Source organism: Oncorhynchus masou, chromosome 12 (genome assembly GCF_036934945.1).
Source record: "Oncorhynchus masou masou isolate Uvic2021 chromosome 12, UVic_Omas_1.1, whole genome shotgun sequence".
NCBI lineage: Eukaryota > Metazoa > Chordata > Actinopteri > Salmoniformes > Salmonidae > Oncorhynchus > Oncorhynchus masou.
This window is the reverse complement of record NC_088223.1, coordinates 85,452,341-85,740,698: the sequence shown is the minus strand read 5'-3', so window position 1 is coordinate 85,740,698 and position 288,358 is coordinate 85,452,341. Positions and strand designations below refer to the sequence as shown.

The 288,358-nt window shown below is 42.8% G+C and overlaps 9 protein-coding genes and 1 long non-coding RNA gene across 23 annotated transcripts; 5 read left to right on the top strand and 5 right to left on the bottom strand.

Moving 5' to 3' along the window:
• Positions 1 to 49,659: 49,659 nt before the first annotated feature.
• LOC135550979 (NEDD4 family-interacting protein 1-like) lies at positions 49,660 to 75,866 on the bottom strand. Of its 3 annotated transcripts, XM_064982308.1 has the most exons (8): positions 75,807 to 75,863; positions 75,660 to 75,692; positions 68,120 to 68,207; positions 67,710 to 67,840; positions 65,031 to 65,118; positions 64,692 to 64,816; positions 64,003 to 64,069; positions 49,660 to 50,227 (listed from the first exon to the last, which is right to left on the bottom strand). In XM_064982308.1, exons 2-8 carry the CDS (start codon positions 75,687 to 75,689, stop codon positions 50,124 to 50,126), a joined length of 633 nt encoding a protein of 210 aa, XP_064838380.1. In that variant the 5' UTR covers positions 75,690 to 75,692; positions 75,807 to 75,863; the 3' UTR covers positions 49,660 to 50,123. The 3 variants fall into 3 exon arrangements, with proteins under 3 accessions (XP_064838380.1, XP_064838379.1, XP_064838378.1); XM_064982307.1 differs by having other exon boundaries at positions 75,660 to 75,866; XM_064982306.1 differs by lacking the exons at positions 75,660 to 75,692; positions 75,807 to 75,863 and adding an exon at positions 68,414 to 68,523.
• Positions 75,867 to 78,990: 3,124 nt separating this feature from the next.
• On the bottom strand, positions 78,991 to 80,686 carry LOC135549239 (uridylate-specific endoribonuclease B-like). Of its 2 annotated transcripts, XM_064979260.1 has the most exons (4): positions 80,594 to 80,686; positions 80,146 to 80,330; positions 79,871 to 79,983; positions 78,991 to 79,289 (listed from the first exon to the last, which is right to left on the bottom strand). In XM_064979260.1, the coding sequence occupies exons 2-4, from the start codon at positions 80,230 to 80,232 to the stop codon at positions 79,169 to 79,171; spliced, it is 321 nt and encodes a 106-aa protein (XP_064835332.1). In that variant the 5' UTR covers positions 80,233 to 80,330; positions 80,594 to 80,686; the 3' UTR covers positions 78,991 to 79,168. The 2 variants fall into 2 exon arrangements, with proteins under 2 accessions (XP_064835332.1, XP_064835333.1); XM_064979261.1 differs by having other exon boundaries at positions 80,182 to 80,686.
• A 13,801-nt stretch (positions 80,687 to 94,487) lies between these two features.
• On the bottom strand, positions 94,488 to 117,585 carry LOC135550978 (E3 ubiquitin-protein ligase RNF14-like). Its single transcript, XM_064982305.1, has 8 exons — positions 117,286 to 117,585; positions 105,211 to 105,369; positions 104,969 to 105,099; positions 104,352 to 104,876; positions 104,045 to 104,273; positions 103,729 to 103,901; positions 95,075 to 95,205; positions 94,488 to 94,900 (listed from the first exon to the last, which is right to left on the bottom strand). The coding sequence occupies exons 2-8, from the start codon at positions 105,359 to 105,361 to the stop codon at positions 94,843 to 94,845; spliced, it is 1,398 nt and encodes a 465-aa protein (XP_064838377.1). The 5' UTR covers positions 105,362 to 105,369; positions 117,286 to 117,585; the 3' UTR covers positions 94,488 to 94,842.
• Positions 117,586 to 119,217: 1,632 nt separating this feature from the next.
• On the bottom strand, positions 119,218 to 129,641 carry LOC135550977 (heat shock 70 kDa protein 4-like). Its single transcript, XM_064982304.1, has 19 exons — positions 129,314 to 129,641; positions 126,135 to 126,192; positions 125,894 to 126,034; positions 125,685 to 125,807; positions 125,394 to 125,493; positions 125,179 to 125,312; positions 124,845 to 125,089; positions 124,597 to 124,673; positions 124,320 to 124,471; positions 123,990 to 124,096; positions 123,749 to 123,882; positions 123,423 to 123,604; positions 122,590 to 122,682; positions 122,219 to 122,365; positions 121,685 to 121,810; positions 121,435 to 121,542; positions 121,236 to 121,355; positions 120,943 to 121,104; positions 119,218 to 120,133 (listed from the first exon to the last, which is right to left on the bottom strand). Exons 1-19 carry the CDS (start codon positions 129,418 to 129,420, stop codon positions 119,924 to 119,926), a joined length of 2,526 nt encoding a protein of 841 aa, XP_064838376.1. The 5' UTR covers positions 129,421 to 129,641; the 3' UTR covers positions 119,218 to 119,923.
• Positions 129,642 to 135,978: 6,337 nt separating this feature from the next.
• On the top strand, positions 135,979 to 143,329 carry LOC135550976 (zinc finger CCHC domain-containing protein 10-like). The gene is made up of 4 exons (XM_064982303.1): positions 135,979 to 136,046; positions 138,810 to 138,971; positions 139,590 to 139,634; positions 141,265 to 143,329. The coding sequence occupies exons 1-4, from the start codon at positions 136,006 to 136,008 to the stop codon at positions 141,515 to 141,517; spliced, it is 501 nt and encodes a 166-aa protein (XP_064838375.1). The 5' UTR covers positions 135,979 to 136,005; the 3' UTR covers positions 141,518 to 143,329.
• Positions 143,330 to 144,198: 869 nt separating this feature from the next.
• On the top strand, positions 144,199 to 172,395 carry LOC135550975 (AF4/FMR2 family member 4-like). Of its 8 annotated transcripts, none has more exons than XM_064982296.1 (21): positions 144,199 to 144,483; positions 155,974 to 156,119; positions 158,741 to 158,867; positions 162,703 to 163,422; positions 163,605 to 163,649; positions 163,757 to 163,843; positions 164,171 to 164,204; positions 164,329 to 164,395; positions 164,630 to 164,728; positions 164,917 to 165,070; positions 165,240 to 166,106; positions 166,387 to 166,472; positions 166,579 to 166,831; positions 167,120 to 167,217; positions 167,501 to 167,564; positions 168,052 to 168,188; positions 168,422 to 168,493; positions 168,615 to 168,708; positions 168,887 to 168,930; positions 169,092 to 169,303; positions 169,578 to 172,395. In XM_064982296.1, exons 3-21 carry the CDS (start codon positions 158,745 to 158,747, stop codon positions 169,703 to 169,705), a joined length of 3,384 nt encoding a protein of 1,127 aa, XP_064838368.1. In that variant the 5' UTR covers positions 144,199 to 144,483; positions 155,974 to 156,119; positions 158,741 to 158,744; the 3' UTR covers positions 169,706 to 172,395. The 8 variants fall into 8 exon arrangements, with proteins under 8 accessions (XP_064838368.1, XP_064838370.1, XP_064838366.1 ...); XM_064982298.1 differs by lacking the exon at positions 155,974 to 156,119 and adding an exon at positions 151,901 to 152,018; XM_064982295.1 differs by lacking the exon at positions 144,199 to 144,483 and adding an exon at positions 153,450 to 153,651.
• Positions 172,396 to 173,084: 689 nt separating this feature from the next.
• On the top strand, positions 173,085 to 175,812 carry LOC135549238 (uncharacterized). The gene is made up of 2 exons (XR_010456968.1): positions 173,085 to 173,841; positions 174,068 to 175,812. It is a non-coding gene; the product is annotated as an uncharacterized LOC135549238 (long non-coding RNA).
• Positions 175,813 to 176,172: 360 nt separating this feature from the next.
• Positions 176,173 to 214,990, top strand: LOC135550974 (protein Shroom3-like). Of its 3 annotated transcripts, XM_064982293.1 has the most exons (9): positions 176,173 to 176,369; positions 202,121 to 203,745; positions 203,791 to 204,843; positions 205,005 to 205,057; positions 205,373 to 205,975; positions 207,528 to 208,124; positions 208,325 to 208,430; positions 212,659 to 212,931; positions 213,266 to 214,990. In XM_064982293.1, exons 2-9 carry the CDS (start codon positions 202,258 to 202,260, stop codon positions 213,518 to 213,520), a joined length of 4,428 nt encoding a protein of 1,475 aa, XP_064838365.1. In that variant the 5' UTR covers positions 176,173 to 176,369; positions 202,121 to 202,257; the 3' UTR covers positions 213,521 to 214,990. The 3 variants fall into 3 exon arrangements, with proteins under 3 accessions (XP_064838365.1, XP_064838364.1, XP_064838363.1); XM_064982292.1 differs by having other exon boundaries at positions 202,121 to 204,843; positions 207,531 to 208,124; XM_064982291.1 differs by having other exon boundaries at positions 202,121 to 204,843.
• Positions 214,991 to 221,393: 6,403 nt separating this feature from the next.
• On the bottom strand, positions 221,394 to 225,718 carry LOC135550972 (ankyrin repeat domain-containing protein SOWAHA-like). The gene has a single exon (XM_064982290.1). The coding sequence runs from the start codon at positions 224,936 to 224,938 to the stop codon at positions 223,496 to 223,498; it is 1,443 nt and encodes a 480-aa protein (XP_064838362.1). The 5' UTR covers positions 224,939 to 225,718; the 3' UTR covers positions 221,394 to 223,495.
• On the top strand, positions 225,643 to 266,696 carry LOC135550971 (septin-8-A-like). 2 transcript variants are annotated; one of them, XM_064982289.1, is made up of 10 exons: positions 225,643 to 225,858; positions 233,255 to 233,369; positions 233,663 to 233,858; positions 234,689 to 234,875; positions 246,535 to 246,696; positions 247,617 to 247,713; positions 251,913 to 252,081; positions 253,097 to 253,229; positions 255,475 to 255,644; positions 261,660 to 266,696. In XM_064982289.1, exons 1-10 carry the CDS (start codon positions 225,829 to 225,831, stop codon positions 261,820 to 261,822), a joined length of 1,422 nt encoding a protein of 473 aa, XP_064838361.1. In that variant the 5' UTR covers positions 225,643 to 225,828; the 3' UTR covers positions 261,823 to 266,696. The 2 variants fall into 2 exon arrangements, with proteins under 2 accessions (XP_064838361.1, XP_064838360.1); XM_064982288.1 differs by lacking the exon at positions 261,660 to 266,696 and adding an exon at positions 257,571 to 258,875 and having other exon boundaries at positions 225,814 to 225,858.
• Positions 266,697 to 288,358: the final 21,662 nt, after the last annotated feature.

Below are 288,358 nucleotides of genomic sequence, written 5' to 3'. Positions count from 1 at the left end.
AATGTCACAGTTCAATACATTTTCAATATTTTAACATCTTTAATGTTGCATTGAAGGTAAGTGTACATTTTAAGACTGCTGTAGCTGTATCAAAAGAGGCAACAATGGATAATAATTTAGCCACTAAGTGATAACACACAATGTGGGACTGAGCCCATCTGAGGACAGTGCAGATGCAAAATTTGGTAACAAATGACAGTATAAACAGTCATTCTGTACCAAACTTTGCATCTGCACTCTTCTTCAAGTAAATGTGTTTCGGTAAAAAAAGTGTAAATTGTTCAAATTAGTTCTTGTGCATAAAGTTGTATGGCTTGTTTAACTTTGCAATCATTGGTTTTTGTTTGAAATACATTTTAAAGTGAAAAATCTGTTACCATGGAATTGCCTTGTACCAATCCATGCCAAATGTCAGTCAGTATGGCTCAATATTGAACAGCCTGCTTTCATCTAATGCCCAACTGACCTCGTGGAGAGCCATCCTCCTATAGGTTTTCACTTCATCCATTACCTACACTAGTCATAGGGTAGCCTAGTGGTTAGAGTGGTGGACTAGTAACCGGAAGGTTGCAAGTTCAAACCCCTGAGCTAACAAGGTACAAATCTGTCGTTCTCCCCCTGAACAGGCAGTTAACCCACTGTTCCCAGGCCGTCATTGAAAATAAGAATTTGTTCTTAACTGACTTGCCTGGTTAAATGAAGTATTGTTTAGCATTATAAACTGGGTGGTTCGAGCCCTGAATGATGATTGGCTGACAGCCACGGTATATTAGATCGTATACCAGGGGTATGACAAAACATTTTTTTCTACTGCTCTAATTACAGTTTATAATAGCAATAAGGCACCTTGGGGGTTTGTGGTATATGGGCAATATACCACTGCTAAGGGCTGTTCTTAGGCGCAATGCAGTTATCACACCCCCTCAAGCCATATTGCTTAATAAATTACTATCACATGCATTCAGTCGAGAGTCATCTTCCTAACCAGTAATAGACCGCAGCTGGTTATCATCCTGTCAAAGTGACAAATGTCCTATGCACAATGCCTTCATACAGCATCAAATAAATTAGAGGAACTCTCAGCAACACTAATGGTTAAGTTACGGGAGTGATTGGTGGATGTCATGGTTACCCGCAGGAAGTCCCCAGAGTGCTGTGCATAGAGGAGAGACAAGATATCCAACTTGGAACAGAATGGACTCCTGTTGCACCTGTCTCTGTCAACTGAGCAGAGGACAACTTCACCACCACATATTAGTGACAGCGGACTTGCATGGAAAAAGGGATGGAGAGAAATGGAAATAGTCTGGGTAGCCATTTGATTAGCTGTTCAGGAGTCTTATGGATTGGGGGTAGAAGCTATTTAGGAGCCTCTTGGACCTAGACATGGCGTTCCGGTACCTCTTGCCGTGCGGTAGCAGAAAAAACAGTCTATGAATAGGGTGGCTGGAGTCTTTGACAATTTTTAGGGCCGTTGACACCGCCTGGTATAGAGGTCCTGGATGGAAGGAAGCTTGGCCGGTGAAGTTCTGGGCCGTACGCACTACCCTCTGTAGTGCCTTGCGGTCAGAGGCTGAGCAGTTGCCATACCAGGCGGTTATGCAACCTGTCAGGATGCTCTCGATGGTGCAACTGTAAAACCTTTTGAGGATCTGAGGACCCATGCTAAATCTTTTCAATCTCCTGAGAGGGAATAGGTTTTGTTGTGCCCTCTTCACGATTGTCTTGGTGTGCTTGGAACATGCTGCTTTGTTGGTGATGTGGACGCCAAGGAACTTGAAACTCTCAACCAGCTCCACTGCAGCCCCATCGGTGAGAATGGGGGTGTGCTCGGTCCTCCTTTTCCTGTAGTCCACAATCATCTTCTTTGTCTTGATCACGTTGAGGGAGGTATTGTAAAGTGGCTGTTCCACTGGATGTCATAAGGTGAATTCACCAATTTGTAAGTCGCTCTGGATAAGAGCGTCTGCCAAATGACTTAAATGTAAATGTAAATGTAAATGTTGTTGTCCTTGCACCATACGGTCAGGTCTCTGACCTCCTCCCTATCGGCTGTCTCATCGTTGTCGGTGATCAGGCCTACCACTGTTGTGTCATCGGCAAACCTAATGATGGTGTTGGAGTCATGCCTGGCCGTGCAGTCATGAGTGAACAGAGAGTACAAGAGGGGGCTGAGCACCCACCCCTGAGGGGCCCCCGTGTTGAGGATCAGCATGGCGGATGTGTTGTTATCTACCCTTACCACCTGGGGGCAGCCCGTCAGGAAGTCCAGGATTCAGTTGCAGAGGGAGGTGTTTAGTCCCAGGGTCCTTAGCTTAGTGATGAGCTTTGAGGGCCTATAGTGTTGAATGCTAATCTGTAGTCAATGAATAGCATTCTCATATAGGTATTCCTTTTGTCCAGGTGGGAAAGGGTAGTGTGGAGTGCAATTGAGATTGCATCATCTGTGGATCTGTTGGGGCGGTATGCAAATTGGAGTGGGTCTAGGGTTTCTGGGATAATGGTGTTTATGTGAGCCATGACCAGCCTTTCAAAGCATTCCATGGCTACGGATGTGAGTGCTATGGGTCTGTAGTCATTTAGGCAGGTTACCTTAGTGTTCTTGGGCACAGGGACTATGGTTGTCTGCTTGAAACATGTTGGTATTACAGACTCAGACAGAGAGAGGTTGAAAATATCAGTGAAGACACTTGCCAGTTGGTCAGCGCATACTCGGAGTACACATCCTGGTAATCCATCTGACCCTGCAGCCTTGTGAATAATGACCTGTTTAAGGTCTTACTCACATCACCTGCGGAGAGTGTGATCACACAGTTGTCCGGAACAGCTGATGCTCTCATGCATGTTTCAGTGTTACTGGTGCTTCCTGCTTTAATTTGAGCTTGTAAGCAGGAATCAAGAGGATAGAATTATGGTCAGAGTTCATTCTAATGTATTGTAACTGCACAAAAACTGATAGCGTAAAAGTGATCAAATATGTATTTCAATCAGACTATCTCAAAGTATGCAGTTAGCGGTTTAGCTACAATATTGGCTACTTACTTGGCTCTTGGCTGCACTTCCTCCTCAATCACAGCTCTCTTCCCCAGTGAGGGTCTTCCCTGTCTGTTCTCACCCTGCCTCTTCCACTTTCCTAACACCTTCCAAGTCCTCCTCCTCTACTATTAAATCACAGGGTCAAACGTTAGTAAGCTAGCTGGTTAGCTAGTTAGCTTCCTAGCTTGCTGGCGTTAACCTAGCTTGCCTCATCAATACCCTGCTAGGCTAAATAACTGCCTACTTCAGTTTCAATATTGAGATCATAGTTGGCTAGCTAGCTAGTTGGTTGGTAAGCTTCTCTACTGAAAAACTATTCACACTCTTCACTGTCAGCCATCATTCACCTTTCAACATCCCCTTTCATCTTCTGTGGTTAAACTTTTGGTTAGAGAGTAGTCAAGCAGTGACTGAATTTAGAATTGGATAGACCATTTCGTTCCAGTTCGACTTTGATTCGGATATGACTCCATACATTGGCTCTACAGGTTCCCAGAGTGGACAGATAATGCATTGATGTTACAAGTCATTATACCACCCAGTGCTTAGTGATCGCTGCTCTGTCCCCCGGTGGGTCAAAACAAGTGCACCCCACATCATGGTTGTGTGCAGTACAGAACGGAACTATAGGCTACACCAGTGGTTAAAGGTCTGCATCTGTTTGCGTTTATTGCATTGGATAATTATATGGCGAGTTGAAATAATTTATCTCTTTAATATACTATAGTGATGCCTAATGCCTAAATAATCTAATTAATTATGATCTCAATTAACACAGTGTTGGCAAGTGCTTTTTAGTGTTGGCAAGTGTTTTTCTATTGTTATTGACATTGAGAGGAATAACCTATTCATTTCCTTTGGCTTAAAAATAAAAACAGAGGCAGGCCTATCACGCTGGCCTGGACAAATTACACTACATGGCCAAAAGTACAGTATCAATGCGTACTTTAGAAGTGTCTCATCTAAGGCAGAACCAGCCCTAGACAGGACTCCTCAATAATAATCACTACATTTACTTAATAAAAAACGAATTATACTAATTCACCGCACATAGCATGGAGACTTAGTACTGACACTCACTCGGAAGTGGTTGGGAATGTGTAAGGTAGCTGATCACGCAGCAATCCAGATCCCTCTACTGTCAGAGATAACACACACTGACAAAAAATGTAAAAAATAAAATAAGACAATTAAAAAAACAAGTGTCTCATTTTGTCCTACTTGGGCAATTTAATCATACTGTAAGTCTTATTCTTATTATTAAAATATAAGGGCCTCTCGGTTGGCGCAGTGGTTAAGGGCGCTGTACTGCAGCGCCAGAGACCCTGAGTTCGCAACCAGGCTCTGTCATAACCGGCCACGACCGGGGGTCTGTGGGGCGACGCACAATTGGCCTAGCATTGTCCGGGTTAGGGAGGGCTTGGCCGGTAGGGATGTCCTCTCATCGAGCACCAGCGACTCCTGTGGCGGGCCAGGCGCAGTGCGCACTAACCAAGGTTGCCAGGTGCACAGTGTTTCCTCTGACACATTGGTGCGGCTGGCTTCCGGGTTGGATGCGCGCTGTGTTAAGATGCAGTGCGGCTTGGTTGGGTTGTGTATCGGAGGATGCATGACATTCGAACTTCGTCTCTCCCGAGCCTGTATGGGAGTTTTAGCGATGAGATAGTAGCTAAAAACAATTGGATACCATGAAAAAGGTGTAATATATATAAGCACCTTACTTAAAATAGGACATTTGTGGTTCACTAAAGATTTCTTTGTATTGTATAGAGACATAGTCACTAAACGAATAACCCACTACAGAGCGCCAATAAGGTTGCTCTCTCACCTGTGCAACAATACAGGCCAGATCAATGAGGAAAGGGGAGGTGAGGGATTTGTTGTTTTGTGTTCTATGTCTTGTGAATACATGTTCTATGTCTTGTGAATACATGACAACTAGGAAGCTTGAGGGTTGATCAACACTATTTTCATTGTAGCTATTTATGTATTGTATCAACACCATACATAATGTATGGACCAGTGGAGGCTGCTGAGGGGAGGACGGCTCATAATAATGGCTGGAATGGAGTCAATGGAATGGTATGGAAACCATGTGATTGATGTGTTTGATACCATTCCATTGACTCCATTCCAGCCATTACTATGAGCCGTCCTCCCTTCACCAGCTTCCACTGATATGGACTTATCTCGATATCACTTGTTGTGGATAATGCTTAAGATTTGAATACATTAACATGTGTGACATGGAATGTCTAGAGGAGTATCAATTCTCATTGATTTAAAAAAAAAGGTCCCATTTAAGTCTACAGAAATTACTAAAGACCCAAATGTAAGTTTTATAATGGTAAAAGGAAACCCGGCACAATAAAGTAATTTTACTGAAATGTTAATGACCAAATGAAGACAACCCAGAGTTCATTAATGACCTTATACTAAAACTATAGCAATGTAACGGGAACATTATATGGGGGGATATTTTAACTGTGTGCTGAATGCAAGTCATCAACTTAACTATATCCTCTTCCTATCATGTCTAAGGTATTAAACCACAACATCAAAGAGATGGGTCAGAAACTGAAAGACTCATATTCAAGAATTCACGTTTTTATTGTAAACTCATTAACTGACTCAATGTAAATGCCTTCCTAGAATAATAATGAGCCATAGCACATTGTCTTTCACGTTTAAGCTCAAACCTCCTATGCTAATAACAAATACATGGTGATTCAACATAATGCTACTTGGAGACAAGCTGTTTACCTTATATCTCAACACACAGATAGACATGTTTTTGGAAATAAATGTAGATAATGCAGTATGCCCAATTGTTGTCTGGGAAGCTCTTAAAGCATATATGAGATATTGTGTCCTGTTTTACTCTTCACATGAGAAAAACAAGACCCATGAAATAATAATAATAGATCAGAAAATTCACGACTTAGAAAGAAAACACAGTTCAGATAGAAATGTTGACACCCTTCAACAGTTGAACACGTTGAAGCTTGAATATAACACAATAAACACCTGCTCTGCTGAGATTTCTGCCATGAAATCCATGCTTCAATATGTTGAGCAAGGTGAATGAAAGTTCAGGGAAAATGCTTGCTTGGAAATTGAAGAAAGTGGATGAGGAACGTACCATCCAGAGCAGTCAACCATCATCAGCAGGGCTAGTTCGGAATATTTGAACATGGATTTTAAAGAACTGCTTTTAACATTAAATGACACCAAAAAACAGCCAATAATTTCAGGTCCAGTACCATCGTTGGACCATGGGTGTGAAAGATTCAGCAGACTGCTGGCATTATACATCTAGCTAAAAGACTACTGTAAGCTCTGCTGGAGTCACTTTTATTTATAACTTTGACACCTTCTGGAAACAGAAGATACTCTACAGGAATGACAGAGTCCATCCAAATCATCTTGGCTCCTGGACTCTTTCCATGCGTTTCAAGGCTGCATTGAAATGGTAAATGATCCAAGACCAGCTCTTTTTTTAACCTTTACTTAACAAGGCAAGTCAGTTAAGAACAAATTCTTATTTTCAATGACAGCCTAGTGGGTTAACTGCCTTGTTCAGGGGCAGAACAACAGATTATTACCTTGTCAGCTCGGAGATTCGATCTACGGTTATAAGTCCAACACTCTAACCACTAGGCTACCTGCCGCCCCAAATTAATCCCTACCATTGTGACAATGAGTCGTCATAATGCTGAATCAAATGTACATGATCTTAGGGACATTGGCAAACACAATGTAAGTAATTTAATTTATGTACCCTTAATTGCACTGAATACATCTGTTTATCCTACAGCTGTTGTAAGCAGTAATCATGAGCCTATAAACCAGAGTTACACTGTTGGCACTGAGGCGGTGTGCAATAGTAGGACGACCACTTTATGCAGCTCACCCTGCACTATCAGCTCCAATGTAAATAGCATGAGTAAGTCTACCTCTGATAAGCTTCCCAGTAAAGAATTAAAAACAATCAAGCAACCCAGAAAAGTGCTAAAAATAGCCAATATTAACATATGTAGCCTAAGAAACAAGGTCCATGAAATCAATAACTTGCTTGTAACAGATTTATATTCTGACTATCTCTGAAACTCACTTAGATAATGCCTTTGATGATACAGTGGTAGCAATACATGGTTATAACATCTACCAAAAAGACAGCACTGCCAACGGGGGTGGTGTTGCGGTCTATATACAGAACCACATTCCTGTAAAGCTTGGAGACAATCTAATGTTAAATACATCTTGAAGTAATGTGGCTACAGGTTCATCTGCCTAAAGCCCGTTCTGGTGGGAAGCTGCTGTAGACCACCAAGTGCTAACAGTCAGTATCTGGATAATATGTGCAAAATACTTGATAATGTATGTGATATCAACAGAGAAGTATATTTTCTGGGTGATTTAAATATTGATTGGCTTTCATCAAGCTGCCCACTCATGAAAAAACTTCAAACTGTAACCAGTGCCTGCAACCTGGATCAGGTTGTCAGTCAACCTACGAGGGGTAGTTACAAACAGCACAGGAATGAAATCATCAACATGTATTGATCACATTTTTACTAATATTTGCTTTAGAGCAGTTTCCAAATTCATAGGATGTACTGATCACAATATAATAGCCATATCTAGAAAAACCAAAGTTCCAAAGGCTGGGCCTAATATAGTGTATAAGATGTCATACAATAAGTTTTGTAGTGATTCATATGTTGATGATGTAAAGAATATTTGCTGGTCTGTGGTGTGTAATGAGGAGCAACCAGACGCTGCACTTGACGCATTTATGAAACTACTTATTCTAGTTACTAATTAGCACACACCCATTAAGAAAATGACTGTAAAAACTGTTAAATCCCCTTGGATTGATGAGGAATTGAAAAATTGTATGGTTGAGAGGGATGAGGCAAAAGGTATGGCAATTAAGTCTGGCAGCCCAACTGATTGGCAAACATACTACAAATTAAGAAATCCTGTGACTAAACTAAATAAAAAGAGAAAGAAACTACACTATGATAGTAAGAAGCGTCGGAGCACCTTAAATGAAATTTTGGGGAAATAAGCCAACTCGGCTCCTTCATTTATTGAATCAGATGGCTCATTCATCACAAAGCCCGCTGATATTGCAAACTACTTTAATTCCTCTTTCATTGGCAAGATAAGCAAACTTAGTGATGACATGCCAGCAACAAACGCTGACACTACATATCCAAGTATATTAGACCAAATTATGAAAGACAATAATTATACTTTTGAATTCCGTAAAGTCTGTGTGGAAGAGGTGAAAAAATTATTGTTGACTATCAATAATGACAAGCGACCAAAAGAATTTCAGCATGCTTATAGGGAAGGACATTCAACACCACAGCACTTATACAAAAGGCTGATGATTGGCTGAGAGAAATTTATGATAAAATTATTGTGGGGGCTGTCATGTTAGACTTCATTGCAGGTTTTGACATTATTGATTATAGTCTGCTGCTGGAAAAACATATGTTTTATGGCTTTACACCCCCTGCTATAATGTGGATAAAGAGTTACTTGTCTAACAAAACACAGCAGGTGTTCTTTAATGGAAGCCTATCAGATAGAATCAGGAATTCCCCAGGGTAGCTGTTTAGGCCCCTTGCTTTTTTCAATTGTTACTAATGACGTGCCACTGACTTTGAGTAAAGCCAGAGTTTCTATGTATGCGGATGACTCAACACTATACACGTCAGCTACTACAGCAACTGAAATGACTGCAACACTCAACAAAGAGCTGCAGTTAGTTTCAGAGTGGGTGGCAAGGAATAAATTAGCCCAAAATATTTCTAAAACTAAAAGTATTGTATTTGGAACAAAACACTCACTCAACCTCAACTAAATCTTGTAATAAATAATGTGGAAATTGAGCAAGTTGAGATGACTAAACTTGGAGTAACACTAGATTGTAAACTGTCATGGTTAAAACATATTGATGCAGTAGTAGTGAAGATGGGGAGAAGTCTGTCTATAATAAAGCGATGCTCTGCCTTCTTAACAACACTATTAAAAAAGGCAGGTCCTACAGGCCCTAGTTTTGTCGCATCTTGACTAGTGTTCAATCATGTGGTCAGGTGCCACAAAAAAGGACTTAGGGAAATTGCAATTGGCTCAGAACAGGGCAGCACGGCTGGACCTTGGATGTACACAGAGAGGTAATATTAATAATATGCATGTCAATCTCTCCTGGCACTACTTTTATTTATGAGAGGTATTGACATGTTGAATGCACTGAGCTGTCTGTCTAAACTACTGTCACACAGCTTGGACAGCCATGCATACCCCACAAGACATGTCACAAGAGGTCTCTTCACAGTCCCCAAGTCCAGAACAGACTATGGGAGGCACACAGTACTACATAGAGCCATGACTACATGGAACTCTGTTCCACACCAAGTAACCGACGCATCAGTCAAATTTGATTTAAAAAACAGATAAAAAAACACCTTATGGAACAGCGGGGACCGTGAAGCAACACAAACATTGGCACAGACATACGCACACACACACACACACACGCACGCACACACACGGCACACACACACACACATGATAACATACAGTGCCTTGCGAAAGTATTCGGCCCCCTTGAACTTTGCGACCTTTTGCCACATTTCAGGCTTCAAACATAAAGATATAAAACTGTATTTTTTTGTGAAGAATCAACAACAAGTGGGACACAATCATGAAGTGGAACGACATTTATTGGATATTTCAAACTTTTTTCACAAATCAAAAACTGGGCGTGCAAAAAAAATACAGTTTTATATCTTTATGTTTGAAGCCTGAAATGTGGCAAAAGGTCGCAAAGTTCAAGGGGGCCGAATACTTTCGCAAGGCACTGTACACAAACATACTTTGTGAATATCTGGGTTTTCCCTCTTCACAATGCAGAAAGACTGCATTAAATCAGTGGACAGCACTCATTTTTATTACAACACACCTGTCATAATTGTTTTCTTTACTAAAGTAGAGATTTATTATTACTTTTATTGCTAAAGGTACTGCATAGGTGTAAACATACATTTTTTAGCAAGCGATAGCTTGTATAGCCTAAGGAAGTAGCAGAAATGTCAGGAAAGTAGTTTTGAATGCATTTTATTGAATGGAAACAATAACAGTCTTGAACTTTTTTGGGCAACATAGTGATATATTCTTACATACTGTACAATGAGGAATTAAAATACAAAATACTCGTCTTCTCACATTTTTTAACCATTGCCCCCACCCACAAGGTGTATAAACAACAATAAATAACAATACAACTCTGGTTGTCATATGGTGACAAGGACCATGTTATTTTATTGTTCTTTGACAAAAATGTCTCTCTTTCAGCTTGGAGGATTTCTTCATCTGAAGATGATGCATTGTGCTCTGGGTTGTATTCTTCCCAATCTTCTTCTTCAGAAACCTCCTCCTCTTCTAAATCATTGTTCTCTTGTTCCTCCTGGACATCTGAAAAAAATCAGATCTACGAACTGTTGGCCACTGAAACGTGCACTCATGGTCATCCAACTTTTTCAAGAAAATAAATGGCCTGCTCTCCAGGAAAGACCTCAAGAGTCAAATTGACTGTTTTACACTTCCCTTATAAAGCTGGAGGTCTTGGACTACCTCAGAAGAAGATGAATTACTGGGCTTCAAAACTGTGTTCACTTCAACAATGGACAGCAGACTTTCCTTGTGCATGAAGCCATAAATGTAATACCTTATGAATATATTCACTACTTCAGGTCCAAGGCATTGAATAAAAAAACAGACAATCCAATGATTCTCAATTGCATTAGTATTTGGGAACATGTAGATAAATTAATGAGGTGGAAAGAACTGATATCGCCAGGCACCCCTATTTGGAATACTTTTTAGTCCCAAAGATCAGAAATCGTATTTAATCGCAACAGAATCCGGATGAACCAAAAGCTTTTAGCATAGAAAAAATACTGAAAGAAGCTGCTACGCCTAAGAAGTGAATTGCCAAGTTATATCAAGGTTTGATTGAAACTCTGCCTGGTGGTTCAGAACCTAAAAGGAAAACATGGGAAACAGATCTAAAGGAAGAAATTGAGGAGAACCATTGGTCACAGAGATGCTCATAACTGCTCATAAATGCTCATACCTGCTCCTTCTACCTAAGACATAAACTACTGCAATCTAACCTAACTCATAGGACTTACTACACGCGATTTGGCGGGTCATGTTTCGGACGACGCATGACTCGACCTTTACCTTTCCCATTGCAGCAATGAGACAATATTGTAATTGGATATCCCAAAATTGGGGAGAAAAATACAACAACAAAAATATATATACCGTACCAGTCAAAAGTTTGGACACACCTACTCATTCCAGAGTTTTTCATTATTTTTGCTATTTTATACATTGTAGAATAATAGTGAAGACATCAACATTTTGAAATAACACATATGGAATCATGTAGTAAACAAGAAAGTGTTATATATATTTTATATTTGAGATTCTTCAAAGTAGCCACCCTTTGCGCCTTGATGACAGCTTCGCACACTCTTGGCATTCTCTCAACCTGCTTCACCTGGAATACTTTTCCAACAGTTTTGAAGGAGTTCCCACATATGCTGAGCACTTTTTGACTGCTTTTCCTTCACTCTGTGAACTCATCCCAAACCATGTCAATTGGATTGATGTCGGGTGATTGTGGAGGCTAGGTCATCTGATGCAGCACTCAATCACTCTCCTACTTGGTCAAATAGCTCTTACACAGCCTGGAGGTGTGTTGGGTCACTGACCTGTTGAAAAACAAATGATAGTTCACTTTAATATTTTGCTCAATAAAAAATAAAAATAAGTTGAAAGAAATGGTGTGTATTTGAATTAAAATGAACAGCTTAGTATGAGTTAAAATACATGTCATACTAGCTCCATCCTGGTATCACAGTGGACTAATTCCATGGATAGAGAACAGAAGATCATAGGTTCGAAACTTACTGACACTGTGACACAATAAAAAATAAATGTGTGCTATGATTAATACCTAAGCAGATTCATTTCCATCTGTCCGATCTGTGTTTGGAGGTCAAAACAGTTAACCCAAACTACGATAGAAGTGTTATTAAAAGGCTTATTGAAACATAACCTATCATTTCCGTTCTCACAACATTAATAAAACCTCGCAGGAAAACTTTTAGGGAACCATAGCAAAATGTTTTCAAAACCTCCCTGCAACCTAAAAATGTCAGTTCCTAGAACAGGCAACATTTTACCGGTCAGGCAACCTATGGCTTCATTCCCAGAATCAGTGGGAAACCAAAAACGTAGGTTCCCACAATGCCCAAGGAACCAAATGTGCTAGCTGGGTTACCACTTTACGGATCATACTTCCTTCACACAAACTAACTCCCAAGTGTATTGGCTCTGGAAAAGGGAGCGCTGATTCCAGGAGCCGAGCAGCGGCTAAGCATGTCCTCTACACCTCACTGCCCTATTTATTAGACTGGTGCACAGTGAGAAACTGCAAAAGGTAACATGACCCCTGACCTCTCAGAAAGAGAGATGGAGGGAACGAGAGGGTGAGAGAGATATGGAGAGAGGGAGAGGGAGAGAGAGATATGGAGAGAACGAGAGGGTGATAGAGAGATATGGAGAGAGGGAGAGGGAGGGAGAGATACGGAGAGAACAAGAGGGAGAGAGAGAAAAAGGAGTGAATAGAGAGAAAGGTGTGAGAGAGAAAAGAGGCAGAGAGAGGGGAAAGACAAAGAAAGAGAGAGAGAGAGAGAGGCAGGAAGAGAGAGAAGGGTAGAGAGAAAAAATGAACATAAGGAAATAATGGCCCTAACCCAGGAGCAGGCCGTGCATTTTATGGTCGCCCAACAAAGTCAGCATGTCTGGCTCTGGAGGGGGCATGTAACATACATACATTATTTATTCCTTGAATTACTTATTTTTCATGTTTCAATGTTTTTTAAATGGGGATAAAGGCATTGATTAATATTCATATCTAGGGAGTAAGTCAAGGGACTGGGTTTTCAGCAATTTTTTAAGTACTAACTTTTTTTGTTTCGTCATTATCATGATTTTTCTGAAGCAAACATGGGTGTTTGATGTGGCTTTTCTGCATATGGTTGATATTTGGCTTTTACTGTAATGAGTATGTTGTGCTTGTAGCCCACTTATGTACGGGGAGAATAGCTCAGTCAAAGCTGAGGGTTGTGAAAGTGACTTTGCAGTTTGCTACAATGAATATAAAGATTTGAACTGCAACCCTATCAACTAAATGAAGTTATTCAAGAGTTACTGCACGGAGATTGAGGATAGTACTGGGAAGGGGATGCCTGGGTGTACTGGGAATGCCTGTCTGTACACATCAGAGATTTACAGCTCATCTTGGAGTAATGACACATGCAGACATTAGGTTTACATCCATGGAGACCACATCACCCCAGGGTGATTCACCCAAATTCAGCTCCTTGCTCAAACAGAGTAGCAGCGGTCCCTTTGGTTTTACAGCTTCATAATCTGCATCCACCCGTCTCTTCTAGAGGGTTCCAGAGGCCCCCACCAATCTCTCCTAGAGGATTCCAGAGGCCCCCACCCATCTCTCCTAGAGGATTCCAGAGGCCCCCACCCGTCTCTCCTAGAAGCTTTCAGAGGCCCCCACTCGTCTCTCCTAGAGGATTCCAGAGGCCCCCACCCGTCTCTCCTAGAAGCTTTCAGAGGCCCCCACCCGTCTCTCCTAGAGGGTTCCAGAGGCCCCCACCCATCTCTTCTAGAGGGTTCCAAGGCCCCCACCCATCTCTCCTAGAGGGTTCCAGAGGCCCCCACCCGTCTCTCCTAGAGGCTTTCAGAGGCCCCCACCCGTCTCTCCTAGAAGCTTTCAGAGGCCCACACTCGTCTCTCCTAGAAGCTTCCAGAGGCCCCCACTCGTCTCTCCTAGAAGCTTCCAGAGGCCCCCACCCGTCTCTCTTAGAAGCTTTCAGAGGCCCCCACCCGTCTCTCCTAGAGGCTTTCATAGGCCCCCACCCGTCTCTCCTAGACGTTTCCAGAGGCCCCCACCCATCTACCCTAGAGGGACCATCTCTCTGATGTGAGGAGAAGGGCTTGTTGACAGTAGGGAACAGGAAGGGAGCATTGTCCTGGGGGGGGAGGAGGAGGAGGAGCAGGTGAGAGCACTGTCCTAGAGAAGGAGGGGTAGGAGGGGTAGGAGGAGGGAGCACTGTCCTGGAGGAGGAGTAGGAGGAAGAGGAGAACTTGGCAGTGGAAGGTAGCAGCGAGACACCAGGGAGGGAACATTGTCCTGGAGGAGCTGGCACGGTCGATGATGAGTCTAAGAAGCTTGTTTTTAAATCAGCGGTATGGTCGAGGAGGGACAATTCCTCAGTGACATGTTGTATCATATCCTAAGTGCAACATCCTCTCTGCAGAATAAATAAAAGAGCCGCCTGTGATCAGGGGGAGATATATGATCCCCTCTCTTGGCTGAAGTGAGCCTCTGGTGACGTGTGTCGGCTCCCAGCAAGCTTTGCTCGCTTCGTGGAGAAGGGCAGATAAATTCCCTGTTTGTTTTGTTTAACGTGACAGCAGGAAGGAGAGCAGATTAACAAGCACCGGGCCCTAGGCACCCAGGCACATGTTGATTGCACAACCAGGCAACTACTCTTGACACACACACACACACACATGCATGTACAGTCCGCACACACACACGCGCACAAACACACACACACTTCTACACCTATTAATTTCACATCCGTATCAACATATCAAGGAAACCCTCCAATCACCCACAGTAGCACACACATTTATTAGTCTCAAGCATGTCGCTGGTACACCATAGCGAAGCTGGTATAATAACTATACCTACATTTTAGAAAAACAGGGTGATTAATACAAACAGACATATACTGTTAAGCTCAGGGAGACAGTTTCAGTCTGAAGACAACATCTCCATCTATGATCATAGGGGTAACTAAGTGGAGTCAGACTCAGAACTGGAATGGGGAGGGCTGCAGGGCAGAGGGTTGCAGGGCTGCAGCGTACAGCCACAGTCAAACATCTTCTCCAGGTGGAGTGTCTGCTATTATATTAGGCTGTTCCCGGACAAGATTTGTCCTGTGCTGAAATATTGTTCCTGTGATTTACTGACCCACAAGCCCCATGTGGAGATGTGCTGGAGCTTGGGAGGTGGATAGGTGAAGAGAGAGGGAGAGAGAGAGATAGCGAGAGATAGAGAGAGAGAGGTGGAAAGAGAGAGAGAGAGAGAGAGAGAGAGGTGGAGAGAGGGAGAGAGGGGGGTGGAGAGAGAAAGAGAGGTGGAGAGCAAGGCAGTGAAAGGGGTGGAGAGATGGAGAGAGAGGTATAGAGAGAGGGTGAGAGATGGAGAGAGAGAGGTGGAGAGAGAGGGAGAGAGAGAGGGGTGGAGAGGCAGAGAGATAGGAGGGGAGATAGAAACAGGTGTATAGAGAAAGGCAGAGAGAGGGTGCGAAAGAGAGGCAGAGAGAGAGGTAGAGAGAGGGGTGGAGAGAGAGGTGTAGCGAGAGGGGCCCTTACTTATAGTACTATGAGCTGAGCATTCACATAATATTACACATGCCTATCTATGGTGGTTCTGCCCTGATCTATCATGCATCTTATTTTGCAAGAGACTTTGAAAGATAGTACAGTTAGAAAGTTCAATGAAAATGTCAAGTACATATCATCCAGTAAAGCACATCACTTCAGTTCTACTACTGGGTTTTTCAACTACTCATCCTTCATCCTTTTCAGTGTATTGGTTGTAGACAAATACCTTTGATGCAATACAACAGTACCAGTCATATGTGATGCAGGGACAGTTAACAGTGTAACCTGGGATTTGTCATGTGTTGATTGGATATTAAATACACAGTATGGGGAGGTTGAGGGCTTGTGTATGGTTATGATGACCAGCCAAGCAGAAAGGACCCCCCACCTTACCCATTAACACGCTGTGACCTCTCACCTCTGACCCCTGACCTGCCAGAATGGATTTTTAATGGAGGCCAGACGCTAGCGCCAAGTGGGCAGGAGTTGTGGGGGTGCTTGGCTCAGCTTGACTTAGCAGACAATTCACCGCTGTCTTGGGACTCTGTGTTCACCTACTCTTTTTCCCTCATGAGCAAGCAGAGTGAGGGGGAGAGAGAGAGAGACAAATACTCAGAAGAGGAAGTTTACACAGCTGACTGTAGTGCTGCAGGAATATGGCTATTTATAAAGCTAGTGATCCCTTGCTAAAATTAATAAATACACACAATTGAAGGCATCCTGTTATTTTGCGGTGAGGACTGAGGAAGTTATTTTGTGGTACACTGATCATTTTGGGTAGAACACCAGGCTATAAATACTGTCAGCGCTGCTCCCTCACTCCAAATGGAAAACTGTTGTAGAAAAAGAAAGTGGGTTGTGAAAAATAAAACGTTTACAACTGTAAAGTTCTTCAATCTCCAGATTCACTGTCATAACTTTTCTCTGGAAGACGACACCTTGGCATTGAGAAGAAACGTGGTTCAGGCCTGTCAGGAATATATTTCAAGGGCATGTTAATATTCCAGATGCTACTGAATGGTGAATTGCTCAGCGGATGTCTATCACATCAGCAGCATATCTCCAGCCTGCCACCAGATCCCTGTGGTGGGTCAGTCAGCCAGTCTCTCTCTGTTTGTTTAGCCTAGGCCCTGGTGGATAGGTTTTTAAATGGAGCACTAGTTCATAATTCTCCCGTCCAGTAGAGGGTCCATCCCTCCCTACTCCTCAGTAGCACTTGGCCAGTTAGCCTCCCCACTGGCAGTCTGTCTCCAGTCTACTCACTGTGGGACCCAGACACACTCCCAGAGTTCACGGGCTCCAGGAGTAAACTTAGGGCAGCATGCCCCACTGAAAGCACTGAGCCCAAGGAAGGGGAGGGGAGAGGAGGGCGGCAGGGTAGCCTAGTGGTTAGAGCGTTGGACTAGTAACTGGAAGGTTGCAAGTTCAAACCCCCGAGCTGACAATGTTACAAATCTGTCGTTCTGCCCCTGAACAGGCAGTTAACCCACTGTTCCTAGGCCAGCATTGAAAATAAGAATTTGTTCTTAACTGACTTGCCTAGTTAAATAAAGGTAAAAGGAGAGGAGAGAAGAACACAAATTAGCTCTGACCATGGTTTGGAAATGTCAACAACAAGAAATGTGTAATGACTAGGCTATTGGGCTAGGGGTCTTTCCTGATTACATGACTGACCGTCACAGGAAAAACTCCAGCGGCCTGGCTTATACCCTATAACTAGGACCCCAGAGTTGTTCCTGGTCCCCTCCAATGACAGCCCAGGATTCCACCACGGATGAGTCTAAGGTTGTAGAAAAAGCCAGACCTTCAGATTTAGTATTTCCCTATGCACCCCTAGTTTGTCCCTTTAGTTAGAATGTCCGACAGCTCATCATTCAATCACCCCTAACTTTTAATCCAATCAGAGACAATCTATTTAGCCTGCTTGTTATAAATCCCGCCTCCAGCCTGTGAGTTTTGGTGAAGACAGAGAACAGACAGTTTGTGTTTATCCACAGAAGTAATAAGAAGACAAGTTGCAGCATGTTTAACTGTATTTGTGTGTGCATCTAAAAGTAAGTAAGAATATGCAATGTTTCTCATACTGTATGTATGCTGTCAGGGGGTGATGAAGTAATCTGGTTTATTATAAAGTTGTCATTTGTAATTGCTTATGCATCGTCATTGCTAGCAACTATGTTAGCTACGTAGCCAGGCTAACTGTTTTCTATGTGTCATGCACACAGTGCATTGCAGTTATGTTTATGCTTAAGATGAAATATTTAGGTCCCTTTATTATCGTGGTCATAAAATGCAGAGTTTGTTTACATTGTACAGCCTGCTGGTAACTGCAGCAGCTTAGTAGAGATAGCAGGTTTAAGTTATGTTAGTGAGCGCTCTCGCTCTGTCCCACCATTTTCATGGTCATTTATTTCACCTTCCAGTTGTCACCTGTCCTTGCGGGCCACTTTATAATTGACTGTCTATATTAGCATACTGGAGCTGTCTTCTATGTTAGCATACTAGAGCTGTATTCTATGTTAGCATACTAGGGCTGTACTGTGTAGCTGTGTATAGACTGCAGCTGTATTCTATGTTAGCATACTAGAGCTGTATTCTATGTTAGCATATTAGAGCTGTATTCTATGTTAGCATACTAGGGCGGTACTGTGTCGCTGTGTATAGACTGCAGCTGTATTCTATGTTAGCATATTAGAGCTGTATTCTATGTTAGCATACTAGGGCGGTACTGTGTCGCTGTGTATAGACTGCAGCTGTATTCTATGTTAGCATATTAGAGCTGTATTCTATGTTAGCTTACTAGGGCTGTACTGTGTAGCGGTGTATGGACTGCAGCTGTATTCTATGTTAGCATACTAGAGCTGTATTCTATGTTAGCATACTAGGCCGGTACTGTGTACCTGTGTATAGACTGCAGCTGTATTCTATATTAGCATACTAGGGCGGTACTGTGTACCTGTGTATAGACTGCAGCTGTATTCTATGTTAGCATATTAGAGCTGTATTCTATGTTAGCATATTAGAGCTGTATTCTATGTTAGCATACTAGAGCTGTATTCTATGTTAGCATACTAGGGCTGTACTGTGTAGCTGTGTATAGACTGCAGCTGTATTCTATGTTAGCATACTAGAGCTGTATTCTATGTTAGCATACTAGAGCTGTACTGTGTAGCGGTGTATGGACTGCAGCTGTATTCTATGTTAGCATATTAGAGCTGTATTCTATGTTAGCATACTAGGGCGGTACTGTGTCGCTGTGTATAGACTGCAGCTGTATTCTATGTTAGCATACTAGGGCAGTACTATGTAGCTCTGTATGGACTGCAGCTGTATTATATGTTAGCATACTAGAGTGGCGCATCGGTCACTACAGCACAGCGGTCACTACGGTGTCACTACAGCTTCGGGTTCAATCCCAGGCTGTGTCACATGAGTCGGCGCACAATTGGCCCAGTGTCGTCCGGGTTAGGGGAGGGTTTGGCCGGCCGGGATTTCCTTGTCTCATGGTGCTCTAGTGAGACCAGGCGCCTGCAAGCTGACTTCGGTCGTCAGTTGGACTGTGTTTCCACCGAAACATTGGTGCGTGCAGTTGGCTTCTGGGTAAAGAAAGCAGTGTGTCAACAAGCCCGAGTCCATAGGGGAGTCCATAGGGGAGTTGCAGCGATGAGACAAGACTGTGACAATTGAATACCACAAGGAAAAAAAGAAAAAGGGTACCAGTGTTTGGTTGATGGTGGTGAGTTGACAAGCCAGTTAAGACACCATCCATACTGCTCTACCCTGCAGCCTTATAGTGATTCAATATCCAACCAAACAATCTAGCTTAGCTATCAGACACAGGTTTAACCCTGCCCTATTTTACAAAGGCCATTATCATTAACATACATTACACTGTTGAGCTCCATCTAATGAACCCGTCTCTTCTACAGTCCCCATAAAGCTTGATTTTCCACTGCACCGCAGGTGGCAACCATCATCTGCCACAGTGAGGCAGACAGCCTACCAGCAGTTGCTTTAAGAGGTCCACCCAGCTTGAACATTAGCAACCTTTCCCACCTCTCCCGTCACCATCCTTGCCGCTGGCGGCCTAGCCTAGGCAGCAGCGGGTAGCCTAGCTACCGTGACCCTGGCCTGTTGCCGTGGGATATGAGCTGGAGCCAGCCAGACTTGATTATGGCCTCTGAGCGGCAGGAAGTGCCGTGAGGGATTCCTGTTGGACTTGTCTCGTAGTTCCTTTTACTGCCACTTTTCTATTTACTTGTCATTCAGAGGAAAACAAACAAGGGTTGAGCTTGTTACCATCCTCAAACCCACCACCTTTCAACCCGCCTCCTCTTCCCTCCCTCCCCCATCCTCTGTGGAGGTTGATAGTGAAAACGCAGGTTGGGTCAAAGGGAGATGCTGATATCATTCCTTTCAATCAGCAGGGCTTGTCCTGGGAGTTATCCCCGGGCATCGTAGCTCTCTGTTTATTCCTCTCATAGGTTTAACTCATTGGAGGACATCTTGATTAGCCAAGAGGTCTGTTTTTCAATCAAGATGTAAGATGGGAAAGAGAAAAGGTTAACCACAGAAATCATGTTGTATACACTTCTGTAATGTCTGTTAAGGCCCGAAAATAAAACTTGACTGATCAAAGTCACATTAAGCTAAATGTTGAATTAGAGCTCACATCTACCGAGTTCGAAGCTGCTGTAACAACAATAATCATTTAAATCAATGACACAGTGGCTTACTTTATTTCCTCTCAGAATACAGATGTTGATTTGGACATGAAAAGCACTGTTTGTGTTTTGCTTTGGGAAGGACACGTGTATAATGTAAGTGGCAAATGACTCGGTCCAAGAGGCTTTCCAGAGAGCATATCTCCACTGTTCACGTGGCATCCGCCGCTATCCCAGGGTGCTCCACTCTAGGGCAATGTTTATGTGACCGGGCCGCACTCATGTGACAGATAAAGACTGGCAGAGTAAACAGGACTGGCGATACTGTGCTGATAGAGTGTTCCCATGCTTCCGCTACCTTCTATTTACCATCTGATGAAGTGGCCAATAAGCCATGTCGAGCTCTGTGCTGTGTGGGGGTTGCATGTGTGCTCGTGTGCACGTGTGCATGTGTGTGTGTGTGCGTGCATGCCTTTAAATGTGTATATGTGTGTCTGTATGCCTGTGTGTGTATGTGTGTGTCTGTTCGTGGGCCTGCATTTTTGTGCAGTGTGGTGCTCACTGGCCAATTGGAGAAAAAAGCCTGCTGCAGATGGGTCCCATTTCCACCTGGAGTGCAAATATTGTGAGATGGACATCAAAGTTAGAGGCAGGGTCAGACGGTGGTGCTCGTAAGGCTTCTCCCCTCTTCTCTTCTTCCCTCCTCTCTTCTCCTCTCCTTTCCTCAGGTTGAACACGTGGCCCAGGGAGACAGATGTGGATCCCCGTCCCACAAGGTAATCAGTCGTAATGAAAGCACAACCAAGCTGAGCCCAGAACATCTATTCTCATGTACAAAGAAAATAGCAATTAACATCCCAGAGTTGAACTGTGGGAAAATATCCGGTAGGACCTCTGTCCTCCAACCACACACACTTTAATAATCACCGGAGAGCTGCTGCTGCCGAGGCACGTGGAGGGCAGGAGACAGACAGTAGTCCCAAACACTCAAACTTATTAGAGGCTAATGTTAATTCATCCACAGTGTCTCTGGCTTTGGGCTTGGAGAGGTCTTGACTTGTATGACGCCTGAGGGATCTGAACATAGATAATTCCAGTCTGCTCATACTTCAGATTTCTGATATTTTTCCCCATTGGCTACAGCAACATTAATGGAGACCGATCTGCATCCAAAATGGAACCCCATTTCCTATTTTGTGCACTACTTTTGACCAAGGCCCATAGGATAAGTATTTCACTATATGGAATGTAGGGTGCCATTCGGGATGCACTCTGATAGGAAGAGGACTTGCACCACGATCCCAGCAGCCAGCGTCTCCATCATCGCAGCACTCGGTGTCGCCACATTCCATCCCCAGGCACCGGTGAAGAAAGAGCCATGGCGTGAAGGAGGAGGGCTACCAGACAAAAGCTCTCACGCTTCACTGCCAGGGACACCCTGTCATGCTCTTGACCAAAGAACCATTGTGTTCTATCGGACCATGGGAATAAAGTCGATGTGCATAGGAACTTCTATGGGGGTTGTGATAAGCAGAGAGCACGTCTTCTACTTGTTTTTGTCTGTTCTGCGGCAGGAACATAGAATAATAGACTGTAGAATTACACATGATAAAAGCTCTATTCAAACAGACAGACAGAGACAGACCGACAGACTACTAGTAGATGGAAATGTACAGCCTCAGGGGGAAAAGAGAAATTCCTCATGTTGTGAGAGGACTATGGGAGGCCTATCCATGGCCGTGGTAGGCTATATATGAGCATGCAGGGAGGGAGGGAGGCAGGCCCTGAGGCCCTGACCATGGCAGCAGCATCACAGAGTAGGGAAAAGTCACAGATCAGTGTAGGAAATTGGGAATGTGAGGCATGCCAGATTAGAGGAAATCTGTGCCCCTGTAGATGAACACAGTCCTCTTCCCTGGGAAAACAACTAGCCCTGCTCCAGGGGAAAGGCTCTCTCCGGCCCCAGGAGACAGCGGAGACTGTGGCCACTTTAGTCGTGTTTGTTTGTTTGTTTGTTTGTTTATCCTTTACTTAACTAGGCAAGTCAGTTAAGAACAAACTCTTATTTACAATGACAGCCTAGGAACAGTGGGTTAACTGCCTTGTTCAGGGGCAGAACGACAGATTTTTACCTTGTCAGCTCGGGAATCCATCCAGTGAGTGGGGTCATTACCAACACTCAACTACAGGCAAGTACAAGGAGAATAACAAAAAGTATCAATATACTTTAGGCTACATTCAGTATCTTGTTTGAAAGTTAAGAGTGTTAAAAGTTTGTTTATAAACAATTACAATACTTTAGTTAATGCATCTCCATTAAACAAATCACTTATTTTTTACTTATCTATTTTATACATATCTATTTTTTTTACTTAACACGTATTGTTCTTTAAGGGCTTGTAAGTAAGTATTTCACTGTAAGGTTGTATTCGTCGCATGTGATAAATAAAGTTGGATTTGATTTTGACTTCACAGTCCTCCAAAGCTGAAGCTGCTGATTACAACACAGGTTATAGAGAGACAGACACACTGTGGCTGGAGTAGGGTTGGTGTGTGGGGTTTAAACGCCTTGTTCTGTCCTGTCCAAAGAGGAGGGAGAAAACAAGACAGACAAAAGTCTGCCCAACCCAGCCACCTGCCACATTCCCCGACAAGGACAGAGCCAGCGGAAGGACTATTATTCAGGAAGCCCGGGTGGCTCAGCAGAGCCTCTTAAACTCATTACCAGTGAGAGAGCCAGCACGCTTGACTTGAGCGTTTCAAAGCAGGAAGGAGCTAGCCGCCACCGTGCACATTTAGGAGGAAGTGGGGGGGTAGGAGGGGAGTTGGGGGAGGGGCGGGGCGGACACGAAAGGATTAAAAACAAGCATTAAACTCGCCGGCAAGCTCCCACACCTGCCTCACCTCAGAGGTAGTGGGCGGGCGTTTTGGGTTTGGGCAGACTTCCTATGGCTTACGGAATGGGAAGAATCCCTTCTCTGAATGTGTAAGTGAGGGAGCAGATACAAAATGAATCGGAAGAGAGGAAGAGATCGATTCTGCACAGAACTTGGTGGTGTTATCCATCCATTGCTCACAGAAGGCCAATTTGCTAAAATGATTAGATCATATGATAAACAATAAGAAATATAACTGATCATCTTCATCTTCACCATCCTCTTCTTCACTATCCACTTCTTCATGGGTTATTTACATAAACAAACACATACACACTCCCAAACTTGTAATCAAGAAATGTGGTATTGGTTGCTATCCACAGCCATAAGCCCATAACACTGATGGGTCATTCATGAAATGTGAGAGGTGAGGAACCCTGGGATATCAGTATTACCATGGATGCAGAGCCCCTTTATTTATTAACAAGGATTTCCACTGCCTATACATTTAGAACGTTTAGAAAATGCACATGCCTTTCCTGAAACTAAATGCACAGCTAAACAAAAGCACCATCATTCCACAGGCCAAGGAAGGCAGCAGGAACATGTGAAAACAGTGTCTGTGTATTTAATAACGCTCTCTTTTGTCCATGTTTTCTCAGTCATCTGTGCTAATTTAAGACCATTAAAGGCCACTCAAAGACTCCAGCTTAACCACTTAAGATTAGGACCTCTCCCATTTCCCATCTTTATCCCCCACATCAAAGATCAGAAGAGGACAGCCGGCACACCACCTCATAACCATCCATGCGAGAGGGGATCCGCAAAAATCGCCCTTTTTTCAAGTGAGGTCACTGCCAATTAGGGCTCAGCCCTGGGTCTCAATACACACAATCAACCCAGGAGGGTCTCAGCAATAAAGAGGAACCACAGCCCAAATTCTCTCACTGATAAAACCGCTCTACTCTCTCTATACACACCCAGCATGCATGGAGTGGACCTCCAGCCTCGCCCACAGGTTTTCCCTTTGTCTTTTCACTACACACTGACACGCTCAGCTCCAGCTCAACCCTCGCACCCCGGGTGCACCTACCCGGCATCCAACACCTGTGCCCCTCCGCAGGGGGAGTTCCGGAGAGGAATCCCTTCAGGCACCTCACAGATGGTTCCCAAATTACACCTTCATTACCCTTCCTGGCCCTCCGCCTCACTCTCCTCCTCCAGCCAGCACTTCCTCTCAACGATGCAACACTTCACAATGACTGGCTGTTTCTCCAACACCTCAGCTGCTGACAGTTTCCTGGGAGCACAGAGTAGGCCTCGGTGAACAGGCTCCCATCCACCACACCACCTCTCTTCCTGCACCAAGCACAACACATGTCAACTGTCATCTGTCAATCACATTATTTTATAGGCTCACTAGAATTCTACTTCCTTGGGTTTGTTTCCTCATGCCTCTTTAGTGGAGATATCAAGAGGACACAACCCTCCTGAGCATGATGTCATGGGAGTGGAATGTGTGTACAGAGAACTAAAACAACCCCAATGGCTTTTCACTGTGTCCCACTGTAAATGTTGATCTGAGGCCAATGGAAGGATCTCAGCGGAGCCTTGATTGATAATGACCATGAATTAACTGCTCGTTACAGAGTCTGTGTCTCCTTTTCCAACCTTTTAAATGGGTCAAAGTGAAATCATTAGTTCTGATAGGAAGGCAGAAAATAGATGCACCTAACATGCATGAGCAAGTGCCATTTGTATTATGTATTTGTATTTATGGATACCCATTGGCTGTTGCCAAGGCAGCAGCTACTCTTCCTGGGGGCCAGAAAAATTAAGTTAGTTATACATTTTTTTAAACATTATAGTACATTCACAACAGATTTCACAACACATTGTGTTCCCTCAGGCCCCTACTCTACTACCGCATATCCACAACACAAAATCCATTTGTGCGTGTGGATAATGCATATGTTATCGTGTGTTTGTATGCATGTGTCTGTGCCTATGTTTGTGTTGCTTCACAGTTCCCGCTGTTCCATAACGTGTTTTTTAATCTGGTTTTTAAATCTAATTTTACTGCTTGCATGGGTTACTTGATGTGGAATAGAGTTCCATGTAGTCATGGCTCTATGTAATACTGTGCGCCTCCCATAGTCTGTTCTGGACTTGGGGACAGTGAAGAGACCTCTTGTGACATGTCTTGTCGGGTATGCATGGGTGTCCGAGCTGTGTGCCAGTAGTTCAAACACACACCTCGGTGCATTCAGCATGTCAATACCTCTCACAACAATACCGCTCACAAATACAGGTAGTGATGAGTGTGGGGTGCTAAGAGGTATCTCAAAAACAAACATGTCCATATGGAGCAGTACATTACTTTTTAGGTGTCCACAAGTCTGTGCCTATACTTGCAGTAACTGGGGTCATGGGCTGGGAACCCTGTGCGGTGAGATGGAAGGCATGTATGGTGAGACTTTGGAATAGCCGATCCTCTGTGTCATAGAGACGGGACAGCGCGCCGACCTTCGTGTTGAGAGAACCTGGTCTGTAAGAGAGAGTGAACCTAAATCTGGTTAAAAAAACAAACATGGCCCACCTTGCCTGACTCGGTTTCAGTCTCCTCGCTGCCCGGATATACTCCGGATTACGGTGGTCAGTCCAGAAGAGGAAAGGTTGCTTGGCCCCCTCAAGCCAGTGTCTCCACATCTTTCAGGACCTTAACCACAGCTAACAACTCCCGGTCCCCCACATCATAGTTTTGCTCCGCCGGACCGAGCTTCTTCGAAAAGAAAGCGCAGGGGCGGAGCTTTGGTGGCGTGCCAGAGCGCTGTGATAGCACAGCTCCAACCCCAGCCTCGGATGCATCCACCTCCACTATGAACGCCAAAGAGGGGTCTGGATGTGCCAACATGGGAGCGTCGGTAAACAGCGCCTTCAACCGATTGAAAGCTCTGTCCGCTTCTGCCGACCACCGTAAACGCGCCACCCTCCCCCTCCCCTTCAGCAGTGAGATAATGGGAGCCGCCATCTGGCCAAAACCGTAGTAATTGGCAAACCCTAAAAACCGCTGCACCTCCTTTACCGTGGTCGGAGTCGGCCAATTACGCATGGCCTTAACGAGGTCACACGCCATCACCACCCCCGAGGTAGAAATGCGATAACCCAGGAAAGAAACGACTCGTTTGGAGAACACACATTTCTCAGCCTTAACGTATAGGTCACGCTCCAGCAGTCACCCAAGTACCTTGCGCACCAGAGACACATGCGCGGCGCGTGTGGCGGAATAGATCAGGATGTCATCAATATACACCACCACAACCTGCCCGTGCAGGTCCCTGAGAATCTTGTCTACAAAGGATTGAAAGACGGCTGGAGCATTCTTTAACCCATACGGCATGACCAGGTATTCATAATGGCCAGATGTGGTACTAAACATGGTTTTCCACTCATCTCCTCCCCGAATATGCACCAGATTATACTCGTTCCTGAGGTCCAGTTTTGTGGGGAAAAACGCGCTCCGTGAAATGATTCTACCGCCTTAGCGATGAGAAGTAGCGGGTAACTAAACCCCACTGTGATGGAATTGAGACCTCGATAATCAATGCACGAATGCAGACCTGCCTTTTTTCACAAAAAATAAACTTGAGGAGACGGGTGACTTGGAGGACCGAATGTACCCCTGTCCCAGAGATTCACTGACATATGTCTCCATAGCCATTGTCTCCTCCTGTGACAATGGGTACACGTGACTCCTGGGAAGTGTAGCGTTTACCTGGAGGTTTATCGCGCAATCCCCCCCGTTGATGAGGTGGTAATTTGGTCGCCCTCTTCTTACAGATATTCTGAGGGGATGCGCACAGTGGAAACCTGGTCTGGACTTTCCACCGATGTGGCACCGATGGAAACTCCTATACACCTACCTGAACACTCCCCTGACCACCCCTGGAGAGCCCCCTGTTTCCATGAAATTCTTTGGATTGTGACTAGCCAGCCAGGGAACCCCCAGCACCACTGGAAACCCCGGAGGATCGATAAGGAAAAGACTAATCCGCTCCCTATGATCCCCCTGCGTAACAATGTCCAATGGAACCGTGGCCTCCCTGACCAGCCCTGACCCTAACGGTCGGCTATCTAGGGAGTGCATGGGGAAGGGTGGATCTATCGGCACCAGCGGAATCCCCAACCTATGGGCGAGTCCGCGATCCATAAAACTCCCAGCTGCGCCTGAATCGACTAGCGCCTTATGTTGGAGAGAGGTAGAAAACTTTCTTTTTTATACAAACAGGTGACCAACAGGGAGCTCTGGGTGAGTTTGGTGCTGACTCACCTGGGGTGACCTAGAAGTGTTCAGCCTGCCCTCTCGACTCCCAGACGAGCTCCTCCAGCACCGATCGGAAGTGTGTCCCCTCCAACCACAGCTGGAGCAGGAGGAGCCTCCTCCTCCAGTCCCCCTCGATGTGACCCCCCCTAACTCCATAGGTATGGGAGCGGGAGGGCCAGGAGGTGGAACTGACAGGACCCTTTCTGAACGCCTGCGAGCAGCTAGCAGATTGTCCAGTCGGATCGACATGTCATCGAGGGAGAGAGTGACGTCCCGACAAGCTAACTCCCTGCGGATGTCCTCCCGGAGACTACACCGGTAGTGGTCCATCAGGGCCCTGTCATTCCACCCCGCCCCAGCAGCCAAGGTCCGGAACTCCAGAGTAAAGTCCTGTGTGCTCCTCTTCTCCAGCATAAGGTGGAACAGCCGTTCACCTGCCGCTCGGCCCTCTGGAGGGTGAACTCTGGGGAGTGGTCCCTGGCAGAGTCTGGGCTATTTCAAACAGCGTTGGCCCACTCCAGGGCTCTGCCCGTCAGGCAGGAGACAAGGACGCTCACACTCTCCTCTCCTCAAGGCGTCGGCCGAACGGTAGCCAGGTATAGCTCGAGCTGGAGCAAAAATCCCTGGCACCCCTTCAGCCTCTCCATCGTACTCCCTCGGGGGCGCGAGACGGAGTGCGCTGGGGCCGGACGCCGCTGGAGGAGTGGGTTGAGTCGTCAAAGGAGGAGCTGGAGGCGAGGTAGGGAGACCACTCCTCTCCCATCGGTCCATTCTCTCCATCATTTGGTCCATAGCTGACCCGATACACGATGGAGGATGGCCGTATGATGGAGGACGCGCTCCTCCATAGATGGAAGGGGGGTGGTCGTTGCTCCTGCTGACTCCATGGAACGGGGTGAGGGCTTCTGTCACGTCTTCTAGGAGTAGTGGGTGTGGAGTCAGGCGCAGAGGGCAGAGGTTTTAGGATAATCTTATAATTTATTCCGGTACAAAAACGGTCACGCCAAAAGCCAGGAGCATACAAAAGACCGGCCCAAACACAGGACCACACAGTCCGGAAAAAATCTAGAAAAAATGCACATCCACAAAACAAACAGAGGAACAAGCCGCACAAAAGCAGGCGGGCATAACCGGCTTAAATAGCTCTAACAAAACCCAAACGAGAAACAGGTGCAACAAATAAGACAAAACTAACAGAAAAGGAAAAGGGGATCAGTGGCAGCTAGTAGACCGGTGACGAAGACCGCTGAGCGCCGCCCGAACAGGAAGAGGAGCCACCTTCGGTGGGAGTCATGACACTGCCAGAATAGCTAGTAAAGTTTTTCCACAGGATCTATCCATAGGAGAGCCTGGGCAACGGAAATGTCTGACGTTTTTCAACCGTTTTACTGTGAACATCTGTATGAAAACCAAATTAAGGGAAACAGATTTGATTAAAAAACAACTGTTGAAGCAATATGAAAAGAAATAGGTGAAGAATCATACACCCAAATTGAGAACCTTTTGTTTGATTTAAAGGTGAATTTGTGGTTGAGAGATATATTACGTACAACCTACCTAAAAGTAAGAGATCGCTATGTGCACAGGTAAGATCAGGGATATTGCCTCTGCGTATTGAAACAGGTAAGATCGGGGATATTGTCTCTGGGTATTGAAACAGGTGAGATCGGGGATACAGCTTCTGCTTATTGAAACAGGTAAGATCGGGGATATTGTCTCTGCGTATTGAAACAGGTAAGATCAGGGATATTGTCTCTGCGTATTGAAACAGGTAAGATCAGGGATATTGTCTCTGCGTATTGAAACAGGTAAGATCAGGGATATTGTCTCTGCGTATTGAAACAGGTAAGATCGGGGATATTGCCTCTGCGTACTGAAACAGGTAAGAATACAGGTAAGATCAGGGATATTGTCTCTGCGTATTGAAACAGGTAAGATCAGGGATATTGCCTCTGTGTATAAACAGGTAAGATCGGGGATATTGCCTCTGTGTATTGAAACAGGTAAGATCGGGGATATTGTCTCTGGGATATTGTCTCTGCGTATTGAAACAGGTAAGATCAGGGATATTGTCTCTGCGTATTGAAACAGGTAAGATCGGGGATATTGCCTCTGCGTACTGAAACAGGTAAGATCAGGGATATTGTCTCTGCGTATTGAAACAGGTAAGATCAGGGATATTGCCTCTGCGTAAGATCGGGGATATTGAAACAGGTAAGATCAGGGATATTGTCTCTACTGAAACAGGTAAGATCAGGGATATTGCCTCTGTGTAAAACAGGTAAGATCAGGGATATTGCCTCTGTGTATTGAAACAGGTAAGATCGGGGATATTGTCTCTGCGTATTGAAACAGGTAAGATCGGGGATATTGCCTCTGCGTACTGAAACAGGTAAGATCGGGGATATTGTCTCTGCGTATTGAAACAGGTAAGATCAGGGATATTGCCTCTGCGTACTGAAACAGGTAAGATCAGGGATATTGCATCTGTGTATTGAAACAGGTATTGTGGTGAAATGGAAGAGGAAAGACTAAGTAACTATTGTGACCTCGAATAAATAGAGAATTAAACTAATTGTATCTAACTAATTTTTGCCCTTTCTACCACGATATACGCTTGCTCTTATTCCAGAAACACACCAGACATACCCTGGCATTATGTGGCTGAGCGATGAGGAGAAACTAAAATGTTGTTTTTTTGTCCGTTGTGTATTTCCGTTTGAATAATATTTAGATAAATCAAATCAAATTTATTTATATAGCCCTTCGTACATCAGCTGATATCTCAAAGTGCTGTACAGAAACCCAGCCTGAAACCCCAAACAGTGGTTGGAAAAACTCCCTAGAAAGGCCAAAACCTAGGAAGAAACCTAGAGTGGAACCAGGCTATGTGGGGTGGCCAGTCCAAGGAAGGCCAGTTTTATTTCTCCTTTATTCAGAACAACAGTTTTAAGCTGTGCAAACATAATTGCAAAAGGGTTTTTTAATGATCAATTCGCCTTTTAAAATGATAAACTTGGATTAGCTAACACAATGTTCCATTTGAACACAGGAGTGATGGTTGCTGATAATGGGCCTCTGTAAGCCTATAAAGATATTCAATTTTTATTTTTTTATTTTACCTTTATTTAACTAGGCAAGTCAGTTAAGAACAAATTCTTATTTTCAATGATGGCCTAGGAACAGTGGGTTAGCTGCCTGTTCAGGGGCAGAACTACAGATTTGTACCTTGTCAGCTTGGGGGTTTGAACTTGCAACCTTCCAGTTACTAGTCCAACGCTCTAACCACCTAGGCTATGCTGCCGCCCCCGAATTAAAAAACTGCCTTTTCCAGCTACAATAGTCATTTACAACATTAACAATGTTTACACTGTATTTTTTAAATCAATTTGATGTTATTTTAATGGACAAAAAATGTGCTTTTCTTTCAATAACAAGGACATTTCTAAGTAACCCCAAACTATAGAACGGTAGTTCTAGCAACAAACTAAGATCCATAATGTCAAAAGCAGCACTGAAGTCTTGAGGTATTTCTTCGAGGTATTTCTATCTATCAAGAGAGTTCTCATCTATATTATTTGTAGCCGTCTATTTACCACCACAAAGCGATGCTGGCATCGTACTCAACAAGCTGTATAAGGCCATAAGCAAACAAGAAAATGCTCATCAGGGAACTTTGATGCAGGAAAACTTCAATATGTTTTACCTAATTTCTACAGCATGTCACGTGTAATCAGAGGGGGGAAAAACTCTAGACCACATTTACTCCACACACAGAGACGCATACAAAGCTCTCCCTCACCCTCCATTTGGCAAATATGACCATACTTCTATCCTCCTGATTCCTACTTACAAGCAAAAACTAAAGCAGGAAGTATGTACCAGTGACTTGCTAAACAGGGAAAAGGTCAGATGACACGGATGCTACGCTACAGGACTGTTTTGCTAGCACAGATTGGAATATGTTCCGTGATTCATCCAATGGCACTGAGGAGTATACCACCTCAGTCACCGGCTTCATCAATAAGCGCATCGACGACATCAAATCCACAGTGACCGTACGTACATATCCCAACTAGAAGCCATGGATTACAGGCAACATCCGCACCGAGCTAAAGGCAAAGCAGCCACTTTCAAGGAGTGGGACACTAATCCGGATGCTTACAAGAAATCCCTCTATGCCCTCAGACAAACAATCAAACAGGCAAAGCGTAAATGCAGGACTAAGACTGAATCCTACTACACCAGCTCTGACGCTCGTCGGATGTGGCAGGGCTTGAAAACTATTACTGACAACAAAGGGAAACCCAGCCGTGAGCTACCCAGTGACGTCAGCCTACCAGATGAGTTAAATTCCTTTCATGCTCGCTTCGAGGGAAGCAACACTGAAGCATGCATGAGAGCATCAGCTGTTCTGCACGACTGTGTGATCACATTCTCCGTAGCAGATGAGCAACACCTTTAAACACGTCAACATTCACAAAGCCGCGGGGCCAGATAGATTACCAAGACGTGTACTCAAAGCATGTGTAGACCAACTGGTAAGTGTCTTCACTGACATTTTCAGCCTCTCCCTGACCGAGTCTGTAATACCTACATGTTTCAAACAGACCACCATAATCCCTGTGCCCAAGAAAGGTATCCTGCCTAAATGATTACCACCCTGTAGCACTCACATCAGTAGCCACGAAGTGCTCTGAAAGGCTGGTCATGGCTCACATCAACACCATCATGCCGGAAACCCTAGACCCACTCCAATTCGCATACCGCCCCAACAGATCCAAAGATGACACAATCTCAATTGCACTCCACACTGCCCTTTTCCACCTGGACAAAAGGAACACCTATGTAAGAATGCTGTTCATTGACTACAGCTCAGCGTTCAACACCATAGTACCCACAAAGTTCATCACTCAGCTGAGACTAAACACCTCCCTCTGCAACTGGATCCTGGACTTCCTGGTGGGCCACCTCCAGGTGGTAAGGGTTGGCAACAACACATCTCCCACACTGATCCTTAACACTGGGGCCCCTCGTGGGTGTGTGGTTAGTCCCCTCCTGTACTCCATGTTCACCCACGACTCCTACTCCATCATTAAGTTTGCTGACAACACAACAGCCTGATCACCGACAACGACGAGACAGCCTATAGGGAGAAGGTCATAGACCTGGCAGTGTGGTGCCAGGACAGCAATCTCTCCCTCAATGTAAGGAAGACCAAGGAGCTGGTCATGGACCATAGGAAAAGGAGGGCCGAACAGGCCCCCATTAACATAGACGGGGCTGAAGTGGAGCGGGTCGAGAGCTTCAGGTTCCTTGGTGTCCACATCACCAACAAACTAGAATGGTCCAAACACACCAAGACAGTTTGTGAAGAGGGCACGACAACACTTTTTCCCCCTCAGGACACTGAAAAGATTTGGCACGGGTCCCCAGATCTTCAAACATTTCTACAGCTGCTCTATCGAGAACATCCTGACCAGTTGCATCACTGCCTGGTATGGCAACTGCTCGGCATCTGACCGTAAGGCGCTACAGAGGGTAATACGTACGGCCCAGTACATCACTTGGGCCAAGCTTCCTGACATCCAGGACCTAAATACTAGGCCTATATGCTTGGCCAGAGTGTCAGAGGTTGGCACCCAATTCATAGACAGTTCTCTACTACCGCACAGCAAGCGGTACCAGAGTGCCAAGTAAAGGACCAAAAGGCTCCTTAACAGCTTCTACCCCCAAGCCATAAGACTGCAGAACAATTAAATGTTGCTTTTAGATTCTTAGATTTTTTTTGTTTTATTTAGTAAATATTTTCTTAACTCTATTTACTGAGCTGCATTGTTGGTTCAGGGCTTGTAAGTAAGCATTTCACGGTAAGGTCTACACCTGTTGTATTCTGCGCATGTGACAAATAACATTTGATTTGATTTCGAAGTCTAACAAAACAGCCCCCACAATCTTTTTATCATCAATTTCTCTCAACTAATCATCAGTCATTTGTGTAAGTGCTGTGCTTGTTGAATGGCCTTCCCTATAAGCGTGCTGAAAGTCTGTTGTCAATTTGTTTACTGAAAAATAGCATAGTATCTGCTCAAGCACCATTTTCTCCAAACATTTTCAAAGAGTTGGTAACAGGCTGATTGGTTGGCTATTTGAGCCAGTAGAGGGGAAGGAAGGCAAGCAGTAGGGAGGCAGGCAGCAGGGAAGGGCAGGCAGGGAGACAGGCAAGCAGTAGGGGGGCAGCCAGGCAGGCAGTAGGGAGGGAGGCAGGCAGGCAGTAGGGAGGGAGGGAGGCAGCCCGGCAGTAGGGGGGAGGCAGCCCGGCAGTAGGGGGGAGGCAGCCCGGCAGTAGGGGGGAGGCAGGCCGGCAGTGTGGAAGGACTGACTGATGACTGACCACCTCTGCAGTGGGATGACAATGGGAGACAAATGGGATGACAGTGGGAATGGATGGATGAGTCATAGCCAAGGCTCTCTTATGGAGAGTGCTTATAAGTGTTTCTCTGTACAGTGTACAAGAGCTGTTGAGAACATCCTGTTGTATCCAAATATAACATTGCCTATCATTGTTGGCATCTATGAAATCATCCTGAAGCCATTACATTGTGGTTGCTGTATTCCATGGGCAGAGGGAGGGAGGGACATGAAGATCAAAGAGCATTGACACAGGACAATAGAGGCACAGTGATTGTCATTGCTTGTGACATTCCAAACTCCAACTGAGCATGCTCTTAAGACACTCCCTCCTACAAGCTGTATATCCACCCCACCTCCCCTCACACACACACAAACATACACACTCTCTGCCCAAGCCTCCTCCATCTCGCTCTCTCTCGCTCTCTTCCTCCAGCTCTCTAAGGAGCAGCATCCAAATCCATTCGGTTAGATCATCGCAAAGCTATAAGCTATGCAGGCAGCTAATTATAGGCCACACTTTGGAGCGGAGGGCCGGATGTGACAGCATGCAGCGTTGGTGTGTGTGTTTGGCCAGGCTTCCAGCAGGAGATAGAATCCTAGCCCCTCCCACAGAGGACTGCAGCACTGACTCATACACGATCAAGGCAGAGATGGCCAGAGTCTGCTGACTGACAATGAGCACACGCAAATACATTCCTCTATTAGCATCACGCACACACCCACGCACCCACACCCACAGTCTACAGAGCCCAACTGGTTATCCAGGGATACATTAACAGAAGTGTATCCACAATTCATTGAGGAAGATGCTACATGCTGGGCTCTTTCCATTCTAGACTCTTTACCTTGACCCACTTCCTTTCAGTCCATGTGGCCCTGGAATGCATGCAGGTTGCGCCGGTATTTGACAAAAGACAAAAACAGAAATTCACATACATGATACAAGATGGCAAATATCTACAGGCATTTCAGTATGAATGAATAAAGGACAACACCCATTCACAAATACTGTACACATAGAAACAGCCTACGTAGGTGGCAATGGATGAGATCAGAATATAACTCATTCCAGACATATTCAGCCCAGCTGCTTTGGGAGCTCTAGCTTGCCTTTTTTTAGTTGTGAATGAATGTGTGACACTGCTGCTTGGCTCCGTGTGTCCCCCTCCCTCATTCCCATCCTCCACCCAGCGAAAGGAGAGAGGTCCATTCATGCATTCAGTCAGCTGGGAGAGAGAGGAAACGGGGGAGGACTGCGACGAACATATACAGTATATATATAAACATTATATATATACAGTGGGGAGAACAAGTATTTGATACACTGCCGATTTTGCAGGTTTTCCTACTTACAAAGCATGAGGTCTGTCATTTTTATTATAGATACACGTCAACTGTGAGAGACGGAATCTAAAACAAAAATCCAGAAAATCACATTGTATGATTTTTAAGTAATTAATTTGCATTTTATTGCATGACATAAGTATTTGATCACCTACCAACCAGTAAGAATTCCGGCTCTCACACACCTGTTAGTTTTTATTTATTAAGAACCCCTCCTGTTCTCCACTCATTACCTGTATTAACTGCACCTGTTTGAACTCGTTACCTGTATAAAAGACACCTGTCCACACACTCAATCAAACAGACTCCAACCTCTCCACAATGGCCAAGACCAGAGAGGGTGTAAGGAAATCAGGGATAAAATTGTTTACCTGCACAAGGCTGGGATGGACTACAGGACAATAGGCAAGCAGCTTGGTGAGAAGGCAACAACTGTTGGTGCAATTATTAGAAAATAGAAGAAGTTCAAGATGCCGGTCAATCAGCCTCGGTCTGGGGCTCCATGCAAGATCTCACCTCGTGGGGCATCAATGATCATGAGGAAGGTGAGGGATGAGCCCAGAACTACATGGCAGGTCAATGACCTGAAGAGAGCTGGGACCACAGTCTCAAAGAAAACCATTAGTAACACACTACGCCGTCATGGATTAAAATCCTGCAGCGCACACAAGGTCCCCCTGCTCAAGCGATGTCCAGGCCCGTCTGAAGTTTGCCAATGACCATCTGGATGATCCAGAGGAAGAATGGGAGAAGGTCATGTGGTCTGAAGAGACAAAAATACAGCTTTTTGGTCTAAACTCCACTCGCCGTGTTTGGAGGAAGAAGAAGGATGAGTACAACCCCAAGAACACCAACCTAACCGTGAAGCATGGAGGTGGAAACATCCTTCTTTGGGGATGCTTTTCTGCAAAGGGGACAGGACGACTGCACCATATTGAGGGGAGGATGGATGGGGCCATGTATCGTGAGATCTTGGCCAACAACCTCCTTCCCTCAGTAAGAGCATTGAAGATGGGTCGTGGGGCTGTGTCTTCCAGCATGACAACAACCCGAAACACACAGCCAGGGCAACTAAGGAGTGGCTCTGTAAAGAAGCATCTCAAGGTCCTGGAGTGGCCTAGCCAGTCTCCAGACCTGAACCCAAAAGAAAATCTTTGGAGGGAGCTGAAAGTCCGTATTGCCCAGCGACAGCCCCGAAACCTGAAGGATCTGGAGAAGGTCTGTATGGAGGAGTGGGCCAAAATCCCTGCTGCAGTGTGTGCAAACCTGGTCAAGAACTACAGGAAACATATGATCTCTGTAATTGCAAACAAAGGTTTCTATAACACATAATAGGTTCTGATTTTCTGATGTATCAAATACTTATGTCATGTAATAAAATGCAAATGAATTACTTAAAAATCATACAATGTGATTTTTCTGGATTTTTGTTTTGGATTCCGTCTCTCACAGTTGAAGTGTACCTATGATATAAATTACAGACCTCTCCATGCTTTGTAAGTAGGAAACACTGCCGATTTTGCAAGTTTTCAAATACTTGTTCTCCCCACTGTATATATATAGTTGAAGTCGGAAGTATACATACACTTAGGTTGGAGTCATTAAAAATCGTTTTTCAACCACTACACACATTTCTTGTTAACAAACTATAGTTTTGGCAAGTTGGTTAGGACATCTACTTTGTGCACGACAAGTCATTTTTACAACAATTGTTCACAGACAGATTATTTCACTGTATCACAATTCCAGTGGGTCAGAAGATGACATACACGAAGTTGACTGTGCCTTTAAACAGCTTGGAAAATTCCAGAAAATAATGTCATGGCTTTAGAAGCTTCAGATAGGCTAACTTGACATCATTTGAGTCAATTGGAGGTGTACCTGTGGATGCATTTCAAGGCCTAACTTCAAACTCAGTGCCTCTTTGCTTGACATCTTGGGAAAATCGAATGACCTCAGAAAAACAATTGTAGACCTCCACAAGTCTGGTTCATCCTTGGGAGCAATTTCCAAACGCCTGAAGGTACCTCGTTCATCTGTACAAACAATGTTATGCAAGTATAAACACCATGGGACCACGCAGCCGTCATACCGCTCAGGAATGAGACGTGTTCTGTCTCCTAGAGATGAACGTACTTTGGTGCGAAAAGTGCAAATCAATCCCAGAACAACAGCATAGGACATTGTGAAGATGCTGGAGGAAACAGGTACAAAAGTATCAATATCCAAAGTAAAACGAGTCCTAACCTGAAAGGCCGCTCAGCAAGGAAGAAGCCGCTGCTCCAAAACCGCCATAGCCAGACTACGGTTTGCAACGGCACATGGGGACAAAGATCGTACTTTTTGGAGAAATGTCCTCTGGTCTGATGAAACAAAAATATAACTGTTTGGCCATAATGACCATTGTTATGTTTGGAGGAAAAAGGGGGACGCTTGCAAGCCAAAGAACACCATCCCAACCGTGAAGCACGGGGGTGGCAGCATCTTGTTGTGTGGGGGTGCTTTGCTGCAGGAGGGACTGGTGCACTTCACAAAATAGATGGCCTCATGAGGGAGGAAAATGATGTGGTTATATTGAAGCAACATCTCAAGACATCAGTCAGGAAGTTAAAACTTGGGCGCAAATGGGTCTTCCAAATGGACAATAACCCCACACATACCTCCAAAGTTGTGGCAAAATGGCTTTAAGGACAACAAAGTCAAGGTATTGGAGTGGCCATCACAAAGCCCTGACCTAAATCCTATAGGAAATTTGAGGGCAGAACTGAAAAAGCATGTGCAAGCAAGGAGTCCTAATAACCTGACTCAGTTACACCAGCTCTGTCAGGAGGAATGGGCCAAAATACACACACACACACACACACACACACACACACACACACACACACACTTCCGTTCAAAAGTTTGGGGTCACTTAGAAATGTCCTTGTTATTGAAAGAAAAGCAATTTTTTTGTCTATTAAAATAACATAAAATTGATCAGAAGAAAAGGCAGATTTTTTATGGAATATCTACATAGGTGTACAGAAGCCAATTATCAGCAATCACTCCTGTGTTCCAATGGCACGTTGTGTTAGTTTATCATATTAAAAAGGGTAATTGATCATTAGAAAACCGTTTTGCAATTATGTTAGCACAGCTGAAAACTTTTGTGTTGATTAAAGAAGCAATAAAACTGGCCTTCTTTGGACTGGTTGAGTATCTGGAGCATCAGCATTTGTGGGATTGATTACAGCCATTTTAAATGGCCAGAAACAAAGTACTTTCTCCTGAAACTTGTCAGTCTATTCTTGTTTTGAGAAATGAAGGTCTATTCCATGCGAGAAATTGCCAAGAAACTGAAGATCTCATACAATGCTGTGTACTACTCCCTTCACAGAATAGCACAAACTGGCACTAACCAGAATAGAAAGAGTGGGACTGGCCTTCGAGGCAGAGTTGCAAAGAAAAAGCCAGATCTCAGACTGGCCAATAAAAAAATTAAAGATTAAGATGGACAAAAGAACACAGACACTGGGAAGAGGAACTCTGCCTAGAAGGCCAGGCCTTTCTACTGACTCTGAAACACGAAAGATTCCCAGGGTCCCTGCTCATCTGCATGAACGTGCCTTAGGCATGCCGCAAGGAGGCATGAGGACTGCAGATGTGGGCAGGGCAATAAATTGCAATGTCCGTACTGTGAGACGCCTAAGACAGCGCTACAGGGAGACAGGACGGACAGCTGATCGTCCTCGCAGTGGCAGACCATTTGTAACAACACCTGCACAGGATCGGTACATCCGAACATCACACCTACGGGACAGGCACAGAATGGCAACAACAACTCCCCGAGTTACACCAGGAACACACAATCCCTCCATCAGTGTTCAGACTGTCCGCAATAGGCTGAGAGAGGGCTTGTAGGTCTGTCCTCACCAGACATCACCGACAACAACGTCGCCTATGGACACAAACCCACCGTCGCTGGACCAGACAGGAATGGCAAAAAGTGCTCTTCACTGACGAGTCGCGGATTTGTCTCACCAAGGGTGATGGTCGGATTCGCATTTATCGTCGTAGGGATGAGCGTTACACCGATGCATGTACTCAGGAGCGGGATCGATTTGGAGGTGGAGGGTCCGTCATGGTCTGGGGAGGTGTATCACAGCATCATCGGACTGAGCTTGTTGTCATTGCAGGCAATCTCAGTGCTGTACATTACAGGGAAGACAGTCCTCCTCCCTCATGTGGTAGCCTTCCTGCAGGCTCATCTTGACATGACCCTCCAGCATGACAATGCCACTAGCCATACTGCTCGTTCTGTGCGTGATTTCCTCCAAGACAGGAATGTCAGTGTTCTGCCAATGCCAGCAAAGAGCCCGGATCTCAATCCCATTGAGCACGTCTGGGACCTGTTGGATCGGAGGGTGAAGGCTAGGGCCAATCCCCTCAGACATTTCCGGGAACTTGCAGGTGCCTTGGTGAAAAAGTGGGGTAAACATCTCACAGCAAGAACTGGCAAATCTGGTGGTCCATGAGGAGGAGGTGCACTGCAGTACTTAATGCAGCTGGTGGCCACACCAGACACTGACTGTTACTTTTGATTTTGAACCCCCCATCGTTCAGGGACAAATTATTCCATTTCTGTTAGTCACATGTCTGTGGAACTTGTTCAGTTTACATCTGTTGTTGAATCTTGGTATGTTTCTTACAAATATTTACACATGTTAAGTTTGCTGAAAATAAATGCAGTTGACAGTGAGAGGACATTTATTTTTTTACACGCACGCACGCATGCACAAACACACACACACACACACACACACACAGTACCAGTCAAAAGTTTGTACACCTAGGCATTCAAGGGTTTTTCTTGATTTTTACTATTTTCTACATTGTACAATCACATAGTAACCATAAAAGTGTTAAGCAAATCAAAATATATTTAAGATTCTTCAAAGTAGCCACGCTTTGCCTTGATGACAGCTTTGCACACTCGGCATTCTCTCAACCAGCTTCTTGAGGTAGTCACCTGAAATGCATTTAAATTAACAGGTGTGCCTTGTTAAAAGTTAATTTGTGGAATTTCTTTCCTTCTTAATGCGTTTGAGCCAATCAGTTGTATTGTGACAAGGTAGAGGTGGTATACAGAAGATAAACCTATTTGGTAAAATACCAAGTCCATATTAAGGCAAGAACTGCTCAAATAAGCAAAGAGAAATGACAGTCCATCATTATTTTAAGACATGAAGGTCAGTCAATGCAGAAAATTTCAAGAACTTAGACAGTTTCTTTAAGTGCAGTTGCAAAAACCATCAAGCGCTATGATTTAACTGGCTCTCATGACGAGCGCCACAGGAAAGGAAGACCCAGAATTACCTCTGCTGCAGAGGATAAGTTCATTAGAGTTAACTGCACCTCAGATTGCGGCCCAAATAAATGCTTCACAGATTTCAAGCGACAGACATCTTAACATCAACTGTTCAGAGGATACTGCCTGAATCAAGCCTTCGTGGTCGAATTTCTGCAAAGAAACCTATACTAAAAGACACCAATAATAAGAAGAGACTTGCTTGGGCCAAGAAACACAAGCAATGGACATTAGACCAGTGGAAAACTGCCTTTGGTCTGATAAGTCCAAATTAAAGATTTTTGGTTCCAACTGCAGTGTCTTTGTGAGACGCATAGTAGGTGAATGGATGATCTCTGCATGTGTGGTTCCCACTGTGAAGCATAGAGGAGGAGGTGCGATGGTGCTTTGCTGGTGACACTGTCTGTGATTTATTTAGAATTCAAGGCACACTTAACCAGCATGAGTACTACAGCATTCTGCAGCAATATGCCATCCATTCTGGATTGAGTTTAGTGAGACTATCATTTGTTTTTCAACAGGACAATGACCCAAAACACACCTTCAGGCTGTGTAAGGGCTATTTGACCAAGAAGGAGAATGATGATGCTGCATCATCCAACCTCAACCAAATTGAGATTGTTTGGGATGATTTGGACCGCAGAGTGAAGGAAAAGCAGCCAACAAGTGCTCAGCATATGTGGGAACTCCTTCAAGACTTTTGGAAAAGCATTCCTCATGAAGCTGGTTGAGAGAATGCCAAGAGTGAGCAAAGCTGCCATCAAGGCAAAGGGTGGCTACTTTGAAGAATCTCAAATGTAAAATATATTTTGAGTTGTTTTAACACTTTTTTGGTTACTACATGATACCATATTTGTTATTTCATAAGTTATGTCTTCACTATTATTCTACAATGTAGAAAATAGTAAAAATCAAGAAAAACCCTGAATGAGTAGGTGTGTCCAAACTTTGACTGGTACTGTATATGAATAATTCACCTGGATTATATCACTGCTAGAGCAGAGGGGGGAGGGATAGGAGAAAAGAGCAGACCCCCTCCCTCACCCTGCTCCTCTAGTATGAGTCAGACAGGCCAGTTCCCTTGATGCACTGCAGAAGCATAGTGTGACGTCTCCGTCTCCCTCCCCCGTCTCTGCCCCCCGACTGAACCAGCTTTCTGTCTCTCTCTCACACACACACACACACACACACACACACGCACACACACACACACACACCACGGAGAAAGTGTCATTCACAAACACACAATCATCCTCACCAGCAAAATAACAAATGAGATGCGGAAGACAAGGGTTGCGACACTCCAAAATAACTTCATTCATGAGCAACATTCAGATGTTTCCTGCCAGGTTTAGCACAGAGACAAAAAGGCATGATTCACTTTAACAATGTAAGCCTGTTTTGAAATGATGCCACTGGGGTAGGCGAGGCTGAGGGGGAGTGAGTCAGTGGTGAGGATGAGGAGCAGGTGAGGATGAAGATGAAAGCGAAGCTGAGGGGGTGTGCTGAGCGGAGCGCCAAGCCAGCATGTGGGGTGTAGAGCGTCTCTGCTGTCTTTCCCCCGTGGCAACGGCAGCTCGACAATGAGTCACCGCTGCTCATCCGTAACCCCCGGCGACCAGCCCTCCCTCCCTCCTCCCACCAGCCAGTGCTAGCTAGCATCCTCTCCACCCACCAGCCAGTGCTAGCTAGCATCCTCTCCTCTCCTCCCACTGTCAGGCTGACCTTATCAGTAGTCAGCCCCTTTCACAGCCCCTGCCTCCCATCCCCCAACAAACTCTCTCTCACACACACACACCACAGTACCCATATGAAGGGAGCGAGGGAATGGGAGATGGGGAGGGCAAGGATGACTCACATGTCAGTGGTAACAGGCGACACACCTACCTCCACACCAACCTGCTTGCTAAATGCCTTCCCCTAAAATCTGTTTATTTTTTACAATGAGGTCATTTGAATGCCTGCAATTTACATGAGGCTGATGTGGGTTGTTACCAATAGCAAGTACTAAGTGCTTCTCCCCAAGGAAGTCACACAGGACAGGGGAATGAGGTGATGGCCACTTAGCACCTGGGAGCCAGTACACATGGTCCATAACACTGAAGCAGGAAGAGTAACCCGGCTCATTTCCATCAAATCTAAATGTCCCTTGATACACTATTTATACAAAAGTATGTGGACACCCCTTCAAATGAGTGGATTTGAACATTTTCAGCCACACCCGTTGCTGACAGGTGTATAAAAGTCAATCACACCGACATGCAATCTCCATATACAAACATTGACAGTAGAATGACCTTACTGAAGAGCACAGTGACTTTCAAAGTGGCACCGTCATAGGATGCCACCTTTCTTCAAATTTCTGTCTCGGTCAACTATAAAAGTGCTGTTATTGTGAAGTGGAAAAGTCCAGGAGGAACAACGTCTCAGCAGCGAAGTGGTAGGCCACGAAAGCTCACAGAACGGGACCGCAGAGTACTGAAGCGTGTAGTGAGTAAAAATCTGTCCTCAGTTGCAGCTTCACCATCTCTCAGTCCGACAGACTTATCTGGGTTGTCAGATGCCAGGAGAACGCTACCTTCCCCAATGCATAGTGCCAACTGTAAAGTTTGGTGGAGGAGGAATAATGATCTGGGGCTGTTTTCCATGGTTCGGGATTGGCCCTATAGTTCCAGTGAAGGGAAGTCTTAACGCTACAGCATACAATGACATTCTATACGATTCTGTGCTTCCAACTTTGTGGCAACATTTTGGGTTCCTGTTTCAGCATGACAATGCCCCTGTGCACAAACGAGGTCCATACAGAAATGGGTTGTCGAGATCGGTGGAAGAACTTGACTGGCCTGCACAGAGCCCTGACCTCAACCCCATCGAACACCTTTGGGATGAATTGGAACGCCGACTAGGAATCAGGCCTAAATGCCCAACATCAGTGCCCGACCTCACTAATGCGCTTGTTTTTATATTGATTTTTTATTTCACCTTTATTTAACCAGGTAGGCTAGTTGAGAACAAGTTCTCATTTGCAACTGCAACCTGGCTAAGATAAAGCGTAGCAATTCGACACATACAACAACACAGAGTTACACATGGAATAAACAAAACATACAGTCAATAATACAGTAGAACAAAAGAAAACAAAAAGTCTATATACAGTGAGTGCAAATGAGGTAAGTTAAGGAAATAAATAGGCCATGGTGGCGAAGTAATTACAATATAGCAATTAAACACTGGAATGGTAGATCGGCAGAAGATAAATGTGCAGGTAGAGATACTGGGGTGCAAAGGAGCAAAATAAATAAATAGATACCAGTATGGGGATGAGGTAGGTAGATAGATGAGCTGTTTACAGATAGGCTAAGTACAGGTGCAGTGATCTGTAAACTGCTCTGACAGCTGGTGCTTAAAGCTAGTGAGGGAGATGTGAGACTCCAGCTTCAGAGAGTTTTGCAATTCATTCCAGTCATGGGCAGCAGAGAACTGGAAGACGACCAAAGGAGGAATTGGCTTTGGGGGTGACCAGTGAGATATACCTGCTGGAGCGAGTGCTACGAGTGGGTGCTGCTATGGTGACCAGTGAGCTGAGATAAGGTGGGGCATTACCTAGCAGAGACTTGTAGATAACCTGTAACCAGTGGGTTTGGCGAGTATGAAGCGAGGGCCAACCAACGAGAGCGTACAGATCGCAATGGTGGGTAGTGTATGGGGCTTTGGTGACAAAACGGATGGCACTGTGATAGACTGCATCCAGTTTGTTGAGTAGAGTGTTGGAGGCTCTTTTATAGATGACATCACTGAAGTCGAGGATTGGTAGGATGGTCAGTTTTACGAGGGTATGTTTGGCAGCATGAGTGAAGGATGCTTTGTTGCGATATAGGAAGCCGATTCCAGATTTAATTTGGGATTGGAGATGCTTGGATATGCTTAATGTGAGTCTGGAAGGAGAGTTTACAGTCTAACCAGACACTCAGGTATTTGTAGTTGTCCACGTATTCTAAGTCAGAGCCGTCCAGAGTAGTGATGCTGGACGGGCGAGCAGGTGCGGGCAGCGATCGATTGAAAAGCATGCATTTAGTTTTACTTGCGTTTAAGAGCAGTTGGAGGCCACGGAAGGAGAATTGTATGGCATTGAAGCTCGTCTGAAGGTTAGTTAACACAGTGTCCAAGGAGGGGCCAGAAGTATACAGAATGGTGTCGTCTGCGTAGAGGTGGATCAGAGAATCACCAGCAGCAAGAGCAACATCATTGATGTATACAGAAAAGAGAGTCGACCCGAGAATTGAACCCTGTGGCACACCCATAGAGACTGTCAGAGGTCCAGACAACAGGCCCTCCGATTTGACACGCTGAACTCAATCAGAGAAGTAGTTGGTAAACCAGGCGAGGCAATCATTTGAGAAACCAAGGCTGTCGAGTCTGCCAATAAGAATGTTGTGATTGACAGTCGAAAGCCTTGGCCAGGTCGATGAATACGGCTGCACAGTAATGTCTCTTATCGATGGCGGTTATGATGTCGTTTAGAACCTTGAGCGTGGCTGAAGTGCACCCATGACCAGCTCTGAAACCAGATCGCATAGCGGAGAAGGTATGGTGGGATTCGAAATGGTCAGTAATCTGTTTGTTAACCTGGCTTTCGAAGACCTTAGAAAGACAGGGTAGAATAGATATAGGTCTTGAGCAGTTTGGGTCTAGAGTGTCACCCCCTTTGAAGAGGGGGATGACCGCTGCAGCTTTCCAATCTTTGGGAATCTCAGACGATACGAAAGAGAGGTTGAACAGGCTAGTAATAGGTGTTGCAAAAATTTCAGCATATCATTTTAAAGAGGGTCCAGATTGTCTAGCCCGGCTGATTTGTAGGGGTCCAGATTTTGCAGCTCTTTCAGAACTTCGGCTATCTGGATTTGGGTAAAGAAGAAATTGTGGGGTTTTGGCGGGTTGCTGTGGAGGGTACCGGGCAGTTGACCGGGGTAGGGGTAGCCATGTGGAAAGCATGGCCAGCCGTAGAGAAATGCTTATTGAAATTCTCAATTATAGTGGATTTATTGGTGGTGAGTGTTTCCTAGCCTCAGAGCAGTGGGCAGCTGAGAGGAGGTGCTCTTATTCTCCATGGACTTTACAGTGTCCCAGAACTTTTTGAAGATCAAATTTCTGTTTGAAAAAGCTTGCCTTAGCTTTCCTAACTGCCTGTGTATATTTGTTCCTAACTTCCCTGAAAAGTTGCATATCACGGGATTATTCGATGCTAATGCAGAACGCCACAGGATGTTTTTGGGCTGGTCAAGGGCAGACAGGTCTGGCGTGAACCAAGGACTATATCTATTCCTAGTTCTACATTTTTTGAGAGGGGCATGCATATGTAAGATGGCGAGGAAGGCACTTTTAAAGAATAGCCAGGCATCATCTACTGATGGGATGAGGTCAATGTCATTCAGGATACCCCGGCCAGGTCGATTAGAAAGGCCTGCTCGCAGAAGTGTTTCAGGGAGCGTTTGACAGTGATGAGGGGTGGTCGTTTGGTCGCAGACACATTACGGATGCAGGCAATGAGGCAGTGATCACTGAGATCTTGATTGAAAACAGCAGAGGTGTATTTGGAGGGCGAATTAGTTAGGATGACATCTATGAGGGTGCCGGTGTTTACTGATCTGGGGTTGTACCTGGTAGGTTCATTGATAATTTGTGTGAGATTGAGGGCATCAAGCTTAGTTTGTAGGATGGCCGGGGTGTTAAGCATGTCCCAGTTTAGGTCACCTAGTAGCACGAGCTCAGAAGATAGATGGGGGGCAATCAGTTCACATATAGTATCGAGGGCACAGCTGGGGGAAGAGGGAGGTCTGTAGCAAGCAGCAACAGTGAGAGACTTGTTTCTGGACAGGTGAATTTTTAGAAGTAGAAGCTCAAATTGTTCGGGTACAGACTTAGAAAGTAACACAGAACTCTGCAGGTTATCTTTGCAGTAGATTGCAACACCGCCCCCTTTGGCAGTTCTATCTTGGCAGAAAACGTTATAGTTAGCAATGGAGATTTCAGGGTTTTTGGTGGTTTTCCTAAGCCAGGATTCAGACACGGCTAAGACATCTGGGTTGGCAGAGTGTGCTAAAGCAGTGAGTAAAACAAACTTAGGGAGGAGGCTTCTAATGTTAACATGCATGAAACCAAGGCTTTTACGTTTATAGAAGTCAACAAATGAGAGCACCTGGGGGGTGGGAGTGGAGCTAGGCACTGCAGGACCTGCATTAACCTCCACATCACCAGAGGAACAGAGGAGAAGTAGGATAAGGGTATGGCTAAAGACTATACGAAATGTCTGTCTAGCACGTTCAGAACAGAGAGTAAAAGGAGCAGGTTTCTGCGCACGATAGCATAGATTCAAGGCATAGTGTACAGACAAATGTAAGGTAGGATGTGAGGACATTGGAGGTAAACCTAGGCATTGAGTAATGAAGAGAGAGATATAGTCTCTAGAGATGTTTAAACCAGGTGATGTCATCGCATATGTAGGAGGTGGAACAAAATGGTTGGTTAATTAAGGCATATTGAGCAGGGCTAGAAGCTCTACAGTGAAAAAAGACAATAATCACTAACCAGGACAGTAATGGACAAGGCATATTGATATTAGAGTGAGGCATGCGTAGCCAAGTGAACATATGGGTCCAGTGAGTGTTGGGCTGGCTGGGGACACGGCGATTCAGACAGTTAGCAGGCTAACAAGCTAACAGTTAGTAGGCCGGAGCTAAACAAGCTAGCAGTTAGCAGGCTGGGTTAGCAAGCAAGCAGTTAGCATGGGCTAGCAGTTAGTAGACCAGTGCAAGCTAGCAGTTAGCAGACCAGAGCCTAGCAGTTTGGCAGTTAGCAGACCAGGTCAACAAGCAGGCAGATAGCAGGGGCTAGAAAGTTAGCCTTTGGGGGGGGACGTCACGATGGGGGTAAGTCTGTTTTTGCCTCTTCGTGCGGTGACGTCAATGGCCCAGTCGTGGAATTAGTAGGGTTCCAAGTAGCTCTAGGTAGCTAGCAGGCCGATATTGTAGCCCTGGAGTATGCTTCGGTGGTAGCACAGGAGCCCTGGCCGGGCTAGCTTCAAGTTAAATTGGTGCTTGCTCTGGGATGGAAACGCTAACCAGGAGTAGTCATCCGGGATTGCAGTTAGCTAGTTGTGAAGATCCGGATGAAAATGTTCAGTTTGCGGTAGGAATCTGGGTATAAAAATAACAGGTCTGCTATGTTCTGGTTAGAGTCACGTTGTTCGAACTGACGAGAGCTTTCTGAGCTGAAGGTTAGCTGATGACCGCTGGCAATGGTTTGCTGACTGATAGCTGGTAGGTAGCTGGCTGGCTTCAGTTGAGGGATTCCAGATCCGAAGTAAATATAAATACTTTAGGGGAAAAGCGCAGATCCACGCCACATTGGTGAGGCGGGTTGCAGGAGAGTATTTAGATGAGGTTTAGCAAAATGTTTTAAAGGATATGTCACGAAAAATATGTAAAACGATATATACAAGGGACACGACAGGACAAAGACGTCTGACTGCTACGCCATCTTGGATTATGAGTGTCTGAATGGACGTTTCAATACTTAGTGGAAAGCCTTTCCAGAAGAGTGGAGGCTGTTACAGCAGCAAAGAGGGGAGCATGTCCATATTACTGCCCATGGTTTTGGAATGAGATGTTCGACAAACAGATGTCCACATACTTTTGGTCATGTAGTGTATGTTGAGAACAGCGATAGGATAGTCTTGGTACCAGTCAGTTAGGTTATCATTCCACTCCTTACCATGCTAAACATATATCTTAGGCATATGACACAGTGAACAAGAAGTGGAATGTTATCTATATATACTTTTTTTTAACCCAGGCTAGGTATAGGATACAAGTTGACAGAAGATACTCTTTTAGATGACAAGTAACAAGCTCCACCCCCTCACCTCTGCCTACTTTATTGCCGGCGTGATGCTATGGGGTGTAGACCATGTTAACCCAAAATGCAGAAGAGAAGATAATGAAAGTGTTCATATTCAGTTACTTACAGCCAGTGCATTCAACTACGGTAGGTAAAACCACATATGTCAGAAAACTTTCCTCAATAAAACTAAGTTGTCAACATATTTTGACAAAGTGATTTATTTAATATAATCTAGAACACACAAATTCTCTGAGGGGTACATTCAGGCTTACATTATTTAAGCGTGGGATTTCAATTTGGTGATGCATTATTTCAGTCCCTCAAATGTTTATAAATAAATGTGTTGAACAAATTGTAGGTGTACAACAGTTCAGCCATGGTAGGCTAGCTGTTCTTGAAGATTAGCTATTGCAATCTTCAGACTTGAGCAATTTAGGGTAAACATTGCAACATCGGGGAGAAGTGCACTTCAAACCATCAAACATTTTTTTGGTGAAGGCTCTTTCACTCTATGTACAGCCAAATTAAGGAATCAGGGCATAAGCACATCAGCTTCTCCTTATAGATAGGGTAGTGAAAACACCAGGTAACTCAATTGATCATACGATACATTAAGGAACCACCCAGCACCGATATCTTCATGTGTATTACACCAGATTCACTGACCAACCCCAAACACGGAGGGAAATATTCACTGCAGATGTGTACTCTACTACGCCAACATCCATCTCAACCACCTCCCCCTTCCTTACCCGCAGTAATACATTAGATACCCCAGAACGATTGTTAAATAACGAAACGCAGTAAACTGTAGAGATAGGTAATTATGGTGATAAACCGAATACTGATTTACAAGGGTTGTGTACGAAAACCTGTGCCAATCAAAACCATCGATGCAAGTTAAGGACTGATGAGTGTCAAATACGATTGGTACATAAACCTGAACAGTTCAACCCATTTTTGGTAGTCGTGCAGGCCTCCCTTAAAAGAAAGAGCTTTGTCTCAAGGTGACTCCCTGCTTCAATAAAAAAGTGAAATCAATTCCTCAGATACTCCTTAAAAGGTCTGAAATGCACTGACGAACCCTAGCAACAAGGTTCCAATGCCTACCTCGATCACTGTATTGACGAGGATTTCCAGAGTGAAAATGACGCTTGAATACAAAATCATTCAGTTTTCTACACATTGAAGACACATCTTAAGACACTTTAATTTCATTATCATATACACATCAAGAAAAAAAGCACTGCTTTTGATAAATGACTCAATGCTCCGATCCACAGACAGAACTCAATGGTAGTGTCACAGGTTCAGCATACAGCTGAGCAGTCTCCATATCAAACACTTTGAAAGAGGACAAAAAAAGACAAGACTACCCCCTATTGGCTAAAAGGGGCACAGTACATAACCATTGCTACAAACTTATAATAATATGTAAGGCATTATTTATACATCACAGACTTGATTGCAAATAGCACTTGACAAACCACTAATGATTGAATAGTTACAGAATTGTCAGCATCCACCAGTTTACATCAAGAGACCGAAAGTGTATCGTCCGATTCAACGACAGCAAAACATTTCTCAGCCTCCCGTGATGGAGTTTAGAAGCCAGAGCAAACTTCTCTATAGAAGTCAGATTTCCACTTTTAGTAGATGAAAAGGACTCTGGTTCGCGGGAGAGTAGAAAACGAGTCAGCCATTTTGCGTATCTTGGCGTAGTTGATGAATCCTCTGAGGAAGAGCAGGAATCCTGGAAGATAGAATACAGGAGTCATTTTTCTGCAATGTTTTTTTGGGGCAGCAAGTCAACTCCCAGCATCAAACAAGGCATTCTTGTGAGTGTGAGTGATAAATCTCCATGCATACTGTCCATTCAATAGATACTAGAGTTGAATGGCGGGAACACGGTTACAGAGATTTACCTCCCAAAACCACTCTTTTCCTGGGAAAAATAACTGCAAGAAACCGGTAAATTATAATACATTATTTATATGAACAGCATGGCGTGAGCTGGAACTGTTAAATGATATGAAATGTCTAAATCAGTCTTCTCTACGGCCCCTGCATGATGAATCATCAACACTCAGGATGGGCACAGACCCATCTCAGATTGGAAGCAGTTCACAAATGCATGCAGATCTTCTCATCATGGTAACTGTTTTTCTTGTGACGGGTAGGCCTATATTTGCGGCAGCATAGTCTATAATATAAAGATGGAATGTGCGTCTAATTCACCCAACTCCACCTGGCTTTCAGGGTTACATTTTATTTAATGTAAAGATTTTAAAATTTATAGCAGCAGCAGAGTTTTAAAAACAGCTCATCACTCAAATATCGTTGCTTTAAATCTCTCATTGCATCCAAAAGAGATATTCCAGTTCTAGAGTGATATATATAGCCCTATATGTCCTGGCCTACCTCTTTCAGGGATTACATTTAATGCAGTATTAGCCTTATATGTTTTATAATTAATGATGGCTTATGAATAATAAGCTTCTAACTTATAGCCTCCGTCTCTTGTGCAATACGCAAGCATCTGTGCTCCACGAGCCTCGGAAAAAAAAACGCTCCTTAGCTCTTGGAGTCCCATGCAGGAAAAGCTAGACTAGAATAGCTTGCTGGACATTTTTTTATACCAATAGACTATTCAAAGAGGAAGCAATTTTGTATGCTGAATGTTAAATAAAGCAACCAAAAGAAATTACGGGTAGTTTGAAAGAGCAAACGCACGATGGCAGTAGGCTACAGCAGTTATTTATTTAGACCCATAACTATTCAATTATCTTCGTCAAGAGAAGTGAGATCCTTCTCCATCTGATTCTAGTCTTAGTCTTAAACTATTCAAGGATGTCATTAGAATGACGAAGATAAGGACAACAAAACATAATTTAACTGTTGAAAGTGAGGAAGAAATTAAACAATAGAAAGAGCCTACTAGGCTAATAACATTGGGAATATTGTGATAAATATATACACATTCTTCAAAGTAGCCACTCCTTGCCTTGAGAGAATTGCAAACTCTTGGCATTATCTCAACCAGCTACACCTGGAATGCTTTTCAACAGTCTTGGAGTTTCCACATATGGTGAGCTCTTGTTGGCTGCTTTTCCTTCACTCTGCTGTTCAACTATTTAAATTGCGTTGAAGTCAGCTGATTGTGGAGGCCAGGCCATCTGCTGCAGCACTGCATAACTCTCATTCTTTGTCAAAAAACCTTTTAATTTAACTAGGCAAGTCAGTTAAGAACAAATTCTTATTTACAATGACGGCCTACACCAGCCAAACCCAGACAACGCTGGGCCAATTGTGCTCCGCCCTATGGGTCTCCCAATCACGGCTGGTTGTGATACAGCCTGGATTCGAACCAGGGTGTCTCTAGAGACGCCTCAAGCACTGAGATGCAGTGCCATAGATTGCTGCGTCACTCGGGAGGTGTGTTGGGTCATTGTCCTGTTGAAAAACAAATGATAGTGGGACTGAGTGAAAACCAGATGGGATGGCGTATCTCTGCAGAATGCTGTGGTAGCCATGCTGGTTAAGTGTGCATTGAATTCTAAATAAATCACAAGTGTCAACAGCAATGCACCCCCACACCACCTCCTCCATGCTTCTTGGTGGGAACCACACATGCGGAGATCACCCATTCACCTGCTCCGTCTCTCACAAAGAAAAATCAAAGTTGGACAAATCGGACCAAAATGACAGATTTCCACCAGTCTAATGTCCATTGCTTGTGTCTTCTTATTATTGGCGTCCTTCAGTAATGAAGGCCTGATTCACACAGCCTCCTCTAAACAGTTAATGTGTATGCTACTTGAACTCTGTGAAGCATTTATTTGGGCTGCAATTATCGGAGGCTGGTGACTCTAATGAACTGATCCTCTGCAGCAGAGGTAACGCTGGGTCTTCATTTCCTGTGGCAGTCCTCATGAGAGGCAGTTTCATCATAGCGCTTGATGGTTTTTGCAACTGCACTTGAAGAAACTATCAAAGTTCTTGACATATTTCAGAATGACTGACCTGTGTGTCGTAACTTCTTTGGGATAGTGGGCGGTATTTTGACGTCCGGATGAAAAGCGTGCCCAAAGTAAACTGCCTGCGACTCAGGCCCAAAAGCTAGGATATGCATAGCTCTTCAAAAGGCATATATTATATTGCTATTTGACTTTCATGTTGCAACTCCTTGGTTGAAAATGATTTGTTATGCTTTTGTGTGCTGGGCGCTGTCCACAGCTAATCGCATGGTTTGCTTTCGCCGTAAAGCCTTTTTGAAATCTGACACGGTGGCTGGATTAACAACAAGTTAAGCTTTATTTTGATGTATTGCACTTGTGATTTCATGAAAAGTTTAATATATAATCGTCATATAATTTGAATTTGGCGCTCTGCAATTTCACAGGAAGTTTTCGAAAACACTAGCGTACCACTAATCCGCAAGAAGTTAAAGTAATGAACTGTCATTTCACTTTCCTTATTTGAGCTGTTCTTGCCTTAACCAGTTGGATTTAGGGGGCGCTATTTTAATTTATGGATGAAAAACGTTCCCGTTTTAAACAAGATATTTTGTCACGAAAAGATGCTCGACTATGCAAATAATTGACAGCTTTGGAAAGAAGACACTGACGTGAACTGATGTTACAGGCGAAACCCAGATAAAAATCCAACCAGGAAGTGCCGCATTTTTTGAAACCGCCTCATGCCAATGACTCCTTATATGGCTGTGAATGAGCTACGAATGAGCTTACGTTTTCCCCAAGGTGTCTACAGCATTGTGACGTCTTTTTAGGCATTTCCCTTGAAGAATGGCTGTAAGGGACCATATATGGCATGTGGTTACATGGTGTCTCCCGCAGAAAACCTTGCGTTAAATACTGAGGTAGCCATTTTTCCAATCGCTTCTTATGAGAAACCAACTGCCTCGACGGATATATTATCGAATATATTTGTTAAAAACACATTGAGGATGGATCCTAAACAACGTTTGCCGTGTTTCTGTCGATATTATGTAGCTAATTTTGAAAAAAGTTTGGCGTTATAGTTGTAGCATTTTTCGGTCGATTTCTCAGCCAATCATGGTGAAGAAACGGGAGCCTTTTTTCGCCTACAAAAATAATATTTTTGGAAAAAAGGAACATTTGCTATCTAACTGGGAGTCTCCTGAGTTAAAGCATCTGAAGTTCTTCAAAGGTAAATAATTGAATTTGGTTGCTTTTATTATTTATGTGAAAATATTGCCTGCTGCCAGCAGAGCCTAGCATAGCGTTATGCCATGATAAACTTACACAGATGCTTGTCTAGCGTGTTAGCTGTAACGCATATTTTGAAAATCTGAGATGACAGTGTTGTTAACCTAATCATAGCCTCAAGCTCATTAGCGTAACGCAACGTTAACTATTCATGAAAATCGCAAATGAAATTAAATATTGGCTCACAAGCTTAGCCTTTTGTTAAGAACACTGTCATCTTAGATTTTCAAAATATGCTTTTCAACCATAGCTACACAAGCATCTGTGTAAGAGTATTGATAGCTAGCATAGCATTAAGCCTAGCATTCAGCAGGCAACATTTTCACAAAAACAAGAAAAGCATTCAAATAAAGTCATTTACCTTTGAAGAACTTTGGATGTTTTCAATGAGGAGGCTCTCAGTTAGATAGCAAATGTTCAGTTTTTCCAAAAATATTATTTGTGTAGGAGAAATCGCTCCGTTTTGTTCATCACGTTTGGCTAAGAAAAAAACGAAAATTCAGTCATTACAACGCCAAACTTTTTTCCAAATTAACTCCATAATATCGACAGAAACATGGCAAACGTTGTTTAGAATCAATCCTCAAGGTTTTTTTCACATATCTATTCGATGATAAATCATTCGTGGCAGTTGCCTTTCTCCTCTGAACCAAATGGAAAAGTGCACGCAGCTGGAGATTGCACAATAATTTCGACGGAGGACACCAAGCGGACACCTGGTAAGTGTAGTCTCTTATGGTCAATATTCCAATGATATGCCTACAAATACGTCACAATGCTGCAGACACCTTGGGGAAACGACAGAAAGTGTAGGCTCATTCCTGGCGCATTCACAGCCATATAAGGAGACATTGGAACACAGCGAAATCAAAATCTGGGGCATTTCCTGTATGAAATTTCATCTTGGTTTCGCCTGTAGCATTAGTTCTGTGGCACTCACAGACAATATCTGTGCAGTTTTGGAAACGTCAGTGTGTTTTCTTTCCAAAGCTGTCAATTATATGCATAGTCGAGCATCTTTTCGTGACAAAATATCTTGTTTAAAACAGGAACGTTTTTTATCCAAAAAGTAAAAGAGCGCCCCCTATATCAAAGACGTTAACAAAAGGCTAAGCATGTGTTTGAATATATTTATTTCATTTGCGATTTTCATGAATAGGAAAAGATTATATGGGTATTTATGTCCGTTGCGTTATGCTAATGCGTTTGAAGTTATGATTACGCTCCCGGATACGGGTTTGCTCGTCGCAACTGGTTAATATGGACTTGGTCTTTTACCAAATAGGGCCATCTTCTGTATACCACCCCAACCATGTCACAACAACTAATTGGCTCAAATCCATTAAGGAAAGAAATTCCACAAATTAACTTTTAACAAGGCACACTTGTATTTTCATGAATGCATTTTAATTAACAAGTCTCACATGTAAAGCCTAGAATCTTGCTAATCCAACTGCATTGTCAGATTTAAAAAAGGATTTACTGCGAAAGAATACGATGCGATTATCTGATTATCATAGCCCCATAAAAAAACAATTTTACCCAGCACAGCACATAATCAAACTGCATTAAAATAAATAGTTTACATTTGACAATCTCCGTCTGTTTGCAATTCCAATGCTCATTGTTACACAATGAATGATCCTTTGATTGTTAAAATCCGTTTTATAGCCTGACACTAAATATTTTGTGAACCGCTTGTGTCGTGAATTCCGTCTCATTCCATTTGACAACACATTCCAGGTAAATAACCCACACAGAACGTGACTTTTCCAGTCATGTTCAGTTTCACTGCAATCAACTGGTTTGTTTGTAACATAATCAAACGTGATGGGCCATTTCGCGGGATGTATTAATTGAAAGAAACCGATTTGAAGACAACAAGTCATGACATCATTGTGCACCAATGATTTGCCCGCTGTTTCGTTGATTGACTATCTTAACCTGATCTAGCTGGGTAGATAGCCAATGAACTGAGCTAAAACGGCAATATGTGTTGCATGTAGTAAGCTCCAGCTATTGAAGTTTCATACATGTTACGCACTGCATAGTTTGCATTGTTTGGTTAACGCGCAGTTAAGACAGTCAATCAACGAAACAGCTGGCAAATCATCATCATCTCCCCAATTTCGTAGTGTCCAATTGTTTAGTAGCTACTATCTTGTCTCATCGGTACAACTCCCGTACGGGCTCGGGAGAGACGAAGGTTGAAAGTCATGCGTCCTCCGATACACAACCCAACCTAGCCGCACTGCTTCCTAACACAGCGCGCATCCAACCCGGAAGCCAGCCGCACCAATGTGTCGGAGGGTACACCGTGCACCTGGCAACCTTGGTTAGCGCGCACTGCGCCCGGCCCGCCACAGGAGACATCCCAATTTTTCAGTTTTTGATTTGTTAAAAAAGTTTGAAATATCCAATAAATGTCGTTCCACTTCATGATTGTGTCCCACTTGTTGTTGATTCGTCACAAAAAAAATACAGTTTTATATCTTTGTTTGAAGCCTGAAATGTGGCAAAAGGTCGCAAAGTTCAAGGGGGCCGAATACTTTCGCAAGGCACTGTGTGTATATATATATATATATTTTTTAAATTATTTTTTCCCCATTTATTTCTCTCTTTTTTGGGGGGGGGGGTTGTGTTAGGATACAATTTTGGTACTTTGTATATAGTTATTTGTTTCAAAATGTATACCTTCACCAATTTGGCCACATTTGGGCTACTTGTGTGGGACACCTGGGTGACTTCATGATAAATGTCATGTAGCACACTCATTTTGGAAGTTATCATTCTGAAACTTTGCACAAGTACTGTTGCCCTCTTATATTTTTCACTGAAATTGTCCCCATCATCCTATATGAATGTTTGTTTTATCCTGTTCATTTTAAAGATACGTTTTTTATTTTTGTATGTTTTTTTTCATTGTTTTATCGAAACCAGATCTATTGTGTTATATTCTCCTACATTCAATTCACATGTACACAAACTTCAGTGTGTTTTCTTTCAAATGATACCACTAATATGCATATGCTTGGTTCTGTGCCTGAGCTACAGGCTGTTAGAGTTGGGTATGTCTTCAGGCGGAAATTGCACAAAGTAGGGGGGGGAGCTGTAAAGAGGTTAATGAAGCTGCCAGTTGAGGACTTGTGAGGAATCTGTTTCTCAAAGTAGAAACTAATGTACTTGTCCTCCTGCTCAGCTGTGCAGCAGGGCTTCTCACTTCTATTCTGGTTAAAGCCAATTTCCGCTGTTCTGTGAAGGGAGTAGAACACAGCCTTGTAAGAGATCTTCAGTTTCTTGGCAATTTCTCACATTGGAAGAGCCTTCATTTCTCAGAACAAGAATAGACTGACGAGTTTCAGGAGAAAGTACTTTGTTTCTGGCCATTTTGAGGCTGTAATCGAACCCACAAGGGCTGATGCTCCAGATTTAACTAGTCTAAATGCGGACCGTTATATTGCTTCTTTAAAATCAGGACAGTTTTCAGCTGTGCTAACATAATTGCAAAAGGGTTTTCTAATGATCAGTTAGCCCTTTAAAACGATAAACCTGGATTAGCTATTACAACGTGCCATTGGAACACAGGAGTGACGGTTGCTGATAATGGGCCTCTGTACACCCATTTAGGTATTCCATTGAAAAAACAGTTGTTTCCAGCTACAATAGTCATTCAGAACATTAACAATGTCTACACTATTTTTGATCAATGTTATTTTTAAAAAATGGACAAAAAGAGTATTCAAAAACAAGGATATTTAAGTGACCCCACTTTTGAATGTTAGTGAATGTGTCAGCCTACCAATTATACAAATAGACCCTACTATATTTCAAAATTAAAATCAAATTCTCTAGCTAACTTTGTAGGCCACATGTGTGGACCCAGAATCACATGTTCTCTCCCTGCGTTTTCATGGTTTGAACGATGTGCCTAATTCAAGTCCATCTAATACAATACAGTAATACAGTTCACACTCAAAAAGATTGGCTTACTGAAGCTAGTTTCATTTATTTACCCAAGAGAACATACAGTGCCTTGCGAAAGTATTCGGCCCCCTTGAACTTTGCGATCTTTTGCCACATTTCAGGCTTCAAACAAAGATATAAAACTGTATTTTTTTGTGACGAATCAACAACAAGTGGGACACAATCATGAAGTGGAACGACATTTATTGGATATTTCAAACTTTTTTAACAAATCAAAAACTGAAAAATTGGGCGTGCAAAATTACTCAGCCCCCTTAAGTTAATACTTTGTAGCGCCACCTTTTGCTGCGATTACAGCTGTAAGTCACTTGGGGTATGTCCCTATCAGTTTTGCACATCGAGAGACTGAAATTTTTTCCCATTCCTCCTTGCAAAACAGCTCGAGCTCAGTGAGGTTGGATGGAGAGCATTTGTGAACAGCAGTTTTCAGTTCTTTCCACAGATTCTCGATTGGATTCAGGTCTGGACTTTGACTTGGCCATTCTAACACCTGGATATGTTTATTTTTGAACCATTCCATTTTGCTTTATGTTTTGGATCATTGTCTTGTTGGAAGACAAATCTCCGTCCCAGTCTCAGGTCTTTTGCAGACTCCATCAGGTTTTCTTCCAGAATGGTCCTGTATTTGGCTCCATCCATCTTCCCATCAATTTTAACCATCTTCCCTGTCCCTGCTGAAGAAAAGCAGGCCCAAACCATGATGCTGCCACCACCATGTTTGACAGTGGGGATGGCGTGTTCATGGTGATGAGCTGTGTTGCTTTTACGCCGAACATAACATTTTGCATTGTTGCCAAAAAGTTCAATTTTGGTTTCATCTGACCAGTGCACCTTCTTCCACATGTTTGGTGTGGCTTGTGGCAAACTTTAAACAACACTTTTTATGGATATCTTTAAGAAATGGCTTTCTTCTTGCCACTCTTCCATAAAGGCCAGATTTGTGCAATATACAACTGATTGTTGTCCTATGGACAGAGTCTCCCACCTCAGCTGTAGATCTCTGCAGTTCATCCAGAGTGATCATGGGCCTCTTGGCTGCATCTCTGATCAGTCTTCTCCTTGTATGAGCTGAAAGTTTAGAGGGACAGCCAGGTCTTGGTAGATTTGCAGTGGTCTGATACTCCTTCCATTTCAATATTATCGCTGGCACAGTGCACCTTGGGATGTTTAAAGCTTGGGATATCTTTTTGTATCCAAATCCGGCTTTAAACTTCTTCACAACAGTATCTCGGACCTGCCTGGTGTGTTCCTTGTTCTTCATGATGCTCTTTGCGCTTTTAACGGACCTCTGAGACTATCACAGTGCAGGTGCATTTATACGGAGACTTTATTACACACAGGTGGATTGTATTTATCATCATTAGTCATTTAGGTCAACATTGGATCATTCAAAGATCCTCACTGAACTTCTGGAGAGAGTTTGCTGCACTGAAAGTAAAGGGGCTGAATAATTTTGCACGCCCAATTTTTCAGTTTTTGATTTGTTAAAAAAGTTTGAAATATCCAATAAATGTCGTTCCACTTCATGATTGTGTCCCACTTGTTGTTGATTCTTCACAAAAAAATACAGTTTTATATCTTTATGTTTGAAGACTGAAATGTGGCAAAAGATCGCAAAGTTCAAGGGGGCCGAATACTTTCGCAAGGCACTGTATAAGCTACATCTATGGGCTTTTCTGTTGTGCAGTAGCCTACATCATATATGTATTGGATAACACTACAATCATTTGGGCTTGAGCTCATTAAAATGTAATTCATGTATGGCTCAGGAAGCTTCAGGCTTGAATTAATCAAATCCAGGCATATAAAAAGTATTTAGTCAGCCACCAATTGTGTAAGGTCTTCCACTTAAAAATATGAGAGAGGCCTGTAATTTTCTTCATAGGTACACTTCAACTATGACAGACAAAATGAGAAGAAAAAAAATCCAGAAAATCACATTGTAGGATTTTTAATTAATTAATTGCAAATTATGGAAAATAAGTATTTCTGGCTCTCACAGACCTGTAACTTCTTTATGAGGCTCCTCTGTCCTCCACTTGTTACCTTTATTAATGGCACCTGTTTGAACTTGTTATCAGTATAAAAGACACCTGTCCACAACCTCAAACAGTCACACTCCAAACTCCACTATGGCCAAGACCAAAGAGCTGTCAAAGGACACCAGAAACAAAAATTGTAGACCTGCACCAGGCTGGGAAGACTGAATCTGCAATAGGTAAGCAGCTTGGTTTGAAGAAATCAACTCTGGGAGCAAAATTAGGAAATGGAAGACATACAAGACCACTGATAATCTCCCTCGATCTGGGGCTCCACGCAAGATCTCACCCCGTGGGGTCAAAATGATCACAAGAATGATGAGCAAAATTGTGTCCTGTAATGACCTGCAGAGAGCTGGGACCAAAGTAACAAAGCCTACCATCAGTAACACACTACGCCGCCAGGGACTCAAATCCTGCAGTACCAGACGTGTCTCCCTGCTTAAGCACCGCCCGGGCAACGAAGGAGTGGCTTCATAAGAAGCATTTCAAGGTCCTGGAGTGGCCTCGCCAGTCTCCAGATCTCAACCCCATTGAAAATATTTGGAGGGAGTTGAAAGTCTGTGCTGCCCAGCAAAAGCCCAAAACATCACTGCTCTAGAGGAGATCTGTATGGAGGAATGGGCCAAAATACCAGCAACAGTGTGTGAAAATCTTGAAGACTTACAGAAAACGTTTGACCTCTGTCATTGCCAACAAATGGGTATAAAACAAATGATTGAGATAAACTTTTGTCATTGACCAAATACTTATTTTCCACCATAATTTGCAAATAAATTCATTACAAATCCTACAATGTAATTTTCTGGATTTTTTTTCTCTCATTTTGTCTGTCATAGTTGAAGTGTACCTATGATGAAAATTACAGGACACTCATCTTTTAAGTGGGAGAACTTTCACAATAGGTGGCTGACGAAATACTTTTTTGCCCCACTGTACCTATTTATATGCTTTAATTATTATTTAATGCTTTTGAATGACACTTCTGGTTTTAGCGGGAAATACTGGGGAAGAGAAAAGTGATTTATTCTCGGGATGGAACATTTGTAAAATACCGGGAAAATATTCAAACCTAATAGATACCGCTGGGTATTTCTATAAATAAAAATGGGGCCAATGTGTGACAATTAGGATTTTTAAAAATCTATATGGTTTGAAACAAATAGAATGGACTTTCGTGCAGTTCCATGTGCACTTAGGAATAAAGTGAATATATGCAAATTAACCCACCAATACACCAACATAGGTCTAGGACTATACTTCCTTTAAGCAGGGTTCAAACAGACATTGGCAAGTCATTAAAGGACATTCAGAGACTTTTCCAAGCACTTAATTGTAATTTCCAAGGCCCTCAACATTACACAATTGTATAATTGATATAATTGTACAACGCAGGGACACATAATAAAGCCATGAATAGCCGTAGCATTAATCTCACCATCTGAAACTCACTAATGCAGTTTTTACAATGAAAGAGTGACCAAAAACCATGTTTCTGTTTTAATGAAAGGATTTGTATGGAAAACCAAGTTGATGCCAACAGATGTCGTCCTCGTAATAACCACACATGGTTTTACTGCAAGAGCACAACACCTTCCAAACGATGGGAAACAAACGAAAGTGGTCACATCTCTCACAAAAACAAATAAGTATAAGGGACCAGGAGAACTTATAAACTGGCTACAATAACTTTTTATGCACCAAATTGAGGAAATGTCATTTTAAGAAGGTTGGCGTATTACAATACTTGAATTTCTGAGCTCCAAATTAAAGTAGGCTACTTCAAGCCCCTTGTATGGTTTAAAATTGCAGGTCTAACATGGAAAACAAAATGTTATTTCATTACCAGATCATATCATGAATAAGCCCATTGTCATTATATCCAGAATAATGAATAGGAATAGCGTTTGGGTTTTGCATACTAGTCTATCCTACACAATTGTGCACAGTAGACTCAGCGTCCAATCCAAGGCTGTAAATCATGCAGACAACAGATCAACATAAATTCTCTAGGGATATTAGATCCAACGTGGATCCAGGCACAACTGTCTTCTCCAGCATAACGAATGAAACACTTAAATATTATGGACATCCCTCACAAGCACCTTTTTTCCAGCACTTGGACTGTTGTTGCATCGCATGTGCTTCCACAACAGCTGTTCATCACGTGACTGTTATTCTGAAAATGTCTTCCTGTATCACCATGTAACTAATCAACTGGACACCAACTGCGCATCCAACAAGTATTATGCATAATTAAAGAAAAACCACGTTAATGACAGTATCGATTTAGGTTTAAGACATCAAAGTAAGGTGACTTCCAGTTAGAAGCATTTGATTTCGCATACATGATTATGTGCCCATGAAAACTGTTTTCACCCTGTAGCATAAGGAGACACGAAATGTTAAGTAGTTACACTGAGTTTCTGAGATCTCTATACAAAAAAATTAAATATACACTGCTCAAAAAAATAAAGGGAACACTTAAACACCACAATGTAACTCCAAGTCAAATCACTCTTCTGTGAAATCAAACTGTCCATGTAGGAAGCAACACTGATTGACAAATTTCACATGCTGTTGTGCAAATGGATAGACAACAGGTGGAAATTATAGGCAATTAGCAAGACACCCCCAATAAAGGAGTGGTTCTCCAGGTGGGGACCACAGACCACTTCCCAGTTCCTATGCTTCCTGGCTGGTGTTTTGATCACTTTTGAATGCTGGCGGTGCTTTCACTCTAGTGGTAGCATGAGGGTAGCATGAGACGGAGTCTACAACTCACACAAGTGGCTCAGGTAGTGCAGCTCATCCAGGATGGCACATCAATGCGAGCTGTGGCAAGCTTTGCTGTGTCTGTCAGCATAGTGTCCAGAGCAGAGGCGCTACCAGGAGACAGGCCAGTACATCAGGAGACGTGGAGGAGTCCATAGGAGGGCAACAACCCAGCAGCAGGACCGCTACCTCCGCCTTTGTGCAAGGAGGAGCACTGCCAGAGCCCTGCAAAATGACCTCCAGCAGGCCACAAATGTGCATGTGTCTGCTCAAACGGTCAGAAACATACTCCATGAGGGCCCGATGTCCACAGGTGGGGGTTGTGCCTTCAGCCCAACACCGTGCAGGATGTTTTTCATTTGCCAAAGAACACTAAGATTGGCAAATTCGCCACTGGCGCCCTGTGCTCTTCACAGATAAAAAGCAGGTTCACACTGAGCCAATGTAACAGACGTGACAGTCTGGAGACGACGTGGAGAACGTTCTGCTGCCTGCAACATCCTCCAGCATGACCGGTTTGGCGGTCGGTCAGTCATGGTGTGGGGTGGCATTTCTTTGGGGGCCGCACAGCCCTCCATGTGCTCACCAGAGGTAGCCTGACTGCAATTAGGTACCGAGATGAGATCCTCAGACCCCTTGAGACCATATGCTGGTGCGGTTGGCCCTGGGTTCCTCCTAATGCAAGACAATGCTAGACCTCATGTGGCTGGAGTGTGTCAGCAGTTCCTGCAAGAGGAAGGCATTGATGCTATGGACTGGCCCGCCCGTTCCCCAGACCTGAATCCAATTGAGCACATCTGGGACATCATGTCTCGCTCCATCCACCAACGCCACACACACTACTGAGCCTCATTTTGACTTGTTTTAAGGACATTACATCAAAGTTGGATCAGCCTGTAGTGTGGTTTTCCACTTTAAGTTTGCGTGTGACTCTAAATCCAGACCTCCATGGGTTGATAGATTTGATTTCCATTGATAATTTGTGTGATTTTGTTGTCGGCACATTCAACTATGTAAAGAAAAAAGTATTTAATAAGAAGACTTCATTCATTCAGATCTAGGATGTGTTATTTTAGTGTTCCCTTTATTTTTTTGAGCAGTGTATATAAATAAAACTGTCCGATAGTTAAATCTCATTTAGTTAACTGATTATTGCTTAATATGATATAATTTACATTGCCATAAACACACGGTTTATGTAATGTTTTATGTAGCAATTTGACAAATCCGTCAACATAGGTTTTAAAATCAACTCGTGAATTTTTATTGAAAATAGCTCTGATCCCTATTTATTTATTAATGTAAATTAAAATAAACTGGCAGATTAATATCAATGATTTAACAGCTGTAACAAGTTGTCCAGTGTAGGAAATCCTCACTGGCACCCTAATTTATAAGACCCCTCTACACCAATGCAACAATGCATTTACCTGTCTAGTACTACAATTGAAAACAACAAACAGAGAAGTGGTTGTACCTACCCATTACCAGGAACACCCACCACAGCCAGTACTGCCCATCAAAGTACCCAGGGAAGTAGGTGGAGAACTGGGGGAAAAAAACAAACATTAAGAGATAAGTTGACCCTCAGAGTAAACATGAACGTGATCTTGGGCTCTGGAAGAGGGAAACCTAGACCAAACTGAAGTGCTTTGCCATCAGATCACTACTCCAAGATGCCAACTTTGAAAGAGAAAGAGCTCAAGTGAAGCATGTCACTGCAGTGTTTTACACTCGCTGCATCCTGTGCATGTGACAATAAAACTTGAAACTAAAGCTCAGAGGGCGTTGGTAGTGATATCTTGTGTAAAATAAATATATATATAGGCACACACTAAATATTGCCTGGCCACGCCCACAAACGGTAGTTTCTCCTCTGCAATGAGTCTGGATCGGAGTACCTCCCTGACCCTTCACCATGGGTTGGGACATAGCCACGTGGGTAAAGCGGAGGTTAGAAAATGCATTATTAGCTTTGATACACGGATTAGTTCGAGACGATCCAAATCGTGCCCCTAGTCACCACAAACAACTTCAAATGATTGCAGTCTCAGACTAAAGAATGTAGCAATCTACAGAACAGCGGAATCATTTAGCGGGTGTTGTCAGGCTACTGTAAATATGCTCCCAATAGTTGAATGGGTAAACTGAAATGTTAGTGATATGTTACCCGGACGATGAGGATCCACTTGATAAGTGACAGGCCAAAGCCAGAGATGGCTCCGTAGCGGCCAGCTGCTGAGGTGGTCAGACAGAAGGACAGGAAGAAACCGATCCAGTTGAAGAGGAATGCCACTGTAGAGTAGAGAGAAGGGCTTTAAAAACAGACCTGTGCATATGGTCGAATAGGATGGGCTGTTTCTCAACACAAATACTATTCTTAGATCACATCAATACCTTTTATCATCAAATAAATACATGACGCGCCTCTTCATTTTGCTGGGTGTATTATACTAAACCCAGTCTTCACCAAGGTGGAGAAGATTCAACTTCAAGATGTGAGACTTACTAAAAAAGGTCAACATGAAAATCCCATCGTTGCCTATCTGTAGCTGGTCCGCATCCTCAAAGTCATCCCTGGCTGCAAAGTCATCATCCTGCAGAGATAAAGAAATGGTGGAGAATATCATCAAGTCATTTTTAATGATGGAAACCTCATAGCACTATATCAACCAAGACAGCAAACATTTATGCTACGAACACGTTCTTCTCTTTACATTGCCCTAATGTAGTGGATGTACAAGTTATTTCAGCTGGAGATGTTTCAATTCAAATTGTCATTTTCATTTTAAATGTACCTTTATTTAAACTAGGCAAGTCTATTAAGAACAAATTCTTATTTACAATGATGGCCTATCCCGGCCAAACCCTAATAACGCTGGGCTAACTGTGCGCCACCCTATGGTACTCCTGATCACGACCGGTTGTGTTTACAGCCCGGGATTAAACCAGGGTCTGTAGTGACGCCTCTAGCACTGCAATGCAGTGCATTAGACTGCTGTACCCCTCGGGAGTCAATGTAGTTATAAGAATAACATTTAATGTCCCATCAGGAAATACAGCACTACCTCTCTACAGGCCAACAGACGGGTCTCTGCAAATGGCTGCAACATCCTTTTCTTATGGTACTATTCTATTCCACACACATCAACAGCATTACTGTCAAGTTAGTACATCAAAAGTCTCCAGCCGTTCCATGGTGTACAGATAGCATGCAGTGTGGCAAAAATACAGACCAGTCATTTAAAATGGACGACACGTAAGCTGGTCAGGCAAAAACATTTCCCACTAGAGGGCATAGACGAGCCATCGCTCTCAGGGCGTGCCCGACAGTTGATTATTAGGGCGTGCCTGCCAACAACGCGTGACCCACCATTTCAAAACAGACTCGACCTATACCGAGTACAGTATACAGTGCCTTCGGAGAGTATTCAGACCCCGTGACTTTTTACACATTACAGCCTTATTCTAAAATTGATTAAATCTACACACAATACCCTGTAATAAAGAAAAAACAGTTTGACATTTTTGATAATTTATTAAAAATACAAACTTAAAAAGCTCACATTGACATAAGTATTCAGACCCTTTACTCAGTACTTTGTTGAAGCACATTTGGCAGCAATTACAGCACTGAGTCTTCTAGGATATGACGCTACAATCTTGGCACATCTGTAATTGGGGAGTTTCTCCCATTCTTCTCTGCAGAACCTCTCAAGCACTGTCAGGTTGGATGGGGAGCATTGCTGCACAGCTATTTTCAGGTCTCTCCAGAGATGCTCGATCTGGTTCAAGTCCGGGCTCTGGCTGGGCCACTCAAAAACATGTCCCGAAGCCACTCCTACTTGGTCTTGACTGTGTGCTTAGGGCCGTTGTCCTGTTGGAAGGTGAACCTTCACCCCAGGCTGAGGTCCTGAGCAGGTTTTCGTCAAGGAGCTATCTGTACTTTGCTCTGTTCATCTTTGCCTCAATCCTGACTAGTCTCCCAGTCCCTGTCGCTGAAAAACATTCCCACAGCACGACGCAGCCACCGCCATGCTTCACCGTAGGGATGGTGCCAGGTTTCCTTCACATGAGACACTTGGCATTCAGGCCAAAGAGTTCAATCTTGATTTCATCAGACCAGAGAATCATGTTTCTCATAGTCAGAGTCTTTAGGTGACTTTTGGCAAAGCTCCAAGGAGGCTCTGTGGCTTTTACTGAGGAATGGCTTCCGTCTTGCCAATCTACCATAAAGGCTGGATTAGTAGATTGCTGTGGAGATGGGAGAATCTGCCATCAGGACAACCATCTCCACAGAGGAACTCTAGAGATCTGTCAGAGAGACCATGGACCTTCTCGCCCGATTGCTCAGTTTGGCCGGGCGGCCAGCTCAAAAAGGAGTCTTGGTGGTTCCAAACTTCTTCCATTTAAGAATGATGGAGGCCACTGTGTTCTTGGGGACCTTCAATGCTGCAGGAATGTTTTGGCACCCTTCCCTAGATCTGTGCCTTGACACAATCCTGTCCCGGAGCTCTACAGAGAGTTCCTTCGACCTCATGGCTTGGTTTTTGCTCTGACATGCACTGTCAACTGTGGGACCTTATATAGACAGGTGTGCCCCTTTCCAAATCATGTCCAATCAATAGAATTTACCACAGGTGGACTCCAATCAAGTTGTAGACACATCTCAAGGATGATCAATGGAAACAGGATGCACCTGACCTCAATTTCAAGTCTCATAGCAAAGGGTCTGAATGCTTATGTAAATAATATGTTTTTATTTTTAATACATTTGCAAACATTTCTAAAAACCTGTTGTTGCATTGTCATTATGGGGTATTATGTTTAGATAGATAAGGATATCCATTTTAGAATAAGGCTGTAACGTAACTAAATGTGGAACAAGTCTGAATACTTTCCCGAAGGCACTGTATACCTACACACACCCATGGTTAAACAGGCCTACTTTTATATTATATGCAATGGGGTTCATGGAGTCACTTTCAGAAACTAGCCTGCATCCAGCTCAATGTAAATAGTACACAAAACTGAGGCAAGTTCGGTTACTTGGGAGATCAGCCACGCCAATAGACACAATGCCACAATCACAAAACTGAGGAACAACACAGAACCTTGATGAACAGAAAATAGTCCAGCAAAACCACAAGGGATGGATATGTGGAGTTTATAGTGCTGGAAGACTCACCCTTTCAGAAACCAAGGGAACATGGACTTCAGCCTTGGTTCTCTCTGCCTCGTCATAGGAAGGGAGAGTTGTGGCTACGTTGTATGATGGTGGCTTGGGGAACCCCCCGTCCTCTTTGTAGTCAAAATAAGCTAAGAGAGGTAAATAAGTTAAAAAAGCTACTGTGTTACACTTGAGTGCCATATATCCCTTTTTGGTAGGCTAATTGCTGTAACACCATTAGTAAACCTAATGCTAGGCCAGCAGGGAAATCTCCTCTGTCATAAAAAAAGATACTTGACTTGTCCTAGTTTAGTTCTAGACTGTAAATGTCCAATGACTCTGGGGGCAAAGGTAAAGACATTGACCCCCAGGCCAACCCATAACACTCCACTGTGATGTGAGTATTTGTGTATGCATTGAACTATTACCTGCATTATCTGCTGCAATGCTGCTGTAAGGGGGTGGGGCTTCAGCTGCCACCTGGAAAACCTCCTCTGGCTCCTCTTCATTGGGCAGCTGAATAGGGGAAGAGTCAATAAACTGGTTATGCCTAGCTGACAGAGAACATCAACATGACCTAGTGAAGAGATCAGTTCAAGCCCTGGAGATACTGCTCTTGTTTTATTCAGGCTCTAAGCTAAAGGGTCAGGCGAGTACATATTATAGCAGACTTCTGGACCAGAACACAAAATACCGAACGCTGGCCGTTCTCAGTAGATCACCTGCTGGGTGACGAACTGTCGCGATTCAGCATGTAGAATCATCAGGAAATTAACAGAAAATGAAGGCTGATGTTCTGTAATCAGAAGAGACGAGGCTGTGCACTGTCGACGTTTGCTGTTTCGTTCCCTCTCGTAGAATAAAAAGAAGAAGTGGTCACACTCGGTTTCAGCATCATGCTTTGACAGAAACTCACATGACCACCTACTTATTTGACAAAATGGCAAGCAGACAGTACCCCATTTTGGTTGTTATTTCTTTCATTATCATAACAGGTCGCTGAACAATCTATGGGAACTCCTTCCCCTTCACGCGATATGATTGAAAAAGCATAATATCAAAGAAGTTTAGTCACGCCACGCACTTACAGTACCCAGGTGACGATCACTATAAAATGAGGTATGGTGCGACTAACTGTTTTCCTCACCATCCCGGAGTGCAACTTCAACTGCCACAAACAGAACTTGATCATTCCCAAAATTAAAATACAATTTCTTTTATTTTGATATGCCAACATGGGGCTAGGACTAGGTCATTTGCAGGTCTTCTAAAGTAATTGGTGTATATTTCATAACCTTCTTTTGTTAAGAAAAACGTTTAGCATCTCGTGGTATATTGTTTAATTTATTTTGTGACATGAGTCATATCAAAATATCACAGATGAGACAAATGTTCACCTGCCCCTTTAGGGGCGGGAGGTTACCATTGTAATGCGACTCCAGTCATGTTTGTGCCTCTGACTAGTATCCGGGGTGCTTCTCTTCCCTAGCAGTTGAAACTAAACATTGAAAAACAACCGAGCTTGTGAACAAAACAATATAAATAGCCAAGGATCACAAGCTCAAAGTTTCACTTCTGTAGACTGTATGCCTGTGCGCAGCAATTCTAAAAATGAATATGTCACTCAGCTCTTCACGTGTGCGCACACAGTCCCCAGCCAGGCAGTGTTGCAGCGTGAGGCAGAAATGCTTTCAACATTTTACTGTGTGCATTCGGTTCAGGAGATACAACCATATTCTCTAGAATACCATAGTAGCTAGCCATAGCATACAGACAATGCAATTGGCACAGCAACTCACTGCACGCAAAATATCCGCTCCGGGCTGGCGGACCCGCAGACGAGCTGGGAGAGAGTCAAATGTGCATTCTAATAGACCTACTGGCCCAACATTGGAATGATACTAATATTATACATTTTCATAACCTAAATCATTACATATGCGATGCCGAGCCAGCCATAGCACTGTTTGAAACCTGGACGTTTTACAGTGCATATCTTACCTTGCTTTTAATAGACTACATCTCAAATCCGACCACAGAAACAAAGCAGACTTCCTGATATGCCATTGGAAGCATTCTTCTACTGCCCAAAGTCAGTAAGGCAGAATTCTATTGTTGCATCTTCAGATATTCTCTAAGTTTCTACCATTAGTCTGTATATCCATCTCTGTCGCATTATAAAAACTGCTCGCATCAGGTACGTGTTAGAGAATGGTGTTTAAACATTTTAGGACGCCCTTAATTTCGAGCCCTGGCTGTGAGTAGTTGATTTGTTTGTTTTGTTATTAAAGTTAGATTTATTTTTCCCCACACACAAAAAATACAAATAAAACATTGTACAGCATAAAAACATTGAGCATGGACATTCAGACATATCCTCCAACATAGCACACATACACAATCAAATAGTATCTCACAAGCTACAACACAGAACTAAATGGGTTCACAAGCCATCACTTCCCAGTTTTAGGAATTGTTGATTTTGATCTAATCTAGACCCCCCCCCCACCCCCTGTCATTATTGTGCTGGCCCATACTAGCTAACTTGTATTGTTTTTTTGTCAGGAATTTCCATCCTTGTGTGTTTTCTAGCTAGTTATCGGGATATACTCGAAGCTACCGCAAAGTTAGCTCGTAGCTAGCTAGCTAAATTAGCCACACATAGGTACCTAGTTGTACCCGCCATGTTGGGCCAGTCCTTGCACACGAGCCCGTTGATCTAGCATTCACATTCCCTCACTTGGAGTTCTGCTGTGACCACAGTGCTCAGCGGTGCTGTAGGCTACCAGTCCTCGCTTGACCAAGTCCACCAACTCTGAGACTGACAGTCCACTCTTGACTGCCAGTCAGATGGCTTCATATAGGCGGGAGTCTTGACGCCAAAGCACAACGGGTACTTTCTAAGCATCCAAAGCCAATACCGAGGCAATCGAAGCATACAGAAACAAAAAGCTACGTTGTTACCTTTTTCTTGGAACACTTCTCTTGTGTGAAATCCGTTACTTCCACACTGATTCAGTGCTGTACACAAGATGTCATTCCACCCATGTCAACAGTACAAAAAACAACTCCCAGCCTCAGATGAACACACGCACTTCTTTCCTTGGGAGCTGAACATGCCCAAGCGGACAGGGTAGAAGCTCATGCACTCTGTCAGAAATTCAAACCAAGATCATTGAAATCTCAACTTGCGCACTTTGCATCAACTGAGTCTACCACACCGGGCAAACACTCCAGGTCTAATGACGGGTCTCACTCCCCTCGTGATCCACCGCTCAATACACACCATAGCTCATCCTTACCAGGGTACAAATTGACACACAGATGCCCAATGAGATTAAATTCAACCTTTATTTAACTAGGGAAGTCAGTTAAAGAACAACTGCTTATCTACAATCACGGCCTACCCCGGCCAAACCCAGACGAAGCTGGGCCAATTGTGCGCCGCCCTATGGGACTCCCAATCACGGCCTGAGGTTCAAATCCAGGCTGTATCACCAGGGACTATAGTGATGCCTCTTGCACTGAGATGCAGTGCCTTACACCGTCTAAGGTCTACCCTTAAGCACATCCTGGCCAGGCTTCCCATGCCGGTACCAAACCCTTACATCTGAACAGAGCGTGGTTGCGGAATCGGATGACACTGACATACTGTCCAAAAGAGCCTCCTACTCTTATGACAGACTATGAGCACCAAAGATGATGATGCTGCTGTCATGTACCATAGCTCGAGTATCGTCTAAGTGACGGTCGACCAGAAAATACATTTGTCTGAAATATTTGAGAGGGCAAGCAGGAACTTCAACGTGGAACATGCACCTACTGCCATGGCATCCACATCCAAGTTTGACCAATTCAGTTTTTTAAAAGACAGACATCCCGTTCAAAGATTTGGCGTGCTCCAAGGCACTTGGTTTTGGCCATTTCCCCGTGTGGATAAATAATTTGCTTCACTTGTACTGCCTGCTTTTCTCTCTTTTCAGACAAAGAGCTGCCTAACAAACAATGCAGGGCATCTGATTGCATGCTACGCAGGACACATGACAGCACTGCTTCAGCCAAAAGGCTTAGCAATTCAGCAGCGATAGTGGCCTTCAATTAGAAGGAACTGCAGGAACACAGAGAAGCACAGATGGAGCTTAATTTCAAACCATAGAATGCATCAGCCAGCAAACCATTACTCACGTCCCACAGCCTTAACTGGGATTCCAAGAAACCAGACTCAAACACTCAGCTCTACATTTACATTTAAGTCATTTAGCAGACGCTCTTATCCAGAGCGACTTACAAATTGGAGCTCTACCGAAGAGGTGGAGAACAACATAGCCCAAGATGCAGAAGCGCACCATATGTAGGCGGTGTCCCCTCTGCACCACAGCGTGCAGAGCCTCGGTCCTGATGGTGCGTTTCTGCATCTTGGGCTATGTAGTGCAACACTGTTTCCTTGAGCGCCACCTTTCCAGCTGGAAAAGGTCAACGAGTGTAACACACTCTACGTAAGGCTACACACTACAACATTTTTGACTCCCACACTTCAGGAGGGTCTTAAACAACAGCTCACAACCCTGCTCAAAAGCAAACACTTTGCTCAGAAATCTCCTTGCTCCTGAAAAAACATGGAATTGAAGAAATAGAACCAGCACAACAAAACTGCAGGTTCTATGCAATATTTTTTGGTGCCAAATCTGAGATTTGAGTTCTACCCTTCAGCCTTTCACCAAGTGCATAAGTGAAGCGCAAGCCCCCCAATCGCCAAGCAGGAGTCAGAGTCCTGAACTTAAGACGATTGGCTAATATGTGCAGGGTCACAAAGCCTTGGCACACACAGCCATGGTCCCACCACCTCTGAGTTGGGACAAACAATGGACTTGGATAATAGTTCTCTGGAACCCACTCAGTGTGTGCACTTCCTGGGCTTGACGTCAGACACTCAAATCATGCGAGCAACACTCTCTCCAGAAAGAGTGATATATTTGAAAAACACAAAAAACTACCCATTTCAATGAATTGCTGGAGGAGAGAAATACAATGGTGGCACCTTGTCAGCTCGGGGATTCAAACCTGCAAACTTACGGTTAACTAGTCCAACGCTCTAACCACCTGCCTCTCATTGCACTCCAGGAGGAGCCTGCCTGTTACGCGAATGCAGTAAGAAGCCAAGGTAAGTTGCTAGCTAGCATTAAACTTATCTTATAAAAAACAATCATTCATAATCACTAGTTAACTACACATGGTTGATGATATTACTAGTCTATCTAGCGTGTCCTGCGTTGCATATAATCGATGCGGTGCGAAAAGGGACTGTCGTTGCTCCAACGTGTACCTAACCATAAACATCCATGCCTTTCTTAAACTCAATACACAAGTATATATTTTTAAACATGCATATTTAGTTAATATTGCCTGCTAACGTGAATTTCTGTCACTTTTCTTGCAACAGTCAGGGGATATGCAAGCAGTTTGGGCCGCCTGGCTCGTTGCGAACTGTGTGAAGACTTTCTTCCTAACAAAGACAGACAACTTCGCCAAATGAGGGTTGATTTAACAAAAGCGCATTTGCGAAAAAAAAGCACAACTGTACCTAACCATAAGCATTAATGCCTTTCTTAAAATCAATACGCAGAAGTATATATTTTTAAACCTGCATATTTAGCTAAAAGAAATCCAGTTTAGCAGGCAATATTAACCAGGTGAAATTGTCACTTCTCTTGCGTTCATTGCACGCAGATTCAGGGTATATGCAACAGTTTGGGCCGCCTGGCTCATTGCGAACTAATTTGCCAGAACGTTACGTAATTATGACATAACATTGAAGGTTGTGCAATGTAACAGGAATATTTAGACTCATGGATGCCGCCCGTTAGATAAAATAAGGAACAGTTCCGTATTTCACTGAAATAATAAATGTTTTGTTTTCGAGATGAAAGTTTCCGGATTCGACCATATTAATGACCTAAGGCTCGTATTTCTGTGTGTTATGTTATAATTAAGTCTAATATTTGATAGAGCAGTCGGACTGAGCGATGGTAGGCACCAGCAGGCTCGTAAGCATTCATTCAAACAGAAATGTTGTGCGTTTTGTCAGCAGCTCTTCGTAATGCTTCAAGAATTGCGCTGTTTATGACTTCAAGCCTATCAACTCCCGAGATTAGGCTGGTGTAACCGATGTGAAATGGCTAGCTAGTTAGCGGGGTGCACGCTAATAGCATTTCAAACGTCACTCGCTCTGAGACTTGGAGAAGTTGTTCCCCTTGCTCTGCATGGATAATGCTGCTTCGAGGGTGGCTGTTGTCAATGTGTTCCTGGTTCGAGCCCAGGGATGAGCGAGGAGAGGGACGGAAGCTATACTGTTACACTGGCAATACTAAAGTGCCTATAAGAACATCCAATAGTCAAAGGTATATGAAATACAAATTGTATAGAGAGAAATAGTCCTATAATAAATACAACCTAAAACTTCTTACCTGGGAATATTGAAGACTGATATTGACTGTTCTGAGCAAGAAACTTAAACGTTAGCTTTCTTACATGGCACATATTGCACTTTTACTTTCTTCTCCAAAACTTTGCTATATTTAAACCAAATTGAACATGTTTCATTATTTATTTGAGGCTAAATTGATTTTATTGATGTATTATATTAAGTTAAAATAAGTGTTCATTCAGTATTGTTGTAATTGTCATTATTACAAATAAATCAAACAATTTCTTAAATTTAAAAAAAATATATTCTATTTATTTATTATTATTATTTATTTTGTTAATTATTATTATTTTCTTTAAAATCGGCCGATTAATTGGTATCAGCTTTTTTTGGGGGGTCCTCCAATAATCGGTATCGGCGTAATAATCGTAATAGGTCAACCTCTCGTCAGCACCATGGACAAAGGCTCACATCGATGAGCTGGAGCTCAAGGTGATTCACTTTGCACTCTGGCACTTCCTCCCAGTACTGAGAGAACGGATACGGGACAGAGAACACAATCGGTGGTTTCACACATCAACTGCACCAGGTAACTACTGCTTTGGGCAAACAGACACCTCACATTCTTCAGAGCAATATTTTATTTATCAGTTACTTTACCAGGTAAGTTGACTGAGAACACGTTCTCATTTGCAGCAATGACCTGGGGAATAGTTACAGGGGAGAGGAGGGTGATGAATGAGCCAATTGTAAACTGGGGATTATTAGGTGACCGTGATGGTTTGAGGGCAAGATTGGGAATTTAGCCAGGACACCGGAGTTAACACCCCTACTCTTACAATAAGTGCCATGGGATCTTTAAAGTCCTCAGAGATTCCGGACACCCATTTAACATCCCATCCGAAAGACGGCACCCAACACAGGGCAATGTCCCCAATCACTGCCCTGGGGCATTGGGATATTTTTATTTATTTTTTAGACGAGAGGAAAGAGTTCCTCCTACTGGCCCTCCAACACCACTTCCAGCAGCATCTGGTCTCCCATCCAGGAACTGACCAGAACCAACCCTGCTTAGCTTCAGAAGCAAGCCAATAGTGGTATGCAGACGCATGGCTCTCCGTACGGGAGTTGCAGCGATGGGACTAGACTAACTACTACCAATTGGATATCACGAAATTGGGGAGACATGGGAGTAAATGTAAAAAATATCAAATAAAATGTAGTGTAGCTTGTTAGCTAACATTATTAGCAAACGTTAGTTACACAATGAAAACATTACCATTACGAAAGTTGACCAAGTTAGCAAAAATGCATTGCTAACCAAGAAAACAACGACTAACATGTTAATGTAGCTATAAAGCATCATGACGTGTTTATATTAATTTGTTAACTGACGTTTCAATCATGGTGCCATTCAAAACAACGAGGCCTAGCTACAGCCATCCCATCACCAGTGTTTCTTGCAAACCTCTAACTAACGTTTGCTAGCTGTTAGCTAATGCTTGCCAACGTTAACTCAAAGACACGACAAACGTTTTACTCACCTGCTGATATCTAGGGCTTGGCTCAGACATCCTGATATGAACAGAGGAAAATCCTTGTATTTAAACAATAAATCAATTAGATTATCACCAATGTAACGTTATTCAATTCAGAAATTATAGCTATAACCGTAATATAAACTCTTTCCTCGGGACACTGTCTCTGCTCAGGTCCCTCCCCTCGTTGTTTCTTCTTCTTCGTCTTGTTCTTCTTCTTTGGGATTGGGCTGGCAGATCGCATCCAAAGTTTAAGGTGCAAATACACCGCCACCTACTGTACTGGAGTGTGAGGCCAATCACGGACTACTTACAATACCTTATCTTCATTAATCCTGTTCCTATAAGAAAGTGAAACAGAGTCCTAGACACCACTTCCCTCCCCCCAAACTACAACCCTTTCACATACTCTCCCTATCTACTTCATACAGTTCACAAAATATCAACACATGCTCCACTGTTTCCTCCACTAAACACTCATCACACAGACCTGTTTCATGTCTCCTTATCATCCACAATGTTGCATTCAAACCTGCGTGATCCCAAACTGTAGTCTACTCCACACAACTTCCTCTCTCCTACATCCCATACTCCCCACCTCTTCCTTTACTGACTGGTACACACAATGAAATTGCCTTCCCTTACAAGCATCCCACTCCCTTTGCCAAAGATTGAGCCCTTTTGCCTGGATCAAGGACTTGACTTCCCTGCGACCCAGCGGGACCTGAAAATCTACTCCCTCTCTCCTCACAGCACACTTATATCAAAGATTTTTATATCTAAACCAAGATAGACCTCAACCTGTCGTTTCAAACGGGAACAAATGAGCCATAGTGGGCAACACAAGCAATGGGGTGACCAGAGCCAAGCAGGAGCAAGCGAGATCCTATTAGCGCATTCATTTGCACATTTCCTATTAGCGCATTCATTTGCACATTTCCTATTAGCGCATTCATTTGCACATTTCCTATTAGCGCATTCATTTGCAAATTTCCTATTAGCGCATTCATTTGCAAATGTCCTAGTAGTGCATTCATTTGCAAATTTCCGTTGGGGAATTCCTACTAAACAACGCAAATTTTATTTGAATTTGCAGAATGTCAGCCAAAATCCATCTCGTTCCATCTTCTCCTACTGCCGGCCCACATGTTTGGTAGTGAGTGGAAACGCCAACCGGATGCTCACATTTGTACATCCGGTGAAATATCTGTCTCATTGTTCTGTGTTTATGCTGCGTTTACATGTTACGAGATAGATGATAAGCAGCAAACCGGGTGTCATTGTTTTCAATGAGAGCACAACGGTAAATGCCATTGAAGCTGGCGGTGAATTCTGTCAGCCACCACTAGACAGGACTTGCCGCCAAAGTTAAGATATTTCTACTTTTGTCGTCTGGTCTGCTGTCGGGTTGTTTTCTTTCAGATGTCGATTTGCACTGATTGTTTACTGAAATCACCATAGCAACACGTACTGTCGTGTTTGCTTTCTTTTGCTGTCACTCTCTTTCTTGATTTCTCATCCCACTATGCTGACAGGTATGACGTTTTAGCGTCCCTCGTCTAAACGCAGCATTAGTCACCAAATCGGCCTTCTCATTACCCTCCACACCCACATGGGCAGGAACCCAGTAAAAGCTTACCAACACTCCTATCCTCTCCAATCCCATTAACAGACTGAGTGGTTTCTCCTCCTCCACCCATCTCAAACCAATTGGCATCAACTTGGCCGCATACACTGACACATAATCAGTTAACTTGCTTACATACTCTAATATTGAAATTGGGGATATACACCCCTCAATCCAGCCTACCACTGACTGTAGCCTTTGAACCATCTGTATATGTCCTTAAAAACAAATAACACCGATTATCTATATATCTTTCCACACACCGTCTCACGTCCTCACCTGCCTTCTATCATGTCCACATCTACACTTGGTTTCGGAAACAACCACGGAGGAACCTTCCCCAATGCAATTTCCGGCCCTATCTCTCTCTTCCCCAGTCCATATTCTACCACCTTCTGCTTACCCACTCCTCGCTCTCAGCATTCCCCAGTTGCCTTGACTGTAGGAAGTCCATCTTAACTCTCTTTCAAACTCGCCCAGTACGCTAATGCAAGTTTGTCCCATGTTATCCTCAGTGGCAGTTACCTACTATCCACCTGCAATGCCTCAACAGGTATAATTTTGAAGGCACCCACACATAATCTCAGGGCTCTTGACTATCCAGGCGCTGTAGTACTTTTTTGGCTGCTGATCCATATACAAAGCACCCATAACACACACAGATGACCTGATCAATGCCTGGTACATATACAACAATGTTTGTCTATACGACCCCCTATCCTGCCACTGCCCTCATGAGCTTCATTTAAATATGCTCAGCATGTCTCTTCCACGTAAGCCTTTCATCAAATCACATACCTATATACTTAAACTCAGACACCCTACCTATATCCTGACTGTATATTTACAACCTAACATATATAACTTTTCTCCTAGAATACACCATAAAGCAGGACTTGGCCACAGGCATCCTAAACCCCATGTTAGATGCCAATCTTCCACAACTCCCACAGCTTCTTGTATCTTCCCCATTATTGAAAATAAAATGTGTTCTTAACTGACTTGCCTAGTAAAATAAATACAAGGCCACACCCACTCACTGTCCCTCTCTTGCGAGCTTGTGACATCAAGACTCCAAAACATGGTAGCATTTGCTATTTCAGCAGCCTGGTCTCACTCTTTACTCTACCGCCGGGCCCTCATACCACCCTCATGGAGTATGTTTCTGACCGTTTGAGCAGACACATGCACATTTGTGGCCTGCTGGAGGTCATTTTGCAGGGCTCTGGCAGTGCTCCTCCCTGCACAAAGGGGGAAGTAGCGGTCCTGCTGCTGGGTTGTTGGCCTCCTCCACGTCTCCTGATGTCTCCTGTCTCTGTTCACTACGCTGACAGACACAGCAAACCTTCTTGCTACAGCTCGCATTGATGTGCCATCCTGGATGAGCTGCACTACCTGAGCCACTTGTGTGGGTTGTAGACTCCGTCTCATGCTACCACTAGAGTGAAAGCACCGCCAGCATTCAAAAGTGACCAAAACATCAGCCAGGAAGCATAGGAACTGAGAAGTGGTCTGTGGTCACCATCTGCAGAGCCACTCCTTTATTGGGGGGTGTCTTGCTAATTGCCTATAATTTCCACCTGTTGTCTATTCCATTTGCACAACAGCATGTGAAATTTATTGTCAATCAGTGTTGCTTCCTAAGTGGACAGTTTGATTTCACAGAAGTGTGATTGACTTGGAGTTACATTCTGTTGTTTAAGTGTTCCCTTTATTTTTTGAGCAGTGTATATCACATAATTTCTAAAGAATACTCTGGAATTGTTAACTGTCAACTCATCAAAGTCGCACATCTGATTCAACATGATAATCAAAAAATACATTCATCATGCCAGTTTAAAAGAAATCTAACCTGGGGAGAATTTGCATTCACACTGTAGTGTAGCCTTTAATCACTGTTTCCCAGATTCACTTGCATATACAACTGGATCGAGTTATGAAAGCCGAAGACTGTGCGGCCCCCTCTGGTATCTCCGACAAAGACATGCTCAAACCCCGAGGAGTCCGGCCTGGAGGAACATGGGAGAACATCATGAGGCTGGAACATAGAACACCACTGCTTTTCCACCCTCTTCCTGAAGGGATGATATTAAAGAGTAATGGGAGGTCATCCACCACTTAGATTAGCTTGGTGATGCACACGATGACATGATAGCACAATCTGCGGCTTCACATACTGTACAGCATAAGTGAAAATAGACTACTCTACTCCTAGGAATACACAAAAGCTATAGGCAAGTCAAGTCATTGTAATCTCAAGTTATGTGGAGTCACAAGTTGTTGTTTTGTCCTCCCAAGTCTCAAGTTATTTTCTTTCCTGCCAAGTCAAGTCTCAATTCATCAAATGTGTGCCTTGAGTCGGGCCAAGTCTCGAGTCCTAAGTCCACACTGTATGCCATTTGAAAAGACAGACATAAAGGTTAAATAAATGGGAGACTGAGATGACAATACAGCCTTTTATATTTGTGAATGGATTTCACATTGAACAAACATAACCCTAACCAGTGAAGAGAAAACATTTAGCAGCCTAATGAAGAACTATTTGGACATCTGAAAAGTAACAGTTACATAAGAGAAGAGTTTTACCCACCTGCTAGTTCCTCGTCTGGCGTACAGCACCAACCAGATACGGTAGAGCTGCTCCTTGAATTCCAGTAATCCCTCTGGGGAGAGCTGTTTCTCTACTGGGTACTTATGTGCAATCTAAACATGAGAGAAACATATGGAGACAATTTCAATCATGGGGTGTTGATTGACTCACTTTAGCTTGTAAAGGTTCCAACTTGGCCATGGTTCTCCCTGTGAATTAAAATGGTTTTAACTTTTTCTGCATGCATCTGTGATTTGACTTATGTTCCTACTCACCAGACTAAATAAAGATACAGTATTCTTGTTACCGACCTCTCCACCATATGTTTTAACTGATAACTTCAGGGCGGGCATTCGAAGCATGCAGTCCAGAAACTTGTGGTTTTCTGCTTCCTCATCTAGGGTTACAGTCTCAGGCTCACCAGTATCACTTTCATAGTTATCCAGTAGAGAGATAAAGGCTGGAAGAGGACATGCAGATTGGTTTCGAGGGTAGTATGTGTTCTGATCATACAAAAGGAATATTTTGTTTTGTCTATCCAATCCTCCTGGATGTCAGTACACATCCTGTTTGTATCATCTTCAATTATACTTGAACTCCTGCTACTCTCTACGTACGTAATACATTGCAGATATGATAGGATTTCCAAAGGAAAATAATGGTAACACACAGGAAACGGTTGAAATCAAAAGTTCATAAAAATGGAAGCGCTAACTCTCACACCTCAAGCGTTTACCGAAGAAAGACTCCTTTTTGAAAATGCTTTCATCGACAAACGAGAATAGAGGATATCCAGCTCCATCACTGTCATCATTCATATCATTTTCATTTCAGCATTCAGTCCCGGCTTTCCCCTGCACAAAGCACAGCAGAGGAAGAGGAAATCAGTTACACATTACAAATATGTAAGCATTCCCACCAATGACCGAGGGATGAAGCTGTCCACTTTTGTTTAGAAACATTGTATCCTCTTGAAATAAATTAAGCATGACCCAGTGCCCTTTGAAGCTGCAACTCAACATTTGTTTATGTGTCAGGAGTTTCCCACAGCAGCATGTTTTCACTGTACTTGCACTCTCCATCTATCTGTGGCACAGGGTCTAACATGCTATTGTGTCCATTAGAACAGGGATCATAAACTAGATTCAGTAGGGGGCCATTTTTTTTCTTGAGCGGATGGTCAGGGGGCCGGAACATAATTATAAATAATTTGTAGACCAAAAAATCTAACACAAGAAGCCCAAACAAATATATTTGACTAAAACATAATAATAATCATTTGAAACCTTGAAACATTTGTGTACGATCACATACAGTATATCTCGCTATTATGCATGGAAATACTTTGAAACAGATTTCCAAAATTAAAATCACTTGGAGCTGATTTGCTGATGTTTTTACAGTCTTATGTCCGACAATGGGGGGGAAAGAAGGAAAAAAAAGGGATTTCTCAACAACAACAAAAATGTCTTGCTCAGAAAACTTGGGGGGGAAATCAAAAGCAGGCCAAATTCCGGCCCGTGGGCCGCCAGTTGCTGAACGCTGCTTTAGAAAGATCACAACAGCAACAATATAGAGCATTTTATGGGTCTGGATTTGTTCAATGTGCTGTGACCTTACAACAAACAATGCCTGTGGCCTTACTATTAGCAATAACATACATAAGTTCTTTTGGAGTAAAATATATTTGCACAATCTGTCACGGAATGCTGTCAGTAAAAAAATAATAATAAATGTAATCCACATACAGTAGTCCCGTTTGGATAGTTTTTCTACCTGCAGAGAGATCCGGTAGTCTGTCCCTGGTTTCAGTCGGTTGACGTCTTTATCCCATATTTCCTGCACCATGACTGATAGCTCTCGGTCAGCTTCAATCATGACGTGACTGGTTGGTCCCTCTGTCCTCTTGCAGGCTTGTTGGCTGGGTCAGGTTCCTCTGGTGTGAAGATGTGATGTACAGTGGATCGTATGCTTAATTGCGATACATCAACTCTAAATTGTCTTGTCATTCCTGTATTCCAACAACTGTAAATTATTCATCTTCTCAATGTCTTACTTTCACATATTTTAAAAATGTAATACCCTCCATTAAATACACATATTCATTGGTCACTCAAGTTTTCACAGATAAAGGGGGCCATTTTGCTGCTGGGTTGTTGCCCTCCTACGGCCTCCTCCACGTCTTCTGTGTTCATCAAGGTAAACACATAGTTTAAAAGGTACAACAATTAACAAACATGATATCACTGAATCATTCAGTGAACTGATCACCACCTCTAACAACATTTAAAAAAAATCACATTTCTAGATAAAATATACACTGCTCAAAAAAATAAAGGGAACACTAAAATAACATATCCTAGATCTGAATAAATTACATATTCTTATTAAATACTTTTTTCTTTACATAGTTGAATGTGCTGACAAAAAAAATCACACAAAAATTATCAATGGAAATCAAATTTATCAACCCATGGAGGTCTGGATTTGGAGTCACACTCAAAATTAAAGTGGAAAACCACACTACAGGCTGATCCAACTTTGATGTAATGTCCTTAAAACAAGTCAAAATGAGGCTCAGTAGTGTGTGTGGCCTCCATGTGCCTGTATGACCTCCCTACAACGCCTGGGCATGCTCCTGATGAGGTGGCGGATGGTCTCCTGAGGAATCTCCTCCCAGACCTGGACTAAGCATCCTCCAACTCCTGGACAGTCTGTGGCGCAACATGGCGTTGGTGGATGGAGCGAGACATTATGTTCCAGATGTGCTCAATTGGATTCAGGTCTGGGGAACGGGCGGACCAGGCCATAGCATCAATGCCTTCCTCTTGCATTAGGAGGAACCCAGGGCCAACCGCACCAGCATATGGTCTCACAAGGGGTCTGAGGATCTCATCTCGGTACCTAATGGCAGTCAGGCTACCTCTGGCGAGCACATGGAGGGCTGTGCGGCCCCCCAAAGAAATGCCCCCCCCCCCCACACTATGACTGACCCACCGCCAAATCGGTCATGCTGGAGGATGTTGCAGGCAGCAGAACGTTCTCCACGGCGTCTCCAGACTCTGTCACATGTGCTCAGTGTGAACCTTTCATCTGTGAAGAGCACAGGGCGCCAGTGGTGAATTTGCCAATCTTGGTGTTCTCTGGCAAATGGCAAAAGTCCTGCACGGTGTTGGGCTGTAAGCACAACCCCCACCTGTGGATGTCGGGCCCTCATACCACCCTCATGGAGTCTGTTTCTGACCGTTTGAGCAGACACATGCACATTTGTGGCCTGCTGGAGGTCATTTTGCAGGGCTCTGCTCCTCCCTGCACAAAGGCGGAGGTGGCGGTCCTGCTGCTGGGTTGTTGCCCTCCTACGGCCTCCTCCACGTCTCCTGATGTCTCCTGTCTCTGGACACTACGCTGACAGACACAGCAAACCTTCTTGCTACAGCTCGCATTGATGTGTCATCCTGGATGACCTGCACTACCTGAGCCACTTGTGTGGGTTGTAGACTCCGTCTCATGCTACCACTAGAGTGAAAGCACCGCCAGCATTCAAAAGTGACCAAAACATCAGCCAGGAAGCATAGGAAGTGAGAAGTGGTCTGTGGTCACCACCTGCAGAACCACTCCTTTATTGGGGGTGTCTTGCTAATTGCCTATAATTTCCACCTGTTGTCTATACCATTTGCACAACAGCATGTGAAATGTATTGTCAATCAGTGTTGCTTCCTAAGTGGACAGTATGATTTCACAGAAGCGTGATTGACTTGGAGTTACATTGTGTTGTTTAAGTGTTCTTTATTTTTTTGAGCAGTGTATATAGTTGAAGTCTGAAATCATTACGTTTAACAGTTTGAGTTCATTAACATCCAGGTTTGATTGATACTACCATCCATCCAGTATTTTGCCATCAATGCAAGCTACTCATAAATCTGTCTCAAATATCACTGACCTTGTTCGGCTTTGGCCTGCTGTGTGTGTTTGGGGAAGTAAAGGCGATTCAGTCCTGTGGGAGGATTTGTGCGGGTGAAACTGGCCTGTTGAAAGCAGGTATCTTTATGTATGAAGACAGGGGGCGCTCCAACATCATGAGGTAGGACAGGGGCCATTTTAAAGGGTTCGCCACTGTCAGCAACTCTAGCCGAAGGGATTAAACTGTTGTACTGACTGCTTTTGAATAACTTGCTACAATGTCGGCTCCCTTTGTTTCTTTAGTACTGCATTGTTTTCCTCCCGTCTCTGTCTCTCCACCACCGTGTCCTCTTCCCAAGTGGGAATACACCACAAGTGTGTGTAGAAATAAGGTTATTGTGTATAATAAACAGGGCCATATGAAAGGCATGGAGACCAGTCCAGAGCTGTTTATGATGAAGCACAGATTATTGGGTCCGGTTGAATCAGACAACAGTTACATTGTACTGTCTGTTGCATCATGACATCGTGACACAGTAAAAACAATGTTCTCAATTCTCTAACATTTCGTAGATGAGTGACAAATCCTGATCTACTAAATTGTTGTACATAACATGTATCATTCATGGCAGGAAACTAAATAAATATATTTCCATTCTAAAATGGAAGGTTCAGACCTGAACATTGATTAAGGCAGACCCCCGCACCTCTCTGATTCAAAGGGGTTGGGTTAAATGCAGAAGACACATTTCGGATGAATGCACTTCAGTTGTGCAACTGACTAGGTATCCCCTTTCACTTAATTCCCAATAAAAGCCTGACCTTAAAGGCCAATTCCGCCACATTTCAACCTCATTCATTATCTCCAGCACCATACCAGTGTCTATAAAAGTATGTGGACACCTGCTCGTCAAACACCTCATTCCAAATTCATGGGCATTAATATGGAGTTCACCCCCCCCCCCTTGCTGCCATAACAGCCTCCACTCTTCTGAGAAGGCTTTCCACAAGATGTTGGAACATTGCTGCGGGGACTTGCTTCCATTCAGCGACAAGAGCATTAGTGAGGCTGGGCACTGATGTTGGGTGATTAGGCCTGGCTTGCAGTCTGCGTTCCAATTCATCCCAAAGGTGTTTGATGGGGTTGAGGTCAGTGCTCTGTGCAGGCCAGTCAAGTCCTTCCACACTGATCACGACAAACTATTTTGTGCACAGGGGCATTGTCATGCTGAAACAGGAATGGGCCTTCCCCAAACTGTTGCCACAAAGTTTGCAGCACATAATTGTCTAGAACGTCATTGTATGCTGTAGCATTAAGATTTCCCTTCACTGAAACTAAGGGGCCTAGTCCAAACAATAAAAAACAGTCCCAGACCATTATTCCTCCTCTACCAAACTTTACAGTTGGCACTATGCATTGGGGCAGGTAGCGTTCTCTTTGCATCCGCCAAACCCAGATTCGTCCGTCGGACTGCCAGATGGTGAAGCGTGATTCATCATTCCAGGAACACATTTACACTACTCCAGCCGACGCTTTGCATTGCGCATGGTGATCTTAGACTTGTGTGCGGCTGCTCGGCCATGGAAATCCATTTCCTGAAGCTCCCGACAAACAGTTATTGTGCTGACTTTGCCTCCAAAGGCAGTTTGGAACTCTGTAGTTGCAACTGAGGACAGACAATTTTTGTGTGCTGCGCCTTCAGCAGTCAGATTCTGTGAGCCTGTGTGGCCCTACCACTTCGCAAATGAGCTGTTGTTGCTTCTAGAGGTTTCCACTTCAAAATAACAGCACTCACCGTTAACAGGGGCAGCTCTAGCAGGGCAGAAATTTGACAAACTGACTTGTTGGAAAGGTGGCATCCTATGACGGTGACATGTCGAAAGTCAATAAGCTATTCAGTACGGGCCATTCTACTGCTAATGTTTGTCTATGGAGATTGCATGGCCGTGTGCTCGATTTTATACACCTGTCAGAAAGGGGTGTGGCTGAAATAGCCAAACCCACTACTTTGAAAGGGGTGTCCAATACTTTTGGCCATGTAGCGTATGTGAAAACAGTGTTTCTATGATCTGTGGTTAGAAAAAAAAAGAAAAAAGGTCATTTAAAAAATGCTTCTCTGTGACATCACAGGGTACGATTCAAAATAAGAAAAACTGATTTAAAAAACCTGCAACAAGTTTCTAGCCAGAGGGAGTGTATTTTCTTACTCCCCAGGTAACCGAGAACGTCAGTGTTTCAAAATGTCTTAGAGAGATGTGTCCACACTTTTGACTGGTACTATAAGTATATATCTATATATTACATACACAGTTGAAGTCGGAAGTTTACATACACCTTAGCCAAATACATTTAAACTCAGTTTTACACAATTCCTGACATTTAATCCTAGTAAAAATGCATGGTCTTAGGTCAGTTAAGATCACCACTTTATTTTAAGAATGTGAAATGTCAGAATAATAGTAGAGAGAATGATTTATTTCAGCTTTTATTTCTTTCATCACATTCCCAGTGGGTCAGAAGTTTACATACACACAATTAGTATTTGGTAGCATTGCTTTTAAATTGTTTATCCCTGGTCAAACATTTCAGGTAGTCTTCCACAAGCTTCCCACAATAAGTTGGGTGAATTTTGGCCCATTCCTCCTGACAGAGCTGGTGTAACTGAGTCAGGTTTGTTGGCCTCCTTGCTCGCACATGCTTTTTCTGTTCTGCCCTAAAGTTTTCTATAGGATTGAGGTCAGGGCTTTGTGATGGCCACTCCAATACCTTGACTTTGTTGTACTTAAGCCATTTTGCCACAACTTTGGAAGTATGCTTGGGGTCATTGTACATTTGGAAGACCCATTTGCGTCCAAGCTTTAACTGATGTCTTGAGATGTTGCTTCAATATATCCACACAATTTCCCCCCCTCATGAGGCCATCTATTTTGTGAAGTGCACCAGTCCCTCCTGCAGCAAAGCACACCCACAACATGATGCTGCCACCCCCGTGCTTCACGGTTGGGATGGTGTTCTTCGGCTTGCAAGCCTCCACCTTTTTCCTCCAAACATAACAATGGTCATTATGGCCAAACAGTTCTATTTTTGTTTCATCAGACCAGAGGACATTTCTACAAAAAGTACAATCTTTGTCCCCATGTGCAGTTGCAAACTGTAGTCTGGCTTTTTTATGGCGGCTTTGGAGCAGTGGCTTCTTCCTTGCTAAGCAGCCTTTCAGGTTATGTCGATATAGGACTCGTTTTACTTTGGATATAGATACTTTTGTACCGGTTTCCTCCAGCATCTTCACAAGGTTCTTTGCTGTTGTTCTGGGATTGATTTGCACTTTTTGCACCTAAGTACATTCATCTCTAGGAGACAGAATGCTTCTCCTTCCTGAGCGGTATGATGGCTGCGTGGTCCCATGGTGTTTATACTTGCGTACTATTGTTTGTACAGATGAACGTGGCACCTTCAGGCGTTTGAAAATTGCTCCCAAGGATGAACCAGACTTATGGAGGTCTCCAATTTTTTGTCTGAGGTCTTGGCTGATTTCTTTCGTTATCCCATGATGTCAAGCAAAGAGGCACTGAGTTTGAAGGTAGGCCTTGAAATACATCCACAGGTTCACATTCAATAGGCTAATTGACATCATTTGAGTCAATCAAAAGCCTCTAAAGCCATGACATAATTTTCTGGAATTTTCCAAGCTGTTTAAAGGCACAGTCAATTTAGTGTATGTAAACTTCTGACCCACTGGAATTGTGATACAGTGAAATAATCTGTCTGTAAACAATTGTTTGAAAAATGACTTGTGTCATGCACAAAGTAGATGTCCTAACAGACTATCCAAAACTATAGTTTGTTGACAAGAAATTTGTGGAGTGGTTGAAAAACTCGTTTTAATGACTCCAACCTAAGTGTATGTAAACTTCAGATTTCAGCTATATATACACACACAGCAGGGCAAAAAAGTATTTAGTCAGCCACCAATTGTGCAAGTTCTCCCACTTAAAAAGATGAGGCCTGTAATTTTCATCATAGGTACACTTCAAATATGACAGACAAAATGAGAATTTTTTTCTCTCCAGAAAATCACATTGTAGGACTTTTAATGAATTTATTTGCAAATGATGGTGGAAAATAAGTATTTGGTCAATAACAAAAGTTATTTCAATACTTTGTTATATACCCTTTGTTGGCAATGACAGAGGTCAAACGTTTTCTGTAAGTCTTCACAAGATTTTCACACACTGTTGCTGGTATTTTGGCCCATTCCTCCATGCAGATCTCCTCCAGAGCAGTGATGTTTTGGGGCTGTTGCTGGGCAACACAGACTTTCAACTCCCTACCAAAGATTTTCTATGGGGTTGAGAGTGGGAGAACTTGCACAATTGGTGGCTGACTAAATACTTTTTTGCCCCACATATATACAATCAGCTTGAAATAAGCATGGTTTGATTGACCTAACAATCGAAAACACATTTTATTTTAGCTTTCCTAATGAACCAGAAAATCTGAAGCTATTTATGTTTGTTATTCAAAGATAACTCATTGGTCCTGCTTTGAAGGCTAGTATACCACTCGGGATTTAATTGAAGTCAGAACCTTCCATGTAAGAATGTAAACATAATCAGCAAAATGTATAAAAACGTATCATGTTAGCTCAGTTCTTTTGGTCCAACAATGATTTGTGTTTTTAATCATTTTTGGATTCCTGTATGACTCAGCACTGCCTTCTGTGTTAAAGACTATGACAGCGCAGCCCTTGCACACTCTTGTGGAAGGAAAAGGCATTGTATGTTATTGTGAGAAACGTTGAATGCTTTGGAGTCTCATCTCATCACTAGTTCATAACTGTCAGTTTTTCAGCAAATCTAACAGTTAATTTACTAAAGGCAATGAAACTAGTAAAGTACCTTAAAAAACAAAGGAGAATTTTTACAAGGAGCACCTTTACAAGCATAGGAAATAGACCTGGCTCAGTTTCCCGATAGCGATGGAATTTAGGCCCGCGACTGTTTTAACGATGCATCTTTCTTACAACAGCCGAAGATGTAACATGCGTTTTCCAAAACAGCATGTAGAGAACAGTTGCTAGTGAGTCGGAGCGTCGATACAGATAGCGTTGCTGATCAGATCTAAAATCAAAAATGACTATTTCACATGACAGATCAGCTCCTATAGAGATGAACATCTACAGCTGCAAATATTGAGGTGGTTTATTCTAATGCTTACCCATAAAAAATGCACATTAAATCCCCAATGTTATGATACACGTCATGAAATATATTGAGACATTTCAGACAATAGCCTAAAAGTAGCGAAATAGAAGTCAGTGTATTGAACATGAAATGTATTTCAATATGAATGAACTAGGCCTATAGCCTACTTTAGGCTATTTATATTTAATGCAGTCATCTCGGTTTTCATTTGAAGCATTTTTTTTATACTTCACTTGTTTTATAGCTACTGTTTACAGGCCTCCTGGGCCATATACAGCGTTCCTCACAGAGTTCCCTGAATTCCTATCGGACCTTGTAGTCATGGCAAATAACATTCACATTTTTGGTGACTTTAATATTCACATGGAAAAGTCCACAGACCCACTCCAAAAGGCTTTCGGAGCCATCATCGACTCAATGGGTTTTGTCCAACATGTCTCCTACTCACTGCCACAGTCATACTCTGGACCTAGTTTTGTCCCATGGAATAAATGTTGTGGATCTTAATGTTTTTCCTCATAATCCTGGACTACCGGACCACCATTTTATTACATTTGCTATCGGAACAAGTAATCTGCTCAGACCCCAACCACGGATCATCAAAAGCTGTGCTATAAATTCTCGGACAACCCAAAGATTCCTAGATGCCCTTCCAGACTCCCTCCACCTATCCAAGGACGTTGGAGTACAAAAATCAGTTAACCACCTAACTGAGGAACCAAATTTAACCTTGCATAATACCCTAGATGCAGTCACTCCCCTAAAAGCAAAAAACATTTGTAATAAGAAACTAGCTCCCTGGTATACAGAAAATACCAGAGCCCTGAAGCAAGCATGCAGAAAATACCAGAGCCCTGAAGCAAGCATGCAGAAAATACCAGAGCCCTGAAGCAAGCATGCAGAGAACCGGAACAGAAGTGGCACTACACCATACTGGAAGTCTTCCGACTAGCTTGGAAAGACAGTACCGTGCCGTATTGAAGAGCCCTCACTGCGGCTCGATCATCCTATTTTTCCTATTGAGGAGAATAAGAACAATCCAAATGAATTTTTTATACTGTCGCAAAGCTTACTAAAAAGCAGCATTCCCAAGAGAGAATGGCCTTCACTTCAGCAGTGATAAATTAATGAACTTCTTTGACGAAAAGATCATGAACATTAGAAAGCAAATTACGGACTCCTCTTTAAATCTACACAACACTGCCAGGACCTAGGATCAAGGGAGACACACGTTTTTTAATACAATATCTCTTAACACATTGATGAAAATAGTCTTGGCCTCTAAACCTTCAAGCTGCATACTGGACCCTATTCAAACTAAACTACTGAAAGAGCTGCTTCCTGTGCTTGGCCCTCCTATGTTCAATATAATAAATGGCTCCCCATCCACCGGATGTGTACCAAACTCACTAAAAGTGGCAGTAATAAAGCCTCACTTGAAATAGCCAAACCTTGACCCAGAAAAAAAACCTAAAGTCGGCCAAAATCGGATCTCACTTTCATCTAAACATTTTTGGAAAAAGCTGTTACGCAGCAATTCACTGCATTGCTGACGACAAACAATGTATACAAAACAGTTCAGTCTGGTTTCATACCCCATCATAGCACTGAGACTGCACTCGTGAAGGTGGTAAATTACCTTTTAATGGCATCAGACCAAGGCTCTGCATTTGTCCTCGTGCTCCTAGACCTTAGTGCTGCTTTTGATACCATCGATTACCACATTCTTTTGAAGAGATTGGAAACCGAAATTGGTCTACACGGACAAGTTCTGGCTTGATTTAGATCTTATCTGTCGGAAAGGTATCAGTTTGTGGATGGTTTGTCTTCTGACAAATCAACTGTGTGCTACTCTAGGTTCCATTTTAGGACCACTATTGTTTACACTATATATTTTACCTCTTGGTGATGTCATTCGGAAACATGTTAACTTTCACTGCTATGCGGACAATACACAGCTGTACATTTCGATGAAACATAGTGAAGCCCCAAAATTGACCTCCCTTGAAGACTGTGTTTCAGACACAAGGAAGTGGATGGCGGCAAATGTTCTCCTTTTAAACTCGGACAAAACAGAGATGCTTGTTCTAGGTCCCAAGACACAAAAGAGATCTTCTGTTGGATCTGACAATTAATTGATGGTTATACAGCCATCTCAAATAAAACTGAACGACCTCCGCATTGCTCTGGACCCTGATCTCTCTTTTGACGAACATATCAAGAGTATTTCAAGGACAGCTTTTTTCCATCTTGGTAACATTTCAAAAATCAGAAACTTTCTGACCAAAAATGATGCAGAATCCTGCTAGAATCCTGACTAGAACCAAACAATTTCATCATAATACTCCAATGCTAGCCTCCCTACACTGGCTTCCTGTTAAGGCAAGGGCTGATTAAGGTTTTACTGCTAACCTACAAAGCATTACATGGGCTTGCTCCTACCCATCTCTCTGATTTGGTCCTGCCGTACATACCTACACATACGCTACGGTCACAAGACGCAAGCCTCCTTACTGTCCCTAGAATTTCTAAGCAAACAGCTGTAGGCAGGGCTTTCTCAAATAGAGCTCCATTTTAATGGAATGGTCTGCCTATCCATGTGAGAGACGCAGACTCGTTCTCAGCCTTTAAGTCTTTATTGAAGACTCATCTCTTCAGTAGGTCCTACGATTGAGTGTAGTCTGGCCCAGGGGTGTGAAGGTGAACGGAAAGGCACTGGAGCGACGAATCGCCCTTGGTGTCTCTGCCTGGCCGGATCCCCTCTCCACTGGGATTCTCTGCTTCTAACCCTATTACGGGGGCTGCATCACTGGCTTACTGGTGCTCTTCCATTCTGTCCCTAGGAGGGGTGCATCACTTGAGTGGGTTGAGTCACTGATGTGATCTTCCTGTCTGGGTTGGCACCCCCCTTGGGTTCGTGCCGTGGGGGAGGTCTTCGTGGGCTATACTCAGCCTTATCTCAGGGTAGTAGGTTGGTGATTGAAGATATCTCTCTAGTGGCAAAGTGGGTGGGGTTATATCCTGCCTGGTTGGCCGTCCGGGGATATCGCCGGACAGGGCCACAGTGTCTCCCGACCCCTTCTGTCTCAGCCGCCAGTATTTATGCTGCAATAGTTTGTGTCAGGGGGCTAGGGTCAGTGTTACGGATACAGTTATCCTGTGTGTGTGTGTGTGTGTATCCTGTGTGTGTGTTTCTTTTCTCTCCTTCTCCCCTCACAGGTGAAAATCATCACTCCCCAATCAATCATCAATCAGAAGACACACCTCCTCATATTTCCTAAACCTATCACAGTTCTTTCCCCATGGTTTAAAAACCCCATCATTTGTTTGTTCTAGAGCTCAGCTCAGCTCAATCTCTCTGTAAATGCCATGTCTGTAGGTCTCTGTGTTTCACTCTCGCTTTGTGTCGTAACCTCTCTTTTGTTTAAGCACCTCATAGCACTTTGTCATCACCTGTGAGTATTGTTTTTGGTTATGGTGTTTGATTGCTGGTGGAAAAGGGGGAAACCAAGACAAGTCGCCCATGGGCATACACTACCCGTAGGTGAACTTTGTTAAATACACTAGTTAGAACTGGGCGGACCACCCACTGTATTTTTGGTTAGCTGTTGTTAAAGTAGGCTAGTCTAGCTTAGGGGTGTTTTTGAATACTTATTGTTTCTTTCCTTGGGTCCAGCTCAGCCCCTTTTCCTGCTCCCCCCATTACCGTGTGTTTATAAATAAACCTAGAGTTTGACGGTAGATTTCAGTTGTCGTGCTTATTTCGTTCACACTTTTCCTTTGTCACAATAATAATCTGCATGAGTTATGTTACGAGTCTCATTACCATCCCCCCTAGACTGTCGGGCCAAAAGGGATTCGTAACAGTCAGTCTGTTATATCTGGAGTATTTCTCCTGTCTTAGCCGGTGTCCGTATGCTCCCTCTAATTCTCTCTCTCAGGAACTGAGCCCTGGGACTATGCATTAGAACTACCTGGCCTGATGACTCCTTGCTGCCCTCAGTCCACCTGGTTGTGCTACTGCTCCAGTTTCCACTGTTCTGCCTGCAGCTATGGAACCCTGTCCTGTTCACCTTGTGCTACCTTGTCCCGACCTGCTGTTATCGACTCTCTCTCTACCGTACCTGCTGTCTCTAACTCAATGATTGGCTATGAAAAACTGACATTTAGTCTTGGAGATGCTGAACTGTTGCACCCTCTACAACCACTGTGATTATTATTATTTGACCCTGCTGGTCATCTATGAACATTTAGGCCATATTCTGTTATAATCTCCACCTAGCCCAGCCAGAAGTGGACTTGCCACCCCTCATAGCCTGGTTCCTCTCTAGGTTTCTTCCTAGGTTCTGGCCTTTCTAGGGAGTTTTTCCTAGCTACCGTGTTTCTACATCTGCATTGCTTGCGGTTTTAGGCTGGGTTTCTGTACAGGACTTTGTAACTTCTGCTGATATAAAAAGGGCTTTATACATTTGATTGATTGTATGAATTGCAAAGACATTGGGAACGTTGTAGTTGTGGTCAACTTTGTTCTGAAGTTCTCGGCGGACATAAAGAGTTGGATAAACCATGTGATTCTATGTGTAACGGATGTGAAACGGCTAGCTAGTCAGCGGTGGTGCGCGCTAAATAGCGTTTCAATTGGTGACGTCACTTGCTCTGAGACCTTGAAGTAGTGGTTACCCTTGCTCTGGAAGGGCCGCGGCTTTTGTGGAAGCATCGTTACCCATCGCTCGTGGGTGACTGTTGATGTGTGTAGAGGGTCCCTGGTATGTGCGAGGGGACGGTCTAAAATTATACTGGTACATATGCATAAAGTGTATAAACTGACACGAGAGGGCAAAAAAAAAAAAAAAAAAGCATGCATTTTCAAGTACAACGTTAATAACAATGGCTCGAAGATATAAGGTTGCTCCTACGAAGGTTCTAACGATTAATGTAGCCTTAAAACACTTCGTTAACCGGGCCATGGACAGGAAGTTGATTGGCTGTAATCACACGTTCACTGTTAATACAGTGTGACAAAACAAGGAGTCCAATCGCCATAAAACATGTATTGAGAAACAGGCAAAATGTCCTATAACCCCCATCATTAAATCAAAACAGTCGTTTGTATATGGTTATTAAAACACAGGACAACCACTTTTTGGATGAAAATTATCATGTGAGGTAGTAACTAGGAAATGTGGTTAAGGACTAATCTTTTTGTACTGAAAAAATATTTAACTAATCAGTGAGAATGTACCTTTGGTGAAAAAGGAACAAAAACATTTTTAAAAAGTGTCTAAAAATCCTATTCCAGCAACATAACATTAAATATTAACCATTAGCTGAAAGTCACATTTGGCAATGCTATATATACACCTTTTTCACATCAAGTTGTTAGCTCATGGTTTGGATGGTATCCGGGTATACACATATTCTTCCACATAGATTTTAACTCATGATCAAAATGAATAGTAAAAACTTCCAAAAATGTTGTTCTCCGTTCTTGATTGTAAGATTTCACCCCAGAATTTTCTTTTTAAATTGAGATTGATAAAACATGGCAACATTATCTGTTCAAATCATCTAAACTCAGCATTAGAACTGTAACACATCACATTAGAACGCCGTCTTCACGAGCTTTCAGAAAAATACTGGCCCTGACTATTTGACTTCTGTATGGAGTAAGGTAATGTGCCTGTATAAGCTGGGAATCGCTCTCTGCTAGCCAGTTAACCATTAGAAATTACTGATATATTTTGGCATAGTAAATGCCTGATCAATGATGGTGAGAAATGGTGGCGTTGGCTAAATCCAGATGCAGTTTGTGTAGTGAGGGTGAGATAAATTGCAAACAAACGAAGCACACTGAGGTATTGCACACATCAGTCCTCTTCATCACTCAAGGCATCATCTTCATCAATATCCACACCCTGGAACAGCCTAGAAAACACATAAGTAAAATGTCATTTTTACTAATTATGAAGTCAATAAAAAGGTTAGATAAACATTCTATGAGCATAATCCTGATTTATCGTACATCTAAATGACCACACAGAGCCAAACGTCAATGAAGCCTTCCAAAAAAGGAAAGAGGACAATAACAAAGCTACTCACTGGTTGTAGCAAGGCGAGGAGGGGTTATTGAAGTGGCTGTAGGGGTTGACAAGTGTGAGCTGGCCCAGACACAGCCAGCAGAAGTACTGCTTACACAAGGTGCAAGTCATCTTATTGCAGCCATCTACCTTCTACACAGAGAAACCAGAGAAGATGATCAATCAAATTAACCTATAGATAGAATCATGGGGGTTAAAACAACCCAAACACAATGCCATGACTGAAACTTGTCAGATTGATTGTCTGGGTCCAAGTTAACCTCCCCTTCATGTTAGAAAGTCACGACCATCATAGTAAAGGAAAGAAGATAATTTTGTACTGATTCGAGTCCCCTTGCTTAAGGGGTCCGTGGTCCTCCTTGGGATAAATGTTTATGTAGAAGGACTGAGAAGCTCAGTTCTGGTGACATTCTACTCTAGAATTAATTCAAATAAAATGCTAAAATATAAATTCCCCTTCCAGAAATTGGCCCAATAACAATTATTTTACCATATTGGACCATGTATATAGCTTATTCATATTCTATATTATCAAATGTGCTATTAGCAATAAGAAGGAATACTTGTAGCCCAAATGACGGTTATATCCACAGGGCAGACGGGTTTAGGGCCATGAAATATTGTGTGGATGAAGGGTGGGTGGGTGGCATGCAAGTTTAATAAAGAGAAAATAATACCTTAAAAAAATAAAAATCCATAAGTCTATAACTCTTGTTCAATTTATATGCTACATAGATTTTTTTCTTACATCATTTTCAGCTCTCTGGCAATAGTGCATAAGCCTAAACTTTAGGGCGTAACTGTATGCGCGCAAAATAGCCTACACTTTTGGAGACACGCAGACAAAGTTCATGTCGATCCACAGAGGCAAAAGGGACAATGTCAGAGTTGACAATAAAGAGGGCAAAAAGGGAATGTTTGGGAAAGATTTGGTGAAGTTGTAAAAGAGGATGATAGCAGTGAGGTTACAGTACATGATGGTTGTGAAGCACTATACAAATTTGACATTCAAAGATGGGGACTTTAAACAGGCCTATGCCACGTCAAGGGAACTGGAGTCAACTACTGTTCAGAAGGGTTAAATGGAAACTAAAATCTAGACACTGACTTATGAGGATTCTGTGTTATGCACGGACTTGAAACATGGTTAACGGTTTCAGGGCCATGGGCCTTTCTCATGATGGAAAAATACAGAATAACATGAAGACAGGAACTGTGCAATGAGTTGGGGGGGAGGAACATTCAGAACGTAGTGTTGCAAGAACAAACGGCCTTTTGTTAGATAACAGGAGCCAGGTGCCTGAACTGCATATTCTACACATCTACAACACTGACCGCTGAAGCGCTTAGGGGGCTGGGACCAGCTCTGCGCCAACAATCAACAATAGGCTGGGTGAGTCTAAACCACGCCCAGTCTCTACTCTGACAGGCCGGCTCGGAAGCAGGAACTATTTCTGTCAGAGTATATTTATAATATCTTTGCCAAGAACAAGTCAGTTCTCTGTTTGCCCTGGGAGGTGGGACAGAGAGCCCATATATACGAAAATTGCATTTACCACTTATTGCTTAGCTAATAAAAAAATACATAGCATACAAATCGGTGACTCATTGTCATATTTATCCTGATACCAGATTTGAATTGATGCGACCCTAACACTGTGTCTATAACCGCTCACATAGCCTTAATATCAACTCCTGCAGAATTAAGTATTTATTGCAGTAAAATGATACACCAGATGTAGGCAACATTTTGACTTGGGAACAGGAGTGGAGAAATATGATTAATTTATTTCAGCATCTTGAGAGAATGAGCAGTTAGCTAGGCCTATAGTCTGTAGGAGGTGACATCTTTATCAGCATTTCAACTACAAAATATGCATCCAAGCAGAACTAAAATCTTACCAGAAACATGTTGGGCCGTTGAAACAGCCTTCTAATTCCTTAAACTGGTCAAAATAATTTTACACAGAAAATCTTAACAGATACGTATCTAAGTCGGAAGAATATGTGAAGTCGAAACTCGTTTTTTAACCACTCCACAAATTTCTTGTTAACAAACTGTAGTTTTGGCAAGTCGGTTAGGACATCTACTTTGTGCATGACACAAGTCATTTTTACAACAATTGTTCACAGACAGATTATTTCACTGTATCACAATTCCAGTGGGTCAGAAGTTGACATACACTAAATTGACTGTGCCTTTAAACAGCTTGGAAAATTCCACAAAATTATGTCATGGCTTTAGAAGCTTCAGATAGTCTAACTTGACATCATTGGAGTCAATTGGAGGTGTACCTGTGGATGCATTTCAAGGCCGACCTTCAAACTCATCTTTGCTTGACATCATGGGAAAATCAAAAGAAAATCAGCCAAGACCTCAGAAAAAAAAAAGAAAAAAAAATTGTAGACCTCCACAAGTCTGGTTCATCCTTGGGAGCAATTTCCAAACGCCTGAAGGTACCACGTTCATCTTTACAAACAATAGTACGCAAGTATAAACACCATGGGAGCATGAAGCCGTCATACCGCTCAGGAAGGAGACGTGTTCTGTCTCCAAGAGATGAACGTACTTCGGTACGAAAAGTGCAAATCAATCCCAGAACAGCAGCAAAGGACCTTGTGAAGATGCTGGAGGAAACCGATACAAAAGTATCTATATCCACAGTAAAAATGAGTCCTATATCGACATTACCTAAAAAAAGACCACTCAGTAAGGAAGAAGCCACTGCTCCAAAACCATCATAAAAAAAGCCAGACTACAGTTTGCAACTGCACATGGGGACAATGACCATCGTTATGACCATTGCCGTTATGACCATCGTTATGTTTGGAGGAAAAATGGGGAGGTTTGCAAGCCGAAGAACACCATCCCAAACGAAGCACGGGATGGCAGCATCATGTTGTGGGCGTGCTTTGCTGCAGGAGGGACTGGTACACTTCACAAAATAGATGGCCTCATGAGGGAGGAAAATTGTGTGGATATATTGAAGCAACATCTCAAGACATCAGTTAAAGCTTGGGCGCAAATGGGTCTTCCAAATGGAAAATGACCCCGAGCATACTTCCAAAGTTGTGGCAAAATGGCTTAAGGACAACAAAGTCAAGGTATTGGAGTGGCCATCACAAAGCCCTGACCTCAATCCTATAGAAAACTTGAGGGCAGAACTGAAAAAGCGTGTGCGAGCAAGGAGGCCGACAAACCTGACTCAGTTACACCAGCTCTGTCAGGAGGAATGGGCCAAAATTCACCCAACTTATTGTGGGAAGCTTGTGGAAGGCTACCTGAAAAACATTTGACCCAAGTTAAACAATTTAAAGGCAATGCCACCAAATACTAATTGAGTGTATGTAAACTTCTGACCCACTGGGAATGTGAAATCTGAAATAAGTCATTCTCTACTATTATTCTGACATTTCACATACTTAAAATAAAGTGGTGATCTTAACTGACCTAAAATAATGCATTTTTACTAGGATTAAATGTCAGGAATTGTGTAAAACTGAGTTTAAATTTACTTGGCTAAGGTGTACGTAAACGTCCGACTTCAACTGTGTGTGTGTGTGTGCCCCATCCACCGCTGCCCCCTGGACACTGATCACTTGGCTACATAGCTGATTCATGCTGGACTGTCCATTAATCACGGTACTCCATTCTGCTTGTTTATGTTTTATCTGTCGGCCCCAGCCGCACTCAGGCTCTGTGTGTAGTTAATCCGACCCTCCCTGCCTAGTCAACGCCATTTTACCTGCTGTTGTTGTGCTAGCTGATTAGCTGTTGTCTCACCTACTGTTTTAGCTAGCTCTCCCAATTCAACACCTGTGATTACTGTATGCCTTGCTGTATGTCTCTCTCAAATGTCAATATGCCTTGTATACTGTTGTTCAGGTTAGTTATCATTGTTTTAGTTTACAATGGAGCCCCTAGTTCCACTCTTCATACCCCTGATACCCCCTTTGTCCCACCTCCCACACATGCGGTGACCTCACTCATTATAACCAGCATGTCCAGAGATACAACCTCTCTCATCGTCACCCAGTGCCTGGGCTTACCTCCGCTGTACCCGCACCCCACCATACCCCTGTCTGCGCATTATGCCCTGAATATATTCTACCATGCCCAGAAATCTGCTCCTTTTATTCTTTGTCCCCAACGCTCGAGGCGACCAGTTTTGATAGGCTTTAGCCGCACCCTCATACTACTCCTGCTCTGTTCCGCGGGTGATGTAGAGGTAAACCCAGGCCCTGCATGTCCCCAGGCACCCTCATTTGTTGACTTCTGTGATGGAAAAAGCCTTGGTTTCATGCATGTCAACATCAGAAGCCTCCTCCCTAAGTTTGTTTTACTCACTGCTTTAGCACACTCTGCTAACCCTGATGTCCTTGCCGTGTCTGAATCCTGGCTCAGGAAGGTCACCAAAAATTTAAATAACATTTTCCGTCAAGATAGAACTGCCAAAGGGGGAGGAGTTGCAGTCTACTGCAGAGAGAGCCTGCAAAGTAATGTACTTTCCAGGTCCATACCCAAACAGTTCGAACTACTAATCTTAAAAATTACTCTCTCCAGAAATAAGTCTCTCACTGTTGCCGCCTGCTACCGACCCCCCTCAGCTCCCAGCTGTGCCCTGGACACCATTTGTGAATTGATCGCCCCCCATCTAGCTTCAGAGTTTGTTCTGTTTGGTGACCTAAACTGGGATATGCTTAACACCCCGGCAGTCCTACAATCTAAGTTAGATGCCCTCAATCTCACACAAATCATCAAGGAACCCACCAGATACAACCCTAAATCTGTAAACAAGGGCACCCTCATAGACATCATCCTGACCAACTGGCCCTCCAAATACACCTCCTCCGTCTTCAACCAGGATCTCAGCGATCACTGCCTCATTACCTGTATCCGCTAAGGAGCCGCAGTCAAACGACCACCCCTCATCACTGTCAAACGCTCCCTAAAACACTTCTGTGAGCAGGCCTTTCTAATCGACCTGGCCCGGGTATCCTGGAAGGACATTGACCTCATCCCGTCAGTTGAGGATGCCTGGGCATTCTTTAAAAGTAACTTCCTCACCATTTTAGATAAGCATGCTCCGTTCAAAAAATTCAGAACTAAGAACAGATATAGCCCTTGGTTCACTCCAGACTTGACTGCCCTCGACCAGCACAAAAACATCCTGTGGCGGACTGCAATAGCGTCGAATAGTCCCCGCGATATGCAACTGTTCAGGGAAGTCAGGAACCAATACACGCAGTCAGTCAGGAAAGCTAAAGCCAGCTTCTTCAGGCAGAAATTTGCTTCCTGTAGCTCCAACTCCAAAAAGTTCTGGGACACTGAAGTCCATGGAGAACAAGAGCACCTCCTCCCAGCTGCCCACTGCACTGAGGCTAGGTAACACGGTCACCACCGATAAATCCATAATTATCGAAAACTTCAACAAGCATTTCTCAACGGCTGGCCATGCCTTCCGCCTGGCTGCTACTCCAACCTCGGCCAACAGATCCGCCCCCCCCCCCCGCAGCTACTCGCCCAAGCCTCTCCAAGTTCTCCTTTACCCAAATCCAGATAGCAGATGTTCTGAAAGAGCTGCAAAACCTGGACCCGTACAAATCAGCTGGGCTTGACAATCTGGACCCTCTATTTCTGAAACTATCCGTCGCCATTGTCGCAACCCCTATTACCAGCCTGTTCAACCTCTCTTTCATATCGTCTCAGATCCCCAAGGATTGGAAAGCTGCCGCAGTCATCCCCCTCTTCAAAGGGGGAGACACCCTGGACCCAAACTGTTACAGACCTATATCCATCCTGCCTTGCCTATCTAAGGTCTTCGAAAGCCAAGTCAACAAACAGGTCACTGACCATCTCGAATCACACCGTACCTTCTCCGCTGTGCAATCTGGTTTCCAAGCCGGTCACAGGTGCACCTCAGCAATGCTCAAGGTACTAATCGATATCATAACGGCTATCGATAAAAGACAGTACTGTGCAGCAGTCTTCATCGACCTTGCCAAGGCTTTCGACTCTGTCAATCACCATATTCTTATCGGCAGACTCAGTAGCCTTGGTTTTTTTGATGACTGCCTTGCCTGGTTCACCAACTACTTTGCAGACAGAGTGCAGCGTGTCAAATCGGAGGGCATGCTGTCCGGTCCTCTGGCAGTCTCTATGGGGGTGCCACAGGGTTCAATTCTCGGGCTGACTCTTTTCTCTGTATATATCAATGATGTTGCTCTTGCTGCAGGCAATTCCCTGATCCACCTCTACGCAGACGACACCATTCTATATACTTCCGGCCCGTCCTTGGACACTGTGCTATCTAACCTCCAAACAAGCTTCAATGCCATACAACACTCCTTCCGTGGCCTCCAACTGCTCTTAAACGCTAGTAAAACCCTAGTAAAACTGACTATCCTACTGATCTACAAAATTGCTTCCAACACTCTACTCAGCAAACTGGATGCAGTTTATCACAGTGCCATCCGTTTTGTCACTAAAGCACCTTGTACCACCCACCACTGCGACTTGTATGCTCTAGTCGGCTGGCCCTCGCTACATATTCATCGCCAGACCCACTGGTTCCAGGTCATCAACAAGCCCATGCTAGGTAAAGCTCCGCCTTATCTCAGTTCACTGGTCACGATGGCGACACCCACCCGTAGCACGCGCTCCAGCAGGTGTATCTCACGGATCATCCCTAAAGCCAACACCTCATTTGGCCGCCTTTCGTTCCAGTTCCCTGCTGCCTGTGACTGGAACGAATTGCAAAAATCGCTGAAGTTGGAGACTTTTATCTCCCTCACCAACTTCAAACATCTGCTATCTGAGCAGCTAACCGATCGCTGCAGCTGTACATAGTCTTATCGGTAAATAGCCCACCCAATTTTACCTACCTCATCCCCATACTGTTTTTATTTATTTACTTTTCTGCTCTTTTGCACACCAATATCTCTACCTGTACATGACCATCTGATCATTTATCACTCCAGTGTTAATCTGCAAAATTGTAATTATTTGCCATCCTCCTCATGCTTTTTGCACACAATGTATAGACTCTTTTTTTCTACTGTGTTATTGACTTGTTTATTGTTTACTCCATGTGTAATTCTGTGTTGATGTCTGTTCACACTGCTATGCTTTATCTTGGCCAGGTCGCAGTTGCAAATGAGAACTTGTTCTCAACTAGCCTAACTGGTTAAATAAAGGTGAAATAAAAAAAATATGTATGTATGTATGTATGTATGTATGTACACAAAACTCATTTTCTCCCAAGTCCCTAAAAGTATTTTTCTAAGCTGCATGTATATAATTATAAAAGTCAGAAATTCTAAGAAACATATCTAAAGTCAACAACAAATCCTGCAAGCCCGGTGTAAAAATATCTTCCTGTAGTCTCGGACTGTAGCCTTGGGACCTCAGATTTTCACTTTACCACATACAGGCATAGTCTGCATTTACCCCATTGGACACATCCTGATGTATATATTTATAATAAATTAATAACAATCACCATTATTCACTCAGTTTTTTTTTTTTTTTTTTTTCTATTACAAAGTATGTCATTTCCTTTAAGAGCTGTGTTGGGCAGCTGAGCCTAAACCACGCTGCTGGAAACTCGCAAACCACGCTCCTCCCTAAACCACGCTCCTCCCTAAACCACGCTCCTGGAAACTCCGGTTGTAAAACAATGCCAAACATGCAATTGAAGGAGAAGATAAATAAACATGGTAGCAATGGAACTAGGACCCAGTCTTTTTTCTTTTTTTTTACGACTGAAACTGCTTTCAAAAGTGTTTTCCCGCGATTGCATTAAGAATTGTAGTACATTGACTGCTTGTCAGAATAAATATTCCTCTCGAGGCGCATGTATCTCGCATAAAAAGACAACAAGCCGACTAGGTAAATAGGTAAACTATTATACTATGGGGTTGTCCGATTTTGTTTTAACATTATATGGCAAAAATAGAAGCACTGAAAAGTTCCATTCTGAGTGATAAAGTATAAGTTTTTGAATGACTTAGCCAGCAGCTAGGGTCCGAGGTGAGCGCTGTGGTGATGTGACTTTCATTTCTTTCATCTGATCATCAGTGTCATCCACAATCATGCATGTCAGTTCAGTGCACACAGCATCACAGAGAAAATAAAATATTTCAGAATACATTTATCTGGGAATATATTTCACAGAAGTCTGTATTAGGCTGTGTCACCTGCACGAGTGCAGACATTTTTAATGGACATCTACAATGATCTCAAAAACGACCTCTTCAGAATCCATATGATGGAAATCTGTCACAATGACGGAACTTTAACCCTTGGGATCAGGTCAAAAAGAGGATGTTTAAATATCTGTCCTGTTTCACACATGTACAAGTGTGTAACCTGTACAGTGTGTGGTGTGAAACGGAAATGTGTTTTTTGCATATCACACTCCCCTGGAGATACTCCGATAGGGGTCAGCCATTATTGATGGTGACCCAGGAGAAATTGGGGTTAAGTGCCTTGCTCAGTAGCAAATCAACAAATGTGTTTTACTGGGGATTCGAACGAGTAACATTTTGGTTACTGGCCAAACGCTCTAACCGCTAGGCTACTTGCAACCTCATGTAGGAGCAGCAAAACACATGTAAACTAAATAACGTCTTCTTGTGCAGAGCGCAACATACCTGTATGTTAGTGCCACAGCGCGGGCAGCCTTTACAGTTCTCATAGAGCCAGTCCCTGCTGAAGGACTCCTCCACGGCACGCTGGATAACCCGCTTCCCAAAACGCTGCTCCATGAACTTCTTCCCCTCGGCACTGGCAGAGATATACTCATCCCTTAGGCCTCGCAGCTCATCTACATGGCAGGAGAGAGGCCCCTCTTAATACCAAAACCATTATTCTAACCTCCATTTAGATTGTGCACAGCATATAACTCATTAAACATGTCAGGTAATATAATATAGACTATGTAATACAATGTACAATTATTTCCTTTACCTGCTGTGACCTTGCAGTGGGACAGGCCGTGGTATCCACGTTTGCAGAGGGTGCAGAAGGCATACTGACAGGCAGGGCAGATGCCCATGGTGGTGTCTTGCTCCACCATCACAGCCTGACAACATGACTGGCGAGGGCAGTACACCACATCAGCCATCAGGTCCAGGCTGGACTGAAGCAGGAGACGGTCATAACGAGTAAACAACTCCTCCCCGACAAGGAGCTTGACCTGTACAAGGGGGAGTGTATTAGTCAGTACTCATAAGAGGACCATAAGAGCTCATTTAAGAGTTCAGTCAAAAGTTACCTGTGAGGGCATAGCCAAGGAGGTGCACTTGGGCTCGGGGCAGTTAAGACACTGAACGTTGCCGTCGCGGATCTGAATCCCGAAGTACTCTGTCATGCAGGCCTTGCAGTACACGTGCTGGCATTCCTTGAAGCACAGGCAGCTCGAGCCCAGCTTCTCCATGAAGCAGATGCTACAGCAGAACGCCTTGCCGTCAAACACCTTCTGCCTTTGAGCTTCGTCAAAGTCCAGTAGCTGAGGTAGGATATCAGTACGGGGGTCCACCACCAGCACAGCACGGGGGTCCAGCTCCAGCAGAGACTCCAGTTTGCCTTCCTCCCCGATTATAGTCCCCGCCTGCTTCACAGCAGCCTTGCTTCTCTTCGAGTCAACCGGAGCCTTGCCTGCCTTAACAACCTCTAGTGGAGACTTGACATCCAGGAAGGCAAACGCCTCCTCCTTGAGGAACTGGATCCATGTGTAGACGACAACACAGCCCTGGTTCTCCCCCCACAGCTCATCTAGACGCTTGCAGAGAGAAGTCATCTGAGGGGTAGAAAACAGGGTTTGTCAGGAAGACAAGGGGAACGTTGTTGAAAGATGTTATTTGATTTCGTACAATGGTGCGTCTGCCTCACCTGGTCCCTTGACAGCCATTTGGAACTTAGTGTATAGACCGGAGATGAGGAGGAAGGGTAGTCGGCAGGAAGTTCAAAGTTAAGCACCAGGGGAGGTAGGAAAGATACGTCATATTCTGTGTGCTTGTCTCCTGACAGAAAGAAACACATTCAATTTCAGGTTGTTGTTGATTAAAACAATTTTTTTTTTTTTTTAAAGGAACAAGTAGTATTAATGTAGAGGAAAGGAAACACAGCCTTACCTTTGACTATCAACTTGAAATTAGGAGGAAGTTCAAGGCATAGTTGTATTTCTCCGCCTTGTGCCGATTCAGCTCCGTGACACTCCTCTTCGTCGTAAATACTCGCTAGAGCAAGCAGCTCATCCTTCTGCGCTGCCTGGTCCTCCGACATTCACATTCCTGTGAGGCAACAACAGTAAAATTAAACCATAGAAAGAAGAATGAATAGAACGTCGCCATTCATGTCAATGATGGTATGATGGGTGGACTGGTGGCCATTGCGAGCGTACCTATAGGATCAAAGCAGTAAGTTTACCTATCAATCTGTGCTGTGATGTCTTCAGTCAACCACAGATGATCCGTTATATATACACCTGATACTGTAGTGGCCACTCTAGCAATGAAAAGAAATGTCTTCAAAAATGGAAGGCAGTCAGGAGGCAAGATTAGGTGGGACCATTTTAGCCAATGAGAGTGCAGATACGCCAGCAACTTTAATATTCACGTTGACTAAGAGACTGACTCCAAGACCACTGAATTGATAAATCTTTTGAGCTCTATGGACTTGTTATCCAACATGTTACTGGACCTGGTTATTACCAAGGGGCTTTCTATTGATATATCCTCTATTGTTGATGTTGCTTTATCTGATCACCACTGTCTTTTTTACTACCTTGTTGCCCATAGCACAGGGTAATACTGAACACATTAAGAAACACTATCTTACCTCTGAAGTTGCTACAGAATCAGCTATTATGCCTGCCTCGTGATGATTTAGTTGATAACTTTAATAGTAAATTAAGGGCAACCATTGATGCCATAACTCCAGTACGGTTGAAAAGGGCCACTTCCAATCGGAGAGCGCCTTGGATGAGGAAACTAATAAATTAAGAGAAATTACACAAAGACAGAGCAGAAGTGGAGAAAGTCATAGTTGCAAGTCCATTATGATATTCTGATAGAGCAACTAGGCAAATATAACAAGGCAATTAGAAATGTCAGACGTGCACATTCTTCTAACTACATCACTATTATTCAGACTAATTAGAGAGTGCTCTTCTCGACCATTGATGGCCTGAAATTAGGGCTGGGTGATATATTGAATAAATTCAAATGTATGTTTTTGCGCAAAATTCCAAAATGCCTGTTTTGCAAGAATCAAGGTTTTATTATTTTTAATTTGTATATCTGCTTGTTCTCATGTCTAAACTCCTTTGCTCCTCTGGGCACCTTGCCATTTACACCAGAGATCTGTTTATAATGACGAGATTCATATCTCCACCCTAACAATGGGAGTCGTTGTCCCAAATGCAGGAAGGCAGGCAATATAAGCCCATAGAAATGCCTTGGCCTTATTTTAGCAAGAGTGAAACCTCTCGCAGCACCTCTTCCTTTTTGGTTTACACGCACCAAGCCCCTCCCCCTGCCTCTCACGCCAACAAAGTTGAGAGATCACATCTTCCTCTCTGACAAGCAGTTTCAACTAGGGCTGGGCAATATGGGCTAAAAATTGAATCAATTTTTTTTTTTTCAAACTTATGGGCGATTCACTAATATAGAAAACACACCACACCTTTCTTTAAATAAGTTTTACTATTAAAACAGGTAAAATACACTGCATTTCAACAGTCAGCAATAATCTAATGAATGCAGGGCTTGTGAAGTTATACCTAGGCTAAATATAAGCCTTCCACAACCATAAGGCCCAATAATAATTTAATTAATAATTTCTCCTGCTTTTTTTGTTTTTGCAATAGTCACTAATCTGGCTTTCAAGTCGGTCTCTGAAAATGTCATTTTTTGTTACAAATGTAACTAGAACCATGCATAATGCACATTCACTAATAGTGACACTGGTAGCAGGCATTAGGCTATAGAGAATGAATACAGGTCTCATCAACTATTTCTCAAGCCCACGTGATAGTGATTAGCCAGCTAATCTTTAGATTTAAAGTTTAGCCAACTTGACTAGACAGCTAGTATAACAATCTTTGGCTAAAATACTGCTAGCAGTACGTGGTACCCCAATGCTGCGAGTGACAAACTGAGAATTCATTTTTCCAGAATCAATGTTCATTAATACTTGTTTTAGTAGTGTCTGCTCTGCACACAATTTGAGTAGTTGAGACATAAAAAGGGTATCGTTAGAAAAGTGTACTTATCCTTTATTACACTAAAATAATGTCTCAATGCGTTGGTGTCCATATGACAGATTCTGTTGGAACAAAGCTGAAATGCAAATGCAAGCGAGTTGAAAGTAAATATTTCAGCTTTTATTTTCATAGGATTTTTAATTTGTTTTTTCCTGTGATGCACATTGCATTTCATGTATGACATGTTTTGTATAAATAAAGCTTGATTTGATAGCTTACTTCTTGCTCTAATTTTTGTTTGCCTCTTTCTTTGCATCCTCACTGCCCCTCAGTCCTACCAATCATTATTAGAGCCAACACAATAAGGGAGAGAAACAAGCAAACAATTTCAGAAAGAGGATCAATCGGTGTGCTTTCTCTGGGTATATAGTTAGGGCTCAAAATTAATAGGTGTCCCGTCGTCCATGGATAAACAAAATATGTCTGGGATGGTTCAGATTGTGGGAATGTTCTAGAACAATATTACGAATTGTGCTGAACTATCGCCTACAAAAACACCCCCCAGAGAGAGCGAGAGAAAGACAGACAGCTGCATGTGAGCTCACATTTTTTAACATATTTTTTTTTACAAAAGGATAGATTTGGAGGTAGATAAACTTGGATTTTTCAGCAGGTACATATCCAGGATGCTACCCTCCACAGCATGGCCTTCGCTCCAGATCAAAACTCCAAACCTACAACCTAATTTTGACCAAAATTAACCAGAGATTACTGCTGCCAAGGTTTCCTTTTTCCAAGCTATACATAGGGTGCTCTAGCAAACAAACAGAGACCTGAGGACACCAACCAACCTGGAACTGAGTAAATAGTGTTGTTTGATGGTATTTTGAAAGCCCAGAAAAGAAAAAAAAGTACATGACAATAATATTTTACTTTACAGGGACTGAATGCTGAGTTAAGGCTCCAAGGACAAATTCAATCATCACTAAGGTGTGAATAAAAAGGTGTCGAGGCCTTTGGGCCCAACAAGTGGCAGGAGTCTTTGAAGCATCCTCTGAAGCCCCCACCTGCTGTTCAAAGACCATTTACTGCCATTTTCTACATTTCTGCCTCCAGAAATAAAAGCTTCTCCCGTTGCCTGCTGCTTGGATGCCACCTGGCGATCTGTTCACCGTCTGCACTGGCCCGTCTCTCCGTCTGGTACAGGTACCCCCACCACACTCCCCCCTCTCCCGAGCTTTCGCTCGCCTCCAGCACACGCGCACTGTTGTGGCGAGTGACTCTGAACTTACAAAGGCTAGCTCTAAGTAGTTTAAATATTCACATTTTTTTCTTGTGCATTTTGCCTCACGACTCCTGCATATGTTGTTGACTACAAACTTTCTTACCCAACCGTGGGACAGACTGTTTGTTCCCACACTTGAGACTGACTCTATTGGATACATACTTTTGGCCTCCCATCCTATTCTAACCACCTCTCGCCAGCTTTTTTATTCAAATCAAACTTTGTCACGTGCCGAATACAACAAGTGTAGACTTTACCGTGAAATGCTTACTTACAAAGCTCTTAACTCTTCTTGAACTGCACTGTTGGTTCAGAAAATATTTACCAAGTAATAATTTAAAAAATGACTAACAATTATGAGGTTATATACAGGGGGCACCAGTACTGAGCCAGTGTGCGGGGGTACAGGTTAGTTGAGGTCATTTGTACATGTAGGTGGGGGTGAAGATAATAAACAGCGAGCAGCAGCAGTGTACAAAAGGCAGGGGGGGGGGGGGGGGGGGGTCAACGTAAATTGCCTGGTGGTGATTTTATTAAATTGTTCAGCATTCTTATGGCTTGGGGGTAGAAGCTGCTGAGGAGCCTCTTGGTCCTTTACTTGGTGCTCCGGTACCGCTTGCCATGCGGTAGCAGAGAAAACAGTCTGACTTGGGTGACTGGAGTCTGACACCACCTATTATATAGGTCCTGGATGGCAGGAAGCTTGTCCCCAGTGATGTACTGGGCCATTCGCACTACCCAATGTAGCGCCTTACGTTCTAATGCCAAGCAGGAAATACCAGGAAATGATGCAACCGGTAAGGATGCTCTCGATAGTGCAGCTGTAGAACTTTTTGAGGATCTGGGGACCCGGTCTTGGTATGTTAGGACCATGATAGTTTGTTGGTGATGTGGACACCAAGGAACTTGAAGCTCTCGACCCGCTCCACTACGGCCCAGTCGATGTTAATGGGGGCCTGTTCGGAAAGCCTTTTCCTATAGTTCACGATCAGCTCCTTAGTCTTGCTCACATTGAGGGAGAAATTGTTTTCCTGGCACCACACGGCCAGGTCTCTGACCTCCTCCCTATAGGCCATCTCATCGTTGTCAGTGATCAGGCCTACCACTATTGTGTCGTCAGCAAACTTAATGAGTCGTCGTGATTGGCCATGCAGTCGTGGCTGAACAGGGAGTACAGGAGGGGACTAAGTACCCACCCATGAGGGGCCCCTCTGTTAACCACGTCTCAGTAATGACCAACACATCTGGATTGGAGCTGTGAACACACACTTTCAATTGATCTATTTTTAGGTAATAAGCTTCTAGTGTTAACGTGCAGAAAACCCAGGCTTTTACAAAAGCAGAAATCAGTGAAGTGGATATCAGAGCACAAGTCAGAATTGGGGCTAACAACAGTAGATGGGCCAGGGTGTACATGCACATTTCCAGATAACATAAACAATGCTATCAAGGCATGGCACAGGACAGGGAGAGCTCTAGAGTGCTGTTTTATGACATCTGAATGTGCATCAGATGGCAACAAGATCATATTGTATAGCATTTTCATTAGGTAACATGAACGCTATCGGTAGCCGACGTGAACAAAACCTTTAAAACAGGTCAACATTCACAAAGCCACTGGGCCAGAAGGATTTCCAGGACGTGTACTCAAAGCATGCGCGGAGCAACAGGCAAGTGCCTTCACTGACATTTTCAACCTCTCCCTGACCGAGTCTGTAATAGCTACGTGTTTCAAGCAGACCACCATAGTCCCTGTGCCCAACGAAGTGAAGGTAACCTGCCTAAATGATTACCGCCCCATGGCACTCACGTCGGTAGCCATGAAGTGCTTTGAAAGGCTGGTCATGGCTCACATCAACAACATCCTCCCGGACACCCTAGTCCCACTCCAATTCGCATACCGCCCCAACAGATCCACAGATGAAGCAATCGCACTCCACACTGCCCTTTCGCACCTGGACAAAAGGAACACCTATGTGAGAGTGCTGTTCATTGACTACAGCTCAGCGTTCAACACCATAGTACCCACAAAGCTGAGACTAAACACCTCCCCCTGCAACTGGATCCTGGACTTCCTGATGGGCCGCCCCCAGGTGGTAAGAGAAGGCAACAACACGTCTACCATGCTGATCCTTAAGGCCAAGGTGTGGGCCTTTCAGCTGAGGAATGGAAGGCTGGTGCACTTCTCCAGGTTTGGGAAAAGGTCGCAAAACATCGGAAACAAAGATACTTTGAAAAGTTTCCCCTCCTTTCATCCTGCACACTTAAGGTGAAGGTCTACTTTGGGTCAACATCTCTGTGAGATGGCCTTTTCACAAATTAAAATAACCAAGTCAAAGAACAGGTCTTGTCTAACTAATTAGATATCTCACAGACCGTGTCAGACTTGCTGTGTCAAACTATGAGGCAGACTACAGAGCTGATAGTGTGCAATCACAGCCATCACATTGAATGTGTGTGTGTGGGGAGGGGGATCTCATCCACAGACATCAGTGTGAGTGAGAATTGCCAGTTTGAAATCTGTTGTAGGCTCTATTGATAACAAAAGGATATGATCCGTGTTGCGTGTTCTTCAAAAAGGGAAAGTGAAACAGTACATGATTGGCTTAGGCCTGTATTTGACTGATTGAGGTTATATATGAATGGTGAATGAGTAATAGGCCTGTAGAAATATTGAAAAATGTAATATGACTTAAAATGTTGAATGGTAGTTGAACTTCTGATTATACTATTTGTATAATCAAATAAATAATTTGCTTGTGACTGACAGGTAACAAAATAAAGAATGTCAAAGTGGAACTACATTGTGGCCTTGTTTTTTCTTGATTTTTTGCAAACGGTAGATCTTGGTTAACATTTGGACTTGGGATGTGATCTTAGGCTTGAAGAGGTTGGTGACCACTGTGGTAGACCATTCCATTCTTGTGGGCCGGCTAAGGAGGACTGGTGTCTAACTACCTCTCTCAAAGAGTGCAGTGTATGAAGTCCGAAAATTGTCTCAGCCACTGCCTGTCTCCAAGGGAGTACCCCAAGGCTTCAATTTACATCAACAACATAGCTCAGGCAGTAGGATGCGCTCTCATCCATTTACATGCAGATGATACAGTAATACTCAGCTGGCCCCTCCCCGGACTTCGTGTTAAATGCTCTAAAACAAAGCTTTCTTAGTGGCCAACAAGCTTTCTCTACCCTTAACCTTGTTCTGAACACCTCCAAAACTAAGGTCTGGTAAGGTGTGGTAAGAAGAATGCCCAATGTAGAGCCCATTGAAGGTTTAGAGCCCAATGTAGTCACCTCATACAAGTACTTGGGAGTATGGCTAGACGGTGCACTGTCCTTCTCTCAGCACATATCAAAGCTGGAGGCTAAAGTTAAATCTAGACTTGGTTTCCTCTATTGTGATCACTCCTCATTCACCCCAGCTGCCAAACTAACCCTGATTCAGATGACCATCTTACCCATGCTAGATTACGGAGACAGAATTTACAGATCGGCAGGTCAGAGTCTCGAGCGGCTAGATGTTCTTTACCAGTCGGTCATCAGATTTGCCATCAATTCCCCGTATAGGACACATCACCACTCTATACTCATCTGTAAACGGTAATCTCTGTATATCCGTCGCAAGACCCAATGGTTGATGCTTATTTATAAAACCCTCGTAGGCCTCACTCCCACCTCATATCTACTGCAGCCCTCATCCTCCACATAAAACGCCCATTATGCCAGTCACATTCTGTTAAAGGTCCCCAAAGCGCACACATCCCTGGGTCGCGTCTCTTTTCAGTTCACTGCAGCTAGTGACCGGAACGAGCTGCAACAAAACACTCAAACTGGACAGTTTTATCACAATCTCTTCATTCAAAGACATGACAAACATGACTGGCCTTTAGCCAATATTTACGTAATTAAAAGTCTTGTTATAGTTTGGCTACATTCTCTGGCACCTCCCTCATGTCAGATAGCATTGGTGTGAACATGAGGCTGTAATCAATATGCATTTATACAACAGGTGGGTTTAATCCTGATTGGTTAAAACCGCATTCCAGCCGGTGTCTATTCCACAAGTTGCCACCAGCTAAATCTATGATGCACCATCTGACTGCGCAATCCACTATCAGTCCAGCCAGGCAACTTATAAACTTTATCTACATTATAAAAAGCATCTAGACATCTCACATTTCTTTTAGACTAACATTTTGTTTTCAACAGCGAAGATTTGTATAAATAAGTTTCTCCGACATTTGCAACATTGAATTTGTTTAAATATTAAATCTTCTGCTGTCCCATAGTAACGAACCAGTCGAAATCATGAACCGGCTGGCATCATTTTTATGGATATATAAAAAATTTAAGTCAATTTAAAAAAAGGTACAATGAAACGCAGCTTGTTTGCAGTCTTTCCAGCTTCAGTTTGAAGTGATTGTGTTTGTTGGCTAGCTCCCCTGAACAAGTGTCCTTACGAGTGAGCATTTTCTATTCCAGGTGAAATCGCGCCTCATTAGCTCATTGTTATGGATGTATCCAAATAAATGTCACTAGAAAACAGCTTAAACAAATGCAGCTACTTTGCGGTTATTCTGGCTGTACTTTTTGACATGACTAAGTTAGCCGTAGTTGGCTAGCTAGCAAGCATGGGATAAGAACATTGCCAGCCAGTATGGCAATGGAATATTTAGAATGAACCACTGGGTCGTGTCTCTAGAAACCCTAGATTTGTGACGGGACTAGATCTTGTGGAAGGATGAAATAGTATGAAAATTTGTCAGTCATCACTTGAATATGTTGGTAACCCATTGTATAAAATTGATAATGCCCTCAAAGCCGGTGTTGAGGATATTCCCTGCCCTCAACTTCATCTCGGGCATAACACCCTTGCCAATATTTCCCCCAAACACCGGCTTCTCTGGCATTATTCCTGAAATATCTTTGGCTATAATTTTACATGTAGCCTAATTATTTATATAATTATGCAGAATGTATAAAAATTTTATTCAAATGTTGGATTTTTTAGAAACAAATTAAAATGTGAATTTCTGGCTCAGTTGACAGCACCATTTATCTGTCAGTAGTATGCTACTCTTATTTGCCTTTTAAATCACTATGAATGACCTCGGTCCTATGAGTGGACCCATGTTAGCATATCAAAACATATTTTTTTAATTTGGGATGGTTCATCTTCAGTTTGGGACAGATTAAAATTGCACTTTGGGACGGTGACAAAAAAAAGTTAGTCTCGAGCCCTGTATCTAGCAAGCTAGCTAGCTAACATTGGCCATCAAATTTAAGTCAGGAGAGAGTGGTGCGCAGAGGTGAGGCCAGAGAGGAACCAATTAACTCTTACTAACAAATTATTGATTGATTAATAGTAAAATAAAAATGAACTCTTGATGGATCTCCTCTCTCTCCTTCCCAGTGGGATGGATGGCAGTGGAGGCTGCGGAGGGGAGGACGGCTCATAATAACGGTTGGAATGGAGCAAATGGGTTTGATACCATTCCACCAACAGCGCTCCAGCCATTACCACGAGCCCATCCTCCCCAATTATGGTGCCACCAACCTCCTGTGGATGACTCGGACATCAGGCTGCAGCACAACATTAATTGACATTTTTCTGAAACTGGTTGTCAGTCACAGAGGCTGCGACTATATACTAATTTTGGGGACTTAAAACCAATTAATTGTTACAAAAGGTAAAGGGAAAAAAAGTATCTTTGCAATCAGCAAAAACATATGTTGGCGCTTTAAGGGTTAACCAGTGTATCCAGAATAGCACTGGTGAAGCTGTGTCTGTAGGTCATGGTGGTTGGAACAGAGAAAGAAAAGAAACACAGCTAGTGGGGATGAGGGCTCACCCTCTGCACACACCTGTTGGTTTTATGTACTGAGCTGAGGGGGTGATCCAAAAATAATGCCTATTAAGTGGCCTATTTGTTCCTCAAAACCACAACTGGCCATAGAAGGGATTTGCTGATTTGAGATTTAAAGCAATGGAACGTCTAAACATTGCATTTTGTTTATGCCACCTTTGTGAATTTTACATTATACTAACAGCAAATCAGAACAATGTATGTCAAAGCACTTAGCCAGCTAAAGTTATATCAAATTTTATTGGTCACATACAAATGGTTAGCAGATGTTAATGCGAGTGTAGCGAAATGCTTGTGCTTCTAGCTCCGACAGTGCAGTAAATATCTAACAATTCCCCAACAACTACCTAATACACACAAATCTAAAGGGATGGAATAAGAATATGTACATATAAATATGGATAAGCGATGGCCGAGCGGCATATCATCTCATATGTAAGATAAGTAAACATTATTAAAGTGGCATTGTTTAACGTGACAAGTGAGTCTGTAGGCAGCAATAGAGCCCGGTAGGATGCTCTCAATTGTGCATCTTTAAGAGTTTGTCAAGGTTTTAGGTGACAAGCCAAATTTCTTCACCTCGCTGTGTGTGAGTGAACCAGGAGATTATCCGTGGTGTACGCCGAGGAACTTAAAATGGGGGTGCTCCCTCTGCTGTTTCCTGAAGTCCATGATAATCGTTTTTTTTTTTTTTTTTTACATTGGGTGAGAGGTTGTTTTCCTGACACCACACTCAGAGTGCCCTCACCGCCTCCCTTTAGGCTGTCTCGTCGTTGTTGGTAATCAAGCCCACTACTGTTGTGTCGTCTGCAAACTTGATGATTGAGTTGAAGGTGTGCATGGCCACACAGTCATGGGTGAACAGAGAGTACAAGAGGGGGCTGAGCACGCAACCTTGTGGGGCCCCAGTGTTGAGGGTCAGCAAAGTGGAGATGTTTCCCACCTTCACCACCTGGGGGCAGCCCATCAGAAAGTCCAGAACCCAAATGCACAGGGCGAGGTTGAGACCCAGGGCCTCCAGCTTAATGATGAGCTTGGATGGTACTGTGGGGTTGAATACTTTTGTAAGAATGCTGTACATACAGCTCAGCATTCCTCATGTCCAGATGGGATAGGACAGTGTGCAGTGTGATGGCGATTGCATCTGTGGACCTGTTGGGGCTAGGGTGGCAGTGGTTGTCTAGGGTAGCAATAAGGTGGAGGTGATAGGATCCTTGACTAGTCTCTCAAAGGACTTAATGATGACAAGTGAGTACTACGTGGCAATAGTCATTTAGTTCAGTTATATTTGCCTTCTTGGGGGGGTTTATACACAGCTGTGACGATAACTGACGAGAATTCTCTTGGGAGATAATATGGTCGGCATATGATTGTAAGGAATTCTAGGTCAGGTGAACAGAAGGAGTTGATATGTTGTTATTGTTACACCATGAGTCATTAATCATGAAGCATACACCCCCGCTCTTCTTCCCAGAGAGATGTTTATTTCTGTCAGCGCAACGCATGAAGAAACCCGGAGGCAGTACAGACTCCGACAACATAGCCCTTGAGATCGTATTAGGGCCTAGGGTTGTTACAGAGTTACTTATGAGCATAGTTCTAGTTGAAACTGTGTAGCTTCCATACTAGTTAGTCAGGTAACGTTAACATGTCTTAAGATTATAACATTAGATCAGCTTTTCACCCAAACTCGGTCCTGGGGACCCCAAGGTGTGAATGTGTTGGTTTTTCCCCCCTAGCACTACACAGCCAATTCAAATAATCAAAGCCAAGGTACAAATCTGTCGTTCTGCCCCTGAACAGGCAGTTAACCCACTGTTCCTAGGCCGTCATTGAAAATAAGAATTTGTTCTTAACTGACTTGCCTAGTAAAATAAAATAAAAAGCTTGATGATTAGTTGTTTCTATGAATCAGCTGTGTAGTGTTAGGGAAAAAAACAAAACGTGCCTCACTTGTGGTCCCCTGGACCGCATTTCGGAAACCCTGTGTTAGTTGATTCTCTTTAACAAGGGTGTCAAACTCATTCCATGGGGGGGGCCCATGTCTTCGGTGATAGTTAGGCAGATCAATTAGGATATTTTTTTTCATGAATTGATCTTTTTACCAATCACATCAAAAAAGATCTGATGTAATGTGTTAAAATACCAATTAGTGGGAGAAAAGAAAAATCAGAATTGGGCTGCCAGTCTAAACCTAACTATCACAGCCAGTGTAACTTTATAGAAAACAAAAACCAGCTGACATGTCCCTCCATGGAATGAGTTTGACACCCTGTTAAAGAGAATAAACTCACAGGGTGTCCCAAAAGCAGTCCCAGGGACCCAAGGGGTGCACGTTTTGGTTTTTGCGCTACTACACAGCTGATTCAAAGGAACAACTAATCGTCAAGCTTTGATTATTTGAATCCGATGTGTAGTGCTAAAGAAAACGTCCACCCCTGGACTGAGTTTGGGGGTAAAAACGTCCACCCCTGGACTGAGTTTGGGGGTAAAAACGTATCTAACGTTATCTAGCTAGAAACGTTAACTGACTAACAAGTATGGAAGCTAGCAACCGACACGGCTTCAAATAGAAATAACTATGTTCGAGAGTGGCTCAGTAACAACACTAGGCCCTAACACGATCTCAAGGGCTAACTGCCTTGACCGTCGTATTGATAGTAGCTAAATTAGCTAACTAATGTTAACAGCATACTAGTAGGTAACTCACCGTTTGTTAGGCTAGAAATGTTGGCCTACACACCTTCATTTGTTAGCTGTAGTAGCTATCATGAGTAATCAGTCACTGGTTAAAATATGTAGATTACAAGCATTTTCTTAGATTGTGGTAATGTAACTATGTGTTATTTACCTTATATTCCAGCCTCACTAAAGACTTTTGGATGATGACATACTTCTGTCGCGTTCCCGACTGGAAACTCGTTGGAAGATGATGCTGCGTTCAAGACAAATCGGACATTTCCGACCTGGAAACAAACTCTTTGGTACGCATAATGGAGCGTCCTTAGATCTGCCAGGCAATGGGTGGAGTGAATGGTATCAAACACATGGACACCATATATGTGTTAGATGCCATTCCATTTATGCCATTACTGTGAGCCGTCTTCCCCAATTAAGGTGCCACCGGCTGCCTGACCCGCAGGATGCCGGTGCGGAGTGACCATGTTGTGGAGTGCAGCCTTAACCCAAGGGTAAATTATGACCCCAAGTGGCCAAAGGCCTTTGTCAAACAACTAGTTACTGACAAAAAAAAACATTATTTACAATGATTTCTGTAGTAATATGGCGGAATTAAAATTAATATATTTTGTATATTAGTGGTGCCACTAAACTGAAAATGTGGACTCAATAGTAAACTGTGTGATAAAAGCACCAAATTTCGCACAGATGCATCCTGTGGGTGGCAGCCACTATAACTAAAAAATAACTCAAAGATGTAAATATATATTTAGCTTCCAGTCAAGGTCTCTATACCGAGTCGAGTCTCATCTTTCAGATGTAATTGGAACTGAGTTCATAGCCCATATCATTCCAAAGTTAGAGCTAAAAGTCTAACTGGCACCCATATCGTTGGCCATCTTTGGTCATACCGGTATGTCACATTAGCTCAATCGCCAATTTCTCAGCCTCTGACTGTTATTCATTCAAAGTGTTGTATTTGTGTGACAGACAAATGTTCATAAGTGGCTAGGATGAAATTTATCAAAATATCTGTTAAAAACATGAAAAATATTTTTAAAAACATCAAATTTCACTATAAATGTGAACATTTTAAAATACACTGGTTAAAAAAATAAAGGGAACACTTAAACAACACAATGTAACTCCAAGTCAATCACACTTCTGTGAAATCAAACTGTCCACTTAGGAAGCAACACTGATTGACAATAAAGTTCACATGATGTTGTGCAAATGGAATAGACAACAGGTGGAAATTATAGGCATTTAGCAAGACACCCCCAATAAAGGAGTGGTTCTGCAGGTGGGGACCACAGACCACTTCTCAGTTCCTATGCTTCCTCTGGCTGATGTTTTGGTCACTTTTGAATGCTGGCGGTGCTTTCACTCTAGTGGTAGCATGAGACGGAGGTCATACAGGCACGTGGAGGCCACACACACACTACTGAGCCTCATTTTTACTTGTTTTAAGGACATTACATTAAAGTTGGATGAGCCTGTAGTGTGGTTTTCCACTTTAATTTTGAGTGTGACTCCAAATTCAGACCTCCATGAGTTGATAAATTTGATTTCCATTTATAATGTGCGATTTTGTCAGCACATTCAACTATGTAAAGAAAAAAAGTATTTAAGAATTTCATTCATTCAGATCTAGGACATTTAATATGTTGGTGCTTTACAGGTTAACCAGTGTATCCAGAATAGTACTGGTGAAGCTGTGTCTGTAGGTCATGGTGGTTGGAACAGAGAAAAAAGAAACCCAGCTAGTGGGGATGAGGGCTCACCCTCTGCACACACCTGTTGGTTTTATGTACTGAGCTGAGGGGGTGATCCAAAATTAATGCCTATTAAGTGGCCTATTTGTTCCTCAAAACCACCACTGGCCATAGAAGGGATTTGCTGATTTGAGATTTAAAGCAATGGAACATCTGAACATTGCATTTTGTTTATGCCACCTTTGTGAATTTGACAGTATAATAACAGCAAACCAGAACTTTGTGGAATTCAATGTGTTCCACTCCAGGTCCCTTGGAGTATTCGCTCACCCAAATTAACATGTTCCTCATTGCATTTTCCCAAAAAAAATTCAAGCACTTGAACATAATTCTCATACACAAATGTATTTATTTTGCTTTTGGTGAGTGGTAACAGCACCAAATTGGTATTCACCATCCATTCACACCATTGTACAGAGTAGAAAAACAAAACAAGGCTATACCAGAGAACAACCCACAGACCATTGCCTTTAAATGTGACAGCCTTATATTGAAATATTGCATGACAGTAATTCAAATCCAATTGAACATATAGACAGATAATTGGTGCCTCTCATCTCTCTGAATACACTAACCTTTATTCCATCCAATTTCTCTCCTATCAGGGTGTCCTCAACATTTATCCAACAGGGAATAAGCATACATTTCAAGCTTCAACCCCCTTCCCCATTCAAACATAAGTTAACATTTTTCACTAAACTTCTGTACTAGTTTTTTCACTGCTTACGACCTCTTAATATTTCAATCTCAGTGGAAATAGGCTAGGGATGCTGAGAACATTCCTTACTAAATGGCCATTGAAGCAATACACAGAAAGCAAGTTTCCATCCTGCGGCACTCACAATATTTGATGTCAAACAGCTTGATCAATATGCATTCATTGTATTCAGCAAAAAATAGTGGAACATGCCAAGAAGGCTGATTGACAGTACTTATAGGAATAGTTTGACTGTGTCATCAAAAGAAAGGCTATAATCAGTAAGAACTCAGAGGTGTGAGGCGGGTGGGGAGAGAAGGCTGGGGCAGCTGCAGCAGTTAGTCAATGTCCATCTCAGGAAGTTTGTTGCCCTCTGCAGATTCAGGAGCCACCGTGCTCCCTGCTGCACCCTTCTCTGGGCTGCCTGGCTGGGCATCTGTGTCCTCCTGTCCATTAATAGGTCCATTCTGCTCTTCCTTCTCATCCTTGGGGATCTCCACTTTGGGCTTGGGTTTTGAGACGATAGGGTTGCAAGCTGAGTAAAGCTCCTAAACAGATGGAAAGAGGATGTTAAAATAACTTTATGAAATATTACCTAGAATTAATTACAATATTAGTGAAATGGTCTTCCTTCCAAAACATGATAATTGTGACAAAACATGCAATGTCTAGTGCAGAGAATCATTGTACCATCTAAACCGCTGTGAAAAATATTTTCAATATCTCCAACTATTGTATTTTCAGCTGTTTGAAGCTGGTGTATAAAACCGAAAGATGCAAACATGAAAATGGTAAGAGCAAAAAGCATAGAAAGAGCACATAGAAGAGATCTACAACTTCTTAGACTTGCTTTCAATAAGAATGACAGATCTACAACTAACATTTGTGTGAACGTGGTCAGGTTCGCCCCCCAAAATTTCAATATTACAGCATTAAGTATATTAAAAAGGAGCTATGTGTTGGAATGGTCTGGGCATACCCCAACAACAGAAGGATGCCGGTCAAAAATATTTGCATGAGTAGACCACTGATGGCCAGCTCATCTTCCTCAGGATGACATCATCCTCAATGAGGAAATAGTAAACCTTTTTGAAACTGTCTGTTTGAGGTGGGGGTTTTGAAGTGTTTTTTCTTCTCCAATTTATGCTTTGGCCACAAATAGGAGTATACGGTGAGTCCACAACATTATTTGGGTACGAGTTGACAGAATATGAAGATTAAAAGGTGAGCTTAGGGATATTCTAAACTTTGGATGACCATATGCCATATTAGGACCTGGAGTTGTCCCCGACCATATGACCTCACCAGGCAGAACGGAGTCCTTGACAGACTATACAAACCTATTGTCTGCACTAACCTTTGTTTTCGCCTGAATCTCCTGGACTTTGACGGCAGGCTCCTGGGTAAAATTCTGTTTGCTCTGCGCATTCATTTTGCTGTTCATCCAAATCATGGCGTCGTTCACCTGCTTATCCACCTTCAACATCTCCAACTCGTCCAAATGCTCATACTGCTCCTCCTGGGTGTCAAGACAGACATAAGGAACATTTCAATACTGGGAGACATTGAGATATATCATTACATGTCCAGTGACTCAGTTGATAAAACTACATGTGCACAACTATGCAATAACAATATCTTAGAAGTTACCTTTGTTTTGTAAGCTTCTACAATCTTCATGTACTGTTGGATATGCCTTCCGAGTTCATCAAATGCTTTTGGTCTCTCTTCAGCCTCGATGTATCTTTCCTGGACAGGCTGCCCAAGTTTCTGTGGAAGGGACATTTGGTTCAGTCACATAACAAAATACACCCTAGAATCAGAGACAGGAATTGACTGGCAATGTTACCTTTAATTCAGCCAGTTTGTCGATGTACACTTGTTTCTGTTGGTCCTCGCCGTCATCATACAACCAGTTCTCTGTGTCCTCAAGTCTTAATGCAAAGGTGTCTCGGTCCTACATTTAGTAAAAACTTTTAGTAACTCCACAATACATGTAAGGGTTATATAATACACTGGGAATAATACTAATAAATGTGGCTTAGCCTTGCTGTTAGCTAGTGCTTTTCTACTCAGCCAGCTTGAGGGAATATACTCACAGATTCACTGACAAACTTCTCCAACACTCCGTGCAGTTTGTCCCTCATCTCATAGACGTACTCCTCTACATTGTTCTTGGCATCGTTTCTCTCCTTCTCCAGCTTGTCCTGCATAATCATCTTACCCTGAGGTGGACACAAATGCACTTACTACTAAGTCACTCTGGATAAGAGCACTTGCTAAATTGTAACATTTAAATAAAAACAAGTGTTACTTTCCTTCCTACTACAACTCTCAGTGGACACAGATGAACATGCTTAAGCAACCCATTAAACCTAATTTTACAGACAAAAAGGTTGAGCAATTCTTTATACTGTACAATAGTGGTATGATATACAGTGTTGCATATTAAAATGATGCTTGTAAAACAATAACAGACAATAATACATGGTTCATATCAATACAGGACAGATTTTCAACTAATGAGAACAAAATTCAGAAACATATCCTGTCTCAGTGATGCTAAGCCAATCAGATAATACTGGAAAAAATGTATTAATGTTAATACTAGTTATGGTGTCCTAGAACATTACCTCATTCTCCATGAACAGATTGACCAGGTCATTGGTTAGTTGCCAGTGCAGGCTGTTCTCGATTGGGAGTTCAACAGTCTTCGTTTTCACTTTGGGTTTCTTTGCCGATGGAGCGTGATTCTTCTCCTGTTTTCCATCCTCCGATGTCTGAGATAAAAGACACACACACACATACATTTATAAGCCAATATAGATACACACACATATTATATACATATTATACAGAGATACATATTATACACAGAGAGAGAGATATATATACACACACACACTACGTTTTAGGTAAATGTGCACTGGTCCCATACCTTTATCATGAATACATACACACAAAACACATCCCCTCAGAATGTTGAAAATATGTAGTCAGTCACCTCCATTTCCTCAGTCTCTGACTTCTTGTCAGTGTCGTCTTTCTGTCCATCACCTTTGGCTTTTTGGTCATCTTGTTCAGTCTGCATCTTACTCTGAAGAGACAAACATTTGATTAGCTCTCCATTCATGTGGCGTTAACACCAAACGTTAGCTTGACATCACAATGCACAGATGGTCAGATAACACAAGAAAAACAAGCAGGCAAAGGACAATACAATAATATATTTTCTGAAGCAGGTTTAACTTGTTGAGACATGACAGATGAATTAGTTGCCCCTTTACTGAATATGTCTGTGTTGATTCATTGTCCAATAAATTGGGTGTGGGTAAAGTATAGGCATTATTGCCGATGTAGCCTAGGCTTCCAGGCCTCCCTCAAGTTGTTCTCCAGAGCCTGGGGAAGTTCATATTGGAAAAGTGGATATGAGTGGAGCGCTGATTGCCAGCGGCTGCTGACTGATTGGGTGTGAGTAGATGATTATTCAAAAACAACCACCCCTTCCATCCCTCATCAGAAGTGCTAATTATCCAGATAAACTAATTAATGGTGCAAGCATACTACATTTTCCCCCATGAATATTTATAATTTGGTTGAAATGACACGACCCCACATGGGAAACAAAGAAAATGATTGGCTTTCGGTTTCCAATCGCTGCCTGTTTGAAAGTGCCTATTCTAATTGTTGGGAGGGGCAAACAACTTGGATACCCTCCACCTTCTTCTGGCCTCTTTCTGACAGGAACTTCCACAGGCTTTTATACCGAAGGTGAGGTGAAAGCCTAGTAAAGGCCATAGCCTATGTAAGCGCTGTGCAAAAACAGTGCACACAAACCTCCTCTTCCTTCCCGGCTGGGTCTGTCTCCATTGGCTCCTCTCCCTCATTAGGTTTCAGGAGCTCTACTAGAGAGGCACTGGACACGCTGAAGACCCCGTGGACATTCACCCTGACCTTCACCTTGACCTTTGAACTCTCGCCATTTGCCTGGGGAACCACTTTCTGGATGATGAACTGACCTGACGAGTTCACAAGTGGAGTATTAGAAGACACCCAGTAACCTGGCCTCAGAGACAACCATTAAAAGTACAAAATGAATTGAACAGGTGCAAGCTTATAGCTTATTAGAAGCATTTAAAGTTTCAGGGCTGTTGTTCTGGTACCTATTGTGGGGTCCGGGTACGGCAGCTCTTTGGGGTTGTTGTAGTACGCCTCCAAGGAGAAGGGCTCTCTCCGGTAGAATGTCAACACTTTGGAGAAGGGTGCAGCATGGTTCCTTGGGAATACCTCGCAATCACTGACGGAGGAGAGTAGACCAGAAGATGACGTGAGTCACTGCCAATCAGAGTTCAGTGCAATCGGTGTTAAATAAGCCAATGTCAAATGTGAAGAAGATATCATTACCTTAACCCCTCCTCTGCGGCAGAGTTCCACTTCAAGGATATGGGATAGTGGACGACATCAGTGATGGAAAACTCTCTGACTTTGAAGGCAGGGGACAGGATTGCACACTAAGGAGATAAACTTCCTGCATTATAATATGTTCGCTAAGTGTTTAACAACTGTACTTAATGGTATGTCAACAGGAAAAGTTATTACCTGCTAATTGTTTGTGCTATGCCAGTAAACATCAGGTCAACAACTACAGCGATACCGACCAGTTCCATGAGTGAGAGACATGGGCGTGCCATTTGCTGAAGAAATCATTGGGGACAGTGAGTCATGATATGATACCTGCAGTGCACATCCTCTTGCGACAGCCTCGTCTGCGTTTAATGTCGTGCTCAGCTCTTTTCCAAAGAATTTGCTGACTCTTTCTTTGACGGCAGGGATCCTGGAGGCCCCGCCCACAATTTCCACAGCGTAGATGTCTTCCTTCTTCAGCTCTGGACAATGTATGAAACATATTAGTAGTCAGATTTAAACAGCCAATCCAGATCTTAGCAAGAACATGAACAGCCTGCGCACGCAGCTCAGGGATATTCCTGCTACTATTACTACAGCTACTCACTGGCTTGTTCCATGACGCTGTGCAGGGGAGCTTCCACTTTGGCCAGAAGCCCTGCACACATCTCCTCAAAGTGGCCTCTGGAACAAGTGGTCATGGGATATTAATAGATACCGTACACACATGCAGCTGCTTGTATCATGATACACATGCACCGAATGAAACCACTTCCTGACACATGGCTTTTCCACTGTGGATGGCCAAATGTGTCGACGTGCCGAGATAAAGGACTTGTTTTACGCTCCACTAACCTGTTGAGTTTCCCAGTCACGTCGATGTCATTCATGAAGCACTCGATGTTGAGTGGCAGATCAGAGGAGTTGGCGCTCATCAGCTTCTTGAGCTTCTCACACTCTTGGTAGAGACGAACCAGGGCTCTGGGCTTGGTCTTCACATCCAGCTTGTACTTCTTGCCAAACTCTTCACAGAAATGGTTCACCAACACCTCGTCAAAGTCTTTGCCACCCAATTCTGCATCAAACGCAGAAGCTAGCATCTGAAAGAGAACAATTTTTTTAACTTAATGCCTTATTCTATCTTTTTTTTGTGTGTGTTACGTTGTCTTTGAACATATCAAAAACGTACCTTGAGCTTTCCTTTGTTGAATGCACAGACAGAGACCTGATAACCAGAGTGGCCCAAATCTACAAATACCACATTTCTTGGTTTTTCCTCAGGGGCAGGGAGATCCTGTTTATAGATCCCATATGCCAGTGTAACTGGAATAGACAGAGAAATTGGTTCAGACCAAGATTTACATGGGATAACATTGTTCAGTGTTGGCATGGTAATAGCATTACCTGCAGTGGTCTCATTCATGAGTCGTAGGCAGTTGAGCCCTGCAATCTGAGCTGCATCTATGACAGACCTCCTCTCTGCATCCGTGTAGAAGCTGGGGACCTGGAGGACATTAGGAGAAATTATGACAGTTGACAAAAACACAGCCCTTGACTGCCTAAACTGTGTGTGCGCGCACATGTAACTGCATATTTTCTATATGGCATAGGCATCGCTGTAGGCATGAGGGTTTGTTAACCCCAAAAATAATACATCTACTTAGACAGGCGTGAAGATAGAAATTTTACTCTTACAGAGATGACACAGTCAGCCACAGGTTTCTTCATTGCCGTCTCAGCAGTCTCCTTCAGTTTGGTCAGCAGCATGGCAGTGACTTGTTCAATGCTGAAGACTTTCTCCTCCTCCATGTACATCACCTAGTAGATAAATTGAGCAATGAAGTAAAAATGAATATCTCAAACCAGCTCCCGGTACAGCCGCATCCTCACTTCTGATCATTTACCTTGATGCCGGTCATCCCAGAAGGCATCTGGGCCAGGTCGTAAACCAAGCTAGATTTTGCTGACTGGACATAGGGGTCTAAGAATGCCCTGCCATGGAATCGCTTGAACCCTTGAACAGTGTTCTTACAATTTGTTACAACCTTTCAAAAAGAAAAAAGAACAAATGCCATGGTCAAATAACATGCTACTTTATTTTCACAAATGACTTATATTAGCAATATGTCTTAAAGCAAGGCTTACCTGGCCTTTCGCTGCCGCGCCAACTGAACGATTCCGTGGTCCAAAGGACACACATGCTCTGAAAAAGGTGAACAAGATAATTGATAAGATCCTTCCTTGTCTGCATGCTGCTTTAGATTCTATGGCATCCCATATCTTAGTGTGAATTAGCCTATGTAAAATTCAGAGACAGAGAGAAGTAAAGTAATCTATAACTTAGCAAGTCATCACATTAAAATGTTTAGCCCACATTAAGCTTGGGCAGTTTACCGTACATCAGGGTATTTTGAAATACAGACAGTATGATTTTCAACACTGTCAACAACAAAAAGGTGCGTGCGACGCCACTGCTTATAAGTTCTGACAAGATTTCTATCGAAGATGTGCCAAATAGATTATCTTCAGCTCAGGGCTCCAACTACGCATTTGGTTTTCTAGCATTACAGCAGAGACAATCAATCCTCTCCTGGATCAAGATCCCTGCTGCATATATTTATTTTGCACGTTAAAAAACTTGAACCCGATCAAACATCTCTAGATAGACCTGAAAATAGGTGTGCAGCGACACTCCCCATCCAACTTGACAGAGCTTGAGAGGATCAGCAGAGAAGAATGGGAGAAACTCCCCAAATACAGGTGTGCCAAGCTTGTAGCATCATACCCAAGAAGACTCGGCTGTAATCACGGCCAAAGATTCTTCAACAAAGTCCCAAGTAAAGGATCTGAATACTTAAGTAAATGTGATATTTCCCTTTTAAACCTGCTTTTGCTTTGTCATTATGGGGTATTGTGTGTAGATTGATGAGGGGGAAAAAACTAATTAATTTTAGAAGGCTTTAATGTAAAATGTTTTGAAAATGGTCACGGGGTCTGAATACTTTACGCATGCACTGTACATGCTAACAAAGTGATGGAAACACTAAAGTAACTCAGATATTACACATCCAACAAGTACCTGTAAATATAAATTTCAATCTGGGACAGAATCTTGAACATTTGTTTTTCCAGTGTTGGACTTGGTAAAATATAGGGTAGCGACCTCCATCTGCAAGCTTGTGATGTTCTTTTTGTTTTAGATTGTCCAAGATCCTCCACTAATGAAAAGTATGTGATGAATTCGATTATGATTCTTGCTAAATATTACATCCCTAAAATGAATAAAAAACATCCTATTCAATATATTTTACAGTAGATTTAACTTATTCCTTTGCCATATTGAATACTATGCTCTGTAAGAATAAGGTAATGAAATCAATTGATACTCTTGTCTTTGAATGTAAAAACCCAGTGTTTCTGTTTTTGTGTTACAAAAATCAATACATCCTTGAAAATTGTAAGACATTTAAATTAGTATCTTTCAATTTACAGAATTTCTCAAATATATATATCTCAATACCAACTGCTTGAAATCGACTTTTATTTCTGATTGACTGGATGCAAGTTTAAACATCCAGTTATTTCATATCTATAGGAAAGGAAGTTTCACCGGTGTTATGCAATCAATTATTTCATTCTATCCATGCAGCCTGAAGAAGACTCTAGAAGTCGACAAGGTGTGACGTCATGACGTTCAGCTGTGCTGCGTTCACAAGCTAGTCGGATCTCGCAAACTCGGGCATGTAAATTTGCTAATTGATAGAACGCGGCACGTGTATAACTACAACCATTTAGAAAGTCAGACATTTTTTAGTTTAGTTCCAACTGGCGACATATTTTCATTAGAATATTCTAAAATCCGCATAACAACAATTTTCGCATTTTCCCATCAGAGATGTTTCCATCAAATTGACTTCTTGAAAATAAAAAAAGGTTGTGCGTGTTGACTTGGTGCACATAAAAATACCCTTTGTCGTTCAATTCCCACGTACCAAACAAAAAATACAAGTTACATTTTCAACTGTACTGATGGTTCTCTCACAAAATGTGTTGCGTTATACATCCAGTGTGCACTCTAGCTACCTGCGGATGTATAGCCTACATTATCATTATAGACAAAAGAGCGATATTATTTTAATATATCAAACGGCAACCAATCATCGACTATCATGTCACCAGAATAAGACCCTATATATTTATTAGAAAGGCGCATTAAGACATTTACATTTTAGTCATTTGGCAGACACTCGTACCCAGAGCGATTTACAGCAGTGAGTGCATACGTTTCATACTTTGTTTTGTACTGGTCCCACTTGGGAATCGAATATTGCACTTTCACCACCCTGTGAAATGAATCAAAACTGGTATTATCTGTAGCCTAATAAACTGCATGTTTTCCCTTCAGTAGTAGTGGTAGGACCACAAATGTCATCGCGTGACTCCAAGTGTACTTCGATATGATGGCTATGTTAATATGTGCGCATAAAAGCAATTCCAACGACATTTCTCGCATAATTAATGTTATCGACACTAAAAGATACCAACTTGTCTCGTGTATTTTTTTGTCGACGTCCGGAAGTTTAACGAAAAATATTCTGTTGCCATCAGGCCGGTCATTACATGTTTTGTCCGACATGTACTTTACTTGCATAGGTTTGATGGAACCTGGTTTATGACCGTTTTAGGCAGTTATCGCATGTAATTCTTTCAACTTTCTTAAAATGTTGAAGAAAAAAATGCCACAAAATATAAAGATCGCTTAACAAGTTCATGTTAATATTGACTTAAATCTGACAGTAAGTGGCCAGTGGTGCCATAAACTAATTATATGGTATATAATTTTTTAAATAAAGGTGTACAAAAAAACTCATTGGATGGTGTACTTTACCACACAGTTATACGCACTGCAAAATTGCTAGAATATTCCTACCGGCGACTGACGAATGTCGTCATAGCAAGTGAGCCAGTACAGTAAAACGGTGAGCTAGCTAACTGGCTAACTATGATAGCAGGCGAACTCATAAGTAACCGCTAGTTTAATAGCAACCATTAACTAGTTTAATACACATGTGAAATAAATCCATCTGATAAAAGCGGGATGGTGAAATGAAATGGATTAGATGGCTGCATTACGTTAGCTAGCTCGCTAACGTAATGCAGCTGAATTCACGTGCAGTACCCTGTACACACAACTGTTAACTAACTAGCTAGCAGCTAGTTGTCCAGGCCGCAAAAACAGAAACTGGCCACTCTCACAAACCAATTGTATTTGTCTCAAGTGTATGGCTAGACTAGGGAAACGAGTTTTAAAATATTTTACTTACGGTGTACTTCGGTCACTGTATTCGTTAGCCACGGTCTCAATTCCTCCGGCTCGAGCTACAGCAACATAGCAGCTTTGAAAGCCCACATCAATTCCCACCACTGACATCTTCCACGCTAACGTTACCTTGCCTGTATTCTACTATTGTATGAAATGTTGACGTCAATAACTCCTGAAAATAACAGAAACGTGTTTGAATTATTTTTGGAAAGACGTACAAAAGTCAGTGGATATTGTTAAATCAGAAGTGTACTTCAATTCATAATCCGCGGCACTGTACTGAATAATCTGATAGCTGTGCACACCGGGCGGTAGATAGCAAGATCTGCTTCAACTACAAGGTGGTTTTGTGAGTTCACGCGGAGTCTCAATGCAATATCGCGAGAATTGAATAGTTCTCGATGGCTCTGGACCTTTCTATCAGAAAGATGTCGTTCTAAACCATGATTTTTTTAAATTTTCTCCAACTAATGATATGTAGTACTCTCATATGGCAGTATATTAACTGCTGCTAAGTCAAAGTTAGCATGTAAAATGCGTATATATATATATATATATACACATATACACACACACACACAACTGTTCAAAAGTTTGGGGTCACTTAGAAATGTCCTTGTTTTTGAAAGAAAAGCATGCTTTGTTGTCCATTAAAATAACATACAATTGATCAGAAATACAGTGTATGCATTGTTAATGTTGTAAATGACTATTGTAGCTGGAAACGGCAGATTTTTTATGGAATATCTACATAGGCGTATAGAGGCCCATTATCAGCAACCATCACTCCTGTGTTGCAATGGCATGTCGTGTTAGCTAATCCTAGTTTATAATTTTAAAAGGCTAATTGATCATTAGACAACCCTTTTGCAATGACGTTAGCACAGATGAAAACTGTTCTGATTAAAGAAGCAACAAAACTGGCCTTCTTTAGACTAGTTGAGTATCTGGAGCATCAGCATTTGTGGGTTCAATTACAGGCTCAAACTGGCCAGAAACAAATAACTTTCTTCTGAAAACTCATCAGTTCTGAGAAATAAAGGCTATTCCATGCGAGAAATTGCCAAGAAACTAAAGATATCGTACAACGCTGTGTACTACTCCCTTCACAGAACAGTGCAAACTGGCTCAACCAGAATAGAAAGAGGAGCGGGAGGACCCAGTGCACAACTGAGCAAGAGGACAAGTACATTAGAGTGTCAAGTTTGAGAAACAGACGCCTCACAAGTCCTTAACTGGCGGCTGAATTAAATAATACCCGCAAAACACCAACAATGAAGAGGAAACCCCCGGAATGCTGGCCTTCTACAAATTATGATGGACGGTTAGTGCTATCCAGAATCCTTGGGATGTCCCTAAACCCTAACCCCCTACAGGAGGCTGATGAGGGGAGGGTGGCTCATAATAATAGCCGGGAACCGAGTGAATGGAATGGCATCAAACACATGGAAACCATTGGTTTGATGCATTTGATACCATTCCAACCTTTACCACGAGCCCGTCCTCCCCGATTAAGGTGCCACCAACCGCCTGTGAGTCTCTTACCCCTTGCTTACCTTAACCCTTACCTAACTCTAACCTTAACTCTTACCTTAATCATTTTAAATGTCAACTTCAATGGGATAACGTCAGAGTTGGGCCGTCCCACGGATCCCCAATATCAAAGATCAATTATGGATAGTCATTTTCAGCTACCTACAGTATATAACCTGTCTTTAGTTCTGATCATATTGGAATTCCCTGCTATGTGTTGCTCTGGTTGTCTGCGTCTAATAACATCTGTAAATATTTTAAATTGACGCTCAAAAACCTACAGCTTGATATTTATAGTCAGTTTACTCCAATATTGTTCTGTTGTTCAAGGCTCAAACTCCCATGATTCCATTTGGCAAAACCACTCCCATGATTACCAACCGAAATTGCACTCCGGTTTGCGCTTTCGAAATAGCCTATGGTCTTGTTCAACATTGCAGTCGACTGAGAAACATGCATCACAAATAACTATTCATTATTATTCTAGATGAGTCAGCCATTCACAATTTACCCATGATGCATTATGGCTTTGATCCTCTCGAACACTGTAAACGTTTTATTAGTTCCAATAGGCCTCCAGTGTTGTTGGTTGTACAGTCACTGGTAGGTGTGTTTGCCTGTTATCGTTGAAAACACTATTTTAGATGCCGCAGGTTTAGCTACTTAGCTAGCTAGCATTGCTAGGATTCCGTAAGGATTTGCCTGTACATTTCATTCATAATAAATGTTCTGTTCTAACAGGCCTACATGTTGTTTGGACTGTTATTTAAGACAAGATGTAATTGTTGCCCAGGGACATGTCCCCCCCGCATTCTGAAACTGCATTTCTGCCCCCTCCCCCCAGTTTAAGCATTGGAATATGATACAAAACGCGGTACCGGTGTGCTTTAGGATCATGTGAAAACCTCAGAGTGCTTGGGTAGAGTGTTTGGAGTGTTTACCCTACTGAATTTAGGACCAAGCAGACACCACAGAGCGGGCTGACAGGCTGTGTGAAGGCAAAGCTTCTGGAATGCTGGCTGGACCAGCATGGGAGAGTTGAGCATGGTTCAGTGTGTCCGTGTTGCGCTCTTTCACCGAGTTGTAACAGGCAGCAGAACAGAAACTGGCTACTCTTTAGTTGACTGATGTAGCTGGCAAGGTAACTGCTGTTTAACTTAACAGATTTTTTTTAAACTAGTGTTTATTCGCAGTGCTGAGATAGCTAATGTTACATGTCAGTTACAATACTAATGTTTCATCCCCTCTCGAGTGAGGTGGATGAATAAGCTATGCTTGTGAGAAGCTACCACAGCCAGGTTAGCTCTAGTTATCTGTCAGATAGATAGCAATATGAGGTGGCTATTATCGCTATCTAACAGCAGTTGTTTGTATGGAAATATTTTGTAGCCTTTGTTTAGTCCCGTTTCAGAAGTATATAAACTTTCGCCAGTTGATGTACCGTTAGAGAGAGAGAGCTGGCCAAAAGTTGGCTTACATTAGCTAGCATTTTTGCCTCAATCAAACTACGGTAGACTTGAATCAAATGATGAAACCATTGGCCAAATGATTGAAGATTGATATTCTGATGTTTTTTCATTGCAATGTGGGTTGCATTAGTCAGTATGGCAGTATGCAACTTTATTGATCTGTCAGTTTCCCTAGGTAATTCCCCATTTTTCACACTGACACAGTCAGTAATAAAATTCTCTAGCATTGCAGGCTTCACTGTCATGGTGCAGAATAGAGGTCTGAGCGGGACAGATTTCATCATCCCGCTCCCACCCGCACCCGCTTTCTGCTAGACTCCCTCTCCCACGCGCTACTGCCCTCTATTTGGCAAATCTGACCTCCTGATTCCTGCTTACAAGCAAAAATTAAAGTAGGAAGTTGCAGTGACTCGCTCAATACGGAAGTGGTCAGATGACGCTGACGCGAAGCTACAGGACTGTTTTGCTAGTAAAGACTGGAATATGTTCCAGGATTCTTCCGATGGCATTGAGGAGTACACCACATCAATCACTGGATTAATCAATAAGTGCATTGTTGACGTCGTCCCCACAGTAACCGTACGTACATACCCCAACCAGAATCCATGGATTACAGGCAACATCTGCTTTCAAGGAGCAGGACGCTAACCCGGATGCTAATAAGAAATCATACTATGCCCTCCGACGAACCATCAAACATGCAAAGCATCTATGCAGACTATGCAGACTCCTACTACAACGGCTCCGACGCTCGTTGGATGTGGCAGGGCATGCAAACTATTACGGACTACAAAAGGAAGCACAGACGCGAGCTTCCCAGTGATACCAGCCTACCAGATGAGCTAAATAACTTCTAAGCACGATTTGAGGCAAGCAACACTGAAGCATGCATGAAGCATGCTGTTCCAGACAACTGTGTGATCACAGTCCATAGCCGATGTGAGGAAGATCTTCAAACAAGTAAACATTCACAAGGCCGCAGGGTCAGACGGATTACCAGGATGTGTACTCTGAGCATGCGTTGACCAAATGTCAGTGAAGTTTCTTCACAGACATTTTCAACCTCTCCCTGACCGAATATGTAATACCAACATGTTTCAAGCAGATCACCAGGGTTCCTGTGCCCAAGAACACCAAGGTAACCTGCCTGAATGACTGAAGTACTTTGAAAGGCCATGAAGTACGTTGAAAAGCTGATCATGTCTCATAACACCATTATCCCAGAAACCCTAGAGCCACTCCAATTTGCCTACCGACTCAACAGATCCACAGATAACGCAATCTCTATTGCAGTCCACACTGCTGTTTCCTACCTGGACAAAAGTAACACCTATGTAAGAATGCTATTAATTGACCACAGCTCAGCGTTCAACACCAAAGCACCCTCAAAACTCATCAATAAAAACGCATCAATAAGCTAAGGACCCTGGGACTAAACACCTCCCTCTGCAACTGAATCCTGGACTTCCTAACGGGCCGCCCCAGGTGTTAGGGGTAGGTAACACCACATCTGCCATGTTGATCCTCAACACGGGGGCCCCTCAGGGGTAAGTGCTCAGTCCCCTACTGTACTCCCTGTTCACCGATGACTGCATGGTCAAGCACGACTCCAACACCATCATTAAGTTTGCAGACAATGATGAGACAGCCTATCGGGATGAGGTCAGAGACCTGGCAGTGTGGTGCCAGGATAACAACCTCTCCCTCAACGTGATCAAGACAAAAGAGATGATCGTGGACTATAGGAAAAGGAGGGCCGAGCATTGCCCCATTCTCATCGACGGGGCTGTAGGGGAGCAGGTCGAGAGCTTCAAGTTCCGTGGTGTCACCAACGAACTATCATGGTCCAAACACACCAAGACAGTCGTGAAGAGGGCACGACAATGCCTATTCCCCTTCAGGAGACTGAAAAGATTTGGCATGGGTCCTCAGATTCTCCAAATGTTCTACAGCTGCACCATGGAGAGCATCCTGACTGGTTGCATCACCACCTGGTATGGCAACTTCGCGGCATCTGACCGCAAGGCGCTATAGAGGGTATCAAATCAAATCAAATTTTTATTTGTCACATACACATGGTTAGCAGATGTTAATGCGAGTGTAGCGAAATGCTTGTGCTTCTAGTTCCGACAATGCAGTAATAACCAACAAGTAATCTAACTAACACACCGAATCAGCGTATTCGTCAATGTTGTCGTCAATGTTGTCGTAGTGCGTATGGCCCAGTACATCACTGGGGCCAAGCCTCCTGCCATCCAGGATCTATACCAGGCTGTGTCAGAGGAAGGCCCTAAAAATTGCCAAAGACTTCAGCCACCCTGGTCATAAATAAATAAATAGTTCTCTCTGTTGCCACACAGCAAGCAGTACCGGAGCGCCAAGTCTAGGTTGAACAGGTCTACTAACCTGTTCCCCTGCACATTGATATATAAGCTCGTTATTGTTATTTTATTAGTTTACATTTGAAGAAAAAAAATTGGAAGTATATTCCTATTTTTCATTAAACTGGTTGGTTAAGGGCTTGAAAGTAAGCATGTGACAAATACGATTTGATTTGTTTGCTGGGTCGTACTTGATGACTATTTGACATATGAATGAAAATATATATTTTTATCAAATAGACCTTTTGAAGTTGAATATTTATCCACTTTTAATAACAAGTCAGTAGATGAGATGTCTTGTTGGGATAACTATTCAACATAGAAGAGCAACAAGCTGCATACTACTCTGTATCCCGCAGCTGGCTTACCTCTGAAGCTTAGCAGCGATGGTCCTGGATGGGAGACCAAATGCTGCTGGAAGTGGTGATGGAAGGCCAGTAGGAGGCACTCTTTCCTCCGGTTTAAAAATAGCAATATTACGGGGCAGTGATCAAGGACAATGCCCTGTGTAGGGTACTATATTTTGGGTGGGATGTTAACTGGGTGTCCTGACTCTGTGATCAGTAAAGATCCCATGGCACTTATTGTAAGAGTTGGGGTGTTAACAAGGCCACATAATCATCCCCAGCATCCAATTTGCTCATTCATCCCCTCTCCTCTCACCTGTAACTATTGCTCAGGTTGTTGCTGTAAAATGAGAATGTGTTCATAGTCAACTTACCTGGATAAAATCTTACCTGGTAAATTAATTATAATAAACCCTGAATTGCTAATGCTGTCTATTGGCCATTGAGTGGCTTTGAAGCCACCGGTCAGCCATATTGGCACTCCCAAATAGGAGCAGTTCTCCATAGGAATGAATGGAATTCTACAGTAATTCACTTAAGTGTTTCAAGGACAAAAGTACATATATTTAAGTATTTTTTTTCTGTTGTAGTGGGGACAGTAACAAAGGGTGCTCTCTAATATTGATATATATGTGTGTGTAGCTCACATAATTTAATGTAAACGTATGCATTAAGGTGTCTGTAATAGAATAAATAAATGTGTCAAAAACGAATGTAGACATTATTGAATACATTTCTATAGCTTCCAAACTATAGATTCCAAAATATTTTTTACAAATGAGGAGTACCAAGATGGTTGCGCGGTGGCTTCAATACAGCTCCTCTGGGCGTCATCCAGGGTTTCTACACATCGTTGGCATCAACCATAGGCTTTTGATTGGTTGGTGGTGTCCTCATGTCGCCCAATCGGAATCTTTTTGTTTCGCCATCCCGGAAGTAGCTAGATTTCAACCAAATTGCAACATGGCGACACCCATGCACAGAATTATTGCCCGTCGGCAAGCGTAAGTTTGGTTATTACTAAAATGCTTAAGAATTTTGGTGTACTTACACGATTCAGCGTATTTAGTGATCACCGTGCTTACTTGGAGCAATAAGTAATGCTGAGGTGCGAATATTTGGCTAATTAGTTAACAATAATATTATTACTGAACGCTAGTTAACCAACGTTAACTAGCTACTGTAACGTTACCTACAACGTTGTTTGAGATGTGGGCAATAACGATGTACAAAGTTAACTTATTAAATGGTTACATGTAATAAATAGTATATGTTTATTTGGCTAACAAGCATAGATATACTGTCTGCACGTTGGACAGCCGACACATAAGTTAGCGCTAACGTTAGCTGGGTAAAAGCGTCCTTATGCTTCCCATCCGAAAGGTTCGTGTATTTATGACTAAATTGTGACGTTTTGGTCTAAGCAAAGGTATTTTTTTCTGGCTAGGGTGCAATTGCAGCCTGCAATTTGGGGCGTTTGGAATCCCCATTATATCTGGGTGAATGTTTAAGCTAGGACAGGTGTGGGTGCTCCAGTACATTAGGTGGCGCTAATGCACAATAATGTTAGGCAGGAACCATGACATTTTTAACAATGCTTTTTCTGATTAAAAACTAGTTAATTGCATCTGCTGTGGAGCCCAGTTTCATATACCATATGGCCCAGCTGCTTGCTGTAGTTTTGAAGTAATCATGGAAAAACAGGCCGTATTTTTCACCCTGCCAACTCCTATTAGTTATTATTATCGAGCACCAACTTGCCTTCCTGCGGTTCTGTTAGCAACTTCCCTCGCATTAAGGTTGGTAGAGGGTTGGGCCGGTAACCGAAAGGTTGCTGGATCAAATCCACAAGCTGACATGGTAAAAATGTCATTCTGCACCTGAACAAGGCACTGTTCCCCAGCAGACATCATTGTAAATAAGAATTTGTTCTTAACTGACTTGCCGAGTTAAATAAAAAAAATAGAACACTGGTACACAGCGGTGAGCACGACATGTAGTAAGTTATGCGTAGTGGGCGCGGAATGTAATACTTGGTCAGCAGATGGACCCTACTGGTTTGTGCACTTTCTTTAGGCAAGCTGAAGTTTGGTAGCCAAAACCTACACCCCTTTGTCAGTAATTGGTCAATATTAGGGATTTTTATACAACTTATTTTGCTTGAGAAATCCTGCACCAAACATCTTTGATGTAAAATTGTGTGACAAAGAACTGCTCGGCAAAACCAGAACTAAAGAAATATATAACTTTTCAAATCTATTTTGACGAAGCGTATACTGGCCACGGCGTCTCAAGAGTGACAGTAATATTGAAGCTTTTTTCTCGTTTTTCAAGCGAATGTCTTGAAGGAGAATGTGAGTCAGACGTTCACTTTACCTAGCCAAGTTCCGCTAGGAGCAAACCGAACATAGTTAAGGCATCCGCATACTAACGTTAACTTTCTAGCTAACTTACTTGCGAGGTAACTAAAAGTCAGAGACAAAATATCCACAGGAAAGTTTTGTTCACCCGACTATAGTCTGATAGAGAACAATCCATTTGAAATCTGAATAAATAAAACAATTCACACAAATGTCTATTCTCCATCCTCTGGTGATTTAGGATATCAAAATGTCATGGCGTGCTTTGTTCAATAGCTATTGGCGAGAGAACTGAATATTCAATGTAAAACTAACTTTACTTCAATACCAAACCATATACGGTGCACCAAACCATATACAGTGCATTCAGAAAGTATTCAGACCCTTTGACTTTTTCCACATGTTACATTACAGCCTCATTTGAAAATGCATTAAAAATAACATTTTCCTCTGCAATCTACACACAATACCCAATAATGACAAAGCGAAAGCAGGTTTTTAGAAATTTCTGCAAATGTTTTAAAAAACAAACCTTATTTACATAAGTATTCAGACTCTGCTATGTGACTTGAAATTGAGCTCAGGTGTTCATTTGTTTATTACAGCCAGCTAACAAACTACTCGGAAGAGACTACAAGGACACTGCTGACTTGCAAAACAACTAACCAAAATCTAAACCAGAACTTGACCTTGACTAAACATCAGCCCGTTACCATGGTTACCCCATGGATATTCAGTTTGAAAGAAGTCTGCCTTAAAGATGCAAGTCTCTACAAATCAGTATGTTGAATAAAATATTTACACTGATTGCTTGGGACAACATTTGGTCTGTAGTTCGGTTTGGCTCGGCCATATTGTTTGTTGCGTGTGAGGAAAAATATATACAGACCAGCATACTGAAGGTCGGGTCAATAACGCTTCCCTGTGAAAAATAAGTTGACTTCTAGTTAGTTCAACATTGACTTGTAATGGGGCTGTTCGTAAAAATGCTGAGCTTACATGTTAGAGACAAGAGTGTAAGTATTTCACGCTCAAATCCTGAGGCTATCCCTGGTTTGCAAGTCAGGAGTGCCCGTATAGCCTTTTCCTAAAAACTCAAGTACAACACAAGCGACTGGGGAACAGGCATAGTGCTTGAGCCAGCAACTACCTGTGCTACATTGGTCTCAAGATCTCTTAACAAAGGCTTTAGATAGTCAGGGAAGCTACTCAATTCTTCTGAATAAGTGTCCTGACTCCACTTATTCTGATTTGGCCCAAGAAACAGCAGGGATTATCCAACTTTTGCTACCATTGTAGTGAGGGGCCAGGTACCATTAACATAGTGTACACCCCACACCCTCCCTATGTTAAAGTCTACCTACAGTTATTAATAACTCTTACTCATGTCTCTTTTTTTTCAAACAGGGAGGCAAATAAACAACATGTTCGGTGTCAGAAGTGTTTGGAGTTTGGACACTGGACATATGAGTGTACTGGCAAACGAAAATACCTTCACAGGCCATCAAGGACAACAGAAATGAAAAATAAACTGAAAGAAAATAAAAATAAACAGGTCAATGCCACAGGGTAAGTCAGCCACAAGTATGTATTTGTACTGGGTGACTGCTGTCTTACTATTAAGTCAGCTTGATAGAAGATCACTTTTGAGTTCGGAAGATGTTAACACTGTGGAAAGTCACCTTGGTCGTGTCTATTAGGGAGACAATTTTTGGAAACGGAGAGGTAGGCCTACTACTTAAGCATTTCCAATAAGAAACATTGATTTTCCTTTTCTATTGCAAAAAAACATTTACCCTAATGAACGTGACCCTGGTGTCTACCATTTGATGTGACTTTTGAATAGGCTGCATAGTCATGATTTTGATTACTTCAAATCTGTATTTTGTGGCTAGTCTACTGCAATAGCCTGAGTTTACAGGTGGTTTGCTGTATGGTTACAGCGGTAATTAGTCTGTGACAGTATTTACAAGGCTATTACTGTAACCCAGCCTCAACTGTCTAGTACTGCTATCGAGAGGAGATGCGGTATAACTCGCCATTGGGACTTAATTTCCTCTGTACAATGATTCATAAGTGTTGCCAAGTTTCTTTTCACTTTTATTTTCCCCTGGTTGGTTTAGAATAATCTTTGGAATTTTTTCAGCCACGGCATGTAACTAACTCAAATCTCTATTCACTATTCAGACCAGGAAAGGAAAGCTCCAATGAGAAAAAAACTAAGAAGAAAAGGTAATTATCACAGCGTCACTTTTTTAGCTCTAAACCCCATAAAATTGTTCCAACATTATGACTGTTGTAGATAAACTCAGCAAAAAAAGAAAACGGCCCCTTTTCAGGACCCTGTCTTTCAAAGAGAATTCGTAAAAATACAATTAACTTTACAGCTCTTCATTGTAAAGGAATTAAACACTGTTTCCCATACTTGTTCAATGAACCATAAACAATTAATGAACATGCACCTGTGGAACGGTCGTTAAGACACTAACAGCTTACAGACGGTAGGCAATTAAGGTCACAGTTATGAAAATTAGGACTTTAAAGAGGCCTTTCTACAGACACAGGATTGGTACATCTGAACATCACACCTGCGGGACAGGTACAGGATGGCAACAACTGCCCGAGTTACACCAGGGACACACAATCCCTTCATCAGTGCTCAGACTGTCCTCAATAGGCTGAGAGAGGGCTTGTCGGCCTGTTGTAAGGCAGGTCCTCACCAGACATCACCGGCAACAACGTCACCTATGGGCACAAACCCACTGTCGCTGGACCAGACAGGACTGGCAAAAAGTGCTCTTCACTGACGAGTCATGGTTTTGTCTCACCAGGGGTGATGGTCGGATTTGCTTTTATCGTCAAAGGAATGAGCGTTACACCAAGACCTGTACTCTGGAGTGGGATCAATTTGGTGGTGGAGGGTCTGTCATGGTGTGGGGCGGTGTGTCACAGCATCATCGGACTGATCTTGTTATCATTGCAGGCAATCTCAACGCTGTGCGTTACAGGGAAGACATCCTCCTCCCTCATGTGGTACCTTTCCTGCAGGCTTATCTTGACATGACCCTCCAGCATGACAATGCTACCAGCCATACTGCTCGTTCTGTGCGTGATTTCCTGCAAGACAGGAATGTCAGTGTTCTGCCATGACCAGCGAAGAGCCCGGATCTCCATCTCATTGAGCATGTCTGGGACCCCCCCCCCCCAGAAATGTCCGGGAACTTGCCTTGGTGGAAGAGTGGGGTAACATCTCACAGCAAGAACTGACAAATCTGGTGCAGTCCATGAGGAGGACATGCACTGTGGGGCGTCAGGTAGCCTTGTGGTTAGAGCGATGGACTTGTAACCGAAAGGTTGCAAGATCGAATCCCCGAGCTGACAAGGTAGAAGAAATCTGTCGCTCTGCCCCTGAGCAAGGCAGTTAACCCACTGTTCCTTGAAAATAAGAATTTGTTCTCAAATGACTTGCCTAGTTAAATAAAGGTTAAAAAAACTGCATTACTAAATGCAGATTCTGACTGATAATTTTGACCCCCCCCCCTTCTTGTTCAGGGACACATTCCATTTCTGTTAGTCACATATCTGTGGAACTTGTTCAGTTTGTCTGTTGTTGAATCTTGTTATGTTCATACAAATATTTACACATGTTAAATTTGCTGAAAATAAACACAGTTGACAGTGAGAGGACGTTTCTTTTTTTTGCTGAGTTTAGATCTGAAATGGGTAGAGCATAGTCCACTCGACACACTTTTCTTAAATATGCAGTAGAGATCTAGGCTATGCCTGCAATATGCCTTCTGTAATGTATTCACTATTCTGCTTATGTAATAATGGCTTCGTAAATTGTACCACTTGCTTTCAGGTCAAAGGATGCAAGTGGTGATGGTGGTAGTAGTAGTAGTAGCAGCAGCAGTGACTCTGACAGCTCTTCCAGTGACTCATCGTCTGACAGTAGTGACTCCTCAAGCTCTTCGTCGGACGACAGTGACAGCAGTAGTGACAGTTCTGACAGCTCTAGCTCCTCTTCCTCTAGCAGTTCAAGCAGCTCGGCCTCTGATTCATCAGAAGGAAGTGATTCAGATCAAGGTCCTCCCAAGAAGAAAAAGAAGAAATGAAAAAGATTTATGTATTGTGTTCCACCATGACATTAACCTGAGCTCCACTCTGACCCTCTAGCTGTTCAGGAGTTGTCTTACAAAGCATACGGTGTAAATTGTAATGAACAAGCAGCAGGTTTGCGTAGGTTATTTTCTAAATGTAGTCCGTTAGTTACTAGTTAATTACCTGTCCAATTGTAATCCGTAATGTGATCTGATTAGTTTTGGTTACTTTTGGATTACTTTCTTAAGAGGCATTTAAAAGGGGGATCCATCAAATGCATTTCGTGTGTCATGGTAGTGTTCACAAGTCAGGGACCAGACTCGCTCAAGTGGAACAAACTTAAACTTGCACATTTTTTTCAATGCTAAATTGAATGTCATTAGTTAGGTTTCCATCCAATTGGCAACAGATTTTAATGCCAATATTAAAAAAGCTGCATGAATAACATTTCTGCATTCTCTCAGCAGAGATCTTTCCATCAAATTGACTTTTTGTGGATAAAAGCCTGTGTGTGATGACGTAGTGCACATAAATTACTCTTGCAGTTAAATTTTCATGTACCGAATAGAAAATACAAGTTAGATTGATTTCCGTTGAATTTTCAACTCGTCTGATAGTTTTGTCAGAAACAATATTGAGTTATATAGCGAATGTGCGCTCTAGACAAGAGCTCGCAGATAGAGTTCAGGTGTAGCCTATATGATGAGACTATTATGGACAAAAGAGCGAGTTTATTTTAATTTGTCAAACGGCAATCAAACATCGGTCGTCATGTCACCAGAATAACACCCTTAATATTTATTGAAAGGAGCAACAAGCTCATCACCTTGTACTTTCACCACCCTGTGAAGTTCATCACACATTTAAAAAAAGTAACCCCCCCCCCCCTTGTCTAGCGTATTTAGCTTTGTTGACATTTTGGAAGTTTATTGACAAATTTGCTGTTTACATGAGCCTGTCGTGACTTTTTTTTTGGTACTTTACTGGAAACCTGCTTTGTGAGAATAGAAAGGTGTCAACGTCCTTTCAGAATTTAAAAGTAATCCAAGAAGATATCTAGTTTTTCAAAAGGATCTGTAATCTAGTTACAATATGTTTGCTGGTAATGTAACTGATTGGTTAAATTGTTTTTAAATTAAGATTGCATTTAACTGACTACATGTAATCTGTTACTCCCCAACCCTGACAAACAGTGAGGAATTTTGTATTTACCAGAATGTCTTCTCTCTCCTGCATTTCTCCCTTGTACAGTCAGTGAAGACGTGTGGTCATATCTCAACTTAGTTTCAAATCAGTTTGATAATTGGTCTAGATTTAAAAATGTGCATTTTACATAACCTGCTGTACTTCCTTCTATTGCTTTTGAGTGACACTTCAAATGTGCAGTTATGTAGCTGCTGAAAGATATGTAATGCGTAATTTGGAGGGCCTGCAGCATTAGATGCATTGGCCCTTTTCACACTATCATGCTAACCAGAACTGTACTGTACTGGCTCAGACATTTTCTTTTCATGTTGTTTTTCTCCCAGTACAATTCCCGAAACAACCAGCCCAGTACAACTTGGATCTGGTTGTAGTGTGAACTGTGTTATTGATTATTTTTATTATTAAAACATGTTTTACCCCCAGATGATTATAAACAGAAAAATGTTATTGACTGATAAACTGCCATTTTAGGAATTTAGCATGGACTCTGTTTGGCACAGCCAAACGGTGATCATGCCAATGAATCCCCCTGCCCTCCTGTTAGTTGTGCTTTTGATTTGTTTGTTACCTAGTGCCACATCCTTTATTCATGTTTGAATAAATTGGCAGTTGCAAGTGTCTTCACTTGTTGGTATTTTTCATTTTTTTTCTTCTCAGATGGAACAAAGTCAAGGTCACTTTGTCGAATCCCCGAGACGACTAGGTGAAAAATCTGTCTGTATCCTTGAGCAAGTCACTTAACCCTAATTGCTCTCGTAGGTCGCTCTGATAAGAGCATCTGCTAAATTACTCAAATGAAAATGTAGAATGTTTTAACTGTAGGGATACCCATGGTCAGAATTGTCTGGTGGGAGAAACGCAGGTTGAGATTGCCAGGATCAGAGTAGTACAGGTGTCATATGCTGATGCAGTGAAAATGAGAGGAAGACGGATACAGGGCATGAGGCCAAAAGAGAGTGATAGGAATAATGTGTGCTTCAGTAAGGTTGGTTTCTGAGCTTTTATAGCCATGGTTATCAGCTTTACCACAGAAATGGAACGTCAATCACAGAAAATAGATGTGGTGGCAGCTGCAGAGAAGTACTTGGGTGTATGAGATTTTACTCACGAGGTGTTTTGAACGATTTTGTCCCGTCAAATAGGGCCAAGTAGTGGAATAGTGGTGAGTTTTATTTTAATGAGTGTAAGGTTAGTTGGTAGGGCAACTAACCAATCATACTCCAGTACAGTAGGAAGCGGTGTATGCAACACCTTTCAGTTGGTTGCGAACCGACAACAGACATTTGAAGAAGAAGAAGACGCCTGGGTCAAATGATTAAATTCGTTGAACGCATTCAGAATAACTTCCTTTCAGCAATTTTATTGTCTGATTAATTCATTCATTGATGTATCTATTAAAAACACAATAACAATATGACTTTCTAAAAATAGTATTCATGATCCGAATCCTGAGAATACGCCATGATCACGTGATCAAGTTTAGGGAACCGAATTCATCCCAGCTGCTGGCTTTCATGCATCTACTCATCGCTGCCTAGTTAGGCACCTTGCTAGCTTTTGTTACAAAAATCTATAGAAAAAATAATGACTAATTATTTTGCTGTTATCGCAGCAATACTTGATAGAGGATGTAGCCTGTTCACACGTTTTGAGTATTTTTACTATCATTGTTACATTTTTGTCGGGTCCATTTCGTTAACTGGAAAGTGGAAAAGACAAAGAGAAAGGGCTTTCCAATAGCTATAATGGTTTGGGCCTAAAAAGAAGACAAGAGGTAATAAACAACTAACATTAGTTAAAATGTTTACTGTTATATACTAGTTAGCTGTTATGGTAACAATTTATTTGCATTGCAATTTAGCTATTGTGTGTATATGAAAGGTGGCTAGGTTGCCAGTAATATCGAGCAAGTGGTAGTTACTATTAGCGAGCAACAGGATATCTCTAGTTTACGTTGTACGTCGTTAGCCAATGCTAGCAAGCTAATTACCAATCCATTGTCACGTCCCATTGAAAGTTTTCGTACCGTTGACAATGTTATTCAAATGTTAACATTTGTTGACAGAATCGAGTCTTTTTCCGACTTTAAGGGGAAAATATTTATTTTACACTTGTGGTTACTGTAGTTAACTAGTTGATATGTAAGTTTGCATGGAAGCTTGGGACAACTAGCAAGTTGGCTAACGGTATCGTTCATGAGTGTTTTGTCAACTGTCTGAAGCCGCGAGTCAGACATTCAGCGATAATCTCTGGTAATTTTTGTTTGGAAGTCCGTTGAACATGTGATTTAATAAATTCACTCGTTTTATTACAACAAACAAGTTAGACAGGAATGAGTCCGAAGTAAATTAGTATTTTTTGTTGTAATGTTTACAACTAATAAAGTCAATACTTTTCTGTCATTGCAACAAAAAAAAACAATATAAAAATCTATCAAGGCACTCATCAGCCTTTGCCTGTAAAAAAAAAAAAGGATGGAGAACCCTCTCTGCCTAAATGACCCACTCACTGGGTGTTGATACACAAACGAATACATTTTTCTTTGAAGGTATTTTTCTCAGATTTTTATATCAAACCAGACCAATGCATGATGGCATTACATGCATCCCTGGTTTAGTGGTCATGTAGTACTATACTCTTAAAAAAAATGTTTTTGGGGTTTCCCTTTACATGAGCACTGCTGTAACAATAATCATGTGTTTAGTTATACTTTCTTCAATGTGAACCCCAGTGTCTTCGCTTTTGTCCCATTTAATAAAAAAAGCAAAACGGAGCTAAATATAAATTTTTCTCCAATGACTGTTGACTTTCTGGTTCTAGGAAGCCATTTTAAGTGTTACGGTGGGGGAAGGGCAGCCTCAAGTTTTAATAGTTGCTACATAATTACTCATTTCCCTGAGACATGCCCTCTGGTGGCAAGCATAATTCTTGGTACAGTAGACAGTAAGTTTTAATCGTTTTTCTTGTTACAATGTAAATAAGTGGGGCAGTTTTCTGTTTATGAACAAAATGCAATAGATAGTATAGAATAGATGGTGTATAATACAGTATATACATATGAGAAGTAATGTGAGATATGTAAACATTATTAAAGTGGCGTTATTAAAGTGACTAGTGTTCCATTTATTAAAATGGCTACTGATTTCAAGTCTGTAGGAAGGCAGCTGCCTCTGTGCTTGTGATGGCTGTTTAACAATCTGATGGCCTTGAGATAGAAGCTGTTTTTCAATATCTGTGCCTGCTTTGATGCACTTGTACTGACCTCACCTTCTAGATGGGTGAACAGGCTGTGGCTCGGGTGGTTATTGTATGTGATGATATTTTTTACCTTCCTGTGGCATTGGGTGTTGTCGGTGTGTCCTGGAGGGCAGGTAGTTTTCCCCCCGGTGATGCATTGTGCCCTGTGGTTGTGGGTGGTGCAGTTGCCGTACCAGGCGGTGATATAGCCTGACAGGATGCTCTTGATTGTGCACCTGTAAAAGTTAATGAGGGTTTTCGGTGAGAAGCCAAATTTCTTCAGCCTCCTGAGGTTGAAGAGGTGCTATTGCGCCTTCTTCATCACACTGTCTGTGTGCGTGGACCCGTTTTAAGTTTGCTCAGTGGCTCAGTGGTGTCAGCTAACCTAACTGTTTTAAGGCCAAGTGTGAGCCTCTCAAGTGTGCCTTTACAGCTGAGTTATGACAGACATTTTTAGGGTATTGTTTTATCTGGTGGTGAGTGGGCAATCCTTGTTGAGTTTTAACAAATGTCATACCAGCAGATGGTCTGTCAGTGAGTGAATGTAGCCTAAATGTGTTTTTTTTTAAACATTTTGCAAGAATGCACAGGGCAAGTCATCCATCCAAGATAGCAAAAACTTAAATAATATATTGTTATTTTTCTCTCTGCGTTGTTGGGAAGGGCCCGGCCCGTAAGTATGTCACTGTTACATGCTGAACACACCGGCTGTGTTGCTAAAGAATTGTACACATGTTATTCAATCAAGTCTTCCAAACTGCTCGTGCGCGTCAACAAGCATCTTGGCTCTATTTTAGATGCTTCACGTGCTGCTAGTCATATCAAATTTATTTATATAGCCCTTCATACATCAGCTGATATCTCAAAGTGCTGTACAGAAACCCAGCCTAAAACCCCAAACAGCAACCAATGCAGGTGTAGAAGCACGGTGGCTCGGAAAAACTCCCTAGAAAGGCCAGAACCTAGGAAGGTTCTTATGACAAATAAGATAGCAACAGCTAGCTAAATGTCCATTAATGTTTCATGTGTTATGGCCTGTCCCCAAATTAATATAGTTGGTTCAGAGTTTGTTTTGGTATTTCAACCAGCGTGTCCTGATCACGTCTGGTGCGTATAGACAAATTCCACATGCACACATGCAGAGCTGGCTTGGCCATCATATTAGTCTACACCTGTCAGATTCGATTTGATTGCAGTCAAGGGTTGATGAAACTGCAGATTTGGCATACCGGGTGACAGCAAAAAAGCAGCTTCAAACCCCCGTCTCTAAAGTATTCAGACTCGACTATTAGTCAGACTCTTTAAAAAAATATATATATATATATATTCCTACCAAAACCAGCACCTCAACCTAGATGCATTGCTGTGCATAGGGCTTCTTTATTTTTAGTCAGACTAGTTTATATTCATGTACAAATCATTAGGAACACCTGCTCTTTCCATTACAGCATTCACCTGGTTAGTCTGATCCCTTATTGATGTCACTGAAGGGGAGAAGGGCAGTTAAAGAAGGAGTGTTAAGCCTTAAGACAATTGAGACATGGATTGTGTGTTTATGCGATTCAGAGGGTGAATGGGCAAGACAAAATATTTAAGTGGCTTTTGAACGGGTTATTGTAGTTGTTGCCAGGTGTCAAGATATGCAAAATTGTTGGGTTTTTCATGCTCAACCGTTTCTCATGTGCATCAGAAATGGTCCACCACCCAAAGGACATCCAGCTAACTTGACACAACTGTGGGAAGCGTTGTAGTCAACATGTGCCAGCATCCCTGTGGAACGCTTTTGACACATTGTGGAGTCCATGCCTAGAGTAGTTGAGGCTGTTCTGAGGGCAAAAGGGTGGGATGCAACTCAATATTAAGCAGTTGTTTCTAATTATTTACCTTTATTTAACTAGGCAAGTCAGTTAAGAACAAATTCTTATTTTCAATGACGGCCTTGGAACAATGTTTTCTACACTGTGCATTTTACGAACAATCTAGCCTTGTCAATTGGTTTTATGCTGCATACTGTAGGCTAGTCATAGGATAGTAGGTTGAGGCCCTTACATCACCAATGGCAAGCTCTTGGTTAAACTAATAAGCCATCAGCTGCTTCATAAGGGCTTTTCCGGTCACAGCAAAACATATGCTGCTCATTGCTTCATGAGCTCACCAGCCCATGATGCAGCATTTGTTCTTTTGGACTCTGGATACAATAAAGTTGTATGACAGCATATCATGCAAGCTACATCATAAAGTCTAGGCCTACTACTTTATGTTCAAATGTGACATGTTGTCTCTGGCTAGATAAGGCTTGTTTGAGCTGTCTGTTTAGTGAAATAACAAGAACAATCAGAGGTGGGTTTTGTTAAAGGGCAACTTTGCCACGTAACATTTGGGTTGTTATTATGAAGTATTTGATGTCCTACACAGTTTGTGTAATTGTGTGATTTCATGTCTATTGACTGATGAACGATTAGCAAAACTGGAAATGGCTTATCTGTGATGTTTTCAAGTAGGATCCCGGAGGTGACTAATAAAATTAATTATGGCCAGTCGTTTTCAGCTAGCTATCTATCTACACTGCTCAAAAAAATAAAGGGAACACTAAAATAACACATCCTAGATCTGAATGAATGAAATATTCTTATTAAATACTTTTTTCTTTACATAGTTGAATGTGCTGACAACAAAATCACACATTATCAATGGAAATACTGTAAGCACATCCCCCACCGGTGGACGTTGGGCCCTCATGGAGTCTGTTTCTGACCGTTTGAGCAGACACATGCACATTTGTGGCCTGCTGGAGGTCATTTTGCAGGGCTCTGGCAGTGCTCCTCCTGCTCCTCCTTGCACAAAGGCGGAGGTGGCGGTCCTTTTGCTGGGTTGTTGTCCTCCTATGGCCTCCTCCACGTCTCCTGATGTACTGGCCTGTCTCCTGGTAGCGCCTCCATGCTCTGGACACCGCTGACAGACACAGCAAACCTTCTTGCCACAGCTCGCATTGATGTGCCATCCTGGATGAGCTGCACTACCTGAGCCACTTGTGTGGGTTGTAGACGCCGTCACATGCTACCACTAGAGTGAAAGCACCGCCAGCATTCAAAAGTGACCAAAACATCAGCCAGGAAGCATAGGAACTGAGAAGTGGTCTGTGGTCACCACCTGCAGAACCACTCCTTTATTGGGGGTGTCTTGCTAATTGCCTATAATATCCACCTGTTGTCTATTCCATTTGCACAACAGCATGTGAAATTTATTGTCAATCAGTGTTGCTTCCTAAGTGGACAGTTTGATTTCACAGAAGTGTGATTGACTTGGAGTTACATTGTGTAGTTTAAGTGTTCCCTTTATTTTTTTGAGCAGTGTATATAACTTGTCTAGTTTTCTGATCATATTGGAACTCCCTGCTGTATGTTTCTCTGGTTGTCTTTGTCTAATAAGATTTGCTAATATTTTAAATAGATATTCAAAAACCTACAGTCACCTTGCATCTGTAAAAGTTTGAGGGTCTTCTAAAACACATTGCCATGAACTCTCAGCTACATTTAAGACGGCGTTACTTACATAATCGACTTAAAACTAGGATAGCTTTTATCAATATGTTAGTAAGAAAAAGCTTGGCATTATTTGAAGGGTTAAGAATGATCTTACTTCCCCTTTACCATTTTGAAATGGGCCAATCTTATATATTTTTTAAATCCATTGGATGTATAAGCATATTTATATTTACCATTATATTTAACCAGGAAGGGCTCGTTGAGATTTGAAATTTCTTTTTCAAGAGCGTCCTGGACAAGATAGGCAGCACCAAGTCATTACACAATTACAGATGAACAACATGAAAAACTACAGGTCATTGAGTAAAAAAACATTAAATACACAAGAGTATAAAAAAAATCATAACAGCAAATTAAGAACATTGACAGGTCAGGGAATCAGCCTCAACCCTTCATCAATGATTTTAAAAACAATCGGGACAAGTTCTTCCAGTTTAAAAGTATTTATTAAGGCGTTCCAAGCCAATGGCGCAGAGTACATAAAAACCCTTTTACCAAATTCTGTTCGGACATAATGGAACAGTTAGCAGGATAAAGTCCTACGAACAATTGACTCGCCCAAACTGCTTCTGACTGTCCACCTTAAGTTTTATATTTAAAGCATTGGAAATAGTATTTCCCAAGCTGTGTTAATGGATTTGCTCAAGTCATTAATGTCCACTTAGGCCTAGTGTTTCCATTCGGAGAGTGGCACACATCCTGCTGCGCACAGTTGAGTGGTATCCTCAGATTTCAGCTGTTGTCGTCTCTAACGGTTTTCCAGGAATTTCATTTTCAGGCTGCCTTGGCTTGACAATGAGCAATGGAGTGGGCAAAAACAAACAGAACTGGGATCAGGCTAAAGTTGACTAGGTGTCAGCTATAGACCCTTTTCACGTACACGAGACACAGATGCAAGTGATTCTTGGCGGCAGTAAGAAGGCGGCAGGTAGCCTAGCGTTTAAGAGCGTTGGGCAAGTAACTCTAACGTTGCTGGTTTGAATCCCCGAACTGACTAGGTGAAAAATCCGATGTGCCCTTGAGCAAGGCACTCAACCCTAATTGCTCCTCTTAAGTCGCTCTGGATAGGAGAGTCGGCTAAATGACTAAAATGTCAAATATAAAGCAATCGCCATTTGTGCCCATTCAACAGCCTAGATTTACATTTTTTGATACTTCGAAACAAAATAACTTTTTGGGGTTCTCATACACTTACAATTATGTTTTGATTCTTGCTTGAATGTCGCTAAGATTATATTTGGTTCTGATCTTTGCAAAATAACTGTTTTGGATGCAGCAGCAGTTAGCTAGTATGCTAACGCTCACTGATCCAGGCTGTAGCGAAAGCTAGCCAAAGAGCCATTTTATTGGTTGAAGTGTTTTTTAAAAGTATAATGCGGTTGATTTGCAATGTTGACACAAACCTATTAAGCAGGACATTCATAAGAGCCTTAAAATCCAATTATAATCCCAAATTAGTTTGAAATGCACTCATACGTAGAAGCTTTCAAATCTCAATGAGCCCTTCTAGAATCGGCTTCCTATTTCGCAACAAAGCTTCCTTCACTTGTGCTGCCAAACATACCCTCGTAAAACTGACCATCCTACCGATCCCTAACTTCATCATCTATAAAATAGCCTCCAACACTCTACTCAATAAACTGGATGTAGTCTATCACAGTGCCATCTGTTTTGTCACCAAAGCCCCATATACTGCGACCTGTACGCTCTCGTTGGCTGGCCCTCGCTTCATACTCGTTGCCAAACCCACTGGCTACAGGTTATCTACAAGTCTCTGCCTTAAATTTGTTGCCTTAAAACCTGTTGTGACTAGGGGGCAGTATTTTCATTTTTGTGAAGAAAAATGTTCCCGTTTTAAACGGGATATTTTGTCAGGACAAGATGCTAGAATATGCATATAATAGACAGCTTAGGATAGAAAACACTCTAAAGTTTCCAAAACTGTAAAAATATTGTCTGTGAGTATAACAGAACTGATGTTGCAGGTGAAAGCCTGAGAATAATCCAATCCGGAAGTGTCTCCTGTTTTGAAAGCGCTGCGTTCCAATGAGTCACTATTGAGCAGTGAATTGGCTATCAACCAGATTACTCTTTCTCCGTATTCCCGAAGGTGTCTACAGCATTGTGACGTAGTTTTACTTATTTATGTTGAAGAATACCCGTAAGTGGCTACATTGCGCAAGTGGTCACCTGATGCTCCCAGAGAGATTCTCGTGTAAAATACAGAGGTAGCCATTACTCTAATCGGTCCTACTGAAAAACCAATTGTCCCGATGGATATATTATCGAATAGATATTTGAAAAACACCTTGAGGATTGATTATAAACAACGTTTGCTATGTTTCTGTTGGTATTATGGAGCTAATTTGGAATATTTTTCGTGACTGCAATTTCCGGGTGATTTCTCAGCCAAACGTGAAGAACAAACGGAGCTATTTCGCCTACAAAAATAATATTTTTGGAAAAAAGGAACATTTGCTATCTAACTGGGAGTCTCGTGAGTGAAAACATCCGAAGCTCATCAAAGGTAAACAATTTAATTTGATTGCTTTTCTGATTTCCGTGACAAAGTTACCTGCTGCTAGCTGGACATAATGCTATGCTAGGCTATTGATAAATTTACACATGCTTGTCTAGCTTTGGTTGTAAAGCATATTTTGAAAATCTGAGATGATCGGGTGATTAATAAAAGGCTAAGCTGTGTCTCAATATATTTCATTAGTGATTTTCATGAATAGGAATATTTTCTAGGGATATTTATGTCCATTGCGTTATGCTAATTAGTGTCAGGCGATGATTACACTCCCGCATGCGGGATGGGGAGTCACTAGAGGTTTTAACTCTCTTATTTTGACCTTATTTGCACTCACTGTATATAGACTTTGTTTTTTCTTTTTCTCTACTGTATTATTGACTATGTTTTGTTCATTCCACGTGTATCTCTGTGTTGTTGTGTGTGTCGAACTGCTATGCTTTATCTTGGCCAGGTCGCAGTTGCAAATGAGAACTTGTTCTCAACTAGCTTACCTGGTTAAATAAAGGTGAAACATTTTTTATTTTTTACACTTCTGGATTTTAGGCCTTTGTTGTCATATTGCTGATAAAAAGTGTCTGTCTTGGAAATGCCTGAAGTGGGTTTTGAGCAGGGCTGACCCATCTACTAGTAGATAATGGGCCCTACTTTAAACATTGCTGCTAGTTTACCCAGTGCTCCAGGGCATAGTGGGGGAGGGAGTTTGTTGATGGGAAAACAGACTTTGGTTGGCTTTGGCATCCTCAGTCATGACATCACAAAGAGGTGAGGCTCAATGGCATAACATATCCTTCTATGGAACTAAATGGACTGTTCCATTTTCCAGGAAGAGGTTGCTGTTCTCTTAACTGTTGACACTTTCCATATTTTTCCTCCTAAAGTGTAGGCTAAGACATTCACTAACGTGATTGTTCCACTATTTTAGACCCAGGCGTATGTTTTGCTCCTGTCTATTCATCTTCCTTTGATTGTCTTTTTACTCTTATTGATTTTGTTTAGATTAGATGAATTAGTTTAGAAGGGCTGTTTTTTTCTCTTCTGGTCTACTGCTGGGCTTGTGATGTAAAGGCACACTTGATGATCTTGTCCTAGCACAGTGATAGGCATGTCATTCCATCTTGTAAGAATTATTCTCTGTTAAAATTATTTCCTTAATTAACACTTACAAAGACCCGTAACCTCTTGTCAGTACTATTTTGCGTTACTGCATTAAAACTCATTTATCCCAATTTTATATATATGTATATATATATCTCAAACACCTACAGGAGTGTATGACACATTGTGCACTCATGCAGGCAACCCCCCATCTCTCTCACACACAGAGCCTCCTTTCAACTTCACCTATTGTCCCCTGCCTTTGGCACACCCGCTGTTCGGCAGGGTGGTATCTCCCGTGAACTAGCAGTAACCTCCCTCTCCCTGAGTCAGATTTATCTCTACTCCAAGGAATTACTGTAATGTCCGCTGTAGATCAGGAAACCCAGTTTTGAGAACGTCTCCTCGTTAAAGGAATACTACCAGAGAGCAGACTGGCAGAGCATGACAACACTTCTGAATCCCCCGGAGTTTCACTGAATCCCCTTTCTAATGTTTCAGTGGTTTGCGCCCTGTTGCTTCTGTCAGGGTAAGCAACACAACTGGTTGGTTTCTCTTGTTGGTTTTCCATCTACATTTCCTGTGAAGAGAGTTTGTCTAGCTGTTGTGCAAGTCAGACTGTCACCAAACTTCATTATCAAATTGTGATAGTTGGCGATATGAAGGGTGGAATTGTCAGTTTCTCAAAGAAGCATGGCCCTAAACTCATGGTCTTCAGACACCTGTTAGTGTATCGGTTTGTCATATAGAAGTGAGTTCAGGAAGCCTTATTACCAGTACAGTAGGTATTCTACCCCCCCAAGTTAATATTTCAACCCAACTCGACCTGGATTTTGCATGCTCAAGTAATGTATACAGTTAGCTACTGAGGTTGGTATGAAAGCATTTTGCTTGGCCTCTTCAAATTCCTATCTAAATTGGGGGACAACACATGGTTGTGTATTTGGCAATGTATTGTAGGATTTTGTGAAAAATGTATTTTACCATTGTTGTTTTTATGGGTAGCCTAATTGTGGCACTGGTTTTTGTAGCCTTGCCATCAATCCATTCCTTTCTACTAATTTGTTTGGTAGCACAGCTTTTTTTAATTTTTTTAATCAGTACTAAAATATGAGTATAATAAGGAACCTTTTCAAGGTAACACATTCGGGCAGGTATAGTCTTTCATGTTTGGTAGCAGTATTAGTAATATATACTGAACAAAAATATAAGCACAATATGCAACAATTTCAAAGATTTTGCTGTGTTACAGTTCATATAAGGAAATCAGTCAATTGAAATGATTTCATTTTGCCCTAATCTTCACATGACTAGGAACAGGAAGGTAGATATAAAACCAGTCAGTATCTGGTGTAACCACAATTTACCTTATGTAGGGAGACTCATCTCTGTCGCATAGAGTTGATCAGGCTTTTGATTGTGGCCTGTGGAATGTTGTCCAACTCCTCTTCAATGGCTGTGCGAAGTTGCTGGATATTGGCAGGAACTGGAACACGCTGTTGTAAATGTTGAGCTTGAACACCCCAAACATGCTCAATGGGTGTAATGTCTGAGTATGCAGGCCATGGGAGAACTGGGACATTTTCAGCTTCCAGGAATTGTGTACAGAACCAGAATTGTGACATGGTCCCGTGCGTTATCATGGTGAAACATGAGGTGATGGCGGCAGATGAAGGGCACGAAAATGGGCCTCAGGATCTTGCTACGGTATCTCTGTGCATTCATATTGCCATCGATAAAATAAAATGTTCGTTGTCTCTAGCTTTTGCCTGCCCATACCATAACCCCACCGCCACCATGGGGCACTCTGTTCATAACGTTGACATCAGAAAACTGCTCACCCACACGATGCCATACATGTGGTCTGCGATTGTTAGGCCGGTTGGATGTACTGCCAAATCATCTAAAACCATGTTGGAGGCGGCTTATGGTAGAGAAATTAACATTAAATTCTCTGGCAACAGCTCCGTTGGACATTCCTGCAGTCAGCATCCCAATTGCACACTCCCTCAACTTGAGACATCTGTGGTGTTGTGTGACAAAACGGAACATTTTAAAGTAGCCTTTTATTGTCCCCAGCACAAGGTGCACCTGTGTAATGATCATGCTGTTTAATCAGCTTCTTGATATGCTACACCTGTCAGGTGGATGGAATATATTGGCAAAGGAGAAATGCTCACCAACGGGGATGTAAACACGTGTGCCTGTAATTTGAGAGAAAAAAGCTTTTTGTGCTTATGGAAAATTTCTGGGATGTTTTATTTCAACCCATGAGACATGGGACCAACACTTTACATGTTGCGTTTTGTATTTTTGTTCAGTATAGATCAGATTAAGCTGGTCCATGTATTGCTACAGTGTGTTGTTTAGTGGAGGCGGCTGAGGGGAGGACGGCTCATAATAATGGCTGGAATGGAGTCAACGGACTGTTATCAACCACATGGAAACCATGTTTTTGATGTGCTTTACCATTCCATTGACTCCATTCCAGCCATTACTATGAGCTGTCCTCCCCTCAGCAGCCTCTACTGGCCCAGTTTCAATTTAAAGGAAAAATCCACTCAAACTATATTTCTGTTTTTGTTTCATTGTTGATACGGTCCCAAAGTGTTTGGCATGTCAACAGTGAGGTTTTTAAGATATTAGACTTTCAAGAAGCGAAGTGTCACTTGCCACATCATCATGAGGCGGCAAGTAACACTGCTTTTTGAAAGTCCAATATCTTAACTTGACAACTGACATGCTAAACATAAGTCAAAGTTAATTGTAAGGCCTCATTCTAGTGTCATGTATTTTAATGGCTTGTTGATTACCGGTATTTAATTTATTTTTTTATTTAATCTTTAACTAGGCAAGTCAGTTAAGAAAAAATGACGGCCTACCAAAAGGCATCCTGCGGGGATGGGGGCTGGGATTAAACACACATCACGACGAGAGACACCACAACACTACGTAGAGACCTAAGACAACAACAGCATGGCAGCAGCACAAAACATGGTACAAACATTATTGGGAACAGAAAAAGGCAAGAAGCTAGAGACAACAATCCATCACGTGAAGCAGCTACGACTGTCATTAAGAGTGTCCATGATTTTAGTCTTTGAATGAAGAGATTGAGATAAAACTGTCTAGTTTGAGTGTTTGTTGCAGCTTGTTCCAGTCGCTATCTGCAGTGAACTGAAGAGGAGCGACCCAGGGATGTGCTTTGGGGACCTTTAACAGAATGTGACTGGCAGAACGGGTGTTGTATGTGGAGGATGAGGGCTGCAGTAGATATCTCAGATCTGGAGGAGTGAGGCCTAAGAGGGTTTTATAAACAACCACTGGGACTTGCGACTGGTATACAGAGATGACCAGTTTACAGAGGAGTATAGAGTTCAGTGATGTGTCCTATAAGGAGCATTGATGGCAAATCTGATGGCCAAATGGTAAAGAACATCTAGCCGCTCGAGAGCACCCTGACCTGCCGATCTATAAATTACATATCTGTAATCGAACATGGGTAGGATGGTCATCTAAATCAGGGTTAGTTTGACAGCTGGGGTGAATGAGGAGTGATCACGATAGAGGAAACCAAGTCTAGATTTAACCTTAGCCTGCAGCTTTGATATGTGCTGAGATAAGGACAGTGTACCATCTAGCCATACTCCCAAGTACCTTTATGAGGTGACTACCTCAGGCTCTAAACCCTCAGAGGTAGTAATCAGACCTGTGATTACTACCTCTGGGGGGCATTCTTCTTACCAAACCACATGATCATTGTTTTGGAGGTGTCCAGAACAAGGTTAAGGCCAGAGAAAGCTTGTGGGACACGTTTAACACAAAATCTGTGGAGGGGCCAGCTGAGTATGAGACTGTATCTGCATATAAACGGATGAGAGCTTCCTACTGCCTGAGCTATGTTGTTGATGTAAATTGAGACGAGCTTGGGGCATAGGATTGAGCCTTGGGGTACTTAGCCGGCACACAGGAATGCACAGGTGCCATTGAAACCCGTAGTAGGGTTGTTAATGCTCTCCAGATAATTTTCTTTAAGCCCCCACTTGCCTCAAAATATACAGCAGGTCATTTAAATGGGATGAATATTGAGGGGAGCTTTTACTGAGGGCCAGGACATTTGTATATCTGATCAGTCAGCTTTGTCCCACTGAGTAAATGAGTAGTATGCGTCTATAAATACTAATGACAGTATTCCCTCATCATTTTCTGAATCCTTTTAGTTAGGCAACACCTGCTCCTTATCTGAAGGTCTTTGGGAAAACGTTGGTAGGTTTTTATTTACCGTGCTCCCCATTATTCGGACCATACGCTAAAAGGCCACATGATGGGGTCGAATGTGTTGATGATACTGAATGGTATACATTTTGTTTTAATGGTGGCCATTGTAAAGAAGCAGTTTAATGACTGTACCAGTTCTGACTTTTGACACTTCCCGTTCCTGACATGTATGGTTAATGGAAGGTATAAAACCATCTGCTTTCAATGATGACTCAACCCTGTAGCGTATAGTGTATTGAGCAGTCAGGGAATTGCCATAGGCCTTATGTAGCCTAGTCTAACCAGGAAACAGTTCAACAGCACACGTGCTGTGTTTTTAGTGGAGTTGGGGGACAGGGTAATCTTACTGTCATCACTCCTTAAATCATTGTTCTTCTCTTCACTGCAACAGAGAGGCCAGGGTAGGCCTGCGTATGTCAAAGTGTGGGCATATTTTTGGGAAACTACAAACGAACCTTAAAGTTAACTTCATGGAGATCTCTAATGGATCCCACTTTTCAGGTGATGCCTGCCACACCTTATCTCTCGTAGAAGGATTTTTTTTAAACCACAATAATAGAACTCAGGATTAGAATGTGTACATGTTTTCCCTGGGATTCTTGCAGTGATGATTTACCAGCCGTTAGTAGAAATTATGTTGATGGTCCTGCTGGCAGAATGTCTTTTGGCCACATACATTGTACATTATTATTTTTTTCATTTAGCAGATGCTCCTATCCAAAGCGATTAGGGTTAAGTGCCTTGCTCAAGGGCACATCAACAGATTTTTCACCTAGTCAGCTCAGGAATTCGAACAAGACACCTTTCGCTTACTGGCCCAATGCTCTTAACCGCAAGGCTACCTGCTGCGTATAATGGCCAAAAGCTTGTTTTCACATGCCATCAGAAATATTATCTACTGTACTGCTATAGATGAAGACATATGACGAACAACATGAAATTATGATTTGTTGTATATTTTTATTGGCTTGATATATTGGAGGGTGGGTTATGTACTGTAGAAAATTGAAGTGGGTAGTTAAGAAAGCCTAGCTGTTCAAATGCTAATTTCATTCATTCTATTGACTTAACTGTGTTATCTCTGTCCCACAGTTGTTCCAACATATACCATAACAAATGGTATCCTTTTGATCACCATGAATCATTGTAATAACTCTATAGACTTGTTTAGATGTTCTAGTCCCCTTTTAAGCCATTTGGAACATGCCCTTCCCCTAAGTTGTGTCAGTATTTCTTTGTGTACTCTGCAGTGTCACTTGGTGTTTTTTCATGTAGACAGAAGTATTTGGAAGCTGCCATTTTCTCTTCTCCACGCTTAGTGACTGTGTCTCTGTTGTTAGCAACATGAACCGTGAAGACCGGAATGTGCTCCGTATGAAAGAAAGAGAAAGGCGAAATCAAGAAATCCAGCAGGGAGGAGAGGCCTTTCCAGCTCACTCCCCTCTCTTTCCTGAACCTTATAAAGTTGTAAGTTTATTTTGTTATTCATTTTGTTTTGCTTCTGTCATTTAGTTAACTATTGGAGTTCAGACTTTTGTTTCTCCTATAGTCTAAGTATTCGCTTTATTCTATGATTGATTTGCAGGATTCATTGATTGATAACTCTTTTTAAAACAGAGAAGACCCTACTTGTTTTTAATATCTGAACAGTGGCAGGGAGAGAGTGAGGTAAGTGCATTGTTTAGGGGAACTGCATCAGCTGCAGGTAATGTGGGCCCAGGGCTGTTGCTTGCTGCTCAGGGGGAATTTAAGGCCCAGCCCTCGCTGGCTGAGGTGTCCAGCCCTCGCTGGCTGAGGTGTCCAGCCCTCGCTGGCTGAGGTGTCCAGCCCTCGCTGGCTGAGGTGTCCAGCCCTCGCTGGCTGAGGTGTCCAGCCCTCGCTGGCTGAGGTGTCCAGCCCTCGCTGGCTGAGGTGTCCAGCCCTCGCTGGCTGAGGTGTCCTGCCCTCGCTGGCTGAGGCCCTTTTTAGTTCGTCTTTCCTTCCTTACTCCTCCTCACAAAAGAGCCTGAGGTAACTGCATAACCCCCTAGCCCCTTTTGTCCCATCAAATTGCTAGGTAATTGTGGGCAATAAACAGTCCACATGTAAAGGGGACCTGCATACTGATAACTGTAGGATGCGTGTATGGCACAGTGCCCTATCATATCGCGGTTCAGTAGTAGACCAAACACTTATTGATGTTGATGCTTACCAGGCCTCTGTAGTCAACTAAACCACTGGTTCCCAACCTTTTTAGGTTACTGTACCACCAACTTAATTTTGTTCTGTCCATAGTACCCCTGAAGAACCCCCCCCCCCCCATGTGCATTTTGACCAGTAAGCCTATTGGCTTGATGATGATTCTTCTCAAGTATCTCCAGGGGACCTAGTACCCCTGGTTGGGAACCACTGAACTAAACAACAGTAAAGTTGGTTTAGGGATGCACGTTCACCATGAGCACTGATGTGGGCCAGAGCTCTCAACCCGCCAACTCTATTATTTCAGCCTCTGGCTGAGTCTAATCTTTGCCACTAACCAGATTTAAACAGAGATTAGTGGCTCCTCTCTTAGCTAGAGGACCCATGAAGGACGGCTTGGAATGCATCCTGACAGGTAGCAAATGGAAAGGTGAGTCCTACCTGGAAAGCCAAGTCTTTTGCCTCCACATAGTGAAAGGTAAGCAGCTGATTTGCCGATTTTAAGAATAGGACCCAGGGAAGTGGCTCTCCCACCGTCATCCGTAGACAACCATGGCAGCCGTGTTGTGTTCAGCAGTTTTTATAGCCCCAGGTTCACTGTTTACCCATGCCGTTACAAAATGAGGCATGTAATATAGAAATGGGAAACATCAACTGGCTAACTTAAACTCCCATCTTCTCATCTGGGCAGTAGAATGCCACTTTGTGGTATTTTCTAGAGAGTTAAGTGACATGAGTCGTGACCAGTAGTATTCATGGTCAAGTAAAATTAGTTTACTTTGTCCTCCTAAATTCCATGGCTCTTACTTTAAAGATCCATTTAACAAAGCTGCCACTGAAGTTTTACATTTTACATTTTTACACTGCTAGAACAGATGCAGCTCAGCGTTCCCCAGTCAGAAGAAAAATGCTGATCTTAAATGTCATTGTAGAATGACTTTAGGCCTGTTGCTTTTCTCTTTGAAGTATATTGCTCTCTGATGATATCATTTTTGAAGTGATCTCCTGAGCACTTTGTAAATGTCTTTTTAAAACTGGTGCATGAATTGTAAAAGAAAAGGTTAGATGTGACCTTTTTTGCTTTTTTGTTTGCTACCAAAAGCCCTTCTATTAAAGTGTAGGCCTTGCATGGTGGCACACTTAAGCATTGTACACAAACAACATATTGCAAGGCAACCCCCAATCACTAGTGTGAATGGGATCTTTTCTCCTTTCCTCACAAGTGCTGTCTTCCCATCCATGTCAGACAAGCTCTGTGTAGCACGTGTTCTTACATTTCCTGTTACAGATATTGGCTTTTTTCTCACCCCGCAGCTTGTATGTGTCAGAAAGAATTGGTTTGGGGCCCCCATATGAAATTGGAAATGCGCCACACTCTGTGGTTTACCTCTTGTCATCTGTAGTGGGAGTGATTGATTAACCTCTAGTGTAGCCATGGAAAGGCCTTATCTCTCTATGCAGATGGACCCCAATGGTCGTGAGGCGACTGAATAAGCCAATCATCCCTTGTTTGATTAGTTGATAGGGCTCTCTTCAATATTGATGAAACAGGATCTCTTGCCTCAAAAGAAAAAAAAGGGTTATTCGTAATTAGTTTTGCCACAATAAATACGTTTGGGTAGCATATTTCATTCATGTGCAGTGCCTTCGGGAAGTATTCAGACCCCTTGACTTTTTCCACATTTTGTTAAAGCCTTATTCTAAAATGGATTAAATAAAAATAAATCCTCAGCAATCTTCACACATCCCTCTTAATGACAAAGCAAAAACAGTTTATTAGAAATGTTTGCAAATGTATTAAAAATAAAAAACAGATGCTTTATTTGCATAACTATTCAGACCCTTTGAATGAGACTCAAAATTGAGCTCTGGTGCACCCTGTTTCCATTGATCATCAAATCAAATGTATTTATATAGCCTTACATCTTTGCAATGTTTCTTGATTGGAGTCCCAGATCTGGGGAAGGGTACCAAAAAATGTCTGCAGTATTGAAGGTCCCCAAGAACACAGTGGCCTCCATTCTTAAATGGAAGAAGTTTGGAACCACCAAGACACTTCCTAGAGCTGAGCAGTCTGGGGAGAAGGGCCTTAGTGAGAGGTGACCAAGAACCTGATGGTCACTCTGACAGAGCTCTAGAGTTCCTCTGCAGAGATTGGAGAACCTTCCAGAAGGACAACCATCTCTCCTGCACTCCACCAATGAGGCCTTTATGGTAGTGGCCAGACGAAAGCCATTCTTCAGTAAAAAGGCAACTGACAGCCCGCTTGGAGTTTGCCAAAAGGCACCGTAAGACTTGAAGACCATGAGAAACAAGATTCTCTGGTCTGATGAAACCAACATTGAACTATTTGGCCTGAATGCCAAGCGTCACGTCTGGAGGAAACCTGACACCATCCCTACGGTGGAGCATGGTGGTGGCAGCATCATGTTGTGGGGATGTTTTTCAGCAGCAGGGAGGCAAAGATGAACGAAGCAAGATCCTTGGTGATAACCTGCTCCAGAGCGCACAATATCTGACTGGGGCGAAGTTTCACCTTTCAACAGAACAATGACCCTAAGCACACAGCCAAGGCAACTCAGGAGAGGCTTCGGGACAAGCCTCAATGTCTTTGAGCGGCCCAGCCAGAACTCAAACTTGACCCGGTCGAACGTCTCTGAAGAGACCTGAAAATAGCTGTGGAGCAACACTCCCCATCCAACTTGACAGAGCTGGAGAGGATCTTCAGAGAAGAATAGGAGACACTTGCCAAATACAGGTGTGCCAAGCTTATAGTGTCATACCCAAAAAGCCTCGTGGCTATAATCGCTGCCAAAGGTACTTCAACAAAGTACTGAGTAAGGGTCTGAATACTTAGGTAAATGTGATATTTTTATATAAATTTGCAAAAAAATGCCTAAACCTGTTTTTGCTTTGTCATTATTGGGTGTGTGTAGCTTGATGAGGGGAAACAACAAATTAATACATTTTAGAATAATGCTGTAATCTAACAAAATGTGGAAAAGTCAAAGGGTCTGAATACTTTCCAAAGGCACTGTATTTGACTACGTAAATTAATTCAAGGCCTTAACTGCTGTCCTGAAGGTGATCCTCTCTCTTTCTCTCTCTGTTTTTGTCTGTGCAGTCCAGCAAAGAAGATAAACTGTCCAGTCGTATCCAGAGTATGCTTGGAAACTACGACGAGATGAAGGAACCTATCGGAGACACAATTCCAAAACTCGGTGGCAAACCCTCAGGCTCATCCTCCGAGGAGAAGTCGGGCCAGTCTCTATTTGGGGAGCAGCGAGGCAGTGGCCAGAACAGTAAATGGACTCCAGTAGGCCCAGCGGCCAGCACCTCGTCCTCCCAGTCCTCCAAGAGATCCAGCCTCCAGGGCAGCCACAGCGGTAGCAGGAGTAGCCAAAGACACGAGCGGGAACACAAGAAGTCCAGTAAGCATGGCTCAGAACACTCCAAGTCCCACACGTCCAGCCCAGCCAAGGGCTCCCTGAGCTCCAGTCACTCCCGTTCACTGGGCGCTGAGCACCACGGCAAAGAGCGCTACCGCTCCAAGTCACCGCGCGAGCGCGAGGCCAACTGGGACTCCCCATCGCGTGTGCACACGTCCTTCCCCAGCGGCTCGCACTCCAGCCAGGCCTTCCCCCCTTCGCTTATGTCCAAGCCCAGCTCCATGCTACAGAAGCCCACAGCCTATGTGCGCCCCATGGATGGCCAGGAGACTGTGGAGCCCAAGACCTCGTCAGAGATGTACAGCGGCCAGTCCCACAGCAGCACCATGGGGGAGATGAAGTCTAACGGCAAGGCCTCGCTCTCCAAGCTCAAGATCCCCTCGCAGCCTGTTGAGGTAAAACCACAGAACTAGACTGAGTAGAACATTCTACAGAATAAAACTTGTTTCATTACAATGTAATTATGTTAGCATGCCACATAATCATTTACAAGATGAAAGATGACACACTAACAGTTGTTTTACAAGCCATTTTTAAAAAACTTTTCTTACAGTGGTATGATCTTTGTTATTTTTAGGGTCCCATGACTGGGGATGCTAATTGTGTTGATGAGATTTTAAAGGTAGGTATGTTTTTCAGATGATAACATGTATTGTAAGAAATGCAAGTTTTTCTTTTCACCCAAGTCATTAAGGTATTCACTTTTACCTTTTCTATTTTTACCTCCAGGAAATGACTCAGTCCTGGCCCCCTCCTTTGACAGCCATCCACACCCCCTGTAAAACGGAGCCTTCAAAGTTTTCATTCCCTTCCAAGGTCAGACTGCAGAGCAGGCCTTAGTGACGTACAGAGGTTGAGGATTATTCAAATATGAGAATTTCCATCTCTTGCAAAAATCTGAATTCAGCCGGCACTATTTTTGACCTTGTCATTGGTACAATAAGTCAAATAAATTTTTTCATGGATTTCTTTTGGGCGAGGGGGGGTGTATATTGGAATGCTCTATATATAAATGGTAAATAGTTTAACACTATAGCACAATCAATAAACAGCTGTTTTGTAATATAATTGAGCAGTGTAGTTTATTTGACTTATAATGTCTCTGTATAATCTAAACATTTCTTGACCATGTCTCACATTTAGGACACTCAGCATGCAAGTTTTCCAGGTGCACACAGTAAGTATTGCTCAGGACTTTACATACAAGATAAGTCTCTCGCATCTTGAACCTCTGGATACAGGTTGATTTCACCATTGTCGTAATGCTCAAGAGTTCTCATCTCACCCTTCCTCACCTCCAGAGAGACAAACCAAAACGTCGAGCAGCCACCAGTCCAAGGCAGCACCATGCGACGGGGATCAGGCCAAGTGAGTGTCCCTCCCCTTCTCCCTGAACATTATGGTTAGCTGCTTAATGATCCAGACAGGTGACAGTTTCTCCCTCCAAGCACTTTGTCTTTTCATGCCTTTGACATAGACTCGCAAGCATTGAGGGACACAGAATAGGAGCTTTATTGCTTATTTCTCCCAATAGTTGTTTGTGTGATAAAGAAGCCATACTTGGTGTTAATGTGTAACATACACGGCCTTGTAATGTTCCAGTAATGTTCTGCTGGAAGATGACCTGAAGCTCAGCAGTGATGAGGACAGTGATGGAGAACATGACTCGGCCAAAAACGCTTCCAGAAACGCATCGGCAAGGTAGTGGCTTCTCAGACTGAGACCCATTGGAGCTCACATTGTTGATATGATTCTCCCCACTCAGAACTTAAAAGAAATGCTAGAAGAATAGCTAACTATTTTAATGTGTAACTACTAACGGATGATGCCTTCACAAGAACAGCCCCAGCTTGCTGTCCACTAACTAACTGCGTGTCTCTGTCCCACAGTAACAACAGTAATAACAGCGAAGGAGCAGAGCACTCGCGGGACGACTCGAGCAGTCACAGTGGCTCAGAGAGCAGCTCTGGATCAGACAGTGAGAGCGAGAGCAGTTCCACGGACAGCGAGGCCAATGAGCCACCTCGCCCTGCATCACCAGAGGTAGGCCTGCTCAGACCCTTAACTACTCTCTTCCCTTTGACCTATCATTATTAATAACCAATGACAATTGTTCCTGCTCAGTACAATTATCTTCTTGCAGCTGACCTGTTGAGGAGTGCAGAATATGCTTTTGTAGATCCCAGTCTTATCTCCACACTTCTCCTCACAGCCTGAACCAGCCACCGCCAATAAATGGCAGTTGGACAACTGGTTCAAGAAAGCTAAGCAGTTCTCTCCGGCCTCCCCAGTGGACAATAATGTACCTACCAAGTACAAAAAGGAGGGGCGGGACCAGAGCTCAGGCCGGGGATACAGCGGGCAGGGAGGGTCTAAGGACTCAGGGGTGCCCACACCTAGCAGAGACCTGAGAGCAGCACAGAAGGGTTCCGAGAGCGGCCGTGGCCGGCAGAAATCCCCGGCTCAGAGCGAGGGTGGTGCAGGCCAGCGCAGGACAGTGGGTAAAAAACAGCCCAAAAAGTCTGAGAAGCCCCCTGTGGTGGAGGAGCCTAAAGGAGGGCTAAGGGTGGAGAGTGAACCTGCTCCAGAGATCCCTCCCCATCGGCCCAAAGCCGCCACTAAAGGCTCCCGCAAACCCAACATCAAGAAGGAGCCCAAGTCCTCACCCAGACCGGCTGTTGACAAGCGCAAGAGCAAGGCGCCCATCAAGAAGTCCAGGAAGTTTGTGGACACGGACTCTTCCTCCTCAGAATCGGAGGAGAACGACAGCATTCCCTCGTTGTCGCAGACCCCCAAGTACACAGAGAGCATCAGGACTCCAGTGTGTGTGTTCTCGCCTATGGAAGAGAAAGAGCTGCTCTCTCCTCTCAGCGACCCAGACGACCGCTTCCCCGTCAGGCAGCAGCAGGGGCTCATGGTGAAGATTGACCTGACCCTGCTCTCCCGTGTCCCTGGACGGCCTTACAAAGACCTAGTAGAGCCCAAAGTAGAGAGGGACTGCTCCGTGGACAGAGACAGCAAGGACTTCCAGAAGCTGCCCTCTGAGAGGATCTCCAGTAAGGGCAAGAGGAAACACAAGGTATGTCCTGCCACAGCACACTGCTATTCATGTCATATTTTGACTTGACTTTGGTTTACTATGCAAATTGGTGAAAAAGATTGCTATGACAGGGTACGTTAAGCTTGAATGTCAATTACTTTTGGCTGTCTTTCTGCAGTTTATAAGCTGCAGTTTGGAGAGTGATGTGATATTACATGTTCAGCTGATACCCAGTCTAGTACCATATCTATCTATTTTACAGCCTTTCAAATGCACCCACAATAAATCATCCTTTCCTCTCCTCTGTTAATCAACTTAGAATGAAGACGAGAACACCAAGTCTGATAGCAAGAAGTCCAGACTTGAAGACAAATCCTCATCTCACCACAAGACCAGCAGCAAAGAGTCAGTATTTTCATCCAAACAAAACATCACGTTAACTTTTAAACTCCAACATTGTGAACATTGAATGGTATCATTGAATGGTATCATTGATAAACACCCACACCAGGTCTAAGAGGGTCATGGATGCCAAGGTGAAGGAGGAGCCGGTGCCCTCTCCCTCCATATCAGGGTCAGGAGGGCTGCAGAGGACGCCCAAGGCGGAGCATCAGAGCCGCAAGCGGACGGTCAGCCAGTCATCCACCTCCCTGTCCAGCGGGGCCAGCAGCGGCAAGGAGGGAGGCCACAGCACCAAGAGCAGCTCCACTTCCAAACACACAAAAGGCGGGGACAAGCAGGCCAGGAGCACCAGGGAGGGAAAGGTCTGTGTGTGTCAGTCTAGATGTCTGTCCCACTGTCTTGCTCTACTAGTCACCATTTTATACAAATGTGCGTACATGTCACTGGAGTGCCCGTTACCAGCTGAACTGAGTATTAAGATGGCTCAAATCTCGCACAAAATGTCCACCCGCTGCCATGCCCTCCAAATACATTTGGGAAGGACACAAATATGACATTTGTAGCTCACCACTTTCACCACTGCATGATTTGTTATATGGTCATATAAAATATCCCTTATAGGATTATAAACTTTTTTGTTGTCTCTGCAGGAGAAATCCTCAAAGGGCTCTGATAACCAGGTTGCTGTGCCACCACTCTCCTCGGACGGCTCAAAGGCCCTGAGGTCAAAATTGGTGTTTGAGGACAGGTAAGAAGAGCCGCCTCCTCTCCACTGTGGATAACCTGCTGTTAGCCAGTGTGTAGAGCTGTAGTTATAGGGCTGCCTTTGATGTGAAGCCCCTGGGATGTGTAAATAAAACAGGCCGCTTAACATGGCCTAGTATCTTCACCCCCCCCCGCCTATATATATTGCTGTGTTGTTCGTAGAGTCTATTGGAATAGTTAGGGGGGGGAGTATTTAATTTTTATGTCATTTTTCAAAGTACAGGAAATAATTGCAAAAGCTGACGGGCCAACCTGTTTTGTTTCAGGATTCACTCTGCCGATCACTACTTACAAGAGGCCAAGAAACTGAAACACAACGCAGATGCTCTGGTAAGAAATGATTGCATACGTATACAGTATGTTATGTGAAACCAAGAGTGTGCTTTCTGTTTTTCCACGAAAAGCTTGGGAATTTAGTCATTATTTTGCACACGCTGTGAAATCGGAACAGTTACAATGGTTTTACTGTGTAGTGCTTTTACATCATCTACTGAAAGTGGAGCAGCTGGAGTAGTTATAATCCTCCACACTTGGTATCAATAGTGCACCCTGGGGATTATCATCAGATGCCTAAGTGCATCTCACTGCCCTTATTGGGGGACTGGATGCGGTCTCATCCTATTCTACACTATTCAGGGAACCCATTAAACATTTTTGAAATCTACATAATGATATTTCAAGACAACCAACATTTTAATTTCATCACAAGCACTGGTCATGAAGCATTCCTCTTGCTACTAACTGTCCCAAATTCGAGTGAGAGAGAATCAGTTGCTTAAGAGCCAGTTTTCATAATGTGTGGTGTTCCTGTGTGCAGATGGACCGGTTTGAGAAGGCTGTGTACTACCTGGATGCTGTGGTGTCCTTTATCGAGTGTGGAAATGCGTTGGAGAAGAGTGCCCAGGAGGCTAAGTCCCCCTTCCCCATGTATGCCGAGACCGTGGAGCTCATCAAGTAAGAACAAACTTCTCTACAACATGTTTTAACGACATCATTTCAGTATCAAATAGCAAATATCTTCATGGTAGCAATTACATTTCATAGACACCATAGACCCAGCATTGCATAAATGGGCAAATTATTCACAGAATTTACAGTATTAACGTTATTATTATTATTATTATGAAACCTTAGAATGCTGGGAACCGGTCTTTAAGGTCTCTCGTTGTGTGTGTGTGTTTTCTCAGGTACACTATGAAGTTAAAGAGCTACATGGCCCCAGACGCTACGTCAGCAGACAAACGGCTAGCTGTGTTGTGGTAGGTGTCCTGACTCATAGCTTGATAGATTCCATTTAGTGTCTGGACTGGAGCGTCGATGTTCCCCTGCTCATTGAGTCACTGCTTATGCTCATTCATCCATCTCTCCCTGCCACTCCAGCCTGCGTTGCCAGTCCCTCCTCTACCTGCGACTGTTCAAGCTGAGAAAAGAGAGTGCACTGAAATACTCTAAAACACTCACAGAGCATCTGAAGGTAATTTATTTTCCTTGGTGCAAGGAATTGTGATATTGGAATTGTGATATTGTCACTTGAAATGTGTGTTCCTTGAATGAAGTGTTGTATGGATGAGCAGAATGATAGTCAATTTGCATTGCTTATATTTGTTTAACAAATGGCAAATGTTTGTTCTGCATTTCAATTTGTTTTTCAGAATTCCTTGAGCAACACCCAAGCTCCCTCTCCTGGAATGGGAAGGTAAGACATTTCATTAGTTGTATGCTGTCTTGAGACTAACAGTCTTCTTCAATGTATTTCACTTGTCAATTAATGGTCTAGACGTAATGGTCTGAATCATCTGTTTTTGAGCGGTTGCGATTCCCCCGCTTACCAGCCATCTATCTCTCTCTGTCTCCCAGTAAAGCAGCAGGCATGCCCTCGCCAGTCTCTCCCAAGCTGTCCCCAGGTAGTGCTGGTAGCTACTCGTCAGGCACATCCAGCGGCAGCTCCTCTGTAACAATCCCCCAGCGCATCCACCAGATGGCTGCCAGCTACGTCCAGGTCACCTCCAACTTCCTGTTCGCCACTGAGGTGTGGGACCAAGCAGAGCAGCTGTCTAAAGAGCAGAAAGGTACCTGACTCGTTTGCTCTCTTCTGGCGGGGGGTGGGGGGGGTCTCCTCCTTCTTTCCTATGGAATGTATATGGGGGTGTTAGTCAAACTTCCAAGGTATGAATATCCTATCTACTGCTTGTTTAAGACGTTATATTAGGCTCCAGGATGAATCCATAATCTAAATGAAACTAGCTCTGGACGTGTTGACCTGGCAAGCCATTCCTGGGCTAGAGGTCTCTTATGTGTTTACCTTGCTCACGTGTTATGTTATGTCTCCTGTCTGTTTTGTAGAGTTCTTTGCGGAGTTGGACAAGGTGATGGGCCCTTTGATCTTCAACACCAGCAGCATGACTGAACTGGTGCGCTTCACGCGGCAGGGCCTACACTGGCTACGGCTGGACGCTAAGCTCATTCCCTGAAGGACACTATACGCTCCACAGACACACCGTCCACCACAACGCATCGCTGCCCCTCCATGCACATGTGAACTTATCTGCCTCAGACATATCTATAACACTGTGTCCATTTTCTACACCAGCTTGCCAAAAACACTGAGCGATATGGAGCATCTTTGCACCTACGACTGTCCGACACGGAGGAGGATTCCAACTGCACAGATCTATTGGTACATTCTAGCTATATCCACTATCAGCGTTTTCCTTTGTCATATCTTTGGATTGTGCAAAGGAAAGCCATTTTTCTATTTGGCCCAATGCCTTTGTTGAATTATTATATATGAAATACACTAAATACATTTTATTCTATAGGCTATAAGCACATTATTCACATTCGGCTTTTAATGTGTTATTATTTTTACCAAAGTACCTCCCTCAAACCAAAGGTGCTTTAAAACTAAGGTCTGTCTCTTATCTTTTTTGTGCCTTGTATCAGATATACAGGGAACTAGAATATACCATACGTTGAAATGCAGATCCAGCCAGACATTTTAAAGAATAATTTTAAGCTTCCAAACATGATTTTGGAATAGTACTGGACTCGAGCTGTGATCAGTGGGTTGAAGGCTGCACTGATGGTGTGTAAAGTGACGAGAGCTTGGTTTGCCTGACAGATATCCCTGACACATACACACATTACTCTAACAGTTGCCATTGAAGAAGAGGTAGTTTGCGGCTGACCATATTGGTGTTAGCCTGTGATACACCATTCAATTGATTTTGTTGAAGTTACTTTCATCGTTCTGAAGCACCACAATATATTTCTTATCTGTCAATGAGTTCTTCCTATGAATTGCCCTGTGAGATGTTCATTTCTAAACAAGGTGTTATTGTTTCTTTTATTCCTTATAGATCTGTACTGGAAAGGGTTGCTGTTAGTGTATTTGTTTAAGGCACAGCAGGGTGTGGTTGGTATGGCAAATGTTATCCTTGGAACACAATGTAATTATTTGTATAGTTTCTGCAAAAATTGCCCAGTGAAAGCAGGAAGTTAGTGCAAGGAATGACATAAATGCACTCGCATTTTAAGACCACAATTAACAATTCTTCTAATAATTGATGTAGCATACACGTTGGTGGTGCTCATTAGCCATACGCAGATTACATGAGTGTTATATTTCAGTCGAAAAATACATGGCCAATATAGATTTTATTTATGTACCAAGCAGTTGCTCTGTTCAAAGTACTGTTCAAACTTTCAGATTAAAATGATTGAAAACGGGGTTGAAAGAGCTATGAGATGCAAAGTATTTCTATTGTATATGAAAATGTAATATTTAAATGTTTAAAAGTAATTACTGGGTTCTCTACATAGTATAATAGTAATTTGTGTACTACAAAACTTAAGTAATCTATGGTCTATATATTTATGGTACAGGTTATATAATATAACAAATTGCGCTAATGTAGTGGTAAACTGGCCTAATATTTATGTGTTCTTCTGTTATTTTGTATTGTCAGCAAGGCAAATGTGGACATTAAGTGATTTTGAACAGGAAAATGTACTTAATTCATAAGTGGTATTGTATTGTGAAGGACTTTTCTTATTAGCCCACTTACAGAATACAGATGCTGGAAACACTAAGTACCTTTTTCCCCCTCATTGGCTCCCTTGTCTTTCATTTGGGGAAAACTGTTATTTCTTCTTACACTCAAAGAGTAGAGGAAGATTGTTTTTATCTATGCAGGATTTTTTTTTTTTACTAAAATTTTAAAATCATTTTGGGGCTTTTAGTTTGAAATCAGGAATTTCCGCTCTTGTTTTTAACTGCCGGTCAAAACCTGTTTGGTTTGACAGAAATGTCCAATGCTTTTAGCTTGTGCATCATGCTTGTCCACTGAGTTACTGGTATATGTGTATATATATAGCTCTGTTTTAGTAACCAAACATGGATGGCTTTATGAAGCCATTTTATACCTTAAGCTGGAGGCCACTTTTCTCATAGATATTCCTCTGGGTGTGCGTGCTCGTGTAGCCACTCCTATGTTTTCATACACTGGTACACTTTTAAGTACAGCTTCAAGGCTTGTTCAATATATTTAGATGTACAAAAGATGATTGGGATAATTTTAACACTTTAACAAGTCTTTCACTCATATTTATTCGTTTTTCTGCCCCTTTTGCTTTGTCCACCATTCCTTTAAAAAAAATTTTTTTTATTTTTTTTACTGAAAATAATTTTGTGTAGAAGATATCGTAGTATGGGTTGTTTTGTTACATTTTAAATATGGTCAGTATAACTAGTTATAACTTGAAGACATCCAGGGTCAAATAAAATGTTATGAAATTAAATAGAATGACGTAACACTTGCATGTTGCTATTTAAATAGAAATGTGTACAAATTGTATATAAAACAATTCATTTAGGGAGAATTTTTACTACAGTTAAACATTTGTATTGTTGCATCTGTGTCATTTAAGATAGATATGCACATTTGTGAACATCTGTGAGCTTTCTTCCAAAATGTAAGCGATGAAACAAGTCTTTGAACCATATCAATCATTTTTGTTACTGTATTGTATGCCATGTCTCCTGCTCACCACTCTGTCATTATCATTGTCATCATCAATGTCTTTAGAATCATGTGCTAATGTATGTTCTGTATTTGATATGGAGACATTTAAATCCATTAAATGTATATTGTTGATCAGATTGAATGGAAGTTGGCGTGAAAGTTTTTTCTTTTGATCAACTGTACATCTCTACTGCATGTGAGAAAGCTGTTTCCCTTTTGAAATGGATCTGAGATGTCTTTTGAATGAGAGGTATTTCTCTGTTAAGCAGTTGTAGAAGTTAATACAGTATTTTGTTCTTCATTTTTTCTCAGACCATCAGCATACAAAGTACAGCAGTCTAAATTGGGTTAGTTTTAAAATATTGAGAACATATATATATTATGATTGCAATATTAAGTAATGGTACTCTTTTGAGTTTGTTAATTCAAACTTGGAATAACATGTCATTTAAAATTGTGAAGTATTACTTGTTACTAATGGGATTTGAGTCTGTCTGAATATTCTTTGTATTTTGCCTTATTGAGAATAAAATATGGTATTTCAATTTACATGTTTCCAATACATAATATCAATATGCAGTCCTTGTAATGAACATAATTTTGATTGCATGTAGAAACCTTACATTCATTGATCACAGCCAATTTTAGTGACACAGGGCCCTTTCTGGTCTCTGGCTTCTTAATTCCGCAAAATGGTACGAAGCATCATCTGGATATGTGTGCAACAAAAGTTAAACATTCACCTACTACCATTTCTGTCAAGCCCTGTACCCATACAGAAGTTCACTTTTCTCATTGACTTCCCAAACCTCGGCCTTGTCGCAAGCTTTCCCTTAAGTCTCGCGATGTTGCACCTCTGGGTTTAGAAACGGATTATATTGCAATTTCTTGACCCCATACGGTACTACCTTTTTGATTATAGCATCAAATGCATGAAAAAACGGTCACATAAGATATATACAATTGTGTTTGTGTATTGATTTGCTCATACTTGATTCCTGTTATCAAAATATGTTGACGGTAAAAAGTAAAACACATCGCCGAAATGTTGAACTAGCAGCAACTCCTACAGTTAGCCTGCTCAAGTTGACTCGGACTCACCCAACGGTTGTGTTTATTTTTTATATTGAACTTTATTTTGCCAGACAGTACTTTCTCAAAATGCAAAATATGTTTTGTAGTCTCTCGACGTGACGTATACAGATGGTGTGAGTTGTGGTTCATGTTTGTAGTTCTGTCGTTAGTAATGAGACGGTTGTAACTTTTCGCTTTCGCACTTGGTGAGTAAATTCACTCTGAAACACGTACATTTTAATGAGCGGGTTTTCATGACTTCGATAAAGCAAATTTAAGGTTCCTTCTTGCCAATAAAACTAGGAGCAAAGAAGCGTCACTTTCATATCGTAGCCACACCGTGGACATTAATTGTCATGTCACTACATTGACTGTGTCTGTCTTGGCTTGGAATTTTAAAAAACGTGGTGCTTTCTGGTCTGCCTGACAAAGTCCACTGGTCATTTGAGTGGAAGATTCCCAAAACATATCCACAGCCAAAGAGCCGCATCTGTACGGTAACTTTCTCTGTAAGTGATTTAACAATATTGTTGGGTCCTCAGCATTACAGCATGTGTTTAACTATGCTAGGTTGTGCATTATTGAAAGTATTCACAGTAGTTTGTATAGCTCTAGTGTACAAAAGCTCTTAAAATAATTAACTTTCAACCCACATTTCTCTGGTTGGTGAACAGTAACCCTTTTGTGCCAAGGGAATAGACGCTGATGTTCAGATTCTATGTTCACATTTCCCAGTACATCAATAGGGCTGTGCTCTGTGCCATCCAGGACCTCTATATCAGGTTGTGTGAAAGGAAGGCCTGGAAAATCGTTGACTCCAGCCACCCAAGCCATAGAACGGCAAGTGGTACCGGTGCCTCAAGTCGGACACCAACAGGTTCCTGAACAGCTTCTATCCCCAAGCCATAAGACTGCTAAATAGCTAACAAAATGTCTACACAAACTGAGTTGACCCTTGTATTGTAATTTTTGCACTGTCTTTATGCACACTCCCAGGATTCTACACACTCACGCACACTGACACACACATAACCTACACACACATTTATACTGAATACACACACACATATACAATCATCCTATATGCTGCTGCTACTCTGTTTATCATATATCCTGATGCCTAGTCACCTTATCTTACGTCATTATAGATAACAATGTTCTTAACTGACTTGCCTAGTTAAATAAAAGTTAAATTAAATGACCCCTATACATTTCTACAGTGCATTCAGAAAGTATTCACACCTCTTGACTTTTTTCACATTTTGTTGTGCTACAGCCTGAATTTAAAATGGTTTAAATTGAGAATTTGTGTCACTTGTCTACACACAATAACCCATAATGTCATGGAATTATGTTTTCAGAAATGTTTACAAATTAATGAAAAATTATAAACTGAAATGTCTTGAATAAATAAGAATTCAACCCTTTTCTTATGGCAAACCTAAATAAGTTCAGGAGTAGAATATTTCTTAAACCATATAAGTTGCATGGACTCACTCTGTGTGCAATAATAGTGATTTCTGAATGACTACCTCAGGAAACTGCTCAGGGATTTCACCATGAAGCCAATGGTGACTTTAAAACAGTTACAGATTTTAATGGCTGTGATAATAGTAACTGTAGTTACTACTGTAGTTACTCCACAATATTAACCTAAATGACAGTGAAAACAAGGAAGCCTGTACGGAATAAAACTACTCCAAAACGTACATCCTGTTTGCACTAAAGTAAAACTAAAAAAATGGTAAGGAAATTAACTTTATGTGCTGAATACAAAGCATAGTGTTTGGAGCAAATCCAACAGCAGGACAATAACCTAAAACACAAGGCCAAATATACTCTGGAGTTACTTACCAAGATGACATTGAATGTTCCTGAGTGGCCTAGTACAGTTTCGATTCAAATATGCTTGAAAATTTATGGCAAGACTTGAAAATGGCTGTCTAGCAATGATCAACAACTAACTTGACAGAGCTTGAATAATTGTAAAAATAATAATATGCAAATATTGTACAATCTTGGTGTGCGAAGCTCTTAGAGACTTACCCATAAAGTCTAATCGTTGCCAAAGGTGATTCTAACATCTACTGAGTCTGGTGGGAATAATTATCTGAGTGAGATATTTCTGTATTTCATTTTCAATAAATGGTTTCACTTTGTCATTATAGAGTATTGTGTGCAGATAGATGAGTTGAAAGAAAAAAAATCTATTTAATCAAATTTGAATTCAGGCTGTAACATAACAAAATGTGGAATAAGTCAAGGGGTATGTATGAATACTTTCTGAAGGCACTGCACCTCTACCACTCCAGTATCTCTGCACATTGTAAATATTGTATTGGAACTGACCCTGTAAATATCTTACTTACTTCCCCATGTTCTTATTTTTTGTGTGTTTTTGTTCTACCTTATGTTATTTTTAGTAATAATGATTACTACATTGTTGGGTTTAGAGCTAGCATTAAATGCATTTGACTGTACTTGTGCACGCAACATTACAACTTGAAACCTTGACCACAGTTGGTCTTCTGTTATGGTGTGTAAGAAACCTGCAGTTGTTGCTTTTTATACAAACATCCCATAGACATTTCATAAAACCATTAGCTTTTATAACCTATTTATATGGGTTGGAGATAAAGAACATATAAACTAACTCCCCTTAATGGTTGAATAAGTTATTTGAAATAAGATAGTAGAATTCTAAGTCATACTTTATGACTTGCAATCAATTTGTAAAGGGAATATTTAATAAAAGGACTAATATTCAGAAAGCTCCGCCCACTCATCTGCTCATTGGTTGGGCTGGAATTCTATTACCTGTCAGACTTTCCTGTGTGGCTGTTAAATGTAGCCAGTAACTATACGGGAAGCCTATTAGCTGTGTTTTTTCCCCTCAAAAACCGTTTGTCGATTTATTTAATATTTGAAATGAGGGGAAACGGTTTTGTTTTTATTCAGTTTGAATCAAAAAATAAGAAGGTGAATCATACCTGAGCGACGCAAGGATTCGCAGATGCCTTCAACGTCGATCACCCAGGTATGTGTGTTATTATGAAGTTTAGCAGGTGTGTCGGTTTCGCTGTGTTCTCTACCAACCTGTTACAGTTTCGGTCCTGGTCAGGAAATTCTTTGCAGGTTAGCGTTTTTCGTCATGAATCTTGTTCTGGAGGCAGCTCTGCAGAGTGGTCACTAGTTGGCACAGCCATAAAGTCATAAAATCAGATTTTTAACCTAACCATACAGTTTGACTATAGCTCCCAAAAATTACACTTGTTGTATCATCAGTTGTGAAATGCTTTCGGAATATTTCCCAAACTGTATATACATAAATATAATGTAGCGTTTTAGTTATAGTGATGTTTATTAAATCGTGAAATTACAGAACTACACTGTAATTGTAACCATCCAAGTAAAACTTCGTTTTATAGCTAGGTAGATGGCTTATAGTATTTTCATATGATCATAGCCTGATTGATAGCACTAAGGCATTTGAGATCGATAATTCATTGTGCAAAGGAAGCATATTTGTAACAGTCTGGTTGACACCAGCTCTCGAGTAGTCACCTGGTTCGCGTCAGCCAGGCTATTTGTAAATCATCCCAAAATAATATATTGATTGATCACTTTCACTATACCATTTACTTATTTGGGGTTCAAAGCGAAGCTGTTATTGGTAGACTTTTTTTTCCCCTTGACATGGTCAAATAACTGAAGCATAGATTGAGACTTTTGTTTCTAATTTGACACACAAACTAGAGGCCATGAGTAAATTCCAGACACGAAACTACCTTGAACTTTCTTCATACTGGACACAGACATAAAATGGTATCCCCGATTACAGAGTGAGCCTATCCGTTGGCTTACACAGCCTACCCACCCGTGAGTAAGTGTGGTCTCTGACAGGGGTAGGATTAGGGCCACGAGCTTGGTGGGGTAGAATCCTCACCTTCAGTTGGCTCATTTCTCAATTCTGCGCCCCTTGCCCGTAGGCCTGGACTATGATCCAGCTCATCTAGGTGAGTGTATGGCGTGTTCTGGTTTGTTGTCTGCTCTGCTATGTGCAGATCCACCTGACTACGATGATAGAGGGAGCCACCAACATCCACCAGGTAAGAACATGGTGCAACTCTGTAGGCATGTTCCCAGCCTCCAAAGTCCTGTGTGGTCTCCCGGCAGAGGTTTCATTCATATCGTTACACCCACCTCCAGCTCTGGTAGGTCTCGAGCAGTCCGGTCGTAGAAGCACTTAGCGAGTTGCTTTCTGTGGCGCCAACCATGATGCAGAGCTCAAGTAGCTTGTTCGCTATGGGGATTGTAGTTTGGACAGCTGGGCTGCTGCTTTCAGACTGTGTTCCTCCACTGTAAGATGGCTTTCCAGGGGTCGTCACTGTCACGCAAGGCCTTGGGTAACAGGTTTTTATCAGGGGTCGTTGCTGTCATGCAAGGTTTTGCGTAAGAGGTTTTTTTGCAATCTTGACAGCTGATTCTGCCTTGCCATTTGCCTTTGGGTGCCTTGGAGGCGAGGTCACATGGTCAAACTCCCATTCTGAGGCAAAATGCTTGAACTGTGCAGTGAATTGTGGGCCATTGTCCATGATGACCTTGTCAGACTGGCCTTGCCTTGCAAACTGCACCTTTCAGTGCTTTATGAACGTCTCTACCGACAAGTCAGGGAGCAGTTAAATTTCCTAAAAGTCAGAGTAGTGATCAACAATGAGAAGATATTCAGTCACAGACAAAAGGACTAAGTCCATGCTGATGATTTGCCAGGCTCTTGTGGGCAGTTCATATGACATCATGGTTTCCTTTTGCTGTTTATGAGCGTACTTGTTGAATGTTGTACAGCTGCTGACAACATATTTAATTTCTGCATGCATGTTTGGCCAGTATAATGTTTCATGTGCCTGGCGATAACATGCGTCACCTCAAACGTGACTGGAGTGTATTCGAGCCTGGTTCCTCTCTAGGTTTCTTCCTAGGTTCCGGCCTTTCTAGGGAGTTTTTCCAAGCCACCGTGCTTCTGCATTGCTTGCTGTTTGGGATTTTAGGCTGGGTTTCTGTACAGCACTTTGTGACATCGGCTGATGTAAAAAGGGCATTATAAATACATTTGATTGATCTCTGGATGTAGTGATTTGGGGATAATGACCATTTTGTTCCTGCTGTAGCAAACAGATAAGTGGCTTTTAAGTTGTGTTTTTGCCCTACTCAGTGTGTCGCTGATGTATATCTCTGGTCCTGATGACCTTCATGCTGTAGTTTTGTACATTTACATTTAAGTCATTTAGCAGACGCTCTTATCCAGAGCGACTTAGAGTAAGGAGTATGCTTTGAAGCCTCTTGAATGCCTTGAGGAGAGGTTTACTGAATATGGCAATGAGTGGTTTGTGGTCAGTTTCAGCGTTGACCAGCTCTTGGCCATATAAGTAATGATGTAAGCACTGGCAGGAGAAGACGATGCTGAGGCACTTTCTCATCGGGCTAGCTTTCGTGCATGTCAGCATCCAAGTCCACTTTGGCTGGAGTCAGGCTTCGTAATGTCATAGTAGCGCAACACTACCATGGTTGAAGCCAGAGATGTAATCTCCTGCACCGCGGCCTCTTGTTTGGGTAGCCAGTGTGTCTTTGCCCACCAACCGGCGCAGATGCTCATGGACTGCCGATAGGTGTGGCATGAACTTTGCAAGATAATTTGCGAAGCCGATGAGACTTGGCACTCCTTTTGCATCGGACGAGTTTGGCATGTTGATGATTGCTCTGACTTTGTTTGGGTCCGGCTTCAGGCCTTTGGCCTAGAGAATGTCTTTCACCTTGAACTGCAGCTTCTTCAGGCAAGATAATTTGCGAAGCCGATGAGACTTGGCACTCCTTTTGCATCGGACGAGTTTGGCATGTTGATGATTGCTCTGACTTTGTTTGGGTCCGGCTTCAGGCCTTTGGCCTAGAGAATGTCTTTCACCTTGAACTGCAGCTTCTTCAGGCCAATGCACAGCTTAACTGATTGGCCAAGAGCTTCACATTGTGGTAGCGCTCTGCTTCTTTGTCTGTCATCACAGTCTATGATCAGAACATCATCAGCAATGCATTCAATGCCCTTGAGCCCAGCTGCTTGCATTGGTATTCCTCAGGCGCCACTGAGACGCCAAACAGGAGCTTAAGCCAACGTTTCCGACCCCAGGGGGTCCAGAAGGTAGTCACAAAGATGCTCTCTTTGTCCAGCTTGCATTGCAGAAATGCATCTCGTGCGTCCACCAAGGTGAACGTCTTGGCATTGGGAAGCTTGTAGAGAACATCCTCCAGTGTTGGCATGATGTAGTGTGAGCGTTTCAGTGCTTGGTTCAGATGCTTTGGGTCGATGCAGTGGGTTAACTGCCTGTTCAGGGGCAGAACGACAGATTTGTACCTTGTCAGCTCGGGGATTTGAACTTGCAACCTTCCGGTTACTAGTCCAACGCTCTAACCACTAGGCTACCCTGTCGCGTCATACTACTTTAGCTGGGCCTTCACAGCCACTTTCATTGCAATGCGCACATTGTGAGAAGCACACTGGGCTGGAGTGATGCTCTTATCCACTTCAAAATGTACCTCCCCAGGTTCCTATTCAACGGCTCATTGAATACATCATCATATTTGCTGAGTAGCTGTTCTTTGGACAGGGGTCAATGCTGGACATGCTCCACGATGTGCAGGTCATTTGGTACGGTGAACTGCATCAGTCCCAGGTGTTCATGTGTAGAGCCTGAGAGGAGAGGATGTTGACTGGTTTTCACGATCTCAAACTCCAGCTTGTTTGTGTCCCTGAAATAACACGTTAGGTCTCAAAGATGCTCATTAGCTCTCCTGAGTACAGCTTTAGTCTAGTATCGCTGGGCAAAATATACATGTTGTCTTTGTAGCTCATTACAATGCACGTAGCACCGGAATCCAGTTGACATTGTTGCAGCTTGTTGTGTAATCGTACGGTCACAAACCATTTATTCCCTCTGAGTGTATAGCCTCAATGGATTCATGTATGTAAATGTCACTCAATGTTCTGCTCATCAACACATGGAATCTCACCCTCACTCACCCTTTTTTTGCGACACACTTTTGCGACGTGATTATTAGTTCCACAAGCTCTGCATGGTTTTCTGTAGGCAGGGCAGTACTCTTTGCCTCATGCGTGTGCATTTCCACAGTATTTGCATGCTATAGGGCTGTCTGTTCACTGTTCGTGATGAATTACTCTGCCTCCATTGGTTTTGTCTGCCTGGCAACAGCATGATCGTCGGTACGTGGGAATTCAATTCCATTTCTCTCATGTCAGTGACTTCGGCAGTGCTAATGTTAAGCCTCTCTCTTCGTAGACGCCATCTCATGCAAATTCATTTTAGATTTAAGTTATGCAGACATTGTGGTTAGTAGATCTGTATAATCACATATTGTTGCCCTATTATATGGCTTGAACGTAGTGAAAAGTGGATATTTTTTTCTGTAAAATTAGAAACGCAAAGTACTGCTGCTTGCGCAGTCAGCATATTACAGCTGTGAAAATATATTTAATTATTTTGGAATGCTAATGTGGAGTGTACCAACTGAGATTTAAATCAACATGGTAATGTTTTCACTGATTGCACAAAGAAAAATAGGTCCTACATTATGGAGCGCTTGCTTTGCTATCCAACTGATCTTTCTGACATCCTGTGAACCCCGTTAGTGTAGTTGTGTAATAATAGGCCAGTCTATCAACATCTCTAATTGAAAGAATGGCATCACCTTAGAGCTTGTTAAATGATAAAAGGAGGGCACAGGGGTTTTGTCCTGTTGCTGAAACAGCCTCTCTTTGTCCTGTCCGGTCCGACACACTCCACAGGTCTGCGAGGGAACATGTTTGCATACACACTTGCATGCAGCACAGAACACACACATTAGCTATCGCCATTAGCTTGTCCCCCACATTCTCTCCAGCACTTATTTTCTGTCTCATTTTGCCTCTCCCTCTATCGTACATTGTCCGTCTCACCCCTACATGCATACCTACATTATGCATTCTAAAAAATATACAATAGTTCGCTGTTAGACATCATGCTAACAGAGCAAGATAACTCTAGCTGTGCTAGAGTCAAGACACGAGTGGTATTTGTGTCTCTCTGGGCTCAAATGCAATAGGTGCGAGATGATATCTACGCAAGAGGAGGAAAATAAGGTGGAACTGATAAATTAACAATTAAATACATTTGGAACTGACAAAGATTATCATCAAGCAGCTTAGGGAAGAGATTTTCCGGCTGTAGCTCAGGTGCAGGGGAAAAAAAAGATGTGCTTTCTAAGAAGCTCAGACACATAATGTAAGTTCTGAATGCCTTCTACAGCCAAGGGGTCGATGAGTTTGGTGGTACTGACCTGCTCCAATCCACTGGACAGATTTTAAGCTCAACTCCGCGGTCAGTGGGAGACTGGACACTGGCAAGGGGAAGAAGGTCGGGTGGGAGGCAGTCTGGTCAACCTCCATATATCCTAGAAGATCCGATTAGGCTATTAAACAGCTTTTCCCCTCTGGAGGCTGACATACCGGCCCTAGGCATCAGCTCTGGTCCTTGGAGTACACCAATGACCAGCAGCCTTCCTGGGCCTCCCTCCACAGGTCAGACAGTTGCTGACCAAAGAGAAAAAAACAAGGTCTTGGGCCCTCCATCTCCCAGAGGATTCTGACGCAATCTGCTGCTACTGGTAAATGTGTGGTGAGTCAGGCTGGCGTGAGTTATCCTGTTGAAACTCTGGGGGCGCTATATCATTTTTGGATAAAAAGACGTGCCCGTTTTAAGCGCAATATTTTGTCACAAAAAGATGCTCGACTATGCATATAATTGGTAGCTTTGGAAAGAAAACACTCTGACGTGTCCAGAACTGCAAAGATATTCTCTGTGCGTGCCCTAGAACATGAGCTACAGGCAAAACCAAGATGAGACGGCATCCAGGAAATGAGCAGGATTTTTGAGGCTCCGTTTTCCATTGTCTCCTTATGGCTGTGAATGCGAGAGGAACGAGCCTGCCCTTTCTGTCGTTTCCCCAAGGTGTCTGCAGCATTGTGACGTATTTGTAGGCATAGCATTGGAAGATTGACCATAAGAGACCACATTTACCAGGTGTCCGCCCGGTGTCCTGCGCCGAAATTGGTGCGCAAAACTCAGCTGCAAGTATTTTTCCATGGAATTTAGAGAAGAAAGCAGGCTTCCACGAACGATATATCAATGAAGAGATATGTGAAAAAACACCTTGAGGATTGATTCCAAACAACGTTTGCCATGTTTCGGTCGATATTATGGAGTTAATTCGGAAAAAGTTTGACGTTGTAGGTGACTGAATTTTCGGTTTGTTTCGGTAGCCAAATGTGATGTACAAAACGGAGCGATTTCTCCTACACAAAGACACTTTCAGGAAAAACTGCACATTTGCTATGTAACTGAGAGTCTCCTCATTGAAAACATCCGAAGCTCTTCAAAGGTAAATGATTTTATTTATTTGGTTATCTGGTTTTTGTGGAAATGTTGCGTGCTAAATGCTACTCAAAATGCTAAGCTAGCTTAGCATACTCTTACACAAATTAGTGAATTGCTATGGTTCAAAAGCATATTTTGAAAATCTGAGATGACAGTGTTGTTAAGAAAAGGCTAAGCTTGAGAGTAGGCGCATTATTTTCATTTTATTTGCGATTTTCAGAAATCGTTAACGTTGCATTATGCTAATGAGCCTGAGGCTTTAGTCACGATCCCGGATCCGGGATGGGGAGTTTCAAGCGGTTAAGAAACACCTTCCCCATCGGATTCCATCACAACCACAATCGTTGTGGGCAGCTCGATGCTGATAGATTTTGACCTGCCTGTTGTCCGACCAAGGTCCACTGTCGCCCAGGCTCCCGTGTCCAATACATCAACTCCTTCCTGCCCACCGTTCAAGCCAACTATTCTAACATTGGCAACATTGTCACTCGCATAAGATTTAACAAATTTTGCTTTCGGAAAACTGAGGAACTGAAGGACGACTACAACATTTTCTTGAACCCCCTTGTTTGCACAGGGAAGAGAACAGTCATTAGTCATCTGGACCCCTGCCGTGCTATAGAAATGGTTTCGAACGTTACAGCTACTGTGCTGCCAAACCCAGACGGTCAGAAACTCTACAAAGACGGGAAGGTCTTCTGTTGTGACAATTTTGACTTGCTGTGGGAGAACTCTTTAAAAGAGCTGGGATTCACCCTAACTGCAGGGGTTCCAGGATTATCTCCAACATGGTGAACTGCTTAAGAGTCTTGATGGTCTGGGATTGGTAATACTCCTGTCCTCCCAGTCACTATAACAAACAAAGGACATGGAAATTGTATTGTATACCAGAGAAATAGAAGTGCAGTAAATTTAAAGTAACCCAATCTATGTTTCTTTAAACTGTTAGCTCCGAGGGTATTGCCTGCAATAATTGTTTGCACTGAAACTGTCTAAGGAAGAAGCCCACTGTGGGCAGCCCACTCGGTACCATTGAGTCATGGAAATGTCACTGCCATGTCAACCTCAGAATAGCACTAAAAACCAATCAGCCTGTGACAAGTGTTTAGCAAACTTTGTTTGATCAAATACAAAGATATTTCACATAACGTTTTGACAAGACTTTCAGCATGCTTCTAGGGAAGGACACTCAATGTGCTCGGTACTGGGTTATGGAGTTGCATATCTAATAGAACTGGGTTTTTGTTCATGGAAGCCTCTGAGACACTTAACATAGGACAAGTACGCCTCACAAGGCCTCAACTGGCAGCTTCATTAAATAGTACCTGCAAAATACCAGTCTCGATGTCAACATTGAAGAGGTGACTCCGGGATGCTGGCCTTCTAGTTAGAGTTCCTCTTTCCAGTGTCTGTTCTTTTGCCAATCTTAAGATGTTATTTTTATTGGCCAGTCTGAGGGGGGGGGGGCTGTAACAGTCAGAATCTGGTGTGGCCACCAGCTGCATTAACTGCAAAACCCTTACGCACCACTGCACTTTGTATACCAGGGTTGGCTGGCCTTCCAGTCACTCGTAGGCTCAGTCACTGGTATACTTTTATTTACAAAGCCATTTTGGGTTTACTGCATTTTATTGTTCAGAAATGTGGTGGGTACTCTCTTCGTTCGCTGGACTTTATCCTGCTAACTGTTCCAAATGTCTGAACTGAATTTGGTAAAAGGGCTTTTATGTACTCTGCGCCATCTGCTTGGAACACCTTACAAAATACTTTTAAACTGGAAGAACTTGTCCCGATTGGTGTTTTTAAATCACTGATGAAGGATTTTGAGGGTGATTCCCTGACCTGTCAATGTTTTTAATTAGCTGTTTTATACTCTTGTGAATTCAATGGTTTTTACTAGATGTAGTTTTTCATGTTTGTCTGTAATTTTTTGTAATGACTTGGTGCTGCCTATCTTGGCCAGGGCTCTCTTGAAAAATATATTTTTCAAATCTCAATGAGCCCATCCTGGTTAAATAAAGGTTAAATAAAAAAATATTGCAGTGCATCTCCTCATGGACTGCACCAAATTTTCCAGTTCTTGCTGTGAGATGTTACCCCACTTCCACCAAGGCACCTGCAAGTTCCTTGCCCTCACCCTCCGATCCAACAGGTCCCAGACGTGCTCAATGGGATTGAGATACGGGCTCTTTTGTGACGCACCTGCCTGGTTGGAAAATGTTTTTAATGCTTTTGTGTGCTGGGTGATGTCCTCAGATAATCGCATTGTGTGCTTTTACCGTAAGGCCTTTTTGAAATCTAACACAGCGGCTGGATTAACAAGAAGTTAAGCTTTATTCTGATGTATGACACTTGTATTTTCATGAATGTTAAACACTGTTTCCCATGCTTGTTCAATGAAACATAAACAATTAATGAACATGCACCTGTGGAACGGTCGTTAAGACACTTACATTTTCCAATCCCTCCATCAGTGCTCAGGCTGTCCGCAGTAGGCTGAGAGAGGCAGGGCTGAGGGCTTGTAGGCCTATTGTAAGGCAGGTCCTCACCAGACATCACTGGCAACAATGTCGCTTATGGGCACAAACCCACCGTCGCTGGACCAGACAGGACTAGCAAAAAGTGCTCTTCACTGACGAGTTGCGATTTTTGTCTCACCCGGGGTGATGGTCTGATTCGCGTTTATCGTCGAAGGAATGAGCGTTACACGAGGCCTGTACTCTGGAGTGGGATCAATTTGGTGGTGGAGGGTCCGTCATGGTCTGGGGTGGTGTGTCTCAGCATCATCAAACTGAGCTTGTTGTCATTGCAGGCAAACTCAGTGCTGTACGTTACAGGGAAGACATCCTCCTCCCTCATATGGTGCCCTTCCTGCAGGCTCATCCTGACATGACCCTCCAGCATGACAATGCCACCAGCAATACTGCTCGTACTGTGCGTGATTTCCTGCAAGACAGGAATATCAGTGTTCTGCCATGGCCAGCGAAGGGCCCGGATCTCAATCCCATTGAGCATATTTGGGACCTGTTAGATCGGAGGGTGAGGGCAAGCCACCCCCCCCCCCTACCAGAAATGTCCAGGAACTTGCAGGTGCCATGGTGGAAGAGTGGGGTAACATCTCACAGCAATAACTGGCAAATCTGGGGCAGTTCATGAGGAGGAGATGCACTGCAGAACTTAATGCAGCTGGTGGCCATACCAGATTCTGACTGTTACAGCCCCCCCCCGCTTTGTTCAGGGATACATTCAATTTCTGTCACATTTCTGTGGAACTTGTTCAGTTTGTCTGTTGTTGAATCTTGTTATGTTCATACAAATATTTTTTTTGCAGAGTTTATTTACAGTCACCGTGGGGACGATGTCATCATTGCACTTATTAATGAAGCTGACTACTGATGTGGTAAACTCCTTAATATTATGGGGTGAATCTCTGAACATATTCCAGTCAATGCTAGCAAAACAGTCCTGTAGCTTAGCATCCGCTTCATTGGACCACCTCCCTAATTGATCACGTCACTAGCACTTCCTTTGTTTAATGTTTTGCTTGTAAGTGTGAGATATGATTTGCCAAATGGAGGGCAAAGAGAGCCTTGTATGCGTTTGCTTTCAAACACAATCTTGAGTCTTGTCGCCTCTAGTTGCACAGGTGACATGCTGGTAAAAAGAAACGGATTTCAGTTTCTATGCATTAAAACCACAGGCCATGAGAAACGCTACCACTGGATATGCATTTTCTCATTTGCTTATGGCCCTATACAGCTTGTTGAGTGAGAGAATAGGAGGAAGAAAGACCACTGATTTGAAAGTTGGATGTCGGTGTAAATGGAGGGCTGCAAAGCTGTCACATGAGAAATGGAACTTCACTGTGGACATGTGACACGAGGCTTGGCCCTGCAGATCACATGGAGGGTCCTTTGGGTACAAAGGTGACTCCATGACTGATGATCTCACCTGGCAGGGTCTGCTTACTCCATGTCCATTGGTTCCACGAGACATAAGAACCCTTTTTTTTTCAATCACAAAAGGGATTTGACAACAAGCCAGCCTTAGTCTAGATGAGAGCCTGAGTCCTACAGCAAAGGCAAACTATGATTTAAAGATGAGGAAGAAGGGATGCAGGGATCTTCAATGAGACACTGACTCTCTTTTGAGGAGCACAGTGCTTCCTGAGAACTGTAGGTTGTGGTAGACTTTCTCCTGTCTCCCAAGCGTGTATGAAATGTCAGACATCCTGGTCTCCTGCAGCGGGCCTCTGTCAGTCCCAATCTCTCTCGGGGAGGTACACTTAACAATGCACTCTGGAGAAATTCCCCCATACTGCACCTTGTCTGAACCAATCAGCAAGAGCTGCTGTTAGGGTCATTCATATTCCTGCAGTGATATGTCATGGAAGTGAGATGACTCGATATCATCCTCAACACACCATTTTGGACCATTACATTGATCCCCTATCATAATTTTAGTGAGTTTATTACAAATCTAGTGGCTGCTGGTAGAGCACTCTTAACAATTGTCGTAATCAATCTTATCTTGGTTTTGCTCCTTATGCCAGTCAAGTAATGTGTAATGGCAGATGCCGTGAGTACATCAATATTGTGTCAACCATGTCATCAAAGACCCGGTCCATTATACATATACAGGTTTCACAAACAAGCAGCTTTCTACATTCCACTCTGTTTCCAATAACTAATCTTCGCTTCTTCTAACTCTAAAGGAGAAAAATCACCAAAACGATTGTCGGTCTGCACAGTACAGGGCCGTTCGTTCGCTTGCTGTCGGCGCGATGAGTTACAGGGACCACCCACCATTAGCGACCGATAGATGTCATTTTCGCCCTTTTTCTAAATGTAGAAACGGTTTGAACTCTGTTTGCTTTTAAAAGGTAGGAAGCATGAGTTTTACTCACCAATGGAACAACACAGTGTGGTCAAATACTTTAATTTTAGTTGTATTCATGATCTGGTTACCTATATGTACAAACCGTTATGTTTTTGGTTAATAAATATCTTCTAAACTACCCACAATGCACTATTTCTTGGATGGGCCCCAGCCATACATTTATTAGTCTCTGCTCTCTCTTTGCTTTGATCCGTGGTTGTGTTTTTTAGTAGATTTGTGTTCGTTGTTCAAGCTAGTCTCCAGTATTTGGGCTCAAGCTTGCCGACCATATTCGTGGTGGTTGGCTGGGCTAATCGCTACACTACATGACCAAAAGTATGTGGACACCTGCTCATCAAACATCTTATGCACGCTGACATGGTCGCCAGGTGTACAATGTTTCCTCTGACACATTGGTGTGGCTGGCTTCCGGGTTAAGTGGGCATTGTGTCAAGAAGCAGTGCGGCTTGGTTGGGTTGCGTTTCGGAGATCGCATGGCTCTTGACCTTCGCCTCTTCAGAGTCCGTACAGGAGTTGCAGCGGTGAATCAAGACTGTAACTACCAATTGGATACCACGAAATTGGGGTGTTAAATATATACGTAAAATATAACGCTGCTGGGTTTTCTCAAGCTCAACAGTTTTTCCCCGTGTCTATTAAGAATGGTCCACCACCCGAAGGACATCCAACCAACTCGACACAACTGTGGGAAGCATTGGAGTCAACATGGGCCATCATCCCTGTGGAACGCTTTCGACAGCTTGTAGAGTCCATGCCCCGAATAATTTAGAATGTTCTGAGGGCAAAGGGGGGATGCAACTCAATATTAGGAAGGTGTTCTTAATGTTTTCTACACTAAGTGTATTATGCACATAGCTACCTCAATGACCTCACTCCTGCACATTGACTCCGTACTGGTACTTTGAGTATGTAGCCATGTTTTCTACTTCCTGTACATAGCTATGTTTATTTTTACTCTATTGTTATTCCTCGTCGCTATTTATATATTTATCTTTTAACTCTGTTGGTAAAGTACCAGTTAAGTATTTAACTGTTAGTCTACACCTGTTTACCAACAACGTGACAAACTCAATTTTGATTTTATTTTCCCCCTATTTTTTTTAACCTTTAATCATCTGTTCTCTCATTTTCATTTCAGGTTACACAGTTCAGGCGGTGTTGCATTGTGGTAATGCTGTGGGGTCAAGTTGAATCTCTTTATGGGTTCTGTTTCACAGCTTTCTCCCTCTCTTTGCCTGGGCTCTGTATGAAGGAACCCAGTCAAAATTAGCCACGGTGGCAGACTGCACACAATGGAGATTACAAATCACTTGACTCTTCGGAACGATGGTTCAGATTTTTATTAAAGAAGCCATTATGTGGCTTGAAGGAGTCTAATTTCATCATATGATGGTTTTACAGTGAAGTTGGCGGCATACAATGGGAATAAATTGAGAATCAGGACTGTGGCTGGAGGTGGAGCTGTAATTAAGGGGAGAACATTGTCATTTTTTCAGGGGTGTGATTAAGCACTGCTTTATTGCTAATGAATAAGTACTATTGAACAGTGGCCAACTGAGAGCAGAAGAATCCCTGCTTATATCCTCGTGACGAGTGGCCAACAATCGCAGGAATTCTGCTTCTCATCAGGAAGCGGACTGACGATGTAAAAACAGCCTGTCCAATATGTTGAGACAATGTATTGACATCCATCCCATTTATGTCATCCGTTGTCAGAGGAAAGAGGTCTGTTTCAGCCATCGAAAGGAGGGTCCGTTTGAGTTGTAGCTGGGGTGGGTCACCTGAGTGACTGGGCACCTGTCGGTGGGTCACCTGAGTGACTGGGCACCTGTCGGTGGGTCACCTGAGTGACTGGGCACCTGTCGGTGGGTCACCTGAGTGACTGGGCACCTGTCGGTGGGTCACCTGAGTGACTGGGATTTACACTAGTATTTGTAGTCCCATCTCCCAGTGAAGATGTTAAATGGAGATATATGACATAATACAACCTGTACCAGTAGAGCCTATTTGCTGTACCTGTCAGCTTTATCAAGCACATTCCTTTCCATGTGTGCAGTAATTGCCACTGCTGGTGCTCGTGGCTCATGAGGCCGGTGCTCGTGGCTCATGAGGCCGGTGCTCGTGGCTCATGAGGCCGGTGCTCGTGGCTCATGAGGCCGGTGCTCGTGGCTCATGAGGCCGGTGCTCGTGGCTCATGAGGCCGGTGCTCGTGGCTCATGAGGCCGGTGCTCGTGGCTCATGAGGCCGGTGCTCGTGGCTCATGAGGCCGGTGCACGTGGTTAAAGTGTCCGTGATAAGGAGTGGGTTCCATGAATGCGATCATGCACATGCCATTGCAACGTTAACAAAGAACACCATGTCTGACAGCCACTGGACCAGAGGTTGTCACAACTTTGATTTAGGTTTCTGTTGTCCACTGACTAGGGACACAGTTGAATTGAATCATCAAATCTCTCTTGAAGATTACATACATGGTTGTGTTAAAGAGGTCTTCCGTCCTTCAAAAGTACATTATTGTTTTACATAGCTTTCCTTTACCACCACCTGAGAGTGAAGGGGAGGTTGTCATCCTGGGCCTAAAATGGCTGTCTGAATACAGGTTATTGGAGGGAGCTAGACCATGACCTTCATCTCCTGGCAATAAGGGGAAAGAGTACTGTATTCAACTGAAATGTGTCTTCCGCATTTAACCGAATTCCTCTGAATCACAATAAGGTCACTTAGGCTGCGTTTACACAGGCAGACCAATTCTGATAATTGATTCACTCATTGTTATTTTGACCAATCAGACCAGCTCTGAAAAAGATCTGATGTGATTGGTCAAAAGACCAATTTGGGGGGGCTGAATCGGGCTGAGTTTACACAGTGTAAACACAGCCGAGGCTCCCACCTCTGATGACAAAGGAAAATGTGAAAGCTCAAACGTGATGTACTATTGTGAAAGTGATTAAGGTGAATGTGCCATATTTGATCAAATTTGGGAGCTCTCTCCTCTTGTCAGAAATCTAGGCTAGTCCTATTTTAGCTGTCCTACTTTACTGCGGCAGGGTAGCCTAGTGGTTAGAGCATTGGACTAGTAACCAGAAGGTTGCAAGTTCAAACCCCCGAGCTGACAAGGTACAAATCTGTCGTTCTGCCCCTGAACAGGCAGTTAACCCACTGTTCCTAGGCCATCATTGAAAATAAGAATTTGTTCTTAACTGACTTGCCTAGTAAAAGAAAGGTTAAAAAAATGTTTCGATCCACAAGGGTCTTTGTGAGGTCAAACTGTTGTTTTAAAATGTGCAGTATACTTCATTATCCCAGCAATTAGGTTTTTTAAGGGTGTGCGTATGACCATCTGTATTACAAGTAGTCATTAAAACTAGGCCTGTAAGGGCTTTTGTCAATCCTGTAACTGTATCGAACCGCTTGTCTTTTCAGTTCGCTGCAGCTAGTGACTGGAATGAGCTGCAACAAACACTCAAACTGGACAGTTTTATCTCAATCTCTTCATTCAAAGACTCCATCATGGACACTGACAGTTGTGGCTGCTTTACGTGATGTTGTTATCTCTACGTTCTTGCCCTTTGTGCTGTTGTCTGTATCCAATAATGTTTGTACCATGTTTTGTGTTGCAACCATGCTGTGTTGTCATGTGTTGCTGCCATGCTATGTTGTTGCCTTTGGGCTCTACGTGGTGTTGTGGTGTCTCTTGTCGTGATGTGTGTTTTGTCCTTTTATGTCATTTTTAATCCCAGCCCCTGTCCCTGCAGGAGGTCTTTTGCCTTTTTGTAGGCAGTCATTGTAAATAACAATTTGTTCTTAAATGACTTGCCTAGTAAAATAAAGGTTGAATAAAATGAATACATGTAGTGTAATTAATTTGCCCTCCCACTTTGGCTTAATCGTGGAACGTATCATGCATATTCGTCCAACTGAAAGAACATTGCTTCTAATGGACAATAAGTATACCATTGGGGCGGGGGGTGTAAATGCTCAGAGACCGCTATAGAGATGACTCTCCCATACTTTCTGAATTGGACTGGTTCTGTAGAGGCTATGGCACAACATTGTCGTAGGAAGGAGTTTGGGAAGGACAGGAGTACTGTGAGGTCTTGAGAAAAAGACATGCCAGCAGAGCAACTTTTTTCAACCTACATCAGCCTCCTGTCAGGAAGTGGTTCAATTGTTTGCTGTTTGTCTTCCACAGCCTGCTGTTCTTTCTCTCCCCTCACACATTCCGTAGCCCGCTTCTGTCACTGTTGTTGTGTCACCTCTAGTTCATAAGGTTATGCTTAATGTTGACACGGTCATTATTTAATCCAGTGTATGATACGGTGAATGATCTGCCCAGGGTTGTGTGTTTTTCAGAGTTTCACCGACCCAAGTGAAGACACCATTGTGCTTTCTATGTTTCTCTCAAGATGGCCTAATTCTGTGTGGCTGGTTGACACAAGTCCTGTAGGGCTAGCTGGAGATTAGCTAGGTTGTTACCCTAAATAAACACACTGAATATGGCCTGCCCCGCAGCTTCACATTGTTTGTACTGAGTATAATGTCTAGGTTTATCCCCTTCGTAGTGTCATATTGCTAGTTTTCTGCCTCGGGCTCTTAATACAAACTTAACTCTATATTTTTCTGTACATGAAAGTAACAAGATGTCATAAGTAATAACTGACTTGCCTAGTTTAAATAAAGGGTTAAGAACATTCTTATTTACAATGACGGCCTAGGAACAGTGTGTTAACTGCCTTGTTCAGGGGCAGAATGACAGATTTGTACCTTTTTCAGCTTGGGGATTAGATCAAGCAACCTTTTGGCTACTGGCCCAACGCTCTAACCACTAGGCTACAGCCCTGCTCTTGTTTCATCCATAAGCTCTGGGGGAGGAGGCTTCACAAGTTAATGTTTGACCAGCTTCAGCTTTAGGATGAGTCAATGCTTAACTGTGGTATTTTTGTAGTGCAGAATGTTCTAACTTGCTCTCTGTGTGCTAAAAAGGTAAAATATCAACTGGTACTGGGCACTCCTACCAGAGTGGACAGAAATCGTCCCACAGTGTCAAGCTGATGTCCCCCGCCATGCTTGGTGGGCACATTCCAATATTAATTTGTGAGAATGTGGTGCTTATTAGAGCCTGTTAGCCTGTCACTATCACCCAGGGTCTGGTGACGTTTTGTGGCATTTCTCACTGACTGCTCTGCAGTAACTGAATATCTGCACCTTTTCACAAAGCTCTTCCTCTCAACGTTTGTTTGATTTGTCTTAACAGTGACATTCTCTCTCACCTTGGGACCTTGAGGAAAGTCCTGGAACTAAGGATGAGCAAATCTGCATCTCCAATTCTTTCTCTTAATGCGTGTCAGGATTTTTCCCTTGTTGAGGCCACAGTTGTTTGGCCCATTCTCGACCTAGGCACTAAAATGGAGGTCATGCTGAAAAGATTAGGTATCCGAAATGCACTTACCCGGTCTTGCAGTCAAATCTTCTTACTGAGGTTTTTAACCCCTCCCTATTAAGCGCCCTCTCGCTCTTTTCCCTAATTGAATGCCTGTCTATGATTGGGTGCAATGGAGATTAGTTGCCAGGTATAAAATGGTTTGTTACCATATGAAGTAGACTAAGTCTGTCCTGAATGGTGCCACATACAGTATAGCTGCCAGACAGTTCATTGGGAAAGTATTCAGACCTTCCCCTTTCCCACATTTAGTTATGTTGCATCCTTTTAATTATTATACATTTTTTTAAACAGCCAATTGTTGACACATTTGAAAATGTATTAAAAATAAAGAACATAAATATCTTATTTATGCACCGCAGTGCTTGAGGCGTCACTAGAGTCCCGGGTTTGATCCCGGGTTATGTTGCATCCGGAAGTGACCGGGAAACCCATGAGGCTGCGCACAATTGGCCCAGTGCCTTCCGGGTTAGGGGAGGGTTTGGCCGGCCGGGATGTCCTTGTCCCATCGCGTTCAAGTAACTCCTGTGGCGGGCCGGGTGCCAGTTGTACGGTTTTTCCTCCAACACATTGGTGCCGCTGGCTTCCAGGTTAAGCCAGCAGTGTATCAAGAAGCAGTGCGGCTTGGCAGGGTTGTGTTTTGGAGGATGCCTGGCTCTCGACATTTGCCTCTCCCGAGTCTGTACGGGAGTTGCAGTCTTGTCCCATTGCTCGAAATTGAGCCCAGGTGCATCCTGTTGCCATTGATCATCCTTGATGTTTCTACAACTTGATTGGAGTCCACCTGTGATTTAAATTGATTGGACATGATTTGGAAGGCACACATGTCTATATAAGGTCTCACAGTTGACAGTGCATGTCAGAGCAAAAACCAAGCCATGAGGTTGAAGGAATTGCTCCTGAGACAGGATTGTGTCGAGGCACAGATCTGGGGAAGGGTACCACAGTGGCCTCCCAAACTTCTTCCATTTAAGAATGATGAACGGGCAAGATTCTTCCTAGAGTTGGTCGCTCGCCGAAACTGAGCAATCGGTGGGGAAAGGGCCTTGGTCAGGTTGGTGACCAAGAACCCGATGGTCACTCTGACAGAGCTCCAGAGTTCCTCTGTGGAGATGGGTGATCCTTCCAGAAGGACAACTATCCCTGCAGCACTCCACCAATAAGGCCTTTATTGCGGAGGGGCCAGACGGGAGCCACTCCTCAGTAAAAGGCACATGACAGGCCGCTTGGAGTTTGCCAAAAGGCACCTAAAGGATGCTACGGGGATGTTTTTCAGCAGAAGGGACTATGAGATTAGTCAGGATCACAGGATTTTTTATTTTATTATTTAGCCTTGTATTTAACGAGACAAGTCAGTTAACAAATTCTTATTTACAATGACAGTCTACCCCAGCCAAACCCGGACGATGCTGGGCCAATTGTGCACCACCCTATGGGACTTAGCCTGGATACAGCTTGTGATACAGCCTGGAATCGAACCAGGGTCTGTAGTGACAACTCCAGCATTGAGATGCAGTGTCTTAGACCGCTGCAAAGATGAATGGAGCGAAGTACAGATATCCTTGATGAAAACCTGCACCAGAGTGCTCAGACTGGGGCGAAGGTCCACATGCCAACAGGACAACGACCCTAAGCACACAGCCAAGACAACACAGGAGTGGCTTCAGGACAAGTCTCTGAATGTCCTTGAGTGGCCCAGCCAGAGCCCAGACTTGAACCCGAATGAATATTTCTGGAGAGAACTGAAAATATCTGTGCAGCTCCCCATTCAACCTGACAAAGCTTGAGAGGATCTGCAGTTAGGAATGGGAGAAACTACCCAAATACAGGTGTGCCAAGCTTGTAGCGTCATACCCAAGACGACTCTGTAATCGCTGCCAAAGGTGCTTTAACAAAGTACAGAGTAAAGGGTTTGAATGAGGTCGACCAATTATGATTTGTTTTCAACGCCAATACCGATTTATTGGAGGACCAAAAAAAGCTGATACCAATTAATCGGCCATTAAAAAAAATATATATTTTTAAAATATTTCTAATAATGACAATTACAACAATACTGAATGAACAATTAACACTCATTTTAGCTAAAATAATACATACATCTATTTAGTCTCAAATAAATAATGAAACATGCTCCATTTGGTTTAAATAATGCAAAAACAGTCTTGGAGAAGAAAGTAAAAGTGCAATATGTTCCATGTAAAAAAAAAAAAAGCTAACTTTTAAGTTTCTTGCAAGGAACATATGAAAGCTGGTGCTGGTTCAATATTCCCAGTTCTTAAATATTCCCAGTTAACAAGTCTTAGGTTGTAGTTATTATAGGAATTATGAGGCATTGACTTTCTCTCTATACCATTTGTATTTCATATACCTTTTGACTATTGGATATTCTAATAAGCACTTTAGTATTGCCAGCCTAATCTCAGGAGTTGATAGGCTTGAAGTCATAAACAGCGCTGTGAATCAAGCATTGCTAAGAGCTGCTGGCAAATGCAGTAAAGTTTGAATGAATGCTTATGAGCCTGCTGCTGCCTACCACCGCTCAATCAAATATCAAATCATAGACTTAATTATAATATAATTAACACAGAAATATGAGCCTTTAGTCATTAGTATGGTCAAATCCGGAAACTAATTTAGAAAACAAAACGTTTATTCTTTCAGTGAAATACGGAACTGTTCCGTATTTTAGTGAACGGGTGGCAACCTAAGTCTAAATATTGCTGTTATGTCATAGTTATGAAAAATTCTGGCAACTTGGTTTGCAACGAGCCAGGCGGCCCAAACTGTTGCATATACCCTGACTCTGCGTGCAATGAACGCATGATAAGTGACAATTTCCCTAGTTAATATTTCCTGCTAACATGAATTTATTTTAACTAAATATGCAGGTTTAAAAAAATATATACTTTTGTGTATTGATTTTAAGAAAGGCACTGATGTTTTTGTTAAAACATTACCCGTTTGGCGAAGTAGGCTGTAAACTAACAGGCACTGCGTTGATTATATGCAACGCAGGACACGCTAGTTGACCTAGTAATATCATCAACCATGTGTAGTTAACTAGTGATTATATTGTTTGATTTAAAAAAAAAATGTTTTATAAGATAAGTTTAATGCAGATAGCTAGCAACTTACCTTGGCTCCTTGCTGCACTCACGTAACAGGTGGTCAGCCTGCCATGCAGTTTCCTCGTGGAATGCAATGGTAATTAGCATTCTTGGACGCCAATTACGATTGTTAAGAACTTCGGCCAACTTCTAGTCTGAATACTTATGTAAATATGATATTTCATTAAAAAAATGTTTTTTTATACATTTGCAAACATTTCTAAAAACCTGTTTTTGCTTTGGCATTATGTGGCATTGTGTGTAGATTGAGGGGGGGGGGTTTAATACCTTATTCTAAAATGTATCAATGTGGATAAAGTAAAGGTGTCTGAATACCTTCCCACATCAAGTCACTGCAGGGTCTTAAACTACATCACTTAAAATGTTGATTTTAAACTTGCCCTTCAGTTGTGTGTGTGTGTGTGTGTGTGTGTGTGTGTGTGTGTCAATAGTCATGTGCATACTTGCACAAAAACATGTAGATGTACTGGGTCTGTCAGTGTTGGATGTTAAGAATAGCCCTGCTCTCATGTGTTGTTTAGCCTTCGACTCATTCAGGTGGGAATGGCAGCAGGTCACAGAGTTGACCATAACAACGGAGCACCAACACCACCCTTCAGACCAGACACTTCCAGCATGAACCAAAATATTAAGCATAACAACCAAGTCATCATCAGATAAATACATACAGGCCACTATCATACAGTAAAATAAACCTACATCTCTAGACTAGCTGTGAGTTTGCACTCTGTTGACCATGATGAAAGCTGGTGAAATGGGTCTAGATGCTTAGCAGTCAGCCAATGAACATAATGTCATAACATCTGCACGACCTTGCACTGACACAAGTGAGTAAAATCTAACTTCTCGGCCCAATGTGTTTGGAAATTAAGACAAATGTTTGGTTGTTTGGGGCCTGCAATAGGGGAGAGGATGGAAAATGGTGTTGGGGTCCTCCTGGTTGTCGGTCTTTGAGTGTTTGGGCGAGAGCAGCACCCACCCCTGCTGCTTGGCTGCTGTCCATGTGCCTAGGACCCTGGGAATGAATCGTGCCCGGACCCTGTCTTTCTTTGAAGCCAGCGAGGAATGCATGGCCTTTTTTTTTCCCGGACAGCACAAGCTATCTGTGGTGAAATGTTCCCTCTGCCACAGAGCTCATTGTGCATCAGCAAGGCGGACAGACGTCACATGCATGCGATCGCCGCCTTTCTGCTTGGTCTTGGGGGGAGAAGGACTCTTTTCTCTGGAACTCTTCTTTACATCTTCTCCTGGTAACTTGTTGTGTTTTGCTCCTTCATTTTCCTCGTTCTAACCCTAATAGTTTTATTTAAGTCAAGTGTTTAACTTGGAAATTTGGTGTCATTTTATTATTTTTCTCATACGGAATCAAAAACGTGAACAAATTGGTCAGTGGATTTGGTAAGTTGTTTCCGTCTGGTGCTCTTCAAAGAGAATTATGTTTTAGATCTCTTGGTGTGAGTTGAGTCGACTCTAATGGAAGTCACTGTGACGGTGTGCGTGTTAGTGTATTTGTCTGGGACATTTAGCCTCTGTCCTCTCTACATTTTGTCACTGGCTGTCCTTCCCATCACTTCCACATGAGCGCTGGCCTGTTTGGTCCCGTTAATGTGTTCTAGCTAGCAGTTCAGGACTGGGAAGAAGCCTGGCGGGCCCAGGCAGCCGCTGCACATGGAGAAACTGGTGTCCCTCCACAACACACACAAACAAACCCCCTTTAACATCACTAACTAGACCTGGGAGGTCTGTATATGTGTGCATGTATGCCTGGTAGCTGGAGATTTTCATACAGTCTGCTGCAAACCAGGGGACGAGGGTGAGCTCTGTCACACTTTGGGGTGTGGTGGGACTTAGAACAGAGCTACCTCAGCCATTTTGAATGGTGGTTATTTGACCAATGTGTTTATTTATCTGTGTTGGCCCATGAGGGAGTGAACCCTGGTCGGCATGGAGGACTGTGGTGCTCATTGGCTTGTCTTTGTGTTGGCCACACTGATCTGTTTGTATGTATGACTGTAATCACCTGGAGGCCTGCATTCTTCTTAGTCTACCATCACCCCACATTAAGGCTGCCTGTTGGTGGACTTTATCATTATTTTGATGTTGGGTAATATCTGTATTGTAAACACCATTTTGGGCAGAAAGACAAGTTTCACTGTTACTGAGAAGCTTAGTGAATCTCTTCCGTTGCAGGAACATAAACAAGGCCAACATGAAATTAAAATATTTCAGTTATTGGAGAAAGTTCTTTGGGAACTTGTTATTGCTTCCTGATACAGAATGAGGAAAATGTCCTTGATTTTGGATTGGATCTTGGATGGTTGAGGGCAGCTCCCGAGGGGAACTGGGGGGATCTTGGATGGTTGAGGGGCAGCTCCCGAGGGAACTGGGGGGGGGATCTTGGATGGTTGAGGGGCAGGAGGGGAACTGGGGGGGGGGTCTTGGATGGTTGAGGGCAGCTCCCGAAACTGGGGGGGGGTCTTGGATGGTTGAGGGGCAGCTCCCGAGGGGAACTGGGGGGGAGGGTCTTGGATGGTTGAGGGGCAGCTCCCGAGGGGAACTGGGGGGGGGTCTTGGATGGTTGAGGGGCAGCTCCCGAGGGGAACTGGGGGGGTCTTGGATGGTTGAGGGGCAGCTCCCGAGGGGAACTGGGGGGGGGTCTTGGATGGTTGAGGGGCAGCTCCCGAGGGAACTGGGGGGTCTTGGATGGTTGAGGGGCAGCTCCCGAGGGGAACTGGGGGGGTCTTGGATGGTTGAGGGGGGAACAGCTCCTCCCGAGGGGAACTGGGGGGGTCTTGGATGGTTGAGGGCAGCTCCCGAGGGAACTGGGGGGGATCTTGGATGGTTGAGGGCAGCTCCCGAGGGGAACTGGGGGCAACTCTCTAGGGGAACTTGTATGTTTTATAAAATTCTATTGAAACAATAAAATAAACCACAGATTACTACAGGGGCTCCCAAGCGGTGCAGTGGTTTAAGGTCTACAGTCCCTGGTTCGACTCCAGGCTGTATCACATCCGGCCGTGATTGGGAGTCCCATAGGGCGGCGCAATTGGCCCAGTGTCGTCCGGGGTAGGCTGTCATTGTAAATAAGAATTTGTTCTTAACTGATTTACCCTGTTAAACAAATACATGTTTTTAAATCCTTTCTGTATCTAACACCAAACACTCAACATTATATCATTTCAGTAAAAAAAAAAAAAACGTTTTAATGTGGTCAGTATGTTTTTCATTAGGTCTAGTCATTCAAACACATTCATTGAGTACGGTGTATGTGCTTGGTTGGTTTCCTGATAAGTTAAACCAACACACAGTGCAACATGCAGTGCTTCAGTTGTGGATAACTATAAAATAGTCATTACACACATGACTAATCCCCAAATACAGTATGTTTGCCAAGTAGATATGGAATTCCAAGTTGTAATTAGGGTCTGGTTTCACAGGCACCTCTAACAGGTGTTCCATGCTGTGCCTTCAGAAAGTATTCGGACACCTTGATTTTGTACATTACAGCCTTATTCTAAAATTGATTCAACTGTTTTGCCCCCTGAATCTACACACAATAAATAACAAAGCATAAACAAGTTTAGACATTTTTGCTAATTTATTACAAATACAAAAATATTACATTTACACAAGTATTCAGACTCTTTACTCAGTACTTGGTTGAATAACTTTTGGCAGTGATTACAGCGTTGTCTTGGATATGACGCTACAAGCTTGGTACACCTGTATTTTTGGAGTTTCTCCAATTCTTCTCTGCAGGTTTCCTCCAGACGTGGTGCTTGGCATTCAGGCCAAAGAGTTCAATCTTGGTTTCATCAGACCAGTGAATCTTGGTTCTCATGGTCTGCGAGTCTTTAGGTGCCTTTTGGCGAACTCCAAGCGGGCTGTCATGTACCTTTTTTACTGAGGAGTGGCTTCCATCTGGCCTCTAACATAAAGGCCTGATTGGTGGACTGCTGCAGAGATGGTTGTCCTTCTGGAAGGTTGCTCACCTCCCTGACCAAGGCCCTTCTCCCTCGGTTGCTCAGTTTGGCCTGGCGGCCCGCTCTAGGAAGAGTCTTGGTGGTTCCAAACATCATACATTTAAGAATGATGGAGGCCACTGTGTTCTTGACCTTCAATGTTGCAGAAATGTTTGGGTACTCTTCACCAGATCTGTGCCTCAACACAGTCCTGTTTCTGAGCTCTACGGACAATTCCATCGACCTCATGGCTTTGTTTTTGCTCTATCATACACTGTCAACTGTGGAACCTTTTAAAAGGTGTGTGTGTGTGTGCACACCTTTCCAAATCATGTCCAATCAATTGAATTTACCACAGGTGGACTCCATCCTTGATATGTTTCTACAACTTGATTGATCAATGGGAACAGGATACGCCTGAGCTCGTTTTCGAGTCTCACAGCAAAGAGTCTGAATACTTATGTAAATAAGGTATTTCTGTTTTTTATATGAAATACATTTGCAAATGAAATGGTATCCACAAAACACCAGTCTCAACATCAACTGTGAAGAGGCAACTCCGGGATGCTGGCCTTCTAGGCAGAGTTGCAAACAAAAAGTCAGATCTCAGACTGGCCATTAAAAATAAAATCTTAAAATGGGTAAAAGAACACAGACACTGGACAGAGGAACTCTGCCTAGAAGGCCAGCATCCCGGAGTCGCCTCTTCACTGTTGACATTGAGACTGGTGTTTTGTGGATACTATTTAATAAAGCTGCCAGTTGAGGACTAGTGAGGCGTCTGTTTCTCAAACTAGACACTCTAATGTACTTGTCCTCTTGCTCAGTTGTGCACCGGGGCCTCCCGCTCCTCTTTCTATTCTGGTTAGCGCCAGTTTGCGCTGTTATGTGAAGGGAGTAGTACACAGCGTTGTATGAGATCTCCAGTGGCAATTTCTCGCATGGAATAGCCTTCATTTCTCAGAACTAGAATAGCCTGACGAGTGTCAGAAGAAAGGTCTTTGTTTCTGGCCATTTTGAGCCTGTAATCGAACCCACAAATGCTGATGTTCCAGATACTCAGCCTGTCTAAAGAAGGCCAGTTTTAATCAGCAAAAAAAAGTTTTCAGCTGTGCTAAGATAATTGCAAAAGCGTTTTCAAATGATCAATTAGCCTTTTTAAAATTATAAACTTGGATTAGCTAACACAACGTGCCATTGGAACACAGGAGTGATGGTTGCTGATAATGGACCTCTGTATGCCTAATCAGCTGTTTCCAGCTACAATAGTCATTTACGACATTAACAATGTCTACACTGTATTTCTGATCAATTTGAAGTTATTTTAATGGACAAAAAAATAGCTATTCTTTAAACAAGGACATTTCTAAGTGACCCCAAACTTTTGCACGGGTATTTATGATATGTATAAATATTTTTGGGAAGTACTGTTAAATGAATACAGGGAAACACTGCACACCTGACAAATGTGTCCTGTCCAAGTGTTACACAGTTTAAAAAAAAGAAATAATAAATGTTTTTGTTTTTTTACTATTTGGACATAAGCGGGCTGGGGGGGGATATGAAATTGTATGCAGAGAAACCCTGCAATCCTCTGAGAATTTATTTAATTGCGTGTAGATTAAAGACTCTGTGGTTGTACCTTTTTTGATCTTGCGGGTGTTGCCCCAGTTGACATGCCATGTTGAGAATCTAACACAAACATAGTATTAGTAGTCAACACAGTCGCTATGCTGAGGAAGCAGCTCATTTCCTATGAGTTTTCTGTTGGGTTTTCCACACCTCCCAGCTGTAGGAGGAGGAAAAGGAGCATGTTAAATAACATTTAATTTCTGTTAAGATAACCCTTCTGTTTTTGCTTTTCTTTGTTTTCCAAGAGTTATTCAAGAAGCACACTAAGGTTCTTCAGTTGAAGGCAGAAAATTACCCTGAGTTCTGAAGTGAAAGACTGAAGGTGAATGTGTCAGTGTCACCTCCATTTCACCTGTGTCCACACTTCAGTTTCCAAAGCCAGATGGATTCCTATAATTTAAACTTTGAGAAAATGAGCAACCTGGACCTGCACCCTCTGAGCCTACCATTGAGTCGGCTCTCCCCAGCTAAGTCCACCAGCAGCATCGACCAGTTCACATACCCCCACGGCAAGTGCGACTCGGCCTACAGCTCCTTCTCTGGGGGCTCCAATGCCCCAGACTACTCCTCCCCCTTCCTTCCAGATGATCTCCAGCACCACAGCCTGCTCTATGCTGACCTGAAGTATGTGAAGGCCATCTACCACCCCAACGTCCTCGACTCTGATGCCAAGAGCATGGATCAGCTCTACCGCTCCATGGAGGCCATCTCAAACCAGTATCGCAACAACAATGGCTGCCTGAGTGCAACACAGTACTGTGATCAGAATCAAGAAAAGCTGCCACCCCCTCCTCCTCCGCCCCCCGACCGCCTGGACAGCTTCATAGCCACCAGGAACCTGGAGAACTGCAGGGCGCAGCACAGTCCCGAGGGCCAGCTGGCAGACAGGTCTCCTCCACGACCCCGGACAGATAATCCTGATGCTGCCTGTCTCAGGCCTGACATAGTCTATGGTCGTAGGGCCTCACAGCCCTATCACAGGGACCCAGTCAACTCTGACCACACAGATAAGAGCCCTGAGCAGCAAACGTCAGCAAACGTCTTAAGCCGATCACCCCCTCGCACGAGTCAGCCTGAGCAGCACCCTAATCAGCAGGCTGGTAGTGCCGGTGTCGGCCATTCGGAGGGTCACTGTAAGAGGGTGCAAGAGCCCCGCGGGTCCCTCCTGCCGGAGCCACCGCCATCTGCCATCCCCTTGCATGTGGCACAGAACATGGCCAACAGCAGCATCCAACACAAGGGCCAGTTCTACTTCGTTACAGGTGTTTGTAAGTCGTCAGAGTCCAGTCTGAACCATGGTTCTCTGTGTGTGTCAGAAGAAGGCAGTGAGAGCCCTGTGTCTGAGCCTGTGGATAGGGAAAGGTTGCACAGCACCATGGACCACATGTTCAGGAACACCCAACAGAGGAACTATTTCACCCATGACACCACAAAAACCGATGTCAGGGAGTTTTACACCAAGCGTCAAGATATAAACTCCAGAAGCCAAGATGAGGCGACACAGATTCAGAGTAGGATTTCATATGGCCCCGCTCACATTTTAAACCGGCGCTCCCGCAGTTCCGATGCTTTACAACAAAGTCTCAAGATCCAGAGCAAAGAGATCGGCAGGCATCACAGCCCTAACCACCACATCTTCTCCTGCGGCCGAGAGGAGAACTGTCCTCTGTTATCAAATTCCCACAACCAGGAAATCCCTCCACCAATCAGCATGGAGCAGGCCACCCACCACAAGAGAGACGAACAAGTCAATGCAGGGAGGAGGCGGCCATTTGGAGGTGTTGCCAGCCAGAAGATCAACAAGGAAAACACCCCGCTGCTGTACCACCTCACTGGAGCCAACAGGGCGGCCCTGAATTTGAATTTGAAGCTCAAAAATGACATTGAGGTCTGTATGCAAGGTGAAGATGCAGGCCTCAATGCTGCTCATCAAGAAAGGCAAGCTCCCGTTAGCTGTAGTGATAGAACATCACAGGGTGAAGCATCCAGGGAGGAGAGCTCGGAGGCTATCGCCCACCCCTGCAACACGCTGGACGACTCCTTTAAGAAGTACTACAAGGAGAAACTGAAGGGCGCCCAGGATCAGGTCCTCAGGGAGACCTCCTTTAAGAGGAGTGACCTGCAGCTGTCCTGGCCCCACAGAGTGAGGCAGAGTGAGCTCAGGCCCACGGTACTTCACACAGTCTCCTCTTCACAGGACTCTGAGACCTCAGCAGACACACTCACCCCCTCCCCAACACAGTCTGAGGGGACAGATAAGGAGGACATAAAGGAAATGCTGAAGGAGGTTGAGAAAGAGAGGCCAGCGAACGTTGCCCAGCCTCAGTTGGTTCGTATCGGGGGCAGGAGGCGTCTGACTCCAGAGCAGAAGGAGCTGTGCTACTCCGAGCCGGAAAAGCTGAACCAGCTGGGTGACTCAGGTGAAGTAGGACTGCTGGTACTCTCAGGAAATGATGAGGAGCTGGGAGAACAGGGCCTGGTGGCAGCTAGGAGGAAGATGTTTGAGACCAAAGGCAGGGCCCTGTCCACCTCCAGCCTTTCTAAGACCTCCCTGCAGCACCTCCAGCACAAGGCCCTGGTGGCCTACATGGAGCGCAAGACTGGTCTCAAGGTGGCTGAGCCCCAGCAGCCTGCCCCTCAAGCCTCTCAATCCCCCAAACAGGGGCACTTCATGGCTGGGAAGCCATCTGACTGGGGCCCCAAGCCTCAGTCTGGGAATAAAGGAGGCCCCAAGAAGAAGCTGTACAGGCCCCATTCCGCTGGATGCGTCCTGGACTCGACCTCCAGCTCCATGAAGCATGCCCAGTTCAGCTCCTCTCAGTCCGGAGGTCATTCCCACCAGGCTAGCTGGAGAGAGTCACCCAGCCCCTCTCAGGGGAAGTCTGCCTCTGAGGAGAGTCTTCTGGACCAACCAGAACCACCTGAGTTGTTCAGAAACCGCTTCACCTCAACACCCCATGCATTTCAGGTAAGCCTTATCAGAACTCTTGATATTATTGCATTTAAAATAATTGAATAGGATTTGTAGACTTGTATTGAGTTTTATAGAGGACCATGTCACTTTACTGAATGTAACACAGATGTTCAAAGGGTGTTATGAATGGGGATTCTTGGTATGTTTGGCTACAGGGTCACAACTACATGAATGATCCCTCACCAGTCAATGCTATGGACACGTCCAGGTATGTTGCCATCACTTGTTTGTGAAAGTGGGAGTATCTGCGCCTGTAAGATTTACTGTATGCCTTGCTGTTGAACATGGATGTTTGCTCAGATGTGATTTATTGCAGCACTGAAAGTGAACACCCATATACCAACATTCCATTCTATGACGTATGTAGACAACATCAAACTTCATTTCAGCTATGTTCAGGGAGTCTTGTTCTTTCATCAGCTATGGTTAGGGTAAGATAAAGGCATAGAATATCTGAGTGGAACCAGGAACGTAAGTATCCAAAGCATCTCTAGCTCATCACAATCTCTGTGTAACTTTTCAGTGCTCAGACTCAGAGGCCAGTGGATGAGGAGAGTGTGGTGGTAAGGAGAGACCAAGCGAAGATATTCCCTGAGGGTCAGCGAGTCCGGGTGATGGGTCGGCGGGTCCGGATGGTGGTCAAGCGGGGAAAGTCCCTGGAGGAGTTGGGTGTGTCCCAGGTCAGCAGCTCCTCAGTCCTCAGTAAGAGCTCTGAGCAGCTGGGCCAGCTCCACAGCAGGCAGGGAGCCCCAGGACCAGGCCAGGAAAAAAGCAGTGTACCGTCCTTCAGCGAGACCCAGAGGAAGCCCCTCTTCAAGCAGGACTCTGCACCACAGCTGGGCAGTAGGGAGATGACAAGAAGCACCAGGGAGTCCACTACGTCTAACTCCCCAGTATCAAACACCTCGTCTCAGGTCAGGGCTCGTTCAGATGGGTCCCCTGGATCATACAACTTTGTCCCTTTGGTTAAAGAGGTGGTAGAGACCACTGGGCTCTCCTGCGACGTCCCACTCCCACCGTACCTTAACGGTCAGCAGTCCAGTGAGAGATTGGTCAAGTCCACCTCAACTTTTCCCTCCATACATACCCATCCCAGGGGCACTGGCGGGAGCAAGACTGGCTCCAAGTATGTAACTATATTATGATAAAGTGACCCTCACTCTCCAAACAAAATTCTCATCATTAAGTTAATGTACAGTTCCCTCTACTTTTATTGGCACCATTGGTAAATATGAGCAAAACGGGCTGTAAAAAAATGTCTTCGCTGTTTATCCTCTTGGTCTTCATTCAGAAAATCAAACCTATTTTAATTGAAGTAAAATGATAGAAAAAAATAAATCTGAAATAAATATTTTTCTCAATCTCATAAAAATCTTATGAGTAAAACCTAACTAAAGTATATTCCCATTCTTATTTTACATTTTTAAGTTCACTTGAGTGATTAGGAATACTTAAATGGTATGCTAAGACTTCCTGTTTCACTGGGGTATAAATATGAGGTGACATACAGGCCAAGTTCCCATAGTCATCCATCACTATGGGAAAGACCCGAGAATACAGTAATGATGTGTGACAAAAGGTTGTTGAGCTGCACAGATCAGGAATTGGCTATGAGAAAATAGCTCAACGGTTGAAAAGGCCCATTTCCACTATCAGGGCAATAATTTAAGAAGTTTAAAGCAACTGGAGATGTTAACAATCAGCATGGAGAATTGCAGACGTTAGTTGGGTCCAAAACTACAATCAGACGCCACCTACGTAACCACAAGTTGTTTGGGATGGTTGTCATAAAAAGCCTTTGCTGCCATAAAAAGCCTTTGCTGTCATCAAACAACAAACTCAAGCGCCTACAGTTTTCCAAACGTTACTGGAACTTTCAACGGGGCTGGGTTCTATGGTCAGATGAGACCACAATATAGCTTTTTGGAAACAAACACCAGAGGTGGGTTTGGAGTAGACCGAAAGATGCAGAAAAATACCTCCTCCCCACTGTGAAGTATGGTGGTTTATCTTTGTCGTGAGCATGTTTTTCTTCCAAAGGACCTGGACAACTTCTTAGGAAACATAATATCATGGACTCCAAGTAGCAGCAGTTATTAAATCAAAACCTGACTGTCTCTGCTAGGAAGCTTTAACTGGGCCTTGGTTGGAACATCCAGCAGTACAATGATCCAAAGCACACCTCCACATCAATACAAAAATGGTTCACTGACCACAGAATCAATGTTTTGCCGTGGCCAACCCAGTCCCCTGTACTAAACCCCATAGAAAACCTGTGGGATGAGCTCCCAGTGGACCTGGGAGTCTGAAGGATCTGGAGAAATGGTTTCAGATCCCTTGTCATGTGTTCTCCAACCTCATTACCCATTACAGGAGAACTTAGAGCTGTTATCTTGGCAAAGGGAGGTTGCACAAGTATTGAATGAAAGGGTGCCAATAATAATGGCACACATATATATTTGACAAAAATATTTGAAGTTAAGAATTTATTTTTAAAAGTTAGATTTTTGTGAATATTTTGAATGGAAGACCAAGAAGATAAACAAAGATTTTTTTTTTACAGCCTGTTTTGCTCATATTTACCAAGGGTGCCAATATTAGTGGAGGGCACCGTATAAAGTAACAATGGCTATTGATCACTGTTGATATTCCATTTTCTAATATCGCTCTTATTCTAGCAGTGTGATAACCGCCCCTCCTATACAACACACTCTGGAGAGAGAGCAGTCGGTGGACGAGCCCATTGAGACTCCTCAGCCCGAGGCCTCTCAGGAAGTCTCCCTGAGCTGTGGAGTCACCACAGACCCGACTCTGTGGGTCATACCACCTGAACCAGGGAGCCAAGTGGAGGATGAGGGCCCAGCCCTTTCTGATAATCTGACCGAGGGAGAGACTCCAAATCTAGTCCGTGCTCCAGCAGCTAGTGAGCCCCTTACAACTTCCTCCACCACACCAGTCCCTGACACTGACACCTGCCAGAGTGGAGAGGGCCAACAACCAGGAGAAGACAAGGAAACCGAGGGGGAGGAGGAGACCCCAGCAGGAGAGACGGAGAGCCCAGAAAAGACACCCACCACCGAGGATACAAAGTGGGAGGAGCTGGTGGAGGAGGTGGTCACAACGGACCAATCGCTGGCACGGGTGCTGTACCCGTTGACCAATCGTAAGACGGCACTGATGCTGATGGAGCAGCTCCTGTCAGAAGACACTCTGCTGATGGAGGAGCACTATAAGAAGAAGCAGAGAGACATCATGACACTGCATGCTGCTGACGGGTGAGTATCTCATTATGTTGCACTGTTTCAGGTGTCTGATGGCCATGTCCTGTATCAGCAGCTGTTACCTCACTGCACCTGGATAGATTAAAAGACACGTGTCCATGTAAAGACAAATGCATGGCTGAAGACGCATGGACATTATTCCAAGGTTGATCTCATCCATATACATTAATATCACTGTGTGTGTCTTCCTAAAGCTCTAAAACAGTGCATGATCCTGAAGCACCTCCCACATCTCCTGTTGATGAGAAAGTCCAACCCCAACCAGAGCCACAAAGCAAGATGGATGTCACAGAGAAGAAGGTAATTTAGCTCTGCATTATTTTTTTTGTAATAGAAGTGTATTTACTTGATCTCTTCCAGTTGATGATGTCATCTGAATCAGTGGAGTCTGCTGAGGGGAGGATGGCTCATAATAATGTCCGGAACGGAGCAAATGGAATGGCATCAAACACGGAAACCATGTGTTTGATAACATTCCACTTTTTCTGCTCCAGATACCAACCTCGTGTGATCTGAATATCATCAGGGCCCAGTTTTTCAAAAGTTTTCCGATCGGATTTTGGTAATCGGATCGGATTAAAGGTTAGAATTGGGTTTTTCAAAACGAAAAAGTTATATTCTGATCCTCTGGATAGGATAACAATTTGGTAATCCAATCTGAGCTTCAATCAGGATTGTATGTTGTTTTTATACATGTTTTTTTATCAACCTTTATTTGTGTAGTTTAATCAGTTTTGTTTTCTGTTGAGAGTTGGGAAGTAGTACCACAACCTGCCCAGTAGATGGGAAGGTGGAGGCCTGTTCAAAGAACTGAACATGTGGATTCTGTGATATTGTGGTATCTGGGTCAGAAAGGATCCTATCAGGTTATTTTCTCAAAATGTCTCAAATGCCAGATCGATCTAATCCTGTATAGCAAAAAAGAGGATTACGGAGTCTATCATTCTGGATAAAACATTTCGAAAACTGTGCCCTGGATGCAGTTTATTTCTTACATTGGTACCCCAGGTCATCTTAGGTTTCATTACATACAGTCGAGAAGAACTACTGAATATAAGAGCAGCGTCAACTCACCATCAGTACGACCAAGAATATGACTTTCGCGAAGCGGATCCTGTATTCTGCCTTTCACCCAGGACAACGGAACGGATCCCAGCCGGCGACCCAAAAACAACGACTTCGTAAAAGGGGGAAACGAAGACTCAGGAGACAGGGAACATCGTGCACCACTCCCTAGCATTCTTCTCGCCAATGTCCAGTCTCTTGACAACAAGGTTGATGAAATCCGAGCAAGGGTAGCATTCCAGAGGGACATCAGAGACTGTAACGTTCTTTGCTTAACGGAAACATGGCTCACTGGAGAGACGCTATCGGAGTCGGTGCAGCCAGCTGGTTTCTCCACGCATCGCGCCGACAGAAACAAACATCTTTCTGGTAAGAAGAGGGGCGGGGGCGTATGCTTCATGGTTAACGAGAAGTGGTGTGGCCACAACAACATACAGGAACTCAAGTCCTTCTGTTCACCTGATTTAGAATTCCTCACAATCAAATGTTGACCGCATTATCTACCAAGGGAATTCTCTTCGATTATAATCACAGCCGTATATATTCCCCCCCCCAGGCAGACACATCGATGGCTCTGAACTAACTTTATTTGACTCTTTGCAAACTGGAATCCATATATCCTGATGCTGCATTCATTGTAGCTGGGGATTTTAACAAGGCTAATCTGATAACTTTTTAGGGAGTCTTGTTATCAGCATATCAATTGCGCAACCAGGGCTGGAAAAACCTTGGATCATTGCTACTCTAACTTCCGCGATGCATATAAGGCCCTGCCCCGCTCTCCTTTCGGAAAAGCTGACCACGACTCCATTTTGTTGATCCCTGCCTACAGACAGAAACTAAAATAAGACGCTCCCGCGCTGAGGACTGTTCAACTCTGGTCCGACCAAGCTGATTCCACACTCCAAGACTGCTTCCATCACGTGGACTGGGATATGTTTCGTATTGCATCAAACAACAACATTGACGAATACGCTGATTCAGTGAGCGAGTTCATTAGAACGTGCGTTCCCATAGCAACGATTAAAACATTCCCAAACCAGAAACTGTGGATTGATGGCGGCATTCGCGTGAAACTGAAAGCGCGAACCACTGCTTTTAATCTGGGCAAGGTGACTGGAAACATGACCGAAATACAAACAGTGTAGCTATTCCCTCCGCAAGGCAATCAAACAAGCTAAGCGTCAGTATAGAGGCAAAGTAGAATCTCAATTCAACGGCTGACACAAGAGGTATGTGGCAGGGTCTACAGTCAATCACGGATTACAAAAAGAAAACCAGCCCCGTCACGGACCAGGATGTCTTGCACCCAGGCAGACTAAATAACTTTTTTGCCCGCTTTGAGGACAATACAGTGCCACTGACACGGCCCGCAACCAAAACATGCGGACTCTCCTCCACTGCAGCCGACGTGAGGAAAACATTTAAACGTGTCAACCCTCGCAAGGCTGCAGGCCCAGACGGCATCCCCAGCCGTGCCCTCAGAGCATGCGCAGACCAGCTGGCTGGTGTGTTTACGGACATATTTAATCAATCCCAGTCTGTTGTTCCCACATGCTTCAAGAGGGCTACCATTGTTCCTGTTCCCAAGAAAGCTAAGGTAACTGAGCTAAACGACTACCGCCCAGTAGCACTCACTTCCATCATCATGAAGTGCTTTGAGAGACTAGTCAAGGACCATATCACCTCCACCCTACCTGACACTCGAGACCCACTCCAATTTGCTTACCGCCCAAATAGGTCCACAGACGATGCAATCTCAACCACACTGCACACTGCCCTAACCCATCTGGACAAGAGGAATACCTATGTGAGAATGCTGTTCATCGACGACAGCTCGGCATTCAACACCATAGTGCCCTCCAAGCTCGTCATAAAGCTCGAGACCCTGGGTCTCGACCCCGCCCTGTGCAACTGGACTTCTTGACGGCCCGCCCCCAGGTGGTGAGGGTAGGCAACAACATCTCCACCGCGCTGATCCTCAACACTGGGGCCCCACGGGTGCGTTCTGAGCCCTCTCCTGTACTCCCTGTTCACCCACGACTGCGTGGCCACGCACGCCTCCAACTCAATCATCAAGTTTGCGGACGACACAACAGTGGTAGGCTTGATTACCAACAACGACGAGACGGCCTACAGGGAGGAGGTGAGGGCCCACGGAGTGTGGTGTCAGGAAAATAACCTCACACTCAACGTCAACAAAACTAAGGAGATTATTGTGGACTTCAGGAAACAGCAGAGGGAACACCCCCCTATCCGCATCGATGGAGCAGTAGTGGAGAGGGTAGTAAGTTTTAAGTTCCTCGGCGTACACATCACAGACAAACTGAATTGGTCCACCCACACAGACAGCATTGTGAAGAAGGCGCAGCAGCGCCTCTTCAACCTCAGGAGGCTGAAGAAATTCAGCTTGTCACCAAAAGCACTCACAAACTTCTACAGATGCACAATTGAGAGCATCCTGTCGGGCTGTATCACCGCCTGGTACGGCAACTGCTCCGCCCACAACCGTAAGGCTCTCCAGAGGGTAGTGAGGTCTACACAACGCATCACCGGGGGCAAACTACCTGCCCTCCAGGACACCTACACCACCCGATGTCACAGGAAGGCCATAAAGATCATCGAGGACAACAACCACCCGAGCCACTGCCTGTTCACCTCGCTATCATCCAGAAGGCGAGGTCAGTACAGGTGCATCAAAGCTGGGACCGAGAGACTGAAAAACAGCTTCTATCTCAAGGCCATCAGACTGTTAAACAGCAACCACTAACATTGAGTGGCTGCTGCCAACACACTGACTCAACTCCAGCCACTTTAATAATGGGAATTGATGGGAAATGATGTAAAATATATCACTAGCCACTTTAAACAATGCTACTTAATATAATGTTTACATACCCTACATTATTCATCTCATATGCATACGTATATACTGTACTCTATCATCTACTGCATCTTTATGTAATATATGTATCACTAGCCACTAACTATTCCACTTTGTTTACATACTCATCTCATATGTATATACTGTACTCGATACCATCTACTGTATCTTGCCTATGCTGCTCTGTACCATCACTCATTCATACATCTTTATGTACATATTCTTTATCCCCTTACACTTGTGTGTATAAGGTAGTAGTTTTGGAATTGTTAGCTAGATTACTCGTTGGTTATTACTGTATTGTCGGAACTAGAAGCACAAGCATTTTGCTACACTCGCATTGACATCTGCTAACCATGTGTATGTGACAAATAAAATTTGATTTGAGTTTAACTATGTTTGGCATCAGTTTAACGTCTTACCAGATTATTGAGATACCATAAACTGTCAGACTCCTATCTTCTGTTTATTTTGAGCAGACCGTGACAAGCCTTATGTCTCCTCTCTTTCTCTTGCACAAATCACACACCCACAAGCAGACTGTATTGTAATGTATAGTGTTCCCTCCCCTTCCTATAGAGGCTGCTAGTGATGTGTATTGAGGAGCGCCTGTTGGCCTTGGGGGAGCCCCGTGGTGCCCTGCAGGTGGAGGTGGAGGAGAACAGGATGCGTGGCGAGGCCGTGGAGGCCCTGGTTCGGGAGCACTGTACAGCGGTGGAGGTGGAGCGCTATTGCCTGTTCGTAGGAGACTTGGAGCGTGTGGTTAGCCTGCTGCTGTGTCTATCCGCCCGGCTAGCCCGTGTGCAGAATGCCTTGAGTACTGTGGACCAGCACACCGACGCAGGGGAGAAAGTGAGAGAGACATGCTTTGAACAGATGTGCATTCAATAGGCTCATAGTTGAATTATTTTCTGTGAATTTCACATTGACTCCTGAGTGTGTTTTAGTGCACTGTATTTTCTGCTGCTATCAGCAGTGCTGGGATTTACATTGAGTCACTGAAACTCAACCAGTTTCCATGCACATTTCTATCTACCCTGCCCTCTGTTGACCTAAAGAAATACTGCACCATGAACAGCAAAACGCCTTTCCATTTACACTACTAGTACACATTGGATAATGAGTAAACATTTTAGGGAATGTTGTGCTTAATTTCATCCAATTATTTTTTTAATTTCCTTGGCAGAATTCTCTGGACAACCGTCACCGTCTACTGTGTAAGCAGCGGGAGGACGCCAAAGACCTGAAGGACAACCTGGACAGACGGGAGCAGATGGTGTCTAACTTCCTGTCTCGCTGCCTGACAGCCGAGCAGCTCCAGGACTACCGGCACTTCGTCCAGACCAAGGCCTCGCTCCTCATCAGGATGAAGGACCTAGATGAGACGCAGCGTCTGGGGGAAGAGCAGCTGGAGTCCCTGCTCAACACCCTCCCTCCATGAGGACCACCACTAGGTCCCCATTCTACTAATTTCCCCCAGCCATCCATCACCTCTCTGGGCTTAGAGTCCTGAACCCCCCTCTGCTTCCTCCATCCTGGGTTGTTACCACCCAGCACAATCACATGGGTGTCCATATGTATAAGGAATATATGTGTCTTAGAAGGGTGTTGAAGTTAGGACTACAATGTGGAATGTCCTGTCCATCACCTTGTATCACTTTTCATTTGATGTCCTTTTCACCTCTACCTGCAATTTAAAAAAGAAACAAGATATATATAAAATAAGTTTTAGGATTATATTCTGGCCTTGTGGTTTTTTTCATCATTCATACTAGACTGTATGAGGGTGATAAATGCTGTATATCTGTCGAAATAGGCACTAAATTTAATCTCCATATATTTGTCGTTTTTTTTAATGTATTTAAAATGAAGGCACTATAGATAAAAACCAAAAAGGTGAATGGAAAAAAGCACTTTGATATGTAACTGCACATTTCTGTTTTCCTTTGAAAACCCGTATTTCAAACGCTAAGCCTTACTCCAGCCAATGTAATTTTTTTCAACTGATTTGTAGAGGAATTTTCCCGCATGATGGGGTTTTATATGGTACATAAGCACATTCAACGAGGCCGATTATGTACAGTATTACCAGTGCTATTTAGGCTACAGTCATGTATCGTGGTCTCACAAAGTTCTACTGAAGAGGTAACTCTTTATTTTTATTTTTTTAATGAAATGATGCATTTCCAGTCCAGATTATATTTGCTTGAAATATCCTTTTGGTCTCACAAACTATGCTTACTTTAAATGATTCAAAATGAAATGCCTAAGAACTCTCCCTGTCGGTCCTCTATGTCCTTCCACCAAATGTTTTATTTTAGGTTGCACTCTAGAAGCAGTGAATCTGTTCTCACTCTAATAATATGGAATCTCCATGCTGACCTTCAATGTCAGCCTTACCCAGACAAGGCCCTCCTCACCAGGGAACGTATTATTCCTTTTGACTTGTGTGGAGTTGCACTACAATAAATCTTAATTTTAGACATTATTTCCATAATAATGAATGTCTTGTGTGATGTCGTTCTGTTTTGATATGATCAATGCTGTGGTTTTATTAATTTCTATTGAATATTTGACCAAGTGAAAGCACAGAGAGCTGTTATTATTCTGTGTTTAATGATGATTCAGCAAGGCTTACTTGCAGCACTCTGATTGATATGTGTTCATTGTGAGGGGATTAGGATGAGAGAAGCCTTTTCCTGTTGTGTAACAGTACCGTGAGTTTTCTTTGTGTTTGGTCCTTGTTTGTTTTCCCAATCCTATTAATTCACAGATAAATATTTTATTGCTCTCCTCATAGTCTACATACAGCTAGTTGAGAGAATGCCAAGAGTGTGTAAAGCTGTCAAGGCAATGGGTAACTATTTGAAGAGTCTCAAATGTAAAATAAATTTTGCTTTGTTTGACACTTTTTTTTGGTTACTACCTGATTCCATATGTGTGATTTCATAGTTTTGATGTTTTCACTATTCTAGTTATAATAATAATAAAGGAAAAACCCTCTGAACACCTACTCATTCTTCTAATTAGTGGATTTGGCTAAATCAAGCACACAGCCATGCAATCTCCATAGAAGAAAATTGGCAGTAGAATGGCCTTACTGAAGAGCTCAGTGACTTTAAATGTGGCACCGTCATAGGATGCCACCTTTCCAACATGTCAGTTCGTCAAATTTCTGCCTTGCTAGATCTGGAAGTACTGATAATGTGTAGGAGCAACAACGGCTCAGCCACGAAGTGGTTGGTCACAGAACGGGACCGCCTAGTGCTATAGTGTGTAGAAATTGTCTGTCTGTCGGTTGCACACTCACTACTGAGTTCCACACTGTCTCTGGAAGCAACGTCAGCACAATAACTGTTTTTCTAGAGCTTCATGAAATGGGTTTCCATGCCTGAGCAGCCGCACACAAGCCTAAAATCACCATAGTATAAAGCTCGCAGCCCTTGAACTATGGAGCAGTGGAAACACGTTCTCTGAAATGATGAATCACTCTTCTGACATTGTGATGGACGACTGGGTTTGGCAGATGCCAGGAGAACGATATCTGCCCCAATGCATAGTGCCAACTGTAAAGTTTGGTGGATGAGGAATAATGGCCTGGGGCTGTTTTCCATGGTTTGGGTTAGGCCCCTTAGTTCCAGTAAAGGTATATCTTGGGGAAGGCCCTTTCCTGTTTCAGTATGACAATGCCATCGTGCACAAAGCGAGGTGCATACATAAATGGTTTGTTGAGATCGGTGTGGAAGAACTTGACTGGCCTGCTCATAGCCCTGACCTCAATCCCAGCGAACACCTTTGGGATTAATTGGAACGCTGACTGCGAGCCAGACCTAATCACCCAACCTCACTACTGCCCTTGTGGCTGAGTGGAAGCAAGTCTCCGCAGTAATGTTCCAACATCTAGTGGAAAGCCTTCCCAGAAGAGGGGAGGCTGTTATAGCAGCAATGTTCCAACATCTAGTGGAAAGCCTTCCCAGAAGAGTGGAGGCTGTTATGACAGCAAAGGGGTGACCAACTCTATATTAATGCCCAAGATTTTGTAATGAGATGTTCACTTTTGGTCATGTAGTGTACATGTGCAGTTAAAAAAAACAACAATGCAGTTAAAAAAAAATACAGATAAGAATAAGTAACAAGTCATTAAAGAGCAGCAGTGAAATAACAATAGCGAGACTATATATCACGTTCACCCATATGTGGATCTTCTGTTTGAGGACTCTGAAAATCCAGTTTTGAGCGACAACAAAAAAATTAAATGTACTGTTCATCAGCAGAATGGTGTGAATTGTTTTGTGAAATGTCAAATGATTGGAGAGAAGAGAACGCAAACATACATTTCCACAAAATATTAAGATTTATGCTGCTCATCTCTCACCCTAAACATGTCTTTGTAGATTTACGGCGATGTCCATTTCGGTTTGGTAAACAAACTTTGTACAGAGGACGGCCTCAACAGTTAAGTGAGTGGGACTCTGCCTCAGACTTCTTGTTTATATGGCATGAAGGAATTCCTGAGGCATGCGAAAGACCAATGATAGGGAGCAGAGAGACAGCATAGGACCAACAGAAGTGCACATGCTTACGTTTAACTGACCCATGCTATTTCCTGTTATGTATATAAACATGCGTTATTGTTTAACTTATCACTTATTTTATCCATTTGTCAAAAAGTGTTTTTTTCAAAGTCCCCACAAAAGGGTTGTTTTTGAAAGAGGCATTGTTTGTTTAGTGGGGGTAGGGTTTTGTAACTGAGACAGAGACCCGATTAAAGGGAGAGATGATCACAATGAATGACACGTTCATTGGTTTTCAATCAATCCCAGTCTTGTGATGACAATGAGCCTTTATACTTGCATTTCCTCTGGCTGTCTTCATTGTGTCTGACTGACTGTCGCCCCTCTGTTTTGTGTTTTGTTTGCCTTGTGGAGAGAGCTTCATTTGTTGCTTGGAATTTTGAATTCCATGGTGTTTGTTATATTGTGAATACATTAAACTTTCTCCTTCCATCAAACCGTGAGTTTGCTATCGCGAAAAAAAATGTTCTGAAGTACATTTGACTAGTTTAGACGTTTTGAAACAAGTTGAACAGGTTCACACGGTTAATAGAAGTTAATAGCAGTTATTGCTGTATCTCTTCCATAATATGTTACATGTTAAATGGAGAGAGGCTGTGTTGCTCTAATTCAGTGGGATTGGATCGGCGCGTTGAAGAGAGGCATCGCCCCATGTTCTCTGGCCTCGTTAGCATCTCTGATGGAATGCTACCAAGTTTGTTAGTGAACAACAACAAATGCCTATTATGAGGTGCTGAATGTCACATCACTCTAGAAACCAAGGGGAAGGAGAGATGCCAGAATACACCAACCACTATCTCACTTCCCATCCCAAAGTACCTTTCATCTGACTCCCACGGTTACCAGAGGAGATCACGCCTAACGTAGACCTACGGAAGCAAACAGGACATACAACTAACTGGGATTCTGCACTGACAAACAATGCATACAACGATGGTAACACCTGTGTGATACAGTACATTTCAGAGACTGAGATCTCATATTCGAGCCACTGGGGGTGACGGTTGGTGGTCCAGTGAATATTCTGGCTACAGAAGTGTAGGACTGTGGGTAGAGGTCCAGTGAATGTTGTGTATTAAACAGCAACCAGTACTGTGTCCTTCTTGCCCCTGGCTTTGCTGCAGTGGAAATATTTGCTCTGACCACGGGGTGAGAACTGGCTTGGCACAGAGGGAGGTGACGTCATGAAAATGCCAGGAACATAGCTTGAGTAAGTCTGTTCACTTCTCATCTCTTCAGCCTCAGTGTCCACGGTCAGTTAGCTGAATCATAATGTTGTGTTGCCTGTATGAAGCCACGAAACCAACAGGGAGATATTTCACATGCTGATATTTGGGATTCCTGAGTTCAGTAGATGGTTGAATCTACAGTGCCTTCCGAAAGTATTCATACCCCTTAACTTATTCCACATTTTGTTGTTACAGCCTGAATTCAAAATAAATGTAATATATTTGTTTCTCACCCATCTACACACAATCACCCATAATGACAAAGTGAAAACATGTTTTTAGAAATATTAGCAAATTTATTGGAGAAAACAAGACAGAAAGGGATGGAATACATTTACATAATGGGTACCTGGAAGAAAATGGGGGAGGGTCATGTTTTTTCATTTCAGTCAAGTGGAGGGTTTAGTATTTATTTTTGTATCTAGTCCAGGAGAGGGTCATGTCATTTGTAAATGATGAAATGTCAATATTCCTCAGTGTTTTAGAATTAGTTGTTTATTAGGCTAGATATCGGTGTTGCCCCTAATGTCTGATTCTCCACTGGGCGCGCAATATCAAGTGCACCTATAGGCTACTTAGTGTGGCCTCAAATGATCCATAGCCTATAGGCTAAGAAGTGCATGCTCGAAGAAGTTGAGCAAAGTTATATTTCTAAGATAGCTGCTGGAATGGTGTAAATAAAACTAGGCTGTATTACAAACTGCAATGGATATTCCAACCCTGAGCCCCAGCCTGCTCTGCTCTTCTGATCAAAAACTGTTTTGTGTGCTGCTGAACCAATGGCTTTGCTGTGTAGGACTATGGTGGCAGTTCAGGAGGAGTCAAAGGCTTGTTGATTAGGTTTAGTCTTGCGTGGGGACTAGCCTATAGCCTATGTTTTAAAAATTCAAATACAAGATGTTTATTGCCAATGTTGTAGGCCTATTTATCAGAGCTATTGACCTCAAAAGTAACCAAATTTGAGTAAATTACATTGTGGTGCTGAAACTTGAAGCAGCAGCCGTAGCACAATCAATCACAAATGGACAGCTCATGGTGCTGAAAGTAGAAAAATTCGAGTCGGCATACTTAATTTCAACCATCTCATTTTAATTAGACTTTACTAACAACAAGAGGGCTTTGTGTTGAAGTCTATTTAATCCTATTTAAGGAATAAGAGCTCGGCCTAACGTTACCTGTTCGACAGACAGCAGTGAAGGGCAGTTAAGTTAAAACCAAGACTCAAATTAAGGGGGTATGAGAGGGTATGCCATAGGCTTACTGTTTATTAAAGAAAATTGCAAAAAGCACAGGCCTTCCCCTAGTTAGCTGAAGACTTTGATTAATATAAAACAGATCCGATTATATAATGTGATCTATAACAGCACTTTTTTTCAAGTGTTCAGGAAGGGATTAGGTCAAATATATTTTGCTGAAGGGAAGGTCATCCATTTTAATTTCAGACAGGCCTGGTTTTCTCCATGTAATCCTTATTATAAATAATGTTCACTCCCATAGAATCACATTTGTCAGCGATTACAGCTGTGAGTCTTTCTGGGTAAGTCTCTAAGAGCTTTGCACACCTGGATTCTAAAATATTTGCACATTCTTCAAAAAATTCTTCAAGCTCTGTTAAATTGGTTGTTGATCATTGCTAGACAGCCATTTGCAAGCCAATTTAAGAATAAAATGTAACTAGGCCACTCAGTGCCGTCTTGGTAAGCAACTCCAGTGTATATTTGGCCTTGTGTTTTAGGTTATTGTCCTGCTGAAAGGTAAAATTGTCTCCCAGTGTCTGTGGGAAAGCAGACTGAACCAGTTTTTCGCCTGTGCTTTGCTCTATTCTGTTTCTTTTCAGCCACCACCATGCTTGAATATACAGTGAGGGAAAAAAGTATTTGATCCCCTGCTGATTTTGTATGTTTGCCCACGGACAAAGAAATGATCAGTCTGTAATTTTAATGGTAGGTTTATTTGAACAGTGAGAGACTGAATAAAAACAAAAAAAATCCAGAAAAATGCATGTCAAAAATGTTATAAATTGATTAGCATTTTAATGAGGGAAGTAAGTATTTGACCCCTCTGCAAAACATGACTTAGTACTTAGTTGCAAAACCCTTGTTGGCAATCACAGAAGTCAGACGTTTCTTGTAGTTGGCCACCAGGTTTGCACACATCTCAGGAGGGATTTTGTCCCACTCCTCTTTGCAGATCTTCTCCAAATCATTAAGGTGTCGAGGCTGATGTTTGGCAACTCGAACCTTCAGCTCCCTCCACAGATTTTCTATGGGATTAAGGTCTGGAGACTGGTGAGGCCACTCCAGGACCTTAATGTGCTTCTTCTTGAGCCACTCCTTTGTTGCCTTGGCTGTGTGTTTGGGGTCATTGTCATGCTGGAATACACATCCACGACCCATTTTCAATGCCCTGGCTGAGGGAAGGAGGTTCTCACCCAAGATTTGACGGTACATGGCCCCGTCCATCATCCTTTTGATGCGGTGAAGTTGTCCTGTCCCCTTAGCAGAAAAACACCCCCAAAGCATAATGTTTCCACCTCCATGTTTGATGGTGGGGATGGTGTTCTTGGAGTCATAGGCAGTATTCCTCCTCCAAACACGGAGAGTTGAGTTGATGCCAAAGAGCTCCATTTTGGTTTCATCTGACCACAACACTTTCACCCAGTTGCACTCTGAATCATTCAGCTGTTCATTGGCAAACTTCAGACGGGCATGTATATGTGCTTTCTTGAGCAGGGGGACCTTGCGGGCGCTACAGGATTTCAGTCCTTCACGGCGTAGTGTGTTACCAATTGTTTTCTTGGTGACTATGGTCCCAGCAGCTTTGAGATCATTGACAAGATCCTCCCATGTAGTTCTGGGCTGATTCCTCACCGTTCTCATGATCATTGCAACTCCACGAGGTGAGATCTTGCATGGAGCCCCAGGCCGAGGGAGATTGACAGTTCTTGTGTTTCTTCCATTTGCGAATAATCGCACCAACTGTTGTCACCTTCTCACCAAGCTGCTTGGCGATGGTCTTGTAGCCCATTCCAGCCTTGTGTAGGTCTACAATCTTGTCCCTGACATCCTTGGAGAGCTCTTTGGTCTTGGCCATGGTGGAGAGATTGGAATCTGATTGATTGATTGCTTCTGTGGACAGGTGTCTTTTATACAGGTAACAAACTGAGGTTAGGAGCACTCCCTTTAAGAGTGTGCTCCTAATCTCAGCTTGTTACCTGTATAAAAGACAGTGTGCTCCTAATCTCAGTTTGTTACCTGTATAAAAGACAGTGTGCTCCTAATCTCAGCTTGTTACCTGTATAAAAGACAGTGTGCTCCTAATCTCAGTTTGTTACCTGTATAAAAGACAGTGTGCTCCTAATCTCAGTTTGTTACCTGTATAAAAGACACCTGGGAGCCAGAAATCTTTCTGATTTAGAGGGGGTCAAATACTTATTTCCCTCATTAAAATGCAAATCAATTTATAACATTTTTGAAACCTACCATTAAAATAATAGACTGATCATTTCTTTGTCAATGGGCAAATGTACAAAATCAGCAGGGGATCAAATGCCTTTTTCCCCTCACTGTGGTGCTCAGTGATTTGCCCCACATAACACATTGTGTTCTGTACAGCCTTCCTTTATTCACTCTGTCATTTAGGTAAGTATTGTTCAGGGGATACCTAGTCAATTGTACAACTGAATGCTTTACGCATTTAACCCAACCCCTCTGAATCAGAGAAGTGCGGGGGTTGCCATAATCGACATCCATGGCGCCCGGGGAACAGTGGGTTCACTGCCTTGCTCAGGGACACAATGACAGATTTCAGGGATTTGATCCACTTTCGGTTACTGGCCCCCATGGTCTAAACACTTGGCTACCTGCCGCCCCAGGAATAATTACAATGTTGTTGATCCGACCTCAGTTTTCTCCTATCACAGCCATTAAACTCTGTAACTATTTTTAAGGCACCAGTTGCCTCATGGTCAAATCCCTGAGCGGTTTCCTTCTTTTCTGGCAACTGAGTTAGGAAGGACGCCTGTATCTTTGTGGTGACTGGGTGTATTGAACCACCAGCCAAGGAGTAATGAATAACTTCACCATGCTCAAGAGGCTCCCGAGTGGTGCAGTGGTCTAAGGCACTGCATCTCAGTGCAAGAGCTGTCACTACAGACCCTGGTTTGCTTCCAGGCTGTATCACAACTTGCCGTGATTTGGAGTCCCATAGGGTGTCGCACAATTGGCCCAGTGTTGTCGGGGTTAGGGTTTGGCCGGGGTAGGCTGTCATTGTAAATAAGAATTTGTTCTTAACTGACTTTCCTTGTTAAGTAAAGGTTAATTCAAAAATAAAATATATTCAATGTCTGCTTTTTATCTATACCAATAGGTGCCCTTCTTTGCCAGGAATTGGATAACTTCCCTGGTGTTTTTGGTTGAATCTGTGTTTGAAATTCACTGCTCGACTGTAGGACCTTACAGATATGTGTTGGGTATAGGGATGAGGTAGTCATTCAAAAACCATGTTATACACTATTATTGCACACAGAGTGAGTTTGTGCAACTTAAGTGACATGTTAAGCACTTTTTTAGTACTGAATTTATTTTGGCTTATCATAATCAAAAGGGTTGAATACTTACTTATAGACTCAAGACATTTCAGCTTTTCATTTGTATTCATTTGTAAACATTTCTAAAAACATAGTTCCACATGGGGTATTGTGTGTCGGCCAGTGGCACAAAATCTCAATTTAATACATTTTAAATTCAGGCTGTAAAATAACAAAATGTGGAAAAAGTCAAAGGGTGTGAATACTTTCTGAAGGCACTGTACATCAAACAATGTTTTCTTTACTAAAACTAACAAATTAGATTATTACTAAAGTAAGTATTGTATAAGACATGGAAGAAAGACAAGATGCATCTGACTTGAAAATCACAGATAAATATTTCAGAGTATATCTTTGCATTTCACCAAATCAATCCTTTAAACAATGTATCAATATTCACTCATCATAACACATTGATACTACAGGAATCTTAAACAGTAAGGCGACATAGTATTGTTCACTTTCACAATTATTCAGTACTGCGGCAACCTCTTCAAACAAATGTGTTTCTTAGACAGAAAATCGATCTAAAAAGATGACACAAATGATGACCCCTGAGAGTGAAGGCAATGTTAATACCCAGACATGAATCATATTCATCTCTCATGTACAGGTTTAGTACAAGGACACATACAATAATGTGTTCATGGAGTTTTTTTGATCTGCTGAAATTGATGTTAAATCCCATCGAGCAAAAAATGCATTTCCTCGTATATGAAGTCATGCATTACTTATTCAATATTAACACGATTAGATACATTATAAATTACACGACACAGAGAGAGTAGCACTTTTGATACTATACCTTCCTACTAGTAATAAGTGGTTGTTTGATTAAAAAGGGAGTAATGAAATGATGATGGTTGCACTTGTTGATTTATAAAAAACACAAAGTTCAACACAACTGAATGTTCCTCTCATAACCTCATATGTTTGTATCTATATAAGAGTAAAATCCATGAAAAGCTAAATAGATTTTGTGCAAAATATCAAACTGTATTATTGTATTTCACATCAGACTCATGTTACTTAAATGCATCTGAGGTCTCTCTGTGATTGGATGAACTCTCATCTCTCTCATCCCTCGGGTTGACACCCAGCAAATAGACAGAGGGTCTTTGCTTGTGCTTTTTCTTTTTTTCCACATGGGGATTGAAGAGGCGACTTATCGTATGCAAGCCTTTGGAGAGGTCTGGGAAGATATCTAGCTCCTCCCTTTCCGCTTGGAGAACTTCCTGGGGCTGGACCTTAGGTTCACCAAGCAGCTCCCTCACCTCAGAAGAAATCCCTTTGCGCAGGTAGTGATATGGCTTCTTTCCACAATTGTCCCTTATATTCACATCCGCTCCGTATTCATGCACCAGCATGGCCAACACAAACTCCTGGTCATGCAAAGCAGCAATGTGCAGTGGCGTGTACCCTCCATATGTTCTGGCATTGACGTCGAGGTCCATTCCACCTTGCCTGGATATGTTGATGATACTACCCACCATCTCACTGTTACCACACTTGGCTGCCCAGTGAAGGGCTGTGAAGCCGGACATGAAGTCCTTCTTCTCTGCCAGCTGTGTGTCTCTGAGGAGCAGGCCGTACACCCGTCTCCAGTGTCCAGCAGCAGACCTCACCAGCCACTCATGCTCTGCCTCTTCCAGGGGGACTGTGGATGTGTACTTGGGCTCCTCAGAAGGTTTGGTGATCTTGACAGCCCTCCTTGGTAGCGGAGAGCTTAAACCCACACTCATAGTGGATGGTCTTCTCTTGGTTCTAGAGGAGCTGTGTGCATCTTGGTCAGTGGATCCAGCTCTCCTTGGAGGGCCATCGTCATCCTCAGATTTGAGTTTATGGATCTCTATTCTGGCCAAGTTTGGAGGCATTCGTAAAGGCAGTGCAAATGGCTTCTGCACACTAGGGTTCTTTGTCTTCCCAGGATACACAGCCCCCCCAGAGGAGATATATTCTCTCTGCGGATCAGAAGTATGGTCGATGTTGAAATTCAGTGACCTTTTTGGTTTGAAATCAACTTTTTCTTTAAATGCCAGCTCTATAAATGAATGTATGTCACTGTCATTTGAGACACATTTACCGACACTTGTAATAACAGGTTCTTGGACATTTTCAGAACTTATCTCACTTCCTCCATTTTGAGAATGTGCATAGTTCTCTCTGTTCCATACAGGTGAGGCTTCACCTGGCTCGGGGACCTCTTCACTTTCAGACTTTTGAACATCCTCTGTTTCTTGTAACAAATGCTGATATTTTTTCTTTAGTACAATATACCTGACATCTTCAATTTCTTTCACGACAGCAACAGTGTTCACAAACCTTTTGAATAGATCCCTGTTCTGTTTCTTCTCTGCGGGATCAGTGCAGTTCAAGGAATCTTTGAATTTAGTCAGCAACTCGGAATTCTTCAACTTCCCTCCTTCTTCTATCAACAGCGAGATAATAGCTTCTTGAGTGAAATCCATTTTGAGCACCCTACAACCAAAAATGTCAATTCAGAAGGAACAACCGAAAGTGAAAAGTCTTATCATACATTTAATCCGCGATACCTGTCAGAAACTATACCTTCGCCCTACCTGCAGTTTCCGGTGACACGTGGAATTAATTTGAATAATGTGTGCAGACTTCTGTCTTCGGGCGGTGCTCAGAGGTGTCTGGAGCAGTAGCCTGTAATCGTCTAACATTAACTGTTACTGTAGCTAACAAAAAGTTACCATTATCATATTTATTTCACATATCATATGCATAGAATGATAAACATTGATACAATTATGCGTTACAATATTTTAGGAAAAGGTGATACAATGTTTCAAAAACAGTACAAATGCCAGGTTACACTGTTTCAAGACCTCAGACCTGACTTACATCACTTTTTCTGAAGTGGTGTAGAATGCGAGTTATCGGCAATATATTTTAGGGTTCATGTCTCGATATTCACTAAAAGTAACATTTTGTAACTCAATATAGGTTAATCGTTTTTAAAGTAGCCAAAACAAAACGTTGACTTTAAAAAGGCAGCTAAGGCTCTGCAAACTACAAATCCCATAAGCGACTTGCGAGGCAATATAGTTCATCGATGGCTTTTCATATCATCAGAGCGTAAACGTCAATGATACAGTATTGCAAATGGTCAAAGATGATTTAATTACAACCGTCAGAACGCTCCATATTTTCAGCGCGCAGTCCAGTCCTTCTGGATTGTGTAGCTCCGAAGGCAAATGGGAGTTTCCAGGAAGTAGCCATATTGGAAGCGCATTCGAGCTTGTTCCACTGTGTCAGCGAGTTTACAGAGAGAGTGAGACGAGGGCAGTTTCCTTTCGCCCAGATCGGCATTAAAACGCATACATTTCTCACCATGGCTGCTACGGACGTAGACATATTTTCTGTAAGTACACACAGATATAATGTTCCGCCTATGAGTAATATACAGAAATATAAAGTACATTCTAATTATTCCTGGAAGTGTGGACTATCAATAGGGATTCACATTGGTTGGTCCTGATGGGGTTCTGCTCAGGACATGGATTATTAATTATTTGCGAGCTTCTGAATGAATAGGCCTACATATGGGCCGTCGATAGTTAATACCGGCAGTATACATGTGCATTAGTATCATTCCTCATTGAGTTGCATTAACTGTTTATTGGTGCTCACATATTCTACCACCGTATGGCACAGACCATTGTAGTTTTCCCAAAGTCTCCTATGTCAAGAATTTAGCCTACCCCACACCGGCTACAATGGAGCAACATTGTTTTTACTAACCATTAGTTGGTTTGATGTTTTACATGGTTCCTTCTGAAAAACAAAGGTGTTGACTTGTGGTTACATTGTAACTTCCTGTTTAAGCAGTCTACAATGATGCTTATAGGCTAACCAACGTACTTAACTATGTCAACGTTGTGATGGAGATTTAACTGCTATTTACAGCGAGTCAGTCTAATAATTTGAAGTAGAAAACAAGGTTGGCATCTTTCTGTTCAGTAATTCAAAATACTCAGAACATAGTCATTTTGATGATTTTTTTTCTCCACTTTATTTTTGTTCATCCTTTAATTTAACCTTTTATTTAACTAGGCAAGTCGTTTAAGAACAAATTATTATTCACAATTACAGCCAAACTGGGGCACTCTGTTCATTGTGACTGGTTTTTGATAGTGAGGATGTCTGGTTGAACACAGCTATGGGAAACAATCAATGTGTCCAAACAAAAGGAGTAGTAGGAGTGCATCGGTTGTATTCTACTATAGAGATCTATTTTGGCCTTCATTTTTTTATTTGTTATTTTACAAGTAAGTTGACTAAGAACACATTCTTATTTGCAGCAACGACCTGGGGAATAGTTACAGGGGAGAGGAGGGGGATGAATGAGCCAATTGTAAACTGGAGATTATTAGGTGACTGTGATGGTTAGATTGGGAATTTAGCCAGGATACCGGGGTTAACACCTCTACTCTTAGGATAAGTGCCATGGGCTCTTTCATGACCTCTGAGTCAGGACACCCGTTTAACGTTCTATCCAAAAGACGGCACCCTACACAGGGCAATGTCCCCAATCACTGCCCTGGAGCATTGGAATATATTTTTTTTAGACCAGAGGAAAGAGTGCCTCCTACTGGTCCTCCAACACCACTTCCAGCAGCATCTGGTCTCTCATCCAGGACCAACCCTGCTTAGCTTCAAAAGCAAGTCAGCAGTGGTATGCTGCTGGTAATGAATGAATGAATTGCCCATAGCAGCTGTAGCATGTTTGATTGTTACTGACCCCTAATAACATCAGCTGTATCATGAGGCCTACATGATATTCTTGCAATTAGAGCCACATTGATTGTTGCTTATGAGCTTTATTGCCACAATATTCCTTGGAACTTAATTCATTTTGCCTTAAATTTGTATAATTATGGCTTTATTGATGCATATGATCCTAGATTCAATGATATGTGAAGTACCACAAGTTAGTGTGAGATTTTTGACATGAGACAATCTCTAAAGAAAATCATCCGCTTAGAAAACTGGTACCATTATTGTCTTGGAAATGTACTATTTCTTTGACACTCGTATATCCCCATGATGTTTCAAACAGTCTCTGGATAAAGATTGTGAGGACAGCTTCTTGTTGTTGGGTCATCAGTCTTATGTTACTGGAAACACTTATCTCCCTCACTAGCTTTAAGCACCAACTGTCAGAGCAGCTCACAGATTACTGCACCTGTACACAGCCCACCTATATTTTAGCCCAAACAACTACCTCTGTCCCTACTGTATTTAATTGATTAATTTATTTTGCTCCTTTGCACCCCATTATTTTTAATTCTACTTTGCACATTCTTCCATTGCAAATCTACCACTCCAGTGTTTTACTTGCTATATTGTATTTACTTAGCCACCATGGCCTTTTTTTAACTTTACCTCCCTTATCTCACCTCATTTGCTCACTTCGTATATAGACTTGTTTTATACTGTATTATTGACTGTATGTTTGTTTTACTCCATGTGTAACTCTGTGTCGTTGAATGTGTCGAACTGCTTTGCTTTATCCTGGCCAGGTCGCAATTGTAAATGAGAACTTGTTCTCAACTTGCCTACCTGGTTAAATAAAGGTGAAAAAAAAAAATATTTACCACAGGACAGTCTGGAGGCAGGGCTGTCACATTCACTGTCGGAAAACATGGATTATTTCAGGCTGTGTGTATTGGGAGTCAGTGATCTGTGTTGTCCTGTGGAGGCCATCACTCCCCCTCTGATGTTATAGCTGCACATGTACTCTAATGAAAATGTGCTTTGTGACCTGCGTTATAATTCTCTCTATTTGTATTTTGTGACACCTACAGATTGGTGTGCTTCTGTCTCATAAAATGGCCTTTGCTGGCTCCTGCCTTGTTTCTGTTTTTCCTGTTGGGCAGAGGCGTGTGACGGGAGACAGACTGAGAAGTTGCTGCCAGACAGACAGCTCTGTGCACGAGTGTGTTTGATCAAAAGAAAAGATGGACTTCTCTTCTCTCTCTTTCCTTGGATGCCTGGTGCCATGCGATGACCACAATCTTAACCATCTACATATGTACTGGCAAAAAATAAAACACGTGTTAAGATTTCTCCATTAGACTCAGTGCCAGTAGCAGCAGCAGCAGCAGTAGTAGCCTTGTGGTTAGAGTGTTGGGCCAGTAACCGAAAGGTTGCTGGACTGAATCCCGAGCTGACAAGGTAAAGATCTGTCATTCTTCCCCTGAGCAAGGCAGTTAACCCACTGTTCTCTGGGCGCGAAGACGTGGATGTCGACTATGGCGGCCCCCCGCACCTCTCTGATTCAGAGTGGTTGGGTTAGTCAGTTGGATAACTGACGAGGTATCCCTTTCCCCTAGTAGCAGCAGCAGCAGTAGTAACAGTAGTAGCAGCAGTAGTAGTAGCAGTGCTAGCAGTAGTGGCAGCACTGGTAGTAGTAGTAGTATCAGCACTAGTATCAGCGCTAGGAGCAGCAGCACTAGGAGCAGCAGCACTAGTAGTAGCAGCAGCACTAGTAGCAGCACTAGTAGTAGTAGTAGCAGCACTAGTAGTAGTAGTAGCAGCGCTAGGAGCAGCAGTAGTGACAGTAGTAGTAGTATTAGTGACAGTAATAGGAGCAGCAGCAGCACTAGTAGTAACAGAAGCACTAGTAGCAGCACTAGTTGCAGAAGCACTAATACTAGTAGCAGCAGTAGTAGCTGCACTAGTAGTAGTAGTAGTAGCTGCACTAGTAGTAGCTGCACTTGTAGTAGTAGCAGCACTAGCCGCCGCAGCAGCACTAGCAGCAGCACTAGCAGCAGCACTAGCACTAGTAGCAGTAGTAGTAGTAGTAGTAGTAGCAGCAATAGCAATAGTGGTGGTAGTAGTAGCAGCAGCAATAGTGGTGGTAGTAGTGATTGTGGTAGTAGTATTATTAATTGTAGTCGTGATGGTGGTGATAGCAGTAGTGATGGTGGTAGTAGTGATTGTGGTAGTAGTCGTAGTGATGGTGGTGATAGCAGTAGTGATGGTGGTAGCAGTGGTAGTAGTGATGGTGGTAGTAGTCGTAGTGATGGTGGTATTAGTATTAGTAATTGTAGCCGTGATGGTGGTAATAGCAGTAGTGATGGTGGTAGTAGTATTAGTAATTGTAGTCGTGATGGTGGTAGTAGTGATGGTAGCAGTAGTAGTAGTGATGGTGGTAGTAGTTATGGTGGTAGCAGTGATGGTAGCAGTAGTAGTAGTGATTGTGGTAGTATTAGTGATGGTGGTAGCAGTGGTCGTAGTGATGGTGGTAGTAGTATTAGTAATTGTAGTCGTGATGGTGGTAATAGCAGTAGTGATGGTGGTAGCAGTGGTAGTCTTGATGGTGGTGGTAGTAGTAGTAGCAGCAATAGTGGTGGTGGTGGTAGTAGTAGTAGTAGTAGCAGCAATCGTGGTGGTAGTAGTAGCAGCAATCGTGGTAGTAGTAGTAGCAGCAATCGTAGTAGTAGTAGCAATAGTAGTAGTAGTAGTAGTAGCAGCAATAGTGGTGGTAGTAGTAGCAGCAATAGTGGTGGTAGTAGTAGCAGCAATAGTGGTGGTAGTAGTAGCAGCAATAGTGGTGGTGGTAGTAGTAGCAGCAATAGTGGTGGTGGTAGTGATTGTGGTAGTATTATTAGTAATTGTAGTCGTGATGGTGGTGATAGCAGTAGTGATGGTGGTAGCAGTGGTGGTAGTGATGGTAGTAGCAGTAGTAGCGGCAATAGTATTAGTGATGGTGGCAGTAGTAGTAGCAGCAATCGTGGTAGTGGTGGTAGTAGTAGTAGCAGCAGCAAACGTGGTAGTAGTAGTAGCAGCAATCGTGGTAGTAGTAGTAGTAGTAGTAGTAGTAGTAGCAGCAATAGTGGTAGTAGTAGTAATAGTGGTAGTAGTAGCAGTAGCAGCAATAGTGGTAGTAGTAGCAGTAGCAGCAATAGTGGTAGTAGTAGTATCAGCAATAGTGGTAGTAGTAGTTGTAGCAGCAATAGTGGTGGTAGTAGTAGTAGCAGCAATAGTGGTGGTAGTAGAAACAGCAATAGTGGTGGTGGTGGTGGTAGTAGTAGTAGTAGTAGTAGTAGCAGCAATAGTGGTGGTAGCAGTAGTAGTAGCAGCAATTGTGGTGGTAGTAGTAGCAGCAATTGTGGTGGTAGTAGTAGTAGTAGTAGTAGCAGCAATTGTGGTGGTAGTAGTAGTAGTAGTAGCAGCAATTGTGGTGGTAGTAGTAGTAGTAGTAGCAACAATAGTGGTGGTAGTAGTAGTAGCAGCAATAGTGGTAGTAGTAGTAGTAGTAGCAGTAGCAGCAATAGTGGTGGCGGTAGTAGTAGCAGCAATAGTGGTGGCGGTAGTAGTAGCAGCAATAGTGGTGGCGGTAGTAGTAGCAGCAATAGTGGTGGTAGTAGTAACAGCAATAGTGGTAGTAGCAGCAGTAGTGGTGGTAGTAGTAGTAGTAGTAGCAGCAATAGTGGTGGTAGTAGTAGTAGCAATAGTGGTGGTAGTAGTAGTAGTAGTACAGCAATAGTGGTGGTAGTAGTAACAGCAATAGTGGTGGTAGTAGCAGCAGTAGTGGTGGTAGTAGTAGTAGTAGTAGCAGCAATAGTGGTGGTAGTAGTAGCAGCAGCAATAGTGGTGGTAGTAGTGATTGTGGTAGTAGTATTATTAATTGTAGTCGTGATGGTGATGGTGGTAGTAGTGATTGTGGTAGTAGTCGCAATAGTGATGGTGGTGATAGCAGTAGTGATGGTGGTAGCAGTGGTAGTAGTGATGGTGGTAGTAGTAGTGATGGTGGTAAGCAGCGTAGTGATGTGGTATTAGTAGTAGTAGCAGCAATATGGTGGTAATAGTAGTAGTGATGGTGGTAGTAGTATTAGTAATTGTAGTCGTGATGGTGGTAGTAGTGATGGTAGCAGTAGTAGTAGTGATGGTGGTAGTAGTTATGTGGTAGCAGTGATGGTAGCAGTAGTAGTGTGATTGTGGTAGTATTAGTGATGGTGGTAGCAGTGGTAGTAGTGATGGTGGTAGTAGTATTAGTAATTGTGATGGTGGTAATAGCAGTAGTGATGGTGGTAGCAGTGGTAGTCTTGATGGTGGTGGTAGTAGTATTTGTAATTGTAGTAGTGATGGTGGTAGCAGTGGTAGTTGTGGTGGTAGTAGTATTAGTAATTGTAGTAGTGATGGTGGTAATAGCAGTAGTGATGGTGGTAGCAGTAGTAGTAGTGATGGTGGTGGTAGTATATTTGTAATTGTAGTAGTGATGGTGGTAGTGGTAGTATTAGTAATTGTAGTAGTGATGGTGGTAGTGATGTGGTAGCAGTGGTAGTAGTGATGGTGGTAGTAGTATTAGTAATTGTAGTAGTGATGGTGGTAGCAGTGGTAGTTGTGATGGTGGTAGTAGTATTAGTAATTGTAGTAGAATGGTAGTAGTAGTGATGGTGGTAGCAGTGGTAGTAGTGATGGTGGTGGTAGTAGTATTAGTAATTGTAGTCGTGATGGTGGTGGTAGCGGAAGTAATAGCAGTTGTAGTAGTGATGGTAGCGGTAGTAGTAGCAGTAGTAGTAGTGATGGTGGTAGCAGTGGTAGTAGTAGTGATGGTAGTAGTGGTGTCCGGATGTTGCTGATGGGTTGTCGTGTTTCAGTTCACTGAAGCAGAGAGACTTCAGCTGGGGATGGAAATTCGTTTTTCAAGTCAAGCCTACTCTACTGGAGGTCTCTGTCAGTCTGTCTGGTTCAAAGATCCAGGTTTTGCCCTTGTTTGAGTTATTTGTAATTTGTGTAATATATTGTCACGGATGAAGCAAGGGACTGTACAAAGTTTCCCAAAAAGGAGCATTTACATTTTTTGGCATCGTTCACCCTCAGCTATTTCTCTGTGATCCAGTGATTCACATGGGAAGTGTTGTTTCCTTACCTACAGACTTTAAAAAAACAGAGGCTCTCTGAATGTCACCTTCTCATTCCTCTCATACTTTGTACTCCTATACTGACCTCTTTCCTTTACTATAGAGCAAGGATGGATGCCTCTGTCTCAGCTTTTCTGACGTGCGTTCAATCAGAGTTCATATCAATCAGATATTCAATCAGAGTTCATATCTGGGGAGTGTGTGTCCACGTCCACAGTTTTGATTGATCCTTGAGATGACACACTGGGGTAGGTTTTGTGTGTGCATTTCCTTTGTGGCCCTCATTCGATTCTAGTTACACATTGGCCTGCCTGCCTACACCGCTCAGCTCTCAGGCTGTGTCCGGTGAAATCAGCCCCCAAATATGCAGCCTTAGTGGGAAAGGCTAAGCCAGACATGGATGGACCCATTGATCTCAAGGTGCTATCCATCTGAGATGAGCAAGATAAAGGGACTACATTATTGCTTCCCCACAAATCATCCATAATTAGAGATGTGCTGTTCACATGAGAGTAGCAGGCTAACTTCCTTTGCGGGTGACAGATTTCTTTGGTATGACCTCAATTAAACCGAAGTCATTTGACTGTTGGAATCTCTGGTGCCTGTTCTCAGGGCAGAGATGCCAGCTCCTGTTTTGAAGGATTATTCCACCAACCTCAGCCAGAGTGCTCATCTCATAATTCAAGGCACATTATGAGGAGCTCCATGTCTGTAGAGTTATAAGAACATTTCATATGCACAGGGAAACAATTTAGCGTGGCAGTAGTATTCCATAATCCTTAAGTTCTCGATTCAGTACGTACCGTCCATTTCCTCTGTTTTCCCCCTCGCGTATCTCCAGCTTTGCCGTCATTTTTGATTTGTTTAATCTTGTATTTTTTTCAGAATGAAGAAAAGCGTAATCTCAGTTTGGGTGGCCATGTTGGTTTTGACAGCCTTCCCGATCAGTTGGTCAGTAAATCGGTGACACAGGGTTTCTGCTTCAATATCCTCTGTGTAGGTGAGTATCAAACCACATGCTAGTACACTAACAGTAACACTGTGTGTCTCACGGGTTGTATCCCAAATGGCACCGTATTTCCTACTATATGTAGTGCACTACCTATAGGGCTCTGGTAAAAGGTAGTTCACTATGTAGGGGATAGGGTGCCATTTGGTATGCAGCCAGGGTTGTTTCTGCCCTTGACTCGAAAGAGAACAAATGTCTGTGCTGCTGTGAAGAGGCTGTAATCAGAATGTCCCTCCTGAGAGTTACTGAGACCTAACAACACTTTTCTCTCTCATGCTTTCTAGGGGAAACGGGTATTGGCAAGTCGACGTTAATGAATACACTTTTTAACACAATGTTTGAGAATGAGGAGGCCAGCCACTACCAGAATGGCGTGTGTATGCGGCCCAGAACATATGACCTCCAGGAGAGCAACGTCCACCTCAAGCTGACTATTGTGGACACTGTGGGGTTCGGGGACCAGATCAACAAAGAGGAGAGGTAAGCAGCTGATGATGAGAATCAGATATTCAGCTGATAAATAGTTGGAAGTATTGAGGCTCTTTATCGTGTTCATACTCTCACAGTGCATGCCATCTTTTGGAGTAAATTGCTTACATTGCCTGGAATGTAGACAAGACAAGCACAGTTAAACTAATGTCATTTTGAGGACTTAATCTCCCCCTGAATGGAGGGGGGTATAGAATGATGAGGACATTCTTGGTTTGAACTACAGCTGTCAGACTGAGTGTTTGTGTAACCTCTGCAGCAAGAGGGCTCACACCCCCTGAATGATACAGTGGGAGGAACAGGTCGTAACTCATCGTGTTTGGGAAAATACTGCTGCAGCGATGCATCCCAAACAGCCTTTTAAAGGTCATCAATTATGCTGGGAAAATAGATGTAAAGAGGGGAAGGTTAAACATTGTACATATGTTCTTGGAAAGCCTCCATATCACTTACCTGCCCTCCAAGCTACAGTATAATGATGGACACGGGGATGGCTTATACTTTAGGGTTTTGATTTCATCTGATTTCCAGGGTTGATCAGTGACTTTCTATGTTATTTGTCTCACTTCATCTGTAGAATGCTAGACTGAACACACTGGCATATTAAATGTTCTCTGTGACCTCTTAAGTATTTACAATTTGTGATACTTGATATTGTAAGGTCAGATTAACCTGAGTAGATGCAGGTTATTTCTGTACACACACAGGCATCTGATATCCCCACTGGAAACTTTGAAAGAAACAAAGAAAGAACATGAGATAGTGGGACCAAAATGTCAAACCAATAACCTCTTAGTAAAACATTTATTTTATTTTTTCAGTTATAAACCGATAGTGGACTATATCGACACACAGTTTGAAAAGTACCTCCAGGAAGAGCTGAAAATCAAGCGCTCCCTCTTCAACTACCACGACGGGAGGGTCCACATCTGTCTGTACTTCATTGCTCCCACGGGGCATTCGCTGAAGTCTTTGGATTTAGTTACCATGAAGAAACTGGACAGCAAGGTAAAGGATCACTACCGCCTCGTGGGCAGAAAACACACACCATCCTACTGGTTGACTTGTATAGATGCTGAAATCCTTTTACTTTGACTGGTGTGGATTTCTCACAGTTGTGGAATAGCTAGCTCTTCATGTTGGTGTGGGGACCAGCTGACAGACATTCCAGATCAAATTTTAGGTTCATATCGTTCCCTAATGTATCTGGCAGACATAAGCAAGTATGTTTGTTGTAACTTATCCCTATGAAGATCATTGCTTTTCATGTGAATAACTGAGTATTGGTCAGCAGATCCATAGTTTAGGATCATTTGAATATAATTTAGCTTTTAAATTGTTATAAAATAGCCCTACCATTTTATTTTTCCCAAAAACATACACTCACTCAAGTAGTCTAATTCTAACCTCCGTTTGGATATTTGATTAATCGATTAACCGTACCCATCCCTAAAATTGACCGCGGTCTATTGGAAACACCCGAATGATCATTGCCTCAATTAGTGAACTGGTGGAATGAATCTTGTCACTATTGCAGTTTAAGCATGAATGAGGGTGAGGGAAAGAGAGTGTCACTACTAGTTACTAGTGCAGTCACGTTTTATTGACCCCAAATAGGGCAGGTGAAATCTGGCTGACACTTGACAAACCAGACAATACATCCAGTACTCCAACTCCTATTACGTCCCTACCAAGCTCATATACAGTGGAGCAAAAAAGTATTTAGTCAGCCACCAATTGTGCAAGTTCTCCCACTTAAAAAGATGAGAGGCCTGTAATTTTCATCATAGGTACAGTTCAACTATGACAGACAAAATGAGAAAAGAAAATCCAGAAAATCACATTGTAGGATTTTTAATGAATTTATTTGCAAATTATGGTGGAAAATAAGTATTTGGTCACCTAAAAACAAGCAAGATTTCTGGCTCTCACAGACCTGTAACTTCTTCTTTAAGAGGCTCCTCTGTCCTCCACTCATTACCTGTATTAATGGCACCTGTTTTAAACTTGTTATCAGTATAAAATACACCTGTCCACAACCTCAAACAGTCACACTCCAAACTCCACTATGGCCAAGACCAAAGAGCTGTCAAAGGACACCAGAAACAAAATTGTAGACCTGCACCAGGCTGGGAAGACTGAATCTGCAATAGCTAAGCAGCTTGGTTTGAAGAAATCAACTGTGGGAGCAATTATTAGGAAATGGAAGCCATACAAGACCACTGATAATCTCCCTCGATCTGGGGCTCCACGCAAGATCTCACCTCGTGGGGTCAAAATGATCACAAGAACGGTGAGCAAAAATCCCAGAACCAGACGGGGGGACCTAGTGAATGACCATCAGTAACACAATATGCCGCCAGGGACTCAAATCCTGTAGTGCCAGACCATCTGAATTTTGCTTGAGAGCATTTGGATGATCCAGAAGAAGATTGGGAGGATGTCATATGGTCAGATGAAACCAAAATATAACTTTTTGGTAAAAACTCAACTCGTTGTGTTTGGAGGACAAAAAATGCTGAGTTGCATCCAAGAACACCAAACCTACTGTGAAGCATGGGGGTGGAAACATCATGCTTTGGGGCTGTTTTTCTGCAAAGGGACCAGGACGACTGATCCGTATAAAGGAAAGAATGAATGGGGCCGTGTAACGTGAGATTTTGAGTGAAAACCTCCTTCCATCAGCAAGGACATTGACGATAAAATGTGGCTGGGTCTTTCAGCATGACAATGATCCCAAACACACCGCCCGGGCAACGGAGTGGCTTCGTAAGAAGCATTTCAAGGTCCTGGAGTGGCCTCGCCAGTCTCCAGATCTCAACCCCATAGAAAATCTTTGGAGGGAGTTGAAAGTCCGTGTTGCCCAGCAACAGCCCCAAAACATCACTGCTCTAGAGGAGATCTGCATGGAGGAATGGGCCAAAATACCAGCAACAGTGTGTAAAAACCTTGTGAAGACTTACAGAAAACGTTTGACCTCTGTCATTGCCAACAAAGGGTATATAACAAAGTATTGAGAAACTTTTGTTATTGACCATATACTTATTTTCCACGATAATTTGCAAATAAATTAATTAAAAATCCTACAATGTGATTTTCTGGAGAAAAGAATTCTCATTTTGTCTGTCATAGTTGAAGTGTACCTATGATTAAAATTACAGGCCTCTCTCATATTTTTAAGTGGGAGAACTTGCACAATTGGTGGCTGACTAAATACTTTCTTGCCCAACTGTATCAGGCCAGTCGTATAGCCTATAAAGCTGTTCTAGGAATGGTGGAGAGGAAATGCCAGGCTTGTTTGTGTCTAGAAATGTGATGACTCATATCAAACAGATGGTATGGTTATGATAGGGTTGGGCGTTATCCAGATTTTCATACTGTCATATACATACACACTGAGTGTACAAAACATTAAGAACACCTGCTCTTTCCATGACAGGCTGACCAGGTGAAAGCTGTGATCCCTTATTGATGTTACTTATTAAATCCACTTCGATCCGTGTAGATGAAGAGGAGGAGACCGGTTATAGAAGGAATTTTAAGCCTTGAGGTAATTGATACTAGGATTGTGTATGTGTGCCATTCAGTGGGTGAATGGGCAAGACAAAACATAAGTGCCTTTGAATGGTTGATGGTAGTAGGTGCCAGGTGCACCGGTTTGACAGTGTTAAGAACTGTATCAAGAATGGTTCACCTCCCTAAGGACATCCAGCCAGCTTGACACAAATGTGGGAAGCATTGGCGTCAACATGGGTCAGTATCCCTGTGGAATGTTTTCGACACCTTGTCGAGTCCACATCCTCAATTCATTTTAACTCCATGTCAAAAACTAGCAGCGTTTTTAAGGTGTTCTTAATGTTTTGTACACTCAGTATGTAAATAAATGTTTTATTACATTTTTTACGCACACAACAATTTAGGCAACATGGATCTTGGTCCAGGAGGGGATTGAATGTTTCTGCTGTAACCAAGACACTTGATCTTGACATCTAGCCACTTAGCTAGCAAGTTAGCAAACCAAATGAACAGCTGGAGTCCTGAGCTGGATATCATTTATTTGACACATCTTAGATTTCTTATACTTATAAGCGGTGTAGTTGTCATACTTCCAAAATCACATTGTTGTCATGCTTTCCTTGGAGGTCTGGAGAATTTAGCAGCAACATTTTGAATTGTCCGCTGGGAGTTGATGTTACATTTTAAGAACCCCCCCCCATATGCCCGTTGAAGGGTCTTTATTTTATTTTTTTATTATTTATTTGTATTAAGAACAAAACAAATTCAAAGATATACAAACATGTACATAAACCTAACAGACGGGTATTTCATATCTAGATACATTTTCAATTTGTCAAAGTTTTATGGTATTGCTTTTTTGTTTTTTCACTTACTGATCATTTCTTAAATAATGTGAAGAGGGGTTTGTTCTCTGCCCACATTTTATGGATAACTAATCTGCTAGGAAAAATAAACAAAGTAACAATGAAAGTTAAATAATTTGGATCAAAATAAACATAATATCAGAGTATCTCAAATTAACAATAAAAGTCGTTTCGTTTCAAATAAAATCTAACTCGCTCCAAAATCTTCTGACATAAGAACAGTCTCAAAATAAATGGTCAAGAGTTTCTGGGTCACAACCACAAAATACACATTTGTTATCAATAGCTATTTTAAATCTGTGTATAATAAAGGTATTTACAATGTAGATTCTATGAATGAGTTTGTATGATACTTCTTTCACCTTATTAGATGTACAATATTCACCAGATAACAACGAGACTTCCAGTTCCCTTGTCCTAGGGCTGCATTCCAGTTCCCTTGTCCTAGGGCTGCATTCCAGTTCCCTTGTCCTAGGGCTGCATTCCAGTTCCCTTGTCCTAGGGCTGCATTCCAGTTCCCTTGTCCTAGGGCTGCATTCCAGTACATTTTAGCAGAGGGAATAGCAACATTTTGACTGTTTTCCTTATATATATGTTATTACATTTATAGTTTAAAATGTAAATTCCTTCTAGCTGTATTGAGGCTACAAAATCCTCAACAGTACTGTTCGATTCTCCTAAAAGAAGAATAGCACCTGTAGGGACAGCTCTAACAACAATTTGATACTCCTCAGGAGTGAATGTAACATTGTGTTCTCATGAGTTCTGGATAATAATATAGTTGTCCATCATTATTCAAAAATTGTTTATCCCAGATAATGCTGTTGTCAAACCAGTTCTGGAAAAATATAGACTTGTTTTTGTATTTTATGTCTCTTCTATTCCAGATTGTATTCCTATGTGGGGAAAAATTATGTTTGTATGTGAGGTTCCAAGTTAGAAATCAAATGTTATTGGTCACATACACGTGTTTAGCAGATGTTAATGCTTGCGGAGTACTTGTTTATGAAAGTTAGCAAGCTTAACAGGGATCTTACCCACATCAAAGTTGCATTTGAGTAAGAATTCTAGACCACCAATCTGTTGGAATGTTAAATTAGGGATTATATTCCAAATGCAATCCTTATTTCTTAAATAGTTTTGTATCCATTTTGATCTTAAAGATTATAATATCTGGTTTTAATATCCAGAGCTTTCAACCCTCCCTCACCTTGGGTTCTACACATTACCGCTTTTCTTAAATAATGAGGTTTATTCCTCCATATGAAGTTAAATAATTTAGTATCAACCATTTTAGTTACATCCAAGGGAGGTAAGAACTCATCTGGACCTTCAGATTTGGACAAAAGTACACGTCCAGATGAAGACAGATCTCTTAATAACCAGGAGTTAAATCTCTTTCAAATGTCCTCTACAATAGGAAAGATTTGTTGGCCCTTTCTTTCTGATCTTTGCTAAGTTTAATAACAAAATATGTAATCACATCTTTTATAGGAATATTACATACTGAGTTTGTCACATCTTTTCAACGTAAATGATTCACATTTCCTAATATTCAGAGATAAACCAGATTTGAAAATATTGACCAAACCCCCCCCCCCAAAAAAATCAGTCTCAAAAATAAAATAATCTTCAACTGTATCAAAAGCCTTGTAAAAGTTTACACATAAAATAAAGCTATCATCCATAATGTGCTCATTATTGTCTATCAAGTCCAATACTAGTAGAATATTATTACCTATATGTCTGCCCTTCATAAAACCAGACTGGGTATCGTCAATGATTTGGTCAAGACCATTTTTAAGTCTTATTGCAAAAATGGATGCAAGTAGCTTTCCATCATTGTTCATTAATGTGATTGGTGTTCAATTTTCTAACATCATAGGATCTTTATTTGGTGTGGGTATTACAGAAATGTGGCCTTGTGTCATAGAAATAGGCAGGAACCCTAAATCAATTGCCTCCTTAAAAATATTAAATATAAATTCAACAATGTCCTCCTGAAAATATTTATAGCTTTCACTAAAGGCCATCATTCCCTGGAGATTTGTTCGCTGAACTTGCTGATTAATTCATTTCTATTAATGAAATAAAAAATGTATTACAAGCCTTTTGGAAGTCTTCATCTATTCATTTTGCATAGTTTTGACAGAGTCTAGAAAGGCAGATATGTCACTAGTAGGACAGGCGAAAAGATGACCATAGAATTCTGAAACATATTTTGAAATATCTTTGGGATTTTCATTTTCTTTGCCATCTACATTATGCTTATGAATAGAGGTAAATTCAGATATTATTTTGTTCTCTCTCTAAATTGCTAAAGTTTTTTTTTTCACCTTCCTCCAACCATCTCCTTCTTGATCTTACAAATGTCCCTTTTACTCTCTCTTCATACATTCGGTCCATTTCTTGTTGTAAAGAAAATAACTGACCAAGGTCCTCCATAGAGGTTAGAGAAAGAATTTCAATCATAAATTTATCTTCCCTCAATCTTAAGTTCAGCTATTTCTTTAGCTCTCTTCATGGCTGTTTGTCTTATTTCATACTTCATTCATTCCCAGTATTTCCCATGAGACTTAAATAGATGGGCTTTCCTCCAATTGTCTTGTATAATATCTTTTGCATCCATCTTGATATGATCATCTTTCAACAGTCTACTATTGAGTTTCCAATAGCTTCAATTCGCTTTAACTTCAGATCCATTAATATTTAAAGATAAGAATGTAACTTTATGATCAGTAAGAATTGATGGTTCAATGGATACCTTGACTACAGTGTTATCTAATGAATTATAAATCAACCAGAAGTCAATTGTTGACTGTCTGGACATGTCCTTGTTACTCCAAGTGAAGTCATTTTTATCAGGATATTTAGAGGGTGGTATGTGTTCGTCACTGTTTTCCAACCGGGTAGGACACATTTTGTATAAAGTTGTTTCGTATGCTAGCTAGTTTTCAACATTGGAGAAAATCTGGAGGAAAATTTTTATTCCGTTTTGCCAGAAGCGTGCTCTATACACATCGAATCAATGAAGGCATTATAACCCCTCTCCTTGAACACTCTATTAAAGAAAATATAAATTTTGGTGTGTCTTGCTACAGGCTATGGTACAAGTTTAGTGTATTAAGTGTGGCCGACAGTCTGCGATTTATTGAAAGTGGAGAAATTGATGGTAATAGTAGTTCTCTGAAGTCGATAATCGAGGATCAGGTTCGTGTTCTGAACTCTCAAGGAATTGCTGTCGTTTTCACTGGTCAAAGTGAGAAGGACGAGAAAATTGCCAAGGGTGAAAACACGATTGTCTTCCAGGACTCCTGAAACTTTTGTTGGCTCAGAGAAATGGTGAGGCCTACTTCAAACGTCATTGATCCGCGAGCGTCTCATTGGAATGGGGGTCGATGAGGTTCAATGGTGAGTTATTTGTGTGGAACTAAAATGTGTTGAGCATCTTTTTGGATAAGTTAACTAAAACTGTCTTATCGATATCGGGGGAGAGAGGAGGGGTGATGGAGGTGCAGCTATGTGGTGAGAGAAGGAGAAGGGGATCTGGTTGCAGCTATGTGGGTTGGGGTGGGAGACATGCCTTGTGTTTTTATTACCATGTGGTGTATGGTAATTATTTGACTTGTAAAACTACTGTCTCATGCGTGAAACCTGCTAATTCTTTGATCAGTTGTGTTTCTGTGCATTTTAGTATGGATCAATAATGTTGGACCTTCTCTTAAAATAACCCTCCTTCTAAATGAACACACAGGCCACGCTCTACCTTCAACATGACAATGTTGTCATTAAACAAGTATTATTTAGTCCTTTTGACAACTAATGCATATTGTCTTGTTTGTATCCTATTTCCTATAAGGGAGTAAGGCACAAGGGAAGGAGCTTGCTTTTCGGAAGTGGTGGAGAATGGTTGGCGAGCTGCGGTCACTCCTACCAATTCCTGTATTGTGTTTCTAAGGCTATAAGGAATAGCATAATCAAACAGCTGGGCATGCACCAATGTGTTGGGGGTGGTGAACACTGGGCATGCACCAATATGTTGGGGGTGGTGAACACTGGGCATGCAACAATGTGTTGGGGTGGTGAACATGCACCAATATGTTGGGGGTGGTGAACACAATAATGTGTTGGGGTGGTGAACACTGGGCATGCAACAATGTGTTGGGGGTGGTGAACAATGTGTTGGGGGTGGTGAACACTGGGCATACAGCAATGTGTTGGGGGTGAACACTGGGCATACAGCAATGTGTTGAGGGTGGTGAACACTGGGCATGCAACAATGTGTTGGGGGTGGTGAACAATGTGTTGGGGGTGGTGAACACTGGGCATACAGCAATGTGTTGAGTGTGGTGAACACTGGGCATACAGCAATGTGTTGGGGTGGTGAACACTGGGCATACAGCAATGTGTTGGGGGTGGTGAACACTGGGCATACAGCAATGTGTTGGGGGTGGTGAACACTGGGCATACAGCAATGTGTTGGGGGTGGTGAACACTGGGCATACAGCAATGTGTTGGGGGTAGTGAACACTGGGCATGCAGCAATGTGTTGGGGGTGGTGAACACTGGGCATACAGCAATGTGTTGAGTGTGGTGAACACTGGGCATACAGCAATGTGTTGGGGTGGTGAACACTGGGCATACAGCAATGTGTTGGCTGGGCATACAGCAATGTGTTGGGGGTGGTGAACACTGGGCATACAGCAATGTGTTGGGGGTGGTGAACACTGGGCATACAGCAATGTGTTGGGGGTGGTGAACACTGGGCATGCAACAATGTGTTGGGGGTGGTGAACACTGGGCATGCAACAATGTGTTGGGGGTGGTGAAAAGTCCTGACAGGGACAACATCAGACAGGGAGTGATGAAAGGTGTTATCTGACCCTGTAGAGATGTTTTCATGGTTGCTCACAAGAGGTGGAGTCAAAGGGGCCTGAAACCCCAAGGACTGTCATACGGTCACGTTTTTCAGCATTTCCTTGGAGAACTCCAGTGCATCCAGCAGGAGTAGAGGGCAGGCTGGAAAACAGGCTTTTCAACATGTACCACTCAGAGATACCCGAGCACATAAAACTGTGCATCATCGCTGCCTTGGAAGATGAGTCATTTAATCTCAGAGTTGTGATGGCTACTTCTGCACTGGGAATGGGGCTCGACTTTAATGGTGTCCATCATATAGTTAACTATGGACCACTTCAAGATCTTGAGTCCTACATGCAGGCGTATGGCAGAGCGGGGAGGGACGACATAACATAACATTTGTTGTAACATGGAAGACCGCTTGTTGGCGTTTCAGATAATATGAGACTGTATGTGTAAAGCAGTACCAGCTGCTTGCGGGTGAAACTGTTACAGCTCTTTGGGGTCACGCAGCCAATATCCCCAAAGATGACTGCTGTGACAATTGTGCTAACTACAAGGACGTACAGCATGTGTGGGAATTTCAAGTCCTTTGGAGATGCATGCAGGACAACAATTCCAACCTAGACATAGGCTGGTCAGTGGAGCATAGGCAATACCTGAGAGAGAAATGACATGACCGTGCACTTGAGATGGCACACACAGGTCTAGGATATTATTGTTGTGGAAACAGGCCCTTTTGGCTGTTTCTTCTTCTCTCGGTTTAAGTTGGGTTTGTGGTAGCTGATCCAAAACACTATATGGTTGATATCCTCAGATCTACTTGAGATTGAGTGCTTTCCAGACGCTGGCTAAAGCTCAGTTTTTATCAAATCGCTGCATGAGGTCTGTCTTCTCTGATGGTCCTGCTGACTTTTTATGTCAAACTGGACATGGGATGATGTTGGATGAGGTCTTTTGTGAGGCTCACATGGTTTTAGCAGTTCTTGCATCAAATACTTTGGTATTGCTCTAGGCTGATTTACTTGTACTTGTGGTGTGGTTTTCAAATCAGCCCCTTTGGTCTTCCAACCTCACCTGCACACTGTTTCTACCCATTTTTATCTGCACTGTTTTGTCTTTTCTGTGGTAAACAATACAAATACAGAGGTACTGTAGTTGTGACCTTACATAAAGGGAAAATAAGGTTTTAATATCCGAAATGGTCGTCATGCTTTATGCAACACATTTTCAATAATTAACATTATTGCTGTATGTCCTACAAGGTGAGATCAATTTCGAGTCTCATAGCAAAGGGTCTGAATACTTATGTAAATAAGGTATTTCTGTTTTTTTTATTTTTAATGCATTTGCTAACATTTCTAAAAACCTGTTCTCGCTTTGTCATTATACACCTATAGATAAACATTTTATTTAAGACATTTTAGAATGAGGCTGTAGAAAAAGGCTAACTTAACAAGATGTAGAAAAAGTCTAGGGGTCTGAATACTTTCTGAATCCACTGTATAGAAGTTTGGAACCACCAAGACTCAGAGCTGGCCAAACTGAGAAATCGGGGGAGAAGGGCCTTGATCGGGGAGGTGACCAAGAACCCGATGTGGAGATGGGAGAACCTTCCAGAAGGGCAACCATCTCTGCAGCCCTCCACCAATCAGGCCTTTATGGTAGAGTGGCTGGACGGAAGCCACTCCTCAGTAAAATGCACATGACAGCCCACTTGGCGGTTGCCAACAGGCACCTAAAGGACTCTCAGACCATGAGAAACAAGATTCTCTGGTCTGATGAAACCAAGATTGAACTCCTTTGCATCAAGTGTCACATCTGGAGGAAACCTGGCACCATCCCTACGGTGAAGTGTGGGTGGCAGCATCATGCTGTGGGGATGTTTTTCAGAGGCAGGGACTGGGAGACTAGTCAGGATAGATGAATGGAACAATGTAGAGAGATCTGCTCCAGAGCGCTCAGGACCTCAGACTGGGGCGAAGGTTCACCTTCCAACAGGACAATGACCCTAAGCACACAGCCAAGACAATGCAGAAGTAGCTTCGGGACAAGTCTCAATGTCCTTTGGTGGCCCAGCCAGAGCCTGGACTTGAACCCGATCTAACATCTCTGGAGAGTCCTGAAAATAGCTGCGCTGTGACGCTCCCCATCCAACCTGACAGAGCTTGAGAGGATCTGCAGAGAAGAATGGGAGAAACTCCCCAAATACAGATGTTCCAAGCTTGTAGTGTCGTACCCAAGAAGACTGTAATCGCTGCCAAAGATGCTTCAACAAAGTACTGAGTAAAGGGTCAGAATACTTATGTAAATGTGATATATTTTTATTTATTATTTTAATACGTTTGCTAAAATGTCTAAACCTGTTTTTGCTTTATCATTATGGGGTATTGTGTGTAGGTTGTATATTTTTTGTCCATTTTAGGATAAGGCTGTAACCTAACAAAATGTGTAAAACGTTCAGGGGGTCTGAATACTTTCCGAATGCACTGTATACGGTGTATATAACATTTAGTGTTTTTTTTTTAAGTATTGAAAATCATACGGTCTGTATTTTTAAATACCCCTGTATAAATCTGGATATCGCCCAAGTCTTGGCCAATACCTCAGCCAACAGCATGGCAGCTTACCTTAGCCAACAGCATGGCTCTATCGCTCTCTGAGCTGTCACTAATGAGCCTTTTCACAGGGGACACAGGGCAGACTGAAAATCAGCCTATATGTCTATGATGTAAAGCAGACAGGCAATGGGGTTTAACTTATACTTCCATAAAGACTATTGAGGCAGAACGTTGACAGGTTCACAGCACTGAGGGACCAACACCTAAATATAGTATTGTAAGGTGGTCTGGTTTAGGGATGAGATGAGCCTCTGCTGTTTAACCTCAGTAGACGTTGTGTAAAGGACGGAGGCATCTATGCAAAACAACCATGACATCTGCTTTGTAGCAGAATGATGCTGAATGGTTACATTGAACAAGGCCTCCTTTTTGACCCTAACAAATTGTCTCTCATCACCTCCTGGCTATAGGACGTCAGTGACCTTAATCTATGATAATTATCTACATCGTCCCACTACTCTGAGGAGCCAAAGCAATACTGGCATATGAATGTGTTTATTTTGTTCTGTTTTAGTGCTGAGATGGGACCCCGGTCAGTTTGTTTTCTTAATTGCTGTTTGTTTTATTGTTCTGTGTGGGTTTGACTGAGATCAACCCGTTGTGGTTGCATATGGCGACATTCAGTACTTCAAGTATTTGTTGATGATACTCTGACAAATTCAGATTCTCTGATATGCATTGAGCTTTAATTTTAAGATACAATCGCCATGAAACCTTTGTTAAATCATAGCAGAAAAAACTAAAAAGCAAACCAGATGGAGTTTATCCTAATGGCCAGAATGCTCTCCTTTCTCTCCTTTTTAGGTGAATATAATCCCCATCATCGCTAAAGCCGACACAATCTCCAAGAGCGAGCTCCATAAATTCAAGATTAAAATCATGAGTGAGCTGGTGAGCAACGGCGTGCAGATCTATCAGTTCCCCACAGATGACCACGCAGTCACAGAGATCAACTCCTCCATGAATGTGAGTCACTCACTCACTCACTCACTCACTCACTCACTCACTCACTCACTCACTCACTCACTGTTTTTCCCTCACTATAGGTGGTTTTAATATATGGTTTTATGGTTTTAATAGCTGCACATAGTTTCCTCCCTTTGAAACTTCCTCTGTGTACCGCATTGATGGAGAATTGGTAGAGCAGCAAATCAGTTGATCTGGTCTGTCTGGCCTGTCTAGTGTCTACGGGACCCACCCTATAGCTCTGTGTTTAGGCTCGATGGCCTCATTACCTGGGCTCTAGACAGTTTTGGCTTACCACTTCATTCTTGAGGTTGCTTTGATGAACGTGTTTTTCTCATGATGTAGGATCTCACTGGCCAGAGTAATTCTGGGAGAAATACAGAACCAATACTGCTGGCCAGATGTTAAACACAGCCCATGTCAACACTGTTTTGGCCTAGAGTTATTCTTGTGTTGTCTATGGCAACGTTGTTACAACCAAAGTTGTATTCTAAATTAAACAGTCATATTTTCTCTCCTGTTGTCTTTTTCCTCTCTTCCATGACTGTCTGTCTAAGCAGTTACACCTGCTAGTAAACATGGCCATCTTGCCTCCCGAGTGGCGCAGTGGTCTAAGACACTGCATTGCAGTGTTAGCTGTGCCACTAGAGATCCTGGTTCAAGTCCAGGCTCTGTCACAACCGGCCACGACCAGGAGACCCATGGGGCGGCGCACAATTTGGCCCAGCGTCGTCCTGGGGAGGGTTTGGCCGGCAGGGATGTTCCTGTCATTTCAAACATGGCCATCTGTCTAAGCAGTTAGACCTGCCTCATAAATATGTTGACTAAGCTGTAAGGAAGGAGTGTAACCTGTGTGAGAGACAGATTGTTGTTTGAAAGCAGCTTTTGGTCAGAGCTGTTGACCTTTTGAACTCCTTCAGGCTCACCTCCCCTTCGCTGTGGTGGGGAGCGTCGAGGAGGTTAAAGTGGGAAACAAAACGGTGAGGGCCAGGCAGTACCCCTGGGGAGTAGTACAAGGTGAGTATCTCTCCTCTTTCTGTACCTCTTGGCTCCTCTTTCCATTTCAGGAGAGAACTGCTGCTCAGACAGATTCCTTAGTGTGTTGGGGAAATGGCATAGGCCGATGAATGCACTATTGGTAGTATTACTACAGGGACACTGCTACAGTACATTGTTTGCTTTGTTTATAGACCTTCAGCTGTGGTTGACAGGGACTATAAACGTTATAATTAGATTATGTCACAGAGCACTGCTGGTAGAATATTTTAACCCAGCTGGGAGTTTTCAGATTCAGAACGGTCTCTCCATTATCCTGTGCCCGTTGTTTCCATTCCCCAATTCTCCCAGGACAGTGGTTTAGTTTTATTTATAAACCCGGTCTCGTAGGAGAGCATTCCAATCAGTCGTTCCATGACGCCCGCCAACTGATTGTTCAAAAATGGTTTCTGTAGTTAGAATCAAGTAAGATTGGCATTCCTAGAAACATTATTTTGTAGAAATGTAGTTTTATATCAGAGAAATTAGGCTAATTGAATGCACCCATATAATATTCAATAAATATATTACAAAACATCTGATTTGAACTCAACTGTTTCCTACCAATGAATAAGACATTAGGAATCCATTTTTTTGTCAAAAGCCACCCACGTACCCCCCACACCCCATGCCAATCCCACCTCAACAACCAGTACACAGTATCAGTTCTCTGTTTGACAAGTATGAAGCTGCAGCTTGGAGTATTGCTTCTCCTTACTATGTAATTAATGTATTCCCTGTGAATCTGGTGATGTATCCCCCCCACTGAAATTAGTAATTAAAATCACTTGCATTATTTACCATAAAGTAGTGTGAAAGTAACAGGTTTTGACCACTAGATGCCAATGTTTCTGCTATACCTGCTACACTCGTTTATCTATTTTGCTTGTCTTGTGTTTTATTAAATTAATCACAATTTTCTTTGCAACTTTGGGTAGAAAACCAATAGATTTGGATCATGATGAAAAGAAATGGTGTGGTCATCCACAATTCAAGCCAGTCCTCCATGAAAGTCATTCCGTATGTCCTCCTTTCACGCTTAAACTGTGTCCAAGAAACGTCCCCTTTTGTGTGTGGTTTATTCCCTTCAAAAAAGTTATTGATTAGCTACTGTTAGGCCATTCCTGGAAAACAAGCAAACCATTAGGCTACAGCAGTTCTAATGGTTTAAATGTTATGATCTTCAATGGTAAAAGTCCCCCCCCACACACACACACACACACTGTTTAGTGTTTCGTAATGGTAATGGTATTGGGTTAAATGATAAATGTCACTATTCACCAAACATATAGAGCTATTTCCTGATCATTTTATTGAAAAACTCAAGACCTTGCAATCAATTATTTTAAGGTTGTCACAACATTTTAGTCCTTAGCCTATTTCTCCATCAAAGTGTTGAGCTTGTAGGAAATGTCTTCATATGACAATTGCATAGGGATAGCCATCTCAGAGAGCGGCCACTTGTTGGATTATTCAAGTTGAGTTGGGTTGAAGCATCAGGCTGCTGTTAGGACAAACCAAATTGCTTTCATGGATGACTGGCTTGAATTGTAACCCTAACCCTTTTCTACAAGTTGAAAAGGAAATGTTGTGATCTATTTAATAAACACGAGTGTGGCGGTATAGCAGGACAGCGGCATCTAGTGATTAAAACCTGGTTCTTTCAAATTACCGTAAAACTTCAATTAAACGCTGAGGCTCAAATAGCCGCCTACAGTATCCCTTTAAATAGCCATGCAACGGCACACATTTCAGAAAGTAAAAGCCTGTTTCAAATAAACACAGTATAAATTAAGTGTTTATGAAGTTACCATGAATTGTTTATGAGGTGTAATGGTTACTGAATTATTTAATGTAATAAATAATAATAATGACAAAAATATTATGGCTATCATCTGTTGGTTTTTATCGCCAGTAAGAACTGGTCCTTGCTATCCGGGATCCTTGGGACATCCTTACCCCCCATTTTGAAGTTGAAAATGTAAATGGTTAGGTAAGAGTTAAGGTTAGGTTTAGGGTAAGGCAATGGGGTTTAGGGTAGGGATGAACCAAGGATCCTGGATAGCACTAACCAGTAAGAAAAAGCTAGCCATTGGTTGCTAACAGCAAGCACAAAAACAGTCAACAGCTTTGGGAGTACAGACCCCAGAAAGTGTTAGTTTGCCTAGTGGCGAAAGAAAGATCGATGAACATGCACAGTCAGAGGAGAATAATTATTCTGTGAAGGAAAATATTGTATTATTCTGAAATGGAGGCATGCTAATACAAAAGAAATGTGACAATGTGTAAAGAAGACATTGATTAAAATGCTGGAAGTGAATGCTGGAATTGACCAGTTAACTATGCAAATGAGCAAAATATGTGTGCATTAAGGAAATAGACGCCAAGCTTAAATAGAAGCCTGTCTCTAAGCGCCTGTTGTGTTCAGTGATTTAGGCAACGCCGGGGCTATTAATTTAAGTTTTACGGTACTTTATGATAAATAATGCAAGCGACTTCAGTTATTAATTCTCTGACCAGGGGAAAAGAACATCACCAGATTCACAGGGAATACATGACATAGTATGGAGATGCAATACTCCAAGCCACAGCTTCATTATACTTGTCAAACATGGAGAACTGATACTGTATACTGGTTGTAGGTGTGGGATTGGTGTGGAGGGTCTGGTCCGTGGGTGGCTTGACTCCCCCCAAAAATGTGATTTTAATTATAAATTTCAGTGGGGGGGATACATCACCAGATTCACAGGGAATACATTACATAGTAATGAGAAGCAATACTCCAAGCCGCAGCTTGATACTTGTCAAACAGAGAACTGATACTGCGTACTGGTTGTTGAAGTGGGATTGGCATGGGGTGTGGGGGGGTACGTGGGTGGCTTTTGACAAAGAAGGGATTCCTAATGTCTTACTCATTGGTAGGAAGAAGTTTGGTCCAATTTGGATGTTGGTACTATGCTCCTGAATTGGCCATTTGAATTTATAGGATTCAGATAATATTCAATAAATAATCAATTAACTTACATTTTCAAATAATATTTGAACAAAATAATGTTTCACGAATGCTAATCGTATATGAGATAGTGGGTGTCGAAATCATGTTATGTTGTGTTTACTTGATTGAATCTCCGTCACTAATATAGTCAGTTTTAGTCCGAACCCCCTACCCCATAGGAAAACTGTCTTGTGTGGGTTATTATAACCCAGAAACAGAAAGTCTTTACAAAAACAAAAATGACTTTTGAGGGCTTTTACTAATCTCACCCCAGGATCTCACTGCTGTTTTTTGTGACGCCCAGACGACTATGACAGATAGCAGACCGCTGGTATTTCTTCCCTCCCAGCTATTTCTGTACAGTTTGTGTAATGTGTGAATCCCCTGCCCTGGCGGCTCAGGATTTCTGGGGGCTTTGGGCAGGGGTCATCACCTCAGATCTCAGCGGGGAGAGTTTACCAGAGAGGTTGTTAGATGCCAGATGTCATCAACCATTTTTCCTCCTCAAATTCTTCAAAGTGGAGTTCATTTGTTTGTGTGTCATTTCTCCCTCAAACAGTATTTTCACAGTCTCTGTTTACCGAAGGATGTTTTACCCTCACGGTGTAGTGGCTATCATGTGGAATGTAATCATGTTCCATGCGAAATGCCTCTCTAATTGGCACTATTTTTAGCAACATCCTTACATCCAGCACAGCGCTCACAGCTGGGGTTGATATTTAGTTCCACTATATCCTACAGTATACCACTGTAGCCCATGTGCTCCCTCTGGTCTTCTCCAGGGCAAATTCTTCCCCACTTATGTCAGTCAGAAAGCAGGAAATGCTTCCTGTTCCAGTCCACACAATGGGATGCATGAGAGAGCTTTTTCTCAGAGAGTTAGTGGAACATACACATCCAGAAGTGTAATAATTAATGTACACTACCCTCTAGCTCAAGGGGGGGGCAAATTTACGGCCCGCCGGGCACTTCAGTCCGGCCCGCGAGACATTAATAAAATAAATATATTTTTGTCTCCCTTTTTTCTCCCCAATTTCGTGGTATCCAATTGGTCGTTAGTCTTGTCTTATCGCTGCAACTCCCATACAGATTCGGGAGAGGCGAAGGTCAAGAGCCATGTGTCCCCCTGAAAGACATTAGTAACAGGCTCATTGACATTGTATTGTCTCTGTGCTGTCCCGTCCAGTGGAGAACGAGAGCCACTGTGACTTTGTGAAGCTGCGTGAGATGCTGATCAGGGTGAACATGGAGGATCTGAGAGAGCAGACTCACGCCAGACACTACGAGCTCTACCGCCGCTGCAAACTGGAGGAGATGGGATTCACAGATACAGACCCTGACTGTCAGCCGTTCAGGTGAGGCAGCAAGGCTGAGAACCGAACACACAAACAAAAATCAAATCAAATGTTATTGGTCACATACACATGGTTAGCAGATGTTAATGCAAGTGTAGCAAAATGCTTGTGCTTCTAGTTCTGACAATGCAGTAATATCTAACAATTCACCAACAACTACCTAATACACACACATCTAAAGGGGTAAATGAGAATATGTACATATAAGTATATGGATGAGCGATGTCTGAGCGGCATAGGCAAGGTGCAATAGATGGTATAAAATACAGAATATACATGTGATGTAAGATATGTTGGCATTATTTAAAGTGGCATTGTTTAAAGTAACTAGTGATCAATTTATTAAAGTGTCCAGTGATTGTGTCTCACTGTAGGCAGCAGCCTCTCTGAGATTGTGATTAATGTTTAGCAGTCTGATGGCCTTGAAATTGAAAAACAGATTATATTTCTCAGTCCCAGCTTTGATGCATCTGTACTGACCTCGCCTTCTGGATGGTAAGTGTGAACAGGCAGTGGCTCGGTGGTTGTTGTCGATGATCTTTTTGGCCTTCCTGTGGCATCAGGTGCTGTAGGTGTCATGGAGGGCAGGTAGTTTGCCACTGGTGATGGTGTGTAGACCTCACCACCCTCTGGAGAGCCTTGTGGTTGAGGGCGGTGCAGTTGCCGTACCAAGTGGTGATACAGCCGACAGGTTGCTCTCGATTGTGCATCTGTAAAAGTTTGTCAGGGTTTTGGGTGACAAGTCAAATTTCTTCAGCCTCCTGTGGTTGAAGAGGCGCTGTTGCGCCTTCTTCACCACACTGTTTGTGTGTGTGGACCATTTCAGTTTGTCTGTGAAATTAACAATCAAGCTTAGTCATATGTTACTGGGGTAGTGGACCAATTAATCTCAGAGTTCAGCATGTAAAGATGCTCTTTCTGTGAGTGATTTAAACCCTGTGTTAGTCAGAGGTGTACTGTAGTTAGGCTCAGATGTAGTAATCCATTTTTCTTTCTCTCTCTGCCCTGTCCACAGTCTCCAGGAGACCTATGAGGCCAAGAGGAAAGAGTTCATGGGAGACCTGCAGAAGAAAGAGGAGGAGATGCGACAGATGTTTGTCAACAAAGTGAAGGAGACTGAGGCAGAGCTGAAAGAGAAGGAGAGAGAGGTGAGGGTGTGGCTGCTGGCTGGGAATGGGGGATTGTGGGTGGGGGGGGTGAAGTATTTCAGTAAATGGGTTTGCTGTCTTATTGAGGATTCAGTTCCATATACTGTCAATATGTCAGTGGTCTGCATACAGGTAACTGCCAAAAATAATGGGAACGTTATTTTGGCAGTAAATGAGGGATACAAAGAATATTGAAAGCAGTTGTGTGGTTCCTGAGTTAAGTAATTAACATACCATCATGCTTAGGGTCATGTATAAAAATGCTGGGCAGGCCATTATTTTGGTCATCGTGGCTATGCCCCCATCCATAGGGCACGAGTGGTCACTGAATGGTTTGATGAGTATGACAACGATGTAAACCATATGGCATGGACATCTCAGTCACCAGATCTCAAACCAATTGAACACTTATGGGAGATACTGGAGGGGCGCCTGAGACAGCGGCAGCTGAGACCACCATCAACAAAACATCAAATTATGCAATTTATTGTGTAAGAATCCCTCCAGTAGAGTTCCAGACACTTGTAGAATGTATGGTAAGATACATTGAAGCTGTTCTGGCTTGTGGTGGCCAAATGTCCCATTAGGAGACTTTATGTTGGTGTTTCCTTTATTTTGTCAGTTACATGTAGATAAGGTGAGCTTGACATTGTAACCTACAGGGCCTTCAGAAAGTATTCACACCTCTTGACTTTTTCCACGTTTTGTTGTGTTACAGCCTGAATTTGAAGTTTATTAAATTGAGATTTGGTATCACTGATCTACACACAATAGCCCATAACGTCAAAGTGGAATTGTGTTTTTAGAAATGTTTATAAACTAATAAAAAATGAAAAGCTGAAATGTCTTGCTTAACAAGTCACATAAGTAGCTTGGACTCACTATTAGGGGCGGCAGGTAGCCTAGTGGTTAGAGCATTGGGCCAGTAACCGAAAGGTTGCTGGATCAAATCCCCGAGATGACAAGGTAAAATTCTGTCACTCTGCCCCTGAACAAGGCAGCTACTGTTCCCCGGAGGGCTGTCATTGTAAATAGAAATTTTTTCTTAAACTGACTTTCCTAGTTAAATAAAGAGTACATTTAAAAAATAATAATAATTAAAAATAAAATTTGAATGACTACCTCATCTCTGTACCCCACACATATGTAAGGTTGAGCAGTGAGTGGTTCGCAAAGAAGGTCACCAATTGGTAGATGGGTCAAAAATAAATAAGACATTGACTATCCTTCTGTGCATGGTGAAGTTGTCAATTACACTTTGGATGGTGTATCAATACACCCAGTCACTACAAAGATACAGGTGACCTTCCTAACTCAGTTTCCAGAGTGGAAGGAAATCGCTCAGGGATTTCACCATGAGGCCAATGGTGACTTTAAAACAGTTACAGAGTTTAATGGCTGTGATAGGAGAACTGAGGATGGATCAACAACATTGAAAGAAACCTGTACAGAACACACATATTCCAAAACATGCATCCCGTTTGCAATAAGACACTAAAGTAATACTGCAAAAAATGTGGCAAAATAAATGAACTTTTTGTCCTGAATAAAAAGCGTTATGTTTGTGGGGTCCCGAGTGGTGCAGTGATTCCTGGTTTGATTCCAGAACCGGCTGTGATTGGGAGTCCCATGATGCGGTGGACAATTGGCCCAGCGTTGTCCAGGTTAGGGTTTGGCCAGGGTAGACCATCATTGTAAATAAGAATCTGTTCTTAACTGACTTGCCTAGTTAAATAAAGGTTTTTTAAAAAAAGGACAAGGGAGGTATTTTGAGGATTAAAAGAAATGGAAAAAATCAGGCAGGCAAAATCCTAGAGGAAAACCTGGTTCAGTCTGCTTTCCAACAGACACTGGGAGACATTCACCTTTCAGCAGGACAATAAAAACACAAGGCCAAATATACACTGGAGTTGCTTACCAAGATGTCATTGAATGTTCCTGAGTGGCCTTGTTTTTATTTTCTGTTAATAAAAAATAAAGTAAAAAATGTTCTGCCACTTTGACATTAGAGTATTTTGTGTAGATCGTTGATTTAAAAAAGTAAATTAAATCCATTTTAATCACACTTTGTAACATTGGAAAATGTGGAAAAAGTCAAGGGGTGTGAATACTTTCTGAAGGCTCTGTACATACAGTAAAATGTAACAGGGCATGTTTATACCTGTGCAGAACTTTCAATATGTGATTGGATTGTGGATCAAGTTTTAGCTCTTGGCCTGATAGCATCTCTTTCTGCCGCTATCAGTTACACAACAAGTTTGAGCAGCTGAAGCACATGCACCAGGAGGAGAAGAGGAAGGTGGAGGAGAAGAGGCGAGACCTGGAGGAGGAAATGAATGCCTTCAACCGCAGGAAAGTGGCAGCTGAGACATTGTCCTTAGCCCAGCCACTCAAGAAGGACAAGGACAAAAAAAAGTAAGTGCTTTCCATTCATCTCTTTTCATCTCCCTCTTTCTCCCTATATTCCTCCCAAACCTCAACCTCTCTTACGTTAGGCTTAGCTTTCACTTCCTTTTTCCCCAAGAGGAGATCATTGAGATCGCAGGGAGTAGTGGATTGACTTAAACTATGTGAGAAGCAGAAGCTGTAAAGAGTTGGCTGAGTCCGTGTCCTGATCATATGTGGTATTCTTCTCTGCTCCCCCTAAGTTCCATCCCAGGGTGCAGTGTTTATTGTATACTGAAATAGAGTAATGTGAATATGAGCGGACATGGAAAATACCTCAACTCTGCAGCTCCTGGTTGGAGAGGCAGGTTCTCTGTGAGGCAACATCTAGTAGTGGATAATACACTGTGGTGTACCTAATAAACTGGGTACTGAGTTTATATACAAGTATGTGGACTTCCTTTCACATGAATGGATTCTGCTATGTCAGCCACACCAGTAGCTGACAGCTGTATACAATCTAGCACACAGCCATAGCTAAACATTGGCAGTAGAATGGCCTGTACTGAAGAGCTCAGTGACTTTCAACTTGGCACTGTCATAGGATGTCACCTTTCCAACAAGTCAGTTTGTCAAATTTCTGGCCTGCTAGAGATGCACCGGTCATTTGTAAGGGCTGTTATTGTGAAGTGGAAAGTTCCAGGAGGAACAGCGGCTCAGACGCGAGGTGGTAGGCCACACAGCTCACACAACAGGACCGCTGTTCTCGGTTGCAACACTGACTACCTAGTTCCAAACTGCCGCTGGAAGCAACATCAGCACAAGAACTGTTTGTTGGGAGCGTTGTGAGCATTCTCACGCACACAAGCCTAAGTTCACAATGCCCAATGTCAAGCATTGGCTGGAGTGGTGTAAAGCTCAGCGCAATTGGACTCTAGAGCAGTGGAAACGTGTTTTCTGGAGTGATGACTCATGCTTCCTGCCTCAATGCATAGTGCCAACTGTACAGTTTGGTGGAGGGGGAATAATGGTCTGGGGCTGTTGACCATGGTTCGGGCTAGGCCCCTTAGGTCCAGTAAAGGGAAATCTTAACGCTTCAGCATACAATGACATTCCAGAAGATTCTGTTCGGGGAAGGCCTTTTCCTGTTTCAGCATCACAATGTCCCAGTGCACAAAGCGAGGTCCATACAGAAGTGGTTTGTCGAGATTGGTGTAGAAGAACTTGGCTGGCCTGCACAGAGCCCTGACCTCAACCCCATCGAACACCTTTGGGATGAATTGGAACGCCGACTGTGAGACAGGACTAATCGCCCAACATCCGTGCCCGACCTCACTAATGCTCTTGTGGCTGAATGGAAGCAAATCCCCACATCTAGGGGAAAACCTTCCTAGAAAAGTGGAGGCTGGTATAGCAGCAAATGGCAGACCAACTCCATATTAATGTCCAAGATTTTGTAATGAGATGTTCGACAAGCAGGTGTCTGCATATTTTCGGCCATGTAGTATATGTGCAATGGCAGTTATATTAGTGAAACAGTTGATCCATTTTGGGGTTAGTCTGACAGATTCTGTAGTTCCAGAGGTAGTGCTTGGATTTTTTTAAAACTACATTATTGTAGGCCAAAGTAATGTGTAGTTGAGAAACCCCGTTTTTATGTTAGAACTTTACATTTACAGTGCCATAAAGTGTTTTTCTTCACAATGGGTTTGAAGGGCTCCCTCCCTTGACAGCTCTGAGAATTGTCTCTCTTTCATTTATTCTGCTGTACTGAAGTTATGATTCTCTGAGGTACAATCCACTTGTTTTCTCTATTCTTTCATTTCACTTTCATTATACTTTACCTTCATGAAGTCATACATTTTTCTGAAAATGTGAATGTGGTATGCATTTTCACTGCAGTGTTTTCGTTCACTTTATTTTGTCATTGTCATTTTCTTTGTAATTTTCTTTCAGTTAATATATGGGCCCAAGCCAACCATGGATTTGTCTTCCATCATCATAGCGACGTCAACGTTTTTAAATTTTTTTATACATTCCTTCATGACTATGTACACATGGACCAAAGATGCTGATGGGACAGGATATGAAGAGATTGAGCGAGAGAGCTGACTCGCTGAAAGTGGCAATTCCCTTCTGGATCATTCATGTTATGATTTGTCTTTTTTTTTAAAATACATTTTGTTCGGTTTTTCTTTTTCTTGTTTGAGACTTACTGATCTGTTTTGCTCACCATCACTGGTTTTGTGACTGAAGGCACAACAAATCATGGACTTTCAACATGCAATGCTTTTTGGTACTGACATGTATTACCTTGTTCTCCCATGTTGTCAGTTAATGTAATATTAATGGCTAAGCATTTACTGGTAGTGTAGGTGGACTCAACTCACCACCAGCCATACACCAGTGTTCCTCCATCTGATGTTAGACAGTGGCCGTACACCAGTGTTCCTCTATCTGACGTTAGACAGTGGCCGTACACCAGTGTTCCTCTATCTGACGTTAGACAGTGGCCATACACCAGTGTTCCTCTATCTGACGTTAGACAGTGGCCATACACCAGTGTTCCTCTATCTGACGTTAGACCGTGGCCGTACACCAGTGTTCCTCTATCTGATGTTAGACCGTGGCCGTACACCAGTGTTCCTCTATCTGACGTTAGACAGTAGCCATGCACCAGTGTTCCGCTATCTGACGTTAGACAGTGGCCATACACCAGTGTTCCTCTATCTGACGTTAGACAGTGGCCATACACCAGTGTTCCTCTATCTGACGTTAGACAGTGGCCATACACCAGTGTTCCTCTATCTGACGTTAGACCGTGGCCATACACCTTATAGTGTGGGGTCTGAATTCTGTGCCAAACTAGACTAGACCTTAGTCATGAATAGTAATAACAAAACTGATATAAGTACAATACCTGTATATTTATATTTTTGCAAACACGTATATGTAGGTACCATCGAGTAAACTAGTCCTAAAATATACAATAAATACTGGTGCTGTTTTATATTCATCCAGAAACATGTATGTGAATATTTTGAGCTTACTTGGCTTTATTAAAATGTATATGATGAAGCACATAATGCTGTATGTTTGTGATGTACCATAAGCCATTGATGTGAGAAGTCAGTTTACACTAATCATATGCAAAGCAGCGTCTAATAGAGGCCACGACTTACAGTAGAAATGTTTACATCCAAAGGCTAGAAGAAAGATGTACTCACTTTTTATTGAAAATAAATGCAAGCCCTCGCCTTGGATGTGTCCCTATCCCATGATTTATTTGATTGTTAAGAGAACTAGTGTGTAGTTCGAGAGAGACGACAGCTGTTACTTTTGCATACTTGCTCAATATCCCCTTTGAGAAGTTGTTCAGTAGGTAAGTTTAGGCCAATAGAAATGGAGAGCTCATGGTATCCATGCAGTAAGGAGTAGCCCTCTGGTTTTAACCTTTCCGTTTGGGAAATGGGCCATGACCAATGGTTGAAAGATGATGTTACTCTGTTCTCTACCCCACCACATGCTGACCTCTGCAGTGGGTTAGCCCTCAGCTGCTGGGTGAGGTTCGGGCTGTGCCAGTGTCATACAGACAGTTACAGCTCACTGATGACCCTGTCGTACTCCTCCCAGCTAACCTCAAAGCACTTCCCTATTTAAGGTTTCTTTTAACCACTTCATTTGAAAAATATTATTTGTTAGGCCTTTATGAGCAAATGTCAATTTCATCCGAAGGCTTTTGTTGGCATAACTCCATGTAATTTGCTTTAAGCTACTGCCTTTTCAAATCACAAGTTGCATTATGATGGGATGAAAGATGTGCTTTGTACATGTCTTATTGGATTTGGGAGGGGGAACATTTATTTACTGGATTGTAAGAGGTTTGAGCAGGAATTCTATTTTCTCCTGAGGGAAAATTCAAAAACATGATTATAAAACCCAACCCAAAGTAGAACAGAGCTCTGTCATCCATTTACCAACATGACCAATTGAAATGGCAGACTATATTGCGTAATCATGTGTATGAAATTCAGTTATTTTGCCAGTTTGGAAAAGGTGGAAAGGGATGATGGCTTATGCATAATTTTCATTAACAAGTGGGATCATGAAATGTAATGTTTCTCTGTTATAGCTTCATTCTGGGGACAAAAGAGTAACATAGCTGCTTTATCAGAAACGACCGACGAGATCGTCACACAATTTGGAAAACCGTAACATCAATTACAATGTATTTGATAGCATTACAATACTCCACTGTATCCCAAACCTAAGTTCAATGCTAGTGGTAAATCAAGAAGCGTGTGTTATAACACTTCCTCACATTGCTTCTGAGATGTGACCACCTTTAAATGAATAATACAACGTCTTTGCAGCACATTGTCACTTGTAAATAAAGCATTTTGTAAAAGTAGTTAGTGAATAACTTGGAGGTCAACAGAACAAACATGTTTTAGTACAAGGAAGTAAAAACTAAAAATATTGTATATAAAAAGCTCTAAATAGGTAAGGAAGAGGCAGTTCCACATTCATGATAAAGTATTCTATGTCCTCAATCGCAAAATATAAACACAATCCCCCAGACATGCACTCAGACCTGTTCATCAGTCCAACAGGATATTGGCTCACATTCTGGTGGGCCTCATGGGGAACCCCGCTGACCTCCAGAGCCAACATGTCATTGTATAGGCACCCAAAACCATCGTAGAACTTGTCTCCCTGAGTCCCAGTCTCCCTGCAGGCCCCCTCATCATCCTGGTGCTGCTTGGTCATGTTAAAATGTGTACACTTCTGTGGCTGGCAGGGAGAACTCCAGGCTGGTGAGGTACTGTGTTATTTGTCAACCATCTCCTTGCAGTGGATGCTCTGAATCTGGCGCAGAAAAACAAACATCACAAGAGATTTTGTCAAATGAAAACACATGACAGATGTAGTTAATTGTTTGTGGGTTCCATGTTTTAAACTCAACTGTAAAAAATGTAATATATTGATAGACATACAGTATGGTATGAACCAACCAGGAACACAGACAGACCTGTCTTATTGATAAAGTGAGAACAAAGGTGTTATTGTGAACTGAATATATATACACACACAGTACCAGTCAAAGGTTTGGACACACCTCCTCATTCAAGGGCTTTTCTTTATTTAGACTATATTATACATTGTAGAATAATAGTGAAGACATCAACTATGAAATAACACATATGGAATAATGTAGTAACCAAGAAAGTGTTAAACAAATAAAAGAAACAAGCATTTATTTGGGCTGCAATCTGAGGCTGGAAACTAATGAACTGATCCTCTGCAGCAGAGGTAACTCTCGGTCTTCATTTCCTGTGGTGGTCCTCATGAGAGCCAGTTTCATCACAGTGCTTGATGGTTTTTGCGACTGCACTTGAAACAACATTTTCCAGATTGACTGACTTGCATGTCTTAAAGTAATGATGGACTGTCGTTTCTCTTTGCTTATTTGAGCTGTTCTTGACATAGACATATTTGGTAAAAGACCAACTCCATATTATCTTCTGTATACCACCCCTACCTTGTCACAACAACTGATTGGCTAAAACACATTAAGGAAAGAAATTCCAGATATTAACTTTTAATAAGGCCTTCCCGGTGACTACCTCATGAAGCTGGTTGAGAGAATGCCAAGAGTGTACACAGCTGTTATCAAGGCAAAGGGTGGCTACTTTGAAGAATCTCAAATATATTTTTATTTGTTTAACACTTTCTTGGTTACTGTGTTATTTCATAGTATTGATATCTTCACTATTATTCTATAATGTAGAAAATAGTAAAAAAATAAATAAAAACACTGGAATGAGTAGGTGTGTCTGAAACATTTGACTGGTACTGTATAAATACTTTACCTCTAACATACTTTCCTAGTATTTACTTACATGAGCACCAACTTGGTCAAATAATTACACAGCAAACACTAAAGCACAACATCAAACAGTCTCGAGCGTTTTGAACAGTGTGAGGGGTGGCGATAGCGGCAAAGAGAGGCGTTGCGTGTCTCACCTGTGTTTTCCTCAGCAGATCGGTGAAGACGGAGAACCAGTCTGGGGTGAGTCTCTCCAACCCCAAGGTAATGATGGCCAAGGCCAGTGTGGAGCCTTTGAAATGCGACAGCTGGTGGCAGGCCATACAGTGCTGCACCTGCCTGGTCCACAATGCCACCTGGAAGCAAGGCCTCTTCTGAGTCTCAGGACCCATGGTGGGAAGGTGGGGATGTCTAGAGATCAACAGGAACTGCAATCATACAGAAAAATGGAGACCAAAATTACTACATATCCACCCACCATTTAATTCATTCAATCATCACCAATTCATATCGATCATGGACAATTTCCCACTTCTTCCCTTTACCAGCCATTCCCATATTACATTGCAATCTTAGTGACCCCCCCCCCAAATGTGTTACGGTGGAAAGTATGTGCCAATATCCCTATAGATAGTACCCATTGTGATTTGAAAGACAATGGAGACATGACTACACCAAATCACATTTTATTGGTTGCATACACTTTATTTAAGTTCAATGCAAGGTACATTTTCAGGGGAATGTAATTGTAAAATACTTATTATTGGAAAGTATTTATTTGAAAAGTATTAAGAGGAAATTTATTTGTATTTTACTAGAATTTTTTTATGTATCATGTTTCTTTTTTTTATTCTACAATACTTTTTGTATTTTGTAATAATATTACCTATTGTGAGCTAGGACAATATGGAATAGTTCTTATGGATTACACTATTATCTACACACAACTAACTGGTGTTCATCAACCTCTGAAATATTTTAGTATTCAGCGCAATGTTATGTTGTTATAATTTGAGGACATTTTTCCTTTGGCCCTGGTTTGAAACAAAACTAAACACTAATTAACACAGACAGAATTCTATTCCAGAGTGTTTTGGCCAATGGTTGTGGTTTGTGAAGATAACATTGCGGAGACGTCTTACATTAAAACAAAGAAAGATTTAAGATGGAAATAACTATTACTAAAGGATTAAATATGTCTGGTAGTGCGATTAGTATTTAACGCTTATTTGACTTCCAGTTTGTAGAGTGTAGTATAAAGTATGGATCTTTCCAAGAAGTCAAACTCCAATGTGCCAAATCTGAAAATATGCAGCATGGAATTTAACTACACTAAATGTGCATACCTGACCGCATGGTAATATTCCAGTTCATCTAGGCCAGTGGTATTCGAAGTCTGGGTTGTGACCCCAGGGAGAACTGCAGTGGGGTTGCCAAAATTATGATATATATATTTTTGGAACAAAACATGAAGGGTACAGATTATTGTATGGGACAATATACAAATGTTTTTGAGAAAGATAATTAGAAAAATGCTATTTCATTTAGTAAATATATTTATTGGTTTCTTTTCATTTTGATAAGAGATGAAATGTAATGAATTAAAGGTTATTGGTGTAACGGTTTTCATGCGGTGAAGGAGAGTCGGACCAAAATGCAGCGTGTAGATTGCGATCCATGTTTAATGAAAAAACGTAAAACACGAATCAATACAAATACTACAAAAACAAAAAGAACGTAACGAAAACCGAAACAGCCTATACTAGTGTAAACTAACATAGAGACAGGAACAAGGACACTAAGGACAATCACCCGCGAAACACACAAAGAATATGGCTGCCTAAATATGGTTCCCAATCAGAGACAACGATAATCACCTGACTCTGATTAAGAACCGCCTCAGGCAGCCATAGACTAACGCTATACATCCCACAAAACCCCAAGACAAAAACACACCACAATAACCCATGTCACACCCTGGCCTGACCGAATAAATGAAGAATAAACATAATATATTTCGACCAGGGCGTGACAGAACCCCCCCCCCCCCCCTCCTAAGGTGCGGACACCCGGACGCACATAAAAACAATAGGGAGGGTTCGGGTGGGCGTCTGTCCATGGTGGCGGCTCCGGCTCCGGCGCGGGATGTGGAACCCACTCTATAAATGTCTTAGTCCCCCCTCCTTGCGTCCTAGGATAGTCCACCTTCGCCGCCGACCATGGCCTAGTAGTCCTCACCCAGAACCCCACTGGACTGAGGGTCAGCTCGGGACTGAGGGTCAGCTCGGGACTGAGGGGCAGCTCGGGACTGAGGGGCAGCTCGGGACTGAGGGGCAGCTCGGGACTGAGGGGCAGCTCGGGACTGAGGGGCAGCTCGGGACAGAGGGGCAGCTCGGGACAGAGGGGCAGCTCGGGACAGAGGGGCAGCTCAGCACTTAGGGAAAGCTCAGCACTGAGGGGAAGCCCAGCACTGAGAGGAAGCCCAGCACTGAGAGGAAGCTCAGGCAGGTAGTTGTCTCCGGCAGATCCTGGCTGGCTGGCGGATCTGGAAGAGTCTGGTTGACTGGCGGATCTGGAAGAGTCTGGTTGACTGGCAGATCTGGAAGAGTCTGGTTGACTGGCAGATCTGGAAGAGTCTGGCTGACTGGCGGATCCGGCAGATCCTGGCTGACTGGCGGTTCCGGCAGATCCTGGCTGACTGGCGGTTCCGGCAGATCCTGGCTGACTGGCGGTTCCGGCAGATCCTGGCTGACCCGGCAGATCCTGGCTGACTGGCGGTGCCGGTAGATCCTGGCTGACTGGCGGTTCCGGCAGATCCTGGCTGACTGGCGGTTCCGGCAGATCCTGGCTGACTGGCGGTTCCGGCAGATCCTGGCTGACTGGCGGTTCCGGCAGATGCTGGCTGACTGGCGGTTCCGGCAGATCCTAGCTGACTGGCGGTTCCGGCAGATCCTGGCAGAACTGAGCAGACTGGCGGCGCTGGGCAGACTGGTGGCGCTGGGCAGGCTGGCGGCGCTGGGCAGGCTGGCGGCGCTGGGCAGGCTGGCGGCGCTGGGCAGACTGGCGGCACTGGCGGCGCTGGGCAGACTGGCGGCTCCTTGCAGACTGGCAGCTCTGGCTGCTTCATGCAGACTGGCCGCTCTGGCTGCTCCATACAGACTGGCCGCTCTGGCTGCTCCATACAGACTGGCAGCTCTGGTTGCTTCATGCAGGCTGGCAGCTCTGGCTGCTCCATGCAGGCTGGCAGCTCTGGCTGCTCCATGCAGGCTGGCAGCTCTGGCTGCTCCATGCAGGCTGGCAGCTCTGGCTGCGCTGAACAGGCAGGAGACTCCAGCAGCGCAGGAGAGGAGGAAGGCTCTGGCTGTGCTGAACAGGCGAGGCGCACAGTAGGTCTGATGCGTGGTGCTGGCACTGGTGGTACTGGGCCGAGGACACGCACAGGAAGCCTGGTGCAGGGAGCTGCCACCGGAGGGCTGGGGTGTGGAGATGGTACTGGGTAGACCGGACCGTGCAGGCGCACTGGAGCTCTTGAGCACTGAGCCTGCCCAACCTTACCTGGCTCGATGCCCACTCTAGCCCGGCCGATACGAGGAGCTGGAATATACCGCACCGGGCTATGCACCCGCACTGGGGACACCGTGCGCACCACTGCATAACACGGTGCCTGCCCGGTCTCTCTAGCCCCCCGGTAAGCACAGGGAGTTTGCACAGGTCTCCTACCTGGCGTAGCCCTACTCCCTGTGAGTCTCCCCCCCAAGAAATGTTTGGGGCTGACTCTCGGGCTTCCTAGCCAACCGTGTTTCCTCGTATTGCCGGCTCCTCTCTCCGGCTGCCTCTGCTCTCCTAAGTGCCTCCACCTGTTCCCATGGGAGGCGATCTCTTCCAGCCAGTATCTCCTCCCAAGTGTAACAACCTTTGCCATCCAAAACATCTTCCCATGTCCATTCCTCCTTTCGCTGCACCTGCCTGTTAACACGCTGCTTGGTCCGTTTGTGGTGGGTGATTCTGTAACGGTTTTCATGCCGTGAAGGAGAGTCGGACCAAAATGCAGAGTGTAGATTGCGATCCATGTTTACTGAAAAAACGTAAAACACGAATCAATACAAATACTACAAAAACAAAAAGAACGTAACGAAACAGCCTATACTAGTGTAAACTAACATAGAGACAGGAACAAGGACACTAAGGACAATCACCCACGAAACACACAAAGAATATGGCTGCCTAAATATGGTTCCCAATCAGAGACAACGATAATCACCTGACTCTGATTAAGAACCGCCTCAGGCAGCCATAGACTAACGCTAGACATCCCACAAAACCCCAAGACAAAAACACACCACAATAACCCATGTCACACCCTGGCCTGACCGAATAAATGAAGAATAAACATAATATATTTCGACCAGGGCGTGACAATTGGTTGATGTAAAAATCGGAATATACCGATATAAGGTCGTGCCATTAGATTTGGGGTGGGTTTGCAAGTCATTCTTATAGAAAAAAAAATGGGTTCCCTAGAAATTCTGGCAGAAAAAAAATGGGGTTCCCGCTGAAAAAGTTTGAATACCACTGATCTAGGTTATGCGTTTTGTTAAGATTGTACTTGGGAGTGGGTTAGACAAATTCTATATCAAATGGCTCTCCCTTTGTTAGCAACCAGGGTTCTACTTTACAGTCAGATAAGTGCCTTGGCCTGATCTATGATCTACAGAGCATTCAATCCCCATGTTTTAGACGACAGCTTTCAAATGGTGGCAAGTGTGGACAGAGACATATCACAGGGGGGCACAAGTCACATCAATGCACAATTTATAGGACCAATTCTCCAAGAGGGGGAGACGTTAACAATGGACATCTTTGACGAGATGAAGTGTGTGTGTCACTTGTGCTTTTCTACTGCTGTGTGAGCCCGTCAAAGCAGCGAGGACGTTTTAACGGCTACTTACCATGCAAAGGAAGTCGATTGGTGTAGTGGCTTACAGGTCCCAGTTCAGCTCATCTAGTATAAAACTCTCCATGCAAAGAATCTCAGCTATTGAAAAGTTGCATCCGCTCTGCACAACAAGGTCCTGGACTGACCCAATCACCTGCTTCAACAGACAGCAACAAGGAAGCCAATAAATGTATTGTATTAAACAAACATTGTGTTGTTTTTTGATCGATTATAAGAAAGAATACACTTGTTCTGTGTTTACTGTTATGTTATGTTTTGATGGTAAATTTACAAGAGATTAAAAAATCCCACCTCATCCTCCTTGTAGATTCTGATTTTAAAGACCGGCACTTTACAAGCGCCTCTCCCTGACCAGTGCACCCTCCAATAAAGCCATCAAAACGTTGCTTCTTGAAAGCTCCTGGGTTCTTCCAACGTGACCTTGGTGCTGGCCAGGCTTCTCCACCACCTGAGAGGGACACACTGTTTAGTGTTACAGGCCATGACATTTACAATGAGATTATGATATGCATCACAGAGTATCTAAACACAATTGAACATTTCAAAAAAATCATAGGCTACATTGAACATCCACGTCATAAATACTTTGTAACAAAACCCTGAAATGGATTAGGTTACAGAGTCCAATCAAAAATAGCACTAGTATTTGTTTTCTTCCTCGCAAAAGGTTCATCTTGTCACTTGTCCCACGCTGGAAATTGCAAATTTGGATAGAGTGAATACACAATTCTAAACACCTGATTTCTGAACAGACTATACCCACTGAATGGATTGTGGATAAGGTCCGAAGTGATTTGTCAACAGTGTAGCTACAAGCTCATAAAGCGCTCCATTGATGGATTGAATACAGGAAATCAAGTAATACGCGTTATATTTTTGTAAACAATGCACGCCATTTGCTGCTTTTTTTGCGCGCGATGTGCAAAAATATTGCACATTTCTAAAGTAATGTACTCTAAATTCTGCGCAAAACTACTTTGGCTTATTATGCACAAAACAGAACACACAATATGGGTGGGATTAAATCAAACAAGATGGAATGTTGTCAGTAAAATATTGCAGGATAGCTCACACAAAATACCATGCAGTCTTATACTGACAAATACAAAGAAACAGCATAAACACGGACAAAAATACATATAAATAAAGCCACCACAATAAGAGAACCCAAATCCAGCCCCTATGCCTACCTTTTCGTCATGTCAGGAGTCAAAGATACGAGAACAGTCATAAAACGTCGAACCTCCACCGAAAATTGACCTACAAAATGTACTGTAATAAGTATCAAATAATATATTATTTGAGCTACTTTTTGTATGTGCATAAAATCAAGTTATTATTCTGAATATTGTTTTCAAACTGAAACCTAAGCAGGTCGTTTTCCTTCAGCACTCTCTTGAGAGTACAGACAATTGGGACATTACATTATAAAGGGGCCTACAGTGGGTAGTAGGCTATGCTTACCTGTTTTGGTTGTTCTCCCTCAACCACTATTCTGAAACCATTTTGTATTATTTAGATTCACAGGAATACAACACAAAACAACTGCAGCAAACAACTGCTTAGGCTTAGATGTAAGCATAGAAAGGTTGATTGTTAGGCTAATGCATAGGATGGAAATAATTTGACAATTTACAGACATGGCATAGATCAGTGATACCACAAAACAAGTAGGTCTAATACCACTTTTGCAGTAATGCTGACAATGCATATTTCCCATCAATAACATGGCTTTACATGACAGTCAGTACTTTCGGTGAGTAGGTCTTCTTCCCACGCTCATCTCTGGATATCTGCAAAAAAAAAACACACAGCTGACACTGATAAGTTGCGGTAGTTGAGGTCAGCCTTGAATTTGATAAGTCAATATATATACACTACCGCTCAAAAGTTTGGGGTCACTTAGAAATGTCCTTGTTTTCCAGGAAAACATATATGAAATTAGTTGCAAAATGAATAGGAAATATAGTCAAGATGTTGACAAGGTTATAAGTAATGATTTTTTAAACTTTGCTTTCGTCAAAGAATCTCCATATGCAGCAATTACAGCTTTGTAGACCTTTGGCATTCTAGTTGTCAATTTGTTGAAGTAATCTGAAGAGATTTAACCCCATGCTTCCTGAAGCACCTCCCACAAATTGGATTGGCTTGATGGGCACTTCTTACATACCATTACGGTCAAACTGCTCCCACAACATCTGAATAGGGTTGAGATCCGGTGACTGTGCTGGCCACTCCAGTATAGACAGAATACCAGCTGACTGCTTCTTCCCTAAATAGTTCTTGCATATTTTGGAGCTGTGCTTTGGGTCATTGTCCTGTTGTAGGAGGAACTTGGCTCCAATTAAGTGCCTTCCACAGGGTATGGCATGGCGTTGCAAAATGGAGTGATAGCCTTCCTCCTTCAAGATCCCTTTTACCCTGTACAAATCTCCCACTTTACCACCACCAAAGCACCCCAAGACCATCACATTGCCTCCACCATGATTGACAGATGGGGTCAAGCACTCCTCCAGCATCTTTTAAATTTTTCCTGCTTCTCATGAATGTTCTTCTTTGTGATCCGAACACCTTAAACTTAGATTTGTCTGTCAATAACACATTCATCCAATCTTCCTGTGTCCTATGTCTGTGTTCTTTTGCCCATCTTAATAGTAATTTTTTATTGGCCAGTCTGAGATATGGCTTTTTCTTTGCAACTCTGCCTAGAAGGCCAGCCTCCCGGAGTCGCCTCTTCACTATTGACGTTGAGACCGGTGTTTTGCAGGTACTATTTAATGAAGCTGCCAGTTGAAGACTTGTGAGGCTTCTCTTTCTCAAACTAGACACTCTAATGTACTTGTCCTCTTGCTCATTTGTGCAACGGGGCCTCCCACTCCTCTTTCCATTTTGGTTAGGGCCAGTTTGCACTGTTTTGTGAAGGGAGTAGCACACAGAGTTGTACAAGATCTTCAGTTTCTTGGCAACTTCTCACATGGTATAGCCTTCATTTCTCAGAACAAGAATAGACTGAAGAGTTTCAGAATAAGGTCCTTTGTTTCTGGCCATTTTGAGCCTGTAATCAAACCCACAAATGCTGATGCTGAAGATGCGAAACTAGTCTGAAAAAAGGCCAGTTTTATTGCTTCTTTAATCAGCACAACAGTTTTCAGCTGTGCTAACATAATTGCAAAAGTGTTTTCTAATGATCAATTATCCCTTTAAAATTATAAACTTGGATTAGCTAACACAATGTGCCATTGGAACACAGGAGTGATGATTGCTGATAATGGGCCTCTGTACATCTATGTAGATATTCCATTAAACAAATCAGCCGTTTCCAGCTACAATAGTAATTTACAACATTAATAATGTCTACACTAGAGGTCGACCGATTATGATTTTTCAACGCCGATACCGATTATTGGGAGGACCAAAAAAGCAGATTCCGATTAATTTGACAATTTGTTTTGTATTTTTGATTTATGACAATTACAAAAATACTGAATTATCACTTATTTTAACTTAATATAATACATCAATAAAATCAAATTAGCTTCAAATAAATAATGAAACATGTTCAATTTGGTTTAAATAATGCAAAAACAAAGTGTTGGAGAAGAAAGTAAAAGTGAAATATGTGCCATGTAAGAAAGCTAACATTTAAGTTTCTTGCTCAGAACATGAGAACATATGAAAGCTGGTGGTTCCTTTTAACATGAGACTTCAATATTCCCAGGTAAGAAGTTTTAGGATGTAGTTATTATAGGAATTATAGGACTATTTCCCTCTATACCATTTGTATTTCATTAACCTTTGACTATTGGATGTTCTTATAGGCACTTTAGTATTGCCAGTGTAACAGTATAGCTACCGAATCTCTGGGCTCGAACCAGGAACACAACGACAACAGCCACTCTCGAAGCAGCGTTACCCATACAGAGCAAGGGGAACAACTACTCCAAGTCTCAGAGCGAGTGACGTTTGAAATGCTATTAGAACGCATCCCGCTAACTAGCTAGCCATTTCAAATCGGTTACACCAGCCTAATCTCGGGAGTTGATAGGCTTGAAGTGATAAACTGCGCAATGTTTGACGCACAACGAAGAGCTGCTGGCAAAACGCACAAAATTGCTGTTTGAATGAATGCTTTCGAGCCTGCTGCTGCCGACCACCGCTCAGTCAGATACTACAGATACTATGCTTGTATGCTCAGTCAGATTATATGCAACGCAGGACACGCTAGATAAACTAGTAATATCATCAACCATGTGTAGTTAACTAGTGATTATGATTGATTGTTTTTTATAAGATAAGTTTAATGCTAGCTAGCATCTTACCTTGGCTTACTGCATTCGTGTAACCAGCAGTCCCCTTGTGGAGTGCAATGAGAGGCAGGTGGTTAGAGCATTGGACTAGTTAACTGTAAGGTTGCAAGATTGGATCCCCCGAGCTGACAAGGTGAAAATCTGTCGTTCTGCCCCTGAACGAGGCAGTTAACCCACCGTTCCTTGGCCGTCATTGAAAATAAGAATGTGTTCTTAACTGACTTTCCTAGTTAAATAAAGATTAAATAAAGGTGTAAAAAAAAATGTCCCAAAATACCGATTTCCGATTGTTATGAAAACTTGAAATCGGCCCTAATTAATCGGCCATTCCGATTAATCGGTCGACCTCAAGTCTACACTGTGTTTCTGATAAATTTTATGTTATTTTAATGGACAAAATATGTGAGTTTCTTTCAAAAACAAGGACATTTCTAAGTGACCCCAAACTTTTGAATGGTAGTGGACATATCCATCGTTCTGCCTGTTCACACAGTGTACCAACACAACAGACAGAATTGCTGATCATGTATATTTTCCAGAAACACACTGTATTTGGCATAATTGTAAACTTGGAACATGAAATCTGAATCTGGTCCTTCTCGCAGCAAAACGTCTCAATTTATTTTCTGTTGATCAATAACAATTATTTTATTAGACCGACAAGATTGTCTCAGTCACATTCACACTGTTTATGTTCCTTTTACTCCTTCGCTCTGATAAAAACAGTAAAATATTAAGTGTGTGTGTTGAGCATCACATGACTGTAATCAAAGAAATGTAGGCCTAGATACTATGATCTCAGAAAGGTTCCCCATTTGACATGTCAGAGCTTCTACGTTGGTAACATGTCTGGCTGATGGCTCCAAAATAATTTACTCACAGGCTGGTAAGTATTTACAATGCCTCCCCCAGGGCCCATACACCTCATAAATCACTCTTAAACATGAAACTGAAACAAGTTTATACCTCCAACCACAGTTGGTGGCACAGTTCTCTCTGGTGGCATTTGTTCTCCCCAAATAAAATGTGCTTTACGATATATAAGGCCCTCAATGAAGGATATCAATAGACACAATTTTGTAACATTTTAGACATTATTTTGTAAAAGAAAGGTGCATTGACGTTAACACGATATGTTACAACAAATACATGATTTAGTTACCTGTAAAGACTGTTTCACATGCGTTGGAGAACATACTTGTGGATACTGAATAATAATGGTTTCGTTGTCATTATTTAGTGTACAAAACACATGTTCTTTCTTGTTAGTTTAAAGCTATTGTTGGGTTTTATCTCTGATGTCAGTGAGGTTTATTATCCGGTTGCTTTTGTTCTGTTTTCATCACCCCACCACACCTTAGTATACTAGGTAACAGCAATGCATTTGCTGTTGTGCTACCTACTGTATCAATCCATCAAGACAACCTTAGGAAGAAGGAAAAAGAAGTTAGCGCAAATAGATGAATGATTTATATTTACCATTTGTATTGTGTCATTTTCACTGTTAATTATATTAATTGGACGATAATAAAGGTTATGGACAATATTAAATGGATAGTTCACCCAAATTACACCATTTCATTTTTGTTGCCTTGTAAGGAGTCCATGGACAAAGACAGTGCAGTCCACACTTTCGGTTGGTATATGTAGCCATTGCCACTATTGGCTAACATTTTCCAACCAACCAATGTAGTCAATGTACCCTTGGGCCTGGCTCCACTAGGGGCCAAAAGGTGGCTTAGCCCCCTCAGCTGAAACTTGTGCCCCTTCAGTTTTAGTTTTATGTCCCTATATAAAAATAGCTCTGACCATCTAATCTGTTGCTGCCAGGATGGATATCTGTGAGGGATTTCCTCCTCTTCTTCCGAAAAGGAGAGGCGAAAAGGATCAGAGGACCAATATGCGGCATGGTAAGTGTCCATGGTTCTTTTTAATACGTAAATGTACACATAAACAACTGAATACAAAAACAAGAAATGTGAAAAAACCCAAACAGTCCTATCTGGTGCAGAGACAGGAACAATCACCCACAAACACATAGTGAAACCCAGGCTACCTAAGTATGATTCTCAGTCAGAGACAACTAATGACACCTGCCTCTGATTGAGAACCATACTAGGCCGAAACATAGAAATACCCCAAAACATAGAAAAACAAACATAGACTGCCCACCCCAACTCACGCCCTGACCATACTAAATAAAGACAAACAAAGGAAATAAAGGTCAGAACGTGACAATATCAGAAAGTTGCTTAGTCAAAGTGAGAAGGGGACACCTGGCTACTGTGTCATTGGTTGTTAAAAGTTGTAACCGCATTGTAAAGTTCCTCTCTAACATCAAATGCATGCGCTCATACAACACAAGCAGGACTTGAGGATACAGGGCTGCTGAAGGCAGTAATGGTTACATTTGGTTTGTTAGGTACCCCCCCCTACCTAGTACCTAGTCAGTTGTACAACTGAATGCATTCAACTGAAATGTGTCTTCCGCATTTTTAAACATTTAAAAAATAAATATTTGACCTTTATTTAACAAGGCAAGTCAGTTAAAGAATAAAATCTTATTTTCAATGACGGCCTAGGAACAGTGGGTTAACTACCTTGTTCAGGGGCAGAACGACAGATTTTTACCTTGTCAGCTCGGGGATTCGATCTTGCAACCTTTCAGTAACTAGTCCAACGCTCTAAACACTAGGCTCCCTGCCGCCCCATTTAACCCAACCCTCTGAATCAGAGAGGTTTGGGAGGCTGCCATAATCAGGGGCGCTGCCAGGGAATTTGGGCCCCATGAAAATATACAACATTGGGCCAAACCACCACAGGCCACACCAATCCTGCGTAATTGCTGAAACCACACACCTCCAGAACTCAATCGAGCCATTCAAAGCTTTAAATAACTCTACCTTTGCAGGCTTGCAACTCTCTTGTGGTCCAATATTTACCGTAGGATATTTACTGACAGTAAACTGTGATCAGCAGCAAATTTAACTAATTATACATACCAACTAGAAAATAAGCAGCTGTAAAAGTGGAAATGGAAAATGGAAAACAAAATGGAAATGAAAATGCCTGAGGGTGGAAAAGGAAAGGTCAAGAGGTCACCAAATCAATAGGTTTCTTCCACTTGGGGTCTTGATTGTGCACAACAAATTTTATGGCAATCCAGCCATTACTTTGAGATATATCTTGTTCTCAGCCTGTTCTCAGTCTGTTCTCAGTCTGTTCTCAGTCTGTTCTCAGTCTGTTCTCAGTCTGTTCTCAGTCTGTTCTCAGCCTGTTCTCAGTCTGTTCTCAGTCTGTTCTCAGTCTGTTCTCAGTCTGTTCTCAGTCTGTTCTCAGTCTGTTCTCAGTCTTGTTCTCAGTCTGTTCTCAGTCTTGTTCTCAGTCTTGTTCTCAGTCTGTTCTCAGTCTTGTTCTCAGTCTTGTTCTCAGTCTGTTCTCAGTCTGTTCTCAGTCTTGTTCTCAGTCTGTTCTCAGTCTGTTCTCAGTCTGTTCTCAGTCTGTTCTCAGTCTGTTCTCAGTCTGTTCTCAGTCTGTTCTCAGTCTGTTCTCAGTCTGTTCTCAGTCTGTTCTCAGTCTGTTCTCAGTCTGTTCTCAGTCTGTTCTCAGTCTGTTCTCAGTCTGTTCTCAGTCTGTTCTCAGTCTGTTCTCAGTCTGTTCTCAGTCTGTTCTCAGTCTTGTTCTCAGTCTGTTCTCAGTCTGTTCTCAGTCTGTTCTCAGTCTGTTCTCAGTCTCTCAGTCTGTTCTCAGTCTGTTCTCAGTCTCTCAGTCTTGTTCTCAGTCTGTTCTCAGTCTGTTCTCAGTCTGTTCTCAGTCTGTTCTCAGTCTGTTCTCAGTCTGTTCTCAGTCTGTTCTCAGTTCTCAGTCTGTTCTCAGTCTTGTTCTCAGTCTGTTCTCAGTCTGTTCTCAGTCTGTTCTCAGTCTGTTCTCAGTCTGTTCTCAGTCTGTTCTCAGTCTGTTCTCAGTCTGTTCTCAGTCTGTTCTCAGTCTGTTCTCAGTCTTCTCAGTCTTGTTCTCAGTCTGTTCTCAGTCTGTTCTCAGTCTGTTCTCAGTCTTGTTCTCAGTCTGTTCTCAGTCTGTTCTCAGTCTGTTCTCAGTCTGTTCTCAGTCTTGTTCTCAGTCTGTTCTCAGTCTTGTTCTCAGTCTGTTCTCAGTCTGTTCTCAGTCTGTTCTCAGTCTGTTCTCAGTCTGTTCTCAGTCTGTTCTCAGTCTGTTCTCAGTCTGTTCTCAGTCTGTTCTCAGCCTGTTCTCAGTCTGTTCTCAGTCTGTTCTCAGTCTGTTCTCAGTCTGTTCTCAGTCTGTTCTCAGTCTGTTCTCAGTCTGTTCTCAGTCTGTTCTCAGTCTTGTTCTCAGTCTGTTCTCAGTCTGTTCTCAGTCTTGTTCTCAGTCTGTTCTCAGTCTGTTCTCAGTCTGTTCTCAGTCTGTTCTCAGTCTGTTCTCAGTCTGTTCTCAGTCTTGTTCTCAGTCTTGTTCTCAGTCTGTTCTCAGTCTGTTCTCAGTCTGTTCTCAGTTTTCTCAGTCTCTCAGTCTGTTCTCAGTCTCTCAGTCTGTTCTCAGTCTTGTTCTCAGTCTGTTCTCAGTCTGTTCTCAGTCTGTTCTCAGTCTTGTTCTCAGTCTTGTTCTCAGTCTGTTCTCAGTCTGTTCTCAGTCTGTTCTCAGTCTGTTCTCAGTCTGTTCTCAGTCTTGTTCTCAGTCTGTTCTCAGTCTGTTCTCAGTCTGTTCTCAGTCTGTTCTCAGTCTGTTCTCAGTCTGTTCTCAGTCTGTTCTCAGTCTGTTCTCAGTCTGTTCTCAGTCTGTTCTCAGTCTTGTTCTCAGTCTGTTCTCAGTCTGTTCTCAGTCTGTTCTCAGTATAAGTCTGTTCTCAGTTGTTCTCAGTCTTGTTCTCAGTCTGTTCTCAGTCTGTTCAGTCTGTTCTCAGTCTGTTCTCAGTCTGTTTTTTTAACAGCACTGAATCCTGCAGAATATTGACTCAAATCACCTGCAGTTGCGTATCACCACCACTAGATGTCAGTAAACCACCATATTTCAGTTTGCATCAAAGCAAAATGGAGACATACCATGGCCATATGACTTCAAGGTATTATTTTAACATTGGCTGTCGCAGTTGAAGTTGGAAGTTTACATACACTTAGGTTGGAGTCATTATAACTCGTTTTTCAACCACTCCACGAATTTCTTGTTAACAAACTATAGTTTTGGCAAGTCGGGACATTTACATTTACATTTACATTTAAGTCATTTAGCAGACATCCAGAGCTTTGTCTACTTTGTGCATGACACAAGTAATTTTTCCAATGCTTATTTCCATACAGATTATTTCACTTATAATTCACTGTATCACAATTCCAGTGGGTCAGAAGTTTACATACACTAAGTTGACTGTGCCTTTAAACAGCTTGGAAAATTCCAGAAAATGATATCATACCATTGGAAGCTTCTGATAGGCTAATTGACATAATTTGAGTCAATTTGAGGTGTACCTGTGGATGTATTTCAAAGCCGACCTTCAAACGCAGTTCCTCTTTGCTTGACATCATGGGGAAATCAAAAGAAATCAGCCGACATCAGAAAATCAATTGTAGACCTCCACAAGTCCAGTTCATCCTTGGGAGCAATTTCCAAACACATGAAAGTACCACGTTCATCTGTACAAACAACAGTATGCAAGTATAAACACCATGGGACCACGCAGCTGTCATACCGCTCAGGAAGGAGATGTGTTCTGTCTCCTAGAGGTGAATGTACTTTGGCGCGAAAAGTACAAATCAATCCCAGAACAACAGCAAAGGACCTTGTGAAGATGCTGAAGGAAACAGGTACAAAAGTATCTATATCCACAGTAAAACGAGTCCTATATCGACATAACCTGAAAGGCCGCTCCGCAAGGAAGAAGCCACTGCTCCAAAACTGCAATAAAAAAGCCAGACTACATTTTGCAACTGCACATGGGGACAAAGATCGTACTTTTTGGAGAAATGTCCTCTGTTCTGATGAAACAAAAATAGAACTGTTTGGTCGTAATGACCATTGTTATGTTTGGAGGAAAAATGGGTAGGCTTGCAAGCCGAAGAACACCATCTCAACCATGAAGCACGGGGGTGGCAGCATCATGTTGTGGGGATGTTTTGCTGCAGGAGGGACTGGTACACTTCACAAACTAGATGGCATCATGAGGAAAGAAAATTATGTGAATATATTGAAGCAACATCTCAAGACATCAGTCAGGAAGTTAAAGCTTGGTCGCAAATGGGTCTTCCAAATGGACAATGACCCCAAGCATACTTCCAAAGTTGTGGCAAAATGGCTTAAGGACCACAAAGTCAAGGTATTGGAGTAGCCATCACAAAGCCCTGACCTCAATCCTATAGAAAATTTGTGGGCAGAACTGAAAAAGCATTAACAAGCAAGGAGGCCTACAAACCTGACTCGGTTACACCAGCTCTGTCAGGAGGAATGGGCCAAAATTCACCCAACTTATTGTGGGAGGCTTGTGGAAGGCTACCCAAAACATTTGAACAAAGTTAAGCAGTTTAAAGGCAATTCTACCAAATACTAATTGAATGTATGTAAACTTCTGACCCACTGGGAAAGAAAGAAAGAAATGCTGAAAAAAATAATTTTCTCTACTATTTTTCTGACATTTCACATTCTTAAAATAAAGTGGTCATCCTAACTGGCCTAAGACAGGGAATTTTTACTAGGATTAAATGTCAGGAATTGTGATAAACTGAGTTTAAATGTATTTGGCTAAGGCGTATGTAAACTTCCGACTTCAACTGTATACAGACTGAGTCACTCAATGCTTCAAACTGTCCAGCATCCAATGCAGTCTATAGGCTGTTTTTGTTTCATATTATGATCATTACAGAGGGCAATGCAGAGGCTCTCTGGGTGTGGTAGTCTATTGATTTTCGTGGTCATAAATGGAACTGTACATATTGGAAACGTGTTTATGGTAGGCTGGCATTGCTTAATTTATTATGTGGGTGGAATTTGATCCATAGTAATGTATTGTGCCATATCACAATGTGTTGCTGAACTCATGAGCGCCATGATTTTCCATGTTTGAAGCGGGTCTATAGGCCTACTTATTTGTCAAGACAGCTGTGCATGGCTGTATCTCATTGTAGGCTGTTTTGGTTTTTGGGTCTCCATTCACTTTTTGTTTACTGTGCTTGTTAACTGTTAATGTAATTTGCCATAATATATATTTTGCCTTTATCGATCTGATATTTTGTTTACTAGGCCTATTAGTATCGATCTGCTGTTTTGTTCTGTTCTCATTCATGTCGGTGTTCTAAGCCAAACTGCTATTCAGTATTTTTGATTGCATGCATGAATCACCAGGCTATTACTTTCAGCATTTAGTTTGCATTATTTTGGTAAGGCATCTGTGTGTACGGCAGCATTCACAAAGGCTGTTTGTACTATGTGAATTACCCTATCTATCTTGTAGCATATATTAGTTACCAAAACGGCCTCACTTTAGTGTGTAGGGCGCTGTCCATTGTGCTGATACAGTGCAGCGGAGATAGGCTGCATATTTTGCGATTGCATGTGGATTCATGCATGGTCTCAGACGCTAAGGCTTTTTGATGAAACCTATGTACTTTCAGTTTGCTAGATCTCCTCAGGAATAACCACAGTCAGCAGGTATTATCACATTGTTAAGGGGGAGGGTCAACTGTGCGTAATGCTTTGGATTAGTAGAATTCCCGCTGTTCTGTAAGCGTCTGGTAGACAGATAAGATCATTCCAGGATGCTGCTCATTCTATCGGTTCTTGGTGATTGGCAGGCAGTCTATAAAGCAACCTGTCCCCTGAGGTTGGAAACATTAGAAGGAGCTGTTTTCACCTCGGCATTTTGTAAGAGCTGTTCACTCTACCGCACGTTCACGCTGGCTGTTGCCCTTGTAGTAATAACTCTGTAAAGGCATGAAATGTCACGTATGAATAATGTAATATTAGTCTTGTGTGTATAGAGATGGAAGACGTAGGTGGCATGCTGTCCTGCATTTAATAGGAATGCTTTAGATCCAGCTGGCATGTCAGATGTTTGTTCTTAGAGGTCCACCATGATGAAGAAAGTCAAGCAAAGTAGTTTTTTGCTCATTGTCAAGCTTCTTTGATGTAGGACTTTCTGTCATGTAGATTTAATGATTTATTTGATGAAGAATATATTATTTCTGGCATCGTTTAGGAGTACTACATCCAACCAACCACTTGAGGGAGACATCATCCAGACAATAAATACCAGGCCGTCCTTTTTCAACACTATCCATAAATCTTAACTTGTTTTGCCAAAAATGTTATCAATCACACATTTGACTCTCTAGGGGCCTTCTCATTGAACTTAGTGCTGCTCCATTAGCCATATGAGCCAGGGGGCACGCTCCGTTTAGGGGCTGATGGAGATCATGACTGGTGACACATTTAGCCAATTTTCCCTCAGTGAAGCAAATGTAAATGTTGCCTGGGGCGAGGCTTAGACATTTGCTTCACTCACTAACTCTGGAAAATATGTCATCAAAATGGTTTGTCATTGTATCATTAATTCGTTTTTTTTTTCAATGACTGACTTCTCCTTTCCTGGGGAGGGAATACAGTGGGGAAAATACTCAGACCCCTTGACTTTTTCCTCATTTTTGTTACGTTACGGCCTTAACATCAATTTTAAGGCTGTAATGTAACAACGTGGAAAAAGTCAAGGGGTCTGAGTACTTTCCCAATGCACTGTATAATAATCATCATCTCTCACTGCTGCAAACTGTCCCTAAAAGACACGCTGTACATCTTGGATTATAGAAGCCATTGCTTGTAGTATCATCAACACTGTCCTGTTCCCTATAACATCCAGCTGGCAGTGTACAGTACAGTCTGGATGACTGGAGGCTATGAATAGGTTGTGGCTGAATGTGTGGAACTCTGCTTTGGGACAATAGAGATAAGATGGTTGTTCTGTACACAGATAAATAATTTACTCAATGTTATAGTAGAGAAGGACATGTTTCTCTTTCTCTATGAGAAGGAATGTTTCTCTAATATGGTTATTTTTCGCTTCAAAATGCTGATTACTTCCAGGGAGTGTTTACATTTCCCTCTAGCCACCAGTCTATGTATATTATTGAAGTTGCAATCAGACTCAATTCTACCAATGACCTCAATCATTTATTGTGAAGATCAACATAACAAACAGGGGCTATCTACCCGCAGATTACATTTCAGTATTTTTTGTTGTTGATTTTTCATGTCATTTTACATTATCCACTCTAGAGTTGATTTCTTAGCCCTCATTGCCACACCATGGCTGTAAAATAGATGCTGATCGGAAGGACTTCTTCTGCGGAGGAGTGTGTGGGAGAGAGTGCAGTACATCACTCCTCTAATGGATGGCAGTGTTGGTGCACAGAAACCTTGTCCTATGGTATTCATCATTATTATCACCACTGAGGACATCTCTAAGCAACAGCATATTATATAATGATATCATAACTGATGCAGAGGTGCATCAGTGAGGAACTTCTGAGACGCCAAACCATCACTTTAGTCGCTGCCCAGCTCTGCCAGTGTGGGTAAACAGTAACTCACACTGAAAGTATTTTGGAGACTTCTAAGTGCTACCTTTTTACTCCACAAGCTTATTGAATTAGTCCACTCCCCCTTTTCGGTTATGTCATGGTAATTGGAGTCGATGGAGCTTGGACATTTAGATGTTTAGGTACTAAATCACTTGCTACAGTGACGCAGTGGTGCTATGGGTGGATCCATTTTCAGAGCAATCGCATGATGTGATTTAAGCAAAGGTATGTGTCCAACTTCAAAATCAACTGGCTCTGTCCTTACAAGCCTTTCTCAGTACTTTTTTGTGCAATCTTCATCTCTGTAATATAAACATGTCAAGGAGATTTATGGATGATGAAAAACATAACGTTATAACTATAACCACTGTTCCCTGAAGGAGGGAAACGAGGTAGAACATGGGGATTTCTCTCACGACTTAGGTTGAAGTATTTCAATTTACACCTGACAAGGCCAATGAAATCTCTTCAATGCCACTTTTCTCCAAGCCCAGGTGAAGGGGGCAAACAAGTGTTTACCCTTCAGGGAACAGTAGTTCTAGTCATGACGCTACGTTCCCTTTCAGTCAGTCAACTTCGACAAAACATACTATGGGGAAATAAAGTCACTCCCCAAGCTGACCCCAAAGGATACTAAATGAAAGGGCCCATGACAGACCACCCAGACCTGACCTGCAAGAAGCAGCAATCTGGGTATTGCGCACAACACTGTGTGCTGCCTTGTGACTCTCCCATATCCCAGCTGTAAGCACACTAGAAGCAGTGACATCCAAGCATAAATCCTCACAAAACTGTGTGGTGATGCCCAACTTTAAATAACGCCCAAGGCGCTGACAGACGCATGGTGGAGTGGGAGAGTACACAGCTGGGCTCGAAGGCGTGGCTTCCAGCGAGGTGCGAATTTCATTGTCCTTGTCAGGTGGGATTTTAGGTCCGACAACCAAAGTCCAGCAAGAGTGCGACTTCCCTTACATAGTATGTTGTACTGAAGTTGACTGACTGGTAGGGAACACAATGATTATAGTACCCTGTAAATGAAGGGAGGCATAGGCTCCCGAGTGGCGCAGCGGGTTTAAGGCACTGCATCTCATTGCAAGAGGCATCACTACAGCCCCTGGTTCAACTCCAGGCTTTATCACATCTGGCCGTGATAGGGCAGCGCACAATTGGCCCAGCATTGTCCGTGTTTGGCCCGGGTAGGGCGTCATTGTAAATAAGAATTTGTTTTCTAACTGACTTGCTTAGTTAAAAAATAAAATAATAATGATTCATTCTGATAGTTTGTGCTGGAAAAGATGGCAGGAAGACAAAATATGAAGTTAACAATGTTACTCCAATGAATATGCTAATCTTTCACATCTAAGCTCTTGAAAAGCTACCACGTAACTGTTGTTTTCTCTCTCCGACTCAAAATGAATTACAATATGCCTGAACAGTATGTACAGTACATGTTCTAAATTAAACCATTTCTTTCTTTACATACCAATTGAACCAACATTGTTGCTTAGTTCCAATAACCTTGAAAACAGATCCTTTGTGTGGATGATGTCATCAGCTTTCTGAGACAAAGCTGGGGTCACAATAAACCACGCAGCTATGTGGGAGGTGACCAAGGTGTCAGAACTGAACCCAAAACATTTTTTTAACATGAATAGCTAGTCTCCATATGAAGCAGTCTCTGAAATAGGAATGCCTCCCTTGTTACTCCCACCTTATAATTAGGCTACAGCTGTCATCATAATTTCTCATCTCTGTGGATGGAGTAGAGCAACACAGTCCTCATCATTGCAGTACCTGCCTGCAAGGTGCTCATTAATGATCTGATGGACTCTGATGTTGTAAAGGGTTTATTTAGATAACCCTGTTTACTCTGCTAGCTCAAATAGTTGTTTTTCATCATTTCCTGAAATTAGGACATTTTTTTGTGGTGGTGGGCTGAAATGCTGCTGGTTGCCGCACTTGAACAGTGACTTGTCACAGACAGCCAGACACAGGGATCATGTTGAATAGAGAGCTTGATGTTTAAATTGCCATGCAGAATTTATTTTGGGAAGTTGGATAAACAATTTCAATGTCATTGTCACACTGGAAGTATTGACAGAGTTTCAGCAGTGTCATCTGCAAGGTTGATTGTGGAGGATGAGAGGGTTCATTTGGAATCCTGGTGATGGATCCCTACAAGGCTGATTAGGAACTGATGAAAACTATCCAGGACAGATCATACACCGGCACTAATCTCCAGCCATCCACCGCTAATGCGATTCAGTCGTGTTTGTCTTGGCTGGGGAGAACCTCCACACAGAGCCTGTTTTAGGGTAAGGCTGGCCAGTAGTGTGCTAGGTAGCAGCCGGCTAACATAGATCAAATCATACATGTGTTTGATGAATGCAAATGTGCATGCACATTACAGAGCGCTGTCCATGTGGATGTGTTAGCTATTGTGAGGTCAGAATGATTTGACGCATACCATAAAGGCAGTTTTACGGTGGTTTCAGATGCCACAGCTGCTTGAAGAGGCAGACAGGTTTGGGTTTTTTACGTGCGGAAGAAACCTTTTTGCCTTGTCTAGCTTGGCTAGATACCCAACCACAGCCAAGTCTCATGAGAATTGTTTAAGTGGTATAACCTTTGGTGCTGGTGCTGTACAAACGCAACAAAATTTACAGCAGTATTCATTTTCCCCATTACATTTTCTTTCATGTTGCATGACACATGCTGGATGAATGACAAGCATTGAATACATTGCAACATTCCAATGCATAAGCTGTTAAGTGTGTTGTGTATGGATGGATGCATGTGTTACTAAATGTAATGTGTTCTACTTGAAATAGATTGCAATAGCTCTATTCTGTCAATATATTTGTCAATAAACTGGTATTCTATATTCATGCACGTGCAGAACTGTTGAGCTGTTAATGATTGGGGAGGGGGGGGCAATTAGGTTGCCATATACAAACAAACCTGTCTGGTTAGATTCGGGTCCCGGTGGCCCTCTGTTATTGGTGCAGACGTTGTAAGGGGGATTTTTAGTTGAGCCAGGTAAACTGTAGGCGGGAATGACACAGCGGGTCACATGGCTCACCCCAGGGGAGGAAAACACTTTGATCTCACTTTGATCTCCAATGCCTGCGTCCGTAATGGGTCCGCGGTCAAACGACCACCCCTCATCACTGTCAAACCAGTTCCTAAAACACTTCCGCGAGCAGGCCTTTCTAGTCATCCTGACCTGGGTATCCTGGAAGGATATTGACCTCATCCGTCAGTAGAGGATGCCTGATTGCTCTTTAAAAGTGCTTTCCTCACCATCTTAAATAAGCATGCCCCATTCAAAAAATGTAGAACTAAGAACAGATATAGCCCTTTCTTCACCCCAGACTTGACTGCCCTTGACCAGCACAAAAACGTCCTGTGGCGTTCTGCATTAGCATCGAATAGCCCCCACGATATTGAACTTTTCAGGGAAGTCAGGAACCAATATACACATTCAGTTAGGAAAGCTAAGGCTAGCGCTTTCAAACAGAAAGTTGCATCCTGTACCACAAACTCCAAAAAGTTCTGGGACACTGTAAAGTCCATGGAGAATAACAGCACCTCCTCCCAGCTGCCCACTGCACTGAGGCTAGGAAACACTGTCACCACCGATAAATCTACGGTAATCAATCATTTCAATAAGCATCTTTCTACGGCTGGCCATGCTTTCCACCTGGCTACCCCTAACAATAGCTCTGCAGCAACTTGCCCCCCCCCTCTTGGAAAGCTGTCGCGGTCATCCCCCTCTCCAAAGAGGGAGACACTCTAGACCCAAACTGTTGTAGACCTATATCTATCCTGCCCTGCCTTTCTTAAATCTTCGAAAGCCAAGTTAACAAACAGATCACCGACCATTTCAAATCCCACCGTACCTTCTCCGCTATGCAATCTGGTTTCCGAGCTGGTCATGGGTGCACCTCAGCCACGCTCAAGATCCTAAACGATATCATAACCTCCATCGATTTAAAGACAGTACTGTGCAGCCGTCTTCATCAACCTGGCCAAAGCTTTCGACTCTGTCAATCACCGCATTCTTATTGGCAGACTCAATAGCCTTGGTTTCTCAATTGACTGCCTCGCCTGGTTCACCAACTACTTCTCAGATAGGGTTCAGTGTATCAAATGGGAGGGCCTATTGTCCGGATCTCTGGCAGTCTCTATGGGGGTGCCACAGGGTTCAATTCTTGGGCCGATTATTTTCTCTGTATATATCAATATCGCTCTCGCTGCTGGTGATTCTCTGATCCACCTCTACTCAGACGACACCATTCTGTATACATCTGGCCCTACTTTGGACACTGTGTTAACAAACCTCCAAATGAGCTTAAATGCCATACAACACTCCTTCCGTGGCCTCCAACTGCTTTTAAATACTAGTAAAACTAAATGCATGCTCTTCAATCAATTGCTGCCCGCACCCCCACGCCCGACTAGCATCACTACTCTGGACGGTTCTGACTTAGAATATGTGGACAACTACAAAGGCCTTGGTGTCTGGTTAGACTGTATACTCTCCTTCCAGACTCACAATAAGCATCTCCTTCGACGATATAATTTACAAAATAGGCTCCGCCTTTCCTTCCAGTTCTCTGCTGCCAATGACGAGAACGAATTGCAAAAATCACTGAAGCTGGAGACCTCTCTAACTTTAAGCATCAGCTGTCAGAGCAGCTTACTGATCACTGTACTTGTACACTGCCAATCTGTAAATAGCACACCCAACTACCTCATCCCCATATTGTTATTTATCTTCTTGCTCTTTTGCACCCCAGTATCTCTACTTGCACATCATCATCTGCACATCTATCACTCCAGTGTTAATGCTAAATTGTAATTATTTCACCTCACACACTGTACATAGATTTTTCTATTGTGTTATTGACTGTACGTTTGTTTATGTGTTGTTGTTGTGGTCTCACTGCTTTGCTTTATCTTGGTCAGGTCGCAGTTGTAAATGAGAACTTGTTCTCAACTGGCCTACTGGCCTATGAATGGCACGACAATGGGCCTCAGGATCTCATCGTGGTATCTCTGTGCATTCAAATTTCCATTGGCAATTGCAGCTGTGTTCATTGTCTCTATTGTATTATGACACCCCAACTTATGCCTGCCTATACCATAACCCCACTGCCACTATGGGTCACTCGGTTTGTCACGTTAACATCAGCAAACCGCTCACCCACACAGCGCCATACACGCAGTCTGCCATCTATCCGTGAAGTCTGTTACGACGCCGAACTGCAGTGAGGTCAAGATCCCGGTGAGCACACAGATGAGCTTCCCTGATACGGTTTCTGACAGTTTGTTCAGAAATTCTTCTGTTTTACAATCCCACAGTTTCATTAGCTGCCCGGGTGGCTGGTCTCAGACGATCCCGCGGGTGGAAAAGCCGAATATGGAGGTCCTGGGCCTCAAACCTTGAGACATCTGTGACTTTGTGTTGTGTGACAAAACTGCACATGTTAGAGTAGCCTTTTATTGTCCCCCAGCACAAGGTGCACCTGTGCAATGATCATGCTGTTTAATAATCTTCTAGATATGTCACACCTATCAGGGGGATGGATTAGCATGGCAAAAGGAGAAATGCTCACTAACAGGGATGTAAACATATTTGTTCACAACATTTGAGAGAAATAAGCTTTTTATGCATATGGACATTTTCTAGGATCTTTTACTTCAGCTCATGAAACATGGGACCAACACTTTACATTTTATTTATATATATATATAGTTTTTATAATATTTGCATTAAGTTTAAACAATTATTCCTGCACAATGTTATAATAAACAATTGAACAATAATTCATCCTCATCTCCCCTCTCTATTATTATATTATAATGCACGTGATCTGAAGGCCAAGCGATCTAAATAAATGACATCATATTTTTGTTGCAGCGATGGCAACAATTTCGCAGTGGTGGCTATAGGGGAAACACTTGAGTACATTCTGTATGCATTATTCATGATTTGGGGCTAAATTGCCTCTCATGTCAATGCAAACAGTGAAAATGTTTCCTGCTTGCATTTTCTTTGATGATTTATTTAGCTGTAGCTGGGGTTTATGCACATTTAGAAATCATCTGACATATGAAATCCTTGAAAATGGGGGTTGTAAAAGTGAAGATGGTGTGTGGGCATCCACAGCCTTGATGCTCCTAGTACTCTGAACATGTTAACACACTACATTCAATCCAATATGAGCTTCCAAGCCATTTCAATCTGCCAAACTCTTCATTTTTCATATGCTCTGACAAAATGAACTGAACTCGTTGCCATTTGTCGGGGTTGTCATAATAAAACGGACGAGTCAGTGTGACCAGAGATATTAGTTTGGGGGTTTGATGTCCAGGTGTTATGTTTTTATTTGCTCTGCATGGAACCATTGCAGTTGGTAGTATTGGATGAAAATAGCCTTTTAAATAAAAGAGGTACTGGCAGCATTGAGCCTGTCTGACTTGCATGTCATCGTCACTCACTGGGCGCAAAATGGTTGAATCAACGTTTTTTCCACATAATTTCAATGAAATTACGTTGAACCAACGTGGAATAGACGTTGAATTGACATCTGTGCCCAGTGGGCAGTGTTCCTTATTCAAGACACCTACAGAGCCTGCGTCTGACTGGCATGTAATCATCAGTGTTCCCTACCGAGCCAACCACATTATTCCCCCGCTTCTGGTTGTCAGTGCTCAGAAAGCGTCTGGCACTGCACATCGTCCTTTTTACAGCCAGAGATGGTCCACTGCAATTTTAGTCCCATCTCCATGGCCCTTAAGTGGCTGCTGAGAAGCACAGGTATTTCTGGAAAGTGATCTATCTAAGTGATCTAGTATTTGTGTTGACAGAATATGTCACTATCCTTTCAAATGGAAACATGCTCAATAAGCAGTCAGATGAAACAGGTCATTCACTTATTTCAATGAGATGATTGAGCATGTTATAACTTCATATATGAGTTGCCAGCACTATTTAAATAGCATTTTCTTCCAGATGACTGTATTGGCGACTGTATTGTTCACTTGTCTTCTCAGATGTTTATATACTCACTATTGTCAATCTGTATTCAGCCGTGGTTTGTGTCTGGTGTGGAAATTCCATTTATTGTATTCAGCCGTGTTGTTTGTCACTGCAGTGATTTCTCCAATGATCTGATATAACTGTCGTTGGAAAAATATAATAGATATGACATGTACAGTATAGGACGTATCATCAAACAATAATGTTCATATTGTTGGTTCATTATTATTTTTTATGTAATAAAGAGGACAAACAATGAAAAAAAGCAATTTAAAAATAAACTGTGTACGTGGTCACCTCAAAATAAGAACTACATTTTCAACAATAAACCAACTAATAAAGGAATGTTACATTTGTAACATTTTCATATATTATGAAATCTCATAGTTTTTAGCTCCCATGTGACACAACCAAGCACGTATTGCTTGCCATGTTATGTATGAAAAACCATAACGCCCAAAAATAAATAGAAGGTGCAGCGTGTGTAGAGTTCCACATCTTTATTACAGTGAAAACTTCAACCAAAAAACAATAAACCAACAATGAAAACATCAGTGGTGCAACAAGCACAAACACAATATCCCACAAAGTAGGTGGGAGAAAGGGCTTCCTAAATATGATCCATAATTATCAGCTGCCTCTAATTGGGAACTATACAACCCAGCCACATAGATGATCAATGACTAGAACACCCCCCTAGTCACACTCTGATCTAAACACCATAGTGAACCAAGGCCTCTCTTGGATGGTCAGGGTGTGGACTGGGCATCAGTACCCCTGCCTTGGAAAGGTGCCTGGACTCTGGCCGAGGAAAATCTGAAACCAAATGGGGAGGGTAGGGGGGTGACTGGAGTGTGGACGGCTCCGGTGTGGGTCGACTGGCGCCCTGGACTGGGGACCACGAGGATCCGGCCATGGAGCTGGGTTGGACGCCGTGCCTGGACTGGGCACATGCGCATGGAAGGGGAGGTTCCGTGCCATGGAGACTGGGTTGGGAGCCTGGACACCGTGCCTGGACTGGGGA

What these genes read in the sequence shown, in the direction of transcription:
- LOC135550971 (XM_064982289.1), top strand. Translation starts at nt 225,829, where the DNA reads ATGGCTGCTACGGACGTAGACATATTTTCT. An exon ending in CGGACGTAGACATATTTTCT is followed by an intron (nt 225,859 to 233,254) that starts GTAAGTACACAC and finishes TATTTTTTTCAG; the next exon opens with AATGAAGAAAAGCGTAATCT. An exon ending in AAGGACAAGGACAAAAAAAA is followed by an intron (nt 255,645 to 261,659) that starts GTAAGTGCTTTC and finishes TTTCCTCAGCAG; the next exon opens with ATCGGTGAAGACGGAGAACC.
- LOC135550976 (XM_064982303.1), top strand. Translation starts at nt 136,006, where the DNA reads ATGGCGACACCCATGCACAGAATTATTGCCCGTCGGCAAGC. An exon ending in ATTATTGCCCGTCGGCAAGC is followed by an intron (nt 136,047 to 138,809) that starts GTAAGTTTGGTT and finishes TTTTTCAAACAG; the next exon opens with GGAGGCAAATAAACAACATG. An exon ending in AAAAAAACTAAGAAGAAAAG is followed by an intron (nt 139,635 to 141,264) that starts GTAATTATCACA and finishes ACTTGCTTTCAG; the next exon opens with GTCAAAGGATGCAAGTGGTG.
- LOC135550972 (XM_064982290.1), bottom strand. Translation starts at nt 224,938, where the DNA reads ATGGATTTCACTCAAGAAGCTATTATCTCGCTGTTGATAGAAGAAGGA.
- LOC135550975 (XM_064982294.1), top strand. Translation starts at nt 158,745, where the DNA reads ATGAACCGTGAAGACCGGAATGTGCTCCGTATGAAAGAAAGAGAAAGG. An exon ending in TGCGACGGGGATCAGGCCAA is followed by an intron (nt 164,396 to 164,629) that starts GTGAGTGTCCCT and finishes GTAATGTTCCAG; the next exon opens with TAATGTTCTGCTGGAAGATG. An exon ending in GCTGTCTAAAGAGCAGAAAG is followed by an intron (nt 169,304 to 169,577) that starts GTACCTGACTCG and finishes TCTGTTTTGTAG; the next exon opens with AGTTCTTTGCGGAGTTGGAC.
- LOC135550978 (XM_064982305.1), bottom strand. Translation starts at nt 105,361, where the DNA reads ATGTCGGAGGACCAGGCAGCGCAGAAGGATGAGCTGCTTGCTCTAGCG. An exon ending in CCTTGGCTATGCCCTCACAG is followed by an intron (nt 104,274 to 104,351) that starts GTAACTTTTGAC and finishes CCCCTTGTACAG; the next exon opens with GTCAAGCTCCTTGTCGGGGA. An exon ending in TCCTCGCCTTGCTACAACCA is followed by an intron (nt 94,901 to 95,074) that starts GTGAGTAGCTTT and finishes TGTGTTTTCTAG; the next exon opens with GCTGTTCCAGGGTGTGGATA.
- LOC135550977 (XM_064982304.1), bottom strand. Translation starts at nt 129,420, where the DNA reads ATGTCAGTGGTGGGAATTGATGTGGGCTTTCAAAGCTGCTATGTTGCT. An exon ending in TGGCTGACTGTGTCATCTCT is followed by an intron (nt 125,494 to 125,684) that starts GTAAGAGTAAAA and finishes AATGTCCTCCAG; the next exon opens with GTCCCCAGCTTCTACACGGA. An exon ending in CAGAGACTGAGGAAATGGAG is followed by an intron (nt 122,366 to 122,589) that starts GTGACTGACTAC and finishes CTTTTATCTCAG; the next exon opens with ACATCGGAGGATGGAAAACA.
- LOC135549239 (XM_064979260.1), bottom strand. Translation starts at nt 80,232, where the DNA reads ATGCTTCGAATGCCCGCCCTGAAGTTATCAGTTAAAACATATGGTGGA. An exon ending in CTGTATCTTTATTTAGTCTG is followed by an intron (nt 79,984 to 80,145) that starts GTGAGTAGGAAC and finishes TCTCATGTTTAG; the next exon opens with ATTGCACATAAGTACCCAGT. An exon ending in GCCAGACGAGGAACTAGCAG is followed by an intron (nt 79,290 to 79,870) that starts GTGGGTAAAACT and finishes ATGTTCCTCCAG; the next exon opens with GCCGGACTCCTCGGGGTTTG.
- LOC135550979 (XM_064982306.1), bottom strand. Translation starts at nt 68,455, where the DNA reads ATGATTCTACATGCTGAATCGCGACAGTTCGTCACCCAGCAG. An exon ending in GACAGTTCGTCACCCAGCAG is followed by an intron (nt 68,208 to 68,413) that starts GTGATCTACTGA and finishes TCCCCTATTCAG; the next exon opens with CTGCCCAATGAAGAGGAGCC. An exon ending in CATTGCAGCAGATAATGCAG is followed by an intron (nt 67,841 to 68,119) that starts GTAATAGTTCAA and finishes TACCTCTCTTAG; the next exon opens with CTTATTTTGACTACAAAGAG.
- LOC135550974 (XM_064982291.1), top strand. Translation starts at nt 202,258, where the DNA reads ATGGATTCCTATAATTTAAACTTTGAGAAAATGAGCAACCTGGACCTG. An exon ending in GGGAGCAAGACTGGCTCCAA is followed by an intron (nt 205,976 to 207,527) that starts GTATGTAACTAT and finishes CTCTTATTCTAG; the next exon opens with CAGTGTGATAACCGCCCCTC. An exon ending in ACACCGACGCAGGGGAGAAA is followed by an intron (nt 212,932 to 213,265) that starts GTGAGAGAGACA and finishes TTTCCTTGGCAG; the next exon opens with AATTCTCTGGACAACCGTCA.